General features: G+C 47.2%; 2 protein-coding genes across 4 annotated transcripts; both read right to left on the bottom strand.

The window, feature by feature from the left end:
* Nucleotides 1–59,346: 59,346 nt before the first annotated feature.
* On the bottom strand, nt 59,347–105,945 carry KCNJ3 (potassium inwardly rectifying channel subfamily J member 3). The gene is made up of 3 exons (XM_075757379.1): nt 105,015–105,945; nt 100,063–100,279; nt 59,347–60,634 (listed from the first exon to the last, which is right to left on the bottom strand). The coding sequence occupies exons 1-3, from the start codon at nt 105,690–105,692 to the stop codon at nt 60,051–60,053; spliced, it is 1,479 nt and encodes a 492-aa protein (XP_075613494.1). The 5' UTR covers nt 105,693–105,945; the 3' UTR covers nt 59,347–60,050.
* GALNT13 (polypeptide N-acetylgalactosaminyltransferase 13) lies at nt 73,371–278,382 on the bottom strand. Of its 3 annotated transcripts, XM_075757377.1 has the most exons (14): nt 277,790–278,382; nt 266,026–266,118; nt 265,151–265,398; nt 222,508–222,676; nt 204,149–204,315; nt 202,687–202,894; nt 201,463–201,633; nt 193,913–194,030; nt 185,023–185,203; nt 168,147–168,286; nt 164,005–164,103; nt 151,601–151,735; nt 140,150–140,322; nt 73,371–73,396 (listed from the first exon to the last, which is right to left on the bottom strand). In XM_075757377.1, exons 3-13 carry the CDS (start codon nt 265,290–265,292, stop codon nt 140,182–140,184), a joined length of 1,671 nt encoding a protein of 556 aa, XP_075613492.1. In that variant the 5' UTR covers nt 265,293–265,398; nt 266,026–266,118; nt 277,790–278,382; the 3' UTR covers nt 73,371–73,396; nt 140,150–140,181. The 3 variants fall into 3 exon arrangements, with proteins under 3 accessions (XP_075613492.1, XP_075613491.1, XP_075613493.1); XM_075757376.1 differs by lacking the exon at nt 73,371–73,396 and having other exon boundaries at nt 138,666–140,322; XM_075757378.1 differs by lacking the exons at nt 73,371–73,396; nt 222,508–222,676; nt 265,151–265,398; nt 266,026–266,118; nt 277,790–278,382 and adding an exon at nt 221,569–221,671 and having other exon boundaries at nt 138,666–140,322.
* Nucleotides 278,383–288,358: the final 9,976 nt, after the last annotated feature.

The raw sequence follows: 288,358 nt of genomic DNA, 5'->3' as shown, positions 1-288,358 counted from the left end.
AGGTGTTGGGCTTCCTTTGGGAAAAAGGACTTATTCATTTTTGCATGATTCATCCATATGCAAAAAAAACTCTATAAAGGTAAAAACCTCTTATTCTCATACATAGATAACGAGCAAAAAAGTTATAAATACCCAATGATATTTCGATATTTCATACATTCATGGCTTAGAACTTCTTAGGTCTCATTTTCCCCTTCCAGTCCTATCTCAGTCTGTTTTCCCTGGAGTATAAGGGCTGTACTTGAAAAGCATGAATGTACTTAATTAATAAGATGTCAGATAAAAAATATTACTCAGGATGGCTAGGGAAAGTTGTTTAATTTGTGTATCAAAACTAAAGGATTGAAAAGAGAGGTATGATGACTTAACAGTTAATTCACTCAAAAATATTTTATATAGTAGAATTAAGTTATGGCCCGTCAGGAGAAACATGCAGGAAAGATTACAAAACACTTGGCTATCTAAATTCAAAGTTGTCTGTAATTCATAAATCGGCTTCCCATGATAGAAGATGTATTTCAGGATTTCTGCTAGCTATAAAAATGTAGGGATGCATCATAAATCAGGCCACAGATTCCCGGAGTCTGACTTGCAGTGATCAGTTCACACAGCGATAATTTGTTCTAGAAAACACCAAATGCAAATGATGTTCCCATGTTGCCCACGTGGACCTTGTACCCAGCCTCTCCTGAGCGCCCGCAGCAGGGCTGCGATGACCTTTCAACCTTGAAAAAAATTGGTAAAAATATGAAGCTTCGAGGAATCTCTCACCGTGCCCCATTTTTCCTGTTTTCACTTTTCACGCTCATGGTATTCTCACACATAGCGTAGAGGGGATGGCACCATCCCGGTCCGCACGTCAGGGACCCCCGCAGCTGCAGCCGTCAGCATCTCGACGGGAGCGGCAGGGCTCTGCTCATCGCTGCTGCAGGACCCGTGCAGGCACAGCGCTTGGGTCTGGCCCTGCCACACCGACTCACCCGGGCAGCTCATAACTCTTTGAAACGTCTCTCTTTTCACCGTTTCAGACCAGCTCAAGCCATTTTCCACCTCTTTGGAGAAAACACGCGTGTGCCAAACTCCCCGCACACCTACCCTCTGGGTTAAAGAGCTGCATCCCAGCTGGTTGGGATGCAGAAGGAGAGCAGGGCAAAGAAAAAGCCTGGCTGGATATTGCGGCAGCTGCCTGGGTGGGTAATGCCAGAGCTGCAGCGTTAACCCTCGCAGGCGTCCGCAGCAAGAGCGGACACCCGAGCACCAGCTGCCTGCTGCAAGCCCCTGGGAGGCCATGAAAGGGTTACTGCTAATTAGCTAATTAGCTCAAATGCTAATTAGGAGCACATGTCCTCCTTCAAAAATCAGGCCTAGGTGCCGGGGCTGCCCTGGAAGGGGCAGTTTGGGACAGCTGGGCTTCATTCAGGCACAGTCCTCGCTGCTGGCGTGGGGACCAGGTAGGTGTGTGGAGCCTGTGGGGTGCGGGGAGGTGGCAACGGGGTTTTGGGAAGGGGCTTGGGTGGTGGGGTCAGTTCTGCTTGGTGTGACCTTGGAGCTGGTGGCTGATGGTGGTCCCCGTGCAGCTAGCTGGGTCCTGTGGGACTCGCCTGGCCCTGCAGCAGCTGCCCTCCCTGCTGCCCCGGAGCCTGCACGGCCGGGTGAGGGTTTGTGCTCCGCACGCGTCTGTGCGTGGGTCACGATGAGGGTGCTGCAAGCCTTAAATCTGTGCAAGGGGCTGACCCCCATGGTGGCAGGGTGCTGTGTGTGTGCAGTCCCTGTCTGGATCTAAAGCTCCGCTTTTGTGCGTTTTCTAGCTTGTCAAACGTTTGAGATGAAACCTTTTTAGTGGATTTCTGTTACTAGAAGAAATGCTGTGTGCCTCGCTGGTACTTGAAGTGCTCGGGAAACTGAACCCCACGTGAAAAGTGGTATTACAGCTGAGAGAGACTTACAACGCAGCTTTACGTGTAGCTTGTCAAAGCTTTAGCGCTGAGTTTGCAGACCTACTTTGCAACCCCATTAAATGGTGTTTTTTTTTTGTAGTGATTTGTATTGTCTTGAGCATAACTGGAGCTCTGCTGCAGCCTGCGTCAACTCAGCTAACGATGCTCTGCCATCGCAGAGGAGGCGGCCGGTTGGGTGGAAGGCAAGCTGGGAGACGAGGTTTGGGCAACGTGGATGGCTGGTTTCTGCAGGTGCTGGTGGAGGTGCAAGGTGAGAGCAAGGAACTTCTCGAGTCATGGCGATGTCCCTTAGCTCTGGTCCTCTGGGAAGGAGGCAGGGCTGGAAGTGGTTGTCCTGCCTGTGTCACGCTGGAGCGTTCGTGCTGCCGTTGGGTCAGTATTTGATACGAGTCTGAGCAAACGGATGTTGGGAGGAAAGCCTGAGAGAGTGGAAGGTGCTGCCACCATAATTAATCTGCTTGTGTTGGGAAACATAAAATTGAACTTCTCAGCTTTGTGAGGGTGTAGTTTTCTGAGGTTTTTTATTGGTTTTTTTTATTTAAAAATAAAAGGAAAGATTGCAAGTGTTTCTTCTTAATGTGTTTAAGTAAGTATCTGAGTATGAAATACCTGTATACCTCAACTTATATCCATCTTGCAAGAGCTTAAATGTACTTAGCCTCCTTTTCTTCCAAACCATGTTCAACACTTTGCTCTCCCTAGAAACTCTTCATTTTAAGCCAAGCCAGCTTAAAAGCAGGAGCAGCTCGGCTGTGGGTGCAGCTCTGCTTCTGCAGCTCGAGGGACTGCCTGTGGTGTGCCAGGTCCCTCGTCGTCTTACAAACAACCGAGTTACCACCAAGATGTTTGAGCAGGCTTACAAGAAGCGCTGCTTTCTTAAAGAGGCTTTGTGACATTAAAGAAATCTGTAAGGGCTGTCTGACTGCTCCAGATGGCAGAAATTCAGCTTTGAACCCCAAGGCTGCCTGTTCACGGCGGAGCGGCAGGTTGGAGGGTGATGTGGGTGAAGGTGTGCTGCAGTTTGGGGAGCGGCGGATGGAGACCTATGGGGTAGAGCAGCTGCTGGAGGGAGGTTATCCAGGTGTCCTTCCCACCCCGTGGCTGTGGGATCTGCTACTGGTTTAATTTTGGCAGCTCCTGACTTAAAACATTCAAGTAGGTGCATCCGTAGAAACCCTGTGGCAACGTGGCTGGCTTTTCTCCTGTTGTCTGGACCAGGAGCGTGTGTGTGAAGGGTCTGTTTCCAAAACCCTGAGCAATTTCAACCTCTGGTACTAGAAAATGTGGCTGTTTGTACAACTTCCCCAACCTGTATTGAAGAATTGCTTAATCTTCACGCATGCAACTTGGAAAAAAAAAAATTGAAAAAAATCTCATTATTTTGTAACATATGGAATCATTCCAATCAAAAATAGCTTGTCTAGAATATTTGCTGAAATTTCCAGGTATAAGTGGAAAACATAATTACCAGCTTCATGTAAAAAATGAAAACACTGTTTAGGCTAGAGGAGATTCAATCTGTTGAAGTACATTTCAATCTCCATCTGATGCTAAATAGCTATCTGCATTGCAGATAAAGCTATATTTGCATGCAGACCTGGATGTTGTCATCTCTCTTTCTGCAATTGTTTTGATTTGAAGTCCCTTGTACAGACTCATTAGCTGCCTAGAATATCTTAGTCTGTAAGTATCTCTCTGGAGGCAGTACTCAAGATCTCTTGAGGACCTCTGATTATTTTATACAAGTGGGGTTTTTTTCTGCTTTGATGGAGCTTACTGTCTTGGTCACCTTGATTTAATCTAAAACGAATGCAGGCAGTGTAATGTAACCGGGAGGGGTGAGAAAGGGGGGAGAAGAGGCTTGATTGTAGGCTCAGTTTCTAGGCAATGCAAATACAGTTGAATATACCCTGGGAGTCTGAATCAAAGTGCTTTGGACACTCGGCAGGCTTTAAAAACCAATAGAAGAACCCAACTCCTTCGTCTCTGTCATAAGCTTTCCGTCCTGGGTGCTTCATCACTTATTATTTCTAAAAGAGTCCAGAATCTTCTTGGACTGTAATTACTTTGGTTCTGAAGGACTTTAACCCTTTACAGCCAAGGCAGGCTACTTTTGAAATATCGATGTACGGGAATAAGGATTTTTCTGAATACTAAAGTGGGAATTATGGGGTGATTTTTCTATTTCTGGGGCAGCATTTGGTTCCTTGATCTTGTACTTACAACAACAACAGAGACTTTGGTTTTGGATAAACCTCCATTTCTAAAACGAATGACTACAAGTGCAGTCCCCAGGGTTCATGGCCCGTTTATTCCACTTTCCCAACTATTTGGACATACGTGCGAACAGGACTTTACAAAAAGACAACAATGCGTGTAGACCAGAGCTCTGGCTACTGTAGGGGTCTTCTGTGTCTGTGGGTTTTCTTAATATGACTGTTAAGAACATAACTGAGATACTTTAACTACAATAGCTAACTAATAGTTAAAATAATTAACTATCCCAGTGTTAAGTGATTCACATCCTTTCATGATTATCAATTTAACTTATTTCTGTGGTCAAGGCTACTCAGAGTAATGAAATAGATCATTAATTTAGCCAGTGTTGAGGCTTGTTAGCAACACTGGGTAAATTATACTTGGACATCTCTTGGGTCTTAAAATGGTTGGTAAACCACTTTAAGATGTCCATTTTTAAATGCAGAACCTACATATATTCTCCCTCCTTACGGGTTCAGTGCTCTTCATGCCAAGCGTGGAAATAAATATAAGCTGGATTGCATGTTTCCATGGTGAAGTTGTTTTTCTGTGCTTCTAGTAATCGTTTGGTGTGAGGATCCTGGGGTCTTGCCCGAGCTGGTGCTTTGGGCTTCGCTGGTGGTGACCAAGGCAGGAGCTGTTTTGCCTCTCCCTTGCCATGTTCTCCAGGTGTCAACGTTGTAAGGAGACAGGAGGAACAAGGATACGCACTTCATCTTAAAATCCCCTGTCAGCAGCTTCTGTAATGAGAATTTTCACCTTGTCTTCCCCAGTGATTAAGTCTGGACAATGAGTGTCGTTCACAAATACTCGGAGCACCAGCTTGGCTCCTGGATTTTGTACTGAACTACGGCATATTGCAAACGGTTAACGAAGGCACGCAGCACATGTACACAACTGTTGCTGCAGAACATTAGTAATCAGATTAGTCAGGAAAATGCAGGAAGGGCCCGCGTTCATTAGCATGTAGTTCTTCAGCTGTGTAATTAGAGTCTGTCTGTTAGAATAGCCCTTTGATGCAGAGGATGATGATTCCTGGTGAACATCTCCTGTACAAATGGGAGTGGTGCTGCAGCAAACAGGATAGCTCGTTAGTACCAGAAGGGATTAAAGCAATTGTTGGGGTTAATTGCAGAGAAACCCTTTTGTGGTGAGCTCCACCGCTAGTGAGAGCACGCGGGGACTGAGGATTTCCCGTGAGCTCCAGGAATGATTTCGAGGGAGCTGCCTCTGTAACCTAAACCTGAAATTAGCTGTGCCTACAAGTCTCCCTTTTCAATACTCAGGATGATACGTGGATTGATGTCTAGTCACTTAAACAAGGATTGAATGCCTTTTATACTAATGGATTTTCTGGTTTATTATGTATGTATTCATGTGAAAAATGTTGTTTTATGATGTTTTGACATGCACGGGTCTGAGCGGGAGCTGCAGATCTCGGGAGCTTATTTTAGTCCTGTGCAGGTGGCTGGTTTTGCTGGTAAAAATCAGCTCATTAGCTGTTTGAATAAAACCAGCCCAAGCCCCTTAGAATCACCTGTCTTGGGCGGGCCCCCTGGGATGGTTGATCTGGCCAGGCCAGCAGGACCAGGCTGCTCAGTGCCTTCTCCCCTTTCCAAGGATGGAGACATTGCACCCTCTGTCCTGGCTTTTGGCCACCCCCGTGGTGAGAGGTTGTTTTTTTTCCCTCATACCTAATCAGTTCCCCATGCCCAAGTTTTCCTGCTTCCCCTGGTCCCCTTGCCAGGCACCTCAGAGGGGTCTGGCCCCGTCTTCCCCTGCCCTCCCCTGGAGCAGCAGAGGACACGGAGGGCACTGATGCTGCTCTTGGACCATGAAGCCATCAGGGTGGGGATGGGCTGCTGGAGAAATGCAGCTGGACGTCAGAGCAGACTTCTTAAATACAGTCTGCAGACATTGATCCCTCCATCTTCATGTCTTTGGAAATGTCTTCCCTGCACCCTCTTTAATTAAAAATAATCATAACAAACCTGTAATAATTGTTCAAAAGATAGTATGGTTTGACTCCTGGGAAAGTTGCACTAATGAAAGGTAGTTTATTTCTTTATTTTAAACTTGGTGAAAACCTTTGTGATCTGTGCTAAGCTGTGAGGTATTTTTCTTTGTTAACCTTCTTTAATTTGGATTCGGTTTCACCTCCAGCTGAATAGGTTTTTGTACTTTCTCAAAGCTTTTGGGAAAGGTATCGCCAGCACCTCTTCCCTTGTGGCAGATTTCTCTGCTTCTGCAGGCACAGATCCTTACCTGGAAGGTGAAATGGGAGGATGCACAATGTCCATCTTGCATGTGCGTCCCTGGATTTCAGCAGCCATCCGCGTGCGGTGCCGGGGCTGCCTCCAGCTCCGGATCCGTGGGACGGAAGAGCAGCAGGGAGACCCAGACTGCTAAAAAATCTGATGTGAATGAGAGATACTGCCGCTGAAGCAAACACAGCACACATCAGCACATACAAAGGCGATGTTTTCAATTTCCCGTTTCCTCCCCTTCTGTCCTCATCTTTCCCATGTGTGGTTGAAGGCAGCACCTGAGCTCCACACCTCCTGTTTTTTGTCCTGAGCATAGAGTTGGGTACAAAAGCAGCAAGCATGGGAAGCGCAAACAACTTGTCATGTGTCTTCAGAAGGATTCAGTTGAAGTATTGAGAAACTTGATGTAGTCTGCTATTTATTCTGTTTATAGTCAGTTTGCCATCTACAAAATGAAGGTAATAGGCTAGTAGTTATTGGCTGAAGCTAATAGACCTTATAAAGGAAATTGTAATTTTTGTTGGATGTGAAGGGCTATTATCCTTTAGATTAAGACCAGCTAGTTGCAACTAATGAACTATATCCCACATAATGTGCAAGATGAAGTCTTACTGCCACTATATAGCGAGCTTTGGTTAATCTTCTAATTATTAAATGAATAAAATTATTCCTAATAGCATGTAATTTTGTGGTCAAGCAGATAATTATCTTTCTTGCATGAAACAGTAAAAAAATATTCTTTGGTGTAAATCAGCATGTGCAGTTATTGACTTCAAGTCTGGATTGCAACTCATTTGTCTCTGTCCTTGCTTAACCCTGCACCAGAGTTCCATGGTTCAATGAATTTGGCTTCTCCATGGCTGCTGGTCAAGCTTGTCTGATTGACCTCAGTTCTGTCTTTTATTTATGCTATTCCTGATGGCCCCAACCCTCCTTATTCCTCTGTTTATTCTTTTCTAAGCAGCCATCTTCTTCTACACATAAATTCTTTAATATATATATATATAGTTATTAAGGTCTTTAATATAAACTGTGGTAATAGCTTTCCTTACAAACCCTACCTGCAGAAGCTGCTCATCGTAAGAGCCCTGACACTTAGATACCACTGAGTCATGCTTAGATGCCTAAAGCCTCCAAGTGTTAAGGCAAAGCTTTGAAGTACATGAATGTACTACTGAAATATAGAATAAATTTTGGATCTCCCTGAGCAAGGAGGAGATGGTGGGGCAGGGAAGTGACTCAGCAGCAGCAGGTTTTGAGATGCAGAACTGAACAAGTGCTACGTGGGAGGATGTCTGTGGTGAGAGACGCGGTGCACCAACATGACGGGTGGGACATGGACATCTGGAAAAATGCTGTACCTTCACAATAACTTTGTATGGGCTAGACACGGAGCACGTGCTTTAGCAAAATGGTGATGGGCTAGTTTTGGGTAAAATGGACCCAGGGATGAGCCTGAAACAGATGAAATTCAGGACCTGGTGTACTTTGCCGCTTGCTGCGTACAAATTGTGGAGGTGGTTGACGACAGCTCTGGACGTGCCTTGCGTGGGGTGTGTATGTGCTTCATACCTGTGTGCGGGGCAGGCGAGGAGAGTGGGGACAGCATTTTGGGCCTCGGTTTAGGGAATGCAGTAGAAGGCTGCTGGTTTGGGAGCTCTGCTTAGGGAGTGGGCATGGAGCAGGAGCTGCTGGATGAGTTCATCATTGTTTGCAAATCAAGAGGTAGTACCGGCTGCCCCAGCAGCGGGGGGTGCCCCCAGAGCTGCCTTTCACTTCATCACGTACAACTGAGCTTGGGGCTCCCTTCTCCAGGATTTTGGCTTCGGTGCACCTTTGCTGTGTCAGGTCAGGCCCTGAAAAGTCAGACCGCCCTTCACAGATGTAACCTCCATGCACCACAAAAAGCCGAGTTCTCTTTCTACATTCTGTGCTAAACCAATATACAGGAGAAAAAGGCAAAGGGCTGATTTGGGGTGCTCTTTCCAGCTGAAAAGCTCTCCCTGGGTGCAGACATTGTGCTTGTTGAGGAACGTGAGCAGCCTGGAGCAGCCTCCAGCCGGTGCCCGTTCCCTGCTGCAGGGCCGGAGCCTGGGGAAAGCAAGGCGAGCCCTCCCTTTGCAGGAGCTGGCTGGAGGAGAAGAGAAGGTGGGAGGGAAACACCATTTGGTTCGATTTTGAGCCATCCTCTGAATGAGCAGTGGTTTCAAAGCTGGTATGTCTGAAATCAACAGGAGGACTTCAGCCTGGCTCTCACAGCGGATCGAGCCCGACCCTTACTGGGATGGGCATGCCACCGCTTCTGAGGCGCTCGGCAGCTTTGCCTCTTCCTGAGTTCAAATGGACTTTAAAAGCTCCTGGTGTTCACCCTCAGCATCTCCTGTACTCCTCCTTGCACTGTGCAGTTTGGTCTCGTTTGACCTAATTGGTTTAGTTTTAGTTGTGCCACTGCTGACTTTATCCTCATTAATATTTTAAGCTGCTTATAAATAAGAAATGAGTTTCTAATAATAGCCAGTTTCTTCGCTTAATTAAGGTATTTTCATTTAATGGCTGCTGAGTGTTTTTCTGCTTCCTGGTTTGTTTTTTAACACCTTGGTCTTAATGATTATACAGTTTGAGGGATTACACTCAGGAGGAGGAAGAACTTTCTTGTACCAATTAGAGTCTCCAGAGACTGTGCCATGAGTGCTGACACATCAGGTGTTACCGAGGGTTCCTCCTGTTAATGACTTGCAGATGCACCCAATGAGTTATTCAGGGAACATACTGGAAAAGGTAGGCAAGAAAATAAAGGCAGATGATTACAGTAAATACGGCTTCCTAGGGCAGCTCCCCTTTCCTCAGCAAACAGCCTAGCAAAGGACAGAGCTGCTGCTTTTATGAATAAATCAAAGGGAGGAGAACCACAGAAGGAGAACTAACACCTTAAACTAAGGAACTTTATCAGCGAAATACTGTAGAGTCTTGCCTAGCATCTCTTAATAGCCTTTCTCATGAGCAACAGGCACACCATTGCATAGGTCTGCCATGGTTTCTTCATTCCTTTTAAAAAAAGTTTTTAAAATACAGCTGCTTTAGAAATAAAGATAACCTTAAGGTGACACTTTTGTAAATCTGTCAATATAAACACTAAGAAAAAAATGGTATGATCAAAAAAAAAAAAAAACCCCAAACAATAAAACCTGCAAGTGAAGCAGTTGTTATTTTCCCATGGCTAGAAGAAATGCAGCATCTTCCCACGGACCCTGCCATGGTGGCTGTTCGTTTGAGGGATGTCGGCTCAGGTCTCCACATGCGTGTGGGTGTGTTTATCTCCCTGGAAGATGCAGGAGAAGGGCAGGATTGGGCCATTGGGCTGTGCTGCAGGAGCTGTACCCATGGCTCAGTGTTAGCGCAGAAAGCCTGGAAAGCAGAAATTTGAGTAGTGCTGATGTCAGTATTGTCATATCTCTCCATTTGTTAGCATAAATGCTAACAGTGATGCTATGATACAGGTGATGCTATGTCAGGTGATGCTCTGGACAGTGGGATCCAGAGCAGTAAATTGTTCTCCCACTTGGATAGAAGAAACTTTGCATTTTTCTAAAAAACCTGAACAATAGATCTATGAAATAGAATATTTTAAACTATTTAAAGGCAAGCTTCAACCTCTTTGTAGTACACTTTATTGTCTTTGTTTGTGGAAATAATAGTATAATTAACAATCTGTGTCCCCACTGGAGAAACATTTTGAAGACTTGGAATAATACTGTCTAGTCTTCATATTTCCAAAGATCTCATAGTTTTAAATTGACCTCAAATAATCTCTGGTTAGTTTGTTAGGTGTGTACTGGGAAAACTTATAACGTGTATAATGAGAAAGGTTGTTTGCTTGTTTCTTTCTCCCTGAATTAATAAAAACATATGGATGTTGCCAGAGTTCAAGGTCGGTGAGCTGGAAAAGGCTCGTAGGGAACGTGTTCGACCTCTTGTGCGCTGATGGTAACAGCCTCATTTCCTCCCCTCTAGCAGGAAATGTCTAGCTCTGGAAATGCATGAACATTAAAAAGTTGAAGTTACAATAAACTTCAGGAGGTTGACATTTTTTGGAATAAATGCGAAGTCTATGTCTAGGCAGCTTTCAGTACACTTTTATAAAAGTTTCATCTTCCACAAGAGCCTCTGTGGACCGCTGTCTGCATGTGCACACCCCCGTGCCAACGTGCATACGTGGGTGCACGGTCAGCCCGGGGTTTGGGCACAGCCTTCTGCCAAGTGGCGTTTCAGGCTTCGCAAGCAAGGACGGAGGTTTCCGTAACTCGGCTATTTCCTGCTCTCCTCCCTCTTCAGGAAACTTTTATAGCAAAATAAAACTACTTCAAAAAAATCTCAGTTAATCTTCAGTTTGAAAGCATTTGTTAAAGGCATTTTTTGCTGCTCTCGGGATGTTTTTCATAAAATCTATTGCATCTTGTATTCCCTCTGTATCACTGTGGCACGCATTTGGCAAATTCTTGAGCTAAGATTTAAGGACGATTTTTATAACTTTACTAACTACAGTGTTTCCTCAGGGTGTCAGCAGCCAAGTCCATAAGTGACACCTCTGGAGCTCTTCATTAAAGGGTAGCAGAGATGAACTTCTTTCTCTGCCTACAAGATTAAAAAAAAAGACTTTTTTTTTTCCAAAAAATAAAAACCACAACAACAAATAAATCCTGGACCAATATTTTTAACTGAGAAATAGCCACAGGAGGTTACCAGCTTGCAAATTCCACAGCAGTTTTCCCTGAGCAGAATAACTGCCACGCTTTGAAGCGGCAGAGCTTCAGCCGTTATGTTGCGTTTTGAATACAGTAATAAGTGGTCATATTAGAGTAATATGGTGTGTGATGTGGAATTACACCTAGTCTTGTGGGTTGGGGAAAATTATGTTTCCCACAGGAAAAGCCAATTCTATGCTTTTCCATAAGAGTTCAAGGCTTCAGATGGTTTGAAGGAAAAATAAATATATTCAGTGTCTTGCTTTTCTGGCTTTCAAAGGCTAAAATGTTTGTTAAACCAAAATTCCACCTACAGCCATGCTCAGAAGGCTTCAACCCATGGGCAGCTCATGAATTCTGCTCCCCTTAATCTCTGCACATCCCTAATACTGACTGTGCTTCTAAGCTTTTTTATTTTTTAAACTGTGAATTACGTTTTATTATCTATTACCAAGTGCCACCCATCCAAAGCCAGCCTGGGTGAGGCATCTGTTCGTTTGTCACTTCTCCCCCATGGATTTCAGCTGGAATAAAGTGCAACCTGATGTGATGTTACTTGGAAACGACCATTTCTAAGCCAGGTGAATTTGAAAACAAGAAATAATTTGGGGCCTGGGGATGCCCAGCAGGTCCGTCACCGCAGAAGGGCAGGTGCCTTTGCGGGGGCTGCAGCCTCCGTGCCCGTGGAGCCGCCGGTTAATGCCAAGGTTTTGTCTCGGATGTTTCTCCCGTGATGGAAAGAGCTATTCCTGTCTCTCAACAATAGTCCTAATGCCAAACTCGACACTTTGCCTGACAAAGCCTGGTGATTAGGGGACTTGTTTGGGAGAGCTGGACCCTGTCCGATGTCTCTAATTGCACGGGGGAAGCAATTGTAATGACCGAAATATCTCTTCCCCAGTCCGAGAACACTGCTGGGCGGTCGCTCTCTGAAGGAGTGACTCATCTCTGCACTGTCAGAATAGCTTTTTGATGTTTTTCTATTTTCAGTTGCCAACACTGATGTAACTATTGTAGAAATGTGTTATTAAGAATTACCAAATGTAAGGATTTTTCTTTTCACCAGAAAATACAAATATCTGAATCCTTCCTGTAGGGAAGAAGATCATCTACTAGAAATCTTCCTTTGGTCTTTGAGCTGCCTGGAGAGTGTATTACGCTTGTGTGTGTTCCTACTTTAAATTTATTTTCTGATTCTGAAATTTGCTGAGAGTAACATGAAATATACAGCAAGTGTGCAGTATCCTTCTCCGATAGCACTGCAGTGTCGAGATAGCTGTTGCTGGAAGCTATTCCAGCATAATTTGGAAGGTTCTTGAGCTTATTTAGTGTTCTGTGCCTGAACATTGGCTTTATCTGGTTCCTGCTGTTCATGATTTGCACCTCACTGCAGCTGCAGAAAGCCCCATGAGGCCAAACAGTCCCCAAAACTGCGCCCGTGAGCTTGTCATGAGCATGGCACAGCACAGCCACGCGTCCCCACGGACCGGCTGGAAAGCTGAGGCTGGCCTGGGGGAAATCTGGTCCAGGTCTGAATTTCTGTTCCTTTCTTTGCCATGGGATTGGACTTACTGTTTGAGAAGTATCCTATAGATTTGAGTGAGTTATTTGCATTTGAGTGTAAGAATAAGGGGGTTATTTTAGAAAACGTATCATCAGCAACTTTATTTTCATATTGCAAAAGTTTAACCAAATTGTTGTGTTTAATGAGATTAGGAATCCTGAAACTTGGTACGGATAGTGAATCTTTCATATAAAAAGGAGGTAGGATTTAGCTGTAGCATTTTGCCAACAAAATATGCAAAGCCAAAGCAGTCGTGTGCTTACACTGAGACCTGGAGCCACTTTTCAGACCTTGAAGTTTATTCTCAAGTACTCCTCAAAGCATCCGAGCCCACTGCAAACTGCCAGGAACTATACATCCACCCTGTAAATTATTGTTTAGTGACTGCTGCATTCATATTTCACCTGTTTTCACCTTCTGAGCATTTGCTTCTTTAAGATTATGAAGTGTTTATGTTCTCACAGGAGGGATTTTGACCACCCGCTGCTGATCCTGAGTTTGATGCAGAAATACCCTTATGCAAAACAAAGCCCCCAGGAAAATAAAGTAGCAAGTCTCAGACTACTTCAAATTGGTGTAATTTAGCATGTAGATCAGGAGCAGTACTTCTAAAGGAAAGCAAATATTACAATTAAAGAGTAAGGATTACGTATTTTAGTTTTGAAAATATAATAATTACAGGAATTATGTAAATAATAAAATGAATTAAGAAGTTGATCCCAATCCTGAGGTCCTCAGAAATTCCGCTATAGAACATGGTAGTGTGGCAGGTGCAGTTTGACGTTGGCAGGTAACTCCAGCTGAGCCTAGCAAAGCTGGCTTTCCGCTTGATTTATTTTTCAGGCTGAAGCATGCAGCCATCTCCTCTGTGCCCATGCCTCCCTGGGACCTTGCAAGGCAATGCCCCGAGCATCGCAGACAGAGGGAGAAGCATCTGGAAACGCGTCTCCGTAACGATGGCATCACGTCTCCCTTCCCTGAGTGGAAGGAAATGGGTGGGAGGAAAAGCAACAGGGTATTGCTGCAGCCTTTTTGTTTCTTAGGCTAAATAAGTTTTTTTTTTAAAAAGAAGAAATTAAAAAAAACCAACCAAAAAATCCAATCACAGCTCTGCCTGTCCCAGTGGAAGTGGCACAGTGGGGCTGTCTGGGCTGGGGGGCGAGGGCACAAGGGGGCTGGTGCCCCCTGCCCACCCCGCGCTGCGGGGCTGTCCCCGATCCCCACGGGGGGTGATTAATGTCCCAGCACGGTGAGAGGAACTGGTGGGCAAAGCCAACTGAGTTCAGGCTGTAGGAAATGCATAGTGACAGATCCCAAAGATTTACGGTTCCACATAGAGAGCAAACACAATTGCATCTTTATTCATGTTTTCCCTTTTTTTTTTTTCTTTCCACAGACAATATGCAGAAGTATTTTAATAAAAATCTCAGTGGGGAGATGTGAGGGTTTGGTGGCTGCATTCAGCCCTTGGGGTATTCTGCCCTTGCTGTGGCTGCTCCCAGGGTCCAGACCAGTAGAAAGCGGGTGATATTTCCAGTGCCCTTGGAAGCTGTACTGGTTTGGCACAGGCTGAGCTATAGGGTTTTGCCGCGTGATGTACAACCCCCAGCGGTGTCCCCTCTCCTTATACCCACCCAGGAAACCAGGGGAAGGGGGCTCGGAGGCATTTGGGGAACACGCCTGCATGGCACTTATCCTGCAGCCTCTCTGCCATCGCCCTGTGTGCCTCCGTTAGTGGGCTGCGAAGAGGAAAGTCTCGCTGAAACCACTGAGCGTTTACTTAGTACCCTTATCTATTTCTGATAGGGTTATCCAAAAGATGAGGTTAACAAAGATATTGATTGCAGTGACAAAGACTGTCTTTTTTTTTCCCCTCTAAGCGTTATGAAAAGAGGAAACAAGGAAAAGCTGTAAAATAATTATTGATGGAGTATTTCTGTCTAGCCTAAACTCTGGAATAAAGATGTTGGAATGCATTAAAGCTGAGTTTTGAGGCGATGGGCTGGGGTAAAACCTCTGACTCTGGCTCCCTGTTCCCTGGCCCCTCGGGAGGTGGGCAGCGAGCCTGGGGGTCCTGTGCAGCCCCCAGGAGCTCCACGCTGGACGGGCAGGATCGGTGCATGTTGGGCGCTGCACAGTGCTCTGCCAATGGGGCTGTGGAGCTCTGCCAGGCATTGCTCAAGCAAGAAAACTGAGAACTAAATACAGTTAGTTGCATTAAAAAAAAATAAAAATAGAGGAAACTCAGGTGTGCTAAGTGCAGGTGGAGTGTGTGGAGAAACCATCCTAAATACAGAAAAGCACTCTACATTGACTGTTAGCTGCAAGAAAAAGATGTTCAGGCTGTTGCAGCTAGCATGATCCATAGTGCCCACTGTTGCAATAAGTCAACAGAGCAATAGGATATTTCTTTGTTCTTTCTCTTCCTAATAGGTAAATTGACGGTGTATCTATTTTAAGTGTTATTCTGACCCCCCCTCCCCTTATCCAGGGTCTGAAAGATGACAGGAGTGGTAATTGCTGTCATTTGTTAGAGTATGCAGTGATTTCTACAGGGGAAAGTAAGTAGACTATGCTTCTTCGGTTGAGAAAATGACAGAAGAGACAACTGAAAGGAGTGAGCAGGAGATATAAAATGGTCAGTGTCACAAAGAAGGTAGTAATATGAGAAGCAGGAGATGTAAAATTCATATGAAGCCCAAGGGAAGACGTGGGGGAAGACTACATTCTTTCATCCTCTATAATGGAGTTGTGAAACTCATTGCCCCAGCAAATTTCTTTGAAAGCCAAATTTTATAAATGATTCAAAATAAATAATTAAAAAGCAGACAAACTGAGGTTGCTCAGCTTCAGCATTTGAGCTCCTGGTGAAGCTCTCGGGAGAGCAGTAGGAAAGCAAGAGGGTGAATATCTGGGGAGGGCTGATGGAAAGTAAACCTTTAGTTGGCTTTATGTACAGATGGGAACAAAACCTGTGGCATTTGACTTGATTCTAGCTTTTCATTTGCTTTCTCAAAGGCCAAACTTGGGTTGGAAACATGTTCCACAGTGCTGGAACAGCTTTCAGCAAAGGCAAATAACTAACCTATAGATAGAGTGTGGATAAACTCCCTGGGACGACACGGTGTGGTTGCTGCCACTTGAGCTGGTCCTGGAGAGCCCTCTGCAACGGTGGGGATGTCACGGGAGGGAAGAAACGGGCAGGTATGGAGATGTCCTTGCAGGACCAATGCAAGGAGCTGACTTTGTGGTTTATACCTGTCCCAGATATTCCTTTCAGGCTTGAGACCTTCCTTTGGCAAGACCCTGCTGATATTATGCTGTAGTCGTAACTAAAAAGGAAAAAGCTAATCACATTTTTGGGAAAAACATGCATGTCAGTTGAAACTGCAGTTGAGAGCAGTATTGATTACTACTTTAACTCTTATTTTCACTGTTGCTAATAGACTAATAATATTTTTTTCTTCTTTATTTCCTGAGCTTATGACTATTCATTAAGCAAATTTTACTTGTTGACAAAAAAAATCAAAAAGTTGTGTTAAGACATACATGGCCCAGCAGAAAATGCAAAATGTGAAGACTGAAGGAGTCCAAGGAGATATACAGAGAGCTATCTGTGCAAGATCTCTTGGATATATATATATTATACATGGATCTCCTACGTTTTACTTTACTGGCAAGCCTGAATGACTTCAATACGTGGCCTGTATCTCGAAGAGGAGGTATTATTGCTGATAACTCCAGTATTTTTACCGTTGTTCCTTCTTTCTCCTGCCTCAGCGCTGTGTGTTTTTGTGGACGTGGTCTCTTCCCGTCTGTCGCCCCAAGGGTGGTGGGGTGCCCCAAGGGTCGCCCACTGTGCTGACCTGGGAGCTGCACAGCTGCAGAAGGCTGAGAAGCACTTTGCTTTTGCTAAATATTTTGACTATGCAAACGTGACCATTTATTTTTATACCAGTGTCCCTGCCCTGCCTTGTTCTTTTCCGTAGCGCTCAGGTCTGCTGCAGTGATGGGCCAGAGGGAGCAGAAATCCCTGCCGTACAAATGTCATTGCAGGCAGGCTCCCCAGCTGGCATTTGGGCTAGGCACTACGAAGAATAGCTTTCCAAACAATGATCTGGAATCTGATGAAGTGCACGAATGCAGGAGTTACCTCACGTGCAAAATGTGCCCCTGTATAAATGAGCACAATTCACTGCAGTACTTCACATTAATGGAACATTAAACGCTGTCCTTTTTAAGCAAGGTTGTTTCTATGGCAACTGGACAGGATTGCTGGGACCCGGCGTGTCTCTGCGCTGTGCACCGACGGTGGGAATTCTGTTCTGTTCATTTTCCTATTTAAACAGGCAGCGCAAGGGATGCAGATAATCTTGGCGCTCCACGCCCTTTCTCTTACGTGCAGTCTTAGGCAGATGCCCACCTTCTGCCCATTTGCTGTGAGAGGATTGTGCAATTTTTGGAGGGCAGTGAGATGTAAAACCTTGCAGTCCCATCGTGGGCTGATGGTTAGTCGTGCGTTTGAGGTCTCTCCTGCCCCTTGCCATGATCCATCCATTCCCCCGGTGCCTCCAGCTGCAGACCTCAACCCCTCTGGCATCGCTGCCCGTGCTGGCCTTCAAAGTGTCCTGAGCTCATTTAAACAAAGCAAGGCCAAAACGCTCGCAGTATCCCTGTGTGTTCCCCTCTGTTTGTCGTGCGGTTTTGCTTTTGTTTTCAAGACTGATTCAAAATAGCTTGAAAACGTCTGTAGACTGCAGGTGACAGCGCTGGACTTGGAGCTGGCGGTCCTCATTCAAAAAGGGAAAAATAGAAATGCTTATTAAACGGCATAAAAGGTCCTGATGATTAGAGTGAACTAATTAATGAGTGCAGTATCCATGATGTGCAGTAAGTACAAAACTGTATCATTTTATTGTCTATTACAGAAAGAGTATTTAATGAGGTTGTGGGGGTGTAGCACTGCTGCAATGACACCAACTGCTGTTCCAAGTGCATTGTGCCTCTTCATCACTTTTTAAACAATAGTGATAAAGAATATGTATACAACAACTCTTCTTTTTAAAAACTTGGCAACAGGAAAAAAAAATCCTTCCCTACTTTCTGTAGCTTTTGAAATATATTTTAATCAGGATTACTGAAGTACTGTGTTTAAAATACAGCACATCCGTAACAAGAAATTATAGATGTGGAGCAATGCTTTGATAAATCACTGCTCCCCTTTCTCAAAGGGCTGAAGAATATGCATGGTGTGTAACTATAACTGGTTTTCCCCATGGTGGATACTTTATGGTCTTGAAAGGGAATGTCAATTACCTGCAAATATCTAATGAGCCTCAGCCCATGCTCTGAAAAAAACAAGGCAAATAAATCTTTCCTAAATAGCAGGATTTAAGTCCTTCCTGGAGTAGGGCACTTTCACGCAGCTGGCAAAGTTCAAACTGTGTTCATATATCCCTCAGCTTCTGTGCCCATTTTTAGCTCAGATGATTATTTGTGATAACCACAGCGTGGCTTGGGTGCCAAAGGTGCAGCTTGTCTTTGAGTGTCTTTTTTTCTCTTTAATGCCAGAATGTAAAGGTTTTTTGGGTGGTTTGGGTATTTTGATTTTTTAGGTGGATGCGTTTCCATTAGTGGTCACAGTCAGCGCTACTCTCCAGTGGAGTTAAACCTACTCCATCCCTGGGCTGTAGGAATGGTGAAGCTGGTCCTCAGAGGCCTCGCGGGACAAGAGGAGCAGCAGGAGGGTGTACGTGGGACACGGTGCCCTGCTCCTCTTTACAAACAATTATTCACTAATTAGACTCATCTATAAGCTCCAAATCCCAGTGGATTGCAATTATCCAGCGTATTCAACGCTGCCCATTGTCCTGATGCTTTGTCCTTTTTTTCCTCTTTTTATGAACCTTTCTGAATCAACTGAATCAAATTGAATCAAGAGAGACCTGTCTCTATAGAAACAGATTCTGGGGGTTTCTGCAGTAATTTCTGAAGTGTTTCGTTTAATAAATGTTCTGAAATTTAAAGGCAGGGGAAAGATATAATGAGGAATAAGGAATGATTGGTTATGAAGATCTCAAATCTATGAATTAAAGGAATGTTTTGCCCTAATGGAGGGGGAGAAGGGGAAGAAAAATTGCGGTGGGTTATATATATTTCATCAACATTTTAATATACATGAAAGAATGGAAGTATTTAAATGACTTTTCAACCAACAGCAGCCATCTCGAATAACCAAATTTCAATGGAAAATAAATACAAATGTGAAAGAGCATCACTCACTGACAGATTTATCTCCCTGCTGTCAGTTTGCCCTTCTCTGAAGGCAACACTTCAAGTTTCTTTGGTCAAATCCTCTACTCTTTTTACTATACCTTGTGCTGTTTGCAGTACCACCAGTTACAGATTTCCTGCTCAATTCCCAGCCAGCGCTGCAGTTCATTTCCATACAACCGCACTTCCACCTCGGGGGGAGCGCGTACCAAACGCTTATTTTCCTTGGAGTTAAACCACCTGGCTGCTGGGTCAGCCTTGGAGCATCCCCTCTCTCTGCAAAGGGAGGGGAAGACCCAGCGGGGCTGGGACAGGACCGCGGGGGCTCCATCCCTGGCAGGACCCCCAGCGGGGCTGTCCCTGCCGGACTCACCGTCCCCAGCACGGCAGCAGCCCCGATTTCACGTGGCAATTGTATCTCCTTGGGAAATGCTTGCCTAGTGCCTCATTTATTCTTCCTTTGTGAGCAGGTGCCATATGAATATATATTGCTTTGGTTTAAGTTCCTAGGAAATTAATCAAAAGAGTGGGTTCATTACATTTTGGTTTAGAACAATGTTGTTCTTAGTGCATACTTTTAGCGAGTGAGAGAAATTCTAACACAGGCTTGTACGGTCTATTCTTTCAAAATACCCTGGAAAAATAAATTAGTGCACTATTGGAGCTGTGACATTAGCAGGTGCTGTGTGGGCAGTTGTTTTACAGAAACAGTACCACTCTCTTTAACAGCATAATGAAAAATGAAATAAAAAAATACATTTTTACTGCTGCAAATGACTAATTTTAAAAAGTCTTTATCTGCTACATTGTCTTCTGCAGAAAGCAAGGTCTTCTCATCTGAAGACTTTATGTTATTGATGATAATGTCTAAAATAAACCAGGTGGTAAATATTTAAAGGATTCATACAAAGTTCACTCTAGAAAGTAATTTGTCCTTAAAGTTACGCTGTTTTGTTTGGAGTAATGCAAGTGCCTTGTTCTCACTGGGTTCTTCAGTACGAAGCAGATCCTGTCCAAAATACTTCATGGGAGCAGAAACACTTCATCTTTCCTGGGGTTGGAAGTAGAAACTGTATTTTTTCTTTAATTTTGGCTCTACCAGACTCCATGAGGAGCTGGTGCTGCCTTTCACCCCGGAGTGACCACGCCAGCCTGTGTGCCAGCCAACCGCCTCCTCCCGATGTCCCACTTTCTCAAAAAGCTTTAGGGAAGGTGAAATGAAAATTTAAAAAAAAAAAAAAAATTAAAAAAAATCCCTGTATATATTGATGAGAGTGAACTGAGTAATTTCTTTTTTAATTTTATTTTTAGAAATTTCTAGAAAAGTCTAAAGACAATTGAGAAAACAGCAAACCAAAGAACGTCCCATCCCTGAAGGGCTCTGAATGGCATGTACACAGCAGTCTGAAAGTACTTGGTCTGAGCTATTTCTGAAATTACTGTTGTTATTCCAGGGATGGGAATTGATGATGTGACCATCAAAGCCTGTTTTAGGGAGGCTGAAGGGCCCCTCTCGCCCCGACCTGCCTGCCCGGGTAGTTTGTAGCCATTGCATCCCGCCTTCTTGTCTGCAGAGCTGAAGAGCCGTTCTCCTCCTGCGAGGTCTTTGCCTTCCCTTGGATGTTGCATTTTACAACAAAGCCAGATTTCCAAGCTTGGAAACCATTCTGGTAGCTTCCTTCTGGCTACCCCTTTAGATACATCATCTTCTGCTATAAGCAAAAAAAACCCTGCGAACTATTCCACTTCAAAAAATCTGATCTTGCTCTCTATTAATGAGCGCTATAATTGTGTTTTAATTTGTAAACTGTTTGAGACTTGCTTAGACTTCGTGGTGCAAACCTGCTGAGGCATAGCCTGTAATTGCTTCTGCCTGGTTTTGAACATTTCAGGGCTTTTTAACTCTAGCTACTTCACTTTTATATTTTAACATAGAAGTAGTTGCTACTGGTTAACAGTCCCAGTTTTTCCCTGATTCGCTGACAAGCTCCGCTGGATTAGACTCGCCACCAGCACCGCGCTGAGATTTCTGCAGAGCCGTAGTGGTGCTGGTCGAACGTCCGCGGCAGCTCCAGCTCAGCACCTCAGTGACAAAGCCTCTTCCTTCTCGAGTGGCTGAACACTCATCCAACACGAGGAGGTTTTATTGATAGATAATGGTGCCATCCATGTGCTAGGTCTTTACTGCACGTGAGTGGATTGCATCAGCGGAACAACACCCCTTCCTAAGCCTCTCACGTCCCATTTGGGCACCTCCAGGCTGCTGGGAACCCTCCGCCACTGAAATAGATGTTGAAAGTTGCCCAGACATCCTCTCCTTCTCTGTCTGGTATTTGTGGAAATCTCCAGAATTGGCTCCTACGCAGCTTAGCTAATGGCCAGCCAGAAATCAGTGTCCAAGTGAATGCAGCATGAACTGCGGTTGTCAGGGAACGCTGGTGCTGTCAGCAGAATTCACACAAACAGTCAGGGCAATTAAGGCATTTCTTCAGAAGGGACTAATGGATCAGTCAGCACTGCAGTAACATATCTACCTTTCTTGATGTCATTCTTTGACATCCAAAATTGAAATACTATTTTATTTATATTTTGCTATGTGGTACTGAATGCTTTCTTTGACATTAAAAAAGAAAAAAAAAAAAAAACATTTCCATAATAAGCTGATTTCTTATTGGCCAATTGTTTTTTTGGCTGTCGCAGAAAACATTAACACCTCTTCAGAGTTTTCTTTGTTCTCTGGAGGATTTCTTGTTCCTCACATTTTTTGTAATGGGTGTTGTACACTTTATTGCATGTAGATTTTGCTCACAGGCCCTATAAAATTTCTCCAGGGATGATGGTGATGATACTGTAATTCAAGGGTAACATAATGTAGTTTGCTTAAACTGTCTTCAGTATGTTATAAAATGAAGAGACTGAGTTTTTCAAAATAACTTCCAAAAGACCAAGCTTTGGACAAAAAGTCCTGCTCTGGTCTTTCACGATGTGGCTTCTCCTTCAAATTTTGGCAATTCCAGCCTGAAATGACTCTGGGCAGCAGGACTTAGGTATTTTGCTTCCTTTTACACACTTCAGTGCATTGCTGTCTTCAGGGAATCAAAGATTTGCTTCTCCTGATATCCCAGTCTATTTTGGGGAAGGTGCTGCTCTTCCGTTGCCACCTCCCTCGTACGCTTTTTAAAAAAACACTTGGAGTTACTCCCATACAGACTATACAAATGGGAGGTCTCTTCCTTAAGTTTATGGTGCATTTAAACACAGGTTAGTATATGCAAAATGGCATGAACTCTACCTTAGAGCAGATTCCTAAATAGCTTTATCTTCCAGCTGGGCTCTTCGTTGTGAGCGTGTCGTTCTGGCGGCTCAGAGGTCGTACGCCAGCTGTCAGCCCATGCTCCTCGACTGCAAAGGTAGTCAGGGGAAATGCTGGGAGAGTTTTATACTCTAATTACTGTTCTTTCTGCTGGTTTTCCTCGTAATGCTTACAAAGACTGTTGTTTCCATTGACACTGCGTCCTGCAGGTTTTTCTGTACCCTGTTTCAAGCAGAACTTCAACAGAAACTTCTGAGATTGCCCTAGCCGGAGCTACGCTAGTCTCTCCTGCCATGATAGCCTCATGATAAAAGTGAGGCCAGTTTGTAGTAGTAAAAGGAAGATTTTTTTTTTTTTTTCCTTTTTAAAAGTAAAACTGTTTCTGAGTGTGCAGTCATGCAAAAAACAAGGGTGTTTAGAGAATTTCTTTTGCATCCATCTCAATGGTGGGAAGACTCTCCTATCCAAGTAATTTCACCTGTTTCTCACATCTAGAATTTAATGGTAACTTAAGACACGGGTGAAGTTCACTCTATATCTCTCATGGAAGTCAGAGCTTTCCTTTCTAAAATAAATTTTCAAATATGCATTTTAAAAGGAAGCACTCAATTTTTGCTTGACACTTGCAGGCTCTGCTAGAATTTGCAAAGTAACATTGCCTTCCCTGAAGGAAACAAATTCTGTTTGCATGCTTCTAATAGAGCTTGAAATGACAAGTAAATAGGCTTTAGCCTCATATACATTAGCGCCTTTTAATATTCCAGACATTACCATATAATAGCTTCATAAAATTCTTTCAATTAGATATAATTTGTGCAACTGGAGCAGACAGAGTAGATGCAAATGACCAATAAACCAGAAGATTTAAGATCATCCTTCAAAGTGATGGATCTCATGGAGTCGAGTTCTTCAACAATCCATTACTTGTAGAAGGAAAAAGATGAGTGGTTAATGTCAGCTTTACTCCTCATAGCTCCTTAGAGAAAAGGAAATAGGTAAAGGGAAAAAATAAAGTTAAACAAGTCTTGTAATAGGCTGGTTTAGAAATTCTTTCTACCAAAATGTATAGACCCTCCCTGAAAATTTGGATTCTGTCGTATCCCATAAATAAAAATAGGGAATAATATATATTAATGTGCCCTGTAAACAAGGGGAAATAAAATTCACAACAGAGATCTTTGTAGCTGGCAGTGGGAAGTCCAAAATGTACATGATGGTTTAAATATTTATTGCAGATGTGAGCCAAGGCACCGGCAATGACAAATATCCCACCAAGCTCGCTTGGGCTCCCAAAGGGGGCTGTAATGGGCCACACGCAGGAAACGACAGCTCATAAAGTGTCTCTGAAAAAATCTGAAGTCTTGAACATTCTAGGTAACAGACCTACTTTTAGCAATAAAACTCCTTTAAATGTTTTTACTGAGGAATTGTGCTCGAGTTCCCTTGTGAAACTCGGCCTTGCTGGGGTCAGCGACAAGCCCAATGCCTCTTCTGCCCTGAGAAATGAAGTAATTAAGATGTTCGGGGGAAATGGTAGAGAGAAATCTTTTAACTAGAAAAAGCTGGAGAGGGGCTGGTGACAAGGGCAGGGAGTGACAGGCCAAGGGGAATGGCCTGAAGCTGCAGGAGGGGAGATGGAGATGGGATGTGAGGCAGAAATCCTTCCCTGTGAGGGTGCTGAGGCCCTGGCACAGGGTGCCCAGAGAAGCTGTGGCTGCCCCTGGCTCCCTGGCAGTGGTCAAGGCCAGGTTGGATGGGGCTTTGGGCAACCTGGGCTAGTGGAGGGTGTCCCTGTCCATGGCAGGGGTGGCACTGGGTGGGCTGGGAGGTCCCTGCCCACCCAAACCGTTCTAGGATTCTATGATTTTTAACAAATATGTTCTATTCTGGCCAACAGGCTCAATTCCTAGTTGTACCTCCACAGTCCTAAAGATGACTCACAGAAAAACCATAATTAACTTCTTCCTCAAACCTTGTGTTCCTACTCTGAGTCAAACGCTGTTAAGTGGTGGACTTGGCAGTGCTGGGTTAATGGTTGGACTTGATGATCTTAAAGGTCTTTTCCAACCAAAACAATTCTGTGATTCTATGATAAGTAGAGAGGGAAATCTCTAGCGGAAATGCCTGACGGAAGCACACAGAAAAGCGGTGAAGGTGAGGGAGTGAAAGTCTGCATGGGGCTATTCCTGTCCCATCACCCAAATCATCAACTGTGGCTACAAGCCATCAGGCTTGCTGGCAATACCAAAAATATTTTGCTTTTCCTGAGAATTCCTAGTGTTGTGTTTGCAGCCTTATTAAAAACTAATGATAATGTTGACGGGGAGCTGCGGTTTTGTCATTTGGATGTATCGGTCTTCTGCAAACCCAGTGCTGGTGTGGCAAGCTGGAATGACAAAATGTTAAATACCAGTTTAGGCTTATTTCACGTGTGTTTCTGTCCTGGTTTTATTTGCCAACACAGTCCGGATGGGTTTGCAGGGGCTGGTGTTGGAGGTTTGTCGAGGACCAAACGCAGCTGCAACCGGCCAGCCGCTGCCGCCTCGCAAGCACGGTCAGAGATGGTGGAGGGTGAAGAGCAGCTCCAGACCGGGACAGAAAGCTACCGGGGGTGAATACTGAAATACTTTCCAATCCTGAAAGCTACTCAGGCACAAAGCATCACCGAAGCAACGCTGCAGTTACGCTTCTAAACACTTACTCCAGGTGTGAGGGTCCCCCAGCAGCACCACCAGCACAGCCTGGGGCTTCGTCTCCCACCAATCCCTGCCCAGGAAAAAGTTTTTGGGATGTATTGAGGAGTTTTCTTTCCCTAATCCACAAATACAGCTTTTCTAGACTCCTCTGAAGCTTATGCTCAAATTTCAGTGTGAAACTTGCTGCAAGGAATATCATCTTCCACCTGCACAGGATTGCACACGGGAACTTTACGCTAACTTTTCCTCTGTTACGATAAGAGCCCAATGAACAGCTGCTTTTAAGCCGTGAGGCAAACAAGAGGAACTTAAAGTTCCAAGTATTTTAATTTTTCAGCCCTAAGTGGTCACCTTTCAGAAGACCTATTGGTGTTGCATGGTTGTATTTTGATATAGTGGAGTGGAATTTTATACCTTTAAATGCACCACCACTTGTCAACTCACTTTTTTCTTCAGTTACAATCTTTAAAGGGCACCTTAATTTTACTGAATTAACTTGTACTCTAAGACCAGTGGAAGTTTTTGTGACACTAAATGTGAAATGCTGTCATTGCTCACAAATGCATGTGTTGTATTGAAAGTGTATTAAAACGTGTGAAAAAAGGGGAAAAGATGAATGTTCCGGAGTGGTCTCCTCCTGTACCTAATCACTTTGGATTTGCTATCACGTGCAAAGTCAAAATTTGGATCTACCTTTGAATTTCCACTTCCCTGGGTTGGCAGCTGTGTGTGGATTTGGGATTTACGGCTGGGCTCTGTCGGGATGGCCACGCTCACACCTGAACCTCTCCAGGGAAAATGCGCAGGGCTCAAACTGCCAAGGGAGCTCTTGGTTAGTTTTCAGCGGGTGAAAGGCGGTAAAGGCAGTGAGGTCATTTCTTACGCTGAATAGATGTGCAGAAGCAGATGTCTGAATTGCATATCTAACGATAATGGAAAGAAAAAGTCTTTTCATCAGAAATACGGCTTCTTCCTTCCTGTGCTCGTCACCGAGTGCAATTATTACCTATTCTGACCAATGCTGGATATGCCTTGGTATATTCAGAGATTTAGGTTAAATCGCTTCTCTTACCGCTGGACCACATATTCCATTTCATTGGGTTACACTGCCGAGTCTTTACCAGGACCCGCTTTGTCCCGGTGTGTTCGTACACCCAGCTGTACACCCGGCTCCTTGTAGCGCAGGACTGCAACCTGGCGCCGTGCCAGGGAAGGGGCTTTATGTCCTCCTGAGCCCCGCAGAGGAAATAAACAGCAAAAACAAGTTTTCACTACTTAACTGATGTACAAAATGAAGTCACGACTTTGTTATAGCCGGTGGCCAGCACGTTCCCTGGCAACGAGCCTTAACCTCTTCCCTAAGGATGTTGCCAGCAGTTGATTTGGAGGAGCAGAGCGGGTGCTGGCTGCCGGGGAAGGTGCCCAGTGCCGCGGCACCTCTGCTGCCTCCCGGTCATCGTGTTCCGCGGCTGCAGCCCCATCTCTGCGTGCGTTCAGCACAAGGTATAATCCAATTAAACAATACAAGGCATTTATCACTCAGCTCAATTAAGATGTGAATCTGCAAAGAATCCAATTAAAACCTGAGGATGAATTAAGCAAACCTTGCCTCTGGTCTGGTATCTGCCTCTCCTTGCAGCACCAGCACCCGCCGGCTCGCTGAGCTCGCTGCCCCGAGCACCGCGGTGTCCGGCAGCGGGACCGAAGGGGCTGGCCACCGGTCGGGATGGTCACGGGTTTGGCCTCCCACGGATTCGGCAAACCCCAGGACAGGTTTCCATCCCCCTGCAGCCGCTCGCCTGCTCCTGCCCACTGCTGTCGTCCTGCGCTGTGCTTTGGGGACAGGGAGGGGAACTCCCTGATTCCTCCGTTTTGCATGTGTACTGCCAGAATTCGAGTCCTTGGTAAAACAGAGCTTGTGTACTTGGAGGGAAAGTGGTCATCAAAATTTCTTTTAATATGGTAAAAATGATTATAAGTGAGTAACAGTATCTCAGGTGTTTTGGGGGCATTTGGATATTGTCTTTAATTTTTATCAAAAAATTAAAAAAAAAAAAGTGTCACAACTAACAGAAATGAAAGGTTTTCTATAGGGGATTTTTACCTTTCCCTAAAATAGTCTGAACGTTGGCCACCTTTAATGCCCCCAGGAAGGGGTGAAAGGGCTGCACTGTGCCCAAGATTTGGCCCCGCTGGCTGAGGTTTGGGGTGGTTTCTCCGAGCCTGCAGCACTGCTGCTCCACCACTGTAAGAGCTCTTGTCTTTGACACCCTCATCTTTCCTGGTGATATTACTTCATATTAATTAATTAATTAATTAATTAAAAAATCAGCAGCAGTGTCCATGTAGCCCTTAAATGTCAGCATGAACGATACTTCTTTACATGGAGAAATTCAACGCGGAGTGGGTGCAGACTCAGCAAAGTCTGGCTATGGGGCTGTAAATTAGGCCAGTGCAAAACTATTTGAGTCCTTTTAGTCTTTTTTTGTTTTTTCATTTTTATTTACTCCTTATGAAATAACAATGATAGAAAAGAGTTCTGTAAAAGGTACTTCAGACTTCTCAAAAAATCAGATATGACCAGTGCAGTAAATGGACTGGAATTTTATGTGTTTTCTAGTTTGTTTTTTTCTCCCTGCAGCAACCAGAAAGCGGCGGCTCTTAGTGCTCTGCTTTGCTAACACTGAGAGGACAGCCACCGCGGGTAGATCAGTCCCTCTCCCTGCATCCCACCCCGTGCTGATGCGGCTTCTAAAGCAGCTTTCACTGGAAGCTTTTTGTGCAAGAGAGAGGCTGAACCAAAAAAGAGAAAACTCCCCTGGAAATTTTATACTTCGGGGGTGACTTCATCACATAAGTAAATTTAGGAGGGGGAAAGCAAAAAATAAAACTGTATGTGTTTTGAATTCTTGATTATGCTGTTTCAGGAGGTAGGAGTCTTTGTAGGAGCTGGTCGTTGGAAACGGCTCAATCAAAAAAGGAAAAGAAAGTATGCAAGAGAAAAAAGCTGTCGTCGCTGTAGCTTGCAGGAAGAGGCAGGATATAAGGGCTGCGGTGTGCTCTGGGGAAATTCAAAAGTGTACGTGGAATGGAAATCACCAGAGTCCTTGAAAATTATCAGGTTTTTGCTGTTCCTTGTTTGGAGAATATGAATAACCTTCCGAGTGCTTTTTGTAAATGACAAGACGTATTTTTGGATGAAGGAAAGGGAGAGGCGGTGCGTGTACCCGCGCACAAACACCAGCAAGCAGACACAAGCAGATGAGCTGAGGCGGTGGTCCCGCCTCGCCGCGCGGCAGCCTGCCCGCGCGTCCTTCTGGTGCCGCGAGCGTGCTCGGATCAGCAGCACGGGGGGGTTATGGCTTTCTTGGAGGAAAAAGAGGCATTTTGTGTATACATGCAATGACTCGAATTGCAAATACGTTTCTCCTCCTGCTTTCTCGCAGGTCTCTGCTGGGCAATAACCTTCCCTCGCCTGCTCGCCGCTCCTTTTCCCGGGCAGTGGCTCGTGTGAGCTGCTCCGTGCTGCAGGTTTCCCTGCCCCCCCAAAGTCATTTTTTGGGATGGGGCTTTGGCGTAAGCAGCCCTGAGACCTGCTCTGCTCCAGCGCTGGGTCCCAAGTGGCGTTTGGGGTGCAGCCAGCACCCCATTTATTCATCATCCTATCTTTAGTCTCAAAGTGCCGGGGGTGTTTGACACATCCCATCCCTGATGAACTGTCCCTTTTTTAACTTCTCTCCTTCAGTTCATCAGCCGAATCCTTTCCCATTTATTTTGCCTCCGTCTCGCTCACGCAGCTCATTATCCTGAACACAGCACTACAATAGCAATAGTCCACGTTCCTGGGATTTAATGTGCAATAACAGAGGCTAGTCTCTCACTTTAATCTTAAACGCTTTGATCTGGGTTAGATATACTGCTACAATTTAATGAGTTTCAGTATATGCCATGTCCCTTTTTGTTTCAGTAAATAATGTATTTTAGAGTGTATATAACCGGAATCCTTACCCGCAGATGTAATACCCAGTGAGTGGCCTTTGCTCACACAAGTTTCTTTAAGCTAATGTGAATTTTTGTCCAAGCGAGACTTCAGATTTCATCTACAAAACATCAGCCTCCAAGTTTTGTTCATTTTCTGAACAATGACAGTCCTTGGCAAGAACAGGAGCCATCTGCGCCGTGTGAAGACCGTATTGCACTAAGCTAACAAAGCAATGTGTATTTTTAAAAATATTAGTAACTTTTCCTGTCACCCGGCGGCATCGCCCGTGCAGCGTGTTGCAGGAACGGGCAGGAACTCCTTTTAGGTCCAGTGCCAGGCAAGCTGGATTGCTTGCGAGACGCTCCAAGGAAGCAGATTATATATTTGTTATCTGTAAATACAGTTTAGGATGCTGAGGGTCAGGGCAGTAATACTGCTAGCGAGAAAAAGGAAAGGAAAGAAATAAAACTCGACCCCAGAGCTGATCAGCTCGGGGCAGCGCAGGGAGGGCTCCTGCGATGACGTGGGAATCTGATTTTTAAAGGACAGATCGCCTGTGTTCCTGCGTTTTTACATGGCTAGGTGCTTGCAGATGCTGGATGGCATGCTTGCCTTCAACACAACATTTATACGTTGAACAAATGCAATAAAGGTTTATTTAAAATACCGCAATGCCGCTTCTGTCCAAACAGATCAATTTAATGGTTATTTAGTAGAAATAAACTCAATCTGGCACGACGGAAACAGCAGCAGGAGAATCTAAATATAGCAGAGCAGCAGGAGGCCCTGGTGGATCATTTTTTTCCAACTGCCATATTGGTTTTTAATAGGGCAAGAGATGCTGTCAGTGCTTAAGGAGCCCGGGTTGCTCCGCAGCCTCCCCACCCCGCCGCGGCACTTGGCCTGTTCAGAGAGGCGAAGGTGAACAGACCTGGTAAGAAAATGGCAAATAACGGCCGCATTAGAGAGACAGTGTGTCCTGGAAAAATCCATCGACCTGACTGGGGGATCCTAGGGGATGTAGGAAGCAGCCGAGATGTATACAGGGGATAAGGAAACCTGCATAAAATGAGATTAGTTGAATAAAAGATAGAAAGACTTTCCTAAATGGTAGATATATATTTTTAGTATTTAGAGTTTATTTGCTATAAATGCATTAATAACTTAGGGATAGTTTAGGTGTGAGCAAAGCAAATTACCAAATTAAGCAGGAGAGGGCTACGTGAGAAGCACGTGCCCGTGTCTGGTGGATGCTGGTACCTGGTGCCGTGGAGCTGCGCGTCCCTGCCCTTTCCCAGCTCCTCTGCCCGCCGACGGGCGCGGGGCAGCCCCCCAGCTCTGCTCAAGCCTGCCGGGTGGTGGGTGGCTTTTCACGGAGGACACACCTGCAGCCGTGGAACGGATGTTCTCCTGCTTTTCTCCTTTGCCAGGGATGCTGTGAGCGCAGAGCCAGGCAGCAGGACGGTGCCGGGGGCGTTGGGGGGCGATGGATGGTGCCGTCTCCTGCGTCGGGTCCTCGGTTTCTGCACTCGGAGGCGTTTCTGTGAAACGCTTAAACCGTCTCTCGTGCTCCAGACCGCTGCAGGATGCAGCCAGGAGCAAACCGCCCGCTGCGTCGCCTCCGGGCTCTCTGGCAGGTGCTGCAAGGGACAAGAAACGCCAGCGTTTTCCTCAGCAGTTCGGGCAATCGTGTTGATCAAATTTGTTCCCGTCTGAGAGCACAAAGTCCTGCCTCTGCCCCGGACCTGCTGGGAGCCCGAGTCAGCAAGGGAAAGACGGCTGCAGGAATAAACAGCACAATTTCTTTCCTTCTGAGCACCCCGATCTGCGCACGGACGGACCCATCCTGTGCCAGAAGCGCTTGGTCTGCAGGTCCAGCAGAGCCCCTAAAAGGCGGCAGTTCCAGACCGTTAAGCTAAATTAATTTTGTATTATCATTACTAAGTCACCTGATGGAAGAAGAAGTCTCCCTTCTTTGTGAAGGACGGATTTTATTTCTGCCAAAACATTTGCAGCTCAATGAACAGAATTAATCTATAATTTGGCAGTTAATGTGTCCACAAGCTCTCATGAAAGAAAAAAAAACTTATCAAACTTAATCAGGTTTTAGGTTTTCATTATTTCTGCTCTAATAAACACAGGAAACCATACTGCAGGAATGCAAAGGCTGAGCGTGCTGCGGAGGGGAGGGCTGCCAAGGCTCCGGAGCGAGGGGTGGGTAATCCCGGCCCGGCTTCTGGGTCCTGAGTTACTGGAGTCAGCTCAGCACAACCCCTTCCCCTTCCCGCTATGCACATGTACACACACAGATAGATATGGGTTTATATGTGTATAAAAATCTGCTTGACATCAGTATGCTAGTAAACACAACATATTTTCTATGTATTATATATAACTATAATGTTAATAATATATAAATATATATATATAAAAATGCTGATGCTGTTCACTAGCATTACTGCTTTCCCAAGTAGCTGTTGATATTCAGGACCTTGCTAATTAGTTTCACAGTCAGAGCTGAAATTAATGACGCAGAGTGAGATATTTTAAATTCTCTCTGATGTTTTTTTCCCCCTAGACACCCGACGTGTTGCTCTGAGGTGAGATATTTGGGACCGTGCCGGGCAGGGTCCGCGGGGCAGCGATGCCGTCAGGAGTGCTGGGTGCAGGAGGGATGCGCTGGCTTTGCGCTAGTGGAGACGAGCCCTTTCGGAAAAGAGCAGAAAAACTATTGTAAATTTTTTTTTTTTTTAAAGTCAGCTGAACGTTGTTATCTTAGTGATAGCTGTGATTTATAGGTCTCGGGCACCTGTGTAGAGTGGCAGGGTAGGGATGATCGGGGTCTCGAGCTCTGCAGAGCTTTTTCTCCCTCCTGCGCTGATGTGTTTTCATGTCTGGGGTCGTTGCTTGCTGAGTAAATTGTGAGCAAACTTCTTGTTCTAGATCGTCCCTCTTTTTGTGCAGCTCATATCCTTTGAAAAAAAGATGAAACAACAACAACAAAAGGCCGCTTTTGTGGCATGCATGAAGTCATTATTTAAATGCCAAAGAGGATTCTTAAAGAATTTTGCTCATACGTGTGAATTACTGGTAGAAAATGCATATAACTAAACATTTTTAGAAATTCATATGGGCATTTGAAATTAGTATCTGCAGGCAATAAATAAAAAGCTACCAGGATGCTGAGGAAAACCAAAGTTGATGGGAACATGTGAACATATTTATAGTGAAAAATTACAATTACATTCAAAAATTACTTTTCATCCTTGAATGCTTTGGGAAGAGCTTTGGTTTCCTTAAATCTAGAACATCAGGGTTGAATTGTCATGGTGAGTCTGCTCTTACCATTGACCGCTTTCCAAGCATCTTGTGCAACATCATCCCTAGGTATTGTGAGTATCTGCTCCGTATATTGACCATGATGGTCTTTCTTGCTAGTACAGGTGTGAGGTGGGCCGTGCCCTATCACCAAAACTCGGGGCGGGGGATTGAGGTAGTAGGGTAATTCACTGGCTGTTTGTACCTGGTGTTACTCAGCCAGGAGTATACTACTTTAATAGTAGTGGGAGAATCTGTGTTGGAAAAAAATAATAGAAATATGTTCTGGGGTTTATTATCAAAAAATAATTAAAATCAGTATTTCCAAATAATTATTTAGAGTTGTCTGTCGGCAGCACAATCCTAAAGCGTAGGGCTATGGGGCATGAGAGTGAGCAGTAGTGTGAGTGCACAAGCAGAGATGACGGGCACACGCTTCCATGGCATCGGCTCGGCGGGGCTGCTCACGGTGGGGCTGCTCACGGCGGGGCTGCTCATGGTGTGTGCTGCTCATGGTGGGGCTACTCAAGGTGGGGCTGCTCACGGTGGGGCTGCTCACGGTGGGGCTACTCACGGTGTGTGCTGCGCCCGGGAGGAGAGACGTGCCGAGAGCTGCCGATCCGCCCTCCTCCTCATCCACCTTCCTCTGGAAGAGCTGCAGGGCTGAGGGAGGATTTAGTTGCAGGATAACCACAAACACTCCACAAGTAAATACTTTCTCCTTTTCCTGCTGTATTTATGTCGGCGTTTCTGCTACCAGGGAGAAGTTTCCATCTCAGCGTTGGGCCAGGCGATTGTGAATCCTCTGCTTGTGGTGTGCTGTGATCTAGAGAAGGAAACTTTACTGGTGTGTGTTATGGCTGGGCTGCGCTCCTTGGGCGGCAGACATGCACGGAGGAAACCTTTTGGATATTCTCATGTAAGGAAAGGTTTGGAGTCATTCCTATGCAGGTAAAAGTTACATTAAAAAAAAAAAAAAAAGCATCTGCAGTGATGTAGTCCTTGAATCGCTGTTGAATGACGCTGTCCTCCCAGGCTGTAGGTCAGGGTGTCCAAGCGGAGGTGGGGCTGGGGGCATGCGTGCCCAGGGGCTGGAGCGAGGGCATCCTTTGGAGGGGAGGGGATGCTCTGGAAGTCCTTATCGTCGTAGGCATTGCTCCTCCTGCTGCGGGGAAAACGTGGTCTTACACTCGTGAAACCCTACTCGGGCACTGAACGTCGTAAAACGATTATAAAATACCTACACATAATATGTTGAATCTATGGAATTATGTCCATACGGTATATGTAGATATAAATACCATCATATATGTATGTACACATAGGCACATGCACACACATTCTTACATTGAGCTTCTCCTTTATAGAGCAATCAGGGAAAGTATCAGATTTATTATGTAACTTTAGATAATAGAGGGGTATTACTTGGGTGATGTGCTGCTCAGAGAGGAACATAGTACTTGGCATTTAAATGAGGAGGGACACGCTTTTGGGGAGGAGCGATGCTGGCAGAGTCCAGGAAGCGGTGGAAGGACCCAACCCCTGCCAGCCCAGCCCACAGCTACTGCAAAACAGTGTTTTCATGAGACTGGATGTTTCTATTTTCCTGCAAAAATGCCGTTCCACAGCTTCGTTTAGCTCTGTGCTGCAGAGCTCTCTCCCATGGGCAGCTGTCCCGCCGGAGCGCTGCTGGCCGGGCACGGCCAAGAGCTGCCGTGGTGGCACCCCCGGGTGTGAACGCCATCAAATACCACCTTCTGGTTTGTGTCTTGCAGCCCCTCTCGGTGTGATTGCACATGAGAAAATGGGGCCACCGCTTTCCAGCTATTAACCCTTGGAGTTAAGAGGTTTATAACGAGTTGTCTGTATGTTTTATTGCAAAGCTGATGGGTGAGCGGGAGCAATCTGGCAAGTCGTGGAGGCAACGGCTGGCGCGATGATCCCACTGGGACAGACAGCAAACACAGACGGGCTGCAGGCTGGTTTCTAGCCTGGCGTTGCGTTTGGAGTCATATTAAATGAATATATGTCCCTTGTGCTTTGCCTCAACTGCTCCTCCTCAGCAGCACGTTACGGACCATCCATGGTCAGGCTTGGGTACCAAACATAACAGCATATCTACCAGCTCTTTTAATTTCTACACTTGTGCCATTCATTTTCTCATTGAATCACTTTCCTGCTAACAAAAGGCAGTTAAAATATGTGTTAGCCCCATGCTTTTTGGAGATAATTTACTGAGGGACGTTAGGCAGCTGCCGATGGTATTAATGGCTTCCTCTGACAGAAATAAAATTGTTCGTGTTCAGTGATAGCAAAGGGTTGCAGGAATTGTAATGGGTTTGTGATACTCCTGCAATTTTCCTGAAACATTTTTTTATCAGATGCTGCTCTGAAATTACTGTGCATTTGAAAAAAGATTAACAAACATCTTTTTTTTTGTTCAGTCGTGCGTTAACAGCTAAAAAAATACCTTTCAGATGAGGAGTAAGAGATTGGCCCTGCAGGACTTGACATGCCCTTGCTGCGTGGCCTTTGCTGGTGTGTTCCAGCACCAACTGGGAACAGTTAATCTTATTTCTCTAGGTTGTCACCCTGTGGGAAAAGCGGGCAAATCTGGGGAAATGCAGAGCTTAAAAACACGCTGAGGGGGTGCAGAGTACACTGCGTCCCTCCCCTGCCACCCCCGCAAGTGCCTCTCTGGTTATTCTGGGGTGCTGCACCCCGGGGTGCTCCTAACGCCCTCCTGCACGCAGCCGGTAGCGTCATGTACCGGGGGGAGGTACCAGTGCCTGCACGGGTGGGTGTGTGTGTGTGTGCACGTGTGCGTGTGTGTGTCTGTGCGTGCAGGCGTTACTCTGAATGGCTTTGTGTACGTGCCCAAACTGCCCTGCGCATCCTCAACAGAAGCCATGCTCAGCAGCATTGTTCAACAAACTATCGAGGACTAGCACCGGGTTTCTCTAAATTGGAAAATAAACCCTGTTTTTTCCTGCGGTTGCAAAGACCTCTGCTCTGCACGCTGTTCCTGGTATCAGAGAGATTCTGCCTGGTTCTCCTCTGCCTGTTTCAGTGGGAATTTTGTATATGTGAGGAAAGTCAATCCAGTCACTAGATGCTGCTTTATTGAAAATATATTTCAGTGAATGTTTTTAACTAAAAGCAAAAGAAATGGGTTGAATTAAGGGTTTTTATTTTTTAGAAAGAGCCTTTGCAATGCAAGTAATAAGCCTGAGACTTGTGCAGATCCCAACGCTAAAAATGATCTGTTCTCCCAGGAGTTTTAATCAGGTAAAATGTACACAGAAATGGTGAAATATGGTTCTGAGGAAAAGCCTTTTGTGCAGAGGGATGTTTGACAGCTGCCTGTCACACCGCGTGCCCGAAGCTGGTGAGCCGTCCTCAGAGCCGCTCTCTCGCCATCCAGCAGAGCTGCCTTCCCACGGGAGACACGATGCTCACAATTCAACCCTTCAGAAAAAAAGACTCCAGAACTCCTCCAAAAAGCGCAACATTGGAAGTGAACCACGTTCTCCATATTCTTTGGGTACCTACACCTGTCACAGTTATACAGCTTTGCCATGATGTTGGCAGGGTATAAAATCGCTCTGCAGTTATTGCAAGCTCTAGCCCGGTGCTGCTGCACGTGTCAGAGCCCAAACTGTTCCGAGGTGCAGTGTGTCCCCCAGCGTCCCCCAAAACGCCGGGGGATGCTGCAGCTTGTGCGGGCCTGCCTCCCTGCCGCTCAGACAGTTGCCACGAACTTTTTCTTTTTTATTATTGTTTTCTCATGATATTTATGGTATTTGCATATCGCGTTTACCCAGAAAAATTTTCCTCTGTGTCAGCTCCAAGGTTTGTTTATCTGTCTGTCTATCTGTCTATCTATCTATCAATCTATCTATCTATCTATCAATCTATCTATCTATCTATCTATCTATCATCTATCAATCTATCTATCCAGCCATCTATCTATCCAGCTATCTATCAAGCTATCTATCTATCTATCAATATATCTATCTATCAATCTATCTATCTATCCAGCTATCTATCTATCAAGCTATCTATCTATCTATCAATATATCTATCTATCTATCCAGCTATCTATCTATCCAGCTATCTATCTATTAAGCTCTCTTGTTGCATATTACATGGGAAGTTTATCTAATGGTTCCCTGCAGGTATATTATGGCTTTTTTTTTTTTCTTCTGGGGCCAGGAAGTCGCTCGGTGCCCTGGCCAGGGCTGCTCCAAACCCCGGTGCGGGTAAATTGGGGGGGAACCCGCTCGGTCGCGGGTGAAACCTGTTCCCCAGCCCTGAGCGGGACGGGGCTGCGTGCTGCTGCCTCGCTGCAAGGACAGGCAGATAACTGGTTCGTCTTAGAATGTAATGGAATATTAGATAAATAATGATGTTAACGGGTGTTTGCGCAGGCTAAGCGCCGTGCTGGGAGACTAGTCTGCCTTGGTTCACTACTCAACAGAGAGACTCAACTGAGACAGAAAACTAACTTAGGAGCCCTGGGTCTGCGTCTGTCGCGCTCCTCTCTCCCCATCTCCCACAGCTGCTCTCTCCCCATCTCCCACTCTTTTCCATTTTTTTTTTAGAACTCCCTCAGAATTTGTGCGCAAATATTCTGTTCTTTTAATTTATTCTCTCTGCTGAATGTGAGAAGTTGGCCATATATAATGAGAATTTTTAGGGGTGAAATATCTTCAGGAATACCGCCATACTTTTTGTTTGGTTTGTATTTAGTTTGACTTTAATTTTCCGAAATTTTTTTTTAAATAAATACTGGTAAGTAACTATGAAATTAGGGCAGGCATCAGCCAGGGGGAGAAGCCAGCACTGCCGGTGTCCTGGCCAGCACTTACAGAAGTGGCTGGGAATTCAGTGCTGCTGTGCCAGGGGCATCTTCAGACCCCTTAAAGCTGGAGGCCGGGGGGGGAGAAAAAAATCACCAGTGGGCAAAAGCCTGCATGGAGAGGTACGTCTCCTCTCCTTCCTAAAAGAGGCGTGATGGTTTTCTGCTATTTGTAACCCAAACTAATGCCAGGCAGGGGGATTTTTGTTTCTGCCTCTTCCCTCTGCCCATCACCTCCTGCGGTTTGCATCTCTCCCCACGGTGGAGTTAATTACGGGGGGCTGGAGGGACGAAGCGCTGCCAGGGAACTGCTGAGAAGTCAGACCTGTCTGCTCGTACCTGCGACACTTTGCTCTCCCAGCTAATTAAAAAAAGGTGTTTTCATTTCGGTGGTGGCATATGTGTGGATGTGGCACATAGACCTTCATAACGCGTCTGTGTCTTCTTTTTTCTGCTGAGCAACTGTGGTGTGATCTTTCAAAAAAAGCAAAGATTCTCCCCTGAAAGTCAATGATCAGAGAGATTTCATTTTCATTTGTCTGGTAAGTTATTTAGATCAATCAGTATCTTCCCTCGGATGACCTACATGATACTGGATGGGGACCAGACCCGGGGTTGAATCCCTGGCCCAGGGCACTGTTTGAACGTCTCACATCCCCACCCAGGCTGGAGCGTACCTCCTCTCCCACCTCCGATTTCTCCTTTCCTGAAATTACCCTCATTTTTCCCAAATTGCTTGGCTACGTGCGACCCCCCCATGGGATGCAGCCGGGCTCGGGGTCCATGGCGGGACAAGCCCGTTGTGTTTGCTGCAGCCTGGGAGCCGTTTCCATTCCATTGGGTACCAAAATCAGTGTCCCCATGTCAGTCCAGATGTGTGGAAAGCTGAGGGCGACGGGGAAGGACACGGCGCTTGGGGTACTGCTCGTAAGAGAAAAAAGGAGCAATGTACCTTTAGGGCTATTTAGTTATTTAGTATTATGATATTCAGAGTCACAAAGACGTTGCTTTAATCCTGCTCCCAGACTTCAGTTATAAGAGGGAAAGTTGGGAGCTGGAGATGGTTTGGAACAGGCTGAATCTGGCTCCTGAGCGTGTGGGGTTCAAGAGAAAATTGTGCCCCAAATGACCAACACTTCCCGGCACTGGAGCTCTCCCCTCGATCGAGCCCCCTGGATCCTGCTGCTCTTCATGCCAGCAACTCCCATCAGAAATTCAAAATCACTATGTCAATTATGGAAGCACCGATACACCCTGAGGCCCCAGCTGATGAACCTGATGCAATACCCACCCGCCGCTGGCTGCAGACCCTGTCCCTGGAGAGCTCCTCGGGCGCCTTACACACTAACTGTACCGATACACCTCAGGAGTAAACATTAAAAATATTTTTGTGTTAGAAAACCCCACCTGGAGCTGTAACAGCGGCGAGATGATGCCTGGTGACACCATGAAGTACAGCAGAGCTGGTTAACTCTGCACGGCAGTGATGTGGTCTGGCTGCTGGAGACATCCGGGGCCGTTTCCAGGCTCCTGCCAGGAGCCCCACATCCCCTGGGGGGTTCAGTCTCCATCCCTGTGCCCTGCCGAGGGACAGGGAGCGCCCATCCAGCATCCACCCCCCTGCCCCAGCAGGAACCACTCCTGGCCCTGCAGGAGCCGGGGTAAAATGTATTTTGGGGGTTATTTCACTGATAGACCTTTCTCTTCCAGCAGAACCAGCCATTTCAGGCTGAAAAACTATGTGTTTATCCAGCTGACCTCCTGGATTTACACTGGGAGATTCTTCTTCATCACAGTGTTATATTATAGATATAAAAATATATGAGTATATAGATGTATTTTTTATATCTGTAAAAATAGATTTTTTTTTTATATATATATATATAAAGACTTGCTGATCTCCATGTGCCTCCCAGCATTTTATTCCTTTGTGCAGGTGGTTGTATTTTCATTTCTATACCTTGCCCTGTGATATACTGAATTCACTAACACTATTTTAGCAGGGACTAATGAAAAGATCGTTAAATGTAAGGTTATTATGGTTACAAGTTACAGGAATTCAGCCGCTATCAGTGCTGCGGTGATAATTCAAATCGTGAGCAAATCCTTTTATGTAGGCTTATTATTACTCCAATTAATATTATTTTGCAGGGGAGTTTGTTTCCAATAAATAAAAATGTGATTAAAAATACTATGTCGGGAGGGTGTAGCGAGGTGGTTTAAGGAAGAATTTGTTTCTCCAGGCTGCTCTTTCTTGACCCGAAGCCGTGTGCTCGCTGGACGCATCTGCCTGCTGAAGGCTGAGCTCAGCTGCGGAGCGATGGGGGTCAGTGCAGAATTGGGCTCAGCCTCCGGGGTGCAGCTCAGCACCACCTCTTTGGGGTTACCCTGCACCGCTGGGACCTCTTGGGTGACTCGAAACCCTCTCATGTTTTGTTTTCTGGTCTGGGGTCAGCTATGCGATTCAGGCAGCGGCGCGAAGTGAGTGCTGGATGTACGGGTCATGCCGACAAACGGAGCCCAGCGCTCCCGCTCTTGCTGGGGGGGGGTCCGTTTCGGTCTTGACGTGGCACGGACCTCCGAAGTGACTCCGGGGAATAAAACTGGACGGCTGGGAGATGTGCGGGAGGAGTTTAGGCAGAGCCGCGATAGGAACACGGAGCCCCCGTAACCGTGCCGTTGGACAGCGGCAGCAGAGCAATAACACTCTGCGTGTGCGTGCAATACGCAGGCAGAAAGGTAATAATGACTCATTAATTAAGTCCGGAAGGATTATTCTATCTAGCCTGGATTTTTCTCAAAGGCGACATTTCAGTTGTTGCTGCAGTATAGAAAATAAAAGCTTGCTTTCTTCTACCTGAGCTTATTTGAAAGGTATAAGTAATTGCGATCAAGGCTAAGAGGCTGCCCAGCAAACACTCAAACTTTGATGAGAAATACCTGGTGCAATGAAACGTCCTGCGGGCAGGGGAGATAGATAATGTACACGCTTACAGCCTTTGGGCTGAACGCTGCTCCTCCTTGGCATTGTGTTTGGTTATTCCAGTGATTTCATTGCATCAAGTCAAAGCCGGAGACATTTTAATCTGAAATCTTTTTGCTATTAACTCCTGAAACGAGTAGGATTTCTGTGGCTAACCACCTGTGAAATTCGGACTCAGGGTGCCTGAATCTCCCAGGGAGATGCTGAAGGTCCCCCGGGGCTACACCACGCTACAGGGAAGCCCTAGGAGCGTGCGCTGGCGCAGAGCGAGTTATCAGCAGCTACTCTCCAGTGAGAAGGATGCATTCCTCCGAGTATCCCCGGAGTATCCCCGGCAAAGAGACTAACACCAAACCAAACAGCGTAGGTGTTTCAGGATGAAAAAGGAAGAGCGGTGAAGGGAGGTGTAGCACGAAACACGAACAGTAGCTAAAAAATCCCATTTTAGATCATTGCCTTTCTCAACCCAAATTGATAGCGATGTACCTACAGCAGATACAGAATCCTCTTGAAGGATTTTTAGAATATAAAGCTGGAGGTGCTCCTTCTTCGTAAAAATCTCATAGGAATTATTGTGATGCCTAAAATACCATTTTGTTTGTTGTTTTTGATCACATAGTTCTTCCGGAATATAGCATTTGCCTGTTGTGAATATACTGACTTCTAAACCGGTGACAAAATGAGAATTTCACAGATTATGGTCTTGATGGGTGATTGACCCCCAGTGAGCTTCAGACAGCATTCTTTTTTCCTGTTTTATTTATTATTTTTTTAATGGCTCAGTGTCTGCATTTTCCTATGGCTGAAGTGAACAGAATATCACCCAAAGCAAACAAATGCAAATGCTGCTGAAGACGGATGAATCTAGCACCGAAGCCTTGGCTTCTGTGGCCAACTTAAGTCCATTGATCTTTTTTTTTCTTTTATTTACACTTTTCAGCTATTCCATTATTAACCCTGAGTCCTCAAAGCCAGGCCAGCGGACTGTGTCATGGGCTGTGTCGGGTTGGGGGGGTTCTGTCACACTGTGATGTCACTGCGTGCACGTCTGTGGGACGAGCAGAACCTGGGAAGGGCAGTGACACAACACTCAAACACAGTCCGCTCCCCGTGAAACCTGGGATGAGGCACTTCTAGTTAGCATTTAAAATTTAGAATCACGAATAAAGCTTCAGAAACCGTTCTTTCAGTGCTCCTGTCTCCATCCTTATTTTATGTAGCAAAGTGTAACAGTCAGAATGATTGTTCTGAACCTGGGAAGATAATTAATGAGTTTTTCCCCTTTACCCCATAGGCAAGGAAAATTCCTGTACCACGCGTAGGGCTGCTCTTTGGCTGAGTCAGTGTGAGCGCAGTCTCAGAGAAGTGACATGTAATTCATTCCTGGGTTAATACTCTAAAGAACGAGAATGATATTTAACAGGGAGTAATAACGGCGGCTGCTGCCCGCTGGGCCACCAGCCCAGGTTCTGCCCGCGGAGCCCCATGGGCTCCAAGAGCCGCCCTGCCTGGGGAGGATGGACACGGCGTGGGGCTCCCGTGGCCGGGCGAAGGTCTGACGGCCAACTCAGGGCATTGCATCTGCCTGCTCTGCAAGGCTGTGGGTTCCCTCTTTTCTAGAGCATTGCTTTTGGTCTGTCTCTAAGGTCAGTTGTAATGCAAAAGCTAGCAGGAAGGGGTTTTCCTTAAATGTAGTTGTAGGTGTATGGAATATATGGGGTTTTAAAGTAGCAGTACTAATGGGGTTTTGCTGTCGTTCTGTGCATAGACATGGTGTGAGAATTGCACTAAGAGGTTAAAAACACTGGTGTCCACCTACCTCTTATACAAACATTGCGGATGGAGACCCCCACGGTTGGGTTGAGAAGCAGCCGAAGGAGCGAGTCTGACGGCGGCAAGATGGCCCTGCTTTGGCTGGAGAATGCAGAATATATAGGTAGACCGTTTCTACGCAGAATCTTGAAGGCCATGGTGCCTGGAGTGAAACTTTTGCTTCATTATCCGTGAAACGAATATTAAAGTTGAGAGCCCTAAATATGCTAACGAGCTGAAAGGAGTACATGCTACACCTATATGACTATAGCACTCGACTCTCCACCCAAATCGTGTTAAACATCACCCCTGGGGTATAAAGGACATTGAGGAAGTTAGTCCCGGGAGGAGAAGAGATTGCAGACCCCGAAGAGGCAGTGGACAGGCTGTGCTCCTTCTCCTCCACCCAAGATAGAGACGCCTTCTTGGTAAGCATTGCCATTTCACCTTTTGGTGAAGAATACCTGGGATAGCATTCTGCTGGCATTATAATCATATATTAGCGCTATTGCAGCAAGTGCATTTATCTTAACAGCAATTCTGAACACTTTAGATCTGTAACTTTAATCAAATTTCTATCTGTTTCAACGTTGCGGAACTGTCTCAGTGAAAGTCCTTTGGGGGCTCCGATGGGCAACTCGACGTTGACTCTGACATGTGGCTATACATATAATCCTTTAGGCATAAACCGTTGACTGAGTCTGGGACTAAGACTGGACCTAGCCGCACCTAGGCTCCTCTCTGAGAAGGAGTTTAGAAAGCAAGGGGGTCCTTTCTGAACCTGGGCACTCAACGGGAGGGCCCCCGCAGCCACGCGTCGGGCTCACAGCCTTTACGCAACACGTGGTTTGGTGGTTGGTCTGGCAGTGCTGGGTTAACGGTTGGACTCGATGATCTTACAGGTCTTTGCCAACCTAAACGATTCTGTGATTCTGTGATATACACATAAATATATATATCGATACGAGCAGAGTTGCTCGCTTAGCACGTGTAGATACAATATAAACACACGTAAATATATCTCAAAACTTCTGTGGTTCTTCCCAAGGAAAGGTATAACCTTTAAGATGTAGGGCTCTCTGGTCTTTACATTTGTATGCTTGCTTTTTGTTATTTTAATTAGTAGATTAGAAAGCAAGGTGATTAATAATGCCAAAGTGAAGTAGTCTTAGATGAACACAAGGTATTTTAAGTGTGCTATTTTTAAATCCTTAAAAAATGCATCTTACAAAACAGTGAAGATTGTTTTCATGTACGCATTACAATTATACAAGCTTTCCCTAATTGTGTAATGCACGCTTCTTGATAGGATTCACAGCCAGGGTTTGTGAGTATGGCTCCCTAAAGCGTCCAGTGTGTCATTTATGAATAAACAAGAACATCCTCGCTCCTAGGGCGAGTTTGCACGATGGTCAATTAGGTTAATCTCCGTCCAACCCATCTTGGGATTTTTTTTTGTTTTTCTTGTGATTCAGCAAAAGTTTTGTTCTCAGAGTTTCAGGTCCGATACACAGCAAGGTGCAATGATATACCTTGGGACTGGCATGGACAGCACACGTGGTGGGACAGGCAGAGCAACGGGTGGGTGTCCCCTGGGTGCTGCCCGGCCCTGGGCCGCTCGGGGTGCGATGGGATGGGGGGTCCTTGGCCGTGGTGGTCTGCCAGGAGCCGGCTCGGTCCTGCTGGAAGCCTGGGAGGGCTGTGGGGCTGGAGCTGCAGAGCTGTGCTGATGCATCCGGCACCGGTCCTCCCGTGCTTCGGGGGAAAAGTGGAGATCTTGGGGTGGGGCGGCAGCTTTATCCGTCGTGTGTAAGAGCAGGGAAAAGGTTCCAGGCCAGGCAGATCGCCTCCGAGCCAGCTCCCGTACACTAGCTAAGAGCAAATTTTTCAATTTAGCCAGTTCTGGTTTATACAACTAATTACAGAACTAAACTACAAAATAACTAGCACATTATTTCCCCATGGCAAGCCAAAGTCTTCTTGGCCTGAGCGTTTGCCCCGTGCCGTCAGGATGTTTTCCCTTCGCCCCGCTTCCCCACGGGCTTTCCCCGTGCGCTCCGGCAGCATCCACTGCCAGGTCCCTTCCAGGAGCTGCTCAGGGGCTGCAGTCTGACAAGAGAAAATCCCAGTGGTAGTTCATTGTCTGGTGGTAAAAGAAAAGAGCTGAGGTGTGACTTTTTTTTCACCGAACACTCCAAAGGCTCAGTGGCATTGCTTCGGGGGGGGGGGGGGTGGGTGTTACATCCCCCGCGGGGCTGCCCAGAGCCTCTGCCCTCGGCTGACTCAGAATCATTTTACATCCAGCGTGTTTGCTAAAGCAGCCATTACTTAAATGTGAAATATTTAGGGGAAAAGAACGTCTTTAAGTAAAACATTTATCAGGAGTATTTTCAAATACTTATCAGATCGGTTCTGAACATATTGGTGGACTGATAAAATGTTAGGATTTTGGTAAAAGAAGAATATCGGTTAAAAGATGGTTCGCGGTTCCAGTGATAGTTTTGACAGACACATCAGTAGAAACACAAAATACCGAAAAATCGGTCAAGTTCCAAACTTACGAAACAGCAACACGGCTGAAGTTTTCCAGTCATTTAAAAAACAGAATTAAAAAAAAAGCTTTGTGGGCTGCCGAGCCGCTGGACCAGAGGCCCCCCTTCCCCTCCCCAGGGGCGGCGTGTCCCCCCGAGGATGCCCTGGGGAATGCCGGGGTCCGCACAGCGCCGTGGCTGCTGCCGTCTCTTCGGCCTCCCCCGCGGCGTGGGCACGGCCCCCCGAGGCCTAAGCCCTGAGCCCCGCTGCCGGCGGCGTTTCGGCACGGCCGGTATCGGCTGGTCACCACACTCACTGAGCCGCAGGGGGGGTATCTTGATTTCTCTGTCATTCCCCCCCGTAAGTCTCTCAAGAGCGGCATGTGCTTGTTATAAAGCCGTGTTTCATACAATGTCATCTTTTGATACGTCTCAGAAGATATAGTATAGATATAGTACATACACTATACACACCATATACAGCGTCTCTCGTACAGCCCAAATCGTTTTAGCAAATAAATTTGAAGTGGCTTTCATGTTGCCATCCCCTAACGCATTTTTAAAGAGGCTGACCTGCCATTTTCAAGGATGGGTTAAGGAACGGAAAAACGAAAGACTACAGAAAAGCCAGCAAACCCCCCGGCCCCAAGCCTCCCACCAAACCAACGCTTAACGCTGTTTGCACATCCAAAAATTCACGCTGGTGCTTTGCCAGCCTGGAGGATGGGAGGGTTTCTAACGACGGCGATGCAAAAGAGCAAAATCTCCAGCGAGACGGCGGGGTGCGAGTCAGAGCGGTCGCGCGGCAGCGATGCTGCTCTTGCTGCGGCACCCCTGGGATCTGGAAACCCAATTCCCAAACGGACCTGGCGCGATTCAGAGATGCTTGGCTGTGCCGAGAAAACAAATGCAGTGTGATGGGGTTTTTTTTACAGCTGTAGCAAATCCTTAATAAAATGTGTGTCGCTATAAAAATCTCTGGGTTTGCAGGGAAATGGGGATGATCATCATGCTCAGAGCGCACCCCCGACCGCTGTTCGGGAAAAACGGCCACATGAAAACCGTTCCCTAATCCCGGTCTGCCCTGGAAACCCCGGGAAGCTCTTTCTTCCCGGATTCCTGCAGGACCGGGGCAGGCAATCTCCTTTTTGTTCCTGCTCTACGCTGAATAATTGATTTCAAAACGCAAAATGGAAAACACCGGGGATAAAAAAGGGGAGCTGTTACCATGGCACCGCAGGACGGGCTGGCTCCATCCTTTCCCACGCACGCCGCCCGTGCCGGCGCGGCTCGTCTCGGCAGCGGCTCAAGGCCAGAGGCAGCCAAAGGTCCAACCCTGCCTGCGTGCCGCGGGGGTTCCCGAGCCCGGCGTGCCCACCGAGCGCTGCGGGAGGCTGGGCTGGGGCTGCGCACCCCGCCGCTGGGGTCCCCAAACCCCGGGGGGTACCTGGGGGCGGCTGGGTCGGTGCTGGGGAGCGCAGCTCTGGCCGGTGCCTTGCAGCAAGCGCGAGCTGCAATGCAGTTGGCAGCCCCCCTCCTGCTTACGCAGCCCAAAAAAAGGCTGAATTAAGCCTGAAAAGCCGCTGCGAGCTCTGACATTTGAATTTCCCTTTGGCTTTGCACCAGCCGAAGGCTCGCGCCTAATTGCCGCGCCTCGCGCTGCGGCGTGCAAGATGTCAAGGGCAGGGTGCCAGTGCTGCGCGAGGATAAATTCACCTCCATAAATAAGGGATGTGTGCTAAAATTCTGTACTATTAATAAAGTCCATTATACCAGTCTCTGAAACGCTGTAGTGCGTAGGTCGTACATACGGAGCTAACAAATCGTACTCCTACTTTTCCATAAGCACATGTACCGTGCTTATTGCTCCTCCACTATGCCTTTTAAAAAAATCCATCTGGTATATTAGCATTTCTTCTAATTAATGTCAACTCTAATCACAGCCACCTACATAAAAACACAAAATACTGGGAAAAGCTCTTTCACAAAGAGCGACAACATTTCAAATTGGCCTGGCTGCGCATAGCAATGCACCCGACAGGAGTTTTTACTGAGAGGAGAAAAAACTGGAAAGTACCCGTAATGTTTCATCACATACAAAATACTTGCTACCGCTTCCCCCCTGCCCAGGCAAGGATGGAAATAAGAAAACTGGGAAAGGGTTTCAGGGAGCCTAATAAGGGTTCATTAGTGTTTATTGCATATTGATCACTTTTACCAGACATGTCCTGCGTTCCTGCCCTGACTACTCAATTTATACAGGATAATGTTAATTTAGACGATCTTAGCGAATGACGTGTGAGGAATACCTACGCAGGACTGCAAAATGGGCACTTTATCGATGTAAAGCCTGGAAAGGATCTCGGTGGCCAGCTTGCCAAAACTGCTGCCAGCGTCTCTGCGCTCAGCCGAGCCCTGCAGCTCCCAACAAGCCTTAGTTTAAATAGCTGCGGTCAAATTCCCAGGAATGTTGCTCCAGCGGCTAATTGCTGCCTCTAAACACCGCTGGGAATGGTTTGTGTTTTTCTAGTCATGAAGGCATGAGCAAGATGCAAAGAGGCCATTAAAAAAAAGTAAAAGGCAGAGGAAGGTCTGATGGAAGCAAATCAGGCTGTTGGTCAGAATAAAGCAGGCGTCTGCACATATGTATGGATGTCTATATTCTGCTTCCACAAACAATGATGTTGAGATATAGAGATATATATATATGAGTAGATACAGAACGTTTCTCATTACAGCAGCTTGTTGCTTATTTACAATTGTTATTAGCCTCAAAACTTTCCAAAGCAAAGTGCTTCACTGAAGCAGCTGAACATTAAATTTTACCTTTTTGGGACCGCCTAGACGTCAGCCATCCCAAGAAGCTCACACCAGAGGCATGCGGGATCTTCGGCAGGCGCGGCTTTGACGAGGAGAACCCCTCCTGCAGCGCAGACGCTGCTCCAGCACGCTGGCTTTGGCTGCCGCTGTGGTTTGGCTTTTGCCTTTCATTGATGTTGTTCATCTTTGTTCCTAACTCCAGGTAAGCACGGACACTTCCCACCCAAATAGTGAACTCTCCTCCTCCGTAAAAATGTACTTTTCCAGTCACCCCATGCCGGTAGCACTTTGGGGACTGAGTAATCATATGATTCACTTTTCTATTATTTATTTCTTATTTCTACAAGCGAGGCGAGCGGTGAGCTAGCATTTGGGAGTGTTGCGCATTTAAATATTTCAATTCCACCTCACTCCAAAGGGCAATCCTCCCGAGCACTACGCTGAGGTTTCTCGTATCAGGAAAGAGGTATCTAAATATGCATTTGAATTATTAAAGTTTTAGCAGAGGCACGATGATATCCGCTGCGGCTGCCAGTTGTGATGTGACTCATAAGAGGATAGGTGGAATATCACTCGGGTTTTACTCCAGCAAAAACTCGCATTCCAGGATTTTAGGTAACGTTAAGAGCACCTTTGGTTCCCAGTGGTGTTTAGAGGTGTAGAAGGACTTGATAGTATTTCCATTTTAAAATCTGCTGCCTGCACGGCCAGTGCAGCTGGCTGCTGGTGGGTGCCCAGCTCCCACTGGTGCTCTGGCCTCTGCACATCCGTGTGGGAAACGGCAGATTTCACGTCTAAAAGGGTGAAACGGGAATATGTTAGAAAATACACGCTTTTTTTTATTAACTCCCCCCTAAGTAATGTTATAGCTTTTAAAACTCATCTCTGCATCGGCCTCCTTTTTTTATTACCATGTAGGGCACCCATGGATTTTTCCAGTTTCTGATCTGCCTGTGACAATAGGATATTTCTGGCTCTACAAGACCAAAATTGAAAAACATCTTTTTCTTTTTTTTTTTTTCTTTTCTTTCTCCCTTATAGTAATTCCTCTGTCCCTGGCATCAGGACGGTGGTTATTATTAACTGCGCTGGTACAGCCTATTACTTTCACATGCAGTTTTGGCACAGTGATTTTTCACGGGCTGAAGCCTGTGATCTTGTCCATAAGTCTCGGCTGATGGTCTGTGGGGAATTAGATGCTGTATTTCTACTGTTGATAACGGAGACCTTGCAGAAAACAGGCAGCTGAAGGCAGCCAGGACCACAACACATTTATTCCAATCTATCACCATAGAAACAGATGATCCACAAATGGTCCATTTCTGCAAAACCAGTTTACAAGCTGGAGCAGTGCGCAGGCTGCCTTATTAAACAGCACGTCACACTCTGTATTGAATGCACCTGGGGGAAAAAAAATCATGAAAAAGGTGTTTATGTATGTAACTCACCGCAGCACCTCTGTCTGGGTGATGCAGGGTGTACACCCAGACAGACCAGCCCTGTGACACACCAGGTGGATTTTATTTGCACTAGTCATCCACTGGTGACAACAGGGACAAAGAAAATCCCCATGATGATCCCATATATGAATTTCTTCGTACAAGACCCAAGAAACTCACGGAGGAGAGCGGCCGTCGCAGCCCCGGGGCCGGTTCAGATCCCGGTCCAGGTCCGTTCTGCTCTTCTCCTCCTCGGAGCTTGGGGCTGCCACTGAAAGCTTTACTCACATTTTACCCAGAGGTTGCAAAACTGTAGAGCCTGGCAGAAGGCATCCTTCAGGAGGAAAGGTCATTGGGCAGGGCAGAAGGGACCTTTGCAGCCTGCTGCATTGGCTTGTTTAAGCTGCAATACAGCCACTCGCAACCTTATTAAAAAGACAGAAAAAAAGAAAAAGGGAAGTCTAGAGAAGGAAGAAGGGTCATAAATTAAGTTACAAAATCTCTTCTGCCACTTTAGAGGAATATTTTGCAGAGAATAAATAAGATGAAAGAAAGGATGCTCTGCGGGAGCATCAGGGGTTTGCACGGCTGCAGCCGGGCTGCAGGACCCCCCCCACCCCCAGCCTCCGCAGCCCCGTCAGGGTGGCGTGAGCTAACGGGATTTCGGAATGACTGCTTGTCATGGGCTTGTCCCACGCCAAAGCGGCTGTGGACACCTCACGGCTCGAATGGAAAGGTCCTGGCGTTGCCAGTCACGGGGCGGTAGGCTGGACGGGGTGGGCAGCCTGCCCCGAGGCAGAGCCTGGGGAAACGCCAGCCTGAAGAACAGGGATTTTTTTTTTTTTTCCAATTATTTTTTGTACGCGAGCTCCTAAAAATTTGGAAAGGAAGTTCAGCTCTCATTAAAAATACCCTGTGTTACTTTTATTTCTTGACTCTTCAGAAGCAGTCTATATGTGCTCCAAACTGCTTAAAAGGCACTGAAGCAGAGAGCTAGAAATGTAATTCAAGCTTTCGTCTCTTAAATCCCTTCCATTTTAATATGAAGATTAGGTATTTATGGAAGCAGCAGCAACCTGACTCCTACGGCAGCTGGCTTAACCAGACTAACTGAACTTTTTACCATAGCAATAGTTAGGGTAATATTTGCTTATTCACGTAAAAGTAAGGAGCTTCACTGGAGACGCCTGTGGCAGCATGTCCTGCCAGAGTGGAAGACGCAACCGCTGCTTGCCTCCTTCCCTCCTGGGCAAATATTTTTTCTTTCATCATAAAAACCAGGTCTTAATGAAATAATAGAATCGATTTTGTGCTCTGCACCTGCAATGCAATGGCAAACAGGACAGAAAACTGAACCCCACCAACCCGGTGCACCGGCGTGTCTGTGTGCCAGACTCCCTGCCCATCAAGGGAGGGAACGAGGAAAATGTAAAAATATCTTTTTTTTTTTTCACTTAAGAAGTATGAGAATTGTTAATGCCCAGAGCAAGGAGTTTTTAAAAAAAAAACAACAACAAAAAAACACCCCACCAAAAAACCCAAAACCGAAAAACCCCCATAAACCCCAACCCCCAAAGGGATACCGAGGAGCTGCTCGCACGGTATTGAACACGGCATGCCTACGCCCGGACGCTGTCGGTGCAAGCTGTGGACCGCTGGGCAGCAGGCAGGCAGCACCGGCACACGCTGGAGCGGGGCAGCAGCCGCTCCCTTCGCCCTGGGGTTGCTCCCTGCCATTTATCCACGATTCCCTTATTTTTTTCTTTTTTTAATGAAAAATTTCAAATGTATCTATTTGATTACAAGTTCATTTAGAGCCTCATTTAAATAGTTTTCTTTTTAAGCACTCAGTACCCAAACAGCGCGGCATTCCCAAAGCGCCTCTGCAGAAGGAAGGGAACGGCTCCCAAGGTTATCATCACGCGCAGGGGTTTAGAGCCCGAGGCAGAATGATGGGCGATGCCTGGAGAGCGCCAGAAAGCGCCCGAGCGCTTCCAGCTCACTCACTGCTGGAGGGAGAAGGCAGCCCGAGTAAAGAGGACAGGGGCTGACAGCTAAATCAGCATATTTTTTTTATTATTTTTTTTTGCACATCCAGTTGTTTATAAGTTAAGATGTTGATGTCTAGATTTAGGAAGACAATAAATTGTCTTCACGACACCTAGACCTAAAGCACTTTTAAAAACATTCTTCCACTATTGTCTTTCTGCTCCATTAACTTTAGTACTGAAGTATCAGAGCAAATATCTGACATTTCTTACAGAGTGTGCCATTTCCTTAGCACAGATTTCCTGAGGGCTAAGCAAACTAAGTATGTATGCGCAAGGAAAAATATAATATAAAATACATAAATTATGCAATAGTATTAAGGTATCTGTATGGAGGCCTCGTAGTCTGGTTGAATATTGTGTGTGTGTGCAGAATTGTAAACGACTGCTTATAAAATATTTGCACCGTGCAGGACTTGCAGTGGAGCTGATACATGACACCCTAATTTTATAACAGATACTTCAGGAGTAGTATATAAAAATTAAGTATAGGTCTTGTCAAAGAAACTGTTGTTTCTTGCTTTTTGAATATTAAATTCTAAATTATGCATTAGGAGGGCACCATTCAGTTCTTTGAATGTTTATCAATAATGCTTGGCACACATTTTAAACTGTATTTTTGTGTCCCCTGTGAAGCCGTATTCCCTCCACAAAGCCGAGCGCTGCCAGCTCTGTCGGGTGCGATGCCCATTCCCCTGCGGGAAGGAGGACGGGTCCCCTCCCCGCGAAGGACGAGAAGCAACCTTTCCTTGGAGAGTGCAGCTGGCGGGTGTAGCATCACGAAATACTGGCGATTAAGGCAATACAGCTTCTTCACTTCCGTTTTCAAATCTTCCAAGTCGAAAGTAAGGTCCTATTTTTTAGTTGCTCATGTAAAAGTTCATGGCTTGTCCAGCTGCAGCACAGTATTAAAAAAAATTTACTGCCTTGAGCTTTAGTGAGAGTCAGCTGAAGTCTGCCACTTTTGGATTGTTCAGAAGGGGGAAACCCACGTAAATTTGAAGTTCCAGGCAGCCAGCACGATGTCGCTGCCTTGCCTGGCAGTGTTTAATGCTGCTCTGTGCACGCAGCCTGCCTGGCTCTGCCCCGTTGCATACCATCAAAGGTCAGTTAAAGAGAAATCAATTATCTTCACTTAGAGCTTTTCATCCACTTAGGCCACGGGGAATGGCTGAAGCAGAATAAATGACTATATTCCTATAAACATCAATGGGAAATTATATTTATGCGCTCTTTGGATGCACATTTGTATTTTAGGATTTGATAATCTCATCACTGAGACTGTAAGACTGAACAACTTTGGTAGAAGGATGGAAGAGACAGACGTGTTTAGGAGCAATTTTTGTTTCTGAGCTCATCTCTTGCGATGCTGTTGGCACCTGGTACCGCTGCTGTGACGCCGGGGATTCCTGCGGCCGGTTTACAGCACGCGGGCAGCAAACGTCGTGCTTCCACAGCGCGCCCTGACAGCCGCGTGGCTCTGGCATCTAAAGGCACGGGTAGACTGCAATCAGAGGCGGAAAAAACATTCCTACGCTGGCTCTCTGGCATTCCACGTTTACTTTCAAATTGTCTCGATGTACGAGGGTTGCCATTTTTTTTCTTATCAGCAAGGAGAATTTTGTGACTAAAGAAACAGGGTATTATCAAATAATATGTTTGAGGAAATATGTTGAGAGTTTTCCCTAATTTGCACAACATATAAGTAAAAAAATATTACTTTGTAATGTTCCAATTAAAATAAGAACAAAATACTTTGTTTTATTGTCTCAAAGGGGAGCTTTGCTAATTTATTTTTAAAATTAAATTAATTTTGCTATGAAGTGTGGATTTATCAATATTGGTGTCAATTGGTGTCAAGTATTCTGTACAGTTCCTTCTCAGAGCAGGGCCTAAGGCCATGTTTATATTCCTCTCGAGCGTCACCCCAGCACAGGACTTCATTTTGTCCCTATGTTGGGACATGCATTAATTTGGCTTTTCTTTTCTTTGTTACTGACGGAGGCTCCAAGTACGCTTAAGGAAACGAAGCCTGGAGCCTTCCCAGGGAAAGTCGGGAGGGTGCCAAGAGAAAAGTCTCTCCAGGTTATTCCGAGAGCGAGCGATGCCGCCGCGCCCGCGCTCTCCCTCGCTTTTCCTCTTTCGCACCCTCGTCCATCTGTCACGAGCTTCCCATCGCACGCAGTTGGCGTGGAATGAGTCCAAAGACCCGATTCCCAAGGCTCGTCTAAACCTACAAACATTTTAGAGAGAAATAAATGTAAAAGTCTGGAGAGTGGAAATGGGGACTAAATCTGAATTAGCAAACAGCTATCGTCTTGACTGTGGTTACCCGTAGTATTATGGGTACACAGACCTCACGGATTATACGTTTTTCTTAGGAACGTGTATGTAATTATTAAGTGCACACTGTATATTTTCTTACCTGTGCAGTGCCTTACCTCCTGTGCCTGGATACACAGACGAAGCTCTGCTGACCCCAGGGCGTTGCAGTCACCGGTCACCATCCTCACGTCATGCTCATGCTCCTCCCCAAAACTCAAAGCTCATTGCTGGGGCGAACAGAGCTGGGCACAGAAACACAAGCTGCTGCGTGGGGCTGCGCTGGCTACGGCAAGCGGAACCCCCCCACCCCCCACCCCGGCGTGGGCTGGCACGTGGTGTCAAAGCCAAATTGCACAACTGGTTGTCATGTGAGATATTCTGCTCTCGTCTCGTTAGCATCCCCATCCGGCGGGAGGAAAGTGATGGTGGCCTCGGTGGTGTCGCCGAGTTGCCCAGCTGTCATGACCACAAGCTGGGCTTGATAGGGAGAAAACACTCCTGGCATTGGGGTTATCTCCATCCATCACTTGGTGCTGCCCACGGTCCGTGAGCTTTGAACAGACCCATTGGCTTGAGGGGGGAGGACTCTACCTGGTGACAGTTCTTGGGTCAAGAGAGCCTTTCCCCCGCCCCGGGAGATGCCCGTGCCTATTCCTGATGTGGGTCTCTGATGGATGAAACAGTCAGGGAAGTCTCACCCAGGTGATGGCTGTAGTCCAAGCACACGTAGCTGTGAAATGGGAGAGCCCTGTCTCCCTGCCTTGCCCATGGAGAAGGGCAGCTGGGTGGGAGGGACAAGATGCCTGACCGTACCCAAGCGATGGTGGTAAAGCCCATCGCTTTCCCTCAGCCACGGTCGGTCGGGTGGGCTGTACTGGTTGCCAGGTCTCAGACCACGTCCCCAGCGACAGAACTCACAGGACCAACAGCAGGAGCGGCTGGGACAGAGCACCCCATCTCTCCTTGCTCAGCCCCCCAGAAGAAGCTCACCTGGGCTCCAGCGGTTACGACAAGCAGCTGGACGCTGCGCCCAGGCATCGCCCACGGAGCTGCGGTGGGGTGGGGGCTCATACCCAGCCCAACAGAGCAGCGGGGACCTTCCAGCCCCTGATGGATGATGCCCAGATGTTTGTCTTGGGAATAATAATTCAAGTGCATTTTTGCAGCAATCAGAAAGTGCTTGGAAGTGGTGGAAACAGATAAACAAAACCAGTAGCGCACTCAGGCTAAATAGTACTTAAATGAAAATTAGGCTGCCATGAAAGGATGGCTTCCCTCTCGCTCTTCCTCCTCTTTCCCTTTCCCTTTCTCTTCCTTTTTTTTTTTTTTTCCCCTCTCCATGAAGTGGAAGTGTGTGAAGCGTAACTGGACATCCCCTCGATCCACGGTAACTCTGGTACCGCACGGCTGACCTGCCCCTCCTGCCCGCCACGCGCTGCCGCTCGCTCCCGGGGCGGCTGGTGCGAGTGGGGACGGTCCGGAGCCGCCTGTGCCCCCAGCTAATAGTTTTTCTAAATATATGGCTGCAGCTGCCTCCAGTGGCCACCTGCCCGGTAAATCCTGCCCGTGCTGGGGTTCACAGCTCGAACCGCCGGGCTGCCTGGGCACGGAGCTCCCCCTCTTCCCCGGCAATGCCCCCCGCCTCCCTCCTCGCCCTGGGCAGAATACAGCCCCCCCATCGCATGTAGAGGTGTTAAATTATTCTCCTTGTTTGCCCCAAACAGGATGAGAACCGATTTCCCTTTGAGCTTTTCTACCAGGGATGTCTCTTTTTTTTTTTTTTTTCCCCTCACCTTTCCTCCCTGGCAGATATTTTTCCTATGCAGGTATTTAAAACCCACCCGCAATTTCCTTTTCATATCTCCAAGAAAGCACCGCAAATTCACTTTATCTCACCCACGGCTGAGGAAATAAATAAATTCAAATGTATTCTGCGCCTGGTGACAGAGGATGATCGATCCAGCCCCGCGCTGCCGTGTCTCCCCGTTCTGCCACAGGTAACTCGGCCACCCCAAGCGCAGCCGACCCCTCGGTTTGCAGCGCTCCCGGCACAGGCAGCAGGACGGCTCCTCGATTCCCCAAGGATGCCTTTGGGAAGACGGGATATCCGCTAGCCGATACAGGTATTCCTGAGGACCTCCAGCTATGCTTGCGTCGGGGGGTGTGGAAATAACCATGAGAATAAAACTCTGAATGGAAACCAGGTGCATGAGAATATAAAGAAATCTCCAAGTTTTACTATATCTCATCGCTTCTAACAGTATGGAAAAAATGCATTAGCATATAGGGGCATGTGTACAGTGGACCAGCAATATAAGGGCGGGACCCGGAGCAAGGCGAGCAGTTAACTGGGAAACCCAAAATACGGTTGTGCTCTAGTAACCTTGTTCAGCAGCCGCTGGAGGGGAAGGAGGTAAAACGTCAGCTATCGTCACACATCTTTTGTCCTTGTGCCACTGTTCTTATTTTCTTAGCACAGAACATATTTTGCCCGCCCCGAGTGGTGATGCCCAGCCACTAACGGGGCCATTTACAGTAAAACTCAAAGAGGAAGGTCTGCGCTAACGGGGCGCGATCTGCTAGCCTCTACTGATCGCTGGAGCTCCTGGGGCTGGATCGGGGAGATCACGACAAAAATTCCTACTTCTCTGTGCAGACAGCAAGAGAGCTCCCTGGTCTGTGTGCTACAGAGGAAACGGCATTTCATAAAGGGACGTCAAGTTCAAGAATCCAGCAGGACGCTGGCAGGTCGGGGCTGCCCGAATCGCAGAGCCCGGCGGTTTTCAGGGCGTGCGTGGGCTCTTCGCCGTCAGCCTTGCGGAGTCCCGACTGGGGCTGGGCTCAGCCAGACCCCCCCAAAGACCCTGAGAGCGCAGCTCAACTAAACTGAGGTTTTCTTTTCGCTGCTCTCAAGAGCAATCGAGAGATTGGCCTTTTGCACGCACCAAATGGGAAATCAGAAGCCCTTAAACAGCTGGAATACGCAGTCGTTTATTAACGTAATAAACAGTGGACTGGATAAAAGACAAACACATTTAAACCGAACAATTTTTGAAAGTTTAATATAGCTTTAGATAAAACTGAGCTTGCAGTATTAATGAATACAAGAGTTTGTTATTTTGTATAATTCAAATAAACCTTGTACATTTATACAGTTATAGACTGCATGCCAGAAAATGCATTTAATTTATTCTAATTTGAATATGTACAATTTACAATATAATTCAAGCATAAATTCAGCAGTAGAGAACACAGACCGGCTGTGCAATCAAACAGTTACTTTTTCTTAGCATAAGCATTAGGGCTGGGCTAAAATGTTAATCAGGAAAAAAACCAGTGGCCACACCAATAAAAATGAAATATTAATCAAAAATAACTTCCTAAATTGAATAAAGAAAGTTATCATCCATGTCTGTACTTTCACTCCTGTTAACAAAAGACGCATATACTGTCACCGTAACATACGTAACGCATTGCAATACAAGCCACAAGCCTCAGAAATCTTGTGTCCAGCAAGGACAGGTGCATATTTTGATTTAAAAAAAAATCAAACTTTTCAGTTAATCATAACTTAATATTGTCTATGGCATTAATTTAATAAAAGCGAGGATACGTTCCCAGTGTTCCACATACTTCCAGATTTTTTTATACAGGCTACTGCGGAAGCTGCAGCCACTCAGCCTGCCAGTGTATTTTAGAGCTACGGCACTTCTCCCCGTCACCTATTTCAAGTTCAATTTGTAGAACACACCCGCACCGCTCCTGCTTAATTCAGTCTGGTACACAGCTTCAACCCGAGGCTTCCCAAAGGAAACCGCCACTTGGCCCTCCCGAAGGCAGGGCTTCACAGCCGCCGAGCAGCCGCCCTCCAGGGCACGGAAGCCAGGCACGTTTTTCAGGAGGGAGGATGCTGGTGGCCCTGGGGCACGGCTGGTGAAACACCATTGCTCTCAGTCTGGGGGCACCTCACCTTCACTTTTCCATAAAGAAAAGTCAACCGGACCACGAGCCATCCCCCAAGCTGACGGCAGGAGAACTCAGCAAAGACGGCAACCCCCAGGGGACCCCACCTTGCACCTGCGCTTCTGTACCAGAGCCACAAAACTGGGGTCAGCACAGGGGGACAGGGTAGGGTAGGGTAGGGCAGGGTAGGGTAGAATAGAATAGAACAGAACAGAACAGAACAGAACAGGATAGCATAGCATAGCATAGCATAAAGGATAGGATAGGATAGGATAGGATAGGATAGGATAGGATAGGATAGGATAGAATGGAATGGAATGGAATGGAATGGAATAGAATAGAACAGAATAGAATAGAATAGAACAGAACAGAATACAAAAGAATAGAATAGGACAGGATAGAATAGAACAGAGCAGAACAAAATAGAATAGGATAGGATAGGATAGGATAGGACAGGACAGAACATTCTCAGTTGGAAGTGACCTACAATGACCACCTAGTCCAACTGCAGTCACAGAAGGGCAGCGGGTTGGTTGGGTCAGGCGCCGGCAGCATCCTGGGAAGGAGGCAGTGGTCCCCCATCCACCCCAAACAAACCAAAGGAGTTTTTGAGGAGAGGTCAAGCTGCTGGAGACCCTTCTTTCAAAACCAGACTGATCTGCTCAAGCCTGCTGCAGACTCCTCGCTCGGCTGTGCCGATTCATGTTCTTGGCCCTCTGGTTTGGACTTGGTGGTGTTTTTACTGTTGACACCCGGCATCTGTACACGGCTATTTTTGCTGTCAGTCGAGGACTGGTAGAAGAGTGTGGTACAAAAAGCAGCAGCCTTTTACAAGACAACCTGAGGAAGTGTTAGCAAACAGGGGAAAAGAAGTCCAGGTTTTACCTTGCCACATCAGCACTCTGCTCACGGCACGTGCAGAGCGCAGGATCAGCACACAGGCAGCAACGCACGCCCTTCCCTTCCACAATAACACGCAGAGAACTGAAGTATAGCCAAAGGTGTAAAAAGCAGGGAATGCCACTCAAAAATCATGATAAATGATGAAAAGAAATTTTGGAAGTTAGTATAAAGTCCTTGGGTGTACGACCAATGGGTCATACACTGCAACTTCCAGGGAAAGCACTGAGCCACAGCGGTGTCTGAGCCAACCCTCCAGCAGTGCTGAGATTCCGAGCTCTTACTCCATGCCAACATTTACAACAAACCCAATTTTTTTCCTCAATCGGATCTGTTGTTACTAGTTATGCAGCAAGCATCAGCATTCGTGCAGGATGGTCCAGAGCGCGCGAGTCAGACGTGCCCGTCCGCGACCGCAGCTGTGTGCGCACCTCCTGACCCACACGTGTCCGTGCCTGGGACCACCTGGCTGCGGTCTCAAGGGGTTTACGTACAGATGATGTCACGCACAGCCCTCTTCCTGGCTGCTGTTGGCGGTGGCTTTGGTACCCGGCTCTGTGACGGTGCCGCCCATCGCTCCATCTCGCCCAGACCTCCTCCTCCAAGGAGGAGCCCCCGGGAAGCCATCGCCTGGCCCCCAAACGCAGACCCCCAGACCACGGGTGTCCCCGGGCGCTGCACAGCCGACCTCCAGCACTTTGGGGAGGGTCCGGGGCGGCGTGGGGTGCCACGATGACGGGGACACCCTCACTTACACCCAGCCCTCCCGGCTCAAAACGAGATGGAGAAGGAAACCCAAACACAAGCACAGTAGGATATCAAACCAGACATTTATACAAAGTATTACTCGTTTTTAAAACCCACAGGGTCAACTTCAGTTGCGAACATGTTTAAACATTATTTTCACCATAGAGAAAGCAGTAAGGAGCGACGCCGCCGGCAGCGCAGCCAGCGGCCGGGGACCCGGCTGCCTGCCCGGCCTTGGGACAGCTCCGGCTGCGAGACCGCGGCTCCGGCAACCCCCACCCGCATCGCCGCTGGCCCAGCTGGGCCGTCAAAGCAAGAGGGAGCGAAATCCGGGCACTGCGGAATTACGGGGAGTTGCGACTGCCTTTGGGGTGCAGTTCGTCCGGAATAAATGCCTGCTTGGCTTCATGGAGACATTCGGCTATGCTCATGTTTAGCTCTTCTAGCAACATGAGAGATCAAGCACATCCTGCTTATTTAAAATGGTTTTCTTGCACATACATTATAAATCACGAAGATTTAAAAAAATTTTTACTAATTGTATCTAAAGTGTGAATTTTATTCATTTATTTATTGTTTTGCCTAGGCTTATTAATACAAGTTTCTTCTCTAAACAATGCCTTATGAAATACATTTTCTTTTTTTTTTTTTTTCCAGTAGCCTAGACGCAGGTAAAGAAACCCCAAGAAAATGTTAAAGCAAAATAGAAACCAGCAGTTAATTTAAGGCGAGCAGATTTGGTGTTAGGAATTAACTAATACACCTCTTTTTAAGAAAAAAAGACATGCACCATAACTACTTTGTCGAACAAAACGTCACGATCCACATCGGAAAAAAGAAATAAATAAACATTTTCAAATCGAATTGTAACCTACCCTGAAAGTAACCCACTCGCATGTTTTACCTACTACTTAAAGAAATACAGGGGAAAGGAACGCCCCTTTCCGTATTTTTCAGAATATACAGTATGAATATAGTAGGAGTCATGCCATAAAACTATATGCAAAAATTGCACACTATTATTGCATGCGTGTTGTGATACTACATGCCAACGAACATCAGCTCGCCGATCGTCCCGTCGTTCGTACTTACAGCGCAGCCACCGCTACCGAGGGGATGCTCCTGCCTCCCGGCGCGCCGGGGACCACAGAGTTCAGCAGTTCGGCTGGTGGGGGGCCGGCTCTCCTGCCCACGCTGCCCTGGCCAGTAGCAGTCCAAGCTCTAAGCGATAGCGAGAAGTCCCATCGGGTTATGTGAACCGATCCGAATTCATTTTTCGCAGTTTGGGTGGAAGGTTCCCCTCCATCCTGCCGCCGCCCGACAGCTTCTGCAGCTTGGGCGGCAGGTCGGCCACCGACTGGCTGATGGGATCCGACATCATCTTTGTGGTTTTAGACACCAGTTTCTCCTCCGAATTCCCGGGGACTGAGCTGATCCGCTGGAGTTTCATGGGCAAATCCCCCATGCTGTAGGCCTTCTCAGAGGTGGTGGAGCTCATCCTGAGGAGTTTTTTGGGGAAGTCTTCCCTCCCAGTTATTTTCTGCAGTTTTGAAGGTAGTTTAGTGCCAACCTCGTCGAGACCATCCAGGCACTCCACCGAGTTGTTCCTTTCCTTGCTGTTGCTGACAGCGGGCGCTATCAAGGGAGAGGACATGAGCAGCATCTCCTCCTGCTCCTTCACGCTGTACGGTGGGGTGGGGACCTCGAACGTCGCGTGGAACTGGGAGTAATCGACTTTAAAGAACCCCTCTTCCAAGGAGATAACAGGGAAGAAACGATGACCCCAGAGCACCTCGTCCTCGGTATAGGATGTCCTGGCTTGGCACGTCATCCCTGCAACGAGCAAGGGAGAAAAACTTTCACCAGTTATGGACAATTGTGGATCCAAATGAATCTTGGGGGTTTTTTAACATTTCAGTGAAACATATTTTAAGGTTTTAAATGTATAAAAGAAAAGGCACTGGCATGCCTACCATACAGTAGCTATTACGTTGTCATCCTCAAGGTGGAAGAAGCCAACAATAGAGGAAGGAGCGCAGCTGAATAATTCACATCTACTGGTACGGACACTTTTGAAGGTGCTGCTGGCAAAGGGGAATACAGGGCTAATGGGTAAGCCCGGTATTAAATTAGCAAGAGCTGCTAATTGTAATGTAAAGTTGGACCTGTCAGGATCTTAAAGTATTACTGAGTCATTCCCTATTTTCCTCATATTGACAAACGCATACAAAACCAGACCCTACGCTTTATGCATCGGATGCAGAAACCAGCCCGTGTCGGTGCATTCCGACCCACCAGCGAGCAGTAGCCATGTCCTATGAAACACACTTATTCCTCTTTAAGGGCTTCACCAGCAATCTGCTCACAGATCCATCGCTGCCAGGCTGAGATCCAAGCTTCAAAGAATGAGCAGGAAAGAAGAAATGTGACTAAGAGACACAACACTGCCCTTCCTCCGCCGCCTCCCACCGCGGAGAAGAGTCTTCCTCCCGAGCACCCAGACTTGGCCATCCCGGTGACGCACCTGACCTCGGAAATCAAAGAGAAGCGATGACTGTGGATGGCTGGAGGCTTCCAGAAGAAATCCTGCTGCTTCTTTTTTTTTAAGTTTTTTTTTTTTTTTAAATGGTATCTGTAGCAATGTGTAAATAGAATTACCCTGCCATTTTATCCTAGTATAGCCAACTGGAAATATGACATTTGGTTTTCAGGAAGCTAAATCTACCTCTGCAAACACATCCTCTGCTTAGCTGGCAAGAATGCCTCTAAGTCAGGAGGAAATTAAAGGAAACTTTGGAAGGCACAAGAAAAACGATCATGGGGCTGTAGCAAGGGGGAGAGGGGATGGATATGTGCCTGGTGACATACAGCCAGAAAAATAAAATTGTTTACACTTTGTGTTACCGCTACTGGAATCAAAGTTTTATTTTTGCACAGCAATTTCCACTGCTGATACGCCTGAGTGTATCACAAGACATAAACCTCACAGTTGTCTGCCTTATCTCTTAGGAGAAAAATACGAACCTGGGGATTTTTGCCGCTCCCACCGCCGTGCAGGGGCCTGAGCTGAGCTCACACCCCTGCAGAGCAAACCCTGAGACCAGGCGATCCTACCCCCTCCCCGGCCGCAGACGGGGCAGGATTCTACACTTCACGGTGTGTCTTCACCCGGTGATCGTGTGTTTCAGTTCTGTTTACTAAGCGAGGTGGAAGCAATCACATACCTAATGGGTTTAGAAAAAATCTGCAATTTTTAGAAAAATGGTAATCAGAGTGAGTACTTCTTCCATCTGTGTCCTTTACTCTGCAGCTGTTCATTAGCCGCACCTTCACCACGAAAGCCCAGACCTTTCCCCCTCTGCTTCTTCAGACCTGACTTCCGAGGGAGACCTCATTAGCGAAGGAACGCGTCTAATAATGCATGCAAATGGCGGGAGCCCTGTTTGGCATTGGGTCTACGGTGCCTGTGAAGCAGATGGCTGGTTAACTCCGGTGACCTACGCTTTAGATAACAAATTGCTTAAAATGCAAATCTCTCTGTACAGAAAACTTGATAATTGTCGACCTCGCTGCGCCACAGGCTTTGCTGGGGGAGGTGAGTCGCACCTCCGGCGTGACCGAAGGGCTCCCGTGGGAACACCGCCGGGGCGGCCACGCCGGCCGCAGCAAGGCTGCTCTGCAGAGAGCTGTCTGCCGGCTGGAAATCCCTTGCACAGCTTTTTCTTCGCATTGGCAACACTAAAAAAAAAGCATTAAGCTTTATAGTAAAAGGTGTGCTATCAAAATGCCATGGGGGGTGGGGGGAACACGTGGGTCAGCAATGCTGCTGAGGCTCAGCGAAGGGGGTCAGCTGCACCTGCATCCCCATCCCCATCCCCATCCGCATCCCCATCCTCATCCTCATCCCCATCCTCATCCTCATCCCCATCCCGTCCTCATCCCCATCCCCATCTCATCCTCATCCCCATCCCATCCCCATCCCATCCCCATCCCATCCCCATCCCATCCCCATCCCCATCCCCATCCCCATCCCCATCCCCATCCCCATCCCATCCCCATCCCCATCCCATCCCCATCCCCATCCCCATCCCCATCCCATCCCCATCCCCATCCCCATGAGATCCCGTGGCCGATGCTGCACGCCCAGGGCAACACCGGGGGACGGGACCAGTCCCCACCATCCCCCCGTGCTGCGGGGCTATTTCCACGCCCTGATCTATCACCCTGCCGCCTCCCGAACCTGCTGCTGCCAGCAGGCTTTCACAGGAGGAATTGTATACCTGCTTCCTATCGAAAAATGTATGAGCTGAACCTCAGGAAAACCAGCTTCATGTTTTGTTCCACTGATGTAATCCTTTGTAAGCTCACTGGAGAGATAAATATTTGCAGGTATATAATTTTTCTTTAAAACCAATTTATGTTCTTCACTAACAAACCCAAGGGTACAAATTATTTAACAGCCTCTCAGGATGAAGAGCAGCGACTAATACGCTCGTCATTACAGGGAATACCTGTCACGCTAAGCAGACGATGCTAAGAGGTGCTAACGTGCTCTGATAAGCCCTCGGACAAGAAATCAATTCTCAGGTTTTCTTCCAGCTCTGCTGCGTTTCCCGACTCCTCCTTCCCTTTCGGCTCTCTCGGCAAAGCCGCAGGCTCCCAGCTACAGCTCTGCAATGCCCGTCTGCTGTTACACGCTTCGAGCAGCCGGCTCCTTTGTGTTATTACAGCAATAACCAGGGAGTTGCAGAAGGCACTCGATGACCGCAGCCGTCATCCACGTCCTTGCAGCAGCTCCTGGCTCCTAACACGCAGCCCGTGCTCCCTCCCTGGGACCGTTACGGCACCGGCTCCTCGGGGCTGCGCGTCCATCCCGCAGCAGGAGCACCTCCTCGCGCTCGCTGCATCCAAAAGCCGCTGTGCTCCTTCCCACAGCGGGGGTAACGCCAGCCGCAGCCGAGGCGGGTCCGTACCCACGCACAGCATCAGCGCGGCGGGGCAAACGCATCGCCCGCAGCTCGGCTCTCCCCTGACTGGCACCACGAGCCGCGTCCTGGGCAGACCGCCTGGGGAGGAAAGCACCCGGCTGGACCCCAGCGGGTGTTCCCGCTCCCTCCCACAGCGGTGCAACCCACCACTGCCAGCCCCGCTCCACAACCGCCTCAGGATTATTTTCCATTAATTTATGCTCAGATAAATACAGGCCTTTTATTTTAACGCAGGTGTAGTTTCTTTCTGGGTCTTGAAAAAATAAACCGTACGGAGCAGCGGGTGGTTGGCAGCCGTGCTGTGCTGTGCCGTGCCATGGTGTGCTGTGCTGTGCCGTGCCGTGCCGTGCCATGCCGTGCCGTGCCGTGCCATGCTGTGCCGTACCATGCCGTGCCAAGGCAGGCGCGGGGTCGGGCTGCTGCCGGACACCTACCAGGGGACCGCACGTGGCCGTGGGCACAGGCTGACCCCAACGGGCTCCAACGGAGCAAGCCGTTGATGTCAGCTAAGAAGTTTTCCTCTCCTCCTGCTGCTAAGAAAGGCGTTTTGGGTTTCTGTGCTTTTTTTTCCCCCCAAGAAGTAATTCATCAATAGGGTACACAGCCAGCAGATCCTTCCATGCCTTCATCATGTTAATGGGCCTGTTAAAATTTTACCAAGTTGTCTATATTATTAATATTCATTTGCAGTATAAATTTTAAACTCTCGTTTGGAAGCAAACACGCTGTATGCGGTGCATATAATTAAAAAGCCATCCATTTGTCAAAGTAAAAGGTTTCGACGCATTCTGTTCATCCCTCCTGACGCGCGCTTCCATCACGCAGCGCTCTCCAGAGCTGCGAACGGCCGGTGACTGCAACGCACACTACCAACGCTCTGCCCTGCGCACACATCGCAACAAGGCACCTGAACAAGGGGTACACCTACGCACGTGTCCCAGCACAAACCCAACCGTCCGATAAACCCCCTCTGTGGTGTTTCAACAGCAGAGGCTGCAAACCATCGCAAGGCAAGGGAAAGCTTTGGGACTCATCTCCTCACGGGCAGAGGCTGAACTGGTGTTGGAGAGAGCTTTAGGATTAGACATTTTGCTACTGATTACACTCAGTCATTTACACCCACCCGTAGCGATGGGGCATCCCTCCGCAGAGTCCGGCACATAGTGCCACAGTCCGTAACCCAGGCAAATCCCAGCCACGCGTATTTCGGATGATTTTCCATTAGCTTCTTTAAATCATGTACGGCAGAGCAGCTCTGGAGGAGGAGCACGGGCTAGAGCAATGAACATCTCTCCTCGAGTTTGAGATGAAAAAATCTTTTCTTTTTCAGTAATCATGCCTTCTCCTTTCAGCATTGGCTTTATCTGAAGCAAGAGCTAGAGAGAAATGCATCTATCTGTCATATCATAAGTTATTAATTACAAGTTGTTATTTCTAATGAGGTAGAACTCTTGGTTTTAGAACCCTTGCCGAGCTGAAAAAGTGGATGCAATTATCCCACCCTCGGCCAAGCAGCAGACTATTTAAGCTTTTATTTCTCTCTGTCTCTGGCTACGGCAGGTTTAGACTCAACACCCACGAGAAACAGGGTTGTGCAAACAAACACTTAGACACAGCTGAGGGGGACCAGAGCTCCCACGTGCTCACTCAATAACCACGTAACACAGAGGAGGTTCGGTGCCGTCGGGGTGATGCTGGGGTCAGAATTCCCCGGCATCTGAAATCCTAATAATCCAGTTAATGACCATGATAACTTCTAGTTTTGCTACAGGATAAGGCCAGCTCCCCAGGAAGGTGAAGGCATCCCAAGGGACAATGGTCGCTGCCACCAAACCCACCAAAAACCCAGCGTCACCTTGCATGGCCCAAAGTCCCGTCCCATGGACGGTGGCTGTGACGTCCCCATTGCTGGCTTTGGGTTGCGATGGGCACCGCACACCCCGCTGAAGGCACCGGGCACAGCTGGACATGGACAGCCCGTCCTTCATCGCCGGGCTCTGCGAGCCTGAGCTCGGTTACGGTCGTTACCGTGGTTAGTGCTGGCTTTAGACATTTAGATGCATCCTAAAGTACCCGGGTACATGTTCCCTCCCGAAGCGGCCAGAGAACGGTGAGAATACAAAGCATCCGACCGCTGCGAATCGCTGTCAGCGCAGCTGCCTCCCCGAATTAATAAGGGGGCAGATGGAGGACAAAAAAATCTGTAAATAAGTGCTTTGACTAATTCTAGCCTATAATAACCCTCAAATTATTTCTAAATTTCTAAAGTACCCAGATGGAGCTGGCTGTATTCAGGCAATTTCTAGAACTCGTAATATACTGCCTTGAAAAAAACCACAGGCGTGCTGTTATTTATATGGCCCTCTTACAATTTATTTCAGAAGTTGGCTGATAGTTGACAAATCATAGATCACTAATAAGCTTTTAACAGCCCTCTCCCCATGAAAGTCTCCAGAAGCAATTTAGGCGTACAAAGGTTACATGGCTCTTCTCTCTCTCCGAGGTAAAGCCAGAAATTTCACCCTAAATCTCTTTGTGATTCTGGGCTGCAATTTGCTGGCCCAGGGCTGGCCCAGGGACAGCAGGAGGTGTTCTCCGCAGCACGGAATCGTGGGAACGTCAGTCTGAACCAGTCGGCGGAAGAGAGAATTATTTTGGCATTACGACGACTCAACAGCGCGTTGTCCCAACGGCACCAAAAAGGGGCACCTTGGCCTCCCACCCGCCAGGATGGGAGCGAACAGAAGTTCTCCAGCAAAAATGCACCAAGATGCTTATGTTTTGCCTTTTTTTTTCTTTCTTTTCTTCCTATTAAGAGCTAGGGCCCTGCACGTCACAACGCCCGGAGCCGAGCTGGGTCCAAGAGGCTGCCCGGGTGGCTCTGCCCTCGGCACCCCTTACCGTGCGTTTCGGGGGCTTCACCTCCCTTAAACCTGCAGCTTATCTGGAAAGCCTCGAAAATATGTGTTAAAAATTAATCAGCCAGCAACGTTAAATCCATTATTAAGAATTAAGCTAATTTACAACTGCAATCGAAGGCCCATGAAAGCAAGAGTAAAGCTTGATGTGCGACGATATAAAAACACACCGCACTCAGCCCGCCCTCCTGCAGGACTAAGGGAAGATTTACCGCCGTAGAAAAAGGGGGTTGCGTGATTTCCACAGCCATCTCTCCTCTTCCAGGACCGCAGAGCGAATACGGGAAACGAAGCCGGGTTTATCGCAGTTAGCTAAGCCACGGCGTGCTATCCTGATGTTAACATCTGGCCCCCGCGCCGCCCTGCCCCTGGAACGCCCACGGACATCCGAGTTCTGCAACGAGCCCAAAACGGGAGGTCAGAACCAAAACTCGGGGTGAAGGATGCTCTCAAGCTTTTCCTCTCGGTGTTCATCGCCACATTACTTTTTAACGGAGGTAAAACCCCCAAGCTGTACCACGCGCGGCTGAGAAACGTACCGCCCGCTGGAAGGGATTCTAAGGAGCCAGAAAGCGCTCTGTCTAAACTCTAACACTTCCCATCTATTTGGAAAGAACAGCTATTTTTAGCATTAACATTTTTCCCGTCATGATTTCAGGGGGTATTTTTTTTATTAACCTGATGATAGTCTGAAGGGCAATAAAACTTTCTGCCAATTTGTGGCTGCGAGCCTCTGCCGCTGTCTGCTGTCGATGTCTGCTTTAATGCGCCGGCACTTTCGCAGCCTGGTTTTCTTTAGTAGACGGGAGATGGGCAGCCACCTCGCCATCTATGCATTTAATGCTTCTGATTACCTTTAACGTAATGTTTCATTAAAAAAACCCAAAATTTAAAGGAATTTTTAAAAAAAACCCTTTTGTTAAAGAGAAAAAAATACAGCACTTCCTGAAATGCAGGAGACAAAAAGGGTCTGAAAGAAAAGGGAGGAAAAAGCCGTGGAGAACCTGCCGCTGCCCAGGAGCCCGCGGTACTGGCGTGGAGGTCCACACGTGTCCCTGGGCACCCACGCAATGCGCACACGGCTGGGACGGCCGCGTAACTCAGGGCGTCCGACAGACACGGGGCAGGGTACGGTGCCCAACTCCTCCAGCGAGAGCATCGCTTCTCTCAAAATGTCAATCTGCAGCAAGCCTTCACAAAAACCGTAATGCTTAATCACCGCTTATTCCTGAGAGCTAGAAATTGCCCCAGCGAAAGGAGGCCGGAGATGAAACAAATTCAGCACGTATGCAAGAGGGAACCAAGGGAGCGGAGCAAACCAAGGCGGGCAACGCACGCCCTGATGCAAACGTCGGGCATCACTCTTATGCTAACCATTTTAATTTCTCATGGCGCTGAAAAGCAAACCCAGGCTCCTGCTCTGCTGCTCGATTTAGACACGTTGTTTATGCTCCAGCACTATAAATACCTCCTGGTTTATTCAGACTGTGCTGTTCTTCCAGGAGCTATCTCGACACTTAAAAAATAGCGGTGACAGGCAAGGTATTTTTCTTATCAGCTGGTGCTCTTCGCAGGGCAATTTTTAATCACTCATAAACACATAGTTTGCTGACGTCTTGCAGACAGCTCATCTTGATGCTTACCAGGACCACAGCTACCCATCGTTTGCACAAATTATAGCAGGTTTCGAAAATGTCACAAACCCAGCGTGTAAAAGCACGGCACCGCCGCACGTGTTCATACTGTTCCCATGTAAAGGAAAGCAACAGGCTGCTGTCAGGTGAGCTAACCTCCCCTCTTCTGTATTAGCCAAAAAAAAAAGGGGGGGGAAAATCAAAGCACGGCAGCCTTCAGTGCTGCCCTTCTGTGCTCAGCCCGCAGATGTCTGCAGTGGTATTTTCCATTCTTCTGAAAAAACAGAGCCAGGAGCACAGTTATCTGAACAGAACTGTCTAACACACATTTAACACAGTGACAGAAATTTATACTATCTGAGAATCTGGCCTGGTATTTTTCTTATCTCTTTTTTTTTTTTTTTTTTTAACCAAAACCCCCATATTATTCTGAGAGACTCTGATCTGTTCCCTTCTACCTCCGTGCAGGAGTGCGTCAGGGCTGATTTCAGCCCCTTCAGCTCCTTTCTTTGAGCAGATTTTTTTTGCAGAGCCATCTGCCACATTCCCATTTTTGCATCATTTCCCTCCTACCGGGATGTTATTGAATAAGCAGCCGCTGCACCAAAATGGAAATATTTAATTCCCTGCTCCATGCGGCTCGCTGCTGGGATGCATCGGGAGCGCTGCCGGTGTCGGGCGCGGGCAGGAGGAAAGGGACAGAGGGAGGAAAGGGGGATGGCAACGGGGAGAGGCAAGGCACCCGTTTTCACTGGGTGGGGACATTTACAGGACGCCCCTGTACGAAGCCGGCAGTACCTGCGACATAAAATAGAGCTGCCCACCCACGCCCCGACAAAGCGCAGCGGATGCTCTCCAGAGCTCCCCTCCAGCCTCAAGTATTCTGTAATTTTTACCGATAACACATGCCTGTGATAACGTTCCTCATGCTAATAGCCGGTAACATTTTCAGAACAGACCTTGGAAGAAAATTGTTTGTGGTCAGAGGATGCCTGAGGAACATACGGCTAGAGTGAAATGTGAGAAAAGTCTGCCAATCAGGTAGAAAAGGAAAAAAAAAAAGACATTTAAAATAAATTATTCTCTTCGAATGAGAACATTTTAATTATGAGGCAAGAAACACAAACCCAAACCCCAGCCCTTCCCTTTGAATACACGATTTCCTCAGCAGCCCTGTGCTTCTCCAAACACCCACCCAGCCATATGCCGCTGAGCACCAAAATAGAGCACTTTAATCTTCAGGGCTTTGGCAGGCCTAAAAAAAAAAAAAAAAAAAACCAAAAAAACCCCTGACGAAGTATTTCAGGTTAGAGACTGCCTTCCTGGGATGGAAAAACTATATCTCTTCGCATCGGAACATCCCATGTGCTGGCGCTATACCATAGGGCCAGCCAGCCGGTGCGACGTGAGCATCTCCCAGGTGCTGCCGGCAGAGCCGGGAGGGAGCAGGGCAGCGACCCGCCGCAGCACCGGCTGCTCCATCCAGCATCCCGCCGGCACCCGCGGCACGGGAAGGGCTCTCGGGGGACGGCTGGGAGACTTCTTCGAACGCACCATAGACCTGGCAGCCCATTTCTCAGCTGGAAACGGTGTGCCATTTGGTACGAATTGTACCGACAGAAGGATGAAATACACCACGGAGCTCCGCGTGCAAATAAACTTCCCTTACTGCGTGCCCTCGGTCTAACGGATGTACTCATTCGTTCAATGCCTTCGCAACACTAAACTTTTAAAGGCAATCAGCCCATTCCCAGAACTGCTTCAAACCAACCCGCTCCTGTACGGGGGTGACTTCTGCTCCTGCACCCCCAGCCGGGGGGCAAAGCTCCCCATGGGACACCCCCATACCGACGTGAGCCTCCGGCGAAAGAGGGAAAAACCTCATTTAGCGTCCCCTCTGGGTGCACAGGTATTTGAAACCTGCGCGGATCACCGACTGCCCTAGTGCTGCCACGCACCCCCCAGGTCTGCCAGGGCCAGGCCCGGGGGTGACGGAGGCACTCCGCTGCTGGAAACCAGGGGGCAGCCCCAAACCCAGGGGAGAAGGGCACAAACGACCTCCTGCTTTGGGACAGCAAACCCACAGCAAACACCCGGAGAAGGGGACTGCCTAACGCTGGCAACCCTGAGAACCCTAACCCACCAGCGTCTGTGCCGAGAGACACTTCTGTTCCTTCCCGCTACGCAGATAAATTCTGACGTTGCGTCTAAGCCAGCTCTTTCACCCCCATCTATCTAAGGGTGCCTGTCTTGCACTTCAAACAGTCACAGCTCCCAGCTCCATCACCAGCATCTCCCAGCCTGGGACAGCTGCTGTCGTGTATTTAAAATTAATGCACAGTGCTTAACACAAGATCCCTTGAACTAAACATAGCATTTGCCGCACAGGCTTCGGTTTCAGCTGACAAACATCTCTTGCAAACACGTCACGCACGCAGAATTTCCTCGGGAAGAGATGCGTCAATTGTGTCAGTGCTGGGAGAAATGAGTATCAGGCTGGACCTGACAGTCTCTGGGCTGTAAAAGTCTCTTCAGGAAACCAGACACACCTTGCTGCACCATATATATCTATACCATATATATTTAGAAAATAAGTTACGCCCTTGGGCGTAGCGCTGCATGCCCCTTGGCAGGAGAGTGGCCTCACAGGCTGCTGCAGGCACCCAAGCGCCAGCACCAACTATCCGTACTGGTTTTTAACATCGAGAATTACACTTAAATTACAGCAAAGCCGCGACAGCAATAGTATTTGTACAGCTTCTCAGAAGCGATCCACGAGAAGAGCGTACGTGCAGAGGCTGGGAGAAGCGGGATGCTCCGCCGGGAGAAGCCAATGCCCAGCCAGGTGCCCACCCAAAACATGCAGCTTTAAATAGTGCTCTCAGTCCCGGCGGCTCCCACAGAGCACAATCACAGAACCAGGCAGCACATCCTTGCAAATACACAGTCCTTCACGAGCCTTCAGTTCCTGAGAGCAGTTTCGGGTTTTCATGCAAATTGTGTATGTACACACGTCCAGAAATGCCTCTGGGGTTTCAAAATAATCACGAACTTTAGCAAGGAGAACACCTTAAAGCCCAGGATTTCCTCATCTTTACGCAGTAATTTGTTGATGGTGTTGCAGGTAGTGCCTGGAATATGCACGAGCGTATCCATCCAACCCAACGCCTCTTGACGCTGCGGGAGGCAATGCAGATGCGTTCCAGGCTCCTCTCCCTCCCTGGCGTGTTGTACACGCTTCTCCACGGGCTCGGTACAAGCTTCAACAAATCCGCTGCGCTCCTTTGATCAGGACATTTCACTTTTCGGTTTAAGTCAGATGTTACGTGTCTCAGCCGTTAGCGAGGAGGCAAAACGATGTTCTCACTGGTACAAAAAGCTCTGCCGGGGTGTGAGCCCCAAGCACCAGTGCACACTACCGCTCACCTTCCCCAGCAGCTGGGCAGGCTCCGCTCCACCTCCGTGCCGGGAATGCTGCTCAAACACAACGCTGAAATGGCAATAGTTTTTAAGGATGTTCCTTAGCGTTAATTAACAGGAATGCAATTGCTTTAATTTTCCTGAGCGCCACGACTGAGCCCCAGGCACCTGGTGGGACATAACTGGGTTTTGTTCCTCCCGCAAAGAGCCACGAAGTTAAAGTTGCCTGTTATCTTGCGTTTTCAGCCCCCGAAGGCTCGCTCAGCAGAACACTGCAATCATGGGGTCTCTCCCCAAATCCGAGATGTGAACTTCAGCCTGCCGAAATCTAAGGTCTCCCCTTCCCATGTGGTGAGCAGAGCATCTTCCCATCACCTCCCCAACCTACCGAGCTCTTACTCTGCTAAACTAAGGCTTCCCTTCGGACAAACTTCTAAAACCGCATCTCCAGGCATTCGGGAATTTTGTGTTACTTTTTTCCCCCTTGGTAATGTATTCGACTGATCTCTACAGGTTATACAGGTGCATTCATATCACCAACATTTCAGAGCTGTTCCTTTATTCGCAGCGTCATCAAACCTCTCCCGTATTAAAACAAAAATAAAAATCCCAAAATAAGACAGGACCAACATGTCCTGATGCTAAGGCAGGAAAGGCAGATAAGGCTCAGAGTTATTGAATGCTGTTTTCTTCGTATGGCCCCGTCTTCCATTACGCTTTATACACGAAGCATCGAGAAGATAACACAGCAGAAAATCATTTCCTGCAGCGTGCACAGGAGTGAGACTATTACAGCAGTCGGCGAAGGTTAATTAGTGACTATCTACATTGCAATGTGATGTCATGCAGCGTACTTGTTATTTCCATGTGCACCCCAGGAAAATAAATAAGCCACAACTCAAAGCTGTACTGTACAAATAACCGTATGCCTACGAGGAGTTGCTAATTTTATATACAAACCCTTTTCCGTACATTCGAATTGCACTGGTGTTAACTCTCACTGGGCTAGTTTAAAATCTTCTTTGCCATTTTGTGGAAAATCATTACTTTTCTTTCTGAAAATTTCAAAAGCCAGTCAGTATTTTTGACATTTCCTTGTGAATTTTGTATGGTATTCTTTTTCACTTCCAATCCTAAATCGCAGCGTACTGCTCTTCTAGGAAAAGTCCTGTTGGGGTGCAGAGGTGGCTCCGCACCTTCATACAGGATGAGGCCGAATGAGTTCACACGAACTGCTTCGAGCTGCTTAGACGGCAATCACCACGAAAGACCCGCTCACATTCAAGAGTGGCGTTCACCAGTTTCCATCGCTTGGTCAGTTTTAGGTAATGTGAAGAATAAATACAAGAAAGTACTGGGAAAGCCTTTGATGAACACACAGAATCTAGCAAGCATTTCAGAGCTCAACAGTTCTCCCAAATCAAAGACTTGCTAGTTACTTCCCAAACTATGCTGGTGGAACTGGTCGAACCCTCGGGGCTGGGCACCTGCCGGGCCACCCAAGGAAGCCAAGTTGGCTTTGCCCATGGAGAGACCTGCGTGGGCAAGGGCGAGACGGAGAGACGGAGGAGGAGGGCGAGAGATGGGGACGGATGGGCAACAGAGAGGGAGGAGGAGGAGGAGGAGGAGGAGAGGCTGCCGGAAAGTACTCAGTTTGCCAACGAGTGCTCAGAACAACCACCACCACCATGGAGCACCCTACGGAAGAGCACTCCTCCTCCACCCCCACCCCAATTTCTCACTTTCGTGATACCGCTGCGTTCAGAAATTCAACACAGCAGGCACAGGCGCTGCCGGGACTGTGTGAATTATCGTTCTTTGCTACAGAAGAGTCATTTAAAGGTGGTGTAGATTTTTCTTTTGGGAAACACAGCTTTTTAACCCACTGACGGACACAACTCTCTCTGCCAAATTATAAATGTGCTACTTCCATGTCCAAGTAGGGCCCCGCGCCCTCCTGCCAGCCCTCGTGCTAACATGTAGGACGTATGACATTGAACACGAAAGGAGACCGAGACAGCTGTGCTCCCCTCTGGGGGTTCCCTCCCCTGTCCCCCCCCCCCGTACAGCCCCGAGGCTTTGCCTCCAGGCACACCGCAGCGTGTCGGCTCTTACGGCACCAACGCTGCTGCTTTTCAAGCTCCCGTGCAGCAGAGGACCCATCTCTACCGCAGAGGATAAGGTCCCACCTCATGGGACACCTCATGGGGCAGCACGGCTGGGAACCGAACCCCGGGCACTCGCCCCGACCCAGGTCCTCCTCATGGGGATTACGCAGCACGGTGAGGCAGAGAGCACAGAGAATCGACAAGTCCGTTTGGTGGGGAATGCATTAAACGGAGAAAAAAATAAAATAAATGCATTTACAAGCTCCTGCATGCACAGCCTTGCAGACTTGTTGTTACAAAGGCACGGTCGCTCGCAGTTCTTCTCCACAAACTCCACACAGAATCCTAGAATCCCAGCCTGGCTTGGGTGGGAAGGGACCTCAAACATCACCTAGTTCCAACCCCCTGCCATGGGCAGGGACACCCTCTGCTAGAAACCACCCTCCACATCCAGCTCCTCCTGTATGAAAAGTACTCAATACAAATGCCATTGTTCATAGTTCTCATAGTTTTAAGTAGTAACGTTACACTTAACATACTCATACAGCCCCCGGGGGAAATAACTTCCTTTTTCCACTCAAAGTTGGCAATGGTGACTCCTTCTCTTGGAAGGGACCCAGGGATGCCCCTTCCTGGCTGCCAGCGCCCATTGCTGGGGTCTGCAGCTCTTTGTGTCTCTCTCCCCGAAGGACTTTCATCTGCAATGTCAGGCTTCCTATGTACATTTAAAAAAACAGTTAAATTTGCACAAATGCAAAGCAAAGTCGCTAACCTGAATCACTTTCTAAGACAAGTCCAGCTACATCTCAAAAACCCTGGCTTCTGGCAGGAGCCGTGCACTGACGTGACCAGATACTCTCCAGAGCATACGTCTTCTCCTTCCCATTTGCAAGAACAACAACGACAAAAAAGGCCTTTTTCTTCTTCTTTTTCTTTCGTCTATTACTCACTTCTCTGTGCACCGATGTATGAAAAACCATTTAATGCATTTTCAAGCTATTATCCTTCTCTCTCTGAAAGATGCAACGTTCCTGAGACCAAACAGACAGACGGGCTCTTCTGCTGCTGGGACGGCCGCTGCTCTTCTGTTGCAGCCCCTCCTGCAAAGCGCGATGTATACGTGCGCTTCATGGGCAGTAAACAGCACCAAACACAAGGGTGAGCACCCCGGCACGCGGCACTGGAAGAGCCCAAAGGTCTGCTTCATCCCACTGTGCGCCACCTCAGCCTCCTACCCCTCCCCTCAGCAAACTCCCTCACGTTTATATTGTTTTCTAACTTTCTGGAGAGCAGCCACTGCTGCTCATTTTATCCATTTTTTTCCTAAACCCCTCGTGCCTGTTATTTCCAGGCAGCGCGGCAGGAGGCGAGGGGCATCCCACCCCAGCTGTGCGCATCGTCTCAGCACCCTCCACATCCCCAGGGAGATCTCTTCGGAGGAGCGCTCCTGGGGTCCCCAAAATCCGGCTGTTCCAACCCGCGCCTTGTTCACAGGGAGCAACCCCGGCAGCCGGAATAGCCTATTACACTACCTGAAAGTCATTAATTATTTTGTTTGTGTTTACTGATGTTCTCAGGTTGATCTGTTCAACGCTAATGAGCCATTTACTCTCAATTAGAAGCCTCTCTCAGAACAGAGCTCTAATTCCAGCGAGTTTTGCTGATGAATTAATTACAACGTGAGCTCAGCCTTCTGCAGGAGCTTCTCCTCCCCTCGGAGCGAGGTCCCCTGAGCCACAGCACCCAGAGAATATTATTTACCTTAACACTACTGTTAGTGACACGTTCACGTGGGTAATGCATGCCCACAGACGCTCGGAGTGGAAAGGCAGGATGGTTTCACGGGTATCACGGATCAAGCAACGTCCTGAGGCATGTTTGTCAGGCAGGTTTTAAACTCTTCAGCTATTCCAGGTTAAAAAAAAAAAAAAAAAAAAAAAATTAAAAATCTATTTTTTGTGATGTATGAGGCACTTAGTAGAAAGCATTATATGAATTTTCCACAGCTTTAAACACCCGCCCAGGTCTGGCTGCTGAGCAGTACTGCGAGAAACAGCCACAAGCAGAGAAATCTTGCACTGCAATGCCAGCCTGAAAAGAAATATTAAATATAAATCTGTGCTATTTCATCACGCAACATTAAGTCAGCAATGTTCCACTGTGGGAAATTTCATCCCCATTACTGCGTACCGCGTGAATTTAAAGCATCTGCAGCATAATGAGGACGAGGAAAGGAGCTCCAGTGAAACGCTGTGAATATGCTTAGCACTAGGCTTTGTGTCCCGTTAGCTGATTGCAGCTAATGTACGTGAAGTGTCACGCTACAAAATAAAAAGGCAAAAAAGAATGAATAATGAATGGGGCTCTGAAGGGTAGTTTGGAAGGTAGGTATATTGAGAGCCAGAGGCACTCGGGTCCGCTTTCTATCGGGACTTGGGCTCTGGGCCCTCGGTCGCTGCGGACGGAGCGACCGCCCCGGATCCCCCGCAAACCGCAGCGCTGCGATGCATTGCCCCACCGCTGCTACTAACACCCGGGGTTTTACCAACCTAAGGACAGCTTTGCACGCAAGCATCTTCCAATACGACAGAGCCAAAGATACTCCTAGGCACGCGCGAGGCAGGAGCGATGCCCCTTTCCTCTCTGCTGAAGCGTTGCTCCTTGGCACGAGGCGGCAGGTACCTGCTCGGAGGGGCTCCCTGCAAGAGGAGAACAGCCAGGCAGCCCCACAGGACATGGATAACGCCGACGCTCTCCAGGGAAGTTTCTGTACTGTAGGCACCAGCATCTCCAAGAGCTGAAATTGCCATTCTGAGCTGCAAAATACTTGGGAACAGATTCTGTGTTACGTGGAAGGTGGCAAACTGGAGACAAGGAAGGAAGAATTAAAAACCTCTAATTATTGCGCTGCAGAAGCTGGCTGAGAAGCAAAAGCGTGTTAAATACACTTGGCTTGGCCATGTCATGACTCGGCGTAGCATCAGCTCATCACAGCCCGCTGAGCCGCAGCTTCGTACCACCGCGAGTACCGAAGCGAGGGCAGGAAAACCAAAACCTCAACGTACGCCCACGCTGGCTTTTCTGTTTTACTGCTGCCGTAGCTTAGCGTGCTTAAGCTGTCTCCAGAAACTCTTAACCGACTATTGAGAAGACACGTCCCTGCCTCAATCCCAGCCTGGCTCTTTGCTAGTTACACAAAATAAGGGAGGCAACCAATTCTGCTCAGCTTTCCACAAGGGGGTTTTCTCATGCCTGGAACTCATGTAAATAGAAATAGTTCTTTAAGGGCAGAAAAGCATAAAAATTTCAAAGAGCAACTCGTTGGTGAGCACGGATTGCTCAAGAATAATTGCTACGCAATGCAATACACAATGGGTTGGAAAAGGAATGTATATGGCAATAATGCACGCCATGGGATGGAGGTGCAAGCTTCTAGCTGTAGTTAGATATTAGAAGCTCATTTTAAGTATTTACCCCTGTGGGCAACAGCTATTTAAACAGGAAATCCTGGGGGCACTGACTACAACATGCACACCACTGCGGAGTAAAAGCTACCGGAGACTTTCCTTCCTATCCCTGCCCTGCGTCTTTTGGGACATCCTAATAAATCCCAAATCCCCACACTTGTCAGCTTCCAAAATATTAAAAAAAAAAAAAAAAAAGAGACTTCACCTGTGTCTAATGGTCCAACAGACACGGAGGCAGCAAGGCAGCCCATCACCCGCTGCCCGCACCGTGCTGGCCAGACCCTGCAGAACCAGCCCAGCCGCTGACCCCCGAGCTGAAAACATCAGCAGCCACGAAAATCCTCCTGGAATATTTCGGCTTTAAATTTTAAGACATAGATAATCATTCTTAGAAAGCATTACTGTCTCAGGTGCCAAAAGGCTGTTTCTAGGGAAAATGCGGGCCTTCTCCGGAAGGAAACAGACCCGGATACCCGGGACATGGAGAAGGTTGAGGTACTCGACCACTTTTTTGCCTCAATCTTCACCAGCAAGTGCTCCAGCCACACCGCCCAAGTGGCAGAAGGCAAGGGCAGGGGCTGGGAGAATGAAGAACTGACCGCTGTAGCAGAAGATCAGGTTCGAGACCATCTAAGGAACCTGAAGGTGCACAAGTCCAAGGGACCTGATGAGGGCTGGAGCACCTCTGCCATGGAGACAGGCTGAGAGAGTCGGGGTTGTTCAGCCTGGAGAAGAGAAGGCTGCGGGGAGACCTTAGAGCCCCTTCCAGTCCCTAAAGGGGCTCCAGGAAAGCTGGAGAGGGGCTGGTGACAAGGGCAGGGAGTGACAGGCCAAGGGGAATGGCCTGAAGCTGCAGGAGGGGAGATGGAGATGGGATGGGAGGCAGAAATCCTTCCCTGTGAGGGTGCTGAGGCCCTGGCACAGGGTGCCCAGAGAAGCTGTGGCTGCCCCTGGCTCCCTGGCAGTGGTCAAGGCCAGGTTGGATGGGGCTTTGGGCAACCTGGGCTAGTGGAGGGTGTCCCTGCCCATGGCAGGGGTGGCACTGGCTGGGCTGGGAGGTCCCTGCCCACCCAAACCGTTCTAGGATTCTATTTTGCCCCGATAAGGTGTTTGTATGAAGCAACAGAGGGGTTTCAGCTTTGCTTGAACAAAGTCTCTCTCTGTTGTTCTCCTGAAAAGACAGGAGGTGAAGAAACAAGTTGTGTTTTCACAGGTGAACTAGAGGAAAGGCAGAGATAAAAGAAGAGAAAAATCACATCCAAACAACACCATCAATAGTACCACTTTGAAACATGATTTCCCATTAGGAGTAATGGTAATAATACGATTTGAACAATAAATCTTAATGTCAGGGCAAGCCACTTTACAAACACAGCAATCTGCATGCTCTTCAAGCACCAAAATTGGGCTCATTTAGGTTGTGAAAAATATTTTTGCAATTTAGTTTGTTATATTATTCCCCCCCCCAATCCTTTTGTTTTTAAATATTCTTCCCATTCTTTCCTCTCTTTTTCTTATGCCATTTCCTTCCTTTACCAGAAAAATACTTATTGGCACGTTCAAGCTCCAATCTGGCAGCAAACTCTGAGCGGAATTCAGAGGATGACACCAGCTACCAGCTAACTAAGGATTAACTCTTCCACGGCCCCAGGGCACCCTCAGACCAGCCACTTCTTTGGACAGTCTCTGCCTAAAGACACAGCAGTAACTGGGGAGAAGCCAGTGGGACATCCACCCCTCTTCTGCGGGCCAGTCACATCTAAAAAATTGGAGTATTTGAAGTTAAAGTCTTCTCTGTCACATCCATAGGAATAACAAAACGCAGAACAAAAATTAGTTTGCGTTTCACAAACCTTTTCTAACCTGTCTTGTGATTTGTCAGTAATTACTGCAATTTCTGCCAAGTTTTGTGTGGTTCTGTACTCCTTCGCTAACTCACAAGCACGTCTTTGCAAAGCTGGTTCACACGACGCGGGGGTACGGCCCCTCGGCTTGCCGTGGCTGCACGTGCACTCCACAGCTGGATTACCTCTGGACCAATTCTGGCCTCTTCACTGCCTCTTATCTAGGATGAGGATTCCTAAATTAGAGATCTTGCACTTCCAACGCTGCTACGGCATTTATCACCGCAGCTGTGAACTGGGTGGAAATGTAGTTTTCACTGTGGGAACTAAAATCACGGCTCCGGGAGCGAAGGGGGAAGGCAGGGGGATGAGCAGCAGAGAGAGCCCCGGCGGCCGATGGGCTGGGAACGTCGGTCTGCAGCTCTCCACGTGGGAAGGAAACCAAATCCAGCACCGAAAGCAGCACGTTATCGATTCACAGCTCCGTCCAGGCATCATCTTTATTACCCTTGCACCTTCCTATGCTCTGAGGTCATTATTTTAACGTTAAAGTTGTTCCAACTCTTAGGCACTCCGGTCCCAAGAGCACTGCAGAAACCCACATCCACCCTACGTTAAAACACGGCAGGAGCGAGGGAACGCGCCGTGGGTTTGCTGGAGAAGCCGCTTTGCAATGCGAAACCGTGAAATGGCTAACAGCAATCGACAGAAGAAAGACTGAAAGACCTGAACACAACACTGCCTAGTCGGACATGGTGGCGTACACATGTCCTCAATCACAAACAATTAGTCACGCCGTGTCCTCGGTTATTTATGCAGGAGATGGGAGCGCTCAGCTTTGCCCTGAATTATCCCGCTGCAGACACAGATCAATATATGAACGAGGAGCAGAGGAAATCTTGTTAGAAAAATTGTTGCTCCATGAGGCCACCTCATTTTAACTGCATTTATTTCTGCATTTCTGTGTTATCTTTCCTTAGACCTGCTCAAATTAAACACGTAGGGATTCCGACGGGACTAGGGCCCCCGACTCACACCGGAGCAGCCGTGGGACCCCAGAGCATCTCAAAGTCATCGCTCCCACAATCCATTCTCCGCCTCCGGGAAGGATGCAGACGCTACTTCCCACAGTGGCAATGACAAGTGCAGCTACCGCATCCCCTGCTCGCGGGTTTACCCAAAAAGCGAGTCCCCCCTCGCCAGCGCGGCCGTGCCGCGGCCGGGGGCACGGGCTGAGAGCAGCCGGGCAGAGCAGCGCTCGCCCTTCCAGACCTTCTCACCGCCTTGCAGTATCTTCGCAGCCCCGACTGCTATCCCTGCGCACGTATCTCGCCTCCAACCCCGCGCTCCTTCTGCGGCTCACAGGACTGCCTCGTCGCCAAAATTAGCTGTTTCCGACACTGCCCGGGCTGGGGGAACCCATTAGGGTGAATCACTTAAGGAGGTGATTATTTTTTTTTAATTTTTGCCTGTTTAATAGGTAAGTAGGCTTTTTACATCATTTGCTTAACTCAACTCTAGGTCATTAATTTTTTATATTTTTTTAAGCTGGCAGAAGCCCTGTGTGCTCTGCAGGGGCAGAGCTGACTGCAGACGATGTACATTTATTCCTCTCCCCTTCTTGAGCACGACCTCACCCCGTGCTGCCCCACGAGCGTGCCGGGACCCCGAGGGTGCTGCTGGGGCGGGGGGTCAGCGGTGACCTGCGGATCTGCACCCCTGCGGGCGTTCCCTGTGCCTACACAGGCTGCAAAAATCTTTGTACACATGTCGCACCTCCTGATTAATGTCCTGTCACCAACACATGCATTCTTGTAATTGCTAGCGATATTTAATGCATACCATGTTCAATGCTGGTTGGGGTTTTTTTTTTGTTTTCTTTTGTTTTCTTTTTGCCTTAACTATGTCAAGGGGTTGACTTCCTGTCAACATAGAAATTTTGCAAGCACATTTGGTGCTGGCAGAACAAAAAACCCTGAAGAAACAAGCAATTCCGCCACCAGACAGTAAAAGGGTCTATGAAGTCTATTTATCCCGAGATTTATTGATTGTGGGATTAGAGCTGGTTCAGCGTGTTATCTGTGTGAGACTGTGGCAGACACGAGGCAGTCCTGGGCTGGAAATCATCCGCTGTTTATTCAGCTTCTGGATTTGCTTTATGCATTTGCTCTATCCGTTAAATTTTTTCCTGTTGTCAGAGGTTTATTTCATTTCTTTCCTAGAAGGCTTCTTTGAGCTCAGTATTTGTCAAAACAATGACAAAGATTCAAGGACCCATTGTATGGCGAAGACGCGAAGACCTCGGCCTTGGATTTTGTGGGTTTACGTGACTGTAGCGCTCCCCGACACCCAAAATAACGGGGCTGGCCATCCTGTGGCCGAGCACAGCTCGCGATAGTTTGAGCATGAAGTCCAGGCACAGCACAGAAAAGCTCGGCAGCATCGATCCCAAGGCTTCAGAGCACAGACCCGGCCGAGCAGCTCTGGGCAGTGACGTTTGTGAGGGCTCATAAAAAAAAAAATAAATCAATGCAAATAGTACACACTCTAAGGGGTTTGCTGGGGAAAACCCAAAATGCTGACTTTGTCTCTGTTTTGCAATATTTTAGTGCCAAATCACCGTGCTGGAGATGTGCCCGTTCCAGCGGCCAGCCGGGGTGTGTAACCATGCTGCCGCCCCGCTGCTACGAGGTAGGAAGTAATCCCCACGGTTCTTCCCACACTTCACACTTTGGGGCTCAGGGAAGACCAGGGCCTCAAGGAGGACGTGCCGTTGGCGTCCCGAGGTACGGCACGTACCAAGAGCATCACTGGAAAACTCTGCAGGAGCCGCCAATGAAATAAGCCGTAGATGCGAGGAAGTATTTTGGCCACGACGATCACGATCCAAACTGAATTCCCTGATAAAGCACGAATGTTGACTTTTGCTAATAAACTACACGCACAAATTAATATCTTTGTGATAAACCGTCCCTGGGCGGTGCGGGGGCTGCCTGCATCGCGGGCAGCAGGGATGCTCCCTCCTCGCGGCTGCCGGACAGCGCCGCCCGTGAACGCTGCTCCTGCGATACCACCACCGACCCAGAACCTATCTGCTCTCAGGAAACGCGGGTTTCTCTCCCCCAGGGAACAGACGATGGGGCTGAGCTCTGTATCGGCGTTACGAAGGAAACCACCCCCGCGCCTCCGGTGCCCTGCCACTCCGCCAGGATGGATCCATCCGTGGCTGGATGCTGCGGGTGCCGCGGGGCTCAGGTCCAGCGGGTCTGGGGCAGGCTGGGAAGGGGACGGGAGAGCTTGAGTGTGCAGAAGAAAGCTCTCCAGACTCAGGTGACCTCTCAGATACTTAAATTCCACACCGTAGGCAGACAGGAAATAGTAAAGGCTGGTCATAACTCTTCCAAGGGCTGTATTTAACTGTGAAAATCAGGCCAGGCACCTAAGGGCACATCAGGTACCCGGCTACTGCATTTATCGATGGTTTTGAATGCGGCAGCAGTTACAGTACGACGACCAAAGACCCCTCTGAAGCCCCTACAATCACGTGTCACCTTGGCAGTGGCGTGGCACATTGCACATTTATCTCTCAAGAACCAACACGGTGCACAAAGCCCCTTAGCAAACACCCGGCCAGCAGCAACGTGCGCCCTCACCCCAGCAGAGCACACGTTTACAAAAGCCATCTAAACCAGTAATTCCTACCAAAAGGCATCTGCGCTGTGGACACTGAGTATCAAACAACAAGCAAGGCTCTTCCTAACGTTCGCCAGGAAATTAATTGTTAGATATCAGACAATTTTTTTTAAGAAAAGTTAAACTTTCTGGAACTTCTGAGGCGAATTCCACGAGCTCCTAAACATCTTCCCACAGAAATATGTCGGAAATCGCGCTTCATGACACGAAACGCCTCTTAGTATTTAGGGATCCTCGGGCAATTAAGAAACTCTAGCAAGTCATATGTGATAGGAGATCAAAATCAGGCCAGATTAAGAAAAAAAAATTCTTTTAGCACTGTTAATTCTACCTCTTTTGCTGCATTTCTGCTCCCTGCCTACCGAGAGAGCTGTCAGTACCGGCCAGGAACATGCAGCTGTGTCCCATGAACGCGTAATCCACAAAAAGTTATTTTTTTGTATACCAACTCGCCAAAATATATTTTCCTCCAAGCAAAGACCAAGCATGAAAAATTCCAGTCTTAGAAGTTAATTGACTGGAAAGTTATAAATAATTGGCAGCAGAAAATTACAGCTAAAGTACACTTCTGACCCCGTCAGGGAGGGAGGCAGTCGGTGAGCACGCAGATCTCCCAACAAGAATAAAAGTTCCTAACCTTGGTTCGGAAAATGAGAATTTACTGAAGTACGGGGAAAAATGTAATTTTGGCGACAGGTCTGACTGTGCGCGGAAAGCCGGGGCTGGCGGCGGCTCGGTGCCTCCCCCGGGCGCTGTCGGGACCACGGCATCCCACCCGCTCTCCTCTCCGGGTGCTCCTGGCCCCCCCCAGTCGCCCCCCCAGCACCCTGCCCTCCCAGCACCCCCCCCCGAGCACCCAGCACCCTGACCCAGCGCCTTCTCTTGGCCACCACAGCCTGCCAGCCTTACGCCAACTGACCCGCAACGGCAAGGTTTTACACACCGCTACTCGAAGCAGAAGGGTTCAGCTTGCTATGCGCTGAGTTTTACGATTTATCAGTCCTCAAGTAGTAAGCTGAAGACTTACAGAGAGTTACTAAGAAAGAAAAGGCAATGAACCTATAATAAATAACGCCACCGGAGAAGGAAGCTGTTCCCAGCATCTTCCACCAAAGCGGTGATGACGTACACAGGCACAAAAGTTCTCTGCACCGCCACGAACCCAGCCTGCCCCAGGTCCGTTACTCACTGGAGGCGATACGCCAGAAGCAGGGCGGGGGAAGAGCGCTCAGCTCTGCGGCCACTGCAGATAACCGTGCAGGCAAGTTTCCTCAGTACCTCCTTTATTTCTAGTGTAGCTGGAAATTTTGCACAAGCGGAACAGAAAAGGACGGAGAATTGTGGACGCAATATCAGACGCCTGTTTTTCACCTTCCTTTCTCTTCAACTTTTTTTTTTTTGAAATAAACTTTTTATGCAGCCATAGTTTGCCATTTATCAGTACTGCATTAACGTCTGAACCCCGTCACATTTGCTAATGGGTTTATTTCTGACTTCAAGATTAATTCAGTATAACAAACCAAGACAATAATCTTTATTGGATGCCTCCAGTACCAGATCAGTGTTAAATAACTCACGCAAACCGTGTCTCTGTAAGGCAGGGTGGCCCCCGCCTGCGGGGAGGGGGGAGGCAGGGGGCTACGTCCCACCAGCCCCAGGAGCATCGTGCCCGCAGGGATGCAGCCGGCGGTCCTCCTCACCGCTGGCTCCTCCAGCTGCTCCCCCAGCCCCACCGGCCCAGCACAAAGGGGCAGGGAGGGAAGAGCCCCCGAAAGGAGGGGGTGACAGCCAGGACAGAGCACCCCGCTCGCCCCAACCCAGCCCTGCGCTGTTTGCAGCCCAAGCACAGTTCTCCCCTCCCTAAACTCTGGGAGCTCCTCGTTCCAGTTCGGATGGCTCTCCCCAAACATCACAGCTTTCTACCCACAACAGGCCTTTCCCCCTTCCTTCCTGCCAAACAACTCTATTATAATTTAGTTAGTTAAAAGTAGCACTTAGTGAAAGTCTTACTTTGTTAACACACACAGCAAAACCAGCTGCCCTCTTTAGCTTAAATCTCACCTTGGCTTGACCAAAAAAAGCCAGGCACATAACAAGGCTTTAAACGGAAACTACAGCTATTACATTTTGCCCCTACAGCTGCACGAGCCCCGCAGCTAGTGCAAAGCTGCAGCACCGGGCTGCAAATTACCCCTCATCTGCGGATGCAGGAACAAACCTTTGCTGAGGTTCTCCCTTTGGAGATGAACCCCCAGGTTTGGTAACCCAGTTACGGAGAGCCGGGAGGTGCTGGAGGCCGGAGGTATTCGCTTGGGAAGGGTTGCTTTGCTCAGTTTGCCTTGGGATGGGAGCGATGCTCAGCTGCCCTGCCGCCGCACAGACAGCCCCTCGCTCGGGCCAGCGCAGCCTGCTCCCCGCACGCTCCCCAAAGAGTCCCTCGGGTCAGAAACTGCCAAAAGGCAAAAGAAAAGTTAATCACGAGGAAGAAGTTGGGATTATATGGCAATGAAGTCTTTTTTCAAAAATGTCCATCCGGCGCTGCTGCTCAGCGATGACGGTAATTGCACAGCCAAAGCCTTTTAAGCCCTTTGGAAATGCAATCCTGGAGTTCCACCAGCTCTCCACCCCCGGGAACGGGCGCAGCTTGCTTTCACTACCCGCAGCAGCAAGCCTTCACAGAGAGCCTTGGGGAAGAAACTGTGAGTTACGGTCACACCAAATCGCCACGTTGAGTGCACCAGCGAGAGATGCTGAGGGCGCCGCATCCCCCCACGTCCGGACCACCGCCTTCTCGGCAGAACCCCACCTCCGCTACTTCTTGAGTGCAACTGTAAGATCTCATCGAAACACACCTTTTGCTTGATGATTACGAGTTTTGGCTTGACAAGCAATCCCTACACCGACGACCAGTCCAGCCCGCAGGTTTCTGATGGGGAGAGCGTTGCCGTCATTTATTCAGTACCTGCAGTTGTAAGCGGAAAAGCCCCTCGCGCAGCACCACCCGGGCGGGCTCTCCATCCCTGCCCTCCCCGAGCAGCGCATGCCCCAGCCACATCTGAGCAGCCCGGTACGCCAGGTCGGTTCAGAGGAAGCAAACCCCAGATAAGCTCTTTCGGAAGAATTAAGTGTCCTTCAGCACCCTGCACGCAGAAGCCATGCTGGAAGGGGCCCCTTCTCGGCTTGCAGAACGCTGATGGGAGGGGTCTCCGGGGTATTTAGTATGGGGGTTTTTTGGATTGCAATTTATGACCCCTTAGGAGGGCAAGTGAATGAGGAACCACCCAGGAGGGAGCTGAAATAGTTAGTAAAAACCTCCCATCGTGTAGTGTTCTAAATAAGGAATACTGAGCATAAAGGTATCCAGGACAAGTAACAGGTATCCATGGAGAAGACAGCTGGGCATTTCTTCCAGGCTTTAAGCAGACAGAACATCTGCTGCAGGCAGGTATCCTGCTGAATATGATTTTAAAGAAATTAAATAAGATTTAAGAGGTATCAATTGGTTGCTGACAAAAAAAACCTGACAACATCATTAATAATTTATTGAGGATAACTGTCCAGGGAAAGTCTGCATTGCTGGTTGATCTGTTAACTAAGGAGAGGAAATAAGTTGCTACATAAAAATAATGGCTAAGACTTCACACAAAATATTCTCTTTAAAGCAGAGCAGCCCCAGCCCCCCGCTGCTCCACAGCACCCTGGGGACCAGAGACCCCGTCTCAGCCCCGGAGACATCGGCCACCGCCATGAGGGTGCAGAGCTCGTACGCCTTCCAAGGAGAGCCTGCTCCCTCCTGACCGCTGGAGTGTGCGGGAGTGCGGAAAAAACCATTCTGCCCGCCACCCAGCTATGCAAAAATCGACAACACCGTATACTAAAGTGTAAAACAAAAAAAACATAGAAGAAAAAAACCAGCCATAACTGAGCCTGCCTCCCAGGAGAGGTGGGATAGCAGCTCCGAAACCAGGTTTGGGCTGTTGGAGAGCTGTCCTCCAAACAGAAACCACTCCGGGAAAGCTACTGCTGGAGTCTCTCTTCATGCCAAGCAAACAAACAAGCAAAAAATGGAATAATAGACCGTAACTCCCGGTCAGCACAACTGTTACGCATCAAATGACACGTATGTGACGCGGGATGCAAAACATTAAAATAAGCGTAATAATGACGTTCACTATGCACAGTACGCTTAACGAGTATCTACAACTATGAGTAAATGCTTCACAGCAATATTACAATATCCAGCAGCGTGCAGAAAGAGACTTCAGTCCTAGTCCCAAACACCCCCTTTGTGTATTATGTTCCGCCACTCCCACCGAATGACATTTTTCTCTTCTTTTCCATAAAGTGACTCTTGTCAATACACCCCCTGGTATACGCCCTGGACTGGGCGGACGCACCGGGAATGGTTTCAAACCAGTCGCCTAACGGTGCGTCATTAAAGCAGAAAATTGCTGTGCTACTTCAACGAACAATGATCTAGTCACTTTGCTAAAAACCTTCATTCTCAGATTTAGTTTTTTTATTATTTTGACACAAAGGCAGAACATGAACATTCCATAATTTGACTGTCACGTATTTGTCTTTTCATCACTGCGTTTACATTAAGTCCATTTTTGGAGCACAGCCTCAATTCGCCCTTGCTCTCCAGCCTTCTGCAGATTTCACAGAACGAAAAACCTCAGCAAACTGTGATACGGATTGTGCCCGCCACCCCAGGAACATTTAAGATGATTTTAAAAAGGACAAAACGAGCACAGGAACAGCCTGTTGGTTTTCCTCTCCTGCGGGACACGTTAGCTTACTTGTGAACAAGGAGTGTACGGGCGCTCACGTTTACAGCATGCAGAAAACAAACTTATTAACATCAGATTCTTGAAACAGGGACATTTGTGCGACAAGGTAAAACATTTCCTTTGCCGCGTGAGCTGGTACCTCAGACCACAGAGAACGGGGCGGCAGTTAGCACAATACTCCTCCTTCAACGTTAAGTTAAAAAGACAATATTTGGTGTTTGAAACCCACGCTTAGCAGAAGGCGGATGCTCCAGGATACATCTTAAAGGGTTCCAAACCAGCGGGTGTGTAAATACCGACCACAAACCTTCCCTTTGTCACAAGCACAACAAAGCTCTCTTCTCGGAGAAGGTACTTAACGGTGACGACCGACACTGTGCGTTAATCCAGAAAAAGCACGCGCCGCGCTCAGTACAACGGCACTCCGCGTCGGCAGATGATGCGGCGTGCTGCTCACGCCGAACCTTCCCCAGAGGTTTGGCTTTGGTGGGTCTAGAGGAAAACCTTCCTCCTTGTCCAACCAGGCTTTGGAAATCTTACAGATCACCCAGCAAGACTGTTAAACGTACAAAAAATATTGCAATCTCAACCTCAAAGTCAGAATTTTTGTGACAAAGTACTCGTTTTCTGAGACGGCAGAGTAAACCTCTCCTTATTTCCCAGCAGTGGCCAGGAAATGCGCGCTGGCTCATTGTTTTGCTTTTCCAGCTAAGTATCTCATCAAAGATGTATTTTTTCTTCTGCGAGCCCCATGGCCTGTGCCCATGATTTCCAACACTGAAATAGTTTCCAAGTTGAATTCCAACACCAATACAGGATGTGCAGGATGCAGGTTTCATGTCTTGCTCGCGGGTCCTGTCCTCCTTCCCAAAGAAGAGCACGTTCCTTTTCTAACGGGGCAGCTCCAGGGGCTCGGTTCGGCTGTGAGGACAGAGCCGATGGGGCAGCGGGCCACCCGTGCGGTCTGGGCTCTCACCCAGGACATGCCCCAGCCTCCTCCCTAGGGCTGTCCCACCACAGGCATCGCAGGACTCAGATGACCCAAAGCCCACCATCCTCCCGGGCAGCTCCCAGTAGATGCAAACCAAGGGAACGCCAGGCTACGCAAACGCAGCTCTCGAGAGCAATGACGACAAGCAAGGCCATGATTAATAACATGCAGCCCAACAAGAAACAGAGTCAGCAGACAGTTCTTTATCTTAACTAAGTTTTATGGGTTTAATTTCATTGTGTCTGCCTTCTCAAACGGTCCTGCCTGCCCTTCCTCCCCTCCTCCCTCATCCCAGAGGACGCGTCCCTCCATCCTTCCCATGGGGAAGGCCACAACCTTATAGACTGGTGCATGTACTCCATTTAAGATCCCAGGTTGGGAGGAGCTCAGATTACATTTAAAGAGGGTGAAATGCAGCTACTTACGTCATTCTTTTCCCAGAATGAAACAAACTCTAGATACTGGCCATGTATTTTCCCACCAAATAACAACCTACAGTAGAAATTAAGATACAGAATGTATCATTGAACGCTCTGCGCAAGGTACATTATTGATATGTTTGGAGACATGCCTTTATTATCTCCTATATAGTCATCTTCTACTGGGACCACAAATCTTTTTCCTCCTTAGTCCTGGAAGCTGAATTCTCACTGGTACTCCAATGAGTTATCCTGAAGGATTCACCAATGTCCTGAGACTTGCCAAGACATGCCACCTACGGCGAAAATACGGGTGGTCCTTCAGAAAAAGCCGGTAACTTCAGGTATCTCAGGGCACTCTGTGCCTCAAAGGCATGGTCCGATTTTGACTGTTGGTGCCGTTGCGAGCAATGTCAGGTTTGCTTGGGTGCAAACAGCACCCAGATACAGTCCCTGCCCTAGAAAACAGAAGCATCACCCACCCAACCCAAACCGTTCTACGGTTCTGTGATGATCACCCTACAGTCTGGTCCAGTATCAGTCAACAAAAACGACCTGATAACCAAAAAAAAAAAAAAAAGCAGCAAGAGACTCTCTAAGAGGTGAAAATCATCCTAGTGTCTTCATGTCATCAACAGCCTTGGGAAGGGTTGTGAAATACTGACACTTCAGTGATTTCAATGTAGAATAAAATACCCACACAATTTTTAACAAGTTTAAAAAGTCTACATAAGTGATTATGCAAAAGTTAAAGAGAATGGAAAGTCTTTGTTAGTAACAAAAGCACATAGAGAATGACCACTGACTTTCCTCTTGGGAACACATCCAAATCTTTGAGACTTCAGATGCATCCTGGAAACTCCTAAAGAGTATTTTTGCAGTTTCTCTTATAATATTACAATAGTACAGCTGTCTGCCAAGGGCCTGGGGGACTGATCCACAGCACGGCCTCGTTTGGTCCATGCCCTTCTGAATTAGGACGGTTCGCTTAAAATTTGTGTGTATATACTACGACAAACAGAAGGCTGCGAATCGTGAGCTGCAGCAGCTACGCTTGCCAAGATCACAGCAAACTACCAGCCCTGATTTATAAGGAGCAGAGAAGGTAAGAAGTGGTTCATCCGATCGCTGTCGCTTTGCAGCCCGCGTCTGAGGCAGCCCCTTGCCCCTGAGGATATTTCCAACAGGTAACCGTACAGTTTTGTGCTTAATTATGTGAATGGGCTAGGATTTGATTACTAGATCTAGCTAGTGACTGTTTGGTAATGAGAATTTTGTGTCTTCATAGCTGACTTCTCAGGCAAAACAGTGAAAACTTTTAGGTTTGTAACAAATAAGATGTCATAGCAAGAAAAGCCATCTGGAGAACAAAGGATACTGATGCTCAGCAGTGACCCTCCAGAATTTCCAAGTAACGAAAAGGTACCAGGAATTTTTTAATTTTGAAAATATGACCATTTCCGATTATGTGAAACAGAGGAACACGGCCAAGCACGAGCTGCTCTAACCCCTTGTTCTGCAGCAACGCAACGCTCATTAATCCCAGCTTACACACTGAAGTCAAGCTAGAAGAGCTTCACCTGCTCCCAGCCGCAGGCCTTTCCCAGGAACTATCGCTATTTCCAGCTTTGCTTTTCACCCCTGGGTATCACGAAATCCTCTTGCCGATTTGCCACGCCACTGCTCCTCCTCGGCCTCAGAAGTGGACGGTGCCCGACGCGCCCACCGCCCTTCCAGCGCACGGAGGGGCAGCAGCACGGAGACCCGCCGAGGGGGGCGAGGGCAGAGAGAGCAGGGAGAGGCGGGGGGACGGGTAATTACAGCCCCGTCACGCCGACTTCAAATCACGGAGAAACACCGCGCCAAGTAATCAAACCGCTCTCATCAGCTAGAAGATAGCAATGTTGCAAGCACGGGCAAAAATGGATTTGTCAGAGCAAATCAGGTCAAACGGGCCTAATTTCCTTCCGAGGCGGAGGAACGGGGCTGCGGGGTAGGAGACTGCTGCAAGAATACAACTTTTAAAATTTGTTTCACAGTAACATTAACAAACTGGAGGGAAAAAAATTGAGAAAGATGCAATATATGAGGAAATGGCTAAAAAGTGCAGCTCTTGGAAGCAGGAATATACCTGCTGCACGAACAGAAAACAGAAGCTTTTCCATTTCATTCCCGTTAAATTCCATCCAAGGCGACAGCCTGGCTGGAACCCCCTGCCTGGGCTCCAGGGCGGTCCCCGCAGCAGCACAGAAATGAACGCCTCCATCCTTTATTCTCACCCCCGGGGATTTTGGGGGTGTCCGGCACCAAGGGGGTCAGTCCCCCCCCCAGGCAGCCCCCCACTCGGGGTTAACCCCACGGACCCCCGGGCACCGGGGGATCCCACTGCTGCCCAGATGTGCTCGTTCCACGCAAACACAGCAACTGGGATTTAAACAAAGCGTCCCTCGGATCCGTGGTGGCTCAGGTTCCCAGGCCGGCACAACCCATACACGCACGTGGGTTGAACGGGTCTTTAAGCCGATCTTCTCTCAGACCCACAACCGGGACTATTGTAGACAAAGCTTTTTTTCTGTCCAGAAACACCAAAAATAAAATTGCTAAATCATTTCTAGAACCCGGGAGGGGCGGCGATGGTAAGAGGACAAGAATAAAATTAAGATCTCCATTTGATGCTCAACTGAAAAAAGAATAGGCAAGAAACAGCACAATTTGAGCACCGTAGGGTTTTCTTATCCGTCTCTGAATCTCCCAGAGAGGAGCAATTCGGGTCTATATTTAGCAAGCAGCATCTCCTCGTCCCTGCCTGCCCGTGGGTTTACAGGAGCGAAGCGTTCCCTGCCCGGCGCCGCAGCACGAGGCAGCAAACGCCCCGCGCAACCTCGTCGCCTTTGCTCCCTGGACAACCCCAGCCCTTCCACACCTTTCCAACCAGCGCTCGCACGACAGCTCCGACCCGCGGGGGCTCGGCACGCGTTAACGTTGGCCTCCAGCCCCACCGGGGAGATCCTGCCCCCCCAGCCAAACCCAAGCGCCTCCAGCTGCAGAAGGGACGTAGCTCACGGGGAACCGGCTATTCATATTTTTTCTTCTTAGATACGTTCGATTTCCTGGAGGCACGGTGCAGATTTATATCAGAGATCAAGTTTTAGTGCTCCTGAGTTTTCTGGCTGATTGCACATGTCACTCCCCCAGAGATCACTAGCTCCTGCTTAGCCCTCCCATACTTATTCACGGAAAAAACTGAATTGGATGTGTAGGCTGATGGTACGAGGTCCGTCTGTGCCAGCGCACGCAGCAGAAGATCAGCACAAGAAGGCTTGTTCAAGGAGAATGTATTCTGTTTGATTAAGCGTGAACAAGTATATTTTGCAAAGACATGACTTCTGATGAATCACCAGTTATCCAGATTATATATGGTGAAAGGAAAGCTCCTGCAGAGCCCCAGATTAAAACCACTACCGTTTTTCTCTCCTCTATCTCCAGAGAGATCTAAGGGAAAAAAAGGAGAAAGAGCCACGAAGGCTTTTTGCAGTGAAATTCAGTACTTTGGGGAATTGCTGCCTTACGCAGGAGGAGGGATGCGTTATCCAAAATACAGCGGCTGCAAGTTATGTAAGGGATGCAGTTACCGAAACTGCTCTCTCCCGGTCGTGCCTCCTGAGAACTAGCACACAAACCCATACATTTTTGCTCCAGAAAAAAAAAAAAAAGCAAGCTTTTTTTCCCCTTTTTTGATCCAGCTGAGCCCTTTGGCTGTGCTGCACCTGAGCAGCAGCCGCAGGAGGGGCAGAGGGAAGCCGAGCGATGAAGGTCCCAGTTTCAGCACATCCTCGCTTTGACAGCGTTTGCCTGCGTGACCAACAAATACTGGGGTTTCCCCCCCCCCAACAGATTTTAAATAATGGCAGCACTGGAAAAAGATGTGCTGAACTGCTAAGACCACAAGATTTTTAAATGACTGCTTTGTCATGTTTAGGTCATGCTAAAAAAAAAAAAAAAAAAAAGCCACTTTCATTAGAACTGCTGAATTGTTCTTTTCCCGTCACCTTCCCATCCAACACACCGCACTGATGTCTCAGCACGAGAACCGCGGGGGAGTCTCCCTCCTTGGAGATACGCAAAAGGCGCCTGGACATGGCCCTGGGCAACCGGGTCTAGGTGGCCCTGCCTGAGCAGTGGGGTTGGACCAGATGACCTCCAGAGGTACCTCCCAACCTCAACCGTTTGTGATTCTGCGATATTTTGCAGAGAAGTGGTTCAGAGAGAGGATTTCTAAGCGAATTTATCCATCGAGTTATCCCGGGTGAAACCGGGCTTGGGGTCCCCAAGACCCCGGTCCCCTCCCACCCATGCCGAAGATGAGGACTCCCCTCACCCCTTGCCAAAGACCATACGAATGGGTCCACGACACACGTGCAGGTCCATCCTCCACCAGACCCAAGCTACTGGCAGCTTCATGCCATCCTCACACGGACGGACCCAGAGCAAGCGAGGAGCCGCTGATGGTGCAGCAATGCCGGCACGCACCACGCTGAGCTCTGACCTGGAGCTCCTCACTCTACCCCTCTGCCCGAATTTCTGTCCTGTCGATACTGTGAGATGGATGGCACCTTATGAACACCAAGACCTGGTCACAAAAACTACCGTAAGGCAACGGAGAAGGAGAGCGAGAGGTTGAACAAGGTATAGTTTGCAAAGTCTACCAAGTCTGAAGGGATGCGACGTTTCCATTCTGGTCAGCTGCTCCATTACCCCCAGAGCATTGTCCCCCTCTTCTGTCCTCTGCCCACAACACTTTGCCCACATCGGCACAAAATCCAAAGGGTAAGACAAAACCAGAATAAACACGTTATGCTCCACCTTTAAAGCTGCCAAATTTGTTTGGGGGTTTCTTTGAAACTAAATGACCTTGAGAATAATGCACAGGAAAAACATTTTTTAAATAGGCCTAGAAATTATCTAAATCATGTTAGCTTTCAGATCTGTATTACAGTTCTTTGTTCACTCAGGTTGTTTCGGTTTTGAAATCACTCCCATGTATCTGTTTCTGAGGGAAACCTTCCTGCGGAGACCCACAGTTTCATAATTCAAGCTACTCATGTTTTTAAAAGTAAAACCAGTGGAATATGCCTTTGATTCCGTCTCTATTTATTTAATTAAAAAGCCTGGCAGGCTGTTTGATTTCTTTAATCAGAAGATGATGTTAAAAGGTTTCCAAAATAACATTTAATGAGTTTTGGAAATGGATGCATATACCATTCCTGCCAGGTTTCTGTACGTTTCAGGTTCTTATTAACTGTTCATTTTTTTTTTTTTTTTAGCAATTTCAGCAGCTTATCGGTAAGTCGCAGGACAACACAGCGATTGTAAAGGGCCAAAGGCACGCGGGGGCAAAGCCCCAGGAGGGGAATCCAGCCCAAGGGTCAAAACTTGTTCTCCCCATGCACACCACCGGGAAGGTTTGCTGACAACGGAGCTGAAAATTCTCCATCACAATAATGTGAAATCAGGACAATAGGTTTTGAAAATAAACGCTTCGAGTGTTCTTCAAAATTATACGTTATCAAAATAATGGAGGGGTTGAATATATATCAAAAATAACCCTAAATGATTAGCAATTACCCTCGCGAATCATAACCATCTTCGGATTCTGAAAAGCCGTTTGAACACCTCTGCTGTGAAACTCTCCCATGGCTGACTGACACTCCAAAAAACAGAGAGAAAGCCAACGCCAGAGCCAGCGCTGAGCATCCTCCAGCCTGCCCTGGGAAAGCTCCTGGGTCTGGCGTCGCGACGAGCCCAGAGCCCTCCGCACGCGCGAGCGGTAGTCTGCGGGACACGCGGGAGGCAGAGGGGAGAGCCAGGAGCCACCCACCCTGACCTCCAGCATCCGTCGCCTCCTGAAAAAAAATAAAAATACCCGTCTGCTGAGATACTTTGCTCCTGTTTCCTAAAAGAAAGGGCTGGCTGGAAAGGGCCAGCTGGGCTCGGGGAAGGGGAGCCGGCTGGCAGAGGACCCCCGGTCCCCTCCCTCCAGGGATGCTCCGCTTCCCCCCCTCCACGTGTCGTTACCTAAACGACCCAAAAGCTGCGATTAAGGAGGGTAAGGAAAGCATAAAGAAATATTTACATTTCCAGAAATTAAAATTTCAGTGACAAGGCAGTAAATTAACTTAATCAAGTTGGGAGGCATCGATGAGAAGTCATTTTTATATGATTTAATGAGAGAAGGCATCGGAAATGGTGATTTTAATCAGCCAAGTGGGATTTACAAGCAAGAAGATCCTGCTTAAACAACTCATTAGACTTCTCCAAAAAAATCTTTACTGTCCTTGCAGACAGTCAAAACAAGATTTATTGTACATATTTACTAATTCTCTAAATCCCTTGGTAACATTGCATATCAAAAGTCAACTGATTAAAGCAGAAAACAAAGTCAAAGAAAAAAACCAACCTTCTTCATAGGCACCTGCTAAGGAAACCCGAGAGGCTCCACGTCCCTGTCAAAAGACTGAGCTGCCTCCGATCAAATGCTGTTAGGACTCCTAAATCCCTATTTATTATAAATACAAGCTTATACTCGAGAGAGAAATATTCAATACCTACTAACGCCTTTTATAACTGGCAAGGCGCCCGCGCCAGACGGCGACACCGGAGGGCTGGGACGGGAGTAACGTGGGGAACGCGAAGGAACCGGGCTCCCTCCCAGCACTCGCCCTGAAACCGCGCTGCTGTCCGGAGCATCCCCGCCGACACCGCGTGCCTCCCCACGGCCCCGCGCAAACGCGACGGCATCGCCGACTGCATTCTGACATCGTGACTTATGGAATAGTTAAAGGTTGAAGCATTTCAAAGCACGTCGAGAGCCCCAAATCCACCCCAATGACTTTAATTCTCTAATTATATTTTTTTTGTTCAACCTGAAGTCTGCATTTATTTTATTTTACAGGAATTTCTGCCTCCTTCAGTTCCAGACTAAAGGCAGCGTTTGTCATGTCGGTGCAAACAGAACAAGTGCTGTTAGGACTTGTTCAAGTGCCATGAAATAAATATTTTTGTTATTTATTATTATTCGCTTGCCATCTAATTCCTGACGCTGGGGCCAGCGGACCTCCGGAGGAGGCAGGAGAGGCGCGTGAGTAACCCGGTTCTTTACAGAGGTTCTTGTAGATCTGAGCACAATTTCACAGCACTTTTCAGGCAGACGCAGAAAATAATTTACTTGAAAAACAAACCAGGAATGTAGGCTGAAAGCACCAGCATCCCCCTTAAACTCGGCAAGTTGAAGGACTCTGATGACTCTCAAAGCCTTTTCCGTTCAATAGGCTACAAACTGCGGTAGGCAGAGGTGGGGGTAGGACCTGCTACCCCGGGCAGGGGCTGCTCCGCTGCGGGGGACCAAACAGCGTGAGTCCTCTGGCCGGGGCAAGAAAACTATTTAATTCCATGGTACTGATGCTCTTCAAGTCAATTTTACCAAAAAAAAAAAAAAAAAAAAAAAGACCAAAACCCACCCGACCAACCAACCAAATGACAGAAGCTTTAGAAAACTGGCGGTATCACAAGGTTGCCGAATGACTACGCGCAGAAGCCACGTTATGTCGTTATTTTATCAGCCCCTCTGAACTGGCTGGCAAGTCAGGAGAGGTGGCCCAGGAGCCAAGCAGCACATCGGCGCTGGGGGGAAGTTTCTCCTAAAACTGCTCCCCTGCTCAGGGCACGTTTCCTCACTCGGGAACGGAGACACCCGAGTGAAATTCACTGTTTTCACAGGGAAGCATCAGAGCTGGAGTCCAATTTTAAACTCAAAACCCAGCTCCCCGGCAGGGTTTCCCAGGAGAACGCTGCCTTGGTCTGCAGCAGCACAGGGATGCGGCCGCCATGACGTCAGCAGGGGAAGGGGCGCGCGTCACGACCCGGCTTCAGTTTGGCTTTCGGAGCTCTGGCCTTTGGAAAGAAACCAAACGCCAGGACTGCATCGCCCTACAAATTCATCCATTTTCATTGTGGTCTAGCACTGAAATGTAGTCTTCTGAGTTTCAAAATCCAATTCAATTTCAATTCAATTTAATGATACAAAATGATGATGATTTTTTTCATGCAGTAATCAATAGGAGAATAACGGATAACTGCTACAAAGGCAGATTCTAGGCTGGAAGGTAGGAAGCTCTTCACTCTGCAGTAAACATCTCTCTTACAGGGATGCCAGCCAAACCCATCATAAGAACAGGGTTCTGGGAGAGACTTCTCTCCGGAGGCTGCTGTCCCACCTGCACGGGTTTCACCCAGGAGAATCACCTCCCAGGAGAATCACCAGAACATTGCGATCGTCCTTCCCAACGCGGAACAGAAGGCACCGCAGCCGAGGTCTGAGACGGAGCCATCAGCAGGGACCTCCAGGGCGCTGGGAGGGCTGGAGGGCCGGCGGGAGCGTCGCCTCGAGGATCGGATCGGATCGGCGGGGCTGATGCTGGCAGCACAACTCACCCCACACCCAACGCGACCTCGCTCCCTGCAACCCCTCTGACCTCCGCCTGCTCCTGCTGGGCTCCGCTGGGCCAGGCATGCAAAGGACCCCGAAACCCCTCTCCCGTTCGGTCCCCGCAGCTGTAACTTCGGCTCACTTGCAAATCAGCCACGGCTTCTCTGATCTTCCGCCAACCTACTTCCTTCCCCCGGGCTACCTACTCATCATCCGCAGGGCTCCCCGGAACCACCCGCAGATCAGCGGGGCTGGCGCAGCCCCCGCGAGACCCACCGCCACCACCGCCAGCCACGGCCACGCGCAATCGAAACGAATCGGAAAAGCCTTTTCGAATGAGCGACCTCCTCGCCCACTACCCAAGACAAAAATCCAAGCATCGTTTTTCCACCTAACCAAAAATAGCACCCTGGTTCCCAAACAACCGCAAGTTATCCTGTTCCTTCCACGCCGGCAGACATTTCAGACTCGTGTCGTGCTTCTGACGTCACGTACGCGCTGCAGCGAGCGCGGGCAACTGTCTTACACCGAGGAGGAAGAAAGCACAGAGCAAGTTTCCTCCCGGCTTTATCTACAAAACACCCAACAGGGTAAGCTCCAAATTATTTTCTAGCATTTCTAATAATCCCCTTCAAATTACTGCTCCTGTTCGGGGTGGCCACGGGCTGTCAGATGCAAGCCGTAAGTTCCGAGAGCTCAGTTGGAAGATTTCTGCCACGTGCTGTTCCCGCAAGGAGAAGAACCCCGTTTTGCAGCAGATGCAGCCCCAGCGACGAGGCGGGTGCGTGCTCACCTTCAGCCAGCCCAGCTCCGGCGCTCGCACTTCACGGAACCGGGCTCAACGTCTCGGAAAACTGCCTCTGACCTGCGTCCCTTCCACTGCGCGGAGGTACGCAGGGACACAGCCCATATGAAACCTCTCTTCTCGATACGTGATGTACATTCCCAACCACAAATTGCACGCGTTCGCGTGCACAGATCACCGTACGTTCCCAGCGCGAGACCTCGGGTCTTGCCAAACGCCTTTCGGCTTTAAGGTGAACGATAGGAGAGGTGGAAACGGTAATGACGAATCTGCTGGAAGAGCACCAGGACAGAGAGATGGGTCCTGACTTCCTCCCAGTTTTAAACCCACTAAGTGTCCACCCCTCCTCTCTTTAAAAAAAAGAAAAGCACATCCTTTAGATGAGGTTGTCCCTTCCCTGGTGCCTGTCCTTGTTCTCCTCACCTGAGCCGGGCTCAGCCAGAGCTCCGTGCTGGAAGTCACCGGTGAGCAGTGCCACGGATGGCAAAAACCCCCAGCGCCTGACCAACGCCTCTTCCTCCTCCTCCTCGCCGCCGGCGGCACATCTACGTGCTCTGGCCATCGCCGATATCGGCTCTCCTCCAGCCCAGCTCCCCCCAGCTCCGTGCTCTCCTCCTTTTGCATTTAGTCACATTTTTAAAGATTTTTTTTTTTACTTTAAAACCCTTTCATCCCTCCACGTTTTATCAAGATAGAGCACATTTTGCTCTATTTTACACAATATTCATCTCATCTTATAAAACTAGGTCACAAAATTTACAAGCTTAAGTTAGGCTTTATGGATCCAGAAATTCCCACCTTTTTCTGTTGCTGTTCTGTGTATAATGCCTAAGTCTGAAATATTTACAAAAATAAACTCAAAAGCGTACAAACACACCGCTCTGTTTTCAAATTCTAAGGAGTTATTTACAAAATGCCTTTTCTTCAATCGTTTGTGGTTTAAAACAGTTCTGCTAGAAAAAAAAAACCAAACCAACAACAACCTGGAGACCTCCAGTCTGCATGTCAGCCCCGAAACCCTTACATCGGCCAGCTACGCTTGTAGCAGGGAGGTTTTCTTGAAATAGCAGGGGGGCTTGAAATAGCAGGGGGGTTTGAAATAGCAGGGGGGTTTTTCTTGAACAGCAGGGACGCTTCACCCCTGCTGCCCCCAGCCTCCCCCAGTACCTGGCTGAGTTACTGGAACGCCGCAGCCCGCAGCTTGCCTCCTGCGCTAGAAAAGCAGCCCAGCACAGACACGCTGGGACACCGGCACATGGAGCAAAACGTGGTCCAAGATATTCTGACCATCCCCCTGAGCAGCAGCCTGGGAAGCGCAGGGAGGCACTCGCTGGCACCGGGAGCATCTGCCCCAGCCCCGGCCGGAGCCGCAGCATCGGTGTCGCAGCACGACCCACCCCGCCGCCGCATCCCCTGCCTGCTGCGCCGCCCAGCCACGGCCGCGACCGCGACGGAGGCTTCTCCGCCTGGCTGGGAGCACCGAAGTGCATCGCCTTGGTAACAGACACATCGCCAAAAATCCCTCCAACATTTTCACTTTGTGGGGAAATACAACTTCGGCTGTCTCAAGGCATTTGCAAGATTTGACCGTGTCGTTGGATTAAAGGGCGATCTGAAGCACCCGACTTTTCGAAGGCGGATGGTAAGACCTGCGGGGCGACATCCGTTTCACAGAGCATTTGCTTTCTCTACTCACCTGTCGTTTCCACGATGCCCTCCAGGATGACGACAATCTCAAACTGCTCCGTTTGCATGCTGCGCTGGGAGAGGTCGTAGAAGGGGCTCTTGGCATCTATCACGTGGCAGATGGTGAGCGGGGACACGAGGAAGAGCTGGTCGGCCCCCGTGCTGAAGCCCACGTCCAGCTCCAGCTGATCGAGCGGGAGGAATTCGCCCTCCGGGGTCTGGCGGGACTGGACAGCGAGGGGAGAGACAGAGAGACAGACATCACTGCTGGAACAGCCGTCGCGAGGCACCCCGACAGCGCCCCGCAGCCCCGACAGCGCTCCGCACCGCCCCGAGGGCGCAGGAGGCAAACCCCGGTCCAGCCCCGCGCTGGCCCTGCAGAGCGGGGGTCAATTCTCTCTAACGCACGTCTTACTGCGACCGCGGCTCAGCAGCAGAGCAGCCCCGGAAGGACACGGGCCGCCGACGCCAGCGACGGCTCTGCCGTCACCCGCAGCACGCCGCACCAGGAGGAGACGAAGCCAGCGCGCCTCGGGGCTCTGGCAAGCAGAAGCCACTCAAAACCTCACGAAACCCGTGCTGCGACACCGTGAGCACGGACAAGGGCTCACAGCCACCTCCGGGCCCACCCCCCCAAACAGAACCTCCTTGCGGGAGGCGGCAGCGGTCAGATCAGTCACCGGCTCACGCGTGAGACAGCCCTCCCCAGCGCTGGGTACCAACCACCGACACCGGCCCCGAACCCATCTCCGGGCAGCTTTTCGCTCGCCGTGCCCTCGCCGAGCAAGGAAGCCGGAGAAGGGGATGCCGTCGCTGCTCAGTCACTGCTGCCCACTAAGGCACCGTAAACCACGGCTTAACAAACTGCTGCATGACGAGCCCGTAAAATCAAACCCAGAGCCAACACCTCGAATTCAGCGCTCTGGCTGGTGCGCCTCGCATCCCTGGTCCGTCAGGAGCGCGGGACCCAGCACAGCCCTGCCCAAACGCTCCCGCTCCGCCTTTTATTTCTTCTCCCCGTTATGAATAGGCAGGAACAGAACATTATAGCCCTCCCTGGTCATTGTTTTTATGATAGATTTTTCCATTATTTGCTACTCAGATTTTTAAAAGAAGCTTTACAAACCGTTGTATTCATCGCACGCAGCCAAACCCCCACGTTAATTCACTATTTGAGGTGCACTTCCATCATTCCCAACATTTTGAGCCGGTGTGAAACTTCCCGTACTGAGCAATACGGCTGGCTTGGAACGGGAGGTGTTTTGACACGGGAGCACGATTACGCCTGCAGGAAGCAGCAGAATATCTTTCCCTCTAACTTCTCCTGGGCAGCCCCCAGCGAGGGTGCAAGGGGTGCAGCTATGGCCGAGCCCCCGGACACGGGGGTCGGAAGCAGATGGGAGCCTAAAAGCAAAAGGCAGCAGACAGAGCAAAACCGGATTATGTGCCTCGCTTAGGATTTGGTTTCTATTTTTAAAATTTTCCCTGAACGGTGCCTGGATTTGAAGGACATCTAATCCCAAACAAACAATCGTGTGTTTCACGGCCCTGAAGTTCCGGCTAAGAAACGTGCTTTAATTTTTGTGTGTGAAAATTCAGATTTATCACACCTGCCTCTGCTACCCCACCCCAGCACACGCCGTGCGGTTTCAGATAAAGACATCAGAGCCAAGAAACATCTAGAGCACATCTGCATAAATATCCTGCCTGCAGGGTTTTGTTTGTTCTCTCTTTAGAGAGGACTCTTCTCTTCCGTACAAAGACCGACCCCCACGCACAGCGCCAAAGCACCCCCGTAAGCGGGGCGAGGAGGGACGGGCTTCAGCCCCCGGCCCCACCACAGCCTCACCGCCCCCGTTGGTCAGAGCCAACGAATCGCAATTAGGAGCTGGACGCAGCAGGCTTCGTTAGGAAGGCTAATGGGTTGGGGAAAGTCCTCGAAAGGTCTGGTTAGTTCTGCCCTGGGCTCCTCTCTTTGCTCTCCAGTCACCGCTGCCGCTGTGCTAAACGTTCTGGCTTCGGGTGGCACTTCTCCACGGATGCTCCCAAGGAATGCCCGGCCGGACCTGCCCCGAAATCTTAGTCCGAACCGCCCAGCCAAACCCCCCTACCAATGCCCGGGAGAGGATGACAAAGCAGGGTGAAGGATTATGCTGGAAAAAAAAAAAAAAAAATTCTTCTACAACGGACATCGTAGCAGATGGAACAGCGATTAAAAAAGAGAGTTAAAGACAAGGCGGTACTTGAGGGACGCGGCCGAGTCCAGTGAAACAGCCACGAACTGCAGATGGGGGGAAGAAAACACTGGGGAAGAAAGGTGACCAAGGGGTGGGCTGGGGGGACCCTCCTCCCACTCCCACGGCACCGTCCCGCTGCCACCGCTCGCACGGGAGCTCACGGGATCCCCGGGGAATCTGTCACAAACCCCTCCTCCACAGCTGCAGTAAAATCAGGTGTTGCACTGTTCAGCTGCGGAGTCGCGCACATGAAGTACGATTGCTTCTGCTCTGAGGGCATCGAGACTGAGAGCTCAAAGGTTATAGACAAACCAAATATTATTTTACAACCGCCCCCGAGTTACGGGCAGCGCTCAACCCAAGGCACGGTGTAAGAACTCCTATCGACTGCTTTGCTACCCGACCCTTCTCCAAAGAAACGACCTTGAGTGACTCTTCTGGCTCGGTGTAAGGCAGGGAGGAAAGTACAGGGCTTCGGAGTTTCATTCCAGTTCTTCACAATTTTGGAGATGCATTAAAATAATAATTAAAAAAAAATTAAAAAAAAAAGAACATTACAATGAATGAGTCTTTGCACTGACTTGCCACTTTTAAGGTTTTATATTTGTTTTTTTTCTCCAATATGCTCTAAGCTTACCAGGAAATAAAAAATAAAAAAATTAAAAACAGTGCATAGGGACTTCCAATTTTACATAGGTTTTGCAAGCAAAAAGAAGCATTTTTTACCAAAAAGAAGCATTTCAGCAGGAAACCTGTGAGCAGCCCCACAATTAACTCTGCCCTCACAGCTTTGCAGTACACCTGCAATAAATATTACACGCAAACCAAAGCAGAAACATTGAAGCAGCAATTTCCCCCTGCCACATACTCCTGCTCCTGCAAGCTGGAAAGACTGTCCGTGCGTGGCAGCACCGCCAGATGAGAGATCGCTCTCCCTGCTGCATCCTTTTTTATTTTTTAATCTTTTTTTTTTTTTTTCTCTTTTTTTTTCTGGCCAGGAGGCCTGGCCAAGCCCCGCTCCCCCTCGACGCAAGGACAGCTTGCTTTGTTTGAGCTGCTGCTGTGCCAGGCTTCCCCGGGCTCCTCTCGGTTTCTTGCCGTTTTATTGCACAGCTGCAAAACCTTCACCCCTCCGGCTCCAGCACCGCCGTCGCAAAGCTGAAAGAAATGACGGCTACGAAGCCGCTCTTTCGCATATTTGAAGTTCAGGAAATTTTTTGGAGCCACGCTAAGTTTTAAGCTCCAACTTTTAAAATTCTCCCTGCGGCACCTCTGGATACAAAAAGGGCTATTTTCAAAATTTGTAATGGAAATGACTCATTTTGATTCTTTAACGCTATTAAAGATGCACGTTAAACGTGACAGTCCGACCTCTCCCTCGTCAGGATGGCCTCGACACACAAGGCAGATGGAGGGGTCACCGTGGTGCCCTCTAAAGACCCGATGATTACTTACCAGGCTAACTGCACGCCACTCAATCTACCCACCCAAACTTCTGGCACGAGGACACCATCAGGGACGGCTCATATTGGGGAAAAGCGTAACTGAGATTCCAGCCGGTCACTCGAAAAGAAAAGGAGAGGAACAGACGCCTCCGGGTCAGCTGCAGCGAGAGCATCTTCACCGATGTCGGTCCCCAGCCCGGTCATCCGGGCACGGCAGGAAGGAGCCGAGTGACACGATGGAGATTCTTTACATTCCTCTTGCCCCCAGCCCGTCGCGTGCGAGCGCTGCCCCTCCTTTTGGCCGCAGGCTCCCCCACGGTTCAGGGGGCAGCGGGGGCTCTGCAGCCCCCACCGAACGCAGCGACGATCCTGCCTGCAAAACCCCCGTCACAAACACGTATTTGGGCCAAAACACGCCAACTTCAGAAGCCTCCGAGCAAAACACACTTGTGCTTCGCGGGATGCGGGTGCGGCAGACGGGGGACGAGCATCCCTCCCTCCGCAGGGGCGGCCGCAGGAGCGGGGAAGAGAGCAGGGCAGCCCTCCAAGTGGAGCCCTCCCCACCCCCCGGCAAGGGGACCCCGCCTGCCCCTGCCGAGCACCCGCACCGAGGGCAGGGCACCCCCGTGCCCCGCCGGCCGCGGAAACGCGCGGGATGCTCTGCACGCGTCAGACGTCACCCGAGCGTCCCCTTCACCCGCTCCACACTCCGTTCCTCTCCCCTCTGTGCATGCGGCCGTCGTAGCAAGTCTCCAATAAACACTGAATTTTCCCCGGGCGTGCAGGGCCATTACCACGATTTTTAAACGCCTCACCCTGGCATTCTGCTCTCTGTGAAGTTCGTGCACCACGTAAATAAAGTTCTGCCTGGCTGGACCCACTGCTGCCCGAAAGCACAGAAATACGCCAGAAAGGCAAACAGCTTTCTTTTAAAATGCACACCAAGGAATTCAAGCTACAAAGCATTTACTTGTCAGAAATCCAGTATTTTATAGAAATATATAAATATGCATGTAAACCCAGTGCTGAATATAACCATTATCCTACAAAGCTGCCAGTAAATCAGGCGCTCGCAGTCAATCTGGCGCCTGACGGCTGAGCCCGAAGAGCGCGGCAGGGACAGGGAGGCAGCCGCGGGCAGGAGCGAGGGACGGCGAAGCTCTCCTGCCGGAAGGGCGCTCGGAGAGGCCGGCAGCTCTGGGGGCACGGAGCGGGGGGGGTGGGCAGTGGGATCTCCCCTGGGGGACCGACGGCAGCAGCGGGGCAGGCACCGCACTTACTTTGAGCAGCTTGCAGCGGATCTGCGCGGAGACCATGTGGCTGTTGCGGAGGTTGCCCACCCTGAACATGAGGGTGAGCTTGCCGTCCCGCATGGAGATGGCGGCGTGCTCGCTGAACATCAGGGTCTCGGCCCTCTTCTTGGGCTGAGACATCTTGATGAACATGCAGCCAATGAGGAAGGCGTCCACGATGGAGCCCAGGATGGACTGGAAGAGGAAGAGGATGATGCCCTCGGGGCATTTGTCCGTGATGTAGCGGTACCCATAGCCGATGGTGGCCTCAGTCTCTATGAAGAAGAGGAAGGCAGAGGGGAAGTTGTAGACGTTGGCCACGCAGGGGGTGTAGCTGTCGTCGTGCGCCTTGTTCAGGTCGCCCCGCATGTAGGCGATCACCCACCACATGGAGGCCATGAACAGCCAGGCCACGGTGTAGGTGAGGATGAAGATGAAGAGGTTCCAGCGCCACTTGAGGTCCACCAGCGTGGTGAAGAGGTCCGAGAGGTACCGGCTGGTCTCGCCGCCCAGGTTCCCGTGCTGCACGTTGCACCGACCGTTCTTGTCCACGAAGCGCTGCCGCTTCCCCCGCGGGGCGGCCCGGGGCGGCGGCAGCCCCCCGCCGCTGGCCGAGGTGCTCACCACCTGGTACTCGTCCCCCAGCTTCCGCCGCAGCGCCGACATGCTCCGCTCCGCGCTGCTCCGCGCCGCCCCGCGCAGCGCAGCGCCGCCGCCGCCGCTCCCGCCCCGCCGAGCCCGGCCCCGCCCGGCCCCGCGCCCCGGCACAGCCCGGCTCGGCCCGGCCCGGCTCGGATCGGCCCGGCTCGGCCCGGCTCGGCCCGGCGCCGCCGCTCTGCGGGCGCGGACCCACCGCTCTGCGCGGCCGCCACCCACGCGGAGCCGGCGGCAGGGGCGGCGCGGCCCCAGGCAGGGCACCACCCGCCGCGCCACGCCCCCGCCACGCCCCCGCCACGCCCCCTCAGAGCATCCCCCATCTTCCGCACCCCCGGCACCCCCCACCGCCGCCCTCACCCCCGGCTCCCTCCGAGCCGCCTCCTCCTCCTCCTCCCCCGCCGCGGAGCCCCGGGGCACTGCCGGGAGGGGGAGAGACGGGGCTGGGGGGGGCGCCCTGCCGGTTTTTTAAACTATTATTTTTAAATTTTTTTTTTATTATTTTTTAATTTGTATTTTTTTATTTTTATCATTTTTAATTTTTATTTTTACTATTTCTACTTTTTATTTGTATTTGTATTTTGACTTGTATTTCGATGTGTATTTTTTTCGACCCTTCAATCCCTTCACTCGGGGACTGGAAGAAAATTGCTAAGAGTGACAAAAAGGACAAGGAAGACCAATTGTGAGCAAAGATAATGAACGGAGTCAAAAATCTGTGTTAGCAAAAGCCACAAAAATTCTGCAAACCGAACTGTGAAAAAGGGATACGCAGAAAGCAGAAAATGTTTCTTCATGTGTTTGGGGAGAGTTGGCGACGCAGCCGTACCACCGGGCGAGGGCACGCTTTCCACAGACGGGTATTTCTGGGTTGGTCAAGGTAACCACCACGGGGGATCTTAACATTGGTGGGTTTGCGTGTTGCACGATTGCTAACAGCCTTTTTTAATAACTCTGAAAATAGCGGGTGAGTTTCAAAGGAGATTTTGGGTAAAGAGCAGAAGAAAACCAGGCTCCTGTATTTCAAAAGAGTACACAAGATGGTTACCGGCTCCCCAAGGGGCGATGACCGCGGGCAGAACAACCGAGTAACTATGTGCGAGGCGGTAAGGGCGGGGATCCCAGCGGTTCATCAGCTCGGGTTCGTGGAAAATAGGTGTTTAAAAACCACCCGCGCGGCCCGAGGAGCCCGAGAAGGGCACAGAAGCGTCCGAGAAGGACACGCGGGCGGGTGCGAGCGCGGGCGGGATGAAGGCATGTCGCACTCGGGGCTGGGAAAGGCTTGGGCAGAGGGACATGGAAATTGTGTCGTGAGCAGGGAGTCTCACGTGACGGACATTTGCAGACAAAAGCAAAGCAGAAGCGGGACCAGGAATGTACCATTATCTCCGTTCTTGGCAATTACACGAGTGCAAGTGGGATATCGTGTCCAGTCCTCACACCCATCGTTCAAAAAAGGTGCGAAGGAGAGGGGTTCTGGAGAGCAGCCACGGGAAGGTGAGAGAACGGGAAAACAGCGGCACGATGCTGGAGCAGAGAGCCCCAACGCCTGGGGCTGGGGCAGCGGCAAAGTCAGGCCAAAAATTCAGACAAGTACACATTTTCAAACTGAGAGCAAAAAAAAACAAACAACCCTGGTAATTGTACCGAGGGTATGGTGGATGCTTGCCCACTGCGGGTTTTTAAATTATTTAAAAAAAAAAAAAAGAAAAGAAAAAAGGGACGATCTCGTTCCGAGACGAAGCCCTTGAGGTCAGCGCAGAGCCAGGGCCAGCGGCAGGGCCAGCGATCCACGGGAGGTTACCGTCGTTCCGCAGCACGTACCCTCTGTGTTTGGAACAGCTACGCATCGAGGCAGCTTGGAATAATGTGGTTAAACATTTGATTTCGAGGGGGTTTTGTAACATTGGTACCGAACGAGAACTCACAGGGCACAAGCAGTAACGAGATTTCGGTGTGGTTTAGCTTGCCCGGTTATCGGAGCCGCCGGCTGGCCGGGGGCCACGGACCGAGCAGCTCCCTGTTAATGAGCAGTTGCAGGAAAAGGTGCAGAAAAAAATCAGCTAATGAGGCTCAGTGAAAGAAAAGCCCGTAAGTGCGCGGCGTGGGGTGAGCCTGCCAGGCAGCGGCAGGGCTGACCCCGGGAAGGCGAAGGCACGGTGCCCGGCCGCCGATAGCGGCTCGGTCCCTGCTGCACGTTATAACCGTATTTCGCAGCCCAAGCAGATGGGGTTTACCACGGGGGGAGGCTGGGGACGTCCGTCATCCTCGTTACTGTCAGGCTGTTTGTAATACACTGATGATTATTCTGGCTCTTTCCCACATTCCTTTTCTGCAGTAACTTTAATAAAGTTTTGTAATAGCTAATGCAAACCTAGCAATGTTTTTCCACCTGATGTTTTCCTCCAGCGATGGGCGGTGCCGCTGTGTTTCCCCGATAACCCTGCCATCTCCCTGCCGAGAGGCCGCGCGTGTTTTCTCCTTTCAGCATGCCCCGGTGGTTCTCCAAAGAGACGGTGTGCCAAGAGGCTATGCAGAGAAAATTTGCGTTATCAGCTCTTAGTCGTGTTACAAAGCAGAATCATACCTAATTTTCTAACCATCATCGCTTCACCTTCTTCAGCATTAGCGTCCTAGGATTTTCCCTGCCACTGCATTTACATTTCAGATTTATTTTTTTTTGTAGTGAAATGAATTTACTTTTACCAAAATGAGTCTTACTTTGCTGTTTTCTATTCACGTTTAATCTCTCAGGTCCCCTACCTCGCTTTTCTTCCTGCAACGCACGATGTCAGTTAATTTTCCCCCACGTTTAATACAGGTGCTGGGTGAAGTTCATCCCCAGCGCCGGGGAAGCGGCGCTTTGCTGCCATGACCCTCCTGGCTCCGAGGCCGGCGGTCCCCTCGGGCCTCCCCTCTCTCTATTTCTTTTTTTTCCTCCCTGCTTTCCCAGGCTGGCCTCTCCCGTCCCGTCTGTAGGCCAGAAGTAGGCAAAGGTTTTATGTTATTAATCACAATATTATGGTTACAGAACTACAGTAGTCTAAGGGGAGCTATTTCCTTCTAATGACTGAAATTAAAATGAAAATTATGATTGCTTTTGGGGAGACAAGCAGATCGACGATGTACTCGTTCTGACATCCATGGTGAGGTGAGGAAACAGGCGAGCGGAAAGGAAAAATGATAGACATTACAAGAAATGTCCTCTGTCATACGGATGATCTCGGTGACAAGAACACTCTGCTCTGAAGAGCGCCCTGGAAGGAGTTCCCTTCTGCCAGCCAGGAGCCCCAACCTGATGGAAGTCCCTGCTGATTTCCTTACGCTGTCGCTGCGGGACAAAGTGAGAACACCCAGGAACGATCTGCGTCTTAACCTCTAATTCCTTCTGATGCCTCTGACGCGATTCACTGCCTGCTTCTCCAGTCAGCCCAGATCTCAGCAGCTACAGCGTGAGGAAGGAAAAGCCCAGAACACTCTTTTCCCCGTCCAAACCACAAGCTGATGGATTTTTTTTTCCCAGCGATTAGGCGAGCCCCTGATAGAAACGGTCCTGCCACCGGGGTGGGAGGAGGCGATGACGCCTGGCCGTGCAATGAAACGCTTATTTGGATGCAAAGCCACTCAGGAAACCCATGTGGGGATTTCCAATTCAAATTCAAATTGAGAGTCTGAATGTTCTTGGGTTGCAGAACAGAAAATTCCACCATGAATCATCAAATTAGTTCATAAGCAAATGCACACCAAAACCAGAAACGCAGCTAACGAACCGCGCAGTTGGCTGAATTTCTGCGTCCCGGGGTGGCTACCCACCCACACCTCGGGTGGCCGTGATGGGCTGGGGCTACGGCAGAGCTCAGCGCTGCTCGTGTCCGAGCCCAGCGCTAGGCCTCGTAGAGCCTCTGCCTTCCTGCGAGTGCCTACGACCGCAGCAAGTGCCCTCCGCCTCCCGGCGCGCTCTGCCGCGTAACCAGCCTTCAGCTCTGCTCTCACCTGAAAATCACGTGCGCAAATACAAAAGCCTGCTAGCCACAGTGGGGTGCCACCGGCAACAGATGGACGGGACGTGGTCCCGGACACCCCGCTGCGGGGGCGGCATTTTGCATCGGAGCACTGAAGTAATGAATTTGTTTCCATTTTTGCAGGAAGTACTGGGCAAATCCAAAGGAAAACCCATGTGGTGAAAGAGGATGTCAAAGGTAAGCACAAGCGTTACGAAATCCTGCGGTGGCCCACCTGAGAAGACCCTTCTGGTCTGTGATGTTCAACTTAACCATACGGTCGTGATCATGCCATCCCAGTCACGTTCATCTGTTTGAACGTCTGGAAGATCCGAAGGCTGAGAAGGAAAACTGGAAGCGAAGCTGTGACCCTTTTGAAGTCCAGGGCCACTGACTGCAGCCGGGGAGGCTGACCCGCAGCAGGGAACCGCAGAAGGAGATGTGCATTGCTGGTTCTGAAAGCTCTGGGAAGGGGCAGGATATTCCCCTGCCGCTGGCATCTCCAGCTGCCGCCCAGGGCCACGTTTCTGAGCCTTCTCCTCAGGACAGACACTGCACTCCACGTCTCGCCTCTTCCCCCCGAGGCAGAAAGCCGCTGCGCCAGCAGCACGACAGCAACCGAAACCCTTCTGCTCACAGCGCCGTGCGACAGCAGAAATGCGGCAAACGAACTCGTTTGCAGCAGTGCTCACAAACCGCGAACTGCAGTCACGCCGTTCTGGAAAACACAGGGACCCTGACGTGATAACCTCTGCCTTCTTCGCGTCCCACTCAGGTCTGGTTCACGCCTGGAAATCTCCTCTTGGAAGGCAGAAGGTGATGGCTGGCGAATGGGCGAGGCGGGGAGCCCGGCAGCGGGGGTGCGGAGCCGAGGCAGCCTTTGCTGCGGCCGCTGGAGAAGACCCAAGGTGTCCCACAGGACAGCCCGACCAGCACCACCCCAGCGCGGCCCACGGACACCTGCCATAGCCCAATATTCTCTCCTATCTCACTTTTAATGTGAAAAAAGCCTAAAAACTTGTCTTGACCAAGGTGGTAAAAATATTGGTCAAAAGATGGTCTTGACCAAACGAGTACTTTTTCCAAAGTGGAGGATTTTCTCCCATCCATGCTGCTTTTACCCTTTTTGTGCAGGTTTTAAATCAGCGGCTGGCCGTGCGGAGGCTCCCCTGGCCGAGGATGGATTTCCTCCGTTAAGAGGGCCCGTACCTGGCCGGAGGAGGCGTCAGGTTGCCCTGAATAGCCCGTCAGAGCTATTGATTCGACTGCAGCGCGTGCGTTTGCGTTGGCACTTAGGAACCCCCGCTTTAATGATCGATGCCCATTTGCTGCTTTGTTCTCGCGAGGCTGCACATAGACCATCATCCAAAGGGGAAAAAAAATAAAAATGAAATGGTTCTTCACGTGCCGCACATGCCAACCTTTTCTGCCCCTCACAGGGTGTCGGGGAAGCTAAAAATGTACCTGAGTTCAATAAGCAATGGGGGAAATTCAGTGCAGATCTCTGCCAGAGGAGGGGGCACGCAGCCACCGCCTCCAGTCGTTGCCCCGAGGCACGGGGCAGGATGCTCTGCCAGCGTTTGGGAGAACCGTCACCAAATCCCGTTTCTCCTGCTCCTCCCCGCGTAGGAGAACGTACCCCACGCGAGCACGGTGGGAACCGCCGTGTCCTGCCCTGCCATACGCGAGTCTCGCACGGGTGCTTCTCTTTCACTTTTTGAACTCAAAATAGTTTGGAGTAGAAGTGGTGGCAGAACAACACACGCCGAGGAATGAGACGGAAATGCTCTGGGAAGACACTGCACTGGATGTAAATACGCTAACGACCAGAAAGCATCGCCGGATCCGTATTTCTCCCAGTGCGCTGTGCTTAACCTCCCTCGTAAATCAAAATTACGATATCACCAAATGGATTTTTGACAGCCGTTACAGTTTCTGAAGTGTTTTCTTTCCTGTAAAAAGTGCAGTGTCTTTTGTGCAAGTTCTTGAAGAGCTGCAGCCGGTGTCTCGGCCAAGATTTAGCGGCTCAGGGCTGGACTGGAGAGATTAATAACCGAGTGTCTGCAGCGGCCGCCTTTGGTTCCAGGCTGAGCCATGGATGAAGAAAGTACAAGCAGGGTTATTAAATTTACAGACAATACCAAATACAGAGGCAGCGCGAGAAGAGTGAGGACAAAACTAGAATTTAAAATATTTTCACAAACTGAAATAATAATTTGGAATTTTAAAAATAAGTGCAATTTAATGAGAAGAAATGAAAAATACTAGAGGCAGGGAGGAACAATTGCCTTCAAACCAACACCGTGAGAGGAAAGACTGACTACAATAGTCCCACAAGAGAAAGACAGCATGGCATGTACTTATAACTACCTCAGGTTTAGAGCAATAGTTCACCAAAATGCATAGGTAAAGCTGGCAAATTGTAAAAAATATGACTGTGTGAATCAGAAAATGAAATCAATCTCCATTTCAGATAAGCAGATAAAGCAGAAACGCAGCAAACATCTTTTTCTACAGAGAATAAATGGCTATTAGCTGAAGACAAGCACTCAAGTAGTCTCTAAATTTCCCATCTGTGCTATTAGCAAACTAGCATTTTCCCCATTTTTCCTATAAAACAAGTGTAAATCACGACAACAAAACACGGTCGCTCTCAGAAGTTGTTTCTGGGGCTGGAAAATGGTCTGACCCGCAGGCTGGGGCTCAGCAAAGAGCGTCGACCAGCCCGGTCCGTAAAGACCCCCCGTGAGAAGGGCAGCTGCCAGGTTCCTGCAGGAACGCTCCCACCAGCCGATAACCGGGAAGCCCATTTAATTTTGGGTTGCTCTCTTCCCTTTCCATCACAAGGAAGGTCCCAAAGATGGGACCCCACTGGAGGGGGACCTGGAGCAGCCCCCTGCCCTGCCAGCGGCTGCTGCCCCCGTGCCCCCCCAGCACCCTCTGCTCCTGCCGGAGCAGGCGATTCATCCCCCAGCGATGGCTGGAAACAGCCCCGCTTTCAGCTCCTTCTTCTCCCCATGGAGAAAACAAGTCCTGGCAGAGGCAGGAAGAATGGAGGAAGGAACTTAGTAAAGAAATACCTGGATTTTCCTCAGAGGAAAAAGGCCCCCAGAAGAAAGCAAAAAACCACAACCAACAACAAAAAAAAAAACCCGCCAAAAGCCAACTAAACCCCTCTGGAGATTGTTCCTTCCCTGTTCAAAGATGTGGTGATGAGTTAAAAAAAAAAGTATTTTAGTATTTTGACCTGAATTGGTCAGGCAGCTGTGCTAGATGATCATTGTGAGTCCCTTCCAACTGAACTATTCTCTTCTCTTCTCTTCTCTTCTCTTCTCTTCTCTTCTCTTCTCTTCTCTTCTCTTCTCTTCTCTTCTCTTCTCTTCTCTTCTCTTCTCTCTTCTCTTCTCTTTTCTCTTCTCTTCTCTTCTCTTCTCTATTCTCTATTCTCTATTCTAGTTTCTATTCTATTCTATTCTGATCTACTCTACTCTGTTTTTATGTTTTTCCTGGTTTCAGTTTCAGTGTGAAGACAAGCAGCCTTGAGGAGACCCCGAGATGCAGGGAAGCACACAGACAACGAGAAGATCCTGAGAGATGGTTACGGGACTTTTGGGACAAAACCGACACAAAGAGAAATACAAGAAGTGCTGTAAGAAAGTGGGAACAGGATCTCTGCTCCCGGGGGAGGACAAGAGCCCCAAGCCGTGTGGCAACAGTCACTGCGCTGTGTATTTTCTTCCAGTAAATTCGTCTTAATTGAAGAAAGCAAAATACTGCTGCTTTGTATTGTACTCATCCCTGGAGTGAATGAGAGAGATCTGCTTCATCACAGCATTTCAGCTTGTCTTGTCTCCTTCCACCACCCAATCTTGAAAAAAAATACCGTAATTAAATCAACGTACTGCAGTGCAGACAAGAATGGAAAAAAAAAAACTTGTTCTACTATTAGAGCAAAAGCTCTTGCAGTGAATCGAAAGAAAGGGGAAAGCTAAGACAAACTGCGCAGCATTAATACGGATTGGCAGCTGCAGCTATCGATTATTTTTTTTTTTAAGTGTGATCCACTTTTGAACAATTTATATTAGCAACATCAGCACCAGCCTTCCCTTGCACCGCTTCCTTCTTTTCAGACTCTGCAAGGTTAATTTGTATTCCGCTGCTCACCGAAGGTCCAGGAGACCTGGAAGGATATACCCTATTGCAAGGCTTTTGTTTTCCACGCTTAGTCGAGATGTCTCCAGCCTGGCCGTTACAGACGCCATCGCTATGCATTCCTCCGGAACGTTCAATCAAGCGGTGCAGCATACGGCACCGCTGGGTAACGAATGAGAGAACCCCAAAACAGTTTCTGCTTTTCTCCCGCGGAACAGCACAGCTCCGAGCGCCGAGGTCAGCGACTGCCTCGGATCATCCCCGGGGCTCGGCCCGGGCGCAGGAGTGCCGCCGGGGAGTGCGGCGGGAGGCAGACGGCTGCCTGAATAGTGATTCGCTATTATACCCCGTCCGCTAAATTAGATCAATGAACAGCCGCTCGTGGGAAAAACAAGGGGTATGTAGCCTCAATTTGCATGAGATTAAATATTATTGGAATATTTTAAAGCCACGCTAAGACGACTGTATTACCAGAGCTTGAATTCCACCAAAGGACGGAGGGCCGCCGGTCACCTCCACAAACATCACCGATTTCTGTCACAACACGCCTAACGCCCTTCAGCGGCTTCAGCCCGACAGCCCACCCGCGCCCTTGGAGCAGGGACCGCCGGCGCCCAGGTTGCGTGGCCGTGTTGCGCCCTGCTCTCAGCCCGCGGCATTCCCCTCGTTCCCACAGGGAATTCCTCTGTCTGGCCAAATAAAAACGGTTCTCACAGGCCGCGGGTTCCCGAGTGAGTCGGGCTGTCCGGCACGAGTAACCTCGTCCTTGTCGTGCGTTACTGTCCCACCGCTTTGGGTCACCGCTCCGTTCCTCCAGTCGTGAGGTTACGCGTGTGCACGCGTTCGTGGCGACTAAATAAACGTGGAAAGCTGGATCTGCTTCATTCTCCAGCAGTGTCTAAGGTACAAACCAACCTGTGCACGCACACGTACGTAACTGTGTATAAAATACATACGTAAGGAGGGTTTCTTCCAGCTCTGCAGCTTTGATTCCCGAACCGCGTCCGTCGGTACGACTTGGGGCAGGGAAAGGATGCCGCCGAGGGCAGGGCTTCCAGTGGATGCCGCAGCGGCTGTGCACAAGCCTGCGTGCGCCGTACGGAGCTTTACACGGATGTGCTGAGGCAGAGGGACGGGAACGGGGGTTTGAGGCTGGGATGTGCAAGTCCTCGTGAAAGGGACACACGTTCTTGCTCCCATGTGCCCACCACCAGCCCTCCCCTCCGTACCGAGGGCCCTAAGGACGTACCTACAGTCCACCCGCTATTATTCCCAGTCGGAGCCGCCTTGATTCCCTCAATCTTTAAATTAAAGGCTAAAATCTGTGTCCTCCGCAGCAACAAAACCCATCCAATATATGACAGCATCAGGCTGTGACGACTGTTATTTTGGATCTGTCCATCACGCCTCCCACCGCGGCTGCCGGGCTCCTGCGGTCCCGGTCAACCCTTCCACCCCTCGTAGTGAAGTCTGCAAGACACAGCGGTGACGTCCGACAGAACAAAAAGATTCACACAGGCTACAAAGGGAGAAAAAAGTGTGTGCGTTTCCAGCTCTTTATCGTCCTTTATAAATGTTTTTTCAAAGTTACAGTGCCAGAGAGTGGACCCTAGGTCAGTTGTAGGCTTTTATCAGCTTCCTACTTGAAGTCTTGAATCATTAATTCTTCCCCAAATAAACTCACACCTTGTGAAAAATGTGCGGTTAGTTCTGTTTCTGCTGGAATGTAGGCAGCTAAAAATATACCCAATTATTTCTGCTTGAAATTTCAGCACAGACAGGGCTGGAAATTATTCCCTTCCCATCACATCTTAAATAAACTGGCCTAGGTCTCCTTTGTGGAAGAAAGTTTTATTTGCTCCTGAAATCTGGGAGAGAAGTGGACGTGAATCTGGGCACGGCCCAGGCTTCTTTGAAAAGTTTGCAGGGAGGAGGGGAAAAAAAAAAAGCCTGAGCTTTGTGGAGGAAGTTAGGCTCTGTCCTAAGCTGGATTTCCTGAACCTGGTGGATCGAAGGAGGTCTTTGGGCTGCAGCACTCCCGTGGATTGCCAGGGTGGGTGCCAGCAAGAAAGGATGGGCTCCTTCCCAGACCACCAAAATATTAAAACATATATATATATTCCTCACAGGGGCTGCTCTCCCGGGAGCACGGGCACTCTCTCCTGGACCAGAACTGCTCTGCCACCGCCCCGTCCCTGATCTCCTCTGTCCTCCTCTTAAGTCAGGATCAGGAGGAGAATCCAAATACCCAGAAAAATCGGTCAGGTTAAACGCGGTTGAAAACCTGATCTTAGAGCAGCTTAAGAAAGAGCACGGGCCAGCGCTGGGTAGCGGCATCTGTGCTAATCTTAGCGACTTAGTCTGAGATGGAGAAGCTGCCCATTTACATTTTATCTGATCCAAGGCATGGCTTCCCTCTGGATCACGCTCAGTTTAACATAATAGCGATGCTTCAAGTTAAGCCTCCCATGTTTAATTTATACCTAATAGGCATTTCTCGGCATGTCCCAGCCTGGCAGGTTCGTTGTGTAACACACCTTTGGGATGCAAGTCCTAGAGCCTACGGAAGGCAGCGAAGCTTACACACCGTGCCTCAGTTTACCAGCTGAGCAGCAGTGCTTTTTATCCGCTGGCGGTCAAGCCCGCTGGCCGTGGAATAAAGTGTATCGAAATTGCCACTTCCTTAAGCTGCTGCCGAGGGGATTTATTAATCCTACAGAGTGTTTCCTTACGCCTCTGCACAAGTCCCTCTCCTCCAGCGTAGAATTAGGCTGCTCAAAATATTCCTGCAGACGTTTCACTTATAGCATCTCCCAGCTCCCTTTTTCCTCACTCCTGTTAGTATTCCTAAGGAAACAATGTCGCACTAAGAACTAATATCACATCTGATGGAAGATTTGAGGGTAAGTTTACGGAATACCAGGCACAAGAGGAAGCGGTAACGGCACTGCAGCCGCAGCGAGTCCCTGCTCAGCCGAGCATCGGGAGAGCTGCAGCACTGCGCGCTGGCACCCCGGCCGTCACTGAAAGCGTCGCTCTCAGAAGACCGCAAGTAACCAACAGAAAGCTGAAAGTCTCCTTGCAATCGCCTTCTAATTTAAGAAAGAAATACCCCAGAAAACAGCTCCTGCTGCACCGTCAAGAAAAGACTATATCCCAGGGCAGGGCAGGGCAGGGCGGGCATCCCGCAGGTTATCCAGGTACCGGAGCTCCCGGCTGCCCGCTGCCCGCACGGCTCGGTGCCGATCGCTGCAGGTACAATCCCCGTGCTCAGGATCCAGAGCCCCGTTCTTCAACCTGCCAGCACATCCTGTCAAAGCTTTTCAGCTGCTTTGTCATTCAGACAGTTTTAACCAATATGATTAAAGACTGGTGTTGCTAAATGTCCACTGGAGGCGATCCATTTGAAAAGAAAAAGAGCCAAAGTGGAATATTTGCTGAAAAAAATAATTAGGAAAATACACAGTTTTGTACAATACAGTCCTGGGAATCGTATTTATTTATTTACTTGCTTAAATCCTTCATGCTGCTCATAGGCAAGGTTTGGCACGGGAACGGGAGGACGGTTACTGTTCCCACTGCGACAGTGCATTCAAACCTTGGCAAGCATGAGAAAAGAAAAAGCCCAACCCCAAGGAACGATTTGTGACTGTTCCGTAGAGACTCACCAAGTGTAACCAGGGAGAGTGTGCAGGTGCACACTTCGTGTCCCGCAGCCGCCGGTGCCGACAGCCCCCAGCATCCCCTCCGCCGAGGACACCGGCTGCCAAATATTTCCTGGAGACCTCCTTCCACTGCCTTCTCCTGCGATGGGACCGGGGCTGTGCCGATAAAAGCCAATAAAACACGTGGGAAGTTGCTTGTCCGGAGTCCCGGAGGGATGTGGGGTGCTGGGGGGCACGGGGCCGGGGGTCCCCATGCCTGCCCTCGCTGGGGGTGGCGGGAACCGCGTCCCCAGGGAGGTGGGAACCGATGCGTATCCCTAACGCCATCGTGAAATTCAGCACTTAATTAGAAAATGCCAGAACTGAACTTGTTTACACAGCCTGGATTTGCTCCTCCTCCTCTCTCTACAGGAGTGCAATGTCATTTTTAATTTTAATTATAAGACCCCATGACGTTTTTTTTCCCCGCTCCTGGTTTTTTATGCAGCTTTTTGTGCAGCATTTTCTTCAGTGCTTTTGTCCTTTCCTGTTCAATGTCTTGCCCCCGGGCTTTATTTATTGCACATAACTCAAACTTTATTCCAGGCAGAAAACTATAAATTTCTCCCCATGTTTTTCTGTCACGCCTGTCATTATGTTATCGGAGTACTTCATAAAGCTAATTGGTTTTTACCCAATCCCTGGGAGGCAAACAGATTTTATCTTCCCCTAATTTTACAGGCTGGAGCTTAAGACAGAGAAATTGAGGTCAAAAGTATTTTGAGAGCCCCATTTAAAACATCTAGCGATGCCATCTTTTCCAGTTCTTCGCTCTATACGGCATTTGATGTGTTCAAACAAGGGCTTTATCGACTCCAGCCCCAGCACTTCAGCAAACGACACTGCAGTCCCGCAACCCGAGCCAACAGAAACAAGACCAAAAAAGTCAGTTTGACTAGAACAATTAAAAGCCTGCAAGAGAGAAACCTGGCCTCGGAGCATGGGAGCGGCGATACTTCTGAAAAAAACGCGGGATGTCCCAAATCCAGCGACGGGCACCTGGAGCCCCGAGCCCTCCCTTGGCACAGCCGAAAGGAACGGCAGCGCCCAGCCGGCACGGCAGTCCCAACGCCAGGTTGAACTCCCGTAAAGAAGGAAAAAAAAAAAAAAATCTGGCGGGGTTTGTTTCTGACGCCAGAGGAAAGACCCAGTCTGCCACGAGCTGTCGTATTGCCACCGAACCAAAGTCGTCCCGTGTAGGATGTCCTTTCCACAGAAAGGACTTTCTAGCATTAAAATAATTAACAGTCTGTTGGAAGCCTTTATCGCAGATTTGAAATCAAAATTACATTTTAATCGAATTTCCATTTATCTCAGTGGGGATCTGCGATCCCAATGCTGTTTCCCCCTCAGAATCCTTTGCTGGTGTCCCCGTACCGAAGCCAGTGGCCCGGGTGGCTGTGCCGACAGCCCGGGGATGCCTGGCTCCCCGCGATGCCCTGGGGGTTCCCGGGGGTGCAGAGGAACTGCTGGAGGGGAACACGGCCGGGGACTGGGAAACAAAGGACGGGCCCCAAAGCGCCTGGGGAGCCCGCGCACTGCGATGTTAAAGCAGAGAGGGACTTACGGCCCTCCTTGAAGGGAGCAGTTGGTGTCCACTCAGGTCCTTCAAGACAGTGAGACTTAATTAGTGTCGCCGCCATCTCCGGCAGAAGGAAGAGACCCAGCATTTTCATTTGCTTCAAGTTTTTTTTTTACAAGGAGCGTGCCTTACCCTGGTAAGGAAGGGCTGGGCAAGCCGCTCGGGACAGGAAAGGGGAATGCCGTGTACCGCAGGCTGCTCCTCGCCGCTCCCCGTTCCCGTTTTAGCACCAGACGCCGTGAATCATGCTGCTGCATGCATATTTTATGACCACCACCATCAATGCAAAAGCGCGGCCCCATCGAGCCAAGCGGTACTTGCAGAGCATCCCCACCTCCTCCGCGGATGGACCGAGGAGAGCTGGGCTCAACGGGGAGATGACCCAGCCTGCTGGCTTACCTCCGCCCTGGCCCGAGGGACCGGGGCTTCCTAAGCTGATTTGAAATCCGTGGAATTGAGACTCAGCATTTCTTTGAGCACAGGAGGAACTTTTACCTGGCTTGGTATAATGGCATAGCCACGGGAAGATCTGTAAGCTCTCGGGAGCAACTAAACCGAGCAGGACGTGGGCACTCAGCCGTTAGAGCCTTTAGGACTGCTGCAAAATAAAATGCAAATAAAATGCAAAATAAAAAATAAACTTGCAAATAAAATGGAAGAGAGAAAAAAAAAAGCCTCTTTGCACTATCTCCACACAAATGAGGGGAATATAATTTAAAATGTACCGATTTGTTGCAAGAATAGTTTTGGAGTATTATATGCTGAGACAGCACTTTTCATAAGAAGCATTTAGAAGAACACGACTGCAGTGAATAAGCTCACCTGCAAGACGGAGGGCGAATTGTTACTGAAACAGTCTTCAACTAAAGTGCCAGAGTTCTGCAACTCACGAGCTGATTCCTTTTTAAAATGCATTTTGCTCAAATGCAGGAAAAACGGGCCGATGCCCTCCAGCCTACACAATATCAGCTGGCCTGACCTTTACTAGAAGGATCCCCTCTTGCCTAAAAATCTGTGCGTCCCTACGGGAAGGCAGCACTACCGTCTGCTTCCGACAGCCGGGAGAACGGCCAGAGACACCCAGGGTGCTGCTCAGCCTCAACCCGGCAGCTGCAGAGCCGGACCCAGCGCCAGAGGGTCTGTACCCAAAGCAGAACCGGACCCAGCGCCGGAGGGTCTGTACCCAAAGCAGAGCCGGACCCAGTGCCGGAGGGTCTGTACCCAAAGCAGAGCCGGAGCCAGCGCCGGAGGGTCTGTACCCAAAGCAGAGCCGGACCCAGCGCCGGAGGGTCTGTACCCAAAGCAGAGCCGGACCCAGCGCCGGAGGGTCTCTACCCAAAGCCTGGCTGCCACCCAGCGCCCGCAGCGCCAATGCGAAGCCCTCAGATGCCAAGAGCGATAGTTAATGGGAATTTGAGAGCTGGTGCCAAACCAAACAGGTAATTTATTTCTCTTCATTAATGCTGCACTACAGGCCTAAATGGAAAGTAAACAGCTCGAAGTCGAACGCCGACAGACGGGAGCGTACGACCAGCACCGCTGCTGTGCTCCGTACTGCTGGTCTTCACATCCCGAGTCCTGCACACCCGGTATGACTCTTCAGACGTTAACAGCTCTTTCCTTGGACGGGAAAGGCTTGCTGGAGCGGTAAATCCTTATCTGGGGATCGGGATGGCGAAGCCCCCGGTGACGAGCGGCTCGTCCCGCGGGGAGGGATGCAGGGATGCTCTGCTGTACCCCCTGCGTCCGGGGCGCTGCTGAGCTGCAGGGTCCTGCGCTGCTGAGCTGGCTTCCTAGGTAGGTAACACTGTTCTTATGCTAAACTCTGCTGTTTTTTCAAAATTAAATCATTTAAAAGCCATTACTAGGGATGTTTTCATGCAATATTCATAAGACCACTTATCTCTGAATTCGCTGAAAGCAAAGCAAGTCACCTGCAACAGTTACATTAGCAGATTCCCTCAGCTTTAGTTTGACCTTCAAAATAAATTCCAGTGAATCATACCAGTGTGTATAAAAAATAAAATATGACTACAAAGCATAATTAGTGCTCTGACTCCCACGAGGAGGAGTTAAAGGACCCCGGGCCCATGAAGGCCGTTTCTATTGTAACCAGGGGTGAGGTGATACAAAAGACAAATCCTGCTCGACCTCACTGGACTCCTTCAACTTTTTTCTTTTGTTTACATTACACTGGGCTAATCTACTTTAGCTCTCATGCACATCCTATTTCTTTTTCCAGGTCCTAGGAAAGCACAATGGAAGTACCACAAAGGGAGTACAATTGTCTTCACAGTCGTTTCCGACCATCTGAGTTGGATGGTCCGACTGACGCAGAAACCCCTTCAAACCAGGGAGGGCTGAACGTGCAAACTGTCCGACAGCCCTCAGCACTGTCGGTCCCAGAGTCACCGCGCCTCAAGGAGACCCCGAGGGAGGAAAGGAAATGAAAACCAGCTATTTTGTTGCATGGACCCACACCAGAAATGAAGCCAGCCTGCAGTGAGTCCATGCCTGGGTTTGTTCCAGAGTGCCCAGGGTTTGAGCCGAGTGGTGGGACTCCATCCTTCATCCATCCATCCATCCTTCGTCCATCCATCTTTCATCCATCCATCCTTCGTCCATCCATCCTTCATCCATCCATCCTTCATCCATCCATCCACTCATCCCTCGTGGATGGGTTTCACTCATTTACTCTCCAGACACATATAATTCCTCTCTTTAATATTCAGGCTGTCTGTGCAAAGAGATAACACCTTTCAGATGAAACAAATGGCCACTAGCTGATATAGCGAGGCAGGAACTGGGAAGGCATGCACCGATTAGATGAGAGGATAACGGCTGTGAAAACCGAACGCCAGCCCCGAGGCTATCTGCACTGCTGACCACCGAGCAACGCACGCGCCTTGGGGGAAGGGGTTCCTCACTCGCACGTCTTACCTGCCAGCCCAGGGACGTACTCTGGAAACCTCAAATCAACGTGTGCAACCACCTCCTTGGCTCTACCGGCTTTCTCTCACTAAACGTCTCCCTTTTCCTTTTAATCTTACTGAGAATATGGGGGGTGAGGGGGTTTGGTTTTGGTTTTATTTTTAACACGCTCAGATTTATGCATATTCACATTTATTCAAAACCTGCGTTACATGTTGAACTACTGACTCCAGGGTGAAACGCTCACCAGTTCAAGGGTTTGGTCTGCCTGGGAAGGAGGACAAGAAACCACCGGTGGCCAGGACAGTTTTGCATTTTTTAAAAGCCAGGCAACTTTACACTTGTACAGACTAAGGATACTCTGCTGCACCACGGAGCCGCAGCCCTCCCAAACCGAGCTGAGCTCCTGGTGACTCGTGACACACAACAGCAAAGGACGTGTAGGACAGAGAGAGTGGAGAGGAGATGCAAAAAATAAAATAAAAGTAAAATAAAATAAAAGTAAAATAAAATAAAATATTAAAACTACGAACATGAAAAATCCTCCATCGCTTATCTTTGCTAATTAAATCCTCTAAGTCTGACTGGTGCCAGCACTGTTGCAGAATTTGGTTAGTTAGGGAAATGCTTGCCCTTTGGTATTGATCTTTTCCAAACCGTTGCTGCAGTGTCCGATTTCCACGTACCAAGCATGCTGGCAACACTGCTTCCTCGCATCAAGTTCAGTGCCACGGAGTTGTTCTGAACGCAGCGGGCCTTGTATTTTCTGCAGAATTATAACGACAGTCAGTATTTTTAAGTATCCTTTATTTATAAGTCCACTTGATGTTACACAGCAAGCAGTTCCATATTGGTCCACGGGGAGAGCTTAACTTTGCACAAGAGCATCTCATCACAACAGGCAACGGATGTGCTGGCACTTGTGGGCGACGAAGACTACCAGGGCAATTTAAAGCTGGCCAAGAAGGCGGTAAATAGGGTCTTGTCTTAGGTGAAGCTGTACAAGCAGAAATGCAAATTCTAATCCCCGCTGGTTTTCAACCAAGTTAGTGGAAACTCTGCTTTCCCGTGGAGCGTGAGCCGAGCCAGGGGCTGGCCGGGGAAGGGGAACAGGAGGAGGTGGGGTGGCAAGGCCAGGCAGCACGGGTGGCAACAACGGCAACCCAAGGAAGCCTCGTTTCCTTAGGAAAACAGGCTGTAGAGAAATTCATAAATACTCGTGTTAGACTTCGAACAACACCCCAGTGTAGACAGCTCACTTTGCGGAGAGCAAACAATCTTCAGGAAAGAAGCTTTTGGTATATCATCACGTCAGCACAAAGATCGCCTTACGCTCATCGAGCCCCACAGCACACTTCTATCCATCACAAACACAGAGGGTTGCCCCAGCACCCCACCTCCTGCACCTTCACGTCCAGATCTCACCCTCCCGACACACTTCCAGCACCTCTCGTGCTCGTCGTGCCGCGCGGCCGCCAGAACCCGCTGCCTCCGTCCCGCTCCCATGTGGCCGTCACCCAGGAGTGACAGCAGCGTTTGAGCTTAGTCCTACGTTTTCAGCATATCCAAATTATATAGCCAGCTTTAGTAACAGATCAAAAGGGCAATTCTGTCTCAGACGCCTCCCAGTGCTGAAATGCAGATCTCATTAAATCCAGTGATAAAATGATAAATCTTCCCGCGACTTCAGCGAGACCGGCGCTGGGCCAACAGACCTCATTAAACAGGAAGCAAACCCCAACACCCACGCTCTTTTAACTACAGCTTTACATCCAGGATTACATGTAAATAGAAAGTAAACATATTAATTTGATCTTTTTCTTGGGAACCGCATCAGGAAAAGGGGTACTTCAGCCTGTCAGGCGCATGAGCGGTGACGGGAATTCTGCTCTGCGTTCTGCAAACCAAGGGTTATGCAACGAAGGAAGTTATTAAGCAATTTTCTCTCACGCTACTGCTCAGCCTGGGGAGGCATATCGCCTTTGGCAGGCCTGGATTCGCCAGCATTGCTTTCGCACACGTGGAAGCCGCAGCCGGAGCGGCAGCGAGGGCGGTCAGGGACGGCGGAGGCTCCGGCAGCCCCGCCGCGGGGCAGGGAATGGCGATGCCCACGCCAGCCCCCGTGGTCTCCTGCAGCAGCCCGCCGGGAGGGCTTTCCGGAGAATGCGGGAGTCTGCACGGCCGCATCTGTGGAAACGCGTTGTGTTTTGCTCCTGAAGGTAGGTGGTCGCTATTCGTTGTTATAGCCTCTGAGTAACTCAGAAGAGACCCTTGGTTATTTGCTGAAGGTGTGCAGAAGTATTGATGGAAACAGTGACAGCAATCAGACGGGGCAGACAGCAAACCAAACCGAACGGATTAAACACGCAGCAGTCTCCTCGAGGGCAGCTCAGCCGCCCGGAGACGGGAGCGCAGCAGGCAGAGCCGGCTCGCCTCGGGAAGGGGAAACCCGTGAGAAGAGAAGAAAGAGCGTTCTGCTTCCACAACAGAGCCACGTTAGTGCAAAACATGCATGCCTCTCTGCTTGTACGTGCTTATAATCCTCGTTTTTATTCAAAAAGTTCCCTCTGAGGCACCACCAAGGGATTAGGATCCATTTCTATTTTTAGGAGAGACAATAACGATGACATCGTTAATACGCATACAAAGTCTTAATTTACCTAAGGCATGCCTCTCTTGTTTCCTTGCCTTATCACAATCATACTAGACTCATCAGGGGCCTAGCCAGTACATCGTATACAATAATAAAAAGAAATGTAATAATGCAAACAACATTTAAAAATCAAACCTTGCCAACATTACAAAGCCACGACGGGAACGTCGAGGGCTGCTCCCAAGCTGTTACTCCACGGAGATGAGGCAGAACTGCAAACGCCCCGTGCAACAGCTCCCTGGAAGGCAAACACAGGGTGTGCACACGTGCACACGTACGTAAAGAAAAATGTGTCAGGAGAAGGTAAATAAAGGAAAAGTCTATTGGCATGCTAGGAGCTCGCGTGTGAGTTCAAGCTGGCTTTGGAGACAGCTCCTGTCGTATTGAACGTATAACAGATCAAAAGAGAAAAAATCATCTCCCAGCTTCTGCTTCAGCTTCCCTCCCCGTCACCGAGCGCAGGTGTCCGTCACTCTCACTCGGGCGCTCGGCACGTTTTTCTGAAACTCATCCTGCCAGGTACCAAGAGAGCCCCCAGTAGCGTGCCTCCTTATAAACATTTTAGTGGCGCCTGCGTCTCTTACTCCTTCATTTACCAGATTTCACTGTATTTTCTTGCCGCCTGTGTAAGCAGGGGCAGCCCGAGGGTTGCTGGGTGCTCGGCCAGCACACGGGGAGCCCCTCACCTTGGCCTCGGGCAGCCCACAGCGCTGCGAGCAAGAAGTAATGCCCACGGGGATGAAAATGCTGATTGCAGAGGAGTTGCCCAAGGAACAGATTAACTGCGGGAAAGCCTGCAAGGTGTCGATCTTGCCGATCGGCGAGAATCAACAGAAGCCTGGGGGAGTTTTGGCAGCTAATGGCTTTTAACGCTGGCGACAGCGGCAGGACGGAGCGGAGCGGGGAAGAGGTACCAGCACCACGGGAACCAAACCCAAAGGACACGTCAGTGGGAGCAACGTTCTGCAAACCTGGCGCTTGCCCAACCTTCGGGAGGGCGCAGCGAAACACCCCCAGCGCCCCAGCAGTCACGTCACACCTCAAATGCTGTGTAAAGCCAGTTTCTCCTAAGAGAGGGTGTTTGGCTTCCAGAGCCCTTGCTGCCAACCCGTGCTTCCGCACCGTGATGCTCCCAAGCACTGCAAGGCCATTTTTGGGAGGTGACCCCCCCCGACCGTCCATTCCCTGTGAGATGCTGGCGGGGGACCGGTGCCCGAGCAGCGCGGGGAAGGAAGCGAGCGCCGGGGCTGGCAGCGTTAGAAATAGCGACCGGTGTCACTTTTGGGTCTTTTTACAGTTAATGAACATAATTCATTAGTGTCTAGATAAACCTTCCCACGCCTCGCCAGTTCTCAGCCGGTCCACTAACATTTTCGAAGTTAGGACTGCGCTAAATCTATTTCCCAAACAAGATCTCCAAGAGCGACCCTCAGCTGAGGAAAAGCCCCGAATCCGCGTGGTGCTAAATCCTGAGCTAAAACCCAGCGCAGCTCTGAACGCCCCTGCGACTGCTCGCGGCCAGGGATCAACGTACCCGATGAGTAACGCATCGCGAGCAAACCGGAGACAACTGCTAGCTACTCAAGGATCGATTGCAAACAAGCAAATAGGTTGAGTGACTTCAGCAATTTTATTTCCTAAAAGTGATCGCCTTGCCTCTAGGAAGGACTGGGTTTATTCGTGCTGGAGGCAGAGGCGAGCACTGAAACCAGGATGGTTTCTTGCAGCGCTGCCTGGAGCAGAGACTGCCTGCCCCGGCGCTGCCCGGCACTCACCGCACGCCGCCTGGCAGCCGGTGCAACGGAGCGGCCGTGCGCAAGGAGCTCCCGTCTCCCTGAAATCGCCCACGCAGGACGGCAGTGGGAACCCTCGCTCCGCGCTGGGAAAGCCGTGTTAGGTGCCGCCCCAGGCTGCCGTACGTGAGGGTGCTGCGAAGGGCCGTGGTAACTCACGCACGGCAGCAAAGCGGGGGCACCCGCAGCCAGGGAGATGCTTACGAGCCAAAATGGATAAAAATCAGCTAGATGATTGGCTTCAATTAATTAATAGCTTATCAATGGTCCTGAGAGGACCTGGGATCACAGGCTCGTAGCCACTGCCTGGTTGGGCTTTCTGCTGCTTTACTATTTCATACGCTGGCCAGTATCAGCCGAGTTTCTGCTCCCCAGCGCCCTGCGGCAGCTCTCCCACCACCGCCCCGGCCTCGTGCCTCAGCCCACTCTGAGCCCCGGATTTCTACTCGAGGCATCTGCGGTCGCAAAGAGACCGCGATGGCTCCGAAAGGGGCGCGTGGCTTGGGGAAGAGCAGACGTGTGCACGTGTGCACGTGCGTGTGCACGCTGGGCGCTCCCTTTAGGCCGGTGTGCTTCGCGGCAGGACGCGGGCTGCAGCGTACGAACCTGGAGAAGAAGTTTCCACCCAGCGGTGCCTGCAGGAGCACAGCCACGCGCGGCATCCCCTCTCCCCGGCTCCTGGACCAGCGCTGGCTTTTCACTCTCTTCTCTCAAAAGGGTTTACCGAGCTGGCAGAGGTTCAAAGACGAGAGATAAAAGTGACCAACAGACGGGAAAACTGCCTGGGTCTGATCTTACTTCTACGAGTCATTTATTGGTGTAATTACGTGCGCTTTAACTGTTCCCGTACCACGCCTGGCTTGCTTTGGCATTAAGGACTGATATCAGTGTGAGCATGGTGACACTGGGATGAAGCACCCATCCAAGTCTTGCGGGGGAGACGACCATGAAACCCCAGATTACAGAACGCAGGAGGATGGAAAGGTCTGAGCCAGCCCCGCAGCCCTGAGGAGCTCACGCAGAAAGGGTAACTACCACCATCTGCAACGTGAAATGCAGGTGCGTAACGATACCAGTAAAGGCTAGTGTCGCTTTCCACAACATAGCTATAGCTATACCTGGTTTTTATATATATCTTTATCGTGTCCATTTAATAATAAATCATATTCCATATTCCCTGACAGAATGAAGAGTGCAATCAGTGAAACAGAATTCATTGAGGTGAAAAAAATAAATCTTGATTCACAAGGATAATCAATAGCTATATGGATATCAAGAATATATAGCATTAAATATGCTGTAACAATGATATCTTTTAGAGGAAATACAGTTTGTGCACTAGGATGTGTGCTATGTGGAAGTTGCTTTTCTCACCTATACCTAATGCAGGATTTCCGAGACACTGATGGAGTAATTTCTTACACCCATGGAAAGAAGGAAGAGCTCAATTAGCAGAGTTTTCTCTTTTTCCTTTTAGCTTAAAATTGAGAGTAAGCACTGAAATGCAAAAGCACAAGGAAAGAAACACATACTTTGTTAGCTCCGTTTGGTACTCATAACTTCAGAGCTTTCAAAACCGTTTGTTAGGTTGTTCTAAATGCATAGGATATAAATCCTTCCTCGCTCTCTGCTGCTGCATCTAGGAAATGCCAAAAATTTTTTACTGTACTTCAGAGGAGAATGATTTAAAATACATTTTTCTCACATTTCAAACGTGTTCTAGAAATGCATAGTTCACATCACAGCTCCTGGGATTTCATAATCACAATAAATCTTCACTCCTGCATCCGCAGGTTTGATTAAAAGCAAGGGAGTCAGGACCCGCTATTTCCCCTGCTGGGGAGGCAGCCGATGGTAAGAGCAGAAAACGTTCCAGAAGTAGCAAACAACTCTCAAGTCCGGCTCTTTCCCTCTTGAAGAAGGAAAAGGAAAAAACCCAAGGTCGTAAACAACCTTCTTTCCAGCCGCTCCGGCAGCGGGCTCTGCGAAGGGCTGCCACGCCGAGGGTTCACACAGCCTCTTGCGACGGCCGTCGTGCGAAGCGGCCTCCAGGGACAGGGCTGAGGGGAGATGCTGGAGGAGATTTTGCGCTGCCCTTTGGAACCGGCGTGCAGCTGAAGTGGGACCGACGTCGCAGCCCCAGCCTCCCCAGGACACACGGGTCGTTCCGCCTCGTCTCGCCCGTGCCTCCCTCCCCGAGGTCTGCTGGCCCAGCAGCGTGCCCAGCGCAGCCGGGTACCGGCGTCCCCCCCAGCACCTTTCCACCCGGGACGCGCTCAGCCAGCAGCGCTGGTACGGCAGCCTGGCCCTTCTCTCTGGAAACGTGGTGCTGAGCGAGGAGGCCAGGGACAGCACCCAGGTCAGGCTTTGGGTACCTGCTCACGTACGGGGAGCTCAGCACCGCCCCGGGACACCTGCGACATCCCTTGCTCTTCTGCTGCGATTCCCACGCTGGACTCCGGCTCCTTTGACGTGTTTGTGCTAAATTGTTGGAAGAAATTACAGCCAGCTTTGGAGGTACAAAAAAAAAAAAAAAAAGGTAGCGTTGGGTCTCGGTTGCTTTCCCCATGGGGAACCTCGCCGTCACGCAGAGGTGCCAGCCCCGGGGTCCCACTGCCCCCCTGCTCCCCAGGGACCCCGCAGACAGACTACCCACCCTCTTCCTCCAGACCCCTGTTCAAGGGTTTAACAAAACCATGCGTTTAAAGCCAGGTGAATTAAAAAAGGACATTTGCAGACAAATAGCCTCAAAGATTCAATAATTTACTTTCTCACTTGGGAGGCTTTCGCGCCCGCTGGTCCAGGTTTTGGTGTCGCTCTCCCCGAGAGCTGGCTCTAGCGTGACCGAGGTCGTACTTCTGACGTCAAAGGCACTTTATTACGCCGTCGCAGCTCTAACCGCTGCTGTTCGGGGAACAACACTGAGCCGTTGAGAAACAGCTGCCATCATCATAAAAGCTGTCAAAAAACATACGGCTTTACCAATATATAAACTTACCTATGCAGGGCAAGCTGCACTTGAGCTGTTCGAGGGGTGTTGCATATTCCTACGGATTTCTTGTACCGCGAGATTTCTTCTCGATACAGAACAGATCCTTCAGCGGAGAGGAGCCCCATCCAGCCCCGAGGGGTGATGTTACAACCCACGCGCTGCTTCGCAAGACCGCTCCTCTGCAGCCAAATCCTGCCCCAGCCCCGCCTGATGCGTCGACGTCCCGCGCCAGCTCTTGGTGGGCAGAGGGAGGCCCGGGGCATCTCGCGAACCACGACGCGCATTGACTTGCAGCAGAGTGGCGAGGGTCCAGCGAGAGGTACCCGCTTCTCCCCCCCAGCCCTGCGCAGATGCGTTTGAAGTGTGATGACGACAAACACTGCTGTTTGCACGTCTCGATTCCGTCTTGTCTTAGGCGGTGAAGAAATGCCAGGGTATTACAGAAACCCCACCAGATTTTGTACGATTAAGCACACGACCCCTCTGCGAACGAGATTTCCCATTGAATATTACTTTCCAATACGTTTCACATCCTAAGGAATGCAATTTACCGGGATATAAATCTGATAATAGTCTTCATTAAGCAATATTGTAAGGATTAAAAGAGGTTAATGAACATGTCACTAATCCTTCCAGGTAGCTAGCCATCCTAATCTCTTCTTTATACATGACAGGTATAAAGAAAAGAGATTTAAAAAAAAAAATCTCAAAACAAACTCGCTAATCTTAACAACACAGCAGTACCTTGCACTTTCTCTCTTTTGTAACAACAATATCAAAGGTTACGAGCTGTAACTCTGTGAAGAGCAGCCTGTTCTTTCTTTTCCTGGACTGAAAATATCTTTGGGCAAGCTTTAGCCTGAAGCAATTTGCAACAGGGCCATTAGAATCTGCTCAAAACCAGCATCAGTTACATACACAGACATATATGTATATATACACATATATAGAGGCATACAGATAATATATATATATGCACATTTATTAGAGACAGAGAGCTCTATCAAGTGATTCAATTCGTCTACTCAACAAATTTAAAGCTCCCTGCAGTATATTTCTCCAGCCCAGATTTCAAAGCCTTTCCATATTTTTGGCCAGAAGATGATGCCATTCTACAAAACTCACCAGGCGTTTTCCAACCTTTGCACCTCCTCAGTAATTTTTTTCCCTTTTCTCAACAGTTTCTGTATTTCTGTCTTTTTACATATGCCCAGCAGGTACAAAGAACTGAGAGAAGCACTTACCTGGTACAACGGGCTCTTCAGTTTCCCGCCTCACCCCCTGGCTGCAGCCACGGAGCCTTCTCCACGGTGCGGTGGGACGCTTTCGTATTTCCAAATTAACCCGCGTCACCTGATGATCCAGCAGCTCTGCTGCCTCTTGGGTTTGGGTGTCACAGAAAGGTATTTCAGAATTAGAGACGTGGTAAATAAACCAAAGCATGCTCTTATTCACGGACCACACAAAATGTTATGTTCGCAGTTTTGGGGTAGAAATCATTTAAGTAGAGATAAAATATGCGGTTGTAATTAGCGTATTTTTTAACGTCCTGCTTGGGCACGTGAAGACTTGGATATTCAGTGACAATGTAATGAGCAGAGACAGATACTGATTTTTTTGGGGGGAAAAAAACCGTAACATGTGGGAGCGGAGGCAGGACTTACAAACGTAGTGAAACCCAGTTGTGCAACGCTGGGTTTATGCGTTGACGCTCTTGCAGGTCCAGCCGCCTGGCAGCAGGAATGTCCCGTGAGGCACGATGCCACCTCTTACCTGCTGCAGCTTGGCAGAGCACGCGAGAGGCAGAGAGTGAAATGCTCTTCACTTCTGAAAGAAATCAATGGCAAGTACAGCTCCCTGGGGAAGAGCAGCAACTTGGGACAAATAAGCCACGTCACTCTTTCTTACCAAGGTCCTGTGTTTTCGAGGTTTTGCCTCGTGCAGGATGAAGAGCGATGCTCTGGCCTCTCCCCGGCTGCCGGCTGGGTCCTGGCGCGGTCTCATCACAAGGCACCGCAAGAGATTAAAGATATGGCAAATATGAAGGCTAATCTAATGAGACACCTTTCCGTTACCTTTAATTATGCGATTGTTTAACATCCACCGTGGAGCACGTTGGGCCCGAAGGGATGGTGCTGGGAGATCTTTCTGTTCCAAGCGCAAAGCTCGGCAAACTCGGGGAGCAGAAACCTCCGCAGCCGCTCCTCCAGCCAGCCCCTGCTCCGCGGCGGTGAGGGCAGGGGGGACGGGCGCACCCCTCCTCCGACACGCTGCAGCACCCAAACGCTGCGGCACCAGCCCGCGCCGTGCCGGGAGGGAACGGGGGGAGACCCCCGCTCCTGTTGGAGGGGCCCCCAAAAATACCTCCCGGTACTGTGGGAAACTGTGTCTATTCTTCCCGATTTGGGGAAAAGAAACTCTGAATGCCAGAATTTTGACAATTGCATGCTCAAGGTTTAAATTAAGCGCTGTTTAAAAAGACCGTGGTTCCCATTTCGTCTCTGAAATCCGGATCTTGGACCTCAACGCTGCCCAGACACTCCGGACAAGGGAGATAGGAAGCAGTCCTCGGAAGATGCTGAGCAGGTTTATCCTCTGCCCACGGACAAAAATACCCCGTCGTCTGCTTGGAGAGCAACAAACCACAACGCTGCACGAGCGAGGGGTCAGGAACGCTCCTCCGGTGCTGGCAAGCCCCGGTGCCGGCGGTTCCCCGCTGACGTGCGGAGCAGCACTGGCCGATCTGCACACAGCCCCCCCAAATTCAGCTATTTCCCTGCAGAAACTGGCACGCAGCCTGTCTGGTTTGGAGAATAGCCTGTCATGACTCAACGCCATAAGTTCCCGACCATGACACAGCTCTCAGGTAATACCGTGCGTCCTGCCGCGCCATCGCTCCTCGCTGGTATTGCGTCTCGAGCCTCCCGCTCTTCTCTGGGCGACCTGTGCCAGGGCCTCACCGGGAGGAATTTCTCCCCACGACCTCATCTCCATCTGCCCTCCTTGCCCTGGTCCTGCGCTCCCTGCCCTCGCCAACTGGCCCCCTCCAGCTTGCAGCACGCACGTGCCTCTCGGAGAAGGAATCCCCACGCTCTCCAAAACAGCCTCTCGCTTGGGAAACGGGGTGCGCGGATTCCAATGAGGTCCCTTGGGGTGCCCCCACCGTGCGGCCGCTGGGGACGCAGGGGACGTGTGCCCCCCTCCCTGCACCCCGGGGGTGGGCGCGGGCACCTCGCCGGGGCTGGAAGAGCTGCGGGATTGGGTAAAGGCACGCGTTTACAGACACACACACACGCAGGAACAATGCTGGCTCCTACCGAGCCTCTCCGGGCTCACGTCATTATTTCATGTTGATCAATTAAAGACATAATGCTGACAACATTGAGCAGCTGCAATAAGAAGTAAGTTGCTAGCAAGAGCACCTTTTGGTTGGTAATAAAACCAGCCGCCCTTGACACCACTTTTGGAGGCTTTTTTTACAGGCTCGTCCAAGTCGGACGGGACCTCGGGAGGTCGCCGAGCCCAACCTCCTGCTCGCCCTGGATTTATTTCCCTCTACATTTTTATATCCCAGGTGAGAAGATTTGTGGGTTTAATAATACAAAATTTGGTATAATCCTTGCCACACTTTTCAGTAATACCACCCCACCAAAGTGACCTGACCTGATTGCCAGCTACCCCGGACCGCCGGTACGCGCGAGTTCTGCCTGAAGCCCCCAGGCTGCTGCGTGTGCCTGCGGGTAAGCAACAGGCTGTGGAGCAAACCCAATAAATACCGATACAAGCAAGAAAAAAACCTGTTAGCAAACTTAGATGCACGTGCCTGTCGGGAACTAATCTCTATTATTCTCGTGCTATTAAGTCCTCTCTTGTTTGCATTTTGTGGCGACTGGACCGAGCCGGGGGGGTCTGCCAGGGGCGGGCGAGCTGGGCCGTGGGCATGGAGAGCAGAAAGGGGACGGGATGGGGCACCGAAATCCCCCCTGGGGCTGCGGTGCCCCTGCCCGTCCCCAGACACATCTCCTAAAGATGCTCTGGACTCTCACCTCATCTCCAGCTCATGGGCAGAAACAGGTGAAACGCGCTGTGGCGTTGTGCCGTAAACCCTTCTTACAGCTCCTCGCACGTCCAAATCCATAGAAAGATCATAAAGTCAGTATCTGCCCCTTAAATGTGAGGGTTCTCACCAGAATTAGCACCTTAACATGCACAGGGCAGAACACCTTACTCCATTTTGCTTTATAACTGAAGCTGACAAATATCAATCTTATTTGAAACGTGATGTTCCCTGGGCCGGAGGCTAAATTCCACTTTTTGTTTTCCTCCCAGCACTTCCTGGGACTTCAACATACAAAACTTAAATAATTCTCGTAGCGAGAGAGAAAGGGCTTGGAACCAGTACGAAACGTCCGTTCAGCTGGGAGCGACTCTCGTGGCGCTTGTCACCGACCCACCGCAGACTTGTCGGGGGGATGACCCGCTTGCAGGACTTTGCCGTGGCTCACCGTGGGCAAAAGCATCTCGTACCAGTGGGAAAACCCGCGCGGGGCAGAGACGGCAGGAGACACGGCGGGAAGAGCGGCAGAGCCGGCGGTTTGCTGTCACCCGGCCGCTCCGTCACCGTGGCTCTGCCTCCCGCGCCATTGCAACTCCCCGTCGGAAGCACCACGCCAACTCCCAGGCTCCCTCTGCGGCAGAGCGCAGTGTATTATCGGGGTCCATTTATACTGCGAAGGGGTAACGGTGACAGGAATAACCGCGCGGTGCCAATGAAAGCAGACCCGCGGAGCAGCAGTTCCATCCCTTCCAGGGGAGACTCCAGCCTTGCGGCAGACACAACCCTGCAGACTACGAGGGCGATATATTACCACGATAACAGCAGAGGTGACCGGAATTGTTCCCGTTCAACGCCTGGCACCTTCGAGCAGATAAAATACGCTGGCTGTGCAGGGCTGACCCTATTACTGATGCATTCCTAGCCAACAAAACACCCGACGTTATCAGCGTTTGTGGCAAAAAGAGGCAAACCCACGGGGGCCAGCCTCCTCCGCAGACCCTGGACTCCCTCTCCCTGCCCTGTCTCAGTGGGCGTCCGTCCTCATGAGAGGGGGGCGGCTCCGCAAAACCCTTAAACAGAGTTCAAAAGGAGAGAAGAACACGTACAGTTTTTAAGGAAAATGAGATGTAGGTTGTTCCCCTCACTGTAATTTCAGCTCTATAATCAGTCCTAATTATTAACATCTCTGGGAAATGCAAAAAAAAAAGAGAAAAATACCTCTATGTCTGCATTCGTTACTCACAAATACATTATTTTATGATTCATTTAAATGATTCACATACTATAATTAACATGAGCTCTACAGTTAATTGCATCTTTGCAAAATAGTTTAATAATCAGAGTAGAAACTTGACAAGTCATTTTTTTAATCGCATCTATGCGATGAATGTTTTATATAAACTGCAGCTCATCAGAAACAAATACACAAATACGTATTTCTCTGCAGACAACCTGAAGCACGTAAACCTTGATAAAAAGGATTTAATTTTTCTTCGCTGTAGTTGCATGAGCGAGGATGATACTCTGGAAGGGCATCATCTTGTTAAGTGAGGCATTAACTGGTAGCACTTCTGTAAATTAGTTGATCAAAGGACACTGTAACAGCACAGAAGGCTGAATTAGGAAATTAAAATTGCTATATAAAAAAATATCTTTTTTATCACCTTCAATGCTATCATTTCTTTGTCAGTAACGCTAAAGTAATGCAGATGAAGGCTACATTATCTTCTACCACTTGTAACACTCTTAGCACTTTGCTTAAGTCTTTGTAGGGCTAGTAACAAAAAGCCTTCACTTTATTCAGCAATTAACAGAAAAATCTGAAATAATCCAACACTGGCACACTATTATCTGTGCTCAAATTCCTCAGCAATCACACCCACTGCAGCGCTGCCACGAACTGATCTCTCCCTCTCAGTCTCCTGAGGGTTAATTTTCATTTGCATTTATAAATCCCTTGTTTTTAAAATACTCTCCCTTCCCCACTTCTTACCAGCACTTCTCCAGCCGCTTCAGAATGCTACTAAAAAAAAAAAAAAAAAGAAAGAAAAAGAAAAAGGAGAATCCCCCAGCCCCCAAGCAAGAGGAAAGCTCCGTTACTGACACCCCGTGTTACCTGCCCTGCAGAACCAGACTATTTCCTTGCAGCTCCGCGACACGACGGCCCGTCCCCTGCCCCGCTGCGGGGAGAACCGAAGCAGTATTTCTCTGGAAACTACCTCTTTCCCACTGCATTATTCTCTTTTTTCCCCCAAACGCGGGCGGTTAACGCACCCTTCGGGCAGTATCTAGTGCAGCAGGGCAAAATCCCGGGGTTCGAGCGTGAGCTGCGGACCCTGCCGTGCTTCCCCAGGCTCTGCTGCGCGGCCAGGCTGGGTTTTCCGGCGTGACGATGTTCTCCGAGGTGGGGTTGGAAAATTAAACCTCAAACGCCAGCGGAGGCTCAGCCACAGCCGCCCGCGTCGACCTGCCCGGCTGCCCTCGCGTGCGGCCGCCTCTCCATCCCTCGCGGCGCCGCGGGAACAGCTCTTCTGCTGCCTCCGAAGTTCTGCGTGTAAATAAAGGATCTACAAGTAGAGGGGTTGTGGTGCAAAGTCCGGATTTTTTTTTTTTTTACCATATAAAAAGTACGTACGTACAGAAAAAGACGAACGCACCAGGAGAAAACTAAACCAGTGTATTTTAATGCTACAAAAGTGTATAAATATTTAAATGTACAGCAAAGAATACCAGTATACCATGTAATAACCGTCACAACATTTTAAATGCGTAATTCTTTATCCACAATCTACTTTTATAAATTTAATTTGTGTTCCCAGCACTTATTCAGGAGCCTCTGTAAGCGTCTCCTCCAAACCGCCACCCCCCAGGCTTTTCTTCCTGCTCCGGAAAATACCAAGCAGAATTCCAACATTTTTCAAATAAACCTTTTTTATTATCTCAGAGCACCGCGGCCTTTTCGCAAGGCACCGCTTACCGAGCTGTCCCGAATAGGTGCTCGCAGAGAAGAAATAAATTCAAACGAAGCTGGGGGTGCAGCAGTGGTTCTGGCTGGATGTTACTACGTGTTGGAGAGGAAGCAGGGGCACGGAAAGCCACGGAAGCAAGAAAACACTCAACACCGTCGGCCATACAGCAGCTCGCAGTTACTAGCGGGTTACACGTGGTGTAGTCTCAGCAGCCGTGTGAGCTGCGGGGACGGGGGCAGGCGTGCGGCTACCCCGAGCAGCACAAACTGTGTGGGTGCTGCCCAGCTCCCCTCACCTCCCAAACCGTCCCCATCCTCTCACAGCTCCGGCCCGAGAGCCGCCTCGTGCCAGGCTCAGCCCAGCACCCGATGCAGCCCGAGGGCGTGGGATCGGGGAAGATCCCTGCTTTCAAATTAAAAAAAAAGTCAAAATGAAAAAAAAAATCAGAACGTGGAGTTTTGCAGCTTTTCTTCAAAGCGTATCGGAGAGCAAGAAATGAATCGGTCCTCCCAGCGATGGGAAACACGCGTCTGCAGAGAAACCCACCCGCATCGCTCCAAACGCCCGTGTCGGCTGGGGGGTGTACCTGCCCGCCCCGACCTCCGCGGGCCGCAGAAGGTGCCAGGAGATCAAAAGCCACGCGGCGTTTTGCAGCGTTTGTGGTTCAACTCACTCCCCGAAACGCTCGCTTCGCTGGTGCCACCCAGCATTACAGCTCGCTCTCACGGCATCGAAGCACTTCTGAACAAACAGGAGAACCAGCAACGCTCTTCCAGGGAAAGCCACCAATGTTCCGCGTTTGTAAGGTTCTTTGTATTTTAACCACGTGGTGCAAACCGAAGTTAATCCTCCCGACACCTTTCTGACATATTTCTAAATGGGGAAACAAAGATCAACCGATGTTTTTTGGCTAGGCTCCGTTTGTGGGTCCTGAACTTCAGGCACTGAGCACCAGAGGCAGCCGACTGAGCTATTTTAAATGATTTTAGCCCAAAAGACTTGTCAAGGCAACACCTGAATTCAGCGGCAGGAGGAAGGGCTGGGGCGCAGCAGCTTGCCTTCATTCACTACACCCCACCACTGATGGTCCCCGATGCCGTACCAGCACTGAAGGCGCCCTGGCCATCACCACCTCACTCTCCATAAACAAGGTTTTGTGTGAAATTCCTCCGGAACGAGACTCGCGGGGTTTCTGCATCCTTACCGAGGAGGTAAAGCCAGGATCCGGCCCCTCCAAGCCCAGGGAAATACTCACCATGACTGCAGTTAAACAGGTACTTCAGCGCTTCTTCCTAGGGCTGAGCATTATCTCTAGACGCCAGCGTGCAGAAGACCTACAGCAACACGTCTCCGGCCGTGAGGGATGCGCGTACTCGCTCCTAAGGGAGCACAACCCAACGCAGAGGCACTTCCCGTCTCTTCTCCCCCAAGCAGGGACACAGCACCGCAGGCACCCACCGTACCCAAACGCTGCAAGCTTGCCGTCTTAGCCAGGGGATTATACGCTTTACAATACTACTAACCTTTATAGCAATTCTAAGGAGAAAAACATTCTTTTCCTCATCTGTTGGTGAGATCGCACCTGAAGCCTAGCGAGCCGCACGCCGGCTGCTCCCTGCCATCACCTTCCGGCAGCGACACAAAGAAAACCCCCTGGTCGGAACAGGGCGGCGTGGGGGGCTCGGCAGCCGTCGCCCTCGGCAGCCTTCGCCCTCGGCAGCCACTTGGCAGGTAACGCCGCCCGCCGCCCTCTCCTGATGCTCCTGGATGCCGTCGGACCTTCCCCAACATTTACTTGTGCAAGGACGCGCAACAGCCGAGAGCCTGGATGTATCATCCACCAGCGCGAGTGGCTGCTCATGTGGCAAAAGCCCTCGGACAGGAGATGAAGGAATGGTTTAATAATTGTTTTCTGCATGGAGGTTGGCGTTTAAATCTGTTCATGATGTTTGCACGCTCTTTCTGTGAAGTGGAATTACGGCCTTCTCCTGTTTTGCTAGCTTTTAAGCCATGTTGTGTACTTTTGTGGTGACTTGGAGATGAGAACTGGAAGTGTGTGACCCTACTTTGAGCTTCCAATCTGAGTGAATCCGTGACACTCCAGCTCCCACGCATGCACAGCAATCACTTGTCCAATTTAATATCCTTCTATTTTTCATTTAATGATGTGTATCAAGAAAATATGGTCTATAAATTTATAATACATACACATATATGACACTATTAATCCATAACGACCAGAGCTTTATACAGAAAATATTGTCATTTTTAATGGCCTAGTGCATAAACAGACCTTTTGCGGAATTGTGAGTGAAGTAAAGGGAACCCATCTGACCGCTTACCCGCGCCGTGCCACGCTGCGGCTGCTGCCCTGTCATTTAGGGCTCTCGAACCCTCCGGGCAACGGGAAGTTAGAGATTACGGCTGAAACCCCAGCCCAGCCCGTCGCGCAGCAGATGCATTTTGGGGAGCGCGTGCCGCTGGGGTCACCACAAGAAACGTCACCAGCACGTATAGGAAACGCCACCCGTACGTATAGGACCCTTCCACGCGCCCCGCCGCGGGCCGGCACGGCGTCAGTTCCTGCGACGCCTCTGACACGACTGCGTGCCATCAGCACGTTTTTAATAACCACGCTAACAAAATGATTAAGCCACGACATTATTAAAAATATAAATAAGCATCTGTCATTGCTATCGAAGCACGAACATCTGGAGCCAGAGCTCAGAGTCGATCCAGTTTCACCCTCTGTGCGTAGGGGATCCACGGCTGAAGCTCCCGGCTGTGCCTGATGCAGGATGCAGTATTATATACTAACGCCTAAGGGTGGCAGCTAGGGATCGCGGCCAGAGCAACTCGCAGTCTCCGGTGGTCTCAGGGTTTGGTACCTCCATCTGCACCCCCTGCGGCTCCCCAGGTGCCAGCCCCAGCCGGTTCTCTTCCCATCGCAGAGGACGCTTCAATCTGCGCTGGTCTGAGCGACTCACGTGCGTCACTCCTCCTTCTTAACGCTGTTCCCACGTCTTTGGCCGTTGCCTCATTTGATTTAATTTCAATTTCTGAGTGCAGTCTTTACTCACTTTTGCTGCTTTTCCAAACACCGGATCTCATTTGTCTCCCGGCACAAACCACGAAGCTTTTGCTCTGACCGGTGACTTTGCTACTCAGCGCGGTTCTGCACCGAGTCCCACTCGACACGAGAACAGCAAATATCCCCACCGCGTGCCGGCACAGACCAGCACCAACACATCGAGCTCGGGAGATGCCTGCCAGGACGGTTCCCAGTGCCAGTGAGTGTCATAAGGCATTTTGTGCCGGGTCACTTCTCGGCAGTGGTGCGCGACAGGCAGAACACCCTCCATCCCAACCTCTTTGCCGTAGGGTTCATAGAGGTTTCCCTGGAACCTTTTTTGAGCACATTTGTGTTGACAACAGCACGCGTTTTGACATTTATAGGTTCAGATGAGCTGCTCTGGAACAGTCACAGGTTTCGAAGGGGCACGTGGAGACCCGCCGCATCAAGGAACAGCCCCCGTGACTTTGCTCTGACAGTTGGGATTTGGAGAGGGCTTCAGCACCGCTGGCCTCAGCAAGGAGGAGGGGAGGAGGAAGAGGAGGAGGAGGAGGAGGAGGACATCCCGGCCGAGGCAGCGGGTCTGCACCGACTTCAGGCACCCAGGGTCATGTTGCGCAGCAGCCACTGCTGGGAACGGCCGTCACCGCACTCCCTCATGGTGGGAACCATCTTGTCCTCCTCCGACGGCTCATCCAGACACTGGTTGCTGTTGACGTGCCTCAGGGTGAGCTTCTGCAACAGAGAAGGGTAAGAGCTGCAGCAAGATAGTTACTGCTGAGAACCGGTGAATGCGCTTTCGGTCTTATTTCAGTATTATTCTAGTCACTACACAAGGCATGAGACGGGTACTCCTCCCTGGCCGTCCCTCGTACGGCTCTACGGGACCTCTCCCACGCTACCTGCTGCTCCAGGGGTGCCCAGCTCACCTCCTCACGCGTGGCCAGGCAGCCCGGGGGGTGAGCGCCTCTGCTGAACCCAGCAGCAAGTAAGTGCAACAGAAATAAAAAAGCACAAAATAAGTGCAAGGAAATATTATTTGAAAGCAACGGTATTTTGGATTAAGGACCTTAGAGTCCAGCAACCTGAACACATGTGCACACCAGACCAGTGGAAATACGTTTGCTAAGTGCTATATGAACAACAGCAACATACAGATGAAAACTCTTCTGTTTCCCATATATATTTTCTTACTCTGGGACACCTTTCTATTCCTACTACATGACACCGTATTTCTGAGGAATGAGAGAGCCGGAAAGGGACAACAGGAAATAGAACTTATTTTGAAGAAATAAATCATCTTCTGTTGAAAGCATTGGGAGAACACGTTCACGAAGAGCGCCAGGAAAGTTAAACCCGGAGTTGTGCACTTGGATAAAACAAGCAGGCACATTTGCAGCTGAGCAGCGGCGTTCTCTCCATCACTCCTCTGGGGCTGATCTAGGGGTTTTACACACAAAATCACAGCAATTAAGCACAGAGCTTAAGCACCCTTGCTACGAAGCGTTGCGTTTACCAATTTACTATTTCCTAGAAGGTCTTTTGGTTCCTGACGAAAGAATTAGAACTGTATTACGTGCAAACCTGCGCACGCCCCTGGACGCACGTTAGGTCAGCGGCCGTACGCCTGCGACAGAGCTGCGTAACCCCCCCAAACAGGCGGGGCCTCTGAGACCAAGAGCTGTGCTCAGAGGCTTCGGCTCCCTGCGCAGACCCGCTCCTCCTCTCCGCGGTGTCTGCTAGCGTGGACGTCTGCTGCCCGCTGCCGGACCGGTCCTGCACCGGCTTCGCTGCCCACAGCACTGTATGGACTCTGTCCTTCCATGGCTTTTAAAAACAGCCACGCAACACACACAGGAAGGTGTAAAACGCTCCAGGTAAAGTGGCCAAACAAGGTCTGAGGTGCTGTACAGCAGCTCCCCAGGGACTGGAACCCTGCCCCTGCAAGAACGACCAAGGGAATAATTGATTTTCGACCGAAGTCCTGTTTGCAGATCCTCCGCTGGGGCAGAGAACGACGTTATGTCAATCCCCGTGCAAAGGAACAACCGGGGAACAAGGATGGGCGGCAAAATCCTGCAGCCCGGGGAGGAAGGATGAATCCACCGACAGCAGCCTTGGAGCAGCAGCACTGCAGAGCTCCTCTTCAGGAGAGCAGCTCCGGGGCGGCGGAGGCTGCTTGCTCCCTCGCACACGCCTGCGAGTATAAATACTACAATACAATAAAAACAATACTACTGTCACTGAAGTTATGCAAATAAGCAGTCATTTTAGGAAGGAGTGTCTCTGATGCAGTCTCACTGCTAATAAACACCATTTCTGTATCTTCATATAAAAAAAAAAAAAAAAAGACTGTTATTTGGTGTTTCAACTCAGCTGCTGGGAAATGCTGACCCTGCCAACAAGCGATGCGGTTTTATTATCCAAACATATACCTGCGCTACTGCACCGCAGAATTTTACACTGCAGTTCATACCGGATTGCCATGTCACGTATTAACACTCCTAATTGGTATTATGAATACTCTTTCAATAGCTCGTCCCCACAGATTCACTGCTCGGTTTAAAACAAACTATTACGCAATTCTCAAAGAAAAGCCTGCAGATATTATAACAAATCACCAAGGGGCCATTTGGTATGCGTTCAATGATGAATGTAAGGCTTTTTTTCCTCTAATTATGAGAGGAAAGAATTAGTAGTGCTAACAGAAGTAGCTTGTTTACTAAATAGCACTGCTCAAAGCATCACTGATTCTTCACTTACATTGTTTTAAGTGCAATTAAGCTGCTATCATTTTCTACTATAACCAGAAATGCAAACAAGTCTAAAAATGCCGCTGCTGCCTTCATCAGCTGTTCCCTTTTATTCAGTGCATAATTTCATGCTAGACTACCGTATCATTGGGATTTTTTAACTGTCTCATACACTTTTTCTTTCTGTGTTCTATCATTATTTATGCTATTACAAAAAAGGTCTCGTTTGCTTGGAAAACAATTAATTACCAGGCAACACGATACTCATACAAGCCAGCCTAAAATTTCTGTTTTACTCAAACGTGAGAACAGAGACACGGGTGCAGAGCTAGCTGCACAGACGTGCAGATGCACAGGAGCGAGCTACGTAGTTTCCTGCTTACCAAATGTATGCAAATACCAGCTCTGATGAGAGAAGGCTCTGAACGCGTTACGGCACAACGATGGAGCACAGATCCTTTACTCCAGCGTTGCTTTACTCTGCGGTCACTATAGATATCAGCAATATCGGCAACGGCGGAAGTTCTCAGTTCGAGAAAGTGACTTTTGCCAGTGAGAGGCACCAGCAAAACGCTGTTCGCAGCAGAAGAGGTACTCGGAAAATGAGAAAAAGCCGTTTCTGGGAAGAGGCTCTGCGAGGAGTGCTTGAGCAGGGCAGGGCGTCCCCCGGGATCGGCTTTGCGGGCTGCGATAACTCCGCACCGCCTGCCAAGACCCTCCCGCTTTAGGGGTCTGCCGCTAACGAGAGAGGCTTTCACCCGATTCCAACTCAGAGATGAAGGGAAAAGCGTTCGACTGGGGAGGGGGTAAGAAATGAGAGCAAACCCCAGCTCGTATCCCTGGGCGCGCGCTGCCCCATCGCCATCCGTGACGTTACCCAGCCAAACCGGCCAGGACACAACCACGGTGGTGGGCACAATCTTTTTGATTCCTTCAAGGGTTAATGTTTCACAATTACCTGTTGATGATTTGAAATTATCTGTGATTGATGACTCTAGGATTGAAATATGTAAAATTGGGAATTTTCAAAGTGAACATTTCCGAAAAATATTACACAATTGGCATTACTTGTGTGTCTTGGAATAGGGACCGAATCTTTGGTAGTGCAGACAGTAACGATCACGTTGATGTCAATAGGTCAAGGTAGTTGAATTCATCTAAAATTAGCTATAATTAATAGTAACTACTACTAACTAACATGAAACATATATATTATCAAATACCTATATCATCATCTAAGAAAGCAAGAAAGGACCTCATTTGAGTTTAACAGGCAGAGAATGGAGAAGCATTTTTCTGGGAATAGCTGAAATCATTGCATGTTATCTTTGCTTTTTAATACCAACCTCCAACCGTTCGTTAAAGGAAATAGTCAGTGGGGCTGTAAAAAATGTTTCTAAAGACTTCCAGCCTTGTGTAGTTTCTTAGCATCCACGTTTGCAAGGGGCTGCCATCGCAAGCCTCCACGGTGGGACCGTGGGTGCCATCCTCTATCCTGCTCAGGGTCAGGCACGACTGGGTGATTATATGAAGAAATGTATGGGTCTGCGTGACAGAAAAATGGTAAAAGTAAACAAAACCGGCAAAGACAAAGACAAACAAAGGAAAAAGCAACAGAGTGTTTGATGAGACATCCCCAGCAGTGAACCAGCTATAGCGGAGAGCCCTCTTCTGGGAACATCTAAAGGATAACTGTGTCTCTGAACACGCCGGGGGCAAACTGTAGACAAATTGTGCTAGCTTACACCATCCCCCCCATACATACGTGGGAGTATTCATGAACTCAGCTTTAGTTTCACAAAAACAGTCCTCACTGCTCTGCTCTGAGGGACCGCTCCTCATGAGACCCTTTCCCTTCACAGTTTCAGTTCAGTTCCTGTCCTAAACATCCTGAAGCTTACTCGGGCATTACTAAATTAAAAATACGACAAATTAAACATTTACATATAAGGAGAGAAGAATTTTTTTGCCAACCACAATTTCAGCTCTTCCTTCCCCGTGCCACGCCAGGCAGAGATGGGGGGGGAACTTTTATCTCCCTGAATTCCTGCAGAGCTACCCCATCGCCTCGGGTACCCCATCACTCCTCCCGCATCCTGCCCTGGCTGCTGCCCCCTCGCCTGCTCCTGCTCTGCGGCTTTGGCTTGGTAAGGGAAAAAATAACGTACTTATAAAGAGGCCACTAAAAATACCAAGAACAAATGTCCTTATAAAGTCACTTTGAGTAACCAGCGCCAACATCAATGCTTGGTTTGGTTTCATTATGTATTATTGCTTCGTGTTCACTCCTGTCTGCTCTTCTTTTTAAGGGAAAACAGAGGTACATAAATAAATTAATTTGAAATGTAACAATCTCTCTATATTATTAATGGTTATATTATATTAAATGCCTGAATTTAGTAGATTCTTCACATGGGTATAAATAGTACTAAGCATTATTTTGCTAACCTGACCAGACTCTTTTCTCTGGTACTTTCTAAGAAGGTAATAAAAAAAACCTGTAATGTTTTCCCTACTCACTTTTAAAGGACTAAGTCCTTTCAAATACATAGTAATAAGACCGCAATTTATAGCTATATTCAGATTATTGGCCATAATCTCTTAGGGTAGAAGTTACTTTGACTACACCACGTCCAGCTGATCCCATATGAGAAACGGTCACAAAGTCCGGAATTGTTTGCAGGATGGAGCCCAGCAGCTGAGATACTGCTGCTGCACGGTGTACTGACATTATTACCTTCTTAGCCAGTCACGATTAGTAAAAGGGGTGAAGGGGCCATGCGATCTCGTACTCCCATTGCTGTCGATCTTCTAGAGGCAGTGCAGCCTTGCTGATTTACGTACGTTAAATTCGTGGTCTGGTACTTGGATCTGACACGATATCCCCGAGTGACCAGGCTGGCACATACATTCTGTGTATAGCACTGGCAGCCCGAGACCGTATAGCGACTACCGGAATAACTAAGGCATGTCGGAGTCGCACCTATGGAAAGGCACTAAGTCACGTCGCGTTCACACAGCACTGCTAGAGGAGTGAGCAAGGTGCGCTAGTCTAGGGTTTGGTGCAGGGGTTGCGGTTGTTACCAGACTTACCTCAAAGCTATATTCCCATTTACCAGCGTACTGATGGGGGGGGAAGAAAGGAAATTGGGTCAAACAGCGACTCGAGAAACATTTTTGAAGACCCTCATCTCTTTGCAAATGCCAATTCAACAGCTGTGCACAGACACGGTGTTTAGTGACAAATAACAGTAAGTACGCCAGATCAAACCCTGACGTCATTATTCACGCATGATGAAATGAAACTATTTTCTATCAGACATTTACAGCCTCATTTTTTTCCACGTGTTACACGTCATCAGATTTCATCACACTGCACACTCAGAAATTTGCCTGGACGCCACCGGGAGACACGACGGGAGCCGCCAGGTACATGAGCACAAACACGGACACGCTCCGCACGGCTCCCAACCTCAACCCGAGGGATCTCTCTGGCACCGCACACCAGCCGTATGGAACTCCTGCAAAAACACCTCCGCCAAGACCAGTGCCCCAGCACAGGGGGAAAAGAAACGCGAAAAACTGCGTAGCAAAATCGGAAAAATTAGTTCCGCTAGACAAGCAAGATGACACGCTGAGGGAGCAACTCTGGCTCCAGCCCATCACAATTCCTGGAGCTTTTTCTGCTGATCCACCACCTCGTTTCCAACCCCCATTCCAAAGCAAACAGCGTTTATGCATTATAAATGTGTTATAAAGACATGCTGATAGGAAGCCTTTGAAAGCCAGGAAATTCTAACTTGGCACGTCCCATCGATACAGCTGATTTAGAGACCTGCCCTTGCAAGGTAATGGGCAGCTTGAGAAAGGGCCAGGAATCTTAATGTGCTGCTCAAGGAGGAGGAAAGAAAAGCATTAAAATTCAATAATGGAAGGTGATGGATTAAAAAAAAAAAAAAAAAAAAAGAGAGAGAAGAAAAAAAAAAGAATGTCCTGCCAAGATGTAAAAACATTCAGAAAAAAAAAAAATGTTTAAAAATGCTGTAAACCGCGAGCGCCTGAAGTGTTAAAAGCCATTTTGCATTCGACATAGAGAGAGGAGCTGCGGCCCGTCCCGACCCAGCCCGCTGGGGCGAGCTGACACCGAAGCTCGCTGCTGCTCCTGGTGACAGCAGGTTTATTTATTTAGTGTTCCCTTAAATCCAGGCTAGACCATCAACATCTCGTGCTAGAAGGGTTCTTTTTAGACCATATAAATACTACGTACCAATACTGCACTCTCTTTTTTTCTTCCACAAGTAGTATCTAAAGCAAGCTACCCTATCGGGTAAAGGCAAAGAGGCAGCGCAGTGAAAACTGCGCTGGAGGGAACAGCGATGGAATCGAAGGTTTGGCAACCCCCCGCAACCCGCGGGGCCAGACCCGGCAGCCCCGGAGCCGCAGCCAGCGCCCGCCACGCTTCAGGCAAAATCAAAACCGGAATGATGGAATGATCTATTTGAATAACAACAACAAAAAAAAAAAAATCACTTCTTGATTGCAAATGATTTTGTCTCAACATGGACTTCCACTTTATGTAGGCATTAAAAGAGAATGCTTCATTTGATTCTTTCCATTTTGGGCTTTGCAAAAGAAAAAACCAACCCCTTCAATTTCCTTTTTAAGCTCGATTCAAAATATTTTCCACATTACAAATGAAGTAACAAGCAAGCAACGGGTTACTGACAGAAAGTTACTCGAATAGCTTTCCCTCCTACGCCAACCCTCTCCATCAGCCCAGCGACTGGTTTCTAGCTGTGCCCGTCACTCGGCGCGGACACGGCCGAGCTGCCACCGGCGCCACGGCACATCCCTCCTGCCCGCGGCAGCTCCCAGATCGTACCGCGTGACTTAGCGGAAACTGCTCGCGGCAGAAAAGCAGGACTTGTGCCACGTCATTTTCCGTAAGTTTTTTGATCCGGACAGGAAGCATTTCTGTGTTTCTATTCTATTGTCCTATCATTAAGCAGAAAGTTCATAAAACTAATTTTTAAGGTTTTTTTTGGAGAAAGACTCAAGAATAAGTTAGCACTCTGACCATTCATCTAGTTATGTGACACGACCACAATCCCGGCAAATGCCAACTTAAATGTTTGTTTTCTTCCAGGTGAGAGCAATCATCTGGGAATTACGATGTTCCTTCCCTAATGCGCGATTCACCTACCTTTTTTAATTTTTAAACTACATCCTCTTCTTCCATGACGTCTTTCAGCAACAAGACCTGTGGCAACCTGCTAAAATTTAGTACCTCCTCATTAAGCTTTTGCTTAATGAAGGTTTATTTCTTTAGCGTTCCCTTAAATCCAGGCTAGACCATCAACGTCTCGTGCTAGAAGGGTTCTTTTTAGACCATATAAATACTACGTACCAATACTGGACTCTCTTTTTTTCTTCCACAAGTAGTATCTAAAGCAAGCTACCCTATCGGGTAAAGGCAAAGAGGCAGCGCAGTGAAAACTGCGCTGGAGGGAACAGCGATGGAATCGAAGCTTTATTTTCATTAAGCTTTTGCTTAATGAAAAAGTAATTAAACTCAGTTCTGCGGTGTTTTGGGGTTTCCCACGAGGCGTACAAGCCCCGACAAGTACTGTGCTGTTTATGGGCTATGAAGACACCGGCATCGTTTTAACTCCGTGAGACGTAACGCAAAATGCTCTGCTTCCACGCGATAACACTGCTGCCACGCAGTGACCAACCCATCGATCATCTCAGTTATCAGCCGATTGATTTATCTCAGTTATCAGCTGATAATCCAACAGGATCATCGCAATTTGAAGCGACGCAGTTCACAAGGGCAGACTTTTTGAAGAGGTGAGGCACTTTGGAAAGCCTTACTGCACACCTGTACGACTGCCTGACCCAATTTTGACCCAAAACACAAATGCCAATTCTTGTCCTCTCCCCCAGCAAGCAATTTTCTGTTCTGACAAACCGACTGACACCTTTTGATCGCTATTTTCTTCCGTTCGTTCAAGTTAACTTTGCATCTCAAGCGCGCGTAAAAATGTATTAATAATTCTGAGCGTTAAAAGCATTTCGCACAAATTCAGACACTTTTGGTATGAGAAAATGAGAAAAGGGGCTTTTTGAATGGCCTGCTTCAAACCTATTAAGTCTGATACTTTCACACACGTGTATGAAACTGATATTTACCTCTTACCACCACAAAATCTTCCCAGCTCCTTGTTTATTTTTGAAAAAATAAAAATGCTAGGAATATCTTACAGAACTGTAATATTATTAAGGTACATGTAAATACTTTAAAAAGACTTTCTGTGATTTTTAGTATATTATCTATTTAAATACCACAATTTAAACTAAACTCGAGCATTCTAGAAAATTTAATAACAGTATGTAAATCAAAGAAAATTGTCTGAAAATCTCTATTGAGAGATCCCTTTTATGATTCTTTACATCTCTCCTTGTCCCTCCAGATGTGCCCAAGGCACTGCCCTCCATTACCAAGCCTCAACGCCTAATCACCTTTAACCGGAGCAGGGATGTGGTCTGTAACCACCGCACGACACCCAGCAATCTCCTTAATTCAAGTTCTGGGTAACTAAAGCAATGTAAAACTGAGAGCAGTTTTGCTGGAAAAACAAATGAATGGATACAAGGGATTCAGGCAGCGTGTTGCAACTGCTTCTCTGGAAAAAAATCATTAAAAATATCACAAGCCTGTTGCTTTCTCACTAAGAAATACTGCATATTGTGGTATGTGTGTGTATATATATATATACTGCCTATAGGTATGTATCTGGAGGCTTCCTGCAACACTCGGACATCACCAGGCAGCAAAGCGAAGGGGAGCAGGGCTCAGCACCGCGGCACGGTGCCCCCCGGCTCGGCCAATTAATAGACTCATAAATAGAAGATAAATACCAATACTGTCATCAAAGGGAAGCTTGCAAGCCGAAGTCTGAATGTTTACAGGGTAAAACTGTTAACAAAATCATTTCTGTCAATAAATGGAAAGGTAGGTCATGCAATGGGCTGTCGTTTAGACGTAGAATAAACAGCAAAACCGTTGTCTCGGAGATCCCTTGTATAAAAAAACGGTGTATTTCTTTTTTATGAGCTCCACCTAATGGTTGATTTTGTTTTTACACAGCTACTTAGAAATTTTCCATTGTGGATCTCTTATGCTAAACTTAAGAGAAAAAATACAGCATGTTTCCAGTGTTAAAGGTAAAGGAGAGCGAATTTGGTTGGAAGAAATTTAGCTTTCCATGCAAAAGGCGAAAGCAGCTATTTCTATGAAATGTTGGAAATACTTTTTAAAAGACTACACGTCTCTTAAATACATCAGTATTCTTCTAACTTTGCAGTGATGGAAACGTGCCAGCGCTAATCTGGCTTTTCTAAATGGAGCCCAGCAGAGCCGGGTAAGCGCAGACCGTGGGGCAGGCGGTGTGAAAGCCCGGCTCAAAGGGGAAATTCCTTTTCAGTCGCCTGCGCCCAAAATATTCAAAGGAAAGCGACTGGCAGTATAATATTTTTTTAATCAGGAAAGATTGCTCTTTGTGCTTGTGCAGAGAAAAAGGCTGTGGCGAGGACCCCTGCCTGGGGCCGTGCGCAGGGCGATGGAACAGCCGCCGACGCTTGGGCAAGGCGAGAGCGAGAGCAGCCCCCGCCTGCGGAGTCCAGCGCAGAGCTGAGACACAGCCTTGCTTTCTGCACTGGTTGTGTTAGCTAGGACGGGGCTGTAGAAGCTTAAAAATAATATTAAAAACGTGTATTTTTAAAATTAGTATTTATTCAATATTCAAAATCTATCCTTTAAGGCATTGCTGAGGTAGGCTTGAAATATTCCAGCTTAATAGTCTGACAACCTGGTATTTTAAGGTGTTACAGCTGAAAACCGATCCGTGCGCACCGGTGGGCAGAGGATGCTACTGCTGTGCTACGAGCAGGAGGCAAAAGGGCGTCTGCATCAGGGGGTGTCGCACCAGACAGACCCCCCGTGACCTCTCCAAACTTCACCCAAAAGCCTCCCCGGGCCCAAGCAGGGACCTGCCTGCACGTGCTCAGGGCACCCGAGCACAAGGAGACATCGCTGCCGGCACAGGCTGGGTGCACCGTGCCCGCTGGGTTTGGGGAGGTGTCATTTCCTACGGAGAAATTAAACCTGCGACACCCACTCCTGGTCCTCGGGCACCGGTCAGCACTACGCTCCTTAGCTTCCCTTTGAAACAATCTCAAACTGATTAAAGATCAATTATCATGTGCTTGCAGGAACAAAACCAAGGAGGATATAAGATCTGAAATCCCAGGTGTTAACTGCAGGCATGAACATCCTCAACACCACCTAACAATTATCAAAATATGCATGCAGTTTGTGTGAGAAGAAAAATAATCTTTAGTAAAAAGAAAAATGGTTTAAATTCACATGTTAAACTCAAGAATGGATCAAACATTACCAAATAAATCACACCTCGACGGTAAGTATCGTCATCGTTGTTCTACTCGGCAGCTCAGTGGCAGGATCGCACGCTTTTTTCTTGCCGTAACAGGTTAGAAAGGTCCTACCTTGAAGAAAATGCTAATACCTCTGTGTGACTTTCACCGTACAAAACTGCACATTCACATTTCAAAGCAAAAGCCTAAACCGAATGTTTTAATTTTCATCTGCTGTTTCTTCCCTCATTTAAAAAGAAGAATTATTCGGCCATAAAATCATGAGATATTCGCGCATAATTTGTAATAATTTTACAACCTCTCCATAAGCCATCCAATTTCGTCAGCCTGCACACTCTCAAAGCCCAGGAAAAGCCACCTCCCATCCCATGGCAGCGTCCAACGGAACGGGGACGGGGATACGGAAAATGGTTAAGCACAATTTATAATCCAGAGTCAGTAAGAGCCAGCAGAAATAAACTGGAAAAACTGTAACTGAAAAACAAATAAATCTTGTTTTGTACTTCATTGGTATAAAAAAAGCAGAATACTTCTTTAAGTTTGTAAGAATGCAAGACAACGCCAACTACTAGAAATGGGCTTTTTTAAACTATAACTGACTTTTTCACCCCTCTCAAAATCAGATTCGTTGGAAACCGAATTTAAAACCTGGAGGTGAGCTGAATTACTGCGCAGTGCCCAGCCCGTGCTCGGGCAGCCCGTGCCACGAGCTCCCTGCCCCGTGCCACACCGCGGCCGGTAAGCCCAGACTCGTGACTGCGGGTGCCCGGCGAGCGCGGGTGCTCTCCTTGGCGCCGCGGTACCTCGGCATCGTACTCCCAGAGCTGGTTCCCCCTCATGTGGTGGCACTTGAGCATGATGACGGGGCCGTTCAGCCTCGAGACGTCCAGGCACAAGTCGTCCGTCCGGATCTCTTTGTCAGCAGTGTAAGAAAACACCTGGAAAGAGAAAACGATTGCAGTGACAAAGAATTAGCAAAAGTCCTAACCCATGGCTGATTCCGAATATACGGAATTTTCACTCCAGCGGAGCAGAACTAGGTTCTTCTCCAAACATTGAGGTGGTGCTTTGGATTTCACGAGGGTTTCATGCAGGTCTCTCCACTGGTGAATGGCTGTTGTATGTAAGAGAAGGAATATCATGTTTAGGAAAAGAAATTTTATGGGACTGAGCCCAGGAACCACCCAGGCACACACTCACTTTTACCTCCTGGGAATTCTACAAGCATGCGATTGTGGTGGCTGGCTTCAGGAGAACTATCACAGACCTTTTAATACAACGGATAAACCCAGCCCATCATTGGAAGAATCCAAACTTGTCTAAAATAAGTCTTCCTCCTAGTATCTGCCTTAACTCTGGGTACCAAGGATTATCTATGTGAAAGATTCACATGCGTGAATATTTCAGAAATATGGTGTCTCTCAATAAAATTAGGAAATAAATGAAGACACAAGAGAATACTCCATCAACAAACTCCTATCAAACCAGTTATAAGTTTCAGAGGATCTCTATTGCTTCATCCTCTCCTTGCGGAAAATCCTTTTCTTAGCAAAAAGTGAATTATTTCTGTTCTCTGGTCCCCCCACCTCAGCCTGTCCAGCAGGATCCACCACCTCGCTGCAAGGAGCATCTGGTCTGCTGCTGGGGCTCACACCGCCGTGGAAATAGGAGCATGAGAAAATCTGCAGTTAATAAAATAATGTCAAGACCACGACAAATGATGGAATTATGATGTCCCATTCAGGTTTTGATGGGTATAAATATGTATCTACATTTGCAATGGAGGAACAGTCCTGTCAATAATATGCAAAAAATTCATTTTTGTGGCAATGCTTAAATTAACAAAGACTTATCATCAAAGCACAGATGAATACAGCATGTGGACATACGCCTCAACTACTTGGTGGCTTCCGAGTTCCCTTACAACCTATTCCTCTTGTAAAAGGACTACAGTATAATTAAGAGACTGAGATCTGAACCACAAATAACACAGTGCCCCAGGGGATGTGGATCCACTGAGACTTCCAACAAAACATTAAACTGCACTCAAGGAAGAAGAATCAATCAAGCATCAAACGAAAACTTCATCAGTGGATTAATGAGAGGGCGGGAGATACCACGTCACTCAGGAACACGATGCTTGGCAGTGCTGCTCTAGGACAGGTAACTCTCCCCACGTAACTCTTCCAAGCCATCTGCTGCACCAAGCAGCCAAGGGAATAAAGGCAAAGGGTTTGAGGCTGGAGGTTCAGACCAGTCCTTCGGAGCAATCACGGAGTACGAAACCAGGTCCAGATCGAAGCCAGAGAGCAAGAGCTGCTCGGATCAGCGGTCCTCCCATTTTCCAAATTTCTTATTCACCGCCCGCCAGCCACTTGTCTGGGTGAAATCTGGGATCCAAAGGGACGGCAAAACACCAGCTGCCTTTTGCATTTATTCACCCAGTGATAAATCCCCGAGATCAAATCTGAGGGTCTCAAAGCGTTGCTTTCGCTTGAAAACACATTGGCCACAGGCAAATACTCAGCAAGAGAGATGTTTAAACACCAAGCTGCCAGTGCTCTGCTGAGATCGCACCCCAAAGCACGCTGTCCTTTTGGAAGGAGGTGAAATGGGTCCATGGCACATCAAAAATGCCACTTTGTGTTCATACGGATATTTTCTACGTTTTCCTTCCCCGCTCTTCTGTGTTCAAAGCCTTAAAAAACCCACCCCATATAACCTCAGCCGAGGTGCTGGAAACTCTGTATACGTACAAGGTTGCTCAGTTACGTTCTGTAAGTATTTAGAGAAGAGAATTTATAGGTGAGGGCTGACCGAGGAGGAGACACGGGTGTCATTTTGAAAAGCAGCTTCAACCACGTCCATCTCCGGCAAATCTCAGCGAGAACTAAAGCATTCACAGGTACTCGAGTACGTTAAATGTATGGCAGGAGAAACAGGTTTTTCAGATTTTCAAATTCGTACAAGCTGTCACACTCATGCACTTCCCAAGTTTCAGTTTGTGTCCTGAATCTGTGTGATTTTTCCCAACTGTTCTTTTTTATAGTAAGATGTCTGCCTACACCTTGTCCCCAGTAAGTAAAAACCAAACACTGATGAAAAAGGTCTATGTTTGATCAGACCGATGACCGCTTTTTTTTTCTAGAGGTCCGACAGATGTATTGCCCTCTTGATCGGACGAGCTGACATGAGCACATCCGGCTAAGTTCATGGAAGTGCATAAGGTTACCAAAAAAAAAACAACCAAAAAATCAGGATCATTTGTGAGGTTTCATCAAAAATTGTACAAGAACAGTCCACGTTCTGGACCAAACTCAAGTCTGAAGGTTTTATAAAAAATTATTCAACTGTTTATGACCTTCTCATTTATATTAACATCTGAAAATTCTTCTCCAAAATAAAACAATGTAAGAACAAAATCAGCCTTTTTCAATCATTCCTCAAGAGTTCCAAAAATCCCCTTCCAGTACACTGTTTTGAAATTATTTTTGGAATAATAAGCACAGAAGTCAAGGAGGAAGAAAATTTGGGAGAAATTAATAGACTACCTAAAATAGGTCCAAAAGACTACTGGCACTATAACATTAAGCTGCGATCTCTAGAAATACAGACCTATTTGTTGGGAGGGATATAGATCTCTCCCATAGACATTTTTATTTCATTTATAAGTAAAACACGCCCTACGTGTCCAGCAGTGCTACTCATACTGAGCGCACTGCTCAGTATTCAGACTCCCAAGTGTCACATCCTTAAAATCATCCGTGGTCAAAACTATCCTACGGCTGGATGGGGGAGAGGAAGATGTCATGTAGTCGAGGTGCTGAAGACCTGGGCTGAAACGACCATTATTCAAACCCAGATACTGTAATAACATTCAGCTACCAAGCTACAATAATTAATATTCAACAAAAAAACCTTTTGGGAGGGCTCTGGTTTTTCCTTTAAATAGCTTCAGCCAAAAATCTTACTTACTTGTAAAATACTGGACTTATTTGCCTGCTGTCATGCCATAACTGGAACAAGAAACATGGGCAAATAATCTAATAATCTGAAAATCACAGATATAATTTTTAGCACAAACTATTTCTTGCTCAAAGTAGCAGTGTGGGTTCAAGAATGACTCCTGTGACTATACCGTACAGATAATTCATCTCTTCCGACGCTCATTATTAAGAGATTTACCCACTACCATTTGTCCTGAAGCAACTTCTAATTTTCAACTTATTTGTGTTGGTTTTTTACAGTGAACATATTGGCATCAGGCATTTTCTTCTAGTCTCAGAGAGATGTTTTTAGCCTCAGAGACATGTTTTCTTCTGTGTTTTACAGAAAGCAAATACTTATATTTTGAAATGTATTTCCATTTACATATTTATTTTTCCTCTCATCTTTGATAATTGCAATACACTGTTCCATTATATCTTTTGAAAGAATAAGTGATGTCTGAATTAACAACCACAGAAGATGGGTTTGAAAAACACGCCGTCTTAAGGAAGAAACATGAATGCTAATTAAGACGATGTAAAATTATCAGGCTAGCTTTTTGCTACCATCCATATTAATTATAGATATAATTATATTAATGATATATAAAAATAGCGAGTGAAGAACAACATGTTGCATTTTATAGCTAATTAAATAGCGTATTTCACACCATGCATTGCAGCGCAAGACAGGAGAGGAGCAGGAGCCCAGTCTGCTGCGGCCGCAAGTGCCCATGTGTTGGGGACGCGACCGACCTCCCCGCTGAGCAGTGGTGGGGAGCACAGGCTGAATAAAGTTCTGTCCGGTCTTCCCTTGCTTTTCTTCCGCGGCCGTCCCCAAGGGCTGGTGGCTTTTGCCGTGGCCAGCCTTCCCCTGCAGCCACGGGAGCTTTGGGTCTGGTCGGAGCAGAGCGGTCCTGCCGGGCAGGAGAAGGGGACGCTCCATCACCAGGAGCAAGTTCCTGGGCAGGAGCCGCTGCCCCCAACCCACGGGTGTTTGCCGGCTTGCTTAATCCCAATTCATTTTCCAAAAGGGGTTCAACAAGTCCCCAGTGCATGTGAGGTAGATACTAGTAAAGCAGACACTAATAAAGTCTCCAGACTGACAGAATACAAAACACTCTCACAACCCGTGCAGCACTTTCCTATACAGACACAGAAATACCTTCGCGCCCTTCTGCTTCTTGTGGAGCTGATCAAAACGAACAGGAACCACGTGTTTTCCACCAACACCTTGTCTTTCACAGTGCCTGCAACCCTGATAGAGACAGATTTACTGCCTATGCGCGGTAGCGGGTTTTTATAGGAGTTACTGTATTTTGTATTTATTTTTGCTAATATCCTTTATGAATGCATTTCCATACAGCAGGTTTAGAGGCAGACGTAAGCCCTATAAAGCCAAAGGGCCATTAAAGCCAACCCCTGAGACCGAGCCATCGGCCAGACTGAACTGAGAGACGCTGATAACTTCATTACTACTTTCACGCAAAAAGGAACTAACGAAGTATTCCTCCCAGTAAAAGCCTGGGAAACTAATCAGTTTGTTCAACACCAATAAAACGCCAAGCAACATCATGAAGTGGAAATCAGTCGAGCGGTCAACACAAATCTGTAGCTATTTATATATATACATATATATATATATATTTGGGCTGCAACAGCCCATGGCCAGAATTTTCCTTTGCCGATATCTGGTTGTCCTTTTCTTTGGAAAACAGCCAGGGTGTTTTGTCAACTCATAAGAGGTTTAATACTGAGAATACTGTTCACAAACCCTTATTTTATGCATCATTATGTGGAACTAAATCTTAAGGATGCATCTGTACAATCAAGGCAGAAGTCCACTATGCAGCAAAGACAGTTATAAACTGGACATGACTAAGGACAGAGAAATCTAATTTATTCTGACAACCACTTTAATTATCTACTGAACTCCCAAAGGGAAATTTCAAATTCACCTTCCCTAATGGAATTAAAATATTCTAATAAAGGCTGCAAGGAAAGCACTTTTCCTCTCCTCCTGAAGTTGTTTATACATTAAATGATGAAAGTCACCTTAGGCAAAACAGGTGAATCGAAGCCGATTCCCCTGCCACCCAACAAAGATCCAGGTCTCACCAGGTAAGTCCCTTTTGGGGGCAAGGACTTACATATTTTGCCTCTTCCCTGACATCTTGCCTTTCCCAAGGTCACTTAAGCATTTTAGCACCTGAACCGATCCAGAACTGCCACGTGGAAAAGGCACCTCACGACTCAGTCTCAGGATTTCCACCAAAGAGGACTTTTTGGAAGATTGATGTTCAACAGGGAAGTCCATCCCCTATCAGAGAACAACTGCGCTAACTCTTGGGAGGGAAAAATACCCAGTTCTGACACTCCACTGTACAAAGAACAGCTCTTTAGGAAAAGAAAAAAATAAAATAAAATGTGATTTTCATTCCTGCTTGTGTAGTATGCAATCTAATCGTACGAGAAGAAACGCACGCGTGCTTTCTTCGCCTCCCCAGACGCTCCTGTAGCATCCAGCCCTGCTGGCGCCTGGATGCTCATTACGCTGACCTGGGTGGAGAGGAGCAATTCCTGTGGCTACAGCCCTTCAGAGCTCCAGCCCTTCATCCGGAGCCTTTGGGATGGGCCGTATCCAGCCCTGGTTTAATTCCAGCTAATTTACAGAACAGGTTTTAGGTTTTGCTACTCCAATAGTTTCTTTTCACCCTGAAGGAAGAGAATTAAACTAAACCCAACAAACCCACCAAGACAGTGGGTCCCACAGGAGGACATTAAATCTGATCAAGGGTCGACCTTCAGTTTATTAGATGACCTGAAGACGTGCCCAGCTGGGAGCCCCTGAATAGCTCACGGGTTTCCCTGCAGCCCCTCCAGCAGTAGGGATCAGATTTATTTCTAAAGCAGAGGTTATGCCGAGACCTGTAACGCCATGAAAGCAACCGTCATATGAACCAGTGAACGGTACAGACACCGCCAAGCCAGAACTGGCTTTTGCATCTTGCAAAGTTCATATAAAACTTGTTTTCAGCCTCTAACCACCAGTGCCAAGAATTCATTTATCCTGGTGCTCAGCCCATGGAGAGAAACACTGTGATTCAGAGCGATTCACTGTAATCCAGAGAAACACTGTAATTACCACCAGCTATCACAGATCGAAGTCAATCGTCAGAACTATACTAAATGGACAACGTAATACAAATAAAATAAAATAGGAGAGAAGAAAACCGGCTGGCAGCATCTTCTGGGGACACGTACAGTACCAGCAGCGGGGATCTGAGGAAACACCCCGGTTTAGCGAGGCTTGCGAGGGCTGCCGAGGACCTCGGGTTAGCGCAGTCAGAACACGGCACTGGGAAACAGGCTGGCGCCAGCCCTACGTGCAAAGCGTGAGCACGCTGTGCCCAGGGCGAGCACGCCTTTGTGCAAAGCGTGAGCACACTGTGCCCAGGGTGAGCACGCCTTTGTGCAAAGCGTGAGCACGCTCTGTGCCCAGGGTGAGCACGCCTTTGTGCAAAGCGTGAGCACGCCGTTGTGCAAAGCGTGAGCACACCTTCTTGATATTCAAACCTTTGTCTTCCACCACAGAATCCTTTGTCCTTTTTGAACCCACTGTTGTTCTATCTGGATTTCAGATGCATTTAACATTTTGCACAGACACAAACCCCCCTCATTTTTTGGCCCCACAGGGGTGGGGGATTGTGGGGGTTTGTGTGTGTCTGTTTTGTTTTGACTTGGTGGAGGTTTTTTTGGGTTTGGGTGGTTTTTTTTTTTTTCCCCCCAGATAGCCATCACTTCATGAAGGATGGCTCCCTACACACCTACAACAAAAAGCTGTCGTTGCTTCCAGGATCTCGTGGTGTTCATTATGCCGTGCCAAATTCACACGCCTTAGAGCAGGTACAGCAAACACTCGGATTCTGCACTTTATCTGCCCAGGCTTCATTACCGCAAGGTTACACATCTAATGCTAGCCTCCCCGCATTCCCTGGTGACCATTTCTGCCCATTTAAAGCAGAAGCAATTCAGTTTTTCCACAGACTCTAAAAAGAAGGCATTATTCTCATTCTGACTGTGCTAAATAAGACATACTGTTATTTAACGTGCAGGCATGGCTCCTTTGTTCCCCATTAATCACAGTTATTTTAACGGTGCTGAAGATCACCCAGGGCTCCTTTGTGCTGCATCCCGAGCAAATCCAGAGTATTAGACAGTTCCAGCCCCAAAGGTTCATCACCTCAGCCCATAAGAATGATGTAAAGTCTGCAAGGGGAATCATATATCAGCAAAATAGACTAACAAAATATAAGCAATAACTAGTTTTATTCATAATGGGTCTGTTCAGAAGATGAAAACCTACACAGAAAGTCAAGTTAGGGAAAACAGGAGATTGCAGAAGTTGGAAAAGGCAGAAAGCGCTCAGAAGGGCTAAGTCGCTTTCTGGTAATCACTCAGGAAATCTCGTATTTACCTAAGATACCACAAGTAACAAATCAAAGCACTGAACTCCAAGTCTGCAATGGGTGCCGTGTCTCCTTACCCAGCGAGCTCTCTAAGGAGAGACTGGAGATCATCGGGTTCGACATCAGCTGCACGAGTACTGCTCTGCTCCTCTTTTCTGCAGAGCTTCTATCCGTTGTACAAAGAAACATCCAACTGTCACTAAACTAGTGGATTTGTTCTGTTCAATCCTGTGCATAAAATGCTTTGAGATAACGTACTGAACAGTAAGTCGATAAACGAGCTCACTAAAAATGTAAAACGTGACTCCTGCATTAGTGTTCCGTGGCCGAAGTGCCGGCTGTGATCGGATGGCTCTGCTGGCATCAACAGCAAGTTCACTTCAATCGCTTGCCGTCCAGTACCCAGGGCAGGCCTGCCTCTCCTTCGCATCTGGCAGCGGTATGAACAGAGGAAAAAGGGCTCGTCATAACCTCCTGAAAACGGAGGCCTTCCGTTACAGAAACGTCTCACGAGTCAGGCAGCTCACGCATGTCCATCCGTTCCCAGCAGTAAGCAAATTATCATAGCGTACCGATAAATTCTTACAAAGCGAGAGATTATAAATTATTTTTCTACATACCGCTACACAGAAAGCGCTCGTGTTTGGAAGGCATTTGAAAATATACACATTTAGTCTGAACGGGGAAAAAATGGAAACTCTACGAACTAGAACAGTTTCCATTATTTGGAGCTAACTGGGGAAAACCCAACCCGCTAACAACCCTTACTGTGCGTGTTGGGGTTCTTTTTGGGCTGTGAGTACTGAGCCTGAACTTTCTGTATCAAAGATCACCAGAAGGGAGCCACGTTCCCCTTGCACACCTACACAGACACACCGTTCAAACGTTGCTCGCCCTGCAGCAGCTGCCCCAGGTAAGCTCCTACCCAGCAAACCCTGGCTGATGCAATTCCACCGTCACTCAAACTGAGAACTGACCAAACACTCCCCGTCCCGCGGGAACCACAATGCCCCTTCCAAAAATTCCTAAATCCTTCTCCCACGCAGAACCGCCACACACACACGATGCCATCAGCCTGGGCAGCCAGTAAACGAGGCCAGGAGCTCCGACCTGCCCGGGGAGAGATTTTCATGAAGCAACATTCCCTCTGTGCTCAGGGAATTGGGGCGGGCTGTAAAATGGTGGAAAAGGCCCCAGACGTGGCCTCTGCCGGGGCTCTGTGCGCCCGCCGGGACCCTGCTGAGAAACAGCCACACCACTGCTGACGCTCCGCTCTTCTCATCGGTACGGAAAAACCAGCACGGTATTTATCTGGAGGAAACATCTCAGAAGGAACAAGCAGCCCCTTTCAGGTACCGCTCTCATCAGCCTCAGGCTTGCAGCCACCTTCGCGCCCACCAGCCTCCTCGCTGGGGAAACGCAGGGAGCGCGCTCCGACAACGGAGCTGACCTCCGCGCCGCTAACCGAGCGCTCCTGCCGCTCCAGACTGCCCACAGCTGCTCTCTCGGGCACGGCGAGACCAAACCGAGAAGCAGAGGGCAGCGCACGATGGCACAGCTCACCCGGCAAAGCGGGGAGCACCGCGGGACCCTTCCTGGGGCTTTGCGGCCGCGCGCCCACAACCACGGTGTGCTTGCTTCTTTCCTGGTGATTTTTTTCCTGACAAAAAGCAGGTTCACCGCTATACCTGGAGCAACTGAAGCTCCAGACGGGAGAAAAGGCATAGGGTGCTAAAGAGAAAATCAATAAGCTGTTTGCTGTTTCGTTTGCTCTGCAGCAGCCGAGAGGAGAGCGGCTGCTGCCCCCCGCTCTGCCCCTGCAGCACACCTCCAGTGCAACCGCCAGCCTGCGCGATTCCCCAGCCCTTCTTCTTAATCCTATCCCCCTCCTGCCCGCGTGGGATCCTGTGATCTGATTACTGGTATGAAGAGAGGCCCGACGCTCCCGGTAACTGCAGAAACGGATGGCATTCCCATGGTAACGTGGTAAAAGCCTAACCGGTGTGCCCATCAGGACGGCTGTAGGCAGGAGAAACAAACCACTGCTTCACCCTCTACCAGACCACCCAAAGGAACGAGTTTCCTCTAAAATACCACAAAACCCAGAGTCAGTTGTGGGGGAAAAAAAAAAAAATAGTGTGAGATTGATGTGTCATCCCCTCTGTCTGAGGCTGGAAAGGAGGATAATAGGGTTTTTTCACCCACAATTCACACGTGGTCAGGGCTTTCTTTAAGCAGGTACCTTCCTCCTGAAGAACATCGCTACAGAAGTAACACACTGCCCAGGAGACGTATGCGCAGAGCTGGTACTCCAGCCACTAAAGCCATATCCCCACCGTAGCTCATCTGAGGACAGGCTTTGCTTTTTTTTTTTTTCTTTTTTCTATATAAAGCAAAGCAAACAGTTCTAAGATGGTATTTGACTGTATTAGGAGATTTGTGGCTTTTCTTTTAAAGATCCTTAGCAGCCACCAGGTCCTAACTGAGTTAGGATACTCTGAAATACCCACGCCAACATAACAACAAATCCTCCCCAGTTTTATACTCTGAAAACAATTCTCAAAGAAAGAGCCTCAGTTAATGTATTTCATTTTTCTTAATTTCTGGAAGAAATTCTTATTTTTTAGAATCTTGTCATCTTTAAGTCCTTTAAAAGACTTCAATAGCTGTGAGATATTTGCCTCTGCCTCAAGCTGGATCGCGCCCATGTGTCTTGCTCGGCTCTAATGAGCTAGGTATTAGTCTTGCTTCGTTTTCATTCTGCAGTACTTTTGTTCCTCAGCTATTTCTGTAACCACACAACCCCCCCGCCCCCAGCATCCACATGTCTCATTAGAACAGAATTTAATAAAGATAACTTGTAATGGGAGCTGTGCACGAGCACTAAAGGATGACTAACGTTCTGCATGTAGGTCAGGTACTCCTCCCAAACCCCAGCAGATGACGGGTACTGCTCTTTGCTCACGCAAGGGCACGGCCGCGGAGCCTCTGCGTCCTGCAGGTGCACACAACAGCCGGATCTCTGCTTTCTGGCTGATGGGAGAGCTACAGAGGAGACTGCAACCAAAGTTTCTTTGGGTTTGAAATAGGTCAGGCTCAGAAAGAATGGCTACATTTAATAGCAATTAGGGTTTCTATAGGATACGTGGTCCATATAGATATTCACAACCCATGTGTCCATCTCAGAGCCTTACAGCCCTCCTAACCTCACACCTGGTACTTCAGAGGAACTGAGGGCTTGGAGATGTGACAGTCGTCTGGGATTTTTCTCCTCTCTCAAGAAAAAGAGAAGGGTCTTCCCACCGTTACAGAAAGAAGGGGAAACGCACCAAACGCCCAAGGTGTAAAGAGAATCTTCAACCTTGGTCATATGCAGTCCTGTTAAAACACTAACACTTCCATCTCCTAAGGCAAGTTTGGAAAGATAGCGAAGTTTGGGATAAATACGATGGACAACCTTACCTCTGAAAGAAACACAGGAACTCACTCTAAGGTCCTGCATCTTCTCATCTGTTTTTAGCAGGAAGAGCCACTCCCCCCAAGCATTGCCCCGTAGGTATATGGGCAAAGCCCTTCCTGGGGAGAGATACCAGCACTAACTTCAGGTCTAACTGAGGGAGCTGAACGAAGGGACTTGGAGTCTTTAATAAGGAGGAGATTGCAGTGAGTTCTGACGAATTTCCGGGTCAGATCAGTGACGGGGGGATGGAGACGGTGCGGGAGCATCCCACCCGTGCACGCCATCTCTGGTGCACCGCGGCAGGCAGCAGCAGCGCACGCCCCCCGTCCTGCAGCCATACCTCCCTGGGTCACATCCCCTAATTAGAGGTTGATATTGCAAACCCCACCTAAACCCCAATGAAGCAGCTCTCCTAATTTGAATCCGAGGCAGCAGAACACGCAAAGTTTGCTGTTATTTAGGCAGAGCGCAGGTACAGTCATCAGTGGTACAATGAGCTGAACGATTGCGTCTTATCTTTACACTCCTTTCAAACATACCCAAGACAAGTGAGACACCCCACGCCCCCACTATCTGAATTTCCACTCATGAAAAAAGCTCAACCCGCATGAATATTCTGCAGGTTTATTTTTCACATACACATTTTGGAAACAGATGAATTCAGCCACAAGTCACATCAATTCTTACTCGTTTCATTTTTAAAAAGATTTTTTCCCCCCAATGCCAAAAAATAAATTCAAATTCATGATCTAATTTTCTGATGTTAGCATCTGAAACTTTAAATGCATTTCTCTGCACTCTAAGCAGCAGGAATATATTCAATATATTCACTTGGACACTTTGCTGGACCTATGGATATGTACCGGTAGGCTTTCAAAATTTGCTGCTGTTCTTTGAGCAAACAGCTTTCTGAGTACTCCTAAAAGCTCAAAATCTCAAATATTTTGGAACTTTCATTAATATCGTTGCTAATCGCTGCTGTTGATTTTTACAGTGAACCAAGATGCCTCCATCAGAGCCGCAGTGAGTGAGGACGACTGAGGGGACCCCCTTTTCATCCCGACACCCGCAGCGGGTCCCACCAACCCCCCTGGCTCAACCCCCCCAGCACCCCCATTTTCTGCAGCGGGGAGGAACCGTGGGCAGGTGAAGCTGCAGCTCCCGCATCGCTCTGGGGGAATTCAAATCCATCTTTCCTGAGAGCTGTTGTGCCCGTGGTTACGCAGCGGCAGATGGAAGCGATTATTGTACAAATAATACTTTTTTCCCCCCTATTTTTTATTTTACCTTACCTGATTTCCTCCCATGCCGTGGCAGTTGAAAATGCCCACTTTTTCATTTTCCTTGCGGCCCATGTTGTCTAAACACTGGTTGGTTTCAACGTTCCTGATCTGAAGAAAGAAAGAGATGAAAATATTCCTTAAAAAAAAAAAAATCCTGTAAATGTCTTATTTGTGCAGAAAAAAATACATCACTGTAAGAGAAAGTACATTATCCGTGCATTCAACTGTATGAATATATTTTAACTTGCAATTTGTAAATATGTCACACTCCCAAAAGAAAATGAAAATAATTACAAAGAGCGTAATGAGATTTTAAATTACATATTAAGTCTAAGCAGGAACAGCATTCAAGGAAGATCTCATTCGATGCCCTGCTTTGTTTTGTTTAACAAACAGGAGGCACTTTTACTTCTAAACAATGCAAAAGTAATGGCTCGCCCAAGAGAGGCACTTTTATTTCCTCCCAGCAGGGCCGACTCCACTCCAAGAGAGACCAACTGAGGCGGAGCAGCGCCTGACTCCTTCAGGGCAGAGGCTGCTGGACGGCTTTGACACCGAACACGTGCTTCTTACAAGTTTTGAAATAAAACATTCCCCTCGGAATCTGTCCGTCCTCAGAGAAGAACACACACGCTTAGTGCACATCTCCGCTTAAACAAACCATTTTGACATAATTTGTGCGCGGCACGGCGGGAAGGAGGCGGCTTTACAAGCACATCGCCTGCGACACAGCCTGCGACGACGTGGTGGGCTCCCTCCAGCCACGCTCAGCTCGTGCAATTGCGGCCAAAGACCATCGGGGCACGAAGCCACGAGGAGCAGCAGTACCAGAGCATCGCTCCCCAGAACGTACGTTTAGAACATACATTTATCCAGGAGAACAGCTGAGTACAAAAGCCATCAACCAACTTCAGCTGCGCACGAGAGGAGACGCCACGGTCCCCCCGAAGCTCTCCACGAGGGCGTGTGCGTTCAGCCTGCCCAAAGCCCCGCACGTGCACGCGGCCCCTTTCCTGTCGGCCCCCCCACAGCACAGCGGTACGAACACCGCTCGCCCCGCTCCCAGCAGCACGGGCTGATTTTAACGTGGGCAAAGCAAAAACGTGTCTCCGGGTTCCCTCATTCCTTTGGCAAAACCCTTGTGAAACCCTGTAATGAGAAATATTTCCGTGGCACTTAGTGCAGCTCCCAGCCACCCGCACTCCCCGTGCCACCCGCCGAGGCGCAGTAGCCAACCATGGCCACCAGCCCGGCCTTAACGCAGCAAGGCAGGCAAAACCAGACGGAGCAATCTGATTAACAACGCTGGGGAAGAGCAGCTCAGCAAAGCCCACGTGGTCTCTTCTTAATCTGCTCTAACGTCGTTAACCACACGGAGAGAAGTCGCCCCACCTCGTGCTGGGGAGCCATCTCCCAGAGGCTCGTGCTCCAAACCGCTTAAATCCCTCCGGAGCTGCCGAGGTGCGGAGAGAGGCCGCAGCCACCCGGTCTGATGCCCCCTGATAACCGCACCGCTGGCTTCCACCGTTTCCAGCAGCTTGTAAACCAACCGGCCCTTCTTTAGAGCCCAGCAAATGGCTTTACGTGGCTGCGGCAGTACGGGGCTCGCTGCCGTAACCCGCTGCACGTGGCCACGACCAGCCGGAGCAGAAACGCTGCAGCTCGGGGGGGGACAAGGCAGCTCGTGGACAACCCTCCTCCTCCCCCTCTCCCTGCTCTCCTCCAGCATGTGCCCCTCTGCTGACCACCAAAGCCACTGCAGGACCTAAACTCCGTCTGAATGATTAGCCCAAATGGTAATCCCAGCCCAAATGGTAATCCCAGCCTTTTTTCCTAATTCACCTTTTTGAAGAAATAGAGCTTCCAAGAAGTAGAATTACCAAGAAAGGTAATTTTTTTTTGATTCATTAAAACAGAGGACTAAAATAAAAAGTGACTTGAAAACTCACCTATGATTATTATGTCTCAGGTTTAAAAATTCATTCTTTCTTGTCTTGCATTTATTTTGTATTCACTTTCAATGTTACATGATTAAAATGTAAAAAAGAATATTCAGTATTCACCACACTTTGCACATTTAATGCCCGTTCTGAGACATATTTTTGTCCATCTAGGACATTCAAATATAATACAGTCACTGTATATAAGTTATGTTCTGACTGAATGGAAAATTTGGTTGCAAATAAAGGCTTGGCAATCTTCAGGATCTGCCCATTAAGTGCACAATGAATAAACTTTATAAGCTACTAACAAACTTCGCTCCATACAACTCCACATTTTTGAAATTTCATTTAAAAACTATGCACTTCATTTATAAAAGCAACTGGCATATACGAATTAGTTGTGCAAGAGCCAAATAAAATCCAAATTAAAATGTAATACAATGCTGACTATTATTTCCAACACGTTGGGTGGTGCGCGTGAACCATGCACAGACATTGTCCGAATTTAGGACAAAAGGAAACAGCCTCAAGTTGTGCCAGGGGAGGTTCAGGTTGGATATTAGGAAAGATTTCTTCACCAAAAGGGTTGTCAAGTACTGGATCAGTCTGCCCAGGGAAGTGGTTGATGTGGCACTTAGGGACGTGGTTTAGTGGTGGGCTTGGCAGTGTTAGGTTTATGGTTGGACTCAATGATCTTAAAGGTCTTTTCCAACCAAAATGATTCTGTGATTCTATTCCAGAATTAATATTCAGAATCTATTCTGATTTAAATCACACCTGCACTATCTTGCAGGAGGCCATAGGTAAATTAAGGATCATTACCCCCAGTCTGTCAAAATTATTCACTCTTTATCACTGTTTATGCTAGAAAAGAACACAATACGCACTTGCACAGTATAAATCCGAGGCTCAATGTTGAACACTCGTTACATTTAGATTGCACTGCATTAGAGAAGAATTTTCCCGGATTTATTATCCAATCTGGTTCTTAGCAGCCAGCAAACCCACGGCTCCCACCCGAGGGCTGCTGAGCACGGTTTTCTCTCCGACGGGAGCGGAGGAGCAGGTCACCTCCCGACCGAGCCCCTCAACGCACAGCGCACCTGCGGAGCAGCCGGGCACAGAGCGTGTGGACTGATGATCTCGGCTGCACCGACAAGTCAGATGGGGAGAAAGAGAGGAAAATGACTCAGAAACACACTTCCGATGTTTTAAAAATTGTCCAATTACTGGTGATGGTGGTACCTGAGCTCTAGGTCTAACAATCCACTTTACGGCTCAACTGGCAGTCAGCAGCTGTAACAGTCAAGTATGAGTTTTAATTCATAGATCCTGTCTGAACTGCTGTTTCCATAGAAACTGAGGCTGCGTTGGTAAAAATAAGGTGTTTTAATAACTATTTTATTACTTTCTCATACTTTTATTTTCCAGTTTGACAATATCGTACAAAACCTTATTATTTGACACTTGTTAGGTGAGTTCTTTCCTTGCTGTAAAATGACATTTCACCTCATTTTGTCATAGTTAAACTGGAAAACCTACTGCGGCTTTTAGTTTTCACTCCAATTGCAAGTTTCAATAGTAAATTACTTTCCTGGCTGTAAAAGCCATTTGCTCATTTGATTGCTATTCTATTTGTAGCTATCTTTACATCAAACCATTCAAGAGCTTTTAAAAGTCAGCGTAGGTATAACTCAATAGAATATTTTTAACAGTGAATTATCTGAATTTTAAGGAGACTTCAGATCTTGGTGGTACTGGAATCACCAGGTTATTAGGAATGTCTGTGATGCTCAGCTCCAGGCAACCTTGCTGGGAACCACAGCATCAGTGAACAAACACATTTCTTGAAAAGAAAAAAAGGCAAAAAAGCTTTTTCTACTCTACATGTAACTGATACGTGATGATGGAAAGTTTCCTTCAACTACTGCATGTTATGTAATATTGGTCACAAACCTCACTTTTCCAATATTCTACTCAATTGAAAAGAGAAATTTTTAATGGTGAACATAGACAGTCAGAATAGCAATGCCCCTTATGAAAGATTTAGAGAAAAAATAACCTGCTCAAAATAAAGGATAAAAAAGATACAGAGAAGGCACACAAGCACTTTTTTCCTTTCTCCAAAACCACTTCATCTTCTTAGAGATGCCTCCATGTGCACAACGTACTTATTGTTCTCACTTAGCCGAAGGAAATGGTTCATACCTCACCGAGTGAGTAATAGCGCCGTGGAATCTGGGAGTCAGGATAGATGTTTTCCAAGTACCATGAGAAGGGTTTACACTTCAGGTTTTCTCTTAGAGCTTTTCTGATGGATACATCGCCATAATCCACCTTAACGACACCTGGAATTGTTAAGAGAACGGATGATCAAAGCACAGTTTTTGTAAAGCTCAAAGCATAACTCATGGATCCTTCTCCAGCTGTCGTGATTTCCTTTTTATCAATATCCACTTGCTGGAATTATGGTACAGCATATGTGAACATATGCGCAGCTGCTACACTATAGAGCTTTATAGGCATTAAATAATTAATTTAGCAAATTGAAATGCTTGGAAAATTACGTTTCTTCTTTTCAGATAATTTATCAATCTGGAAAGGCAGGACCACTGAACTCCTTGATTTCGTCATATTACAAAATATGAAAGAAAGGAAAACCATATCTGTTCACATTGTTACAAACCATTTTTCCAAAGCATCTTGCTGTTTTCCAGCACTCTGTTCTGAGGGAAACACGTCAGACGAGGCATGGCTATTTTGCTCATGTCATCCAGATCACCCCTCGGGTGAGTTCACCGCAAAGGACATGTTCTCCACCATTACTCCTAACAGGGGCAGATGTCACATCATGCCACAGGTAAATTGTCACCACGTCCGGCAGTGCCGTTCCTACCACAAGCCTATACGTCAGAGACCGGAGCCAGCAGCATCCCGCTGGCCATCAGGAGCGGTGCGTGGGCCACAAGCCAGAAATACAGGTCATGAAGAGAGAAAAAAACCCCACAACAACAATCAAGGAGAGGGGAAATCAGTTAGAGTCCCCCCTGCACAGCGTATGCCCACGCCGTACAGCGTAACGCGCTCGCCCCGCGCCAGGTCCGGCTCCGGCGGAGGGGATGTCCCCAGCACCGAAGGGCAGCAGAGGCGAGCGCTGCTGGAGACCCGACCAGTGCACACCAGCCCACGGCTGCCCAGCACGCCTTCCCCACCGCGCCCTGGGAAGAAACCCATCACGCTGAGAAATGTCAGACGTACAATTTTAGAGGCAAAGAAAGGGAGACTTCATACATTCAACTTCTCAACCTTCTGCATGAAGAAAGTGTAACAGGAAAATGCCATTTCCTCTCACCACGGAAACTGGTTACCTCTTACCGTTTTACCAAGCTGACTTTTGCAGGTGTGTGCATGACTTTCAGAGTTTAAAATAATATTGAACCAGCAACCTGGAACATCCTTTTCAACGCCAACATACTCCAGGAAGGGGACAGCTCAGGAGGGAACTGTGCACAGAACCCCAGCCTGGTTTGGGTGGGCAGGGACCTCCCAGCCCACCCAGTGCCACCCCTGCCATGGGCAGGGACACCCTCCACTAGCCCAGGTTGCCCAAAGCCCCATCCAACCTGGCCTTGACCACTTCCAGGGAGGGGAAGTGAGGCATTACAGATATAAACATAAAGGCCAGTCTCAAGGTGCTCAGCCAACTTGGAAACATAAAATTGTTTTAGTTAGAAAAGACCTGTAAGATCATCAAGTCCAACTGTTAACCCAGCACTGCCAGACCAACCGCTAATCCATGTCCCTCAGCACCACATCTACAGGTCTTCTAAAGACCTCCAGGGATGGTAACACCACTGCTTCCCTGGGGTAACTTGAGTTCTTAAGACAGATAACCAAAAACCAAAAAGCAGGTCAAATATTCTCTGTAGCCTACTTTAATCTAATTTCAGACAAGAACTACAGTCCAAAGAAACAGTGGTAGGCAAAGCACTACTAACTGCCAGCACTCAGCTGAAATAGTTTGAAAGACACTCTAGACTTATATCTGAAATGCACGCTGTGTTTCCATCATCTTCTGTTTTCCATTATTTATGGGATCTTATTTTGAAATTATCAGAGGTGAGCTCCAAGGCTATCAGCATATTCTGCCAGGAAATCACGCCCCAAAGCACAAGATGGTATCAACTTGTAAAGAAATTCAGTACACAACAACAGTAAAACAATTAATTAACAAAAAATTAACTTATTTTGGATAACCACTGTTATCCACATTTCCAAATCTCTACTGGTTACGTCTTTAACAAATTATGTTTACATATCATTATATAATTGTAGGATATGATGTAATTCTAGATAATTAACTAAAATACAGGATACTCTACAAATTATTGCTACAGGATAAAATCAGGGTGGGTGCTCCTGGGAAACACTTCAGCCTCATCACAGTGGCTGGGCACAACTGATGATCTGGATCTGCAAAAACTCCTCAGAAACCAAATGTTCTTGGTCGGTGCCAAGAAATTAAGTGGCATTAGGAAAGCATGAAATTTTAAACTTCAGTAAACAGAAGAACTTAAATAAAACCTTCCATTGTAACCCATATAGAGAACTTAAACCATAATAACTGAGGGGATGGCAGAAAAGTGAAGACAAATCAAATCCAGGTGCCAGGAGCCTTCATCTGCTCGGCAGCTCTCAGAACATCTTCTGGGCTACAGTGTGCTCAGTGAGGCATTTGGGGAGGTTTTATAAAATTTCTAAAGTTCTTCAAGATTCCCCCCACCTCCACCCTGCAAGAAACAGAGGTAATTTATCAGCTGTTCTGCAATCAAGGAGTTTCATTTGACTCTGTTTAGACCAAGAACACCTGCCTGACTCCAAAAGCCAGCTGTGCAATGAGTGCTACACAGGACTGAACTGAAAACATCTTTGCTTTCAAGAAAAAAAGAGACTTTATTAAAAATAAAAATAACGTTTTCTGGGCAAGGGGGAGTGGGGCTCTGCGAATGCTGCCTCTTCTGGAGGAAGAGATGTGCATTACTGCTGTTATTTGTGCTACTCAATCATCACCTACGATTAAGCTAATCTTCCTCATGGGAAGGCACTGGAAGTGTTTGGAGAAAAGCAGTATCTGTGTTTCGTAGTGCTTTGTACTGTGAGGATGCGATGAAGCTGAACACGAGGAAAAAGGGTATTAACACTGTTATAGCCCAAGATCGCAAACAACACAGCCTGCCCCCACCGTACACACACGCTTTGGTATTTGAGTTACAAACCAAATCAGAAATGCCATCTCGCAATGAAAACACCCTGTGGACTCACCAAACACCTTGTTTCTATTTTGCTTTACAATTCTTACAGGGATTTCTATTTCCACACTTGGTTCAGCCCTGCTGGGACAGAAAAAAGCAATAACCCTTCTTCCACTCAATCTGACTCAACTTCATACTTGAGTTTTCTTTAGTTAAACGAACTCCAGCAAGGTGAACTCCAGTTCTGCATTTATCAAAACTTAGCAGTAGAGATGGGGAGCCTTTGGTGGGTTTGGCATGCTCACCTCACGGGGCAGGTTTAACTTCAGGCTCTTCAGGTCTCGGGATCCCACCAGCATGGTGGTGCCCCAAGTCTCCAAGTCACTGGCATCAGTCCACCCTTCAGTTCAAGCTGTCTCTTCCCCTTCTCTCCACTGGGTCCTCATATGCTCCCCACTACCACCCTGACAGGTTCTCCCTTCCCAAAGCTCCTCTACCATATATTGTCTTCAAGCAAGGACCTCATTTGTATGGATCGCCAGTAAACCTTTATATTCCCTTCCGCTCAATTTAAAACCAAGCTATTATGAATCAATACCTATTTATCGTCACTACTTGCTAAATAAATCGATGGGACACAGAGGAAATATAGAAATAATTAACGACTAATAAGTCTGCTTATGCTTAAATAAGAAAGCATAAGTAAAATGTCCTTGGGTGCAAAAAAAGAAATGAAACATCACAAAAAGCTACGTAAAGTGTAGCACACAAATGAATGGATTAAAAATACCTCAGGAAAGAAGTAGATTGTTTTAACAGAGCAGCAGGTATGTTCCAAGTAGAACAAATCAAACGGCTGCAGCATCGCATTACACCTGCAATTTTCCTAATGAGCATGTCCTGCAAACTGCCACACAAGGACAGTGTTTCAAAACTGGCTAACCGTGCCATTCCTGCAGAACAAGACATCAATTCATGATGAGAAAGATGAAAAAAAAAATTCACCTGGAATGAAACAGAAATTGCAGAACTGAGAATAATTTTCTTTATGTAAGCATAACAATTTGAACACTTAATCCAAATCAGGCTTTTGCTATCCTTCACTGACTCGAGAAGCCTCACAGAAAACCGATGTTTGATTGAGCCGATATTCCAGCGCACTCGAAGGGCGAGCAATGTGACCAGGGAAGTCGGTCTATGCACATCCCTCTGTGATTCAGTTCTGAAAACCTGCATCGCGTTGCTCGGTAGCCAGCTCGTTATCCGAGGTGCCCCCTTTAAATGACAAAGCTAAGAACCAAGTCAGTGACCACCGGGAACCTCCAGCGATGGAGACGGTTTAGTTTGATTTTTGCCTTTTTTTTTTTACTGCCAAAGCAGCATTCAAAATCATATTATGTTTCAGAGGATTAAAGATGGCAAAGTGCTAAATTAAAAATGAGTTTGCAACACCAGGATGCCTGGTATGGCACATGTTACAGAGACGCAATGAGAACGCTTGCTAATAAATTTGGAAAAATACCAGTTTGTGTCTCAGCCTGGTTCAACTGGTGCCTGGAAGGATGCTTCTCTCCAGCACGCTCTGCTGCCTGTTCCTTCAAGCTTGGGAAACTCGTGTACTGGTAACCAGGGGCTTACAGTCTGCGTCGTCGCTTTGCCGATGCAAGAGGAGCGATCCATCCCTCCCAGCTGCCCCGGACACGGCCGAACACCAGGCAGCTCTGGCAGGGTTTACCAGCTCCTTACAGTGCCATTCAGAAAATAACACACGTAATGCTGCACGCTTCTAAAATCCAGGGACTTGTACGTTATATCTGTATCAAACCCAGACATATTAATTGATAACACATTAATTTTCTCATTAGCCAAAACATTAAGTTCTTGACATGTCTTATTTGTATTGCCAAAACACACACGTAACTCATTAAAAAGTAAAACAAACAAAAAATGTGCCACCTCAAAAAAACCCCACCACCCACCCTCGCCCCTATTGCTGAGAAGTTCTCATATCAATTCATGAGTGATCCAAGGTGAACAGAGGTAGTGGCTTTGTAATATAAAATATGGTATGGAATGAAGATTCTGATTCATGGGAAAAGATATATATATGTGGTAGGAGAAAATAAGCTTACAATTTCTAACATAAAAAAATCCTATCACTCTAGCAAATGAGCCAATATTGTCAATATTTATGCAAATAAAGCTTTGCATGATAGCATGTTACACTTTTAAAGCTTATTTTATGGCAAGGGATTAAGACTTTAAATGTTGGTTTACCCTATAAACATACCTGTAATGTACGATACTTATTTTCGAGAGAAAGACAGCGGCTAATTAACTCTTACATTGCCAGCTGTGTCCAGACGCTAAAGAAGAACATTGATCTTACTGAAATAGACATCAATGGGACCGTTGGATGGTATTAATCCTGCATTCAGATGTTTCGCCATCCATATCTCAGGAAAGCTTCTAAAGGAAGGCGGTGTTGAAAAGAAACCTCTGACTTTAGCTTTAAATTTTTACTCTTTGGTGCTGAGTGTTAAGTAGCAAAATCACTGAGGTACCCGAAGGATTTTGACAGTGAAAACGTTTTTCCTGTGAAAAACATAAAACCCTGCTACGTTACAGCTCTTCTTTGGCACAAAAAATACAGAAAATTAAGTGTTCCTGGGAAGTGTCATCTTTTTTACTAATGTGTAAGAGTAACAGGAGCAAAACCCGCGCTACTGGGACTAGAGCAAGGCCAGAGCTGATTTAAGTTACAAGAGTGTGTATGTAAAAAAAACCCCAAAAAAACCCAAAAAACACCAAACTATTTTTGTAGCTGGAAAAATTCCCAAACACCTTCATAAAAGACCATTAGAATCATGCTGTTTTCAAATTTAAACATTTGTATCCTCTTGACACTCATCGCGTTAGGACTAGACAAGTGGGTGAGCCATCAATCTCTATTCCGTAGGTACCTGACGAGCCTCATTTGGAAGGTCCATGGAACACTAAACCACAGGACTGGTTCCCAAGTATCAACGGGGCGATAACTTTCAAGATAAAATACAAAGCCAGCCTCCCTCCCCAATATATTCAAATATGTTTTGTATTACTGGGTATTTTAATATTGGGCACAGTATGCAGCGTCCATGAGCATGTTATTTTTCCTATTCTGTTTTTATTACATGTAAAATAATCAAGATTTTCTTTCTATTCTTCCCTATCAGCTGAAAAGCTACATTAGGTCATTAGAGATTTGTAACACGCCCCACAACGGATACCTTTAGCCAAAAATAAGCTAAGGCAGCCCTGGCTGGCTGGCAATGATCTGCCAACCCACTCTTTACACTCCCTTTTATTACAAATTTAATAAAATGCTCTTTGCAAATATCAGGGCTATAAATGACAGAAAAGATAAACCAGGAATTTGATCTGTCTCGATTACACGGGAGCACTTCTGTGTTTGTTCATCTACAAATGTCACCTTTCTCCTGCAAAAACCCCAAGGATATCCACCAAAGAGGGATCCCATCTGGGAGGAAAGGGTTTAGGCTCCCTGGTAACCGCAGCTTTAGGTTAGGGCAGCATTAACGAGTCAAGACCTTTGGAACAACTGCCAGACAGGAAAACCCAAATTCCCACACCCCCTCTTGTAAGTACCTTTGAATTAAATCAAGACAGATGACCCCAAAACCTAAGTCAAACAATTAATTCTCAAGGCAGCCACTGGTTTCAACAACGCAGCATCCAGCTGAACGCTGGGGTGCTGCACGTCGAACGCTGGGGTGCTGCACGTCGAACGCTGGGGTGCTGCACGTCCTGCCCTTTCTTCCTACAGACGCTCTGCGTGGGAAAGCGTCCAGGGTGCCAGGAAAGCCCTGCGGGAAGGGGGCCGGTACGCGGGAGATGGGTACCTGCCGGGGGAAGCAGGGGTAATCTCTTTGAAATTCCAGCGCTGCATAAGGGAAAGGCTACTGCCGTACCTGCCCGCTGGTCCCGACCCGTGGCAGCCGAATTCAAAACACCAGCATGGATTGGCTCCACTCCCCCCTCCCCGTATCCTTTTGAAACCAAGGTCAAGTTTGTTATTATTAAACCCCAGAGTTTAATAACACCAGCCAAATCTTCGTTCAAGCGGGGACAGCAGGACCTCCCCGGACGCTCCGAGCGCCAGCCCCACCGTCCTCCCATCCCCGCAGCATCCCCCTCTGCACAGCACAGGCACGCAGCCTCGGGCACAGCCCCCAGCTCTGGCACCGCTCCCACCTACGTGTGCAAAAAACGTATCTGTGTATATACAGACACAGGTAGTTTTTACTTTAGAAGTTAAGAAAACAGTGAATAACACTATAAAGGTAAGTATCTTGCAGGGCAATTGCTTTTATTCACTACTTTTTATGGTTTTTGGTTGTTTTTCCTATCAGAGAAATGTAATAAGCAAGGACTATCAACATGATTCACGTTTTCAACATTAGTGTCAAATATAACCAGAGGAAGCACAGAAAAAGGGTTTTTTGATTCAGGAAGCAACAGCTCAGGTGCCCCCACACTGCGTCTCTTCCTAGAGGTACCCCAGCACGGCCCGTACGAGCAGACTCTTACACATACAGACTCAAAGAACGTTTTTGGCACTTAAGAGCGCCCAGAGGAATGCCTTCGCATCTGTCTGGGGCAGAACTAATTCCTAGCCCGAGACTGACCGTGAGAAATTTCATCCCCCATCCATGATGCGTTCAGCCCTACAGCTGAATTTGGTTGAGCAAGGAACCAAGACAGGACCTTTGGTAACTATGATGCTGGGAAAGCTGTATGAAATTTCTTACTTGCTTGCTTTTTTTTTTTCTCCTTTCTTTTTTTCCCTCTCGTTTTTCTTTTTTTCCTTTTTTATCCCTAGCACTCGCATTCCCATCCGTGGCAGACATGGGAGGACCAGCTCAATGCCACCGTGCAGTGTTTTTCTCCCCTGGAAAATCCTCCTCGCTCTGGGCGAGCACCTTCCTACCTGAATCAGCGCCGAGCTCTCACGCAGGTGCCCAGGGAGGCCACGCGCATTTCATGACGCCACTGGTTAAACGAACTTATTTTGGAATTAGTGCACTTGTACCTCTGGCAGTCCTCTAGCACCAAAATGCTAAATAGGTAAAGGCAGAGTGAAAATGTTTATCAAGAGCTCTTACTTCCTAAATTGATAGAGTCATTATCAACCTAATTATGTAATTACACTTGAAAGGAGGATTGCGCATCATCTGCTGAGTAAATCTAAGTAAAACACAAGCACTTATCTTGTAATCCCAAATTACAACTATAAAGTACCAGATTTAAATTCTCAACAATGCTTTAAACAAAGTGCTCAAAAAATAATGTAACTTTGCATTTCAGCCTCACTTTAACAGACTAGGTAGGACATGGGAATTGAATACTGACTGATTATTAGGAAGATACAGCGGTTTAGCAATGCCCTAAGCGTACGGAGAAACTGAACTACTAAGCGCATTATCTTTCTCGGCTGACAACGCAAACGCAGGCCTGCTCCGAGCACGTAATTTTCCCACTCAATGATTAGATACAGTATTTTAATGCATAAAGTGCCATAACTGCCTACATTTAGGAATACGCAGGCTGAGTGGAACGAGATACGCTGCAACAACTTGACAAAGATGTGAACAAGGCTGCTCGGAATAGCGTGCTGGGTGCCGGGAACAGGCGGAGAGGGTACGTACGTTCAAATCCATCTGGGTATACAGACGTATGTGCTTACATGTGTTGGAAACAATAAAATAAAACGCACGTTTTTGCATATGAGAGAGAAGGATGTTGGTATAACAGTAAAGAACTCCCTGGTGTGTAATCCTGCACTGTTGATTTGCATCAATTACACTGAGAATTTAATGGATGATAGTGAAAATAACGGAAAGCTGACTGCTAAACATACTAACAGAGATGAGTTAGTATGGAGCTATTAGGTTTTTTCTGAGTGATGCCAGTAAGAGACCGCTACGGAGGGAAGGAGAGAGAACTGCTGAAAAGAAAGGACGATGCGGCGCTTGGCTTCGCAGCTGGCGTTGCACTGGGCACGGTGTGCCTCGCCGGGGTGAGGTCGGCCATCCTGCTTTTTGGGTGCTGTGCCCTCCCCGGGAGCCAGGGAAGAACGCTTTTTGCGGTCACAAAGGTGCGAGGGCCTGTAGGGATTGAGGAGGAAAGTCTCACCCTCAGCTCAGTTACCGGCATCACTTTAACCTCATCGGAAACGAGACGGCTGCAGAGCGCCGCGGACGCCAGCTGTAACGTGGGCAATACGCAGCAGCTCCTCCACTTCTCAGAACAAATTCATACATTTCTTTTCTTTCATAAGAAAGGGACTTCCTTTAATCCTCGTGGAAGTCTAGCCAGCATTTCTGAGCTTTTTTTAAACTCTCCTGAATCACTTGGTGCTCTCAGCTTCAGGCTGCAATCCTGCTGCAGGCTCCCGGGCTCCCGCCAAGTAAAATGCAAAACTCCTTGTCAAACGCAGTATTTACAGTAAACCGAAGAGGTAAGCGTTCCTCACTACAGTTACCTTTTGGGATCCTACTCTCAGTTTGCAAGCCCAGCCGAGCCTCAGCAAACAGAGCTTTCAGAGCCCTGCTCCAGGCAGAGCAAAGCCGCTCTCCCCTCCAAAACACACCGTGAAAATGAACTGCGCTGTTTCCCCACACACCAATGCCGAATGACACAAAGAGAGTATTTTTTCCACAAGAACCGCTCCTCTCACCAGCTGAGAAATTAAGCCTTTTTTTTCAACTCAAAATATTATGCACAGAATTTAATCTAGACAGTTTTCTCTTTTTTTTTTTTTTTTTTTTAAAATCTCGGTTCTGGTTCCTAACTCATCTGAGCACGTGGCACGAACAAACAGGCAGCACACAGGATGGCCAAATTCAAGGGAAGCAGAAATAAAAGATTTTGTTCTTACCCACACACAACTTCCACAAAGACGGGGGAAGGCAGCGATTTTAAATATGTCTAAGACTTCCACTCTTCTTCAGCGGAGTTACATTTTCACAAGCAGACAGCCTCAAGAAAACAATTTATAACTGGATTGATCAAGAGTTTTACCTTGAAATATAATTACTAGGTGTGCACCCTAATTATGCCAAGGATATATTTAACACAACGCCACTGTGAACAACCATTGGTTCCTCTTTCTCTTAGGGCATCATCTAAGAAATCCAATTAGTCAGGTCCCAGAGGAGAAGAGGGTAGATGAGCGTGCCGTGACAGATAATAGCTTCAGAGACCTAATTACCAAAAGGCAACTTGCTTTGTTCTCTAACAGAATTATCTAGAGATCTGTATTTTTCATATTAATAAACTAAGAGAAATGCATGCCGGTAAAAAGGATGAAAAAGCAACTTAAGAATATTGGGAACAATTTCTGACATTTAGAAATGACCTATTAAAAAAAAAAATAAATCTATTTCCTGTGCGTTTTTATTGAGAAGATTTTTCAGTTAAAATGTCAACAACTTTATTTTCTAAAACCCCTAAGTACCTTTCTTCTCCATTTCCTTCTTAATGCTGGGGAACATCATCATAACATTTTAATCGTCAGTTGATATCGCATATTCATAAATAACTTCAAAAAAGATGAGAAAATGTAAAGGAGACCTTTATGGAAATTCTTTCCAGTGACTGAAACAGCAACAGACATCAAGTTTTGAATTAAACAAATCCTCTCCTGCCAATATTACCATTACTGACCCAGTTTCACCCTGTTTCAACAAAACTTTGTCCGTAGGCTCTGTATTTGAATTTTGTATCAAAATCTGGTGCAAATATGCAAATGCATAACTGTGTAAAGAAGAGGGAGCACATTTAGAAGCCCTAAACTTCTGCTGGTCTGTGCTCATTCCAGACATGAACAGCAGCTTTGCTCATAGAAAGACAATAACCTAACAATAAATACAAAACAGGCACTGGCATTTCACCCTAACTTTTCTATTAAAAAGAAACAGTTTCATTAAAACTTATCATGACAAAAAAACCCGAATCATTTTATCCTGTGTTGGCTCCGGAGTTGTACCTATACCAAACAACGCAAGCAACGACCCGGAAATTATTAACTCACACCAGAGCTGAGGTTTGGAAGAACTCAAGCTGAGCCATCCCGACCAAGCACACATCTTGTGTGCGCCCTTTGCGTGCCAAAAGCTCCCTGGAGCCGTTTGCCATCGCTGGGCTAATGCGTTTGAAGGTGGGATGCCTGTCCCACCGGGATGCTCCTGGGCAAGGAGCTCCCCAAAGCTTCGTGGAGACCAAAGGGTGAAGCCCATCAGGTGGGACGGGGCAGGAATGGGGTGAGGACCGCAGCACCGCTCAGCAGACAGGATGATCCCCCCCGCCTGGCTCAGGGGCTGACGAGAAGGGCAGATGTGGTAATTTATGGCCCTACGAGGGGCTCGGCCATTGCGCGAGGGCTCCTCGAGGGACGCCGGGCATAACCCCAACGCTGTGCTGCGAGCCACCGCCAATGTACAGAGCAACTGAAATAGGCTGGAAACACGGTTACCTTCCTCCCCCTCCCCAGGGAGCAGAATCCACGCGTATTTAAACGCTGGCAAGATAAGCCCCTTCTGCTTTGTCTAACTGAGGTCTTATTTTTATCAGGAGAAGCCAAAGGCACGCTCAAACCCGGCTACGCTGGGCGCAGAGGGAACGTCCCCCCGTACAGTCCTGTCCCTAGAGCTGACATACTGCAGGGTGGGTTTGATTTCTCACTATCTCCCCACCTTTTCGGATGCAGACTATGTTTTTAGAGCCATCTTGGCATCACACTGGTATAAAAGAAAGGGAAAAAGGACCCCAGCCCTCTGCCAACCCGGGGAAATGTTGACAGGGGAATTGATAGAGAAATGTCCTCCCCAGGAGGAAGGAGGAAAATGGGAAAACAATGCCTCTGCCAGCAGTTTTTCCTTCCCAAAGGGCTGCCTGTGGGAAGCAGTGTTTGCAAGGCATGGTATCCCACTGGATGTCAGACTGCTGAAAAATGGTTCGTTAAAGAGAGCCTTGCAGTGATACCTGTGCTTAGGAGCCGAAATTACAATGGCCTATGGCAAGAATCGGTCTTTTCAATGAGAGAAGGGATGTCTTCTTACCTCGGAAACCAGCTGATGAAACGCAGGCTAGAAAGTCTAATATTGGACATCCAAGTTAAAAAATGTTGCTGACAAAATCCTCCCCCTGCTGCGTGCTGAAACCTAGGAAATTGTAAAGGTAGCCGCAAAACTGAGTATCCAAAGTGATTTTAGAAGCTCCTCTCTAATGTAGCAGGAAATAATCTGTACTTCCTGTCCAAGATACAAGTGATAATGAGGAAACTTCAAAATGCACATTCATTTGATCTCTTACATGGCAGGTGCTCTTCCAGACAGAGCTTCACAAAGGCTTCTGCCACCAAAAACAAATCTGCATGTTTCCAAACATCCATACTGGGCACCTTCTACCCAGCTGAACCACGGGATACTGGCCAGTTCAGAAGATGACACGTCGGTATTCCCCACTCCTCCAAACCTGGAGAGCATCCCTCCCTCCCTCCCTCCCCTTGGCAGAAGATGGCCACACCAAGTAACGTCCCAGGACAACAGCGTCACACAGACAGGTTCAGGCTGGAACCAGCAGCAGAAAGGATTAAGGTCCTGAGTTACATCATCCAACATGCTCCTCATCATCCACTTTCCAAACTAAATCTCAGATTGAAAATACGCACATCTGCAGAGGTATGACTTCATCGCTCAAATTACACGGCATTCTGCAGTGAGTGCACTCCGACAGCTAGAAACAGGTATTTCTTGTTGCCGCTTTCCTGAGCTTCATCTTCTTTTAATTGGGTGGTTCCAAATTGATCTACTGCATCGAAGGTCTGACGTGTCAAACCAGGGAGGGGCATTGCTCCGGGTTTTACGGATGTGCTGGAGAAACAGTCAAGCTGGTCAAAGGTAGGCTTAAATTGGATATATTTTTTCCATGGCCTTTTTATTTTTATTTCTACATCTACAACCGAATTTAACCTTTTGCTCAGCACTAAATTCCTCGCTCCAACAACTCAGAATATCTCAGCAGAAATTCTGTGGAAAAAAGGATTAAAAAACCCCTCAAGACCTATAGGGGAGCCCTGCTGTAACCGAAGGGACTCTTGCTTGGGAGATCCCAAAACAAAAAGAAAAGCAACGGAAGAGAGAGGGGGCAGGGGAAAAAGAGTTCTGATCCAGGGTTTGGAGTGTTGCATTTGGGAATTTTAAAATTAAACCATGGCCAGTTTGGGAGCATTTTGAAACTGAAATATTAACACATTTTAGAAAACTACACAGCAGCGATTTCATCTGGCACTCTTTTTGAAACTGGATTTTTTTAAAGCATTCCACCATGCATACAACTATTCTAGTCACCTTTAAATGCATTTTGCTAATATCTCATTTAAAACGTATTGTATTTTAAACAGCCCTTAGTATGATATTTTTAGAGCTTGAGCTCATCTAAATGCTTTAAAGCAACTAACTCCTAATCAGCCTGGAAAAACTGGCTGTCAAGGCAGAATATAAAAGCAGAGAGAGCGCACTGCATTCATCACACGCGCTGTGTGGTGAATACACACTGTTAGTACGTGCATGCCTCACACTCGTAAGAAAATGTACGCTTTCAGGGTAAATTATTAGAAACTTATTTAGTTCAACGCAAGTGCAATGGGCACTTGGTATTAGGAGACTGCTCAAAAAAAGAGCTTAAGGGACAATTCAAGAATGGCTAATCCCGTGGGATATATTTATGGCTTGAACTTGACCATCTTACATGGGTTGTGAAATCACTTTTATATCGTATTAGACAGTCATTTGTCAGCATTGTATTTAGTTTGTCCAATTTTTTCCCTTCCTCTTGCAGGAGAACAGAGATCAATTATGTTAGAAACAGTCAACCACATTTTCCATCACGCACCCTATTCCTTCAGCATTAATTGGGTAGATGTAATTACCAATTACAAAGGGACACAATCCTGCCTGTCTTGCACGAAGTTCCACTTCCATCTTTAAGAAGACCCTGTCAACGTGGTGGTGTTTCACTCACAGTATGTTTATCCTCCGCGTTTTGTTCAATCCAGTACAAGTGAAAGCCACAGCGCACTCCCACGAGGCGTGGCACGCGGGGTCCGTATAGCCAGCGCTATAGGTGATGGCAAACAGCAGCAGCTCTACTAGCAGACCTGTTCCTCCCGACGACGGCACAGCTCATCCTCGCAGCCACTCAGGAGAACCACAGACAGCAGAGGACGAACAGGATCGGAAGGTACCGATGGCTTTGGGAGCCCTGCCCTCCAGCAATCCCCCTGCCACCCGTACGAAGGTGGAGAGGGATGGTGGGTCACCTCGTCGGCTACTTTGGCCGTTACCAGTCCTGAAGTCAGGAATGCTTAGTCTTCCATCCCTCCTACCGGATCAAGAAACCTTTCTTCATGGGCTGCTTCCCTGGAGAGAACAGGCTCTCTCTTTCCGGAGCAGACCAGGCATTCCCCCCTAGACATTCCACTCTGAGCCCCGCTGCCAGAGCACCACGAGAAGATGCACCCCAGAAGGTGTTACATGAACGCCGCCCAGAGACGCTGGGTGCCAACCCAAACCTCTGGCCTATGGAGACCACCAGTCTGTCAACATTTTTTTAGAGATTTCTTTCATGCTTGCATCTTTTGGTTATATGCACATTTATATACATTTATATTTAGTGTCTATGTAAGGTATAGATATACAAATATCTTTTTTACACCATTATTGGGGCATTTAAGATGCACATAGACTTTTTGTTATGGTGCTTTAAATTTTTTGGCTTGATAAGGATTTTTCAGGACAGACTCAGAATATTTTATGAGCACATACTGTGACAGCCACAGGACACGTGCGATAACCCACGCACGTTTTCCAACTTCACAGCTTGTGATTACATGTTGGCACCTGGTGATTGACTGAGATGTCCTGAACCCCTGGAAAAATCAAAGCACCAGAAGAGCTTGTGGAAACAAGCAGGTTTGCAGTCAGAATGGCCTGAGGTATAATAACAGTAAATTGTGCTGGAGATGAAACGCAAAACTCATACGGATAATAATATGGTCCAGGGTTTACTTCTCAGCGATAGTGAAAATTTAAACTGATTCTGTTGCTCCAGAATTTAAATTGGAAGAAAGTTTAAAGATGGAAGAATGGGAAGATAATACACAATAAAAAAGTAACTATAGCTTACATAGTCTATGGCTACTCTCTACTGCAGGCATTTTAAGTAATAATTTATAAATACTATGAAAAATATATTTATAAATACTATGAAAGTATAAAGACTATGAAAAATAACTGGCTTTCATACGTGAGACGTAGTATATTCTGGCTTTTGAGCTGAAGCATTTTAGTTTTTATTAACTGTATAATTTTGAGGTATCGGTAAAACTGTTTGGAGTAAATAAAACCACCCAGAATAGTTTTCCATTTTATATACAAATCTTTAAAAGAAAATTAACATTATAAAGAATATTAACCTTATTTTTTTGTTTATTTCAGCCAAATCAAATTAAATAAACCTACTGGTCCTGATTTATAGAAAGAAAAAGCTTAGCTCAAAATGCCTGCATTGGGAGATCGGCTGTGACTGAGGGACTGCTTGAAATACCGGTGCAGAACAGACTTTACTAGAGAGCCAGAACTCAAGGTACATACTCTTTTTTTCCCTGACCATGGTGACTCATTACAGGTTTTGATTCTCATGTTTGTTCAGTAAAAAAAAAAAAAAGGTCTAAACAAAACTATACGTTCGATAAAAATAGAATTGTCTCCAAGTCTAATTTTTCACATGAACAGGTCAATTTTAAATGACGAAAGTAAAAGCATGAAAACTGTCGTGTAAGACTTGAGGGTAGTTATTACGTTATTCTATAGACCAAGATTTATTTAAGAGTTACCTGCATGAAGTAAACCTCAGAGGGAGGCCTCAGAGAGCGGCATGGACACTAACGAAACCCTCGCATCCCACTCCATTTTTAATGTATCTACTCCATTAAGCTCATTCATACAGAAGCCGTCATTATCTTCAGATAAAAATGTCCCCAGCTTTAATAGAACAACATTAGGGTTTTTTCATCAAAACATTTACCCACAAGATAACCCTTAACAACTGTTCTAAGATCAGATAAGAAAATGTCTTTTATCTCATATAATTGTGTGTGATACATGTGATTACGTAATTTGCACGTGCTGTGTGCGCTATACTGAACTATAAATGAAAATCATCAATAAAGAGGAAGAGGAATCTGTATGTTTACAAGAGCGTTTCTCCTGAGGACTGATGCTGGGCAGTGGTGGGACAGAAGGATGTGGTGAAGGAACGTCACAGCACCAAGCCCTGTGCTCCGAAGGGTTCCTGCTGTCCCCACCGTGACCCAGAGCACCGCTGCTGTCCCTCCCGTTGACGCCTTCTACAGCGACCTTCAGGGATCGTCAGGACAATCTGACCAAATTCCACAATGGGTCAGAGAGCTTTCCTACCTGGTTGCAAACTAACATTATGAGAACAGCGTTCTGAGACAAAACCTTACGGTCTTTGGGAGAGGTGGAGCCTTAACCAACACTTTTACCTTGGGAATAGACTACAGAAGGTTTGGACACATGGAAAGGACATTCCCTTAAATTTTGAAAGCTCTTTTGCTGTTGCAGCTCAACTCTTCGTACATATACACGCATACATGTCTACACTTACCTGTATGCACCTTACATTTACACTTTCCTCTTTTCAGGCAGCTTTCGAAATCACAATATGATCAGAAAAGAATTTCTTACCTGGGGAAATTATATAGAAGAAGTCCTTAAACTCATCCATCCAGACCTCAGCCAGTCTCCTGTTGTTCTTGTTGATGACGTGTCCGGTGCCACCAGGGAAGGTGTAAGGTGTTGCCTTTCGGAAAACGTGGCCAACGTGCGAGCAGGTGACAATCTCAAGGGACCCGCCGCACTGCCAAATCTGAAATTAAAACATGCAGAAAACGTTGACCAAACCGAACAGAAACCACGCCGAGTTTATAGCAGGAGGGACTCTGACAGACAGGCTAGCAGCTATCTCCTCATTTATTTCCCCGGATCACAACTCAACAGGGAATTTCAAGCAAAAGTTGCAGGGGAATAGCAAGGGCACGGCTCTTGGTAGCAATGGAAGTGCACAGACCTTAGTGCAACGTGAAAGCTTGTGTGAACGGTTCACCTGGTCCTGTCTCCTTACTGCATGAACACACACAAACTATCGTCTTGGAAAGGGGTCATGCTATAGTGGACTAAGGGTAGGGTAGGGATGTCACCCGTGCATTTGAATCTTCCAGGATTTCAAAATATTTAAAGAAACAGAGAAGAACTCTTACTTTTATATGTATTTATTTATTTATTTATTTTCAAAGCAGAATCCTGTTCATGACCATCCCAAGCAAAGGCACAGCACATCTTGGTTAACATCCCAGAGAGCAATAGAAAGCAGCAAGCACAGGTACTTTGAACACCACAGAACCACAGAAGTGAAACACAAATGCAAAAAGCATGTTCTCTGGTTCATATGCTGGTGAGTACCATGATCAAGTCAAAAAAAAAAAAAAAAAGAAAAAAAGAAAAAAGCTATAGACAAAGAAGAGAATTTGATGAACTTCTAAATGCAAACTGTCCCCTTCCACTGCTGGAGCCAATCTATACTCTCAGGTAAGCTCAGTGCCTTCACTAAGACTGCGCAGGTAGAAAAAAATGATATAATCCCACACTTTAACCCCTGCTGTTAGAAGAAGTAACATATTTTTCTGTCAGATCGCTAGTCCTGCCCTGACAGACATCAGTTTGTGTATTAACGTTGTTCTGCAATCTCCCATCTTTCCAGGCTCTGAAAAGAACTAGAGAAGAAACTAAGGCAGGCTGAAGGTCCAAGTTTGCAGGACCGGAGGCATGACATCAGCAGAGGGTGAACAACAGGGGCTGACGAAGACTTCCACCAGATGGTAACAGGGTTACAGAGCTTTGCTGTTCTGCCAGACAATATCGAGTCCTGGGGATTCACTCGTCACTAAGGTTCACAGACATTTCTGGCACTCACAAAGGCATCACCAACTGCCCGGTTCCTTAGTTAGGCTCGTCCCACCCGTTGCTTTAGTCTCCTCCTAAGCAGCCAGCAGGACTCCAATTTACAATACCTCCTGGTATTAAAACAGGGACTTTAAGAAGCGCTGGGTGTTTTCAACAGGAACACTGGTACAGTCTTGTAATTAGAGCTCCTCGCCACAGACGTAAGTTACCATAGTAACTTAACGCAGATTTTATTTAATTAGGGCTAAATCCTTTTATATAATTTCATTAGTATGCTAAGTGATGTACTCTGTTGGGATAAGCAATGACAACATCAAAATATTCTTGTGTTTAACATCTTGTGTTTTGCAGCTCAGTGACAACCAGTCAGCTCAGGTGCAGCTTCAAGCTGACGGATGCGAAGGACCCCGCGGCCGTACGGACAGGGGAGCGTGACTCAAACCGCAGTACGCGCTGCTGGTGTGTACAGAGCAACCGGGGGGGAACTCACTGGACAGGACAGCAGCGAGCACGTGCAATTGTAGGTGTGCTTTAACCCACGGTCTCCCCGCCTCCGACTACTCTCCCTGGCAAGAAATTCCTCCCACACTACCATTTTTTTTAAATATGTGTTTCTGTACATTTTTTTAAGCAGATTTTTGGCTGTCCTTGGTACAATCTGCTATTACAGTTGTCATAGGAATTGCAGAGGAACCTGCACTCTGTTCTGAAGAAAAGGATGTTTATCTTTTCAGTATTATTAAAAAAGCAAACTGACATTCCTGAATATTCCCTGGTAAAATGACTACTTTCCAAAAGTTCACTGAATGGCTAAGGATGGTGGGATTCCAGAGATCTGATCACCACACAGATAAGATACACTACGGTAACGCATTTCATCGCTCCCCACCCCAGCCCCGGGGAATGCCAGAACTGTCCCTGGCACCGTGCTGCTGAAGAGCTCTTTGTAGATGACACCTCAGTTCAGGTAATTCCGTACCTGCCAGCAGCTTCTTCCTGACACTGCTACTAAATTTTACTGCAGTCTTTTTCATTTTAACATTCATTATATTTTTTTTTAATCCAGAAAAATTTCCAGGGAACTAATTTACTTGATCTTGGGAATCAGATATTTCCAATGAATGGTATCTTTCCTTCACCATGCCTAGATTCTTGCAACATGGCCAGGATTTTATGAATTATTGCTTTACTAGTCATCTCAGTCCTCTCTCTCCAGAAAAAGAGCCACAAATGGAGCCACCGCCTCACCCCAGACTGCTGCAGCGAGACTTTCTGCCCACCAAACCCTGCAAACCTCCGCAAACAGGTGGGGACCGTGGCCCCCTGCTCAGCAATATTCCAATTTACTGACCTCCCACACGTCGTAACAGGCAATAAGGGCCCTGACGGTGACTAAAAGCACCGAGGGACTAAAGACAGCCAGATTGCAAATATTCCTGTACAAGACTGATGTATGTCATTTAAAAAAAAACCCCAAACACCACAACCTAATTTTCACATTGAATTATTTATAAACCAGTCACTGTCACATCATAATTTTTAAGGTTGAAGGTGTGTTCCTTTGATTCTCCTCTGAAGTTTAACCCTTCTCCTTCCACCTGACTGAATTCCCCAAAATCAGATATTCTTCCAACCACGGTACTTCAATCCTACAAGTCCCTCGGTGCATCTTCCAACCCAGCACATCCCACAAGCCTGTTTGCCACCTTTTGCAAAAAGGTACTTAGTAAAAATAAACCAATCCAGCCGCGACTGTCCAGTGAGGAAGTGCCAGCAGTGACCCGTCCCCAGGCTGCGATCTCAGCCTTCAGCGCTGCCCACTCGCCCACCCGCCAGCTCACGTTTATCTCCACCTTCTCCTGACTCGGGAGGCAATTCCCAGAGAGCCCTTCATTGAAATCTGCCACATCCCCTTGCTCTGGAAAAGGAGCTGTCAAATCCAGCACGTTATCATTTACCTTCTATAGACCCAGGCGAGACTAACCCACGCTCTGTTTAACTTTTTGCTTACCGATATGAATTCATTCAAAATTTGGGGTGAGACACTGCACGCCATGGAATTAAAACCAAGGCTTGTATTTGCCTAGATAATTTATCCCTTTTTAAACATAGGCATTAGTTAGAACTACCTTCGATTTCACGGACATTTTAAAACCATTCCTATTATTGCATAAAATGAGGGCGTTAAACTGCGGCTGATCTCTGTGCAGCTGGCTGTCAGGATTTTTTTTTTTCTCTTCCATCATTTTTGAACACTAAGTCCAAGTCAGTTCCTGCAGAACTCCGCAGACGCCAATCAGCAATATTTAAGGCTAATAATAATTTGTATGCAAATAAAAATAAAACAACTTCAAGGCTTTACTACAAATCTTAGAATAAGTAGAAAACATACTCCTGTAGGAGTAGGGCTTCTTTGGGTACACGTGCGTGTTTATTGATGATGCTATAAGATTAAACATCTCTCAGGTATATGCGTGGATCAAAGGTATGGTAAAAAAAAATCCCCAAAGATTACCGCAGTCATAAGCAAGTGAAGTAAGTTAACATGTAATCACTATGCAGTGATGTGTAAATAACAATTAGGAAAAAAAAAAATCCCCAAAACCCTAATACCAAAGATCTCTGTAATGAAATCAACTGAACTGGTATATCTTGAGAATTTTCCCTACAGAAATGTAAGAATCCTGACATAAAGAAAAATTAATGCAATCCAAAGAAAGGCAAAAACGTTGTATGCTTTAAATGTAAGCACAGAAACATAATTTTGAGTACATTTGTGAGCAAACTGTGCTCCTAAAATAAGTTAACATAGCCAAACAGCTAAGGAATATTGAAAAGCAGAGAGATAGATTTTCAATCTGTTTGCCAGGTGATTAGGGATTTACATACCCCAAATTCCACTCACCAACATGCAGAATTAATTTCAATGTCACAGTGTGCTTCTGAAAATAATCCCACAGGCACGCAACCTTCCCAGCCTCGCTGGGAGTTACACGCCGTCGTACCCGTAATTACACGGCGCCGGTCTTCCCGTCATGCAGATCAGCGATCCCACGAAAACCCTTCACTCGAACATGTTTACCTGCTCTCTTACACCTATAATTTTGCAGCTGGAAGTTGAGACCTTGCATACAGTCAGGCTGAAAAATTGCTTATTAATAACCCTTTGCGCATAGCTGGCGAAGCTTCGTCACTAGCCTTCGGCCTCATCGGTATTTACAGCAAAAGCAGCGGCCACGGGATGTTACTCCTGGTCCGTGCCGGGGGGCTGTGGCTTGGCCGTGCCCACTTCCTCGCACCGAGACTTGCTGTACGATGCGGTGGCCTGTAATAGCTATATTATAGGGGCTACAACAGCAGCATCTCTATAGACCAGCTACTACACTAAGGTACAAGGGAATTAAACATCCTCGCTCCTCCTTCATTTACTGTAAGACTTCCTACAACAGTAAATCCAGAAATTTCAGAAGCTGAGAACAACGTATTAATCCATCACGCTACTTGGGAGACACACCTGGAAGCATTTGCACACCCTCTTCTGCACTTCTAACAGCTTCCAGAAAACCAAAAGTAAACAGCATCTCATTCCTGTTAGAGGACACATTTGCTTTCTCTAGCCTTGCGTTGGCCTATTTGGATTATTCTGAAAAATAATATTTTTCTTTTTTTTTTTCTGATGGACAGATTATTTTTAATACCCTTTCCAAAGCTTTATGAGCTCCGTTCTGACTACCAAGTTTTCAGGGCATTCCCTGATTGGGAAAAAACACAGCATTTAATAGGAAATTAAAAATGTTTAAGGAATTCTATAAATAAAAATATGGTAAGTATTTATGAATAAATGGGATTTTCATAAATGAGATTCCTGCCAGGATGATGATGATGATGATTTTCCCAGTTGCCGTTATGAAAAGACATCCTCCAAAAGGCGTCAGTAAAGCAAGGAGCAGCAGCGCAGCTAAAAGACGAAACACCGATTTACCCAGAAATTGGGAAATTGTACACAGCCGCACACATCCCCACGCTAAAGGGCACTTCGTAACAGGTTTTGAGGACGCAGGGATGAACAAGAAGGGGGTGGTGGTTTTGTTTTCTGAATACCAGACCAACAAAAAAAGCCAGCCCTCTCCCGTCTGATGATAAAAACACCCAACGCACCAAGAGCCCTCTGGCTGAGTCCCATCAGTCACCTCCCAGAACAAGGCTTAGTCTCCCTGTTTTCCTGACTGCAACGGGGCATTCCGGAATCTTGCCGGCTAATTGCAGCTTTGCAAGGCGGCTGCTGGCAGAACCTCCCCAGCCCCTGGGCACTCTCTGCTACCCATTTTCTGCAGCTGTTTTACATCAGGTGGGGGTTTAGAATCATAAAATTGTAGAACGTCCTGAGTTGGAACGGACCCATAAGGATCATCGAGTCCAACTCCTGGCTCCCCACAGGCCCGGCCGAATCAGAGCATGTGACTGAGAGCATTATCCAGACACTTCGTGAACTCAGTCAAGCTCGGTGCTGCGACCACTTCCCCGGGGAGCCTGTTCCAGTGCCCGACCACCCTCTCAGTGAAGAACCTTTTCCTGACATCCAACCTAAACCTCCCCGTCGCAGCTTCATGCCGTTCCCTCGGGTTCTATCACTGCTCACCAGAGGGAGGAGATCAGTGCCTGCCCCCTCGCTCCCCCTTGGGAGGGAGCTGTAGGCCACGATGAGGTCTCCTCTCAGTCTCCTCTTCTCCAGGATGAACAAACCAAGGGACATCAGCCTCTCCTCGCATGTCTTCCCCTCTAGACCCTTCCCCATCTTTGCTGCCCTCCTTTGGACACTCTCCAACAGTTTTATGTCCTTTTTGTACTGTAGCGCCCAAACCTGCACACAGTACTCGAGGTGAGGCCGCACCAGCACAGAGTGGGACAATCCCTTCCCCAGACCGGCTGGCAACGCCGTGTTGATGCAGCCCAGGGTACGGGTGGCCTGCCTGGCGGCCTGGGCACGCTGCTTGGATTCACAGGCCTCCGTATTTTACTGCCCCAGCCATACCTGATGTACGTGGCTATTCGCTGGGTTTTCTTTACAGACGAGGGCTCTATACACCAGGAAGGAGCAGGCAGGGCTGCCGGGCATTGCCGGGGTAATCTCCCGGCACTGGAAGCGCATCGTTGCATTTCTGTTCTTCACGCCGTGCCCTCTTACCGGGCCGATGCACGCATGCCAGGCTGGTAACACTTCTTGAACTTTACGTGGGAAATTCTTCCAAAGACATAAAATGACCTTCTCTAGTATGACGCCCAAAGAGTTCTGCAGAAAATTCATGTGCTTCCATTCCTCGCTTCGCCCGCCTCAGTCTTAATGAGTAAAACGAGAATAACGGCAGAGCTTTTATCACCAGGGCTTTCTGCTGAGAGCACGGCTACTGTTGGTCTTTGTCATTCCACAAATTCTAAGTTAAAGCTGACACTAGGATCTCAAACAATATTCTCATAAAATTTATATAAGTTAAGCCCATTGCTGGCTTACTCACATAAACACTGAATAGAATTCAAGTCCAATTTGAAGCAGGACTCAATAATTATTTAGGGGGAGAAAAAAAAAAAAAGGACGAACAAAACCTCAAAGTATTTTTTATATATATATATTCACATTTTACATGAATTTTGGAAGTGCCCAGGAAGCAGAACCAGCAAAACCGTCCCAAAGGTAGAGGTATCAGCTCCACCTGCACTACACGCGGCCGCAAACCCGAAATCATCCCGACCGGGAGCTGGCTGCCCCACGCCGCTGCCACGAGCCAGAGCAGAACAGCACTAGGTGAAGACAGAACAGCACCGTTAGATTGCTAAACTCCTCAGGAAAGGTTTGCAAAATATATTAGCATTATTCGAGCAAGAGTATGCATTAAGAATATCCTATTTAGGGCATTTCTTTGGCGGATGCTGGAAGCTGAATGCACGCTCACACGCTGCTCTCAGCAGAAGATCAAATGCTTTCTGCCAAAATGAATCTATTACGGCAGGGAGCAGGAAAAGGCCGTGGAATTGTAAATTATTTTATTCCGCTGCATTTACAAGGACTGACAGAAAAATGATCAGTATTTGTGTCTTTGTTAACAAAAATAGCCGCTGCCAAAAGGAGCCCACGGAAAATCACCTTCTGTATATTCTCCAGTAGGGACTCTGACAAAAATCGCCTTGTTTTGTCCCCGTGTATCGGAGTTGGCTTTTCAGGGATTATCATTTTTATGAAGAAAACCCAGTGTTCTTCCAAAAGGAGAGCTAAACATTTTAGACTCTTCCCTAGCGAGACCAGGATCTTTCCGCAGTAACGACTCGAAACAGGTCCTGCACAAGCTCTTCTGTAAGCGATAAGAACGCTGGCAATAACAAACGGCCCCGAGGTTCCCTCCGGCAGGGTTCAACGTGCATCGGCAACTCTGGTCTTAAAACCTCGGTGAACTAGGTGAACTTCACCGAAATCACACACTCTGATACTCGGTGAAACACGAACAGTGGTGATGCACAGATTTAGTCGGCGAGAGGCAGGTATTTAATGCTTAAAAGCCATGCTAAGCAGGCTCTGCTCCATGGGCCACTTCTAAAGATGAGAAAAACAAGCCTATAACAGGCTTAAGGTAAAAATAAGCTCCTATATAGGGGCCTACATACATCTGAGGAATATTCTTAGGGGTCTATACACCAAAAAATGTTGGAATCCAGTGAATTAAAACATTAAGGGTCAGGAGAAGTCATTCGATCCTTCTATCACAGGAAAGTGAACAATTACAGAAAATGGCCTGAAAATGCTTTCAATTTCTCAGGTGATCTTTAGAAATACTTGCTTCACAATAATCTTCAAGTAGTTTCTGTCAACAGAAAACAGTCTACCAGCCCTGGCTGAAGACAAAAGATGGGGGGGGAAGGAAAGATGGATATCCCTGTGATGCGCTATGGGTACTAGGTAGGTAACCCAGGGTTTATTTTGCATGCTCACTTAAAGTGCATAAATTACGATACATCAGAGAGGTTCAAAGTCATTTTCAACATCCTTTCTAACAATTACTTATCAAAGGCTCAATTTTCCAATTTTCCTTTACATCTAAATGACAATTACTAAATGCAATTCCCTCAAAGAGATTTGATTCTTGCCATGGGCAACGCACCTACCCCCAGCAGAAATACAGGCACTGTTCTGCAGGATGTGAAATTTCTCTGTGAGCTTGGTTCTCACACAGAATAAAAATCCCAGCCAGAACTTGCAAGTTTGTGATGACATACACTTTCAAAGACTTCTATTAAAACATAGGTTTGAATTATTTTTTTTAAACTATATACATTTGTACTTTGTTTTTGTCATTAGCATTTGCACTAGCTCACAGAAAGCCTCGTTTCTTTATAAAAAGAACAATATTACTAAAACAGGTATTATTCTGAAAGTTTTAAACTTTCCAAACAGTAATAAAATATTTCATGCAGTAAAAAGGACCAAAACACCCCCACACATCTTGAGAATTTAAATTAACCCGTGACTTGCATGACAGCTAAAAGCAGAAGCACCCTGTCCCCAGCGCGGGAACCGTTACAGCACAACTGTGTTTGTCGACAGAAAATGAAGGAAAACGGCAATTACCCTAAAAGACATTTCAAGATTCTCGCCACCCCAGATATCCATTCCTGCATCGTAAGTTCCTATCTCTTCAAAGTAGTTTCTGTCAATAGAAAATAGGCCACCAGCCATAGTAGGGGTCCTAGTTGAAAACAAACAGAAAAAAAAAAAGAGGAAAAAGAAAAGAAAAGAAAAAATACCTTTTGAAAGACACTGTGGAATTTATCACGTGACACTACAGTACATTTCACTACCTCAGACATTTTGACTATAAATGTATTCTATGCACAGCAACTTAAATATAAACTACTAACAGTAGTAACGCGGTTTCGGCTGCATGCTCTGCGCCTGCCCCTCGGGCAGAGCTCCCCCGAAGCCGAGGAGAGCGCTGCCCGAGCGAGATCCGCAGCGTTGCTTCCTACCCGCAAAATCACATTCCCATAGGTTATTTCAGGAGCATTATAATGGTAAAGTGGATGGAATTTTGGCCTTCTGCATCCAGAACAGCAGTTTAAATCCAATCTGAAATGCTTAGTGAAGAGAGTTTAATGCCTCGGCTTTGCCTTAGAGGGAGACTAAATGTGCATAAAATTACCAGGCATAATCTCTCTTAACAGGATTATAAATCCTTACAACAGGCAAATCCAGTCAGAGTGCAACTTCTCTTTGTGTAAAGATGTCCTATTTCCCTGTAAATATCTGCTCTACGGTTTTTTCCCAGCATTTAGAGCCTACGTGAGATGGAAAAGGCTCGCCCCAGTTACAGCACCCTCTGCGGTAGCACACCCACGCACACCCACCGAGGCACAGCCCTCTGGCGAGGGGTACGGCGCCCGCGGGCTTTGCCGGTGAGCAGCTCCGGGCACGTTACCCGTAGCTGGGGACCAAGCCTCGCCGGTCACGGATCAGGCGTGTTTCTGTCCTCGGCTTCACAAACAACCGTACAGCAGGCGAGACTGGATTTTGAAAACGCATAACCTAGGGCCAGCTCAACACGTGCAAGCGCAGACACACACGCCAGTAACCACGGTCTGTCTGCAAAGGATTCGGTCACAAAGCTGAACTCGTTCATTCAGTTACTTTATTTAGTAAACTGCTTGGAACATCCCACACCCCGTGCACCAGCCTCTGCTCCCTGCCTCTGTGCAAGCGCAGCATTTCCAGCACCGGCACTCCTGCCCAGCTTCCACGAGAGCTCCTGTGTTTGGAGACAGCCCTACGCAAACAGTGGTGACATGAAGCGAGTTCCTAGAATTTGTCCCAAAACCAGCAAAGCGGGTCACACGTAACGCAGGGGAAAGCTGGAAGAGGGGCTTCAGCGGTGCTCCCGCCCGGGGCAGAGCCTGAATCGCTCGGGCATCTCTCAGATCTTCCTCGAGTAGCTTTTGTATGTGCTACACGCAACTTGAATTAGCTCATGCACCCCCCTATTTGCACCCACAATTGCCATGTTACGTTACGGTCAGTGTGGGTGTTACACACACTCAGAGCGCAGGTGCTCGGGGACCGTGGGCACGGTGCTGTGCTGGCACTGACACAGCCCCACCAGGAAGGAGTCCTCGCTCACTCTCAAACTCGACAAACCCAGGGAATTTGTCTGCTGCGCAACCACTTCCCCTTCTGCCAGAGCCGACTGTCGTTACTCCCAGAAAAAAAAGCAGCAGCACAGTTTAGCGATGAAATACCACCGGACCCTGAGTTTACCAACACCTCATCTCTATTTTTCTCCCTGTGCTCTCAGCGCTGAAAGCTCAGCTGGTTATCTGTCTGTCATTCGGACAGGGCTAAACCTTCCCAGGTTTCAAAGCCGCTTTGCGGCCCTCCGCCTTGCTGGGTTTCTGCCACAGACGGTGGTGCTGGCCCCCGACCCGCACTGCGGCGAGCGGAGCAGCTGGGGACGGCCGGGCGGTGAGACCCTCCACGTGACCGCTATCGTGACGTTAAACACCATCGAGTGCAGGGAGCACAAAACAAAGCCGCCTGAAATCCTTCTTAATTGAACTGGTTTTGCGCCAGATGGTTACCAATGTAAAAATACTATATTTAGAAGACATTTCTATCATCGATTACCTAGAAACTCTGTAAGTCTGTGCAAAGCCACTTACTTACACCGATACGGAAAGCCGTGCCCGTCCTGGGTTGACTCACCTGCCTGACCGCTGGCCCAGCTCCCACAGGACTCCCAGCAACTCACCAACACTCTGATGAGCCGGTGCCTGGCGCTGCGGGAGCAAACCTCCGCTCCCACCCCCAGTAACCGCACTGAAGGGGTCCCACTGGTTTCAGACAAATAACATCATCCCCATCCTCTGTCTGCAACAGAAACCCTCCTCCTCTGCCTCCCCTCCTTCCTCCTGCTCCTCCTCTCATTTCTTTCCCTGGAGGAAGGCAGCCTTTGCTTGAATTGTATGAAATTTCCCATTTTTTGCAAAGATTCGGTCTTAAGCAATTTTTAAACGATGCAACTGAATTGCACAGACAGATCTGGACTCTTCTGAAAAGTCATCAGCAACTGTTTATGAAAAACAGCGTTTCCCTAATAACTCACTGAAATGAGAAGTGCTGGGTTTCACGCTGTAAAAGGAAAGTAACTACGCACCAATATGTGCCACGGATTCCCACAGAGCGGACCCGCAGGAGGCAGGCCTACTCTCTGTTATGGGCATTTGACGTTACACAAACAGACCTGCAGAGCGCTCTCCGTAAAACCAGCCGAAACAGTAACATTAGCAAGAGTAAGGTTCCTCCCGTTTCTTTCTCAGCTTTATGCCTATTAGCTATATTTTGCTACTTGGAGTCATACCAACAACTCCAGTAATGTGTTATGATTAACTCTAATCATCACTCAAACCCACTTTTAATTTTATTTTGGAGATAACATCTGCTTCTCCTTTCTGCCATTATTAGGAGCGAGCAGGATTCCCGTTCCCATACCGGCATGGACTTCCCACAACAAAAGGGCACCGCAGCATCGCGCCGACCCCCCAACCCCAGCCCAGCACCGGTGCCGGGGAGGGAAAGCGAGGAGGGGCTGGCACGGAGCCGCTCCCGAGGGGACCCCAGACCCTGGCGGGGACGCTCAGGTCAGGTCCCCCGGGGCAGGAGCTGCCCGAAGCCACGGAACGTCACCTCACCCCGCATCCTCCAGCCTGCCCAAGGGCAGCATCACTGACAAACACCCCCACTGTCTGTACGGCTTGGAATAAGGTTTTTACACCAGTTTCAAACACATCATCCAGGCAGTATTAATTGTAGTCAACTCTGAGTTTAATCAGCCACCATAAGAAGATAAAGACAAGATGCTCCTAATATTTGATCTTGTATTTTTCCTCTCAATAACGAATTTATAGTTGAGAAAAGATTTTCTGGAACAAATTTATTTTTTTTTAGTATTTATAATACTAGCCTGGAGTGTCTTCAGCTTAAAAAAACTGAAGGGCAAGTACGGAAATAGCCATAGAAATGTGCTGTGCAGAGACTGTAAATGCCCAGCACAGAAACACTTTATGTCTTTAATACTGTAGATGTAAGCAGACAAGATGCTTGTAAACTGACCTTAGCACAGACAAGTTTTCCATTGCCGCAGGAAAATTCGCAGAAGGACAAATGAGTTCACTTAAAGCCAAAGGATGTTCTGCAAAGCACAAATACTGTGCAAGGATCTTTCAGTGGAAAAAGAAGAATTAAAGGTTTAACAAGACCACTGGCTTTAGCTGGCACTACCCAGGAGCGTTCCCCACTGAACCAGACCAGACCTGAGGAGGACCCGCACTGCCCAGAGCTCCCCGCCCTCCTCCTGCCCAGATCTACCCACAGCCCCCGATCAGCCGTGGGAAGCTTTAGCTTTAACCTGCTCCACCTCTGCACAGGGCAACAACTGTCCAATCCAGGTTTTGCTCCCCGAGAGCCCTCTGGGACCAGCGACGGGCTTTGTGCTTAAAAGAACACACTTTGACAAGGTCTAACTGTTTACAACGCTGGAGGTTACTCCGGTGACAGTGGAAGTTACAGCATTTACTCCAGGTGGAAACAAGATAAAATCCCGAGGTGCCTCAGAACAGCAATGGATAGCCTCTGCTATTCAAACAGAAGAAAATACCCGTTGACACGAGTCCTGGGGGGTTGCTGTCCCCTGGGAGTAAGGAACGTAGCCCTAAAGCATCACCTGGAAGCCCCTGCACGCCCCACGGCTCAGCTAACATCTGCACTCAAAGCCACGGGTCAGATCTGATTTCTGAAAACAAATAGATTTCAACTGATCCTAACGAACCCCACCGAATGAAATATTTGTCTTGAACAGCTCCATCTCCAGGAACAATCTTTTCTGCAGGGATTTCTTCTAAACGTCCCCTTCCTGTTCTCACTTTATAGTTTCAGGCCTGGCGAGGGCACCTCATGAACTGAAAGCTCCCTGATCTTACTTTTGCTTCTGATCATTGCACGTGTAAAAAAATTCTCATTCCTTTTAAAAAAAAAAAAAACCAAAAAAACCACCAAACCCAAACCCCAAGAAATCCCAGTATCCGATGACCACCGAGTTCCATCCTCTGTTCCCCCAGGATGGGGAGCGCTGAGAGGTGGCACGACCTGCTGCCCAGGACAACTCCCCGTCACAAGCGCTGCCCACCTTCATCCACCACCCGCACACTGGAAAGGCTTTTGCTACCTTCACAAAACCTGCGACTCCCTGGGGGGACAGTTACCATTTTAGACTGTTCTGGGAAAGGTTACGCTATCGTGGTGTTAGCTGACCTGAGAGAAAACTGGATGAAGGAAGAAGAGAAGGAGAACAAGAGAAGGGACGTCAGACTGAGGTTTAAGGACCAGAAGAAGAAACAAAGGGGCAAAAGCAGTAGGGACTACTGCTAAAAATACAACAAATGCTCTAACTTTTCCAATGGATGTCAGTAAGAAAGCTCTTTTACAGCTCTACTGCATGACAATTAGCTGTGGGGTTCTAATATCAGTCACTGAATTAATTAACCTTTCCCACTAAATCTAGAGATGCCAACAAAGGCGGATCTTTGACTCAAATACCCAAGAATTTAACAGGCAAACAAGCCTGCAGCGTTTCGCATCCACCAACTAGAAAGAACCAGGCACCTTCTCGTGAGAGCACAGCACCTTCCACCTTCGCCTTCCTTGGGGTTAATGGTCACAGCCCGTGCGATGCCTGAACGCTGTTCATGCTGGCTCTAATCAGTCAGCTATCCCGACCTTCTCCATAAAAATTCGATAATACAAATTATACATAAATAATAAGTTGTGTATAAAATAATTCATAGTTTGAGAAGGTGTGCATTATGATTTTAAATCTAAAAAGCAAAGGTAGGAATTTATCAGTGTTGTTATGGAAGATAAATATTTTGAGTGAAACTTTTGTCAGTTACGTGGATTGCTAATGTAACAAAAAGCAGAATTGGAGTGCAACGGTTGTATTATGTATACGTGCAAAGAAACATGTAAGCCAATGATGTTTATATAGTCCGTACTTATTCCATTGATCACAAAGAAAAAATATGAATACAGACATATTCAATCTACACAAGACTGAAAAAAAATGCAGAAAGCAACATGGAACAAAAAAAAAAACCCCAATGAACTCACCATTTTGTTTCTAAATTTTTGGTATGGGTTAGGCTTTTGTTTATTTTTATCCCCCCATTTCTTGAATATTCAGGCGGCAGCAGCTGCCAAAACCATTCTTCATTTAGGTGGAATATTATACTCCTTCTCCTTGGATGCAGAATTTGCGATTGCATTTCTGAGACCTGAGGGCTGCTGGACCGCGGCAGTCCCAGGACTGCTCTGGATAAGCATTTGGCAGAATCAGCTGGCTGCCCGCCGACAGCTCCTGCTGACTTGTCGATGGTGTTTCCTGCAGGAAAGCTGTTACACCTGGGCTGCTCCCGTCGGCTCAAAGGGGAAATGAAAGAGGGAACACCTTCTTCTGGCACAGAAGAGGCTGAAACATCTCCCTGTGTGCTCAGAAAGGGCAGCTCTACGTCTAAGAGCCGGCACTTTGGTCTTAAGGCAGCACAGTAACATCCCCCAGAGCCACCTCTTCACTCCACAGCATTTGTGTGAAAGTGATAATTACGGGGCACGTGGCGCCTGGCATTCCCCTCTGGCTCCTCCACCCACGCTCTGCTCACTAACATCTGGGAGAATCCCAAAAATCCCAGCTAAGAGCTGGGGGCGGGGAAGAAAACAGAAAGAGCTATTTTGCTGTTGTAATAATTTTAAGAGTCAATTACACGTCTGATTCTGGATTAACTTTAAGTACTATTCCATTTCAAGATAAGGAAATAAGAGCTCGGATTTGCATTTCCTTGAAAAGTGCCCGTGTCTGTGCATGGATTCGGCACGGGAGACACAGGACAAACAGCGCACAGCGAGTGATGTGGCGTGAGGCTGTGCGGCTCGTTAGGGTAATTAACTCTACCGATTTTAACGCACACCTCAGCTTTAATGAAGCAGCTGCTGGCGGGCTTCACAGCCGAGTGCTAACATTTGAGCTGATGAGAAACGCAGCGCTATTGCCTCGAGACCTGCTCCATCCCCTCGGCTAACGCCGGGGTCGGCTCCTGCCCCTGGGCACCCTGCTCGCTTTGCCTGAGAACCAAAGCGGAAAAACCCAGCCCTTCCCTGACTCCAGGCTTTCCAGGACAAACGGTGACAGACTGGGGCCGTTTTCTGGCACAAGGCATTTTGGAAGGCTTTTCTTCGCTCACCCACTGCCTTACCTGGAAGCGTTTCGCAAAGCTGCGCTGCTGTCCCCTGAGTTGGCTCTCCCTTTATCTGCCTGTTGCACACAATCGGGGCTATGCAGGACTGGAATTCTCTCCACTTCATCATGTCTCTCACACAGGTTTGAAACCATTACATCCACTTGTGAAAGCTCTTTTTTTTTTACTTTTTTTTTTTTTTAACTTTTCATGAAGACCACAGAAGCTATTAGAGCTGAGCAAATAACCCACTGCAAGTAATTTATTCAATTTGTTCTGTTTCAGCTTCATTTAATTTTTTTCTAGAGGTTTTGTTACAGTCTGTGGTTTGAGCAATTAAATGAAAGAGGTCAGGACGTTCTCTTAGATCATTTTTGAGTCAATGTGCATAGTCATCAATTTTATTTTCTAGGCGATAAAAGCATACAGTTTAAGTGCAAGCTATCATAACCAAATCCTCGGGTTCGGTGTTCCAAAAATGTGTATTTCAGAACGATGTTCTAATATTTGCCTTAAATTATGAAAAACCCGTAACATCTGTAAACACGAGGTCGACAGGCTATTTGCCGAAAACACACATAGAGGGAACTTAAAAAGCAGGTGGTATTTTGAATCACTGAGTGTCAAACAGAAGATATAAATGAGTTCTCTCAGCTCTGATAACTACATTGCAGCATTAAGGACAGGTCAGATTCTGGTCTTCTCCACCCTGAACTGTGTGCCACAACTACCTGCCATGCGTTCTCGGATACCGCAGCAAAAGCTTGGGTACTGGGCGTTATTCTCTCCATAAACAAGCACGCGGTGCAGCCAAATGCCGCGGGACTCTCGCTGCAGCCTCCTTACCTGACAGGCAAGGTCCTGTCTCCTTTCCTCCTGTCCATCTCCCTCTGGGGAACCGGATACCAGCGGAAGTTGAGCTTCCAGTTAAATCCTCCGTAAGTCATGTCTGACCCGGCCATGTATTCAAATGTGTCATCACTGATCACGTCAATGATTGGGCAGACAACAGTTTTCCTGTCAGAAAGAAAATCAGCTTTTTAAAACACGAGCACTTTTCACGTCAGTGTGCCGAATATCCCGTTGCTTTATTTTGAGGCTTCTCTGCACAAACCCCCCCCAGCAGCACCCCGCGCAGGGCTGCTCCTGCCCTGCTCTCCGCGACTTTCGGGACACATGGACTCCTCGCTGCGCTCCCGAGAGCTGGAAGCTGCAACCCGGGGCTGCCAAATCCTCCCGGAAAGGCAGGAGAGACCCAGCAGCGTGAACTACCCGTACTGAGAACCTCTCCTCGTTGTTCCTTGCACCCTTCTACGACCGGCAGTGTCAGGATGAACACCACGGAGGCTGTTTTTGCTCAGGACTCGAGCAGTGCTGGTTTTATCACAAATGCACATATCTCTTGTGGAGCACTCGCAACACCTTTCATAAATGGGAATATTCCCATCTCGGATGTGTGCGCTTTGGCTGGTGCTGCCCACGCGTGCGGGGCTGCTCCTCCGTCCAGCGGAGCAAGGACCTCGGCTGCTGCAGCGCTGCCAGGGAGGAGAGCACAGGCTTTGGGTCTCACTTGCAGAGTCTTTATGCACAAAAAAGGGGAAAATTGCATTGTCTACTGAAAAGAAAAAAGAAAAAAAAAGGGGGGGGGGGGAAGAAAAAGAGGGGAAAAAAAGAAAAGAAAAAAGAGGGGCAAAAAAAAAAAAGATTGCAAATTTCACAGAGCATTGGAGATCACATTGAGAAAAAGTCATGCCTGGTAGAAAGAAGGGTGAAGGATGGCCATGAGGGCAGGAGACACCTAAACCTTGCGCAAGCAAATGGCACAAGTCACTATTGTTACTGGCGTTATTATTCTTACTGTCAACAATAACCCTGTCGTAAGAATCAAAAGCTTACCATATATTTATCTAGAAATCATATTTTAATACAAATATTAGAGAATACCCTATCTTGCTGGTAAAAAAATAAATTAAAGCACAGTCCTCATTTTCAGATCAATTTGAGCCGCACACTGAAACCAAGGAAGAGCCTGGGGCAGGAGGTCCCCCGCGCCCGCAGAGCCACCCTTACCTGTCCTCCTTCACGCGGGCCAGCAGCGGCTCCAGCCAGCCCAGGGTGCACTCGCAGTGCGCGTCCAGGAACGTGATCACCTGCCCCGTGGAGGCTGCTGCCCCGCGGAGCCGTGCGCGGATCAGTCCCGACCTCTGCTCCATCCGGATGATTTTTACGGAGACTTCCAGATTTTTCACGTAATTCTCTAACGAGGCCTTCAAAAATTCTGCCAGAGATAATTGGGGGGGGGGGGGGGGGGAAACAACAACAAACAAAAACCAGAATATAAACATTATTTTTAGCTAGGTTCAGCAACTACTGAGGACTCCAAATATAACCGCAGGGTTTATGCATCATGCTCACCCCTCCAAGGACTGCCATGCGCCAACACTGCCGTAACACGGGAGATGCATTTTGACATATTTAGAGTTTTTCTGAAGAGGGAGAGCTGAGCTATGGCCGTTCACACCGGCATTCTGTTCAGTGCAGCCACGCGGAAACCAGCCCGTACATACGTACACGCTGCCGGAGCAGCTCGGGAAAATGTCACAGAAATTTTAAATAAGTTCTTGAAATAAAGCAGCAATCAATAGTGAGTGCAAAACAACTACACTTTTGCTAATTTGTCTACGGATAAATACAAATACGGTGATTTTTGATGAATTTCACCATTTGAGTCCTTTAGGAATCCAAAATTTTGCTTTTAGGAAAACTGTAATTACTTGGGCTAAAGTCTTCCTCCACCGCCTGGCACAGAGAAACATTAAGCAGGGAAATCCAGGAGAGCAGTCAGAGTTCGGTTAATGCCACATGGGGCAGAAATAAAGGACGACTTAGCTTGCATCCTCTGTCCCTTGAACAGTCGCAACTATACGTCCTATTTACGTACATTAAATACGTTATATACATTTAGCTACTCCAGGAAAAGTTATCATTCCATTGGTTCCATGTATAGAATGTAATGCGATTTCTTTTCCAGGTAATATCAGTTTTGCATGCAGATAGTTTTCTTTCTAAACTCTATTTAAAAAAACAAACATCAACAACAAAAACATGACGAAGAAAAAAGCCAAGACCAAAAGAAACGAAGCACAAATACAAGAAATACAAGGGAAGTGGCTCAGTTGGGGCACCCAGGAAAACCCGAAACACAGACCAGGGGTTTTTGAGAGACAGCAAGAGAAAGACAGCGAGTGATGTGAACAGGAACCGTCTTTTACAGTAATGCGAAATGCTAAACCGCAGTGCAAAACAGCACGAACGGAATTCCGGCTAGGAGCCCATACACACAACTTACTACCTGATAACCTTCACCTCTGCTGCTACCTGCAGGCTCACTTACACCACCCGTACCTACGAGAGCCCGGCAGCCATCGGAGACGCTCGGCAAGAGGGAGCCACGCTTCACAACCCCTTCTGCAGGATGCCGAAACGCGGTGCTAAACCGACACGCGGAACGGACCCCCCTGCCCAGACCCACCTCTCTCGCTGGCATCGTCCACCAGGATGATTTCAGAAAGCAAGCGGTGCGGCGAGCGATTTATAACGCTGTACACGGTCCGGAGCAGAGTACTCCAGGCTTCGTTGTGAAACACAATCACGACGCTCGTGTTGGGCAGGTCGTCGGGGTAGACTTTGGTCTTGCACCTGCCAAAAAATACAGAAAATACACACAAGGAAAGGGGGGGTTAAGCTTTCAGAAAATTTTAAAGAGCTCTACCAAGGGCCATGGAGCCTGTTGAGCAGGATACGTGTGAAGTGGTTACTGATCTCCTCAAGCTCCCAAAGCAGAAGCCCAAAGGCAGAGGGAACTTCAAATTCTGTTTTCTTGCTAAGAAAACACAGCAGAGTATCCAGAGGAAGGTGCGCTGCCACGTTCACAGCTCCCTTGGACCCTCACTCCTGCTTGGTACCCCGAGAAATCGGCGTCAACGTGCCCCGACATCGCGCACAGAAACTCTTAGCTGCAAGCAGGATGTGGGGCCTTTAATATCAAGTGGATTGAGCGGTTACAGTTAGGTCAAATAAGTCTTTTACTGTGACAGATCCCAAATTCTACAGTTTGAAGCAGGCATTCCTGTCTTGGGTGGTCTCTCAAGAAGAAAAAAATTACTACTGTCTAGAACACTCTATATGCCCATTCAATGGAAGAACAAGAGGTCAATAATTTCACCTGTTTCTGGAAAATGTAGAAACTAAGGCAAAGTAAGCAACAGATAGCAAACCTCGCTGATTTTGCTATTAAAAAATTAAAGCTGTTTGCAAAAGACAACCCAAAACTCTGCATATTTGTTCCAGATCTTGGACACATTTCAAAAATACAAACTCGCCTACATCAGCCTGTCAACACCGGTCAAGTCAGGTCACTAAAACACACCTACCATGGATTCTGAACCACTGTCGCTTAAAATAATTTGCACTTTTTTGGTATTTCACTACTGTATGATTTTCTGGCTCTACTGTTCCCACTGTGACCCTGGTCCGGGAAAGCCCTTCCAGACGGGACAGGCGAGCGTGTACGTACGTATGGCAGCAGCGGCACTGACGCACTAGCGAATTAAACCATGGAAAGTGAGAAGAAATTACGTTGAGCTTTTTAGTAGATCTTCTTTGCAATACCACAAATTTAAAGCTTCACTGAACAATTCTAAATTAGGGAGTTATTCGTGTCCATGCAGAGACCAGTGATGAGCAACGTTCCTCAGGGGTCGGTACTGGGACCAGCGCTGTTTAACACCTTTGAGACATGGGCAGTGGGATCGAGTGCACCCTCAGCAAGTTTGCCAACGACACCAAGCTGTGTGGTGTGGTCGACACACTGGAGGGAAGGGATGCCATCCAAAGGGACCTGGACAGGCTGGAGAGGTGGGTCCGTGCGAACCACATGAAGTTCAACAAGGCCAAGTGCAAGGTCCTGCACGTGGGTCGGGGCAGTCCCAAGCACAGCTACAGGCTGGGCAGAGAATGGATGGACAGCAGCCCCGAGGAGAAGGACTTGGGAGTGTTGGGGGACGAGAAGCTCAGCATGAGCCAGCAACGTGCACTCGCAGCCCAGAAAGCCACCCATGTCCTAGGCTGCATGTCCAGCAGCGTGACCAGCAGGTCGAGGGAGGGGATTCTGTCCCTCTGCTCTGCTCTGGTGAGACCCCCCTGCAGTGCTGCGTCCAGCTCAGGGGTCCCCAGGACAACAAGGACATGGAGCTCTTGGAGAGAGTCCAGAGGAGGCCACGGAGATGATCCGAGGGCTGGAGCACCTCTGCTGTGGAGACCTCAGGCTGAGAGAGTTGGGGTGGTTCAGCCTGGAGAAGAGAAGGCTCCGGGGAGACCTTAGAGCCCCTTCCAGTCCCTAAAGGGGCTCCAGGAAAGCTGGAGAGGGGCTGGTGACAAGGGCAGGGAGTGACAGGCCAAGGGGAATGGCCTGAAGCTGCAGGAGGGGAGATGGAGATGGGATGGGAGGCAGCAATCCTTCCCTGTGAGGGTGCTGAGGCCCTGGCACAGGGTGCCCAGAGAAGCTCTGGCTGCCCCTGGCTCCCTGGCAGTGGTCAAGGCCAGGCTGGATGGGGCTTTGGGCAACCTGGGCTAGTGGAGGGTGTCCCTGCCCATGGCAGGGGTGGCACTGGCTGGGCTGGGAGGTCCCTGCCCACCCAAACCAGGCTGTCATTCTATCATTTCCATACCCTCTGTTCTCCAACTGTGACACAGGCATGGCCTATCACTTCTGTCTGTGTTACCTGAGGAACACACCAGCGAACGCAGCGCTTGTGCAGGAGCAGCCTCCTCCTTACGGAAAAGTTCTCTATGGGGCCAAGAGAGCAAACGAATAAGGTCCCTGAAGAAAAGTCAGCTTGTCCACACAGTTCTTTCTTCAACATCATCTACCATAACAAAACTCTCTTTAACCTTTTCTTCTGCCTCACTGACATTTAAAGAAAAATAGATAAAACAACATTGTGCCCACAGCTTTCAAAGCACGAGGCGAGGAGAGAACACAGAATACAGAATATCACTGATTTCTGTGGCACAGGTTAAAGGTTCACAGTGTACATATACGTACACAATGACATATATATATGTACACACATTATATGTAATATGTGGATAGATACACACGTGTAAGTCATTCGTAACTACATCTGACAGCAGAAAGTCTGATGCCAATAGTGACTATATATACATATAAAAATATATGCACATACGTCTTGACATCGATTTGTTGAGGACCACTGAAGTTTGCTGGTAGCCATTCTACCTTCACAACTTGAGGGACCTAATTAATTATACCACTACCCATCAATTACAAGTTAGATTCAAGACTTCAGACAAACAAATCAAAGCCCTTCACTAGTAATCGTCCGTGACGACACCCTCTGTTTACCCAGAGGTGTCTGCAGAGGGTGAGCCCAGCAGGACAGTATGTCCAGCAAAAGGACATTTTGAATTTATTTCTTTCCAAGGCACAGTAAAAGTTTTCCCCAGACACATTATTTCCCTTGGAAGGTGTCTTGTATCTGAAAGTCAGCTATCGAAGACTGAAGAACACACAGGCTCAGTCTTACAAAGCTCAGCACTGTTTATGTTCAGAGTTGTTTTCCAGAGCTTAACATTCTATTCCAAAGCATATACAAAGCTGGACTAAACTCTGCTTGTCCCTTATTTCACAACAGTCATTTTTGGTGATTGAAAAAGAAGTACTACACAAGATTATGCTTTAAAATACTCAGAAATGCACATCAGTAGTGAAATGAGACAAGAAGAAAAGGGTATTTCCTTGGTTGCAGTTTAACACTGATTTTGCAGTGCAAATGGAATATAAAGGAACAGAATGTTTCTCAGCACGTAGTATTTGCCAGGATCTTCAGTGTTTTCACTCTCGTTACTCTCCAAGGCATCTTACGGTACCCGGAGAAGGTAAGGGCCAGATGAGCTGAGGACGCTCATGAAGAGGTCGCGTGTCCTGTGTTTTGCAGCAGACAGACCAATCTAAAAGACTGTAAATCTGGTCATAAAAATCCACGAACAGCATCTTTACTACATGTCCTTCTTCAAAATTTCTACAATGACCCTACATCAGATACTGTACCATAAAACGAAGAATTTTTATCCTTTTTATTACATTTGTCTCTAGCCAGAGCAAAAGGCTCTGCTGCACGTCCCTCCTTAGTTTCACAGACAATTACACGGTGGGATTATCCTCTGTGGAGGAGGATTATTCCATTCCAAACCAGTTCATTCCGTAGGTCTGCCACGTATAGTTCCCCAGGTACACCAAGCGATGCGCGGGGATTTGCCGATATCGCATCTGCTCATCACAGACTAAATTTGCTTTTTCTAATCTGGGCCATTTGATTTCAGCAGAAAATGTAAATGCTGGTAGTCTGTCTATAGTAGAGCATTCAACCATTGCGTACCCCCAGTTTATTAGACGTTATTGCAGCACTTAGCCCAGCAAGGGGAACGTTTAGTCCGGTCTGGATGGCAAGCTGTGCCCCGTGCCGAGCTCCACAACACACAGAAAACCAGGGAGCCAGACAGGCACTCCAACAGGAGCAGCTCCACAGCAAATTTAACTGTTTTTCTGCTTTCTGGGAGTTTCTGGAAACCCATCCACACTAGCGAAGAGTTGGTTCTGCAAAACAGAGGCTGAGGGCAAGACGTTAACTAGGCAGCAGCACTGTGAACAACGGGCACTCGCAATCCCAGCTGAGGCACCAGTAATGAGATCTGCGGAGATTTTTAGATATATTTTTGGGTTGTTTACATTTGTGTTTTAGCTATCACACAGGTACAAGCTCTTGGGCTCCCTGTAAAGCCAGGAGACCACATAGATTACGACAAGCTCAGTTATTTGGGTAATATGCTGATTCTGGCCACTTTGGTTGCAGGAGAAACACCAAGTGTCATGGGACAACAATATGTTAACCTCACCTTCAAGACCAGGAACATCTCAGGGCAGAAACTCGAGGCTCATTTCAGCATTTCCTAGCAAACAGCAATGGCACTGCTCCACAGGGAACCTGCCGTGTCCGGCTCGGCCATTGAAGATGAGGGAGATGAAGGAAGGAGGCACAGAGCTGAAATACCGCCTCTGGATTGGGAAGGTTATGCTTTTACCAACGTGCCTTTGTTCTCTGGCGGAAGCGAGACATTGATTCGTTTTCACTAAACTCACTCAAAGCAATTTTCATGAGCATTTGGTTCACTTTAAAAGTTAAACAACAAAGATCAGCAATGATACGACCATACAGTGGGTGTATAATCACTATTCCTGCTCTTAAAGTAATTCCCGTTGCCATTTACAAGATGCGCAATGGAAAACAATCACAATCTGTACAAACGTGACTAATTTGTACCCTGCTCCCCCACCTCGCTCCGAACCCGATGCTCATTACACCTCTTCGCGGGCTGATTCACCCCACCAAGCTGCCCCCAAGCCCACCTCTCGGCCAGTTTTTCTGCACCGTCAGCGAAGGAATGCAGCGCACAGATGGCCGGGAGGTGCTCGAGATGGTGCAAGACCAGAAGGGGACGGTCGGGAGAGACGCGGTGTACCGAAACCTCCCCTTCCCCGCCCCAACAAGCTGCTGAGTGCCAACGGAGCTCTCTCCTCTGCTTCCCTCAACGACTGCGGCTCCTGCTGCAGGTCAGCTCCTGCATCCCTGCTACGTCCCACGGTACCTACCCAGGGACCGTCTTCTGGGCCAAGTACCTTGGTGGAGTGCATCCTGCAGAGGGGTGACGTCCCCGGGCCGGGGGCTCGCGGCGCCCCGTGCCCGTCCCCAGGGACGGCTCCGTGGCCGCCCATTTCCATTCTGCCCTTGCAGCACACCCACCCCGGGGTGTCGGCCCCAGACAGACGCCCGCCCCACGCTCTGCTCGCTGCAAAGCCTTTATCAGCGCACGGAAGATAAACACCTTTCACGCCCCTGTACCAAAATGAGGACAGTGACTCACGCCGCATTTCTTCTAATTCAAAAATACACCACGCGCTGAAGAAGTGATAAATAAGTCATCTGCTACTCACAAGCTATCAAAGACAAGGACTCCCTCTCCACCGCCCCTGCACTATTTGCAATGCATACTGATCATTCAACATACACCGACACTGGAAATACTTTCCCAGAAACATTGGTTTTTCTCACACAGTCATCAGATGTTACTTTATGAATACACATGAAGTAAATACAGCTGTTTAAATGTGAGAAAAACACATTTTCCAAGATAATAACATGGAAACAGAGTGAGACTCTACCTATTTACCATCCTTCCCATCGGCTGTGTGCAAATTATGTAAGTGCGAAGGGTCGCACTGTGATTTCACCCTTTCCAGAACCGTGTTGAAGCTCTCAGGGAAGCAACTCAAGTCAAAAGATCATGCATGAAAAGTATTTCGAGGGGAAAAATGAGAATATAACCATTATGTACACTTTATTATCTAGTATTTTTTATATGATGCATTTGGGAACATACAGAACTGCATTGAATATTTGCAGTTTCTATGACTTGAGGGATTTTCACGCTTATTTAGCCATTACCTTTCATTGCTTGGCTTTAGTGAAAACACAGAAGATTAACCCCCATAAAGAAGAGGCTGGTAACGCAGATCACTGGTTCAGTGCCTCTGTGCGACCAGATTTACTGCACGCTCGGGCACTGGAACCAGTCTGTTGCGGGACCAGGATCTCTGCTGAGGGGTGTGCAAGGGCAGAACGACGTGCCCCCGGGGCTTCGCTCCCACACGCGGCCAGGCAGGCGTGTCGCAGGGGGCGTTCAGAGCCACGTTAGGGGAAGAGAAACATGGAATGGCCTGGAAATCAAGTGCAATGGAGGAGCTGTTGGTCAGGATACTGAGAGGGGATGCCGAATTGCCGGCGTAGGCAGACTGAGACACTGGGAAGAGGGCAGGCTGCAGTAACCGGAGACGGTGGAACTGAAGGGCAGAGATGGGACAAGAAGAGATGTGAACACACCGCTCCCCAGCCCCAAATCACTAACCTCTTGACTTGCCACACACTGCATCTCTGCCTCAGCTTTTAATTCGTGTTTATGGTCTGATTAATATTGCATGTGCAACAGTGGCAGTATAGTTATTTGAGCGTCTAATGTATATGGGGTTATATATATTTATGTAAGCATGTATGTGGATAATTTGATTTATCTATACATACATAAAAACCTACAAATATGCACATATGAATCCTTAGCACATCTCTGTGGGATAGTAAGGTCTCTCTCCTCACAGAAAGGTATTTTCTATTTATGATGAACCTGTTCTCGTACAGACTGATGCAATACTATATTCCCTGGAACCATGATTTCCAGCCTTATTAAGTAGCTATGACTGTGCAAAAGCATTAATATGTGCAGTAAGTAGACAACATCTGAAACGTAAGCAAGCTTAGTGACATGCAATTCTCCTTTCGCACTTGTTTCTGTTTTGCTTCTTAGCTCCTGTCTCTTTCCCCACTGAATTCTTGCGTTTTAAGATCAATCCAGTTTAAAAACCTGCTATGTCACATCACTACCTGCTGCCGTAGTTCTTTCCAGCTAATATGATCATCCTGAGTATTTCCCATGCCTCACCAACTCCCGGCTGAGAGCGGAACGCAGTGCGGGGAGGTGATTCGGGAGGGCTGCTGGACATGGCAAGGCTTTTCTGTTTGCCCCAGGGCGGCACGGCTGGGGAGCGGGACACGCACCTACTTCTTCCTATTTGCAGCTCACCGCAGCAATGATCCCAGGGCATCACACTTCCTGAGCTCTGAGCACCGACATCGGCTAATGCAACCACAAACCCCCCTCGGGTCCAGGGCAGCCACCGTCCCTCGTGCCCACACCCTGCCTCCACCATCAGCAGTTAGGCACGGTGCAAGGTCAGAGCTCAAACTGAAAGCAGCATCGAGGCGCGAGGAAAGCTCACTCCTCATTTCACAGTGCTGCACGTAAAGACCCATAGCAAAGCGTGGCGTAAGCAGCAGTGATGAATTTACCGTTATGCACCAATATCCTCTGCAAAAGTACCTGTTAAAAATGCCAACACTGCAGTTAAGCAAACTGTCAAAACATCAGAAGCTATAAAGCAAATTAAATCAATTTATCTTTTCATAGGTATAGTTACCTTCCAGTGAACTTTATACCTTGCCGTTGTTTTACCGTCTTAATTTAGCATCACATCCACACGTTTTATTTTTGAAGAATGCTCAAGTAATTTTACAGAAAATGGAAGAGTTCACCTTTAAACAGCTTATCACACGGACTGAAACAACTCCATGGATGTAACTGTGTTCTTATTTGGAATATCATCTCACATGCCGATTCTCTGGAAAACGTTTACCAGCTCTCAAATGAGCTGCAGGAAAGTCAAGTACTTACAGGACAAGTTACAGGCAAAATTTTGAACGTCGGGCGCTCGGTCCCCAGCGGCAGAGCTGGCAGGGCAGCAGCCAGAGGCAGGGCGGTGCGGGAGCGCTGCGCCAACAAAGACAACCTCAACTGGAGAGCGGGAGCGGTGGGTGTTGGACAACCTTAACCATGCCTTGATGCCTCTGAGCTCAGGGATTTCCTCCTGAGAGCTGTCCCAGAGACAAAGCACCCCAGCTCAGCTATACCACACTGTCAAAAGCCTTCCAAAAGCTCATGATCGTGTCTTGATTAGTGCCGCAGATGGTTTCTCTGCAAAGCAAATGGAGCGATGACCGGAAAGGATGAGGGACCGGACAACGGTAGACCCCGCCGCACCACTGGTAATTGCCTGTCACCATCCTTCGTCCTTCTTCCCCCTGCCAGCACCTTCCCAATGAAAACAGATGGCAAGATACTGCCTGGAAAAGATTATGAAACTGCTTGTCATGACAGACTACTTCTGGGTTATTTTGGTGTTTGAATCTCGCAGCTGACAGCTGGCGCGGCTTAGCTGCTTTGTAGCGCTGCATTTCCCGTGACACACTGCTCCCACGGCAATTCAAAACCCCTAGGCTGCCAACTCAAGAAAAGCACCTTTCCCCTCTCAGAAAGCTCTGCAGAATCCCGCAGCGACGCTGGTTTTGCCATAGGACACGCCACAGCTCAAGGCGCAGGAAGAAGCCGTCCCTGGGACCCTGCACGTGCTGTCCCCGCGCAGCCACGTGCCTTCCTGCCCTGCGAGGCACGTCTCCAGCAGTCAGCCACATCTCCTGAGCCCCTGGGTGCCCTCAAGAAACACTCAGGAACAACCTAAGATCTCCCCATCAGCACCCATCACCAACGTGAGCATCCTGGGCACCTCCCCTGCGTTCCCTCACAGCACTTCTCCAACATCACCCCACAGCTTCGCTGCGCGAGAGCTGGAATTCAGGCGTACCTCTTGTGCCGGTGAGACGCAGAAAGCCTGAAACCCGCCGTTTCTCACTACCCCCCGAGAGCACGTCAGCGTGCACGGTCTCGGGGCTCGGGTTTTACTCACCGTTGCGGAGATGGACGCAGCGCTGCTTAGTGAAGCTGGCAGCCAGTCATGTTTCCTTACCTCCCTCTAGACCCTGCCACCACTGCGGTCAGATGCCTCACCAGGTGCCAAACCTTATCACTGAGTATTGATTACACGCCAAGGCTCGTTATGATGCTTTATTCTATGCTAATAGCACAGATTATTTGTGCTCTGCTGTGTGCCTCCAAGAGTGCACTTGTATGCCGTGTTATTCCGGCGGGATAGCGTTGGTATTCTCAGAAACACTCCAAGTATTTCCGTCCTCCTCTAATCTTGAACAGGATTTAAAATCAGAAGGAAAGGCGCACTCAATTTTAAAAAAATATTCCAGCAAAACAACAGCATGGTCAATGTCCAGTAGCAACGGAAGGCCTTTTCTGGTTTCCGTCCGCAAAGAACGGCAACAAAATCCCCATCTCTCTGCCAGCGTGGCTGTGGAACCCGGGCACCTGCCGTGGAGCCAGAGCAGCCCGGCGTGACGCTGGCCGCCAGACCCGTCCAGACACCCCGCAGCCCCCTCCCCGGCCTACGGACAACCCCACCGGGAGAACACTTCCATCTCACAAACCCTCCCTTCAAACTGGTGATTGTGCCCCGTGCACACCACCAGCGCTCGGTTCGGGTTCTGGTTTCACTGTCTAAAAAAAATCCCACATTGGAGTGTAAGTGAACTACCCCCAGTAAGGTATAATTTATTTCTAGAGTAGGCGATAACCCCTGCACCACCAGAACCCTACTGCCTGAAAGAGTCTCCTCCTACCTACTTTAAATAAAATCCGTGAGTTACTTCAGGAAATTGAAAGCACAAAAAATGAACTATATAGTATGGTATTATGAAAAGAAGAAAAGACCTGAGCGTTGGAATTCCCTGCCAGAAGAGCATTAATTTAAGCTCGACCGGTTGTGTCCCCGCTCTGCCACCGCCACGTGCGGCTCTGGGCTCTGCAGGGGCTGCAGAAGAGCCCGTGTCCGACGGCTCCAGGGAGCACGCCGCTCTCCACCCAGAGAAATAACGTGTTATCCCCCAACAGACTCCGCTGCAGCATTTCAGTGCACGCAGCTTTCAACTCGACTTCAATAAATCCACTTAGATGGCACCAAATCACGTTTTAAACTGAAATTAATGCAAATGAAAGGTAAATAAAAAAATAATTGAACTGGAATTTATTTCGCTTAGAGGAAAGTAGAACTGAAACTACATTGTCTTGCTGAATTTTACTGTATCAAAATACTGCAAAGCTAACTAGTTTTTATAGCCAGCAGATGATAGATGTGAAAATAGCCTATGAAAATTGTTCTCTGGTGTTTCATTACAGAGTATAAATAGGTTTGCAGTTTGTAGGAGCAAAGACCCTTCACTCACACCTTCGGCTATCACTGTTCATAAAGCTTTGGGTATAGCCTTGAATATCAACTCTTCCTCGGGGGTTTCCAACCCCAAACTCCATTTTAATGCTTTAGAAGTTACTTCAGCAGTCATTTGCTAAACGCTCAAAGTTCCTTTTATGTTTGACGGAGAACGCAATGATACAGCGCCGTATTATTACAAGCAAACAACAAAGCGTAGAGGGGACTATTTCTTTTTCAGAGGATGTCCCTTTGTACTCTCTCCACTTTTTCCAACAAAAATCACAAGACTTGTAATGGAAATTACAGATCAGATAAGGCTTTCTTTGATGGTTTGTTTATCATTAACATTAGTCCATTTTTTATTATTTCATCACCGAATCTTCCTTGCAATTTGCCAAGATAACCTCAAACTTCTCCAACTTGCTAAAATATTTTTCAAAATATTTTTGCAACTATTAACTTTGAATGCCCAAATCTCTCTCTCACATCTGCAATCAAGTAGAGAAGAAACAAGGAAGCAATTTTCCCATGCTTCTGTTTTCACACCGCTCTGGAGCCCCAGTAAAGGGCCAAAATTCTGCAGATCACTCCTCCTGCGCTCTCCCCCGCGCGCACCCACCTTCTGTCCCAACGAACGGCCGGTCAGCTCGTTTGCTAAATTCACGAGGACTAGCACTGTAGTACAAAGCAAGTCAAGAGCTGTAAGTCAGATAAAAACTGAACCACGACGTGTAATGCTCTGCCCGCCCATGCTCACTGCTCAGCTGCCTGCAGAAATGAGCTCGCGTTGCTGATCTGGCTGCAGAAGCATCATCTACCCGGCTGCAAGGCTGAGATGGCATTTGCTTGTCTCACTGCCCCTCCTTTGAAAAAAAAGAAATAAAAAAGGGATAACAACATGGTTTATTCATTAAGGACTCTTGTTTTAGTAAAGAAACTGTGGTTAGTTTGTTTCTGGCTGCTGAATATAGTTTTGCAGGCTCTTCTCGCGTCCCAGTTGAACCTGGACAGTCATTCCCACGTTTCCCTTTCAGGCACGTACAAAAGCTGAATTTCGTTCCTCGCACCAAGTGGTTGGGCCAACAGCAGCAATCACAGCAACCACCCGTTTCTGAGCCTTGACTTGCCAGGCAAAGGGGCTGGCTCTACACGAAGGAAGCAATTTCACGCTTGAACAGCCTTGCACTATGAAATCAGCAAATTGAGTTACAGCCGCGTCACGGAGGGGACTCTGCTGCCAGCGAGGGTCAGGATCCGCCTGCGGGTACGCGGGGAGCTGCCCCGGGATGAGCGGCCGAGGGAAAAGCAGAACCGATACAAGAGTGGTTTAACAGAAATATGCATCCTTTGTGTTTAAATACCACAGATTTCCCCAAAGCGCATACTACACGAGGACTAAATACCTACGAGTTCAACCTATCGTTGTTACAGTATTGAGGGTATATACGGGAAAACTAGGAATGCACTTATCCTTGCAGTGTGGATAACCTCGGTGTACTTTAAAACTGTGCAATAGCCATATGTTTTTAAAACATAAGGAAGCCATGCAAATCAAAGTCTTCAATTAAGCACCCTCACCATCCCCATTTTCAAAGGTCTGGGGGAAAAGGTGCATGCCAGCTGTCCTGCAGGCTCCCTGGGATGGAGGTGAGATCCCATCAGGGCTGGCTTCTAAGGCAGCCTGAAAAATCACTGGGGGGGGGGGGGGGGGGGAGGAAAAAAGAGAGAACAATACCTGCCAAACACCACTGATGTTATCCTTTCTTTTATATGAACTGTTTAACCATCTACTAGTATTCAAAGTCACTTGAAGCCATAAATAAAGGAAATAAGAATCTCTTCTTTAGATCAGTTTTTCTATAAATAAAATCATTCTTTATACTTACTATAAAAGTATATACTTTATCTCCTCATATTAACTGCCCTACTCCAAAGCAGACTAGAGACCACATGAAACAGCACGTCAACAAGTAAGTAGGTTTACCTTTCTGGAAGTCAAAGTCTTTGGAAGTTCTCTGAATGAAGGACATCTTCAAAGATTCTTGTGCATGAATGCCTACATTCACACCTGCAAACGTCTGCAAGTGCGCGCCAGTACTAAGTATAAAGAACTAACCTGGCACTTACCCAACCGCCAGACGCAATCCCTTCTCCCTACCAGCATTTCTGCTCCTTTGCTACCCCCTCCAGATGCGGAGAAGTTTAATCCATCTCCAGATTAACAAGAGCAAGCCACTTCCATTTCAATGAGTTGTACAAGCACACCTCTACTGAGCATTCAGGTTTTCTTCTCTTCTTACACACGGGTGCTTTGCTGATGGTGTTTGAACCCAACGCCATCCTTTTGTGCCCGCGGCTGTTCTGCCCCACACACAGGCTTCACTCGGCACACACGTGTACGTATAGATAATATTCTTACCTACGCCTTGCTCATTCCTAGTTCAGACCACAAATAAGTAACTGCCAATCTGATTAAGTAACGCGATGAACAGCATTTCTTGCTGCACAGTAACGGTGTAAAGCAAAGCAAGCTGCCGGTCTGTCCTGCGCGTGGCTCCTGGCAGCGACCCAGAGCCCACCTGTGCAGACAAGGTCCAGCAGGTCTGGAGCAGGGACCAGGGGTTTCCTCGCGCCAGTTCGCCTCTCTCAAAGCTATGACAGCAGTACAGCCTGAATTTTAGGAGCCACCCTGCGTGTAAGAATCTCGTGGCGGTTGCTATCGCTTTGGCAGTTTGCGAGTGCCACAATTAGAAGTTCGTCAGACAGCAAGGCGGTAAGGGAAGGGAGTTCCTGAGTTACAGCTGACCTTACGAGGCTTCAGTGGGCACAGCCACAACACGAGCCATGAATAAAACACCTGGTACGTTACTGTGGTTCATCGTGTTGCCTTCAGAAACACCAGCTGCCCAATGGTGAGAAAAGATACTCTAAGCGGAATTTCCCCAAACATACCCAGGTGCTCCACAGCGAGGACACGCTTTGCAAATGCCCACTGACGTTTATCAGGAAACGTGACCAACAAGATCCGCTCTCCTTTCCGGAGCTCAGCTAAGCTGATTTGAATTGAGGCGTACTCGAGAGGAGAGGTGCTGCCTGTGCTCCAGCTACCAGCGCGAACAGGGACCGGCATGACGTGGCTACAACGGCGCTGAAAGCAAGAACAGAATCAAACCCCGACTTCTATGGGAGAAACAGCAACACATTTTAATTGTTCCTTTTGTTAGATGAAAGTACAGATGAAAGACTCACAAAACCAGTTTAGAAGCCATCTGTTGACTCATGAGCATATTTTTCTCATTGCTGGAGAATTATTTTTCTTTTTTTTTTTTTCCATCTTAACAGCCTTTAGCTAATTTCTACGTTGGGAATTGGCTTTGATCTCATACAGATTACCTGTACGTACTTTCTCTCCCTACTGGCAGTCACCCTGGGTGGTTCCCCCCCCCAGTGAGGAGGAATAATTTCTAAACTGTCATTTCAAAGTAATTGCTAGCCAAAACTAATTACTGATTTCTCCCTGAGCTTTCTTGTTCATGGGCGGGTGATAGTTTCTCTAAGCGTAACTTTATATACACAGTAAAATCTTTAAAAATAAATTAGCTTTTAATTATATGAAGCTGTAAGCAGATAAATCTGACAACAAAGGAACTCGTATGTACTTTAACCACCACAACTGAGAGCTGGGAAAAGAACTAATACAACCCTTTCTGGTGCAAGACAAATGCATTCGATGTGAACATCACAAAATAAAGCAATCTACCCTCGCTTATCAGGGCTAAATTGCACAAAGAGCAAATAGTGGTCTCGCAAAAAAAAAAAAAAAATCTACTCAAAGCTTCCTGCCGTGTTAACACTGAGTTGGAGGCACTAAAGGATTTTCACAGATGTTTCACAACAGAAATTTGCACCAGCAGTGGCTGCCACTTCTATGCTACATCTTCCAGAGCCTGTTCCCCAGCCTGGGACCACACGCCAAGGCTTTTGCTTTGGAGAAGCCAACACAAAACTACGGCACCGAGCTTAAGCTGCGATTGCTATTTAGAAAATCGTAATGAGAGTTGGTTTCTGATCAGAAATGCATGCCCATAAGCACATCTAGGCACACACAAAGACAACGCAACAGCTAACTTCAACCTATATTTCAATGATAAGAAAATCCAATTATAATGGTTTAGCAATTTGTAGAATAGGACTTGCAACCTCACTCATCCAGAAAAGATTGAAGATGGATTTCTTCCCTTGCTGGAGAAAATACTTGGAAATAAAATTAAACATTTCTATGTTGAATTAAATTGGGTTTAAAGTTTAATCAATAACTACTTCAAATTAGACCTGACACTGATTAAAACCTTCGAGCCGGTCATTGCCAACAGAACTCAGGCAATCGAGGGACATCCTCTGGCACACAACACCAGACGTAACGGGAAGCAAGTTAAACTGCTGGTCACATTCATCAGCCGGAACCACAACGTGAACCGAGAGGCACAGATGCCGTGGGATTCAGCCATCCTGTTCCGTTACAGCGACCGGAGGAGGATTCTGTGGTGTCCCGGTGAGAGAACTCATTCCTGCGCAAGTCAGAGCACACGCTCATTGACTCTGGAGGCCAGGGCATCACCTGGGGTCTACTCACAACATCCCAGTTTGGGGAAGGACGAGACAAGAGACAGGCGCCGTGTTTCACAAAACTGTAAAGGGAATTTCTCATCAGCCAGGAACCGACCCAGCCTTCCTCATCTTCCTGCAGCTCATAAAATGAAACTTTATTTTTTAGAAATCTAACATTTTTCCTTAGGAAAAAATCTCCCTCGTCTTACAAACACAAGCACTGCAGTTGCAGTGTAAATCCAGAATTAGCTCGCAGTCGTTAAACATTGAATCAGAAACAAAAAGTCGGAATAGGTTTCAGGAGCTCTTTCATGTGCTAATGTCAAAAAAGCCAAGATTCTGTCACATTTCCCCCCCCCTTTAAATATGTGTTTCTTATTCAGCCTCTGATGCCATTTACACCCCGCCGCCCCGTTTGCCACAGCACTACTTTGATCATTTGGAGGTACCAGAGCAGCAACGCTCCCACACAGCAAGAGCCCGGGCACTCGCTGCCGCCGTGGGATACGAGAACCGAGCTGTGGAGGAGAGTGAAAACGACTGATGAGCATCTTTGATCCTTACTCCAAGTTTGCACACTGCGGACTGACTCCCAGAAATACACGCAAACCCCTATGTAGACAGCGGCAGCCTTGGCAAAGCAAGAGAAACCTGTACACCCACCTCAAGAGGACGGGATAAAATTGCCCCTGTGCACAAAAAGTGCAGCCAGGATCGAGGAGGGAAAAGGAATGAGGAAGGTCAGAACAGGAACAGAATGGGAATGGTTTAATTTTATACATATACGATATATATTTTCCATATAGTATATACAAAATAGATGACAATATACATACACACCCCACGACAACGAAAAAGCTACCCTGTTAGGGTACTACTTCCCTTTCACTGCTCTCTTCCCAATGGATTTGCCAATAAACGGACGGTAGCGTAACTGAAGAATGAATTTCTACACCACCACACTACAACAAGACTTTTTCTCTTGGGCTGTCTGTTTCTTATCAGAATTCTTACGTCCATTTGTAGATGTTCATTTGTGACATGGACATAATATTGTAACGCACAAATCTAAATAATTCTAGTAAAGATATAAAGGCAGTGGGAAACCTCACCAGGAGACAACACTTTGCATTTAGGGCTAGACCACCGCTGGAAATCATAAAACCTGCTCAACGCAGGACTAGTGGGGAAGCTGAGGTTTTGCTTTCATCAAAGACAGGGTGTGGGAAGTCGGACACATCGCTTTCGGCGTACAGCAGAGCCCGGACACCCCCGGGAGCAGGAAGAGGACATCACCGAGGAAAAGGCAATCAGCCACTTTTCCAACATCTCAACCTTAAACCAGCCCAAGACTGGGAGTCGCTGCATCTGCCAGGGACGCCTCCTGCACGGCTGCTCTGGAGGAGCAGAACTCAGCACTTTGCCGTCGTCTGGGCTCCCCCAGCCCCGGGGACCCCGCGCAGCCCGGCGGCACAGGGACCCTTAACTGCTCACACAGGGAGCCGGAGCGGAGACCGCGACATAACGGCACAGCGTACGTTCAGAGAAACGCGAAAACGCCACTTACAGGCAGTGGAGCATGCGATACATACAATAAAAAGGTCGAGTCATGCCGAGAGTTAATTATTCCTGTATAAGTGCCCTGCACTCCTCTGATCTTCAGCGTCACTACAGAAACGGAGAACAGCTCGGCCGCTTCCCAGCGCACAGTCTGCAAATAACGGGGCGATGCGGAGCTCCCTGGGGCTGATCCCGTCCCCGGGGGCTGCCCCGCTGCAGCCGCAGCCTGCCCGCGTCCCGCTCCCCTTCTGCCATCCCCCCACAATTCGTCACCCTTACCCCAACCACCTCCCAGCAAAATTTCATCTCTCTGGCCTCCAGTTTGCTGCTGCATTTAGTGCAATATACTGATTTAGTACATTTACACCGTGACAACACTGATCTTTTCCTCAGCTCGTGATTACTCCTAACACAGCAGTATCCACAGCTACGCAGGTTATTACGAATTTCCCACTATGCCCAGCAAGAACATTTTTTGTTTTTTTTTTTTTTCTTCTAATCATCTAGTTTTGCCACAGAAAACTTCCTGGCCTCTGAAAGAAAAGCTTCCCTTTGTAATGTGAGTTAGACACCCAGTGCAAGTCAGATGCCTTTGTCCCCCATGTCAATAAAAATATGTCTGTCTGTCATACGCTAAATATATTAACCATAAAATCATACTCTTCCTTAATAGCAAAGCATTATAAATTGGCTTTCAGAACAATTTAGTACTCCCTAAAGACAGAATATGTACAGAAAGCATCGGTCTGAAGAGGAAAATGAGAAAAGAAAATTATTGTTTTTCTAAATCCCATAATACTTTCTGTCTTTTCAACACAGACTATGAAACTTCACCACGGAAATGCAGTTAAGACAGATCTCTCTCGGTATGAAATAGCTCATCTCCCATTGACTGAGCAAACCCATTAAATTGAGCATTTTACCTGTTTTTCCAACCTCCGCGCTTGCTCGCAGGGAAAGGAGAAAGCTCTCCGAGACGGACCGAGGGGCTTTGCACGTGCCCCCCTTGCTCTAGCGGGTGCAACACTCGGGGCTGGTTTCTCCGTGGGCTGCAAAGGCTGCGCAGGAGAGGAGCACTACCGCTGACCTGACCGTTCCCGGGCGGATTCCTGCGAGCTGGGCCAGCTGCCGGGAGCATCGCGGTGGAGAAAACAATTAGGGAACCCCCAGCCGAGCGGTGCCAGCCTCGCACCCTCCTCGCTCCCCGGGACGGCTGCAGGACGCCCCGCGCCCGCTGGAACCACGTCAACGCCAAAGGCGGCTCCGCCAGCTCGTCACGACCGCCCTCCCACTCGCGCAAAGGGCGAGCGCCGAAGGACAAAGAAGCGACGAGCAATAAAGCTCTTCCCGCGCTTCCGTTTCGTGAGATAGGTCCTTGCTGGCAACGAGCTGAGGTGGTGCTGTACGGAAACCTGGCAGATCCAAACCACAAACGGTCGTGCTGTGGAGAAGCATCTCCTACGGCGGTGGTGAGCAAGGTCTATCGTTAAAGTAAGGCTTCTACTTCTATTGAAATAAAGAAATAAAGTTTTCCCTGAAGAAAAAAAAGAAATATTTAAATTATTGCAGGTGGGCATTTCATTACGTACTGCAATGTGAACCCATCACCCTAAATTGACAATTTTTCCGCTGTTCAAAAAGAAAAATTGCGCAGGCTAACAACATTTGCGATGCAGTAACACTTCTCCTAAGAAAGTTTGTATTAGACGCCAAATCTAGAACCGGTAACCCCTGGCATTTTCATATAGCTTCCTCAGGCAATCATTGCTAATTAGGCCTGCTAATTACCCTTGGGGCAGGGGGTATCTCGTGCCTGGAAGGTGGGGGGAGGCGGGCGCAGCCCGTGCCCGGCAGGGACTCACCCGTCCAGCCTCACGTCGGGCAAACTGCGGTTCAGGGCAATCAGGTCACTGGCCATGAGGTTAAACTGGTTGATTTTAAACAGCTCTTTCATCTTCTCCTGGTCATCCTTCGGAATGAGCACAGCCTTTCCCATCTCTCCAGGTCCTTCTTGGTTTCGGGAAATAACGGCTGTAACGCAAAATGGCAAAAGGCAATTTTTAGTACGTGGGTATCTGATTCCTCACCACGAGGGATCTGCAATTTTTGGCATTCAACAAGCAATGTTAAAAAAAACCCCAAAAAACAACAAAAACCACATCGCAATGCTCCACCATGAGGTTTTATAAATTCAGATCCAAATAGAAGTATCTGGTTCCTTTCTAAGGTGATTAAAAAACCCAGATTCGGTCGCTTGCAGCTTTTGGTTGCATCGCACTGACAGTACATGACTCTCGAGAGATTTACACCAGGATTACAGAGCACACCACCAGATTCTCTGTGAGATTCTGCAGACAGGAAAGGTTTGGAAAACACTTCTATAACTCTTGAAAATATAGGTATATATGAAAATATACATGTATATTAAACTAATTCTAACCAACTGCTTTTTCTTTTTTAATTTAGTTTTAACTACCAGGCATGTGATAGCATAATCCCATCCCTGCGAGTAAATAAATCAATTCATCTGCAATAACAAAAAAAAAAATCCATCCTGAAAACAACAGTATCCCAACCCTGCCAGAGTATCCTTTACATATTATCAGAGAGTAGTTTTGAGAAGTATTTGTACAGCCAATTCTGAATTTTAAGGAAAATCATAGTATCATCTCATACAAGCCCACAGTCAGAACCAAGACACAGATTGCCTTTTTAGGAAATAGTATATGAGAAGAAAGGAAACATCCCACGTATAGAAATAATTACAGTCACTACTCCACAGCAAAAGCCCACCAAAACCCACCAGGATCACCATCGGTTCCTCCTCCAACCTCAGCGGGCAGCTAAGCAAAGGGACCAATTTCCCTCCCAGCTGCCTACGACTCAGACGCTGTATCGACCAACGGAACAAGGAACACCGCAATTTTTAACTACTTTTACATTCACACTTTAAATCGGCCTCTGGACTGAGGCCGAATTATAAATACCGATGAATTTGTCTCTAGCAATGAGCAGAGCCGATCCCTCCCGTGCCTGCAGCCCCGATGCTCGGGGTGACCTCCCGCTGGGCGCTCCTGTGCCACAACCAACAGTGCCCTTCTCTCTTAACGAAGGTGCCGAGCAGCCTGGGGTTCGTTGGCCTGCCATCACATTCAGTTTTCATCTTTAGCTTCACAATTACTTTGAAATATTTGATGCTTAGTATCTTGAAAGACTGTCACTTATGAAGGCTTCTCTACTAGCTGAAGAGTAATTAAATCTTTTCTTTTTGCAACCAAAAAAACCAAAATGCTAGAAGAATAAACTCTTTTCTACAAAATGCACAGTGACTTTTTAATGAAAAAAAAAAATTATTTTTCCAAGCAAATCAGACATCGGGGCTCGCAAGAACAACCTATCATAAATTTACATAAAAGGCTTTTTAAAAATAAATATTAAAGACGTTGGATGTAAAATTTTGTTTCTGCAGTTGCAGTTTATGCTTCAGTTGAGCAAAGCACATTTTACAGTGTTACACGATACACTTTTTATCCTTCCCTTTGATCAGAACCAGCACCTTTACATGCTGCAACAGGCAGAAATGATTAGCTTTCGCCATGATTACGCGCCAAGACGAAATTGCTATCAGATAGATGCTGAAATCCTAAACGCAGCGCCTCTGAAGCGCTCCGACGGGATTTCCTAAGCGCAGGCTCCGGGGTTAACAGGCGCTGGGGTCGGCAGCATCCTCCCGCGGCCACGCGGGCTGCGGCACCGACCAGCACCCAACGCGTGCTGGAGATGCGGGTGGAAACCTGGCTGGACCTCTCACCTGGCTTTGGGAAAGGAATGAATGACTACGCTGCTACAGACGCTCCCTAACGGGCGGAATTTCCTCTTGGAGAATACATCTCAGAGTCAAAAGCATTTAGAAACACCGCCGGGAAGACGTAAGGAGGAGGTAGCTGTGCTGTGCTTCTAGCTGCCTCTCAGCGCAACGCTGCGCCCACGGAACTCCTCGGGAACCTGCGCTGCACACGTACGCACGCAATTCTCCGTTATACATGCCATTAAATTCCTCTCGGAACGTTTCATAAGGTGTATTTATGTAATGTGTAATATGAACGTAAACTATTTGGGATTAATGGCTGGTAATTAAACTCTGCTATATCATCGCTTTCCGGAGAGATGCAGAGACTCCTCCGAAACTGCAATTTGAAAAGCTAGTCCCTCCAGCTGCAAATTTGGTTTATGGGAATAAATTCTGCCTCCTCTTTGCTGGGAGAGGCAGAGGGCACAAATTTATCTAAAGAGCAGCAGGGAGCAGGAAAAAAAAAGAGCCAGTGTGAACTGCTGAAACCATGGAAAACCAGGCGAGAAGCACAGAAAGAAACCTGGCCGAGGGCTTGCTCCCCGAGAAACACAATGTAAATGGAAAGGAAGGAGTTCCTCAGAAAAGGGATGAATGTCTCTGAGGAGGAAAAGGAGCGAGGAGAAGGTGAAGGAAGCCTGTCCTTGCAGGATGCTTCAGTCTGATCATCTTTTAGAAGAGGAATTCTTTGTGTTTCCGCCTCCAAAGCTGTATTTAAGGGTTCCTACTAGCTCTGAGGACAAAAAGAATTTAACAACCCGTTATTAGCAGAGTCATTATTACAACAGTAAATTCGCACATGCCTCTCCTTGTACTAAGCCAAACGTCCCAACTGTATCTCCCTGAAACGCGTGGAATACTGACAGCGAAGGGTTTCGTACTGGAAGCCCGGCTCATAGGAAGGCAGCTGCAGAGGATGCTACACCTCAGCGTAAACTCCCCGCCAAGGCATTACAAGTCCCAGCTCCGCGGCAGCGTACCGAGTCCCTGTGACAGATTAAACTCACCCTGAAAACTTCTGTTTCTTCTGCTTGAAAGCATGAGTTATCTATTCCTTCATCTGAAAAACTAATTTTTGTGACAAGATTCTGTGTTCTTCTATTGTTTACTAAGGTCCATCAAGATAGAACTTCCCAGAGATTTTCCTGTCCCAAAGTTTATTATAAAACTCATCAGAAATTTCCTAAGCAGCCTTTCCACTCTTACGGTTTTATTCAAAGCAGAGTATTATCAGATTACATTTCAATCACAGCTTAGGCATATCTCCGACGGAGAGACCTATTTAATTCTGCCACGGTTAAAATGCAACAACCTCAGCTTATTAAATCTTTAGAGAAGATGCACATGGTTTACGAATTACCAACCACACACACCCCCCAGCATTTTCAGAGGTGTAACTGCAGCCATACCCAGGAACATCTCTTCTTGCGTTTTCTCTCCCATATTTGAATAAACAAGTTTTGAGCCCCGAGACTCTCTAAGAAACGGTTCGCAACTGCCTCACACCCAGCAGACGCAAAGCACACAACGATCCAACCAGATCCAAGTTAGGAAAAATAACACTTTCCATTTCCCAGACAATATGTAAAATATTAAAATAAGAACCAAGCAAACATCATAATACCGGAGATGGCGGGAATATTTAGCCAATTACGATTCTTTTGCAAATATTCCATCTGACCAAACTTTTCACAGAAAATTGAATTTTTGCTAGCACTGACTAGATCTGAGAATCTAAAGATAATGTCAAGTTTTCTAACACCAGGTATGTAACCCAAGTTGGCTTTCTAAATGCACAAAGCCACTATAAATATTTCTACTGAACGATCTGTTATTTATCCAAACCAAACCAAACAATTTTTATTGTTTTTCCAAATACTGATGTTGTCTTTTCACCAACTGTTTATGTTCTGCTTTACTCTCTTTCTAGGAAGCACGGCACACTTCAGTAGGACAGTATGTTACTTCAAATCACACTGATCAGAACATTTTATGAAATACCAAATTTGCACTCAAGTTTCCATACCAAAATCTTTATGTAAAACACATACATACATGCACGCTCTTCAATCAGAGAACATAAACATAACACAGAATCCCCTCATCTACAGGGTAAAAAAACAACAAAAAAAAATCTGGGTTTAAAGTATTCAGAACGTATGAACGGAAAGAGGCACCAATCAGTGAATGCACGCTGCTGATTACGAATTATCCACCTGCACCGGTGTTGATGAGCTAAACTGAGCGTAGCAGGCCATTTTCCTTACAGAGTGCGTCTTCAAAAACATCACGTGGAATTTACTGTCAAAACAACCTTTTCTACATAGCTTTGATACTTCTTTTCCGTAGCATTGTGAAGGTCACTGGCTTTGAATGACTCGGAGCGAGTAACTCCCTCCCTCTGCAGCAGCAACGGAAAGTCCAGTCTCAAACAGGGGCTGCCCAGATGCTCCTAAAAATCACACAAATCCTCCAACTAGCAAAGGTCTAAGATTTTCCAATCCTTGTTGCCTCCAGGTTTTTTCCCTGATGGAAGGAGGCGATTCACCTCAAAGCCGTGCGTCCCCGTCAGGAGCATCCCTTCCAAACCCACCCTAAAAGCCAGCGCTGGCACGTTTCGAAGGACTTGGACTCACCTCCGGGCTCCTATTTGAAATAACTTGCAATGGGGACCCGAGGGGGGACGCAGGGATAGCCACGATCCTTGAAGCCAGTGTGGAAGAAGCTGAGAGATGTATTTAATTTTTCTATATAAACATTACCTGGCTGTCTATCAAGGAGCTTATTAGCATGTCTGATCCATAAATAGTTTGGGAGTGCTTCTGCTGCTCGTAAGTTGAAAGTTTTAGTGAATACTAAAAAAAGCTAAACAAAAAGGAAACAAAAAACACTGACTCATCTGTTACTTGCTTTTTCTTTGAAAAAACAAAAAACAAAAAAACCAACAAAAAAACACCAAACCCAACCAAAACCCACCTCACTCCTTATCAGGCTTTCCTCTAGCTGGTACACTTGTACAATACTTCGACGTCACGCGTCACTCCGCTATTTCTGCCTCCCTCGGTGATCTGGCCTTGCTGATGCGTCTCCATGGGCTTGTGCTGGTCTTTCACACCATCCCCGGTAATTTGATCGAGTTTTTATTCACTGTGCAATACGTTCCTGAGCTTCAGGGACACAAGTGCTGGCAATTGTCTCACGCTGTTCCTCACCTCGTTCCTAAGCGCCGGGGCAGGTTTTGACCACGTGTACAGCAAAAGCCTCTGGAACTCGTTTGCGTTTGACTTGCTTTGCATGAAATCTTACCCACAAAGCGCTGTTCGAGGCGTTCACCCGCCAGAACATCTCAGCTCCTCGGCGACCCCTCGGGCAGCGTGGGAGGACCCACAAACCGAGAGCCCAGTAATCCGCTGGCAAAGGGCACGAGGAGAGCCCCTCCCGCCAGCGACGGTCACCGATGTATTCTGGCACTAACAGTCTGTACAACGTAAATAAGATTCTTTCAAGTTTAGGAATCCTGAAATCGGGGAATCTGCCCCTTTCCAGAAGGAAGAGGGGCCCCTCCGTGTGTCCGTGGCGGGGGGGATGCTGGGGATGAGGGGGTACCAGACAGACAGCAGTGTGGGCGGCACGTGGATTCGGGGAGCTGGGGAGCATCCCCACCCCCAGCACGGGCACCTCGACACAAACCTCCAACACCCGGCTCAAAACCGGCCCCAGTGAGAGGGGACATATGAAAAACGCACGAGGATTTATAGGCTGAAGCAACTGGGAAAGTGACTTTTGTATACCACATCAACCAACTCACTTTTATGAAAACTTAATTACAATACCGTATTGTGATTCATACACAAGATTTCCAGCTTGCCTGGATTTTTTTTGCCTTGACCATATTGCCCTTCGCAGAGTGAAATGAGTCTCAGTCCATCGTTAACAGCTTTTTGCCGGCTCTGTAAACATGAACGTTTCATAAGGTATCTCTGACACAGGCCTAAATATGTTTTAGTGAATTTACAAATAATGTCTTAATCCTCAGCAACCACCACAGCTCATTAAGTATCTTTCCTGTACACTAGTTACATGAGATGATGCTAAGCCAAAACAATTATTTTTTAGATATCTGCAATACTTAAGGGAATACTCCACTACAGGGAAAGTTGAAGGAACTGAAATATTCCAAAACTGCCAAGGTCACGTTTGTCACGGCCCTGTCCTTCCCCAGAGATACCTCAGCTGAGGAGCAGAACCAACACCTGGAGGAGCCGCTGAGGCCTGATGCTCTCCCCACGGCATTTCCTCGGCGCTCCCTCGACAAAGCACGCCATGGCTTGTGCTTTAGCAGAGGTGCTCTGTCACGTGGGCCTTGAAGGCAGAAATGGTTCCAGTAATGTGATTTTTTTTAAAGAAGCCCCTTAGAGTCACAGCTCGAGTAATCTGGGTACCGACATCAGGAAAGCTTTTGGCTTTCAGCACTGATGAGTCGGGGCAACACGGACTGCGGATGCGAAAGACGCCCGTCCATCCCGACACAGGGGGATGAGCTTGAGAGGCACTCAAGGGTCCAGCAACAAGGCAGGACAAAAATGCTTTCATGCACATATGTAATTACCTACACGCGCATATTTACACAGGTCCATACACACCCCCAGCTGAAATGGCAAACAACGCAAAGAGCAGGACGGCTGCACGCAGCTGCCATCACCTCCGTCCCACTGCTGCTGCCGGGCGCAGGTGACACACACGCCTCGCTTCTGCTGTCCTCACAGGCTGCGTTAGCTCCATCTTCTCACGTTAAGAATTCACGCTGTGGAAACCTTAACAAAATAGAGACCTAGGTTCCTCTTCTCCTCTGTAAATCACGTTGATAAATGAACTGGAAATTGCAGTCTACTTGTCATTGCGTAAATGTAAGATGAAAGAAAGAAAGAGAGAAGAACAGGGATGGAAGCGGATCTCAGATGGTCACCTAAGCTTCCCGCACACCACAGGACATGATTAACTGGACTTAAAACACCCACAGCATAAATTGCTTGTTGTATTTTGGGTTTTTTAAAGAAAAATATTTGGTTTGAAGCCTCTGAAGAGAGAGTTTTTACAGCTTTTCAAGGAAACCTAGATGAAACGCAAGCAACAAGGTTAATGAACTATACTTGTACCTTTGATACACCTGAGGAAATCCAAGAGTTTTCATGAGCTAAACACATACAAACTGGAGACGTGATGCTCTTTAAGAGATTCACGGGTTGAGCAGAGGTGGATGAAGTCCGAGGTATGTGCGGGGAACTGAGCAAAGATTTCGGCTAAAGCCGGAGAACCAAAGGCACGGAGGAGGTCAGGCTTCTCCTGGCCAAAGCCAAAGGCTGTGCTCCCGATTCAGCACAGAAATTAAGAAAAACTTGTCAAGTAATTCACAGCAGAACTAGAAATACCACAGGAATAAACAGTATCGACAGCAGAACTGATTAGATGAAGTGTCTTCAGGCCTCTTCCAGTTATCAATATTATAATTTGGTAAACCCAAACCAAAACCCTTTCTTTGGTTTGTGCCCATCCAGGAAAAGCTTCTGATAAACCATGAGACGACAAATGCTTTCCTAGACCAAGACAAAGGTCTGTCTGGCTTAGTACGCTGCCTCAGACCAACTAGTAGAACATGGCAGAAAAGACAAGCCACAGGTTTTAAAGTAATTCTTCCAGAGGTTTCCCTTTGCGAGGCGGGGGCCGTTCCACGGATCGCCATCAGCACGTGAATTCCCTTTTTAAATCCATTTCTCTTTTTGACAAGGAGCTGCATGACTTACCTGAGCACTGTTGGCAAACCAAAAGCATCCCTTTATTTGCTTTGGATTTGCCAGCTCCCATTTTCATTGGTTTTTACCCTGGGAGACACAGTGAATCCCCAATCAGCCTTCTCTGCCTATTTATGCCTTTACAAATCCTCGGTTTATCCTTCTCTGCTTGCCCCTTTTCCAAGCGGTAGAATTATTTAATCTAGTCTCTCTCCACAGAGAGGTCAAACGGTACCTGAAATCATCCTTGCCTGCCTGTCTGAACCACTGGCTTCACTCAGTGAAATCAGTGCACACAAAAAAAAAAAAAAAAAAAAAAAGCTTTTGTCCTTCAAGGGCATAAATTCATATGCTTCTAGCAAAGCGAACGAGGCTGCTTTAATCTGCAGCAGAACACTACTTCTGTGATTATCTTTCAAGATCTTGAAAGCAAAGCAATCTACACCTCTCCGCAGACTTCTACACCCTGGCACTCTTGTGTAATTTCCAAAGGAGCCGTCGACACTTAACGCTTTTGGGAGGAGGCATCTGTACGCGCCTCACGCTGCTTCAGTTAACTCTATTAACAGTTGCAACTAAGAAGGAGCAGTGATTCAGCAGTTTTGCTTGTTATCATACTGAAACGGATTTCAAATATTTTTGAAGTGTGTTTTTTTATAAAAAAAAAATACAATACGTCTATCAAAAATAGCTTTACCTCCAAGCACAAGAATTAACAGCTCATCTCTTCAATGACCATCTTGGTGCACGCTGGGATAATGGAACTGACGTGAAGCATGCCCATAAAGGATAAAAATGCTATTTTTCCAGCATTCTGCCTGCAGACATTTTTCATCATCTGTCAGCAGAGATAGGCCTCCTTTGGAAACGAAAACAACCCCCTCACAAGGGCTTATTAGAAGTGCTGAGGTCTGCGGCAGAGCGGATAATAAAAAGCACAAAATTCAAGATAAAGAAGGTGGAGGGGGGAAAAGCGGAGCCCAATAGATTTCAAAGCATTCAATTTATTTAACAACCCAGCCACGGCACTGCGCAGGGACTGTTGCACAAATACGCCTGGCAACGCTCAGAAGATGTACGGACTCATCACCTGTGCTTTTTTTCGGTTGTTCTTCCACCCCAAACGTTCACCTTCCTTGCTTAGACTTCAACTGCAACGCCTGCACTTTGCTTTCGAGTGACAGACAGCGCTGCAAAGGCATCGACGCTGCTGCGGGGTCTGTCCCCCCAAGGCTGGGTCCCGCCAAGGCTGGGTCCCCCCTGCACACCCACTTACACCCCAAAAACCTGCTGGTCTCTTTGGTGCCCCCGCACGCAGAGAGACAGGGAACAGCAGCTGAAGGGGTGTAAGGCACGTGCAATCACCATCTGCCCGATACGGAAAGCCTTCTCGGACATCCCTGTACACAGAATAAATACGTAGAAGATCATTTACCAATAAGCTATTCGCATTTTATCTCAATAAATGATAACCTGTCACTACTCGTGACGAAAAATTAATTTCACAGATGAACTTTTGATCGAGACGGGAATACATCAATTAAAAAGGCAGCAGCGTAACGGGGACTCGGGCAGCAGGCAGGGCTGGCTCCTGCCTCTCCCGCTGCCCAGGCGCTGCCTCCAGCAGCGCAGGCACCCAGACGCAGCTTATGCATTATGCAGCTCCTCATTATCACTGATTTATATTTTTCTACGGTACTAATACGAGGCATAAAATCAATCGTTCTTGTCTCATTCTCGGAGGAACATTACGCAGACGCGCGGGCGGGTCTCGGACGCTGGGCGCTATCTCCAGCTGTGCACACCGGCTAAAGGCAGAGCCCTCGTGCAGGGGGTGCACCCCGAGCTCAGCCCCGCTCCGCTGCCCGGGCACCCACCGGGGATGAAACGTGACTGCAAGCGTCTCCTCCCTCCGCCAAGGAGGTGCCGTGGCTCCGTTACGTGCAGTTTAACACCATTTTGCAAATTTTAGGAGCTTTCTCCTCCCGCAGCCTGCTGCCCCGGCCACCGGCACTGGGTTTCTTGGGGCAAACCAGGAGCCCGGCCGCAGACCACACCACGCTGGATTTCCACACGGAGCGGGCTCTGCGGCCGCAGCGTGCCTATCTGAAGGCTCAGGGATGCCTGTCCACATGCCACAACCTGTTGTAATCCCAGCCACGGAGGCGGCTGCCATGCACGATGAAAACCGGCGGCAGATGCCAAAGTGCAGCCTACAGACCCCACGGCGTCCGGGGGCTCCCCACGGCGTCCGGGGGCTCCCCACGGCGTTCCCCCTGCATCTCACCGGAGGCGTCCCTCACGCCGACAACCCCATTGCTTTAAAAACAACAGCAGTATGTACCTCCCTATCAGATCTATCTACACACAGTTCACAACCTTATTTTCTAAATAACACAATTTTATTTTCCAAACAACAATGATTTGTTATTACTGAAACTACTGTTGGTGCAGTTTCACACAGGAGAATTGCGGGTTTTCAACTCTTAACTCGTCCCGAATGTGACAGAGCATTAGCTTTTGGGTTTTTTGTTTCTCTTTTTAACAAAAAGTTGTCATACAGTATTGAATAACTACCTCGGGGTTTCTCCTACTGCCAAACGACATTCGGGGGTAAAAGACCACCTCAGCACCTGCCCAAGGCCCCAAAACGCTGCTCGTGGTCTTCTTTCATTTGTGCTTTCAATAAGGCAGCTGGCAGGTAACAACTCCATCTCTCCAATGGCTTTGCTCAAGCAGCCGGCTCGTAGCTGTACGGTCTGCGCCAGAGCCCTGCAGCGACGGGGACGCACAGCACCATCCAGCCAGGACCCAGGGAAAGCCATCAGACCTTCGCTCTGACGTCAGAGAGAAAAGCACGCTGAAGCTAAGGAACAGTCCCGCTCCGTCACCCAGCACACGTCCAGTTTCAGTCACCGGGAGTGGTGCGACGTGGTGGGATACGTCATAACCTCCATCGCTGCTATTTTATATTTCTGCCTGCATCATGATCTGAATCGCAGCAACCTTTGGCAGCCTGCTACACAGAAGGCTGCGGTTTTGGGGGGTTTGGTTGCTTGGTTTGGTTTTTAAACCCAAATCTTGAAAAGCAATTCTCTCGCGGTTGCATCTCTATAGTGGATATAAGAATCTCAATATAAACCTGATATTTATGCCGTAAACTCCGTACAAAATCCAATAAACTAAGGGATCAATTCGCAGCCCTTTGCCATTTACATGATGTATCCCTGCTGCTCAGAACTACACACAGACTTATCTTAATCCAGAACATAAAGAATTCTAATTTTAATTATATGGTAACAATAAATCCTGTAAAGTTGTCATAAACATCATTAAATAGATCATTTACTTCATAGTATTTCTCAACATAAGAGTTCCATGATTCCAAGGGGAAAAAAAAAATATGTTGCTTTCCAATGCTAAAAACATCAGAACTCATTGTAACTTCTGCCATAAATACATGTTTTTAGGGTTTCTGCTACACACGCTGTGTAGAGACACAGCGGCCTACGCTGACTCTGCTACCGGTAGCCTCAAGGCAGAATGCCTGAAGAGGTACAAGGAGGTCTGGAGCGAGAGAAAAAAACTGAACAGCAGATTTTTTAAAAAAAATACCATTTAGGATGGATGTGAAGTCTACTTACAAATACTGGCTGCCATTTCTAAGAGAGCAGATCTGAAGGGAGGCATCTGCTCACCAAAAAATGCATCCATTCCTGAACATTCTTCATAAATTCCTGAGAACCAACCCCACGGTTTGACGCTGCAATCTAAAGTTAAAAGGTCTCCACAGTTCCCAGCCTGGTTTAATACACTGCAGGAAGAGCTACTGCTAGATTCTGCTAAAAGTGCAAAATCCCCTCCCAGCTCAATGCAGTTCAGAAACATAACTGCTCTCTGCAGCAAATCAGCTGGACTAGAAAGTTAGGAAGTCGTTGGGCTGAGCACTGAAACTGTTTTCAAGAGGATAAAACTAATTATCCACCCTAGCCCATTCCCTTCCAAATATCTAATCAGTTAATAAACAGTATCTTCACAAATGTGACAATGAAAGGCTCATATCTTTTTTTAAAGAATATATAGCATCTCCAGGTATTGCTTGCTTTAGTTTCCCACAATAACGAACTTCAAGGAAAGCAGAGAACGAAGCGACGTGAAAACCTGGATATTAGGTGCTCACCAGACTTCAGCAGGCTGAGCCAAGGCGTGGGGAAACATTAGCCTCTGCAAAATCTCAATAGTTATGTTATGAGCCCTGAAAGAAGAAACTCTAAATACATTACTCCCAAATATGGTGTCCACTGGCTTCGCTGTACTCCAGTTTCATGAGCAAAAGGAGCAGAAGTTGTCTCCGAGGTGCCGTCACGGGAAGATGCTGCTGGGGCTGCAGCGGGGCTCAGCACCCCCAGGGCACCCGCAAGCACCGGTCAGGTCCCATCCGCAACGTCAAAGCCAAAACCCCCCCTGCCCGGCTCTGCCCTGCCTTCAGCACCCCTGGTTACAGCTGCAAGTGGGCAGTGCACCCACGGCAGTGCCAGGCCAGCACCAGCACCGACCCACCCGCGGTCCTGGGGTCACTCACCCCAAACGGCTGGGTAACGTCCTTCCACACACAAAGATAAAACCCAAGCCGCATAAAGCGAGGCAGGCAAGCTGGCAACTTCTTCTAATTGCAATACGGCTTACAGAAACTTAGAACCAGGCTTCGAGATCAGCAGCAAGTTCAGCCTACTCGTCTGCCTCCTCCATGGTAGGAAAAAAAATAAACTGGACAGAAATTGGAGAAAAGGAGAGGATTCACATGGAAGCAAACAGACCGAGGATGGGCCGGCCACGCATTTTGGGTCGGGGAAGGCCAATAAGGCTGATGTCGTGTGATGGAGCCATTTTTTGCTTCAGGAGTAATTCTTTATTTAAAAAAAAAAGTCACCATTACAAAGCCAAAAATACCGAAGTAAAGGTAGAGTAACCAATGTTAAGATTAACAGTGACAGTCAAACCAGTCTTCTGCAAAACAAAACTAAGCAGACAGTAATTGAACGGAACAAAGGTGAGAGGCATCTCATTTATTTTTATTTTTTAAACCTTCCCTGACCCCCTTGGCCGGCTGACATACAGTTTTTCTACCTCAGCATTTCATCTGCTTTCATTAACAGGTTCGCTTTTTCCACATTTATTAAAAAGGCAATATTTAATAGCTGCCTGAATTTATTTACGCCTATCTTCAGTAAATCTTTAGAAAAAGATTCTTTGTGGCTGCTCTGTACTTTCTTCCCGTAGGGCTGAACAACTCAATGGGTTTAGTCTGCCGTGCTATACTTAAACAAGGCAAAAGTTTGGAGAGAAAAACCATTTCTGGAATTTTCTTACTTGTTCTGTGACAAGTTTTGCAAGCAAGTCCCCAGTCCCCTGCCCCCACCATTTGCCCCCCTGTCTCCACGCGGGAAGCAGGCGGGATGCTGAGAACATCGTCCTTCTCCCTCCCTCCCTCCAACCAACGGCAAATTTTACCCTCCCAAATCCAGTCAGAAGCAGGAAGGTGCTGAGGGTGCCCAAACGCAGCGTTCCCCAGACATCGGGGGGGTCAGGAAAAGGAGCAGGGCAGCCTGTGGTGCTCGTGGGACATCCCCCAGTGTCGCGGGGATGAGGGCAGCAGGTTTGCTCCTCTACGTCCCCAAACCATTACAGGGGCAGGGAGTGACAGGCCAAGGGGAATGGCCTGAAGCTGCAGGAGGGGAGATGGAGATGGGATGGGAGGCAGAAATCCTTCCCTGGGAGGGTGCTGAGGCCCTGGCACAGGGTGCCCAGAGAAGCTGTGGCTGCCCCTGGCTCCCTGGCAGTGGTCAAGGCCAGGTTGGATGGGGCTTTGGGCAACCTGGGCTAGTGGAGGGTGTCCCTGCCCGTGGCAGGGGTGGCACTGGGTGGGCTGGGAGGTCCCTGCCCACCCAAACCAGGCTGGGGTTCTCTGAAATCACCCTTCCTTCAGAGCCCTACCTGCGCACCCGCCCACAGCTATCAAAAGCAGCCCGAAGGTGCGTCTGAGGAAGAGCGAGCCCGTGCGTACAAGTCCATTTGGTTACGAACACCAGGATGAAGTGCCTCCAGGACAACCGCCACTTGAATCGACACACTGGGAGCCCGCAGCCGGGATGCGAGCAGAGCACCCTACGTTACCCTGACTGGTATTTGAGACAAGGCTTGCTGGGTAACTATGTCATATTTTGGCAGCAGGCATCAATCACTTGTGCACAGAGTACTTCGGTCTAGCCTAGAAAATGTTATTTCAGTGAAAGAAAAAAAAAGGAACTTCTTTCTGACTAGCCACTGCCTGGTGGGGAAAAAAAAAAAAAAAAACACAAAAAACAAACCTTAAGTTACTTGTTTAAGAAATCTCCTTTCTCCTTGAAAAAAAATCATCCTCCTCGCTAGCAAGGGACAAACCCATTCACAGAGGGGAATGGAGATCTGCAGCATTTTTTACTGCCGAGTCTCCAGGGGCCGCGGGGCGGCAGGAGGGACCGTTCCCGGATGGGGTCCCCAGGGACCCACGGGGAAGCTGCACGCCCCGGCACGCAGCCTGTGCACCCGAGGGAAGTCAGGGCAGGCGAATCCCACCTCCGCAAAGGGATGCAAACCTGAACAAACCGCAGCCTGGGAGGTTCCCCTTCAAAACCAGCCCTTTTTGTACAGCAAAGGCTGTGCACAGCCAGGTCCTCCTCGGTCACAGCAGCGCCCAGGCAGCCAAGCCTGTCCGTAGGATCTCCATCTCCACAAGCACACAGCATCTTAAAACACTGCATTTTCACACCAATTGGTGCTATGTTCCACTTACGGAATGGTTTTCTACAGGAAAAGCAGTTTTAATGAAATATTTCCTTACTGCAAAGGGATCGGCTAAATGTGACTTGATTGTAAGAGCTGATATACCTTTTTAACAAACATTATTAAGTGTAATGAAAATTAAATGCAAACCCAAATTTTTCTTCACCCAGAAGAATCATAGTTCCATTTCCCTTATAAGAAAAGCTACTCAAAAGTGTTACGTTATCAAGGAAAACACTTCCCTGCCCGGGCCTGCCGACCTAAATTATGGTGTCTGCTTAGCAACAAATCTCCTTTTTACGACTAGTTTAAACTTACTAATTTGTGGAGGCTGCAATAAGTCCTGTGCTATCATGTCACAAATTACTGCAAGTCATCATTTACAAAAAAAGAACGCGGGAAGATTGCCACTGGGAAGGCACACTGCTCCAGCAAGTCATACCTTTTGAATTTTAGACCCGAGTTGGTCATTTCTAGACTTGCACCCCGTAACTGAGAAAGTGAGACTGAACTCCAACAAAAGGAGCAAGCGAAGAGGGAAGCATGAATTTCCATAGGGTCTATAGCCGCCAAGGACACACAGGTGTCCCCTACAGCCAGGTTATGCTTTGTGCAAAATTAGACATTAGTTCATCTGTTCATCAGGGACTGGAGTGACAGGCCAAGGGGAACAGCCTGAAGCTGCAGGAGGGGAGATGGAGATGGGATGGGAGGCAGCAATCCTTCCCTGTGAGGGTGCTGAGGCCCTGGCACAGGGTGCCCAGAGAAGCTGGGGCTGCCCCTGGCTCCCTGGCAGTGGTCAAGGCCAGGTTGGATGGGGCTTTGGGCAACCTGGGCTAGTGGAGGGTGTCCCTGCCCATGGCAGGGGTGGCACTGGGTGGGCTGGGGGGCCCCTTCCCACCCAAACCAGGCCGGGGTTCTGGGATTCTAATTTGTCACTTCCTAGCAAGAGGTAATGCACCAGGATTTGGTAAGTAGAAAGGATAATAGAAAAGAGCCAAATACTGAAAACAACCTCAAAAGAAATAATTGCATTTCTAACTAAGGCAAGGAGTAATGAAAATAGATTCATCACCATGTGCTATGGTTTTAGCATGGCTTATTATCCAGAAATATGGAAAAAAAACCCCAAACGTAAAGGCTCTCTAACATAAGCAGCTACAGAACCTGCAATCGACTCCAGGAACGGCCCAGGCGACCCCCGGACCCCTGGGAGGGGAGAGGGGGGAACGCCTCGTCTACGGCAGTACCGTCAGGATGCGTCCCGCCGAGTTCCCACAGCCAACGCATCGCCAGCAACTCCCATCCATTAACGGGGCCACGGGCCGAACTGATAGGAAATCACATCTGGTCTGGTCTTAAAGGATGACAGGAGGAACTGTAGTATAACGGGTGCTTTTTTAACTCGCAGGCATTAAATTCTGCAGGTTTTACTATACACATCAAATTTTAACCACCAGCTTTCCGGCTGTACACATCCATCTTAATCCTATTACAAAAAGCTGTCTAAGAAAAAGGAAGGACCAGATTATCCTTTTCATGACAGTAACACATCCCCTCATTGACTGACTTCGTCCATAATTTCCCATCCACATGCACCAGCCAAGTGACCAGTCCATACAGAAAGCGACAAGTAAAGTTAAGCCAACGCAGATTACATCGTAGGGATGCACAGGGGGAGAAAAAAAAAAAAATATATATATATAAAGCTAGAAAAAAAATAACCAATCTGAGCCATAAACTGGAAAGTCTGTTAACAATAAAGATATCTGAAAAATTCAAACTTGTACCTGAACACGGTTACAAATCGGCTTTCCAAACCCAAAGCAACCTACACTTGGATGGGGCACACACGCAATGCCTGCAGCAGAAAGTTTTCATTTCTAGACAGGAGAAGAATCAGACAAAAAAAAAAGAGAGTCTATCAATCTCTCCTGTAGTCCAACTTACTCCATGCAAATCACAGTCCCCATACCCACCTTACTCAGTATAAAATCTGTGATAGTTGTATCAAATCAAATAACTACAGTATGCTGTTTACACGACTCCTACTTAGTCTGAAATTTCCTCACGCACAAATTTCACGTATTTACGTTAGTGCTGCCTAGACTGAATTAGCTGCACTAAGCAAGGAAAAAAGAGGGAAGCTCCATCCAACTGCTATGAAGATGAGCAGCAGACAAAGCAGGTTTTCTCCTCAGTCCTTCGCTGTGAATCATCGCTCAGCACCACCCAGGAGCAGGAATGAGAGGGAGTAACGTCCCTGACTGCAGGACTACAGCAATTAAAGCTGGACGAGAAGAACTGATTCTGAAGCATGACTTTACTTTCCAGGCATCCCACGCAAAAGATGCTAACCACAAAGTTAGAGAAGAAGGACGTACTGAAATGCCACGTGAAAAGGTATCAGAACTGCAGACCTATGGTAACACACATACATACACCACATACGCACACACACAACGTACATAATATGGGTGTATTGTGCCCAGCATATAAAGAGAAAGTTAAACATAAAACGTGCAACTCTAAGGGCCAGGGACCCTAAGAATAAGTCATATCGTAATTGCAATTTAGGAAAAAAAATCACTTTAACGGGGGTATGTGGAGAACTTGTGTGAATTGTCTTTCGTAAAGCCAACAATCCTCCCTTTAAAAATCTCTGAAAGACCAGAAGAGTGCTGGGTAATTCCAGAAACAGTTTGTAAGATATTAAAAGGCATTTTATACATATGAATGTGTAATTTAGGTTTTATAAAACACTTTTATAAAACACTATGTCCAAATAATTTTTTCTATTTTGATTATTATTTTTTTTTTAAGGTGGCATCTGCTTTAGAATTGAAACCAGAAATGTTTTGCTCTTCCGGTTAATAAGAAAAGGCCATGGACTACGACAAGCCACACGATGCTCTGCTGCCCTGCGCCGAGTGCTGCTCACCAGCATGGTACCCGCTCACGGACAGAGCCAAAAGTGTTTCCTGCACAAAACTAACCATTCTTCCAAGAAACTGCATCCTACGTGCAAACACCGGATGGTTTAGTTAAAGCTCTTCATGCATTTTTAATTGCTGAAACAAATTAAAGAACAAAAAAGCCTGTGTATAAGAGACAAATTCAGTCAGGTTGATCACACATATACAGGATACCAGGGATGATCAATACTGTATTTTTATGAAGAGCTCGCTATCCAATAAACCATACTTCATGGGCACGTTCTTTTTAGATACATCAAGAGCTGTTAGAAGAAAACAATTAGAATCATAGAACCATAGAATGGTTTGGGTGGGAAGGGACCTCAAAAATCATCTAATTCCAACCCCCCTGCCATGGGCAGGGACACCCTCCACTAGCCCAGGTTGCCCAAAGCCCCATCCAACCTGGCCTTGAACACTTCTGGGGAGGGGGAATAAAACCATTTTAAAAGTAATTTGTCATTAACAATGCACTTCTATTAAATTTGTCTACAGTTTATATTGAAAGCTTAGTTTTCTCTGGAATATAATCCTTCCCAAAAGATGTTCCTGGAGGAGAAAATAGCATAACTAAAGACATGGCTGTAAATGTACTGAGGTTCCTCGTTCAACTGCAGATACTGAGAAAGAAGCTTGGCTTGAGTAATGAAAGTCAGAAGAACCATAAGAGAAACAGCTCCAATGAAGCTGGGACAATATCACAGCTAATGGCTTCCAGTTTGCAACATATTTCAATGGAAAACCAGAACTGCAAAATGAAAAAAAAAGTCTGTGTAATTAAATTAGGCAGGACTTGTCCTGCCACTATGTCCCAGCTGAACCTATATGAAATTTTGTTGAGAACCATTTTCTTTTCTATCCTGAGAAGAGACACGTTCTGCCAATTCCTGCCACGTATTAATTGTTCTTGCGGAATCTGCACTAAATCTGCACAACAAAGTCGGGAAATTCATTACACTAAGTAACTGCCAGGATGAATGCACTCGCATTAAAACCATGATTGTTCTAAAATTAGCTTGCATTTTACCACCTCTTCCTTTGCTGGAAGAGCAAAGTAGCATCAGGACATCACCCCGAGTCAGGAACATTGTAGTTTTTCATTTAAATTAATCCCAGAGCAGTCCATCTCCTGCCAGTGAGGCTGGCAGCACAGCCCCCAGGCCAGCAGGAAAAGCAGAAAAAAAGAAGGAAGTTTGCAGCGTGAGAGCAGACTTACCTAATTGCTCTCGCCATTATTTATTCCCCTTTTATTGCAATACGCCAACTGCCCCGCTTTAAACGTGCCCATGGATTCTGCTCGATGCAGAGATTTCACACCGCAGTGGTGGGTGACGTGCCAAGGCAGTGCAACGCAGCACGGGCATGCCACCACATTGGGTTTCATCTCCCATGGCCAGGCTGGAAACATCTCCTCCTCTAAAGACGGGGCAGGAGACACTATTCGCATGAGTTTCAGGCAGAGGGGAAAAAAAAATAAATAAAAATCAAGTCCTAAATTCTACCAGGGTTTGCACCAAACTCATCTCTCCCTACGGAGGAGTGATCCCACATGGGCAAATGGCTCAAGAGGACAATGGAGCGGGACATACGGAGAAACGATTCTCATCCTACACCGCAGAGAAACACATGGACTTGAGAGGTCCAGACACACAGGAGCAAGGTGTTTGAACTCCCCGTAGCACTGGAACTGCACAAAAATATTAGTACAGGTAACACCGTCATCACTTATTTAGATGCAGGAGACAGAAGAACTCGCTGCGAGCTTAGCAAGTGCCTGTTGCTACTTCAGCGTAACTGCCCACTGTACAAAGCTATCCTTCGCTTCTAATTTATTTCTGAAATACAGATGAGAAGAATTTAAAGGTTAGCATTAGCCACAAAAATGGCCAGACAGCAGACATGGAAAATATGCCTGCTCTGGGCTCTTGCCTAAGTTTAACAGGTGATGAATTTCAGGAAGACAAATCCTCCTTTCTCAAACTCTAGAGCCTCCCTCACTGTGATATTAGATGAGCATCATCTTTTTTAAACAGGTATTTTTTCTATATTTATGACAAAACATCTTCCGGTGCTCTACTGAAACAAGTTAAGCATGACATTATGCCTTATATTTGCACACGCTTTCTGTGCCCAACTGTAATAAAGATTAACATTTCAGAATAGGTTAACATGGACCACTCTATCCTGAGGCTGGAAGAAAGCACCAAACTGCCTCCTAAATTAAAAACTTTGAGATTTACACCTTCTCTCCCGTTCCCATTTCATATCTGAGCAGGGAAAGGGCCTTCCCATTCCACTTGCAGAGTCTGGGTTTTCAAAGCATAATAAATTATTAGTTCCAGTAGGCATAAAGATACAAGTTTGTCTACTAGCAAAAAAAAAAAAAATCCAAGACTCCTTATTAGGGGATCAGACAGTGATATTTAGATCTAATTAATAATAGACAGGAAAATAAGTTGGGGCGGGATTAATCTAACAAATTTAGCCATCAGAGGTTGAGAAAGCCTTCCTCCGACTGCCGGAGAGGGAAGGGCACGTCCCGGGGGCACCTCCACCTCCCCAGGGTAAGGGCGGCCACTTCAAACGAGTGTCTCTGCGAGGGGCAGCGATGCTTCTGGGATGTGTTAGAGCCCTTAAAAGGATTCAGTGCTGAGCTGCAATTTCACTTGTGTCACCCTCCAGCAGACATGTCCCTGTTGGACACAACAGGAATAGCAAGGCAGGGTGCTTACTGCCCCGCGAGTGGTGGCACTGGTGGTCCCAGCCCATGGCCACCACCCAGGCACCCTGACCCACCACCCCCAGGGAGGATCACAAGACACAGGAATAGCAACAATTTGTGTTTGATGACCGACTTCAGTCTGCCAATTGATTTTAAAACCTTAAAAGCAATTCATCAGCACCTGAATCACAGACTCATAGCATGGTTTGGGTGGGCAGGGACCTCCCAAGCCCAGCCAGTGCCACCCCTGCCATGGGCAGGGACACCCTCCACTAGCCCAGGTTGCCCAAAGCCCCATCCAACCTGGCCTTGACCACTGCCAGGGAGCCAGGGGCAGCCACAGCTTCTCTGGGCACCCTGTGCCAGGGCCTCAGCACCCTCACAGGGAAGGATTGCTGCCTCCCATCCCATCTCCATCTCCCCTCCTGCAGCTTCAGGCCATTCCCCTTGGCCTGTCACTCCCTGCCCTTGTCACCAGTCCCTCTCCAGCTTTCCTGGAGCCCCTTTAGGGACTGGAAGGGGCTCTAAGGTCTCCCCGCAGCCTTCTCTTCTCCAGGCTGAACCACCCCAACTGTCTCAGCCTGAGGTCTCCATAGCAGAGGTGCTCCAGCCCTCGGATCAGCTTGGTGGCCTCCTAATATACAATATAAAATCTTATTTAATGAGAATGAAGTGGCTGCCTAGACACACCCAAAAAAGAGATTTTTGTCAATGGGTTTTGCTTCCAATAAGCTTATTGTAACAATGACTGGGGAGAGGGAAGAATTTTCATTAGATCAGCTGGAAGATGGACCTTTCTCAGGTCAGCTCTGCGTGCTGGGAAGGTTTGCCTTCTTCCCCTTCAGCTAGACCAACCGAGTACGAAAAGACAGTCTACCCTTCCTTACAGCCTTGTCTCTCACTAAGAGCCTTTGACCACGAGGGTTACGCTCACCTGGGCATCCCCGGGGTGGGCACCAGCACCAGCACTTGCTGCATCAAAACTTGCAATAAAGGGGCGTGTACAAATTTCAAAACATACCAACAAATCAGAGGTAAAATTAAAAAGTAATAGACCTCTAATGAAAAGCATTAAGAAAAAACTTTTTTTATATATATATATATAAAAAAAGAATAGCAAAAGAAGATTTGAAAGATTACAGTGGCAAAAACTCAGCCAGCCATTAAGAGGGACAGGAAACGTGCTGCCAACAAAAACGAGTTTGTAAAACACAAAAATAGAAACCCAGTAGTCAAAGATGATCGGATCTCAGACAAAATGAGCCCAAAAGCAAAGAGGGTTTCAGAGTCAAGGAATTAGCGTGAGTGTGCATGTGTGTGGGCAAGCAAAGACGACGACATTTCTACGCAAAGTCAGTTTAATTATGTTTTAAACATGTGCTTCTAGAACTCAGTAAAGTCTATTTTCAGCACAGCATGAAGTCTGCGGGAAAACAGACAGACTGCATTTAGAGGATACATAAATATGTTTATTCTGAAGAGGTTCTGTGGGGGTGTGACATCTTGTGTGTGTTTCAGCAGTTACGTATGGCTGCAACAGATGAGAAAATTGTCAATTTTGTAAAGCATTAGCTAAATTAACGGATGTGTTAGCTTCATCATTATGGGAGCGTGTAGTATAGGGTCTAAAGGTTAAAAGACTTCAAACAAATTTATACCCGTCAGCTCCACAAACTACAGTAAGGAGTAACTAACCCACACAGAGCACAACAAAGAGTAATTACTGGTGTTCCCTGAAAAGAACCCATTTAGGAACAAATGTTTCCAACAAAGGGAAAAAATACCGACCAAGGCTGTGATACCCAGGGGACTTTCACAGACACAGCAAAACCAAGCGCAAAGGGGCTTGGACTCTTCCTGCAGCACCAAGGAGCTACGCAGGCTCGTCTCTAAAGGTTTCACAATAGGAATAGAGTAAAACACAAAGGTTGAAAACTAAATTAATTTAGCTACTATTTGTTTAATCAGAAGGCTAACATCTTTCTCCTCACAAGAGCTGATAACATTTCCAAGCATTAGTAAGCCTCCAATTGCTCCGCTGTACCTGTAAAGTATTTCTCTTGGCATTTACGGGCTGGCAGAGGCCGGCACGGATGGACTCGTGCAGCAGCAGCCGCCGCACGGCGCGGCCAAAGCCGTGCGACACGGGGTGCTCCCGGAACCTGAGAAGGGACTGGTGAGGTGCCACGCAGACGTGACCGCCCCATCACCTGCAGCAGGCTGTGCCACCGGTGCGGGACGCTGCACCCAGGCAGTCCATGTTCCCGAGCTGACTAGACAGACAGGCTGTTTCTTCTTTCCCCCTCCCTTACTTTCATGGAATGACAGCCTGGTTTGGGTGGGCAGGGACCTCCCAGCCCATCCAGTGCCACCCCTGCCATGGGCAGGGACACCCTCCACTAGCCCAGGTTGCCCAAAGCCCCATCCAACCTGGCCTTGAACACTGCCAGGGAGCCAGGGGCAGCCACAGCTTCTCTGGGCACCCTGTGCCAGGGCCTCAGCACTCTAATAGTAAAGAATTTCTTTCTAACATCTAATCTAAATCTTTGCTCCCCCTTACTGAGTTTCCTGAATCTAGCACTAGTAAAGCAAATACCTGTAAACGCTCAGAGCTGCCCTCGCAGTTGTGAGTGTCCCAGCACTATCAGAAGGTAACACTGAAGACCTACATTTCAATACCCGAAGAAGGATGACTGTGGACTCAAGAAGCACCTTTCCATAAAATGAAGAACCTGATGCCACTTTGGGAAATAACTGCAAAACGAACCTTTCCTTTCTGTGTCAGTCCTGTAGTGGCCAATGTACCCGTAAATAACACGGTGCTAATTACAGCTAGATGTAAACACAGCATGCTGAATGAGAGGAAAAGGACCCTCTGTCCCGCCTGGCATCCTTGTGAAGAGCAGAGCTCGGCCCCCCAACAAGGAACCCGGGGCTGGGGGGATGCACTGTTACGGAGTGTGCTTCACCCTCCCCACCCAGCACAGGCTTCTCCCAGGGTCCCGAGGTGCAGAACACCCCAATTTGGTAGCCATGCTCTGCCCTGGCCTCCCAGTCTTCTCCTGCACCTTGCCAGAGGAGAGGATGGACAGAGGACACAAAGCCTGACTTCTGCACAGCCAGAAGAGACTCAAAGTTACAGTCCTTTCCTCCTCTCTTCTGAAACACAGACCGGCTCTATGACCCACCAGGCTGTTTTCACATCATGAAACAAATATCAAGTAATACACACGTCAGAGTTATGTGCCCAAAAATTTTTTTTTTCTCCTAACAGCTTGTCTTTTTTTTTTCCCAACCTTCTCCCCACATAACCTGGTGACTACATTAGGTTATAATAATTAATCCCATCACAATTTAGCAAAGACAAGGAGCCCCTAACTGATCAACAGAAGGTCCACGTGCTGCAGAACTAGACAATAAGCAGATCAGAAGAGCATCTCCCCAGAGCAGCACATCCCCATCCATCCGTCCCCGGGCCACCTTGACACACTGCAGACCCGAGTCCGCTCCTGCTCTCCTCACCTACCATGGGCAGCCCCAGCAGCAATTAAAGGAGATGAGCAGCTGACAGCAGCCCTCTACAAGGTGCAATTAATTACAAGATGATCATTGGGGAATTCCCAGAAGTCCTTACGTGAATCTCATTACCAGCCGCTTGGTTTGCAGGATAAAACACAAGTTTTATGTTTACAGGCGGTGTTTTCGAGAGCGAACGCTGGGTCTGCCATGACCCTTTCTGTGGTGGTCCCTCCTACGCCGGGTGGTAACATGGGCAGCACTTCTCCATCAGCAGGCCTCCAGAAGGTGCGGACAGAGTAAATAAGCTAAGAGATCGCATTTGGACCCCTCCTACTCGCTCGGTTTAAAGACAAGCCAATAAAAGCCTCGCCTGCCCACCACCCTGCACCGAACGTTCACAAAAGACATCCTACCCCAAATAACCCCCCGAGATGGCTCCTTCTCCCCATCTCAGCTTTGCACCTTTGCCTGGAATAGACGCACAACTGCACAACAGCCGAGCTGTATAAACAAGTGAGGAGGTTTCCATTGCAGCACAGACTTATGCACACTGAGGAACCGTGCTTGTCCCCGAACTTCGCCCCATCAGGCATGAACTCAGTTTTAACCAGCAAAGACAAATCCCAAGAGGTGATTGGGGTGAACTGACTGCAATCCTGCCCCTGAGCTCAAAGGCAGCAAGTCCTGCTGCCAGATCTTACCACTAGTTCTGCTGCTCTAGAGCTGGGCTTCATTTGTTATTGATACGATTTTCTTAGAAACGTGCAACCTGCTCTAGGTGATGCTGCTTTTGCAGGGGGTTGGACTAGATGATCTCCAGAGGTCCCTTCCAAGCCCCCACCAGTCTGTGACCCTTCATATATTTCCATCACCCCAACATAAGGAGGACCAAGCACCATGGACTAAGCGTATATTCCAGAACACGACCACAGAACCGCCCAATAAATGCATACCCTGACGAATCTGCAAACGCCTTCTGTAACTTGCTGACAAGCCACTCGAGTCACCTCCTGAAGAGGTTCTGCCATCATGGGAGACAACTTTCATCCACAAGTCCAATGCTTCTAAAAGCTTTTTAGATAAGAGTCTCCTCCTCCAAGATTTCCTCCTGCTTCCCTTGACAGAGGGCTTTGAAGTGCGATGCGTCTGTGTGAAGAACACTCTCTGGTGCTTGGACCGGTGTTGAACAACAGGGGTTACAGCCAGAGAAGTCCTACAATCGTACCTGGGAAGGCAGGTGACAGTGTCACAACCCAGCGGGCCTGGGCATAGCATCGAAGGACATAAGTGTGTCAGCTTACCTCATTTGCACACCTACAGCTTTGCTGATCCCGGGTGCTTTCAGACAGTTTGAAAGATCAAAGCTCCTGCCTTCACAGACGTTGATCAGCATGCTGTAGCTGTACTGGTGATGCCAGTGAAAGATTTCCTTTCCATTCCCACCATTCCACCCACAAGTTTAACTTCGATCACAAGAGTTTCAACTTTTCCTGTAAGCCCACCAAAAGAAATCTTAAGTTTCACCCTCAAACGCATACCAAAGCGTGGAGCTTGCTGGGAGCAGAGGGGATGGGATAGTACCAGACCTGCACCCGCTCTGCGTCCTGCTAACCCAGAATTTCTGCTGTAACAGCAAGGACATCACGTAATCCGGCCTGTACCTCAGTGCCACCCTTAATTACGGAAAGATCACAGCAAAAGGCATTTTCAATAATAAGTGTGTGTACAGGTATTTGCGAGCTAAAATTAAGATTTACAAGTTAAGCTGATGGCAGCATTTATCTACTTAGACTGTTTCAAGAAGTTGTTTTAACTGTACCCTGTGTGATAATTAGGAAGGTTTCTTCCTTCTTTTTCCACATTTATGGTATAACAATTCTGACTATAAAAGCAGCGGGAATCTGAAAATACAGAGTTGGGAGCTCCAAACTGTCACCAAATGCCTCATACTTTCCCTTGTAGGTCTCCTTAGTGTAATAATTCACATCAGCAATTACATTTTCGTTCTGGCAGCAGGTTTTAATTATACCTTACAATGTTAGCAAAGAAATAGACTTAACTCCTACTCTTAAAAACACCCAGCAATTTTAGTTCATTTTAGAAATGGCCATCTCTTCATTGTTTACAAAAAGCAACTGAAATTCTCCAGGAAGAGAAGTCCTAACCTCTTTGAAGCTTATTACTTTCTCATCATACCATTTTCCCATTTAGTTGGCCTATAAAGTGTTCTGCTATCATGATTTTCCTCCTCCTTTTCCATTTTTCCTCTGACATCAGAAGAGCCTGGGAGCCGCAGAGAATTACAAACAGAAGGTAAGGTTTTAAGATTCGTTTTCTACACTACTAACTGGAAGAATACACATTCACCACACCTACTGAATGAGTAGTTTTAGTACATTTTAATGACTATTTTATTTTATAACTCCTTGTACCACAGACTAGCATTAACAAACAATACACCAAGGCCAGTTTAGTTTAGCAGTTAAATTTGAGATCTGCTTGTGGGGAAGCAGTTCTTTTCTCTGAGACTTACTCCGCCATCACACCATAGCATTTAATGCAAGATAAACAGCATTTACTATTGTAGCATCTGCGTTGCCAAATTTGTGGTTCATGGCTCTGAGGCTGCTGGGTTTTTTTTGCTTTTTCTCTTTAAGTACACCCTCAGAATGTCAGAACAACTTCTGTGTCTGCAGAAAGTCACAAACATTCCCAAAAGAAAGTTATTTCAAGCATAACCGTTTAATTAAAGATGGCATAACCAGCAGTTAAAAGACAATTTAAGAAATCCCCACTGTAGAGATAGCATCATGCTTTCCTTTAGTAGCTTCAAAACTGCAGCAAGTAATGTATAAGAAAAACTATGTGTGTTTTCTGTAAGGGAAAAAAAATATCTACAGGTAGACTCAAGCTTCATAGCAATTGTCAATACACAATAAAAAAATCCAACCACCTGAACCAAAGCAAAAGAAAATTATATCCAAAAAACAACTCAGCAAAACCTATCTCCCTGCTTTCATTTTTGGAGGCGTATTAATGCCTCCAGCACCCTTCTCCTCCCCCTCAGTAGGGCGCTTAAGGAAAATGAATTGTCACAGCTCAGCATCTGTAACAGAGCAACCTAATTACTCATTCTTAAAACAAGAGAGCTAAGGGATTCTTGAGGTATAGCAAATATTATATATAAATATAAATGTTTTTTACACAGCATATATTTCAATTTCATTGTCTTGTCATGTAATAAGGATTAAAGTACCTAACGCTCAGGACTGTACAGATACCTAAATAATGAATACCATCAGATACAGTATCCTTGAGGAAATTAAATTAAATGCTTGAATGAAACCTTTATCAGCGATACAGATCTTCAACCTTCAAAAGAGAAGCAGACCTTTGAGGAGTGAAAACAACAACAAGCCAACCAAAGCCTCTTCCTACCCCGTTTTTGCTCAGTGTAGCTGTTTTTTCCTCGGTCAAGGAGACAACCCAACGCCTCACCCCAGAGCACCCCAAGGCGAGAACATCAGTCTGGAGAGCGCGGCATGTCCCACTGACCCATCCTGCCCGGAACAGGCGGTGCTCACCCGGGAACAGCCACGGCTGACGGCAAAACAGGCCACACAACACCCGCCAGCCCTTCGCCTCAGGAGGAATTAAAAAGCAACTCAAGGCTGCGAGCACGCCCGTACCAACCACCAGACCTGCCCGTAGCAGAGTCGTGGCACATTCGACTCAGAATTATGACTTCCACCAAGTAGCAAAATGAGGCAAAGTGACATTTTATGAAGTTTAAAATAGGATAATTTAATACAGTTAAAATTTAAGACTAACAAAAGTGGAACCAACTGCTTAACCCACCAGCACTAAGTCCCAATACACTGTATTTAAACTTATGATTTCCACTGGAGTAGCAAATAAGGGAGATTGCCACTATATAAAGTCTAAAATGAGAACTTAACATGGTTAAATTATTCCTAAACCATGAAAGACTGACAAGTTTTTATTACAAAGAGCTCTTATCACTTAATGGAGAAAGTCTTTTACGATTAAAGTTTTATTTGGTTTTCAGATATCAACATTAAAAAAAAGAGCATTGTTCTTGTAATTCAACACATTCTGGAGAGTAGAATTATCTCAGTGCAAGAGCTTATGATACTTACAGCTGAATTTACCAGAATAATTACGCAGGATGTCGTATTACAGAGGCCTACGTGGTTCTGGTTAGTTTTTTGGGGGGTGGCTGGTGGGGCTTTTGGCAGCTTATTTAAGTGTTGCTTGTCACAGTCCCTATGCACTTGCATTGACCTCAGTGGAGCCAAGACAGAATCATCCTCCCGCGGGCTCCACAATACAAACTTGGACTAAACAGTCTCATCATTTTTGCCAAGGTCCTGCAATGTACAAAGAACTGAAGAGCCATCCACCTTAAGTAAACGGCATTAATTTACTTCATGACTATCTTTAAGCACTCTTTGCTCTTCATAAATATTCTCAATATTTTATCCTCATAAATTCCTTCGTTTCCCTCATCTACCAGAGGGTCCACATGCACGTAAACCTGGAATAAAACCTGACCTACTTCGGAACAGCTTTAAAAGACGCTTCTCAGCAAGTGAAGAGAAGCTCCTGGCTCCTTGGGGAGCACCTAGGGACAGTGCTCCCCAATACCTGGGGACAGCGCTCCTGCCCGAGCTGCCTCCTCCTGCCTCAACGCGCTGGCCGACAAACTGCCACGCAGCCAGACGCTCTCACGCCGTGACTACAGGCAAGCAGAGCATCACCGATTTCATGCCAGGCATCACTTCCTACGCTAATTAGATGAGTGGAATCAATGGAGTAAAAGCATGATAAAATAAACCAGGAAAGAACATGAGCAAAGCAACATATATATATATACACACACACACAGATATATAGATAGCTCTCTAATACTTAACGTGGTGTCCCACACACAAGAGGATCATTGTATCCCAGCTAATTCCACTTCGTCCCAAGTAACATTCCGGAATTTAACGACCGACCCATGAAGAACTACCTGCATGATAACAGCGTAATACTCCTAAGTGGCGCATCTCACAGGTTTCAGAGTAAGCATTCTGTGCATTAGGACTACATTTGCCATTTCCTATAGGAAAATCTAGACAAGCTAGAATCACCATACAAAAGTGATTTATTTTGCCTAAAACTGGGAAGGGGGGGGGGGGGGAATCAAGTTTTATCATTATTTTTGATGTATTAAAAAAGAATGCAAAGCAATATTAATCTGATGCAGCCTTTGTACTGTTACAGTTTCTATGCAAACTGTACACACACTCGTGTCTAAATGCTTTAAGTGCCCAGGTAAAATAATTAATTAATTATCCACTTCTAGAAGGAAATGACACTCCAACAGAAATGCCTTAGCGATTTGTTTAGCAACAGGGAAAAAATCCACCCAGAAAACTCCCCAACACGTTACGCTCCTGTTCAAATGTATTCACTGAAGTGAAAATACCCCAAACCCCACGAGGCTCAAAGCACTGACAACAGCAGCTCTTGGAAAGCAAGTCTCAGTACAGTTCTATACACACTCTCTGAAAAACATCCAGCAGAGTTTTTATAGCAAGGGTCCAAAGAGAAGTTCTCTGCACAGACCTCTCTCATGGCAATGGCAAACATTTGTAAACAATAACTTTTAATTAGTTATGAAAAAAAATGAGAACTCAACGCAGGTTTTCAACCATTTAATCACTGCCCAATGCCAAAACGTGTTAGAAATTCAGTTCAAATAGAAGAAAACCAATACTAAGCATAAATGTGACTTTACATTTCTGAAAGCAGAATGCTCCTTTACAAAATAAAACATATACCTTTTAACCGCCCACAAGTCTTTCATACCTTAACACATTCTATAACATGCTACAGTGAATGTATCCTTCAGCACCGTGTACCCAAATTTGTTGCTGACCATCATAGTTCCACCACATAATTTGACAAGCTGCTGTTTAAAATTAATATAAAATAACATTTTCCAGCTTTTTTTTTTCCTCGTATCTTATAGTGCTGTAGTCAAACTACAAGTAGGCATTCTGCATATAAAAATATTGTCCAGAGGATTAGCCTTAAAATTATCTAACGTTTAAGAGCAAGCTGTGCAAACCACAGAAAAAGAAATTACTGAAAAGCCAAGCCAAATGTTTCCAGGAATAATTCCACCAGTTTCAGGCAGCACACGGACAGCTTTCTGCAAGTTCCTGCCTCCCGCGGAAGGGAGGTGTAGCACACTCAGCACACTCCCCTTCGATCAGAAAATGCACAGAGCACACGAATTCCACCAACACAGTTCTAGATTTATGAGTAAAGAAATTGAAAACGCTAGTATTGATTGGCAAAATCTTATTAAAAAGGGGAAAAGTTGTGAATTAGAGATCAGCTTTATACATATTCCCACAAGCCTACGTGCAAAGCTTTAACTATAATTGAATTCTATTTCTTAATTTGTACCTTTAGGACTGCTAGACTGACCTACCAAACTTACACTGGGATTCCTCTGGAAAGGTTGCTTCACTGGTCCCATTTTGGTAAACCTTAACGTGAGTTAATCCTCTCGATGAAAGGCAGACCTTGCTGCACTATTTCCTCTCTCTGTGGTGAGGATTAGTGCAAGTGCTAACAAGGAACAGAAGACTCGTTGCACACGTTGACGTGCACACGAGCGTGTACAAAGCTCCTCTCTGCGGAGCGACTCTGCCAGGGGCTAACGCACGCCTTCAGTTTTCACTCACTCTGCCAAAATACTCCCACTTCCAAAGCGCTACTATAGCTTTTTGGGTTTGTTTTGGGGGTTTTTGCACATAGATCAGCTGGGGAGCGTGCAATTCATGGCGACTGGAGGGAAAGGCTGTTTCTGTCCCAGGTAATGCCCAGTGCCCTGCGAGAGGCTTCGGTCCTGCCACCGCGATCCAAACACGCTCCGGGCAGCGGGGAACCGGCAGCACCTCCGGCACGGAGCGAGAGCTGGAACTGCACCGGGTCAGGTCAGAACACGGCCTGCTGCAACAAGCTAAACTCAAATCTCATGTAAAAAAAAAAATTGTAAAAAGGGAAGAGAAAGAAAGAAAAGATTGGGCGGATACGCTCGGCATCATAGGGCAGGGAATCGAGCACTTCAGGAGATAAATGCTTCCAGTTTACTTAACATTAATAGAGCCCGAACAATAAAGTCGTACAACAAGATGAATTTCCATGTTAAAAAACTACAGGAGTATATCATGCTTTAATTAAACCCAGCCAGTATTTATAGTGAAAAAAGTTTCAGACAGGTCAAGACAGACAGCTAGGACAGAGACCAGTACCGAGGTCTCGTGAAGGACAGCAGCTCGTCAGCCTGCACTCACTGATCCCCCCGGTGTGCGGGTTTAAAAAGAAGAAGATAAACCTCCACAGTGGTGGGATGCTACTGAAAGCAGAGCGCAACATACTGCTAAAGCACTCTGCTTTTTTAAAAGGGAAAAAAATCTACAAGCATAATAGAAAATGTGCAAAGAAACCTTAATTAGGAACTGGGGGTTTTTTGAGCATTTGCATTAAGAGTTCTATGTGCATGTATACAAATCAATGAAAACCAAAACACCTTTCCATACGCTTGCAGACAGTTTGAATAAACTGTTTAAGAATTAACTGCTCTTTTATACATTTGATTTTGCTGTTCAGCCTCAGAAAAGCTTTTAGCTATTTAGACTAGAACTCAGTACGGAGGTGCCAAAAGCCACACCACTGTGATGCAGAAATTCCCTCTAATGTGGTGGTGGTACCTGTGCCAGACAACTTATTCGAGAAATGCCTCCTAGCTCCCCTCTCATTGAACGCCCTGTTAGCCAAATCCTCACGGCAAATTACACCTTTCTGCCGCTAGCCGTTGGCACATCAGAAAGGGCACAAAACACCAGACAATGTTATTAATCTCACTCATATGACCCTATTTTTCTGCACGGCAACTCCACGGTAAGAACCTGGTTCGGTTGGTTTGTTTGAATACAGAGCAGAATCCCAAGGACAGGATGACACTGGAATGAATTTCACTCTGATTCTTCAGTCTTTATTATGCAAATGAATGCTCACTTCAGCTTGTCAGCTTTGGCAATCAAGGCCCTGGAGAGTGTCTGTAGCTAAAAACTTTCATTACAGCGTACACAAATACTCTGCATGACATCTACTAAAAAAGGCTCAAAGGATGGCACTCAGATATATAAACAATCACGGCTTTACAATAGATATTATCACCTCTAATTATTCTTCAAATTCCATACTGCACTAATACTGAAAAAAATTTTAAAGTATTTCTTAGTGATAAAACCAATTACTATTTATTTCAAAAGTTTTCCCAAAATTCCGTATCATCCTGCTTCAGAGAAAAAAAAAAAAAAATAGCAGTAGTCATAAAAGTGCTAGCCTAGAGCTAGCATAAAACCCACTCCTCTTCCTTTGCAAAACAGAAGAGCAGCAGCACACGAGACCCCAGCTTGCTGTATCACTCATTCTGTACACCTCCCCAGGAACTCTGATTTCTCTGGTCTTTTGCTGTATTTGTTGTAAAACCTATACAGAACTCATTCAAGGTGAAAAACTACTCTGCTGCGCTGAAGTTTCAGACGCTAAGGAAGAGATCCAAATACATGTGTAATTAGTTGAACAATTTAAAGATTATTTAAAATTGGATTAAGAAGGGCTGACGGTGGCCCGAGCGTCACGTTTTTAAGGCTCAATCCCTGCAAACAGACTTGCCTATCCTGACACTATTTGCGGAGCGTTCCTGAAATCACTGAAGCTTCATTCACGGTCTGGAAGTGTGGCGACAATAACAAGAGAGGAGTTACTATTTTTAGGTAATATCCATTACATAAGCTTCTGATGATAGAAGGACATGAGGTTTTCATGAATCCTTCTTAGTTTTCATCAAACTATTTTCTCCTGAAGTATTGATTGTCAATAAATTTTGCAAGCAAGCAGGTCTAAATAGTGACAGGTACTTTGCAAAAAGAAAAGGTAGTGCCTAAGTAGAATTTCCAGTAATCTTACGATTCATCTGTTGGACATAAAAAGTAAAACAGAAAACCTAAAAACCTCCAAACCAGCTGGAAGCACATTCTGCCATTGCCAAAGGAAAGCAGATTTCTAGAATTTTGGGTTTCTGTTAATCCTCGTAAGAATTACTTGAAGTTTCTCAACACAGTTAGAAAACCAGCTTCTTTCTTCTGCCTTGCGATACAAACTATTTACATATCTTGCTCTCAGAATAACTGAGAAAACTGTTAGTTATAACACAAAACCAAACCACTCCTACACTGTGTACGTGTATACACCATGTAAGCACAAGCATCCCTGGCCACTCATCATTTGAGACTGGCTGTCTCAAATAAAAATTGTTAAGTGCAAAGTATCTATTTCTAGAAGTGATGATACATTTTTCTGCCTATCTTGCATATTCAACTAGCAGTAATATTGTTTCCCTTCAAGTATTTTCAATTTTTTACAGGTTCCTGGGTTTGTATTTAAAATTTTGTATTATACCCACGCCATTAAAACCACTAATATTTATCAATCTATCAGGGAAAGCAAATTGTCATCATTTGCATGAAAACTATTTTTCTCTTGTACTATTAGACATAAAAATTTAAGCTGTTACTGGACAAATGCATACATTTATTACATATATGCAGCCCCAACCAGCAAGACATGTCTATGCCTACACTTCATTCGTGACCTCGCCTTGACAAACATCCCTGGTGCCAAGATGAAGTAATGAAACAAAACCATGAAAAGTTTAACCTGAAACACAAAGGCGGGTGAAATAAGTGTAAGGGGATACCAGAGGGTACAACCTGCTAAGCTATACCTGCTGAGGAAGTGAAGGTGAGCTTCTGATGCCCTGGGCTCCTGCCGCCTGGAAGACTCCAGAGAGGCTTACGAGGACAGCTGGAAAGTACCTGGACACCAGGGAGAACATTGTCAACGTGACACTTTTTACACTTGGAAACTGTGTAGAATATTCAGGAGAAAAAGCAGAAATAAACAAGCCAAAACCACCCACAGTTTATATCCTTCTCACTTCAAAGGTGAGGTGTCACGTAAAATTAACAACGTTTAATTCATACCCTTAGGATACAGGACAGACCCACGCAAGTTTTTCACACCAATAATTTACTTCCAAAACATCAACCAAAAAGCTATAAAGAATCATTAGAAAAGCCTTAATGTATCAGAAAACAAAAGAAAACACATTTCAACAAAGACTGCAGGGACTGACAACAGCAAGTTTCCAGACAGCTTTAAAGCGCGGTTCTACCAGACACTACGCTAGAGTTGGCCAACTCCTGGCAGCAAGAGAGAACCTAAGCTCAATTACGTCACTGCCACGTCATTTTTCTGTCAGCTACAATAGATAGAAAGCCCTTCTGACATCTTCCAGTATCTCTGCGTTTACGGTCAACAAGGTAAGAGCGCAGTTTTCAATACCCACCGAACAATCCCACTAGGTATTTGTACACCAAAACTCAAATCATGATTCAGCTCACAAGACTGGACACGGTTCAGATACTACAGCAGGACTTTGCGGTATACAAAAATGCTGAGCTAGGTTTTCATACTGCAAACCTGGGTTTTTAGTTGCACCTACTTATTAGAGCAAGCACAGTACGCTTCCCACCTGGAAATAAGTCACAACGTTTTCCTCAAGAGCATCTCTAAGATGTTCACGTTGGGTCCTAACCCAACGCCTGTTTAGCTAGATAAATGCTGACAATAAGGAAGATATTATGAATGTCAGCAAGGTATAATAAAGGTAATATTGTTCATTCCTTCCAACCTTTGATTGACAGATCTTCCTATTATTTGGAATGGTATCATAGATTTTATTTCATTTTAACCACACAACTATTAATAATATTTCAAAACACCACGTACATAAACACTGACATTTTTTCCCCCTTGCCAAATTTTTGGTGAAGTTGTTACACTAAATTCTTAAGCAGTATAAAAACAATGGAAAAAATCATAAACCTTTCTAGTGGCATGGAACCTCTCATGGGGTGGGAGAGAAGGGAGGATCAGCGAGAGGGCAGGACCTTCACTAGACTTTTGGCTGAGCAACTTCTATAGCTTAAGCATGTAAGTACACGTATGTGATGTACTGTGTATAGTGTATGATGCATATATATACACGGGATATGTACACACTCTACAAGTTCATTCTTACATCATTGTTCAGATTTTTTTCATTAAGTATTTCTTAGGTTAAATACTTTCAACAATAAACCTTGAGATAAATCCTACCTGTACAAAAATAATTAGGAAACCCACACAAAAACGCAAAAACTATACTTTGCGCAGCCAGACTTCCACGGGAGCTCACAGTCCTGGGAGAACATCCTTCCCATCCCGCTCTGCCTTTACGGCAACGTACTGTGCGCAACAGCCAACGCCGTTCTCTGCCTGTCGGGATGATGACGCACGATTTCAACAAACCACCCCATGTTTTGGTCAGGGGGTGTTTGTCTGCTAGGGTTTGTGGTTTGGGTTTTTAAACTGGATCCCCTGAGGAGGAGTCCTTATATTTCTCCGTGCCAGAGGCAGGAGCTGTTCCCTGGTTCTTCTAATACTGCCGGCCTTTCCTAAAAGCAGTACGGATGGGAAGCATAGCCAGGAGATCAGAAATGACTGAAATACACTTGCTGGGTTTTGAGGATTTTTTCTTCCCCTTCTTCAGAGGGAAAAGGTGATTTTGTATCTGCCAACGTTTTCGCTTGCTTCGTGCAATACCCACAGTCGCAGAGAGAGACCACGCACGTGGCGTTCAGCACACAACGAGCAGTGTCACAGAAACACATTTCAGAGACACTAATCATAGCTTCAAACCCCCTCGTTTACCCAGACCCATTCCGCGGCAGAGGCCTTCATTCCACCAAGGCAGCTCGGCAGTCATTCGTCTAACGTCCAGTATTTAAAATGCCTCACGCTAAAGTTAGTGGGAATTCATGGAAGGACATTGCCACAGTAAGAAATACCTGCAGTTTGTCCTCGGACGGGATGCCACAGCGTGCTGGAAAACGTGACGTTCTCTGCCTGGAGCTCGGATGTTCCGTGAGCACCACATCTCCCAGTAAGGCAGCTTCTGTTTGGTTTATTTATTATTTTTTTTAAGTTTGCAATCAGAAAAAGATGTTTGCTAGTTTTTCCCCTAAGCTTCAGAAGTGTTTATCTTCTTGAACTGTGCGATGAAGATCTATAAGTGAATTTAATGTGTTGTCACAATATCCACATCAGCACTTTCAATTTGATTTGTCAACAAATTTGTGACAAGATTTCAGTGCAATGTACACACTCATCCATCCATCTATTAAATCTTCATGGTATGCTATTAAAAATTTTTCCTACCATTGTTATTGCAGAGAGTCCAATGCATACAGTAATATGACAGATAAACACGTTACTATGGAAACCACCAAAATGAATGCCTTATTTTCTAAACTTGGCCATAACCCCAAACTTCTATTACAGCCTCCAAATGTTTCATCCACTTGCTTTATATGATCATAATGCTTTTTTAAAAAAAATACATAATACATTACAGAATTTGAATAAGCAAACCTTCCTCTTCTACTGAGTTTCCTTCAAAATAGCATTTTAATAGTTTCTACTGATTTTACAACAAATCCTTTTTGTAGCACTTGAGAATATAGTTAACAACACAGAAACAAAAATCTGCATAAAAGCATTAGACATCAAAATAATATTAAAGATTTGTCACCACTTCATGAATATCGAAGACACACACTGACATTACAAAGCTGCGTTAAAGCATTATTCACGTCGCAAAGACAAGCCCTCAAAACTACAATTTCATCTCATTACTCGTATACACTTATTTTAATTAACCACACTTTCTTTACAATTACTGTTTCGATCACAGCACATGTTCCCCGTTTTGTTCTTCAGAGAGCAGTATTTCACTTCCCCCAAGCTCACTGCATATTTTACTCTTAATCTGGACAGAAAGCTGCCAACAGCAACTGCCTTCAACGACAGCTTTCTGCACAGAGAACACAAAATTTAACTAACACCTTTGAATTTAAAATGAAAGATTAGAGGGGTTTTCTCTGCAGTAAATTCCTTTTCCATTTCAAGTTCCTTAACCATGAACGAAGGAAAAAGTCAAACAAACACACAAACCCCCCCCTTGCCTCCAGGATGCGTTTGGGAGGAACGAGCATCCTCCCTCCCCAGCTGCTGCACAGGCACAACAAACCAAACACCCTCGGGGCACGGCAGAAGTTCGAGGGGGGCGACACGATTCTCTAACAGCATCTGAGATGGACAGAAGGCCACGCCACCCCGGACAGAGATCCTGTGGGCTATCCGAAGTACCCTAACTAGTGGGAAATGAAAATAAAAGCCTAACTGACAAGATGCCAGGCTGTCAAATCGCCTCGGCTGAGAAACGGTCTGTACCGTTTTTACCGCACAGCACGAGCTGGCAAGGGGAGCGCACGGGACGGGGATCCCGAACCCCCCGCATGGCGGCGGAGGGCGGACGAGATGTACGGGCTTCTGGGACAGAGCTCTGCCGAGCGGCACGCCGGGCTCTGCAGATGCCCGCTTTTTTTTCCCCAAAAACGGCTGGCCTTGCAATGTTCAGGCCACCTTATTAGGCACATTATGACGTCCTTGGGGACAGCTGGCTTTCTTATGATGTGCGTAGGCAAATATCTACAGCTTCAGTAATACACACCATTAGTGGATTTGTTTCAAGACGTAAAACCCTTCCCAGCTTTTTGGGATTACACACTGGATTTTTCTTCAAAAGCACTTCATTTGTTCATTCGGAGAACAAGACCTCCAGAGTTAATAAGAATGTATTTACTGCTTCTGTTGTCTTCCACCAATTTCGTGATTGTAAAGAGACAGCTCAAGATGTTTTTTTTAAATAAAAGAACCGTGGCTTCAGCTTTTACATACCATACCTTCTTCATGAGATCTCTTTTAATCTCACAGCTTGGAATTTAAGTATGATGTAAATATTTCCCTCACTGTAAGCTCATTGTGCTGAGTAAACTGACTTTGTGCACAAAAAGAAAAAAAAAAAGTCTTCCACTTCTAATAAAAACAAGACTGTTTCCTCAAGCAGACCTGAAAGCATCCCATCCTCCCAGTCACGAGTATTATATGTTTCAGAAGAAACATCTGCTAGGAATATTAGCTCGAGTGTGGTTCGTTCACACCATGGTTAGTTCACATCATTTCGCCCATCCAACCCACGCACCCTGAACAGGATGAGATACAGCCCCACACACACCTCGAGAGCCGGCTTTTCCAAAAGTAACAGATCTCTGCTTGAGAAAGGGCTGAAACAGAGCTGTCATTAACCCCAGCACGGAACGGGACCGAGCTGGACAGTCCTTACCTGGCAGCCAGACAAGAAACACACGCTGCACCGACACGGCGCAGAAGAGCCGCAACGCCTGACAAACCACGCGCGATTTTCTCCCGTGTGATGCTGAATCCAGGACTGGCTCAGGCTGCAGCAAGGGTTCCTTCAAGAGGCGATGCAACACGTGAATGCTCACATGGTGCCTCCCATCGCTTTACTCGGTGCCACGCTCCTGAAGCCCTGCAGGCTAAGCGTTACGGGGGTCTGGCGTTGGGGCTTGGTTTGGACTGGCCAACTTGTTCCTTCCCTTCAAAGCCCTGCCTAAGCAAACTGCTGCCTGGTGCACCTTAGCTCTCCATGCTTTAAATCCACAAGTCAGCTTTGGCTCCTGCTTTTGTGGGAAGGGCCACAGAGACAGGAAGGAAAAAGAGAGGACCCCCCTCTGTCCCAGACTGCTCTCTCCTATCAGGAGCACTGCTAAGTGCTGCCCTGTCCCCTTTTCCACTACACAAGATGCATTTTATTTCCGTCTGGGGAGAAGTTAGACCCAGCTTCTACTTCGTGTGATGCTATTCCTAAAACCTATACCTTTCTTAAGCTCTCTGAAATGGTTTAGGCACAGTCAGACCTACTCTAAACCTCCTGAAATTCAAAGCAAAACCCAAGCCTCCAGGGAAATCTCTATGCTTTTGTGCAGCTTGCTGCAAGACGCAAGGAGCCTCTGGGAGCGGGAAGGGACTGCGGTCCTGTTTCCTCCCAAGAGCCTGTTTGATGTACATCCTGGGAACTCACTCCTCTGTCCTCCCCAAGGCTGCCCAAACAACCCTGCGTTGGGGCACCCCGAGGTACGTCCAGACACCTACACAAGTGTCAGGAGAAGGAGCAGTGGCACAGCTCACCCCTCCGGCTGTGGGCCCTACGCGGAGGACGCGGAACAGCTGACCATGGATGGAGTTCCACACGTGCCATGGATACACAGACGGCTGAAAGGCTGCCCAATGTTAATTTCCCTCCGAAGTAGGAACGGAGTTGAAGAAATAAGCGTTGTTTCTTTCAATAACAGCACAGAAATAGACGCAAGTAAAGATGACTTGACTGAAAGCCAGCTCGGGGTTGATTAGGATAACACTCACAAGTTGTTAAGCGATGCCACTAACCCAGCTCAGTGACAGCTCATTTTGCTAACACGCAGCTTTTGTGCTCGTCACTGGTACACTTAAAGATGTACAGCGAGACATCAGAGGGGGAGGTCTGACAGCTGCGCTCCTCTCTGGACTGTCACCGCTCACAATCCAACATCTCCTGTAAAGCTGGCTTTATGAAATACGTAGAATGCAACAATTATGACTGAAAAGGCACGGCAAATTTACCCCTTCCACCTCTAAACACACCAGCCTACAGAAGCAGAATCTTTCCTCTCTAATTAATGATGAGGGTGATGGACCAAGTGACTCCAAATACTGGATTACCATGTCCCATTTAAATTTCTATTAGTATATTGATTCTTGTTGTGTCTTTTTTTAATATCCTTGTGGAAATACTGTAATTACGTTGCCTTTTACTTTTACAGATAATCTGCATTCTCAATTAGAGGTATTCAGAGACTGACAAACACACTATTACTAAGACAAAGGTGATGGTACCCATGCAGGTACTTTACAGCAAAAAGCAGCCCTACACTTCATTTCCATCATAATAGCTCACAGCACTTACTGTAAAGAGGCTTTAGTAGTCTGCTGGATTGGAAGCTACACAAGTTTAAAAACGTTTCTAATTACTCCCCTAGTTTCGGCAGAACTAAATGAAGAGATTTTGCTAAGCCTCCATAACAAAGCAAAAAATTACTCTGGACTTTTTTTTATTGTCAAATATGCATACTGACATGGCAATACGTACAGCCATCTATATAACAAAAAATATTTAGGACATTGGAAAAACCCAAGAGTCAGACAAATTAACTCTGAATTTACTGGACTGGAATACAAGTTTCACTCCAGAGCGCTACACTTCTTCGCAGCAGTCTGTGGGTGTACTAACACAAAACCCCCCAACGTTACCAAACCTTCAATTGTCACTGCCCATGAGAGAAAGTGGGGTGCTGCAATTATTAATGCAAGTCTTTTAGTGAATCAACATCCCTCATCTACTAAACAGCATTTTCCTAAAACCAAAGTCTTTTAAATGAGAATGTTCAGTGACCCTGGTTTACTGGAATTGTCATAATTTAACTCCATGCATCACCACGCAGAGTGAAGGACCCAGTGAAGAACACGTTTTTAACCTGACGGTCTTGGCTTCCCCCCACACCCCTTTTAAACAACTGATCAAAAGTTTAAGGATAAAATACACAAATTCTACTTTTTCTTGTACTGTTCCTTTGTGGCAGAAGCCTTCTAGAATTTCAGCAGTCTCACAAAAAAGACATGCAATGAATTTCCAATAAAACTGTGCTTGAAATACTATGAAAGTGTATTATAATTAAATATTCTTCTGGGATCACAGTAGAATTTGCATCGTATAGTAACAGACTCAATATTTCTTTTGCCAGGCTTTCAAGTAGAAGTGTTACATATTCAATATAACTTGTTTCTCAAAACTGAGAGCAAGAAAAAGCAGTGTTGCTTTTAGAATTTCTGTGCAGAAACCTCATCTCTTTAACAGGCCCAACACGTAGAGTTCAGTAAGTTGAACGTAAAAAGAAAGTCATTCCAAGTAGCCAAATGCAACAGAGTACTTCAAAATATAAGTCTAGTATTGCATAGTATTGTGCTGACAAAAAAAAGAGTCAAAGATGTGAATTCATACTTGCAAACTTGACATTCTCATTTAAATTTGAGTGGTAGCAGTGAGTACATGTTTACTTTTTTTTTTAGCCTAGATTGATGTAAAAGTGGTTAATGTTCAAATAAGGTCTATCATTCTAATATTGAATCTTTTTCTTTACAAATTAACCAATTACATAGCAAAAAATGCAACCTATTAAAGACATTTCATAAAATTTAATCAATTTTGAGAACATTTCAATGCATCCTTCAAAAGCAATCTATGATCACATTTCTGCAGCTGACAGTATAGGTAAAATGGGCTGCCCTATTCACAACATGCCAGATTCTTGCCTACTATTTCTTTAAAAATACAGTAATTCAATTACACAGGAAAAAACCCACCTGTGATAACAAGCGGAATCCTTTTTGTTGGGAAACATAGCTGAAGTTTTTCTATCTTTAATGTCATGTAGCTATTTACACAATTGGCAGGTCAAAGCGGAGTCTTCCAAATCCATTTTGAGCAAGGACTGTCATGTGACAAACCCATCACTGAACGGTATTTTCATTTCGAATTATTGCAAAGTTATCAACTGAACTGAACCATAACCCCAAAGTGCTTTTAAAAGGACAGGAACAAATTATCCTGGACAAAATTGAGGATCAGTGTTTAACGTACATATGTGTTTATGATGAGAAGAACAGCCTTAGACACAGTTTTTGTCTGTTGTCAACAAAAATGTGTCACAAAAGTAGCTGCACTAAACTGCAATTAATCTTGTTTCAATCCTATTAGACATGCAAAGTATCTTCCTTCTTCCATATGCTGAACCTCAGCTCCTTAAGAGCAGGATGTGAATTCACAAGAAAAACCAAACGCCTCTATTTCATAAATCTCTGCTCCCCCTTCTTGTGAGTCTCCTGTAGATGTACAGCCCTCACGGTATTCGGGAGCCAACGTTACAGTTTCTGCAGGTTACTTTCAGGTCCATTGCAAATACTATACCTCCACTTGGGTCTTTTGGGTGCGCAGGAGCACGCAGCCTGTCCTACGAGTGACTGCTCGGGACATCAGCAACGGCTAACTCCAAACTTGTAGCTTCTGTCAAGGGGAGCTCATGAATGCTGAACCTTTAGTAAATCACATTGCTAAAAGTATTTGGAGACAAGAATCTCTGCTCCACCTGCATTTGAGACTTGATCCTACTGTTTTCATCTTGTAGAGAGAATATCTTTTAAAACAATTGTTTCAGGCAGAGGGATGAGTTTAAAAGCAAGCTTACTGAACGTAAGGATCTTTCACAAATGAAAGGAGAATCATAGAGCATCAATTCTCTTGTAGGTCAAATGATTTCTGATAAAAGAGGTTCTTAATATGTTTACTTCAGGTTTCTCTTCCACATATCGGAGACATTTTATATTAGTTTTGCTGAAGAAAGCACCCAAGACTCAGGCTTCATTATGGCAAAGGTTAAACACTAGGATAACTGAAACTAATTCAGAAACCACTAAAGCACTACTACAGGCACAGAGTACTTCAGATCCTGGTATTTTGTCTGTTTGAATTGGAAAAATAATTTAGAAAGTACAGAGAAATATATACGAGGCCAAATACTTCAAAGACATGACCTTCAAAGGCAGCTTAGACTTGGTACTTACCCCTCAGAGCAGGCAGCAGAGACCTCTCTTTCTTGTCATCACATTTATTACATTCACTGAAGTATAAAAGTAAGAAGACGTCCACAAGCACCCACATGAGAGAAGTGGCGAGGACCACCTTGCAGTAAACAAATCTCCTCATTGCTTTACTCTGTTTCTAGCTCAAACGCTGAGGAAAGGCAGCAGTTGCTGAGATGTTCAAACTCCCACAGTTAAAATCCAACATGGAAGCAAAGACAAGCATCCCACTGCAAGTAAAGGAGAAAAAGTCTGAATTAGCTAACAAGCACACACAGTTTGAACTGAAAAAACTATACCAGAGTGCAGTGTGGAGATGGTTAAAGTATCTGTTTCCTTCCAGATATGCAGGTACTTTCCGTGTTCCAACCCAGCCTAAGGACATTTCTACCATCTGTCTATGAAGGCCAACCATTGTGACTTGCATATGTCACGGCCAGTCTCTATAGCTGCCTTCATTTAGAAACACAAGTTGATTTTTTATATATATATAAAAAATATAATAATGACGATTATAATTAATAAAATATTATAATGATTATATTTAATATAATGATGAATATTAGATATAGTAACACAAAGAACAAAACTGAAATTTTTGTTTTCCTCAAATAATGTCTTTATAATGCTATTTTAAATACCCTGAACACTAAAAAGCAAATTAATTTTTATCTCGCAGAAAAGTTTTGACCACCATCTTACTACCACCAAAAGTGCCTTGCAAAAGAATGCTTCAGTCACCCATTTACATATTTAGGTTCTTACTGGCAAGAGCCAGTTTGGCCAACAAAACCCTCGGTATCTACTCCCAAGGCAGATTTTAAGTTAGCTGACTGTATTTACAACCGTACGCTTACCATTAGAAACTGCGTTCCACCGCGAGATGGGGAGTTCTGCTTCGGCCATGCTCCCAAAGCACGATCTTAGCGCTGAACCGCCGGGTAACTTTCCTGAAGGAAAACAAAGAGAAGAAAGCCCTTACCACTTGACTGTCTTTTCTAGACTATAAAGAAGCTTCTTATAATTAAAAAAGCCCTCCTAAGTTTTGTCCACATTTTAACCTCCCTATCTTAATTAAATGTAATTTCATAACGGCGTTAGTTCTGAGAAAGCCTCACCTTTGCAATCCAGCAGCATCACAACTGGTAACTCCCCCCTGGCCCGGCTTTCTTACAGCCCATGGCACCCTCGCCACACCAGCTCACCGCCCGCGTTACCTCCCAGGGACAGGGATTCCTGTGTCCGTGTCCCTCCCCAAGTTATCTCCCACACTCACGTCAACTCCCGCAGCACGCGGGGAGACGAGAACGGGACAACCAGTCCGGTCTATCTCCTGGTTTAAGCAGCAGCACACCAGGTGAAAAACAGTGCCGAGGGGGCTTCCAAACAGGTCGTTTTCAATAGTTCCCAAATACAAGAAATGTACATTACACTTTAATTACACTTCATCTGAACCAATGAGATGAAATGATTTAAATACAGTTTTTCAAATTATTCTCGAAGCGCTATTTTACTATGTAATCATTAATGAAGTTTTCCATCTGTCTTCAATAGCATCACAACCGCTAGCTCTTTTTCTCGCTGAAGTGATTCACAGCCAGTCGATTTAAAATTTCTAGGGCTCAGGAATACTTGTTTCAGGTTAGCACAATTCATTTTCATGCTAGTCAACAGGAACAGTTTAATTATAGGAAGAAAATTACAAGGGAAAAACAAATTAACAGAGATCTTTACTAGGAAAAAGGAGAGGAGAAAACAGCTGAAGTGTTAACCCTCCCCACGCAGCCTCTGTCACCATGGTGGCTGTAATTTGCTTTTGTAGCGTTGAGCAGAATAGTTATTTGTTCAGCACCAGCTGAGATACAAAGGCACTTCCTCCCCAAGCTCTTAATAATACAGAAGAATTTTTGTCTTCATCGATTCTTGTTTTAATATAAGCAAGCAAACCTCAGAAGCGTAGACGGGTGATTGGAAGAGTCCCCTATTTCCAAAGCTGTGCTGTTTTCAAAGAACTAGTCTGTACGGGAACCACCGCAGTCTGCTGCGATGCGTGAGCTAGCCGCACAGCTCCCGGGTCTCTGAGTAACGGCAGTGCAACAGGCTGTTAGAGAGTTAGCAGCAATAAAGGCAAATGTCTTTTTTTTTTTTTTTTTTTTTTTACAATCATTAACGATTAGATTCAATATTCCTCCCCTTTCTTAAAAGAGAAAAAAAAAAAAAAAATGCCCCGTCAATCTTTCCCAGCCCAGCTAAGTCAGGCACTTCCACTCGGCACACGCAGAGCATCTCCCTCCGGGGACAGGCAGCGCTGCAGAATGCCTTCGGCCTCAAGCTCTGACCATTAATCCAGCCCCGGGTTGCTTCGCTACAAAAGCGAGGATTACCGGTGGCAAATAGCCAAGCTTACTCTTCATATCCTATAAATACCTTTTTTTTAAGGAAGAAATTAAATATTTTGTTGCCCAGAGAAGACCCACGAGCAGCTATCGTAACTCGGCAGCCGACGCAGTCCCAGGCAGTTACTCCGCCAAGGTAGGCACAAATGCCTGCAGGAACTCTGTCCTGCCCTTAAGCCCGAGGCAGCGGGGGACGTCTCCCACTTTTTCTTGGAACACGAAATTCAAACTCATGCCGCAAGAGTTATTTATTTGGGGTGGGAGAGAGCTCCCAGGGACGCGGGGCGGAAGACCCCCTGATGAAGTGCCTGCTCCTTGGAGGTACCTGCTCACCACAACCAAACCGCAAAATTAGCTTATTTCAAATTCAGGTTTATTTGAACAAATAAAATAAGCAAAAGTGCATGCATATTGAATTCCAAGTGGACACACATGCATCACTGAGATAGGCTGCTAATTGATCTTTTTTCTTCAATCAAGTGCTTGAGTTGAATTTGAAGGAAAAAAAAAAATCATCATTTCAGCCAGAATGATTTTTTTTTTTAATAAAATGAAAGTTTATGATTTGGATTCTTTTATTTCCATCTAGCTCTTTCAAGATGGAAGTATCTCCCCTCTCCCTTTCTTCCCCTTCCCCGAACCTCACACCTCACAAAAAAATTCACAGTCATTTTGACTAGCCAAGACAACATTTTTCAGCAAGCATTAGAAATTTAAAAAAAAATATATATATACACACCCACAAAGCTAGGGCTAGGTAAATAGGAGCAAGGTTCTCCTTCTGCAATTTGAGATATTATAAAACACAGAACAAAGAAATTGCATTGTGGTCCTGACCACCTCACACTGGTATCTGGACGCTTCTGCCAAAATCTCCCTGTTCCTCTCAATACACTCGTGGATTTGGAATGCTGTTCAGTCCCCATAAATGCTTTATATTACAATTCCTTCAGAGAGAATATTAATTAATATATCTTAAACAAAAAATACCAGATGCAAAGGCTTACACCAAGAACTAGATTCAAAGGCTGCTAACCCAAAACCCAAACAAAAATAAGGCAGCAGCGTGCCTTTGGCTGCCTTTCCAACATTCTTTGCAGTGAATAAGAAACTTAAGCAAAGACTTGTGGCTATGATAAAAATCACGTTAAACATCTTCTCCACCTTCCTCCCAAGCACAGACACCACTGACCCGCTCACTCTGCACTTGGAGCAGAAGCCACCCGGGTACGAGCGCATGGTTTGAACACGTACTGCTCAATTCCTACCTCGCAAGGAAGGCATCAGCTCTATGCCAAGAGGACCACTGACAGTTCAAGCACTCAAAAAACCCAAACCGACCAACCAAAAAAACCCCACAACGAGCCGGAACTGGGTGATCCCCAGAGGTTGATTCTCTCCCCTCTTTGGGGCCAAATAAATACCTGTTTTTCTCCAAGGGCCAGGCTCTTCTGCCCAGCTCAGTCTCTTCCCTCCTAGCCTGGCTCTCCTCCTGCCTGTGCTCAAGTCCACGGGCTCCTTCCAGGTTTCCTCAGCACTGCCCGCAGCAAAACCTGCGCAGGACACCAGGCAGGCACTGCTGGCACCTGGGTGCCAACAGCCACAACTGGAAGAACTTCAACACAACCGCCATCTCCAGCCACGTCAGCTCTTCTCATAACCAACACCCCCTCCCTCCAGACCTCAGAACAGATGAAGCTTCTCAAAGAATAAGGCAAGGTGTTTGGGGTTTTTTTGCACTAAAGTAGAGTAACAAGGTTTTCAGGAAGAGGAGGAAGGTAAATATGCTGGTGTTTTGAGCTACCACTTCTAAGAATAAAGCTAATTTGAAAAAAGAATCTAGCAGCAAAGCAGCAAGGGAAATTCCTGCCCCAAAAACCTGCAGTTTGGCAGTGTTATAAGCAATAAAAACAGGGTTTTATAATAGAAAACAGAATGCAAATTTAGAAGTCATCTGCATTGCCAGCTTTTCCTAAAACTGCCACAGTAAAAATGCTGTGGTAAGAGAACGTTATGGAGGTTGCAAATCCAAGCTCTGAAAAACTGGCAGAATTAAAAGATAGCTGCAAAACCTTGACTCGCCTTTCTTGTGTACTAAAAAAACCCCATCTGCAGAGCCCACTGAGTGCAGACAGCAGTTCAGTTTTGGTAAAACAAAGCAACTGTTCAGGATTTCTTCTTGTAACTCACCATACGACCCCATGCCTTCTTTACTTCATACCAGCCAAGCCATGCACAGAATATTTAAATTTTCTCAGGGGCTCAAAGCATTCATCACTACTCTATCCAGTTGCCTCAAAAGCTTTTAATTCACTTTCACAGTATCTCTGCGAGATTAAAAAAAATATTTTCCCTTCTGTTAGAAACAATGGGAGCACAGACAAGCATTCACCAGTTTTGCTCCCCTGGTGACATTCCTGGAGTCACACCGTTCTACGCGTGACACGTAGCCCACCTTAGTGCATCGATGCAACGAAACGCCCAATTCTTGAGCAGTATTTTCCTACTAGGAGCCGGTCCCTTTCCAGTGCTAGGTCTCATTTGCCTGGATCCCTCCAAGCCACCCCCAGACCTCCAAGTCTGTAAGGAATAAGCATAATCTCCATGTCTTGTGACTTAATGGACTAAAAAGTATTAAAACTGCAAATATGCTGCATGTAAAAATTTCATCCGAGGCATTAACAGAAAACTTCTAGCCAGAGCAACACCTTTCCAAAGCACCAAGCATGGCTTTTTGTAACACACCTGTTGATTACCTTGATCTGGGCTCCTCTGAGGAGCATCCACCTGTTTCACAGACCAGTGGTTTCCTCCAACTGCTTTTTGCCCTCACATTTATTAGTGAGCCTTGTGGCAACTTCAGGTTCTGCTGTGGACTTAAGAGACATAAATTGCAGGAAAATGAGGGTGGGGGTAAGAGGAAGTCCAACACAGTGGCTCTTCAAGCACTACATGCAAAAACAATATTCAGAATAGTTTTCAGAAGAATAGTCTTTTCCACACATTTTCAAATGGCCAGTTTCTGTAAATCAGTGTGAGCACATCCTGGAACAGCCCCTGAATCTGTTGCCACTCTTAAGGCTCAATATGAATTGTCTTAATCCACGAGCAAGACAGAAATAGACTGTTTACAAAAGTTCCTCCAGTGAAAATCGGAAGAATTGCCCAATTTATCACTCAGCACTTTTACTGATTTAATACAAAAACACAGTTAGAACCTTAGAGTCCATCTACATCCTAGACTTGTGATTACATCTTCCAAATTAATACCAAAACTACTCTGATCTCAGTCTGATCTCCCAGACCTGGGAGACTGCAACCCGTGCAAAGCAACTTGTGTTAGCCATCTATACTCCCAGGAACACCAAAACTGACTGATGGTGTCCAGACGCTTAGATAAGAAAGGATACAAACTGCAAAATATTATTATTATGAAAGTCTTGTTTCAAAACAAAACAGTCAATTTCTTGTGGAATGAAATCTAAAATATAGCTGAACATCATTTTTCAAGTCAACATTGATCTTAATGTTAGCCGTAAAAGCTTGATGAAGTGCCTGCAGGAGCTAGGGCCTCATAAAAATGCAGCTTCATCTACCATGTATTATAGGAACACGTACAGGACGCGTGGAGAAATGCTACGCCTCCTTCCTTTGCCAGATGTGGCCACATCTGCATGCATGTACAGTGTGCTGCAGCACAGCATCAGGCAGCGGTTGCTTAGCAACCGGGGGGGGGCAGCTCCCCTGGGTACCAGGCTCTGCCGAAAGCCCCCCGAGCTGCCCAGCCGCTCCCCTGTTTCCCATCGCTCACCAGACGCGGCAGGCGTAACTCCGGACACCGGCCTGGCTTCCCAGACTGCAGGGAGCTTTGGAGCTTGCTCCTGGGGAGGGGAAGGGCTTGTTTCCTCTCCTGCCGCCTGGTTCCCAGCTCCCTCAGCCACCCCCAGCACCTGACGCGGGACGGGCCGGCAGCAGAAGGGATGTGCTGGGCAGCGCCTAGGGGAATAACGAAACAGCCGGGAATCCCAACGGCACCATGAAGCCTGTCCTACCGGAGAAGGAAAAGGAGGCCTGCTTCTGCCTCCCGGTCAGCATGCACTTAAACCAGTTCTGCTGTGTGCCAGAAGAGCTGTCACCAACCGTACGGTGACAGCAGCAGAGGAACAGAAAACACAGCAAAATATGCCCCAGCCATACCTGCGCCGCCACTGCAGCGGCTTGCTGTCTCGGAGGCCAAGGGACAGAGCTGGGTTTCCAAATCACATCACGGTTATTACCGCAGTTAAGTAGCACACGCCATGGGTGCACGCTTCGCAGTTGAAAAACAGAATCAAAAACGCCTATTGCTGATAATCTGTTATTTGTACAGGCGGTTTACAGCACAGGTTTGATTAAATACCACTGTACACAGCTGCACATTTCCACAGAGACCATTTCCCCAATACCTCTGCATAGCACCAAGCTACAAACAGAACTCCTCCTCCCCTCTTCCTTTACATCCCTCTAAATTAACAGTATTGAGGTAGAAAAAAAGAAAATGCTGTTGGGCGGGGAAGGGGGCAGAAAACTGCCCTGCTTGACCTTTGGGGTCCGTATCCATTCCTGTACACGGCCTTCAGACAGCAGGCACATTAGACACATGAGTAAGTGGATGGAGTTACATTACTGTTATGACTCCAGTGGTAATTTCTTGCCTTTTCATTATTTAACCAAGGCATGCTGCATTTTCTAGTGAATCTGTTATTTGTCATGTAGACCATCCTTTTAACATATGTAACTTAACACCTCAGTCGGCACTGAAATTTATCCCCTTTGACATGTCTATATGTTAGCGGGCATCTCAATTCACAGCCTTTCAAGTGCTCCTCTTGTACATACGCAAAAGAATTTCTTTCAAAGGCTAAAGGCAAAGAAACAGCAGCCTTTGGATGGCCAGAGATACCGTGATGATACTGACCGCAGAAGTACTATCTGTGAGAATACCAGATCATTTTATGAACCGGTTAACTCAGACACATTAAATTACTGCTGTTGACAAATCCTTGTTATAATGCAACATTTGACACCCAAGTGATGTACATATTACTGAGCACTGAGCTCGTGATACTAGCAGAATACTTAATTTTTAAAAAATGAATGCAACTCTGTGGTAAAAGCATCCATAAAGCCTCTAGTAAAGCAGCGTTTCAACCTTTCAGAACTGATCTATAGTACACATCTGCTCTGTCAGAGCCAGTCGGATCCGACTTCTGCAAAAGACGGGTAGGTCAGCTGGAGAGCAATCAGAAGTTTGCTGGACGAAATTCCCAAGCAGAAATAAGAGCTATCACAAACATCTTTTTCACACCTAAGGAAGGCAGAGCAGAGTTCGGCTCATCTGAAATCTAAAATTTCCAGCCTTCACCTCTAATAAATCAAAGAATGAATGCTACCATTGCTCGTAGCTTTCCTGTGATTGATTCACCGAAGCTGCAGGAGTAAAGGCAGACAACAACAATATTTAAGCGCCAGTCACAGAAAGATGTGGCATTATTTTTTTTGTTAATCTCTGCTGCAGAATCAGAGTCCAATGCAGGCGGTACTGCACCGAATGGCAATTAGCCAGCGTGAACTGACAAAACTCCATTAAAACATAACTGCATCCGTGCATACCAGCACCAGGGTATCACGGAACATGATCTAACAAGCTAACATCCACCACTTAAGCTTTGGGTAAGATTTGCTACATTGCATTATAAATTAAATTTATCAGAGCTGCTATGAGAGCAATTATCATTAAAAAACCTGAAGAGGCAGATTTGCTTTAAAAACTATTAAGGTTTGCAACCCTATCTTTCTAAGGTATGCCTTAATTTTAAAATAAACATGTTGAAAATACATTTTGCCCACAAGAATCTTGTGACTAGATTGATCTAACCAAACCTTGATATATACTATACTCTCCAAAAGCCATGAATCATCATTTAATACCACAAGCAGTTTATTAATTCATGCACAGCTATCTGAAGAACTTATAATGCTAGAACTGTCAATCCCCAAGATCAATACAGGAAGCTCTTTCACATTTAGTAAGCAGGGGCAAAAAAAGCCAGGTATCTCTAGTTAGAGCTATCCAGTGTTCTGTGTTTTAAGAATTAGTTTCTATCCCTCTCTCCTTTCCTGAAATAGGCTGCTTGACATTTAAAAATAGATCTATTCTTCATTTTAAAATGCATTTCCATGACTCAGAAATTAAAGTGGAAAAGACTTATTAACTCATCTAACCAAACTTCTTTGTAATAAAAGTCTACCCTTTATTTTGCTTTGTTCAGACAAGAGTCAGGCAATGACTAGCACCAGTTTCTCCCAGAATCCACACCTCAAAGTACCATATCGCCAACATCCAGAAAAGAAAAGCTTTTTGTGTTCAGAGCCACCTCACCATAAGCCACTTAGCTTGCAAATGATGCCAAATCTGTGAAGAATTTATCTGGGTTTACTCTCTCCTTTAAAGTCCATGCCTTGAGACACTAACCCTGTACTAAACCCAGCTGTTTCTACCAATACGTTGGCACAAAGCACTAAAAATGTAAAGCCAACTAAGAAAAAAAAAAAAGACCCTAAAAGAATATGGGCATAAACTCAATATCCAAATACCAGAAGACAATCCTAGGTGCTATTATGCATTGGAAGCTCACAGAAGAAATGCAAAGTCCTCCTCTCAGTCTTTTTTCCACGTTCTTTCCCCAAAGCACAGCCCATCTAGTAACAGATAAAAACAAATCCGAGAACTTTGGTTCCAACCTCACAGGTTTCTGCTTGCCTTGACAGCCAGACCTGACATCTCCTCCCTTTAACCCACCTGGACAACCCCACCAGGTGACGGCAGGCATCTCCTCACGAGCTGCTGCACCACCTCGTCACAGCTAGTTAGTAGACTAACCTGACTATATTTATTCTGTTTGCAGATGGTGGGTGCTCTCCCACATACCAGTTAAATTAAAAGTAACAAGTACTTGAGTGGTATTGACAACTCTGACAGATACCACCCAGGACGAGTTTTCTCGCTCTTCAAACCAGAAGGAAATGCTGGAGCAAGCCCGGCAGCGACACAGCAACCAGGGGAAAAGCTATGGGACAAGCATCCGAGGAAGAACACAGCCCAAGCAGCAGCAGCCACGTACCGAGGATTTCCCTACGAACAAACGTGTGGCTTGCCAGCACAGATGCCACATGCCCCATGGAGACCTAGAACCAGCTGGCCAGCCATCCCGCCCGTGCTGCCGCGCTCATTACCAACATTACACTAATGCCAACAAAGAACTAAACACTCACATTGCACCAATCCTGCTGATCAAGCGGACAAAGATATTTGTGCATGAAGATAATACCACAAACCCAAAACTTCAAACAGCTGGAACCAGAGCATCACCCAAGACATAACCACTGCCTTCTGTAAGACAGTCCAGCACAAGTCCTGTTTGTAGGAGCGACTCCTTACTACTCTGCACCGCCAGAAATCGCCTAGATGTGGGCTGCCTGCACGCAGGTCAAGGCTCAGCACCGTGCAGTCCTAGTGCAGAAGGGTCAGAGCACAGCGCGCAGCAGCAGTCCCCGCAGATCAGTCGAGCAAAGAGCGACCGTAAGGCATGCCTGCTGACATGGGCTGGGAGGGCATGCTCGCCAAGGAATGCCAGCAGTAATGGAAAACGTCTATTTTTGAGAAGAGAAGGACCTGTTGATTCTTTTTTCTACGTACCAAGGCCACAGGAACTCATTTACAATGGTGGGAAATCAGAACTCCCTCACTTCTGCCAATCCAACAGAACAACAGTCTTGAATAAAACCAAAAAGTTTGTGAATGCTAAAAAGGCTATTTCTGACAACCCATAACTTGTCACGTCATACTTACTCTAACTTAAAACTGATCATCACAAAAGTAGTAGAATATGCACTGTCCACTTTTTTTTTAAAGTCATCTCAAAGTTTTTGAGGAAACCAGGTTTGTTACAGCGCACAGCTGTTGCTGTATTCGATTTAAAAGAAACAAACCCTGTTTTCCTATCTTCATAAAAGTGATGTATAGGCAAATGGAACTCTGTTCTCCCATATTTTCAGGAAAATTATTCTCTTGAATTCACCCGCTACTTTACAAAACCCACTACAACTGTCTCTTACATAGAAAAATATTAGAAGGTTTCCTATTTCCAAACGATCCTGCTTTTCTTCTTTGGCCTTAATTTTTCTGTCACCTGACAGGGAGGTTAGGTAGCTCACCACTGTATTTTGCCTCAACCCAAAACAACCACACTTAACATTACAAGGACAGTAACGCAACCCGATTCTGCACAGTCCCAAATACAAACTGGTCACAAGCTTTTGCTACGTGATAAGGAATGTTTTTACAACTTATCCTCCACTCGGAACAGGGTTCTCAGGGGTACGGATGGTGGGACCAGATACGTCACCTCTCTGCGTCATGAAAATCATCGCATTCTCCAGGGTAGGCAGGAAGCAGGTGTTAACAGACACAAATCCCAGAACCACGTAGGCTTACATCCTCCCCTTCGGTCTTCATTTCTGCATGGAAGGCATAGTTGTTTACACTCGTATTTTCTTACGGCTCATCCGCAGTCAGACAGGAGCGCGGGAGTCTAGCTTTCCACCCTGTTCCACCAGCATCAGCGTCTCCCGATAGCGCACACTCCTCTCCGGGAACTTGCAAACACTAATCACTCGTGTATGAGCACAGAGACGGGGAGATACAGCACATGCTTTGTTTCTTTGAATGATGCTTCAGTGAAGAAATCACTTCTAAGCCTCAAAAAAACCCTAACCCCAGGGGAATCCAAATTTATGCCGTATTACACCGTTTAATGCCATCCAAACCCACTCTTTATAAACAACAGGAAAAAAAAAATCTTAAAGCATTTGTAGTAACAAGCCTTGCTAAAGATTATCTAAAGCGCCACTTTTCAAGTTGTATCTTTTTTTTTAACCGTCCTCATTAGCAGCCTTAGCACCGCTGCACGGTTTTACTGACGAACGCAGAACATTGAGATACCGGTAATCAACCAAGGGCACAGCAGAGGAAAATTAAAAAAAGACTACTTGAAAAACAATACAAGCTTTAAGGCCTCATCTCTTTCCTCAGAGCCCAGTAGCCATCAGCCAGCCAAAGTAATCTGTGGCTCTTGTTTTACCTCTGCGTAATTCTGAGCGTGTCTTAATCTCTTATTAACCTTTTACTATTTCCAGTCACCCAGGAGCATCCAAACAAATATTCAGCCTATTCTCATTTTGCAACAAAGAAGAATTAACGTGAGCTCTAGCAGTTTTTTTGGGTTTGTTTTTTTTTTTTTACTATTTCAGATCGATAAAATCTCTTATCAAAAGCTGCAAAATAAACTTCATTTTCTGTTCGCTCGGAAGAAGTTTTTACCCAATTCTCGGGAAAACAGCCGGCATCCTAACTTTGTAACGTTCCGAAGGAAAAAAAAAAAAAACAAAACCAAAACCCTAGCTTCCAAAGAGCGGTGCCAAACCTCATCGACGCTGGGCTGTGGCCGTTGACAGCCACACGAAGCAAAGACAAGCGGCTGGCAAAACCCCGAGCCGAGCCGTGCCGAGCCGTGCCGAGCCGTGCCGTGCCGTGCCGAGCCCGGCTCACAGGCTGCGGGCAGCCCGGAGACCTACGGCCGCAACCGGCAGCCCGAGACGTCGTTCCAGCTCTCCCGTAAGTACGCTTCCAGTGCCACTCGCGTCTTTTCTCGCAACCTCTAAAAGCGGGGACAGTATCAGTTCACATGGGAGAAAACTGCAAGCCAGGACTCGGATTTAATCACAGTTCGTCGCACGTCGCCGCTTAGAGCCGGTGCTTCAGGTCAGGCTTATCCCCGCTTAAAAAGGTCTCTACCCCGTAAAAACCTGTCTGGCATCAGCGGGGAAGGCGGCGCGGATGGGGTAAGGACGGCTTTATCCGTGAAGCGCCTCACGGCGCTCCGCATCCCCGGTTCCAGCGGCAGCCCCCCGGCCCCGGCCGCCCCCCGTCCTCCCCCCCCGGCCCCGGGGATGGCGCCTCGCCCGCGGACCCTCCGCCAACACCGCGCACTGAAAGTTGACAAACGAGCCGGGGGTGAGACGAGGTGGGGGGGGGCGACCCCCGCTCCTTGCGGGCACCGTGCTCGGGTCGGCGGCGCCGGGACCCGTCCCGCCCCACCGGCCGACCGCCCCCCGCCCCGCTTACCTGCGGTGGGACGCCCGGCCCCGCGCTCAGCAGCGCCGCCGCCCGTCCGGGGCAGAGCGCGACACCGCCGCCCTCCTCCTCCTCATGGCCGCCGAGGCGAGGCGAAGCGAGGCGGGACAGCGGCCCCAGAGCTGGGCTCGGCTCCGCGCCGCTGCCTCGCCAGGTCGGTGGCCGCGCGTCGTCAGCCGCCGCCTCTCCTCCGCCGCGCCGCCCAATGGCTGCGGCAGCGCGGGCAGCGCCCGGCTCCCGCGATACTTGGGGTCGGCCCGGCGGAGCGGGGACGCGGCGAGGTGGGTGTCCCTGCAGCGGGCGCGGAGCCGTCTCGGCCGGGCGGGGAGGGAGGGGAGAGGCGGGCAGGTGTGGGAAGGCGGCTCCTCCTTACAAATAGCTGCTGCCGGGAGGGGGCGGGAGGTGGCGGCCCGGCGGGCGGGGGTAGGCGGCGGGAAGGGGCGCTGAGGGGAGCGGGCGGTGCCGCCAGGTCCCCGCCGTGAAGCGATCTCGCCACGGGCGGCCCTCCTTCCCTCCTGTTTCGGGTGGGATCCTGGAGAAAATGAACGCCCTCCCGCAGGACAGCGCGGGCCGGTCTCTAACCAGCTGCCGGAGCCGGGCGGCGGCTCCCCGCGGCAGGCCGCCGCTGTGGGGGCGGGAGGGAGGGAGGGGAGCGCCGGTCTCCGCCGGGCCCACCCCAGGCCGTCCGGCCCCTTCAGGGCCAGGCGGTCACCGGCGGATGGAAGCGCGGAGAAAACGGGGCAAACCCCACGAGAATAGAGGCGATCCCGTAGTTGTATGAACGTCATGAAAAGCGATTGTAGTCAGGTCAGTCACCGGGTAAGGCGAGAGCAGAAGGCCGTGGAGCCAGGCTGATGTGTCGAGCCCCGGCGCTGCCCCAACTCCAGCGAGCTCTTGGTCGGGTACGGGTCCTGGGCAAGGGGCAGCTGTCTGAAGCTGAGGTACCGGGTCACCCGTTCGGCACGTCGTTACAGGTGACAATTGTTAATGCTTTCTCCATTTCCCAGGTTGCCCCATTACTCCAGGAGTGCCCAGGCACCCAGCCACTCCTACCCTCTGGCCCTGGTTGCAGGAGAACCTATGGTAAGTTATGGTTACGTGTCAAATGTCAACATGTTGTATTTCTCCATTAAAAAAAAAATAAATCCATTAATCGTTGTTGAAACAAATGCCCCAAACCAGATGTATTTCACCATTCTTCAGGTAAAATTCAGAGGAGGCTTCTGCCACCCCACCCAAAGATTCTTTACATCCTAGCAGGGGAGTGCTCCCATGCACGTACAGTTAGGAGGTCTTTTAAGTCATCGCCCATAGATCTTAGAGGCCCTGCCTCTTGTATCACAAGTGGCAGTATGTTTTCACTGTTGGCTGAAATTTCATTACATTTGTGAGGGAAACCTTACTCATTAGAAAAGGAAAGCAAAACAAAAAAAGCTATTTGTCCTGTTTACGTGACCAGCCAGGTAAGGATCGCATAGGCCATAACTTTTTTCTCAGTGGGTAGAGGATAAAAGGTCCGGGAAGTTTTGCATTTTGCTCTAGCAGGTGGATGTCAGTGCGTTCCTTTCTCCTCTTCCAGACTCTGTGTGACCAGACTTGGCAACGCTGACACAAAGTGAAAAAGTCCTGACTTAGAACATTTTATTGTCAGTTCAATAATACCTTTTTTGACACTGAAAACTAACTGCATAAACCAGCTGCTCTGATATAAGGATGAGAAACCTCTTGGCACTTTGTATTTCTTGTTCTCCTTGCAAAACAGTTAATAAAAGCAGGATGTTCTAAGATAACATTGAAATAAATGATTTGATGGCCTTTGTTTCTCTTCTCAAAACATACCAAAGGATCACTCAGAATTTTTTAACACCTCTTCAGTGTACAAGGTCTGTTCAGTGTATGTGTTATATAGCCTTTAAAGAAAGTATTAAATGATTCCTATTAAATGATTTCCAGTGCAAGACTGGAAATCCACAGTTGCGTGGTTCTCTGAGGATGAGCAGCTCAATTTCTCTGCATTGCAGCTTTTTATCTCTAACCTCGCACGGGCGTTGTAAGCATTAATTGCTTCCTCTAAAGTATGTTAAGATGCAGAAATGGATGTTGCCTGTATAAGTGCAAAGTAGTCTTTCTCTGTTCATTTTTAATATTAATAGTAGGATGTTTGCTCCAAGTAGGAAAATGTGAACTATCATGGTAGAAGAAAATAACAATCCACAGAGTTTGGCACCCTTAAAACCATCCTTTCCCTCCAAAGTAATGAATACAAAAGGAACAGCAAAATTCAGTGCCTGCATTATTCAGTCAGTCCCAATGCCATCTTAGATTCTGGGCAATGCCACCTGTTTGAAAGAGCAGTGTAAAAATACTTCAGAGCGGATTTGTCTCCTGGAAGGAATTTTTTTTGCCACCAGACTAGTAACCCTGTCACAGAGCAGAAACGTTCACTTCTCTATATAGTTTTCCTTTTAGGTCATACAATAGACAACTGCTATCTTTATTCATGAAAATAACAAACCTGAAAATGTTACTAGGATACTTACTTTCAACGAGCTCCTGACAGTAAACTGCACAGATTTTTAAAGTAGTGTATAAAAGACATTTTCTGTGTCAAAATAATTTTCTACTTCATTTTTCCCTAGTTGTTCAGAACTAGATTCATCTGTAATAGCGGTTATTTCCTGTGTGCATACCAAGACCTTGGGTCTTTGGCGTTGTCTTTGTCCCACTGTTAAGGACGTTGATCATTCTCAGTTCCAGATGATTTCAGTACAAGTGGGGTGTGTTGAGGAACTCTGCGTCAGTCATGTTAGTGCTTCTGCGGTAACCTGTCCGGTCTGTCTGATACTATTTTCTGCTTATCTTTTTATATATTATGCCCAAATGATACACAAGGCCAAGGAAAGACTTTTCTCCAAACTTACGTTATATGGCATTACATAGTGTTAGTGGCCCTTTTAGAACAATGTATTCCTGACAATTTAAGAATGCAAAATAAAGCCACAGAGGTACAGGAATGACTAAAACGTCCAAGGGTAGATATACAAACTTGAAATATATGGCGTGTGTAACAGTGTGGTGTTTGCACCAAAGCATCTGTTTTATAACTTACCATGGGTGGGCCGCATGCCAGTAACCATGACGAAAGAAATCCCATTTTTCAGGAAAAAAATTCTGTAATACCTATGGTGTGATGGTAAAGGGCATGTAAGAAAAGAATGGACATGCTTGATTGAATCAGAGGCAGTGATCTGGAGTGGGTGCTTGGAAACAGTATAAGAAGTAGCAAAAATACGGAATAATTCTCTCAGCAATCTGTGTTTCCAGCAATTAGCAGTGTGGCGTTTCGGGGGGGGGGGGCAGGCTGCGTTCAGACCATCACATTTAATACCTATTTATAGATCTTCTATGAATTTCTCATAACATCTATTTTAATCTGTTTTGACTTTCGGTTTCAACAACAGCTTGAGCCATAGAGTTCCAAGATTAATTATACATTTTGTATAAAAGTACCTCAACTTCACCACATTAGCCGTAATGCTGCTTGATATTCTTACTGGTGGTCTTCCATTCACGAATTCTGAGAACCGGTGGACAATCACTGTAAATATACCTCTTACGACATCTGTGATTTCACAGGCTTCAGTCTTGCTTCTCCCTTAGCCTTTAACAGGCAGAAGAAAAGGCCAGGTCACTTCAGTTTCCCCTGTACAAACGCCACTCCGCACCTCCATCATCCTCATCTTTCTCTATGCTTTTTTGTGGGCTTTTTTCTACTAGAGCTTTTGTTTTTTCCCTCCCAGAGAAAATAGGAATATAGATCGTCCTTTTGTTTTCCAGATACATAAGCAGTATCACAGCCAGACTGGTTTTCAGTAGGTTGATTGTGTGACCTGCATAAGTTCACGTCTGCAAAGCTTTTACAGGCCGGAATTGGATAGCGCTGAAATAAAACCAGTGCTTTTTCTTGGCAAGTACTTCTAAATATTGTGTTGCATTATTTAAAATGTATATAGTGTTGTGCCAAAAATGTTTTCCTAGCTCTACTGGAATATCTACCGTGACCTTCTAACCAATCTGTCATGGCAGAAGGTAACCTTTTTTTTTTTTTTTCTGGCAGGTGAGGTTGGAGAAAAGAATTTATGTATATTTATTTCCTAGAACAGATCCTTTGACTTGTGTATGATCTTATGCAGAAAGGAAAACAACGCTGAAGGAAGAAGCCAATTTTTTCCATCTGAACTTTACATCAATAATTACACAACATGTAGAACTCTTTCCTACCGCCTAATAGAAATAAAGTGGGCTGATAGATAACAAACTGACAGTTATTGCATGTATACTGCCTTTCAGTGTAATTCATTTATTATTTTTTAGGTAATAGCAGCCTATACTGTTCTACTTACTCAATTTTATTGCTTTTGCTTTATTACCTTTTCAAATGCAGAACCACAGGTAAACCAAATGTAACTATTCATCAAACCCATGAAGTATCATTTACAACATTAAAGCAATCACAGCTAATGCATCAGTTAATCCCATACCTCCTCTGACGGAAACATCCTGTACGACTACACAGCCTGGTTTTACCATCTGAAAAGAAATTGGATAACCTTTGAGATAAATTTTCCTGCCCTATATGAGAAGGTTGAAATACCCTTGCATTTAAATACTCCCTCTATGTCTTGAACACAAATCTTAGAGCTTTTTTAAAGCAGGGTATGACACTTAGTCCACTCATCTGATATAGTAGGTGTGTGTAATGATAAATTACATACATTTGGCAGTAGTTCAGTTACTTCAGACTTTAGTTTCTTCAGGACTCTTAGACAAATGTCATCTGGGCTTTGTGATTTAATTTTCTTTTTTCCTGCACATCTTAGTAACTGCCTGTGTCTTGTCTTCCTTATTTATAAAGGGTATACCTCGGGCTGCTTCTTGCTAGTCCTGTCTTTGCAGAATCCTTTCCCTCTGCTTCTGTTATCTTAATTAAAGAATAGATTATATTTCTCTGGTAATGGAAGTGAAGTAAGGGCATTAGCATTAATACTGCTCCATGTTTTGCTTCTTATTTAGATGCACCAGTCTGCTTCAAATTTAAAAAGATGAGTAAGATCAGTAAAACATATATAGAACTGAGTCTAAACCTTTACACTGGATTTGAGTCTCCTGCCACAGCTACGGACCTGGAAAGAATCTCAAACCTCAGGGAGCTCTGTTTCAGGTCCAGTGAGAAGCCGATGTTGAACACCCTGAGGTCTGTATTTACTTGGTGAACCAACCTGTCTTGGAGATGGTAAAGAGAGTTTCTTCTCATGGTTGCCCAAATGCAACGGCCTGCTGTTTGATTATGTGCGTACTGGAATTGGCACTCAAATCTCTGCTTAGTACCAGTTAGTGACGGTGAGAATAATATTCCGGAATTGTTTCCCATTTGAAGGTGGGTATGATCAAAAGGACATGGGCACTTTTGGATGCAGAGCACTTACGATGCAAGAAAATATTTGGAAAGATCCTTTTTGTTCTGAATGCAAAACACTATTACCCAGATGCATCTATATTTGGCATTACCAGAGAATTAATTTTGTCATCAACCTATTTCTTCGTATTTGATAAAATTTCATTTCAGAAATAAAGGATTTATAGCTTACTTTCCCTCAATGCACATCATCATTTATATAACTGACAGCTTCAGTTGTTAAAAGCAGTACATGAGGTTTTTTCCAATAAAGGGCTCACATCTTTCTGACATTTATTACAAGTTTATTACTTCTATACCCTTCTCAGTGAAGCTGTTTCATTCATTGTGGGAGTGTCTGAAGTACAGATTTTTCATTACCTGTGACTTACCATTAATTTTAGGCCAGAAGTGGTTTCGTTTTGACTGGTTGTTAAAAACAGGAAGGGCATAAAAAACACATGAAGTCAATTAAGCTAAGAAAACTCATTTGCGATGGAAGGGGAAAGTTAAGGTACGTTTTTTCCCCAGGTGATACGTCTTCCTTCTCAGAGTAGAGAGAAGGTGCGTTAGTCACTCTCTTGATTTACTTTAGAATAGAAATCACCGCCTAGAAGATTGAGTGAACAGGTTATGTGATGATAGAATTTTTTGACTTCTGTTTCACCATCATGGTGATAATACTAAGACAATAGAGTCCTTAATGGAGTGCTTAATTGAGAAGCATCCTTTGTCCCAGATAGATAGTAAATCAAATTCTAAAGGACATTTCTGTATCTGCACACAGATGGTAAAATCAATTGCGATTCACCTGTGGAGGAAGAGGCCATCCCATGCCAGTTGGTTTCAGCACCAGAGAGTGGTCAAGTTTAATGTACTAATGCAGATGGAGCCTTAAGGAGCCTTCTTCCAAGTCCTACATTCATGGTAAAGATCCTCAAAAATCAGTATACGTAACTGCTTCTGTTGGGGGACCACAGTTGCAATCCTAGCCCCTTAGAGCACGGAGCTGAGCTAGTTTAATAGATTTTCCTTTATGCAGGACAGGATCTGGTCCTCTGTCTAGAAATGCATCAAATTTCCGTATTTGCAACATTTGCTTTGGATTCTTGATAATGTTTGAGGTGCCAGAGAAAGATCTGCCACCTCACCAAACCTCAGTAACAATTTTGATGGCGTCTACTCTAGCATAATTTCTCTAGCTTGTTCTTAGTAAAACCTGTATGATAAATGAAGACATCATTTCAGTAAAACTCAATTTGCTTTGTCAATACAATTTATATTTCCCCTTCAAATGATCTCCTGTTTTAAAATTAAAACTTCTGTTACTAGCGTTATCCTAGCAATTATTTTGGGGATTTTTTTCCCTCAATCTCTGCTTCCAATCTCCATCTGCATGAAAGGCAAATTGTACTTCAAAATCTTATGTTGAAACAATGCTTTATGAATATTGGAAGTCATACAGCTTTCTTATTAGAAATAAAAAGTGTCTTGAATTCACACCGTAAAACTGCCTTTGGGATTTCAGCACGTGTTCTCTTGGAAACCTCAGAGGCGTTGATCAGAGACATTACTGTCTTTTTGGTCTCAACTCAGAGGAAAAATAATGTTTTACAAACTCAGTTAGGGTTCTTGAAAAATAAAGTAAAACCGTTAGAAATGGCAGTCTTTAATAGAAAACACAAAATGACAACAGGAGTGTGATCTAGCTACGTGCAGGTCATGCTTGAAACAACTCATAAGCCACAAGAGAAATAATTCACACCGGGAAAAGGGAGCTTGGCAAACCCAGGCACATCTAAGTAAGTTACTCCTTTGGCAGTGAATGAGGAAGTTTATCTTCCTTTGAGATGGCAGTGGCCTAATGTAGTCATCTGTATTATTTTTCTTATTTTTGTTTCACGTCTGTAATTGCATAGCTGTAACTCGGAAGTAAAATGAGCATTCTTTTTCAAATCAAGATCACCCTTCCTTTAACCGTGAACCAAACGATACTCTAAGTGCACTTGCTGCTGAGGAAAAAAAAAGGTATTAATGGGCAGATGAATACTAGATTATAACTAGGTGGTGTTTTGGGCTGGCGCTGCCTAGGAGGTACCCTTTTGCCTCGTCTAGTAGACTTTTTCTGACCATCTCTTTTCAATTGGACTTTGCACAATACTCAGAGGATGTGGTTGCCGGCTGCCTCCTTTCAACCCAGTGGGGCAGTGGATAAATAATTTATCAAGGGTGTGGAAGACCTGTAAATAATTATCAACTCTGCTCAAGGAGGCCTGAATTGCTACGCCTGGTCTCCCAGGTGTGAGCTGCATGCAGATGCTCTGCCGGTGAGCAAGGTTTATGGGGCATTTCAGAGCTGAGCTTTTTCAGCTGTCCCTGCTTGTGCAGCTCCACATCGTAGGAATTGGTCTATTCCCAGCCTCAGGAGGAGGCAGGTTAGCTCTGTGCTGCAGGCGGAGGGACACAAGAGTTGAGAAACCCCACTTTGCATGCTGCCGCTGCACGTGGTGTGCTGCAGCACGGATTTGGGCAGTGTGAGGGTGGCAGTCTCTGTGCTGCATCCCCCCGTGTCCTCGGATGTGCCGGCAATGGACAGTAATTTCATACCACTTCCAGTGAGCCAAGTCCCTGCTCTGAAGGCTATTTAACAGGAGAAAATTAAACATTGATTGGAGGCAGGCTTAGGACCCAACTATCTACAACATCACCCTGCCTTCTTTCTGGCCCAATTAATACTTAATGATTCTGTACAAAGTGATACGGCTTTAATAGGATGGACGGAGAGAAATTTCCTTCCTGTCTCATTAGCCAGCAGTCTCCCCAGCTCTCCCGGGAAATGGGAGCTGCAGGTTGAAGTTCTCTTAGGCACGGGAGGAAATTAAATCCAAGTCCTCGCATCCTGCGGCCGCTGAACCGGGACTATGCCAGAGGCCCCGGTGGTACCTCCTCTCCCTGCCAAAGGCACACCACCAAATACTTCGTGAAACTCGCAGCAAATTCTCCGCTGTGTCGTGTATGAGCATGTTAGTATGTGCTAAACATTGTATTCTTAATTTCTAGACTAATATTCATGGAGTGTGTTTTGAGAGAACTACAGCAATCTTTTAATCAGAATTATTCACCTGAAGTAGCTGTTAGATATTTATGGCATTAATTCAGGCTTAATGGCTTTCTGCCTAGGGAAATCTTTCATTTTAATAACACATAGATCACATCCAACGGTGACCTCATTCATATTTGGAAAACAGATATTCCACATACAGGGTTTTCTAGGGGTTAGTCTTACTTCTGTCAGTAACTACTGCCACATTTTAAATGAGATATCACATTTTCATATGTATAATAGCGGCCAACAATCTTTTTGGCTCAAAAATAAACCGCGAATGTTCTTACACATAAATGAACAGCCATTACCCGTTGTGGTGTAAACGCCCTGTCTCACAACACACTTGCGTTTGGTCCATTTAAATGCAGAGGGGTTTGGCCTTGGTACCTACAACAATAACAGAAATACTACTTGTAAAGAAATAAAACGTGTTATTAAAGGAGAAACTAGTCTTCCCTTTGTACGTACTTTTTCCAAATGTTTTCCTGAGGCATTACCCAAATGTCATTTATATTGCTTGCAGAATTTCCCGTGCTAAGAAATGCATTAATTTGGTTTAATTTTGCAAGGCATTCTATGAATCCATCTGAAACCATGCAGTTCATTGAAACCTTTCTTGTGGTGGGAAGATGCCACCCACACCTTGGGAGAGCATCTGCTGTGTTGTAGTCAGCCTCCAAGTAACATTCAAACCTGGAAGTGGCTTAATTGCCTCCTTCAGTGCTGCTGTCAACATTTCATGCCTGACAGCACGTACTAGGTTGGTCTCAACCATTAACTTTTTCCTACCTCGGTTAAGGTTTGTAACTCCACCAAACGAAATGCTATAGCTTTCTCCTGCTTTTCTGCGTACACTGCAAAGTACAATGTGTTTATGTGTAGGTTCACTCGTACTGAGCAGCAGGTAGCTAAGAATGAGTTAAATCTCAAGTATAGTGGCATACTGTGGGTTAAAATAAATCTTGAGTCTGCATAATAAAAGGATTAAAAAAAAAGTTGAGTTCTGTGACAGTGCTAATTTGTGAACAGCTGCACAATTCTAAGCTTATTTATTTCAGACTTTCCAATAGAATTATGAGTGCTCTAGTGGCTGAGAGGGAAAAACCTTTCTAATTAAGTTCTTACAAACAGGGTGCATTATTTACAACTAAGAATCAGTTAGTTTCAGATTTTTTCTTCCTATTCATCAATTAATTAAAGTCAGAGAACAGTTTCAACATACTCCCATCATCTGAAATTGTTCTATTTTTTATGTCAACATAAAGCAGTATATAAATTGTTTACAAACTTCTCCTTATTAGGAATACTTCAGAGAATTTGAAACCCCAGATTGAATGCTTGCTCTATCCATAGAAGTATACCTCAGGTTCATCTAACTGCTCCCAATTTACATTCTTAAAATGCTACAGACACAGCACGTAGGGTTGGCGCCAGGCTGTGTTCAGCTGGCACCTCTGAACACCAGCAAAAGCTACTGTAATTCCAGGGAATGCGTTCGGAGAGAAGCTAGATGTGCCGGTATGGAGTCAGGCCAAACTCAGTGGGTTTATTGGGTTTTGTGGCAGAAGAGGGCTTTGTGGAACAGTGCCACTCCTCTGCTCACTCACCTCCTCCAGTTAGGTTTTTGTGCTGCTGGAGTCTTACTCTCAAAACCTGAGGCCTTTCTGGGCTTTTTATTCCAGTTGTTCGTTCCTTCCTTTTAAGGTGAATCTTTCCATTTTTCACTGACATTGCAGAATCTCAAGGTGTTTTTTTTCTTTTCTCTGGTATCAGCCCCATCAATATTTTCCTTCCTGCAGTCATTAGACTCCCACTACAGCCAATTAATCCTGGGCGCGTTCTTTTGGTTGATCAGTTCTTTTGGAAAGAATGTTGTTTGCATCTGAACTCAAAATATTATTTCCTACCGCAAAGCTGTAATGTCGTTCATTCATCTTTAATGCTTTTGGTAAATTTGTCTTTTTTTGGGGAGGCAGCATAGACGTTTATACACGAAGAA

The sequence above is a fragment of the Balearica regulorum genome, chromosome 6 (genome assembly GCF_011004875.1).
Source record: "Balearica regulorum gibbericeps isolate bBalReg1 chromosome 6, bBalReg1.pri, whole genome shotgun sequence".
In the NCBI taxonomy this organism is placed as follows: Eukaryota; Metazoa; Chordata; class Aves; order Gruiformes; family Gruidae; genus Balearica; species Balearica regulorum.
The sequence above is the reverse complement of the archived record's forward strand: the minus strand, read 5'-3'. Positions and strand labels throughout refer to the sequence as shown.

Coding starts and splice junctions, on each gene's coding strand:
- GALNT13 (XM_075757377.1), bottom strand. CDS start 265,292: ATGAGGAGATTTGTTTACTGCAAGGTGGTCCTCGCCACTTCTCTCATG. Junction 201,634..202,686: donor GCCCGCGTGAAGGAGGACAG/GTAAGGGTGGCT, acceptor TCTTTCTGACAG/GAAAACTGTTGTCTGCCCAA. Junction 151,736..164,004: donor ACGGCATGGGAGGAAATCAG/GTAAGGTAAAAT, acceptor TTCTCTTTCCAG/GTGTTTTCTTACACTGCTGA.
- KCNJ3 (XM_075757379.1), bottom strand. CDS start 105,692: ATGTCGGCGCTGCGGCGGAAGCTGGGGGACGAGTACCAGGTGGTGAGC. Junction 100,280..105,014: donor TCCGCTGCAAGCTGCTCAAA/GTAAGTGCGGTG, acceptor CTCGCTGTCCAG/TCCCGCCAGACCCCGGAGGG. Junction 60,635..100,062: donor GGGCATCGTGGAAACGACAG/GTGAGTAGAGAA, acceptor TGCTCGTTGCAG/GGATGACGTGCCAAGCCAGG.